The 288,358-nt window shown below is 33.1% G+C and overlaps 17 protein-coding genes, 3 long non-coding RNA genes and 1 other non-coding gene across 38 annotated transcripts; 9 read left to right on the forward strand and 12 right to left on the reverse strand.

The window, feature by feature from the left end:
- Nucleotides 1-777: 777 nt before the first annotated feature.
- On the reverse strand, nt 778-2,101 carry LOC125054590 (fork head domain-containing protein FD4-like). Its single transcript, XM_047656575.1, has one exon. The coding sequence runs from the start codon at nt 1,996-1,998 to the stop codon at nt 1,222-1,224; it is 777 nt and encodes a 258-aa protein (XP_047512531.1). The 5' UTR covers nt 1,999-2,101; the 3' UTR covers nt 778-1,221.
- A 21,175-nt stretch (nt 2,102-23,276) lies between these two features.
- Nucleotides 23,277-29,935, reverse strand: LOC125062913 (electron transfer flavoprotein subunit alpha, mitochondrial). Its single transcript, XM_047669133.1, has 7 exons — nt 29,758-29,935; nt 29,519-29,659; nt 28,973-29,237; nt 26,335-26,550; nt 25,078-25,229; nt 24,329-24,439; nt 23,277-23,458 (listed from the first exon to the last, which is right to left on the reverse strand). Exons 1-7 carry the CDS (start codon nt 29,797-29,799, stop codon nt 23,393-23,395), a joined length of 993 nt encoding a protein of 330 aa, XP_047525089.1. The 5' UTR covers nt 29,800-29,935; the 3' UTR covers nt 23,277-23,392.
- Nucleotides 29,936-30,115: 180 nt separating this feature from the next.
- Nucleotides 30,116-31,861, forward strand: LOC125063000 (6-pyruvoyl tetrahydrobiopterin synthase). Its single transcript, XM_047669191.1, has 4 exons — nt 30,116-30,310; nt 30,540-30,619; nt 30,821-30,966; nt 31,199-31,861. Exons 1-4 carry the CDS (start codon nt 30,243-30,245, stop codon nt 31,406-31,408), a joined length of 504 nt encoding a protein of 167 aa, XP_047525147.1. The 5' UTR covers nt 30,116-30,242; the 3' UTR covers nt 31,409-31,861.
- A 262-nt stretch (nt 31,862-32,123) lies between these two features.
- LOC125062980 (alkaline ceramidase) lies at nt 32,124-36,494 on the reverse strand. 3 transcript variants are annotated; one of them, XM_047669182.1, is made up of 6 exons: nt 36,373-36,494; nt 35,926-36,127; nt 35,658-35,814; nt 35,485-35,584; nt 33,538-33,675; nt 32,124-32,779 (listed from the first exon to the last, which is right to left on the reverse strand). In XM_047669182.1, the coding sequence occupies exons 2-6, from the start codon at nt 36,016-36,018 to the stop codon at nt 32,461-32,463; spliced, it is 807 nt and encodes a 268-aa protein (XP_047525138.1). In that variant the 5' UTR covers nt 36,019-36,127; nt 36,373-36,494; the 3' UTR covers nt 32,124-32,460. The 3 variants fall into 3 exon arrangements, with proteins under 3 accessions (XP_047525138.1, XP_047525121.1, XP_047525129.1); XM_047669165.1 differs by having other exon boundaries at nt 36,293-36,479; XM_047669173.1 differs by having other exon boundaries at nt 36,219-36,479.
- An 809-nt stretch (nt 36,495-37,303) lies between these two features.
- Nucleotides 37,304-46,686, forward strand: LOC125050229. Of its 6 annotated transcripts, none has more exons than XR_007117114.1 (14): nt 37,314-37,498; nt 37,687-37,858; nt 38,053-38,191; nt 40,190-40,287; nt 40,374-40,496; nt 40,563-40,668; nt 42,603-42,669; nt 42,738-42,802; nt 42,869-43,718; nt 43,828-43,861; nt 43,935-44,041; nt 44,453-44,989; nt 45,549-45,921; nt 46,515-46,686. XR_007117114.1 is itself a non-coding variant. In XM_047649966.1 (10 exons), exons 1-9 carry the CDS (start codon nt 37,489-37,491, stop codon nt 43,846-43,848), a joined length of 1,623 nt encoding a protein of 540 aa, XP_047505922.1. In that variant the 5' UTR covers nt 37,304-37,488; the 3' UTR covers nt 43,849-43,861; nt 43,935-44,018. The 6 variants fall into 6 exon arrangements, 3 of the variants coding, with proteins under 3 accessions (XP_047505922.1, XP_047505904.1, XP_047505913.1); XR_007117115.1 differs by having other exon boundaries at nt 42,738-42,799; XR_007117113.1 differs by having other exon boundaries at nt 37,313-37,498; nt 42,738-43,718.
- Nucleotides 40,801-41,329, forward strand: LOC125050256. The gene is made up of 2 exons (XR_007117116.1): nt 40,801-41,183; nt 41,259-41,329. It is a non-coding gene; the product is annotated as an uncharacterized LOC125050256 (long non-coding RNA).
- Nucleotides 46,573-52,231, reverse strand: LOC125050250 (proteasomal ATPase-associated factor 1-like). The gene is made up of 6 exons (XM_047649979.1): nt 52,016-52,231; nt 51,631-51,947; nt 51,311-51,527; nt 50,756-50,888; nt 47,575-47,739; nt 46,573-46,927 (listed from the first exon to the last, which is right to left on the reverse strand). The coding sequence occupies exons 1-6, from the start codon at nt 52,066-52,068 to the stop codon at nt 46,631-46,633; spliced, it is 1,182 nt and encodes a 393-aa protein (XP_047505935.1). The 5' UTR covers nt 52,069-52,231; the 3' UTR covers nt 46,573-46,630.
- LOC125050261 lies at nt 49,494-50,332 on the reverse strand. Its single transcript, XR_007117118.1, has 2 exons — nt 50,186-50,332; nt 49,494-50,072 (listed from the first exon to the last, which is right to left on the reverse strand). It is a non-coding gene; the product is annotated as an uncharacterized LOC125050261 (long non-coding RNA).
- An 849-nt stretch (nt 52,232-53,080) lies between the features above and the next one.
- On the forward strand, nt 53,081-56,483 carry LOC125051161 (sorting nexin-17). Of its 2 annotated transcripts, XM_047651339.1 has the most exons (8): nt 53,083-53,250; nt 53,411-53,600; nt 53,668-54,022; nt 54,184-54,346; nt 54,512-54,733; nt 54,907-55,050; nt 55,275-55,421; nt 55,736-56,483. In XM_047651339.1, the coding sequence occupies exons 1-8, from the start codon at nt 53,191-53,193 to the stop codon at nt 55,880-55,882; spliced, it is 1,428 nt and encodes a 475-aa protein (XP_047507295.1). In that variant the 5' UTR covers nt 53,083-53,190; the 3' UTR covers nt 55,883-56,483. The 2 variants fall into 2 exon arrangements, with proteins under 2 accessions (XP_047507301.1, XP_047507295.1); XM_047651345.1 differs by lacking the exon at nt 54,907-55,050 and having other exon boundaries at nt 53,081-53,250.
- Nucleotides 56,484-57,834: 1,351 nt separating this feature from the next.
- Nucleotides 57,835-58,603, reverse strand: LOC125051185 (cytochrome b-c1 complex subunit 7-like). Its single transcript, XM_047651382.1, has 3 exons — nt 58,432-58,603; nt 58,314-58,361; nt 57,835-58,162 (listed from the first exon to the last, which is right to left on the reverse strand). Exons 1-3 carry the CDS (start codon nt 58,463-58,465, stop codon nt 57,915-57,917), a joined length of 330 nt encoding a protein of 109 aa, XP_047507338.1. The 5' UTR covers nt 58,466-58,603; the 3' UTR covers nt 57,835-57,914.
- Nucleotides 58,604-59,825: 1,222 nt separating this feature from the next.
- Nucleotides 59,826-63,398, forward strand: LOC125051175 (lipoyltransferase 1, mitochondrial). 2 transcript variants are annotated; one of them, XM_047651358.1, is made up of 4 exons: nt 59,826-60,500; nt 60,726-60,833; nt 61,982-62,195; nt 62,875-63,398. In XM_047651358.1, exons 1-4 carry the CDS (start codon nt 59,967-59,969, stop codon nt 63,264-63,266), a joined length of 1,248 nt encoding a protein of 415 aa, XP_047507314.1. In that variant the 5' UTR covers nt 59,826-59,966; the 3' UTR covers nt 63,267-63,398. The 2 variants fall into 2 exon arrangements, with proteins under 2 accessions (XP_047507314.1, XP_047507323.1); XM_047651367.1 differs by having other exon boundaries at nt 60,186-60,500; nt 61,994-62,195.
- Nucleotides 63,399-64,470: 1,072 nt separating this feature from the next.
- Nucleotides 64,471-111,747, forward strand: LOC125051137 (atrial natriuretic peptide-converting enzyme-like). Of its 4 annotated transcripts, none has more exons than XM_047651321.1 (10): nt 64,471-64,638; nt 69,530-69,574; nt 101,585-101,735; nt 104,961-105,092; nt 105,299-106,009; nt 106,569-106,805; nt 107,373-107,604; nt 108,083-108,285; nt 110,183-110,559; nt 110,929-111,747. In XM_047651321.1, the coding sequence occupies exons 2-10, from the start codon at nt 69,548-69,550 to the stop codon at nt 111,130-111,132; spliced, it is 2,274 nt and encodes a 757-aa protein (XP_047507277.1). In that variant the 5' UTR covers nt 64,471-64,638; nt 69,530-69,547; the 3' UTR covers nt 111,133-111,747. The 4 variants fall into 4 exon arrangements, with proteins under 4 accessions (XP_047507277.1, XP_047507259.1, XP_047507286.1 ...); XM_047651303.1 differs by lacking the exons at nt 64,471-64,638; nt 69,530-69,574 and adding exons at nt 97,427-97,513; nt 99,478-100,165; XM_047651313.1 differs by lacking the exons at nt 64,471-64,638; nt 69,530-69,574 and adding exons at nt 97,430-97,513; nt 99,478-100,165 and having other exon boundaries at nt 105,368-106,009.
- Nucleotides 111,748-117,060: 5,313 nt separating this feature from the next.
- Nucleotides 117,061-131,172, forward strand: LOC125050073 (tyrosine-protein kinase Shark). 2 transcript variants are annotated; one of them, XM_047649658.1, is made up of 14 exons: nt 117,061-117,301; nt 117,859-117,955; nt 118,034-118,110; nt 118,185-118,393; nt 121,137-121,335; nt 121,986-122,126; nt 122,313-122,418; nt 122,844-123,073; nt 123,340-123,480; nt 124,119-124,428; nt 125,334-125,563; nt 127,414-127,613; nt 128,725-128,950; nt 129,955-131,172. In XM_047649658.1, the coding sequence occupies exons 1-14, from the start codon at nt 117,266-117,268 to the stop codon at nt 130,156-130,158; spliced, it is 2,406 nt and encodes an 801-aa protein (XP_047505614.1). In that variant the 5' UTR covers nt 117,061-117,265; the 3' UTR covers nt 130,159-131,172. The 2 variants fall into 2 exon arrangements, with proteins under 2 accessions (XP_047505614.1, XP_047505623.1); XM_047649667.1 differs by lacking the exon at nt 117,061-117,301 and adding an exon at nt 117,456-117,779.
- A 764-nt stretch (nt 131,173-131,936) lies between these two features.
- On the reverse strand, nt 131,937-133,841 carry LOC125052424 (leucine-rich repeat transmembrane neuronal protein 2). The gene is made up of 3 exons (XM_047653272.1): nt 133,535-133,841; nt 132,944-133,183; nt 131,937-132,802 (listed from the first exon to the last, which is right to left on the reverse strand). Exons 1-3 carry the CDS (start codon nt 133,748-133,750, stop codon nt 132,038-132,040), a joined length of 1,221 nt encoding a protein of 406 aa, XP_047509228.1. The 5' UTR covers nt 133,751-133,841; the 3' UTR covers nt 131,937-132,037.
- Nucleotides 133,842-135,061: 1,220 nt separating this feature from the next.
- On the reverse strand, nt 135,062-138,057 carry LOC125054350. 2 transcript variants are annotated; one of them, XM_047656180.1, is made up of 7 exons: nt 137,885-138,057; nt 137,593-137,796; nt 137,217-137,405; nt 136,973-137,090; nt 136,266-136,402; nt 136,019-136,123; nt 135,062-135,252 (listed from the first exon to the last, which is right to left on the reverse strand). In XM_047656180.1, the coding sequence occupies exons 2-7, from the start codon at nt 137,614-137,616 to the stop codon at nt 135,136-135,138; spliced, it is 690 nt and encodes a 229-aa protein (XP_047512136.1). In that variant the 5' UTR covers nt 137,617-137,796; nt 137,885-138,057; the 3' UTR covers nt 135,062-135,135. The 2 variants fall into 2 exon arrangements, with proteins under 2 accessions (XP_047512136.1, XP_047512147.1); XM_047656191.1 differs by lacking the exon at nt 137,593-137,796 and having other exon boundaries at nt 137,885-138,053.
- A 2,261-nt stretch (nt 138,058-140,318) lies between these two features.
- LOC125050602 (exosome RNA helicase MTR4) lies at nt 140,319-158,236 on the forward strand. The gene is made up of 18 exons (XM_047650548.1): nt 140,319-140,562; nt 140,702-140,830; nt 141,055-141,297; nt 141,653-141,827; nt 142,081-142,192; nt 142,453-142,655; nt 143,369-143,609; nt 146,573-146,763; nt 147,577-147,678; nt 149,424-149,597; nt 150,225-150,327; nt 151,179-151,351; nt 152,181-152,369; nt 153,022-153,263; nt 155,273-155,509; nt 156,501-156,663; nt 157,357-157,519; nt 158,026-158,236. The coding sequence occupies exons 1-18, from the start codon at nt 140,465-140,467 to the stop codon at nt 158,181-158,183; spliced, it is 3,096 nt and encodes a 1,031-aa protein (XP_047506504.1). The 5' UTR covers nt 140,319-140,464; the 3' UTR covers nt 158,184-158,236.
- Nucleotides 158,237-159,569: 1,333 nt separating this feature from the next.
- Nucleotides 159,570-213,628, reverse strand: LOC125048919 (voltage-dependent calcium channel subunit alpha-2/delta-3). Of its 4 annotated transcripts, none has more exons than XM_047647918.1 (25): nt 213,384-213,628; nt 209,409-209,490; nt 200,806-200,916; nt 185,929-186,157; nt 181,639-181,770; nt 180,760-181,037; nt 174,076-174,189; nt 173,665-173,860; nt 172,930-173,066; nt 172,749-172,829; nt 171,527-171,607; nt 170,641-170,715; nt 170,268-170,282; nt 169,464-169,574; nt 168,821-169,034; nt 168,698-168,743; nt 168,252-168,424; nt 167,521-167,611; nt 167,204-167,236; nt 165,789-165,902; nt 165,028-165,298; nt 164,588-164,948; nt 164,113-164,392; nt 163,746-163,932; nt 159,570-162,307 (listed from the first exon to the last, which is right to left on the reverse strand). In XM_047647918.1, exons 1-25 carry the CDS (start codon nt 213,461-213,463, stop codon nt 162,206-162,208), a joined length of 3,594 nt encoding a protein of 1,197 aa, XP_047503874.1. In that variant the 5' UTR covers nt 213,464-213,628; the 3' UTR covers nt 159,570-162,205. The 4 variants fall into 4 exon arrangements, with proteins under 4 accessions (XP_047503874.1, XP_047503949.1, XP_047504027.1 ...); XM_047647993.1 differs by having other exon boundaries at nt 164,113-164,380; nt 213,384-213,627; XM_047648071.1 differs by lacking the exon at nt 167,204-167,236.
- Nucleotides 213,629-216,056: 2,428 nt separating this feature from the next.
- On the reverse strand, nt 216,057-239,100 carry LOC125048841 (protein patched). Its single transcript, XM_047647804.1, has 15 exons — nt 238,936-239,100; nt 234,127-234,319; nt 228,264-228,409; nt 227,545-227,759; nt 226,796-227,006; nt 224,846-225,115; nt 223,986-224,126; nt 223,303-223,432; nt 222,746-222,993; nt 221,928-222,110; nt 220,268-221,272; nt 219,714-219,896; nt 218,388-218,630; nt 217,411-217,740; nt 216,057-216,816 (listed from the first exon to the last, which is right to left on the reverse strand). The coding sequence occupies exons 1-15, from the start codon at nt 239,083-239,085 to the stop codon at nt 216,514-216,516; spliced, it is 3,951 nt and encodes a 1,316-aa protein (XP_047503760.1). The 5' UTR covers nt 239,086-239,100; the 3' UTR covers nt 216,057-216,513.
- LOC125049127 lies at nt 237,731-240,634 on the forward strand. The gene is made up of 3 exons (XR_007116955.1): nt 237,731-238,085; nt 239,346-239,588; nt 239,844-240,634. It is a non-coding gene; the product is annotated as an uncharacterized LOC125049127 (long non-coding RNA).
- A 27,219-nt stretch (nt 240,635-267,853) lies between these two features.
- On the reverse strand, nt 267,854-267,972 carry LOC125055434. The gene has a single exon (XR_007117888.1). It is a non-coding gene; the product is annotated as a 5S ribosomal RNA (ribosomal RNA).
- A 584-nt stretch (nt 267,973-268,556) lies between these two features.
- LOC125050620 (ubiquitin-protein ligase E3C) lies at nt 268,557-286,131 on the reverse strand. The gene is made up of 20 exons (XM_047650579.1): nt 285,669-286,131; nt 285,366-285,569; nt 285,176-285,295; nt 284,894-285,020; nt 284,657-284,810; nt 283,645-283,868; nt 283,071-283,455; nt 282,514-282,779; nt 281,595-281,812; nt 280,106-280,304; nt 278,877-278,991; nt 277,978-278,096; nt 276,756-276,867; nt 275,287-275,419; nt 274,393-274,605; nt 273,698-273,792; nt 272,093-272,253; nt 271,098-271,228; nt 269,943-270,110; nt 268,557-268,804 (listed from the first exon to the last, which is right to left on the reverse strand). Exons 1-19 carry the CDS (start codon nt 285,792-285,794, stop codon nt 269,943-269,945), a joined length of 3,270 nt encoding a protein of 1,089 aa, XP_047506535.1. The 5' UTR covers nt 285,795-286,131; the 3' UTR covers nt 268,557-268,804.
- Nucleotides 286,132-288,358: the final 2,227 nt, after the last annotated feature.

Consider the following 288,358-nt stretch of genomic DNA (forward strand, 5'->3'; position numbering starts at 1 on the left):
ATGCGCCTCCATGGCACAATTGCCTTCGAACAAATTTGGTGATTATTCCACATTATTGTTCATTTGAATTTTTTTCCGTATATAAGTTTATTTATCATAAATGTTAACCAAAATTTTTGTAATTTATGTATCGACACTTAAACACAATTACCCAGAGCTTGATAAATTCGGTAGTGGGCTGATCAACTTTAAAAAACATTATTAAGCGCCAATATGGTGCCTAATCCGCATTGTTAAGTAAAAAATTACTCATAAAAACTAAAATTGCAAGTGTAATATTTTTATTGTACTTTTCTCCATTATGTCATGTCTTTTAGAATAAATAGCTTGTAACATATACTGTATAAAAGCATTAAATATGATGTGGTGTACTTAAATAAAAAAATAAGACAATTCTATTCGTTCTTTTATGTCTAAAGCCTCTGGATTGTATAAATATATGCCTCAAATCGAATTGTGAAACTCGATATCCCTAAAATAGGCGACAAATTTTTCTATTAAAGTGTTTTTTACAAGCATTAATCTAATCAGGACCAGATGACTCGACAATTGTTCAAGTAGATGCAATATCACGAGCTATTAGTTCATAAACATGGGTCGTCGTGCCACGTTAGACCGTGAAAAGACCACCTCCAAGATAACTTTTTACTATTCGGAATTTACTTTTGTACCCTTCGCCCCCCACGAAGGATTAGGTAGCCCGTGTAATACTTCAACGCTACTAAAGAGCGTAATAATCTGATTAAACTACCACCCAAGCTTAGAATAAAACCAATCTTATAATGATACTTTTAATACACTTAACAATATAACAATATTTACAACAATGAAACTAACACGTTTCAATTAAAAGCAAAAATAAATAACGTATAAATGCACTAACATTTAAAACATTGGAGTAAATCCATCTTACATTACATTATTTACATTTACTTAATAAATAAATAACACTAGCTGTTCATCTACTATTTAAGATTTGAGATCACTAATTTATCTGAATTTGAGGTGAATGGGTTATTTAAATAGGCCTCGCGACGTCACAGTATGCGAATAAAACTGTAAAAATTAAGTAACATTTAAAACTACATGTTAAAATTGGGATTATATATCTACGCTACATATAACGTTATATGACTTTCTAATTTCGATTTCGATGTATATATGCTCTACTTACAACCTAGAATTGCACATGTTGTAACAGTTCACAATGTCCCTCTGATGTCACGCGACTGGGAGCACTGGCGGTGGAAGGTAACACGGCCGCAAAGCATGAGCAGCTGCCTGCAGGAGCTCTGCCTGATACCGATGCGCCGCTAGCATATACGGCGATGGAATGGATAAGTCAATTCTCGGTAACGCCATATGCACTGGCATTGAAAACGGTTGAGGTGGAGATGGAGATGATCGAGGCGGCTCCGGTTCCAGTAAAGCTTCTATTGTGAACGCTCGTCGTGGTCTTTCTCTGGGTAGAACTGTGACCGCAGTAACCTCTGCTAGTTCAGCTGGTTCGGGACTCATTTGTGAACACATTGTAGGTGTATACAGACTCGCGGTGGGTAAAGCCGTCGGCGAGGGGCCTGCATTAGCCTGGCGAGCCAAAAATGCACGGTTAAATGTTGCCAGCGCTGCTAGTTCTGCGTTCAAATTATCCTTTTCACCTTTCTGTAACTTGAACCTCTTGCGACGGCGCAGTAATGAACCATTTTCAAACATATCAAATGCTTGCGGGTGTAAAGTCCAATAGGCGCCTTTGCCGGGCCTGTCAGGCCGACGCGGCACCTTCACGAAGCAATCGTTGAAAGATAGATTATGTCGCAGCGAATTCTGCCATCTCTGTGTGTTTCTTCGATAATATGGGAATCGGTCCATTATGAAGCGGTATATCTCGGATAGCGGCAGCATTCGCTCTGGTGAACTCCATATGGCCATTGCTGTTAGTGATATATACGAATACGGTGGTTTTTGGTCACCATACGATTCCCGGGAAGGTCGTGGCATCGTCACTTCCACTAAGAACCGGCGATTAAAATATTTCCAAAATAATTATCTGATACCGGCGCGTCGAGAATTCACGTCACTTCTATGCGAGGTGTGAAAAACAACTGAGGTGCGGAGAGCAGTAGAACTCGACACTCGACCCGCCCGCCTTGTTGGGGTCCAGAGACCGGAGAATACGGGCTTCTGATTGGTTGAACACTCAGCCAATCAGAGCCATCGGCGTTCAGGTATGATGTCGGCTAACTAACAAGGAATTTAAATTGATATTATGTTTATATTGCCTCCAAACATCCTTTGTGATGACACCGCTTTTTATTTAGCGTATGTAAATTACAATGATACAGAAAAAGAGATTTGAATTATGCACCAATTCAACGATGAATGTATGTCATTACGTATACACGAAACAAATTACATTCAAAGATAAGTACATGGCTGAATGATTTATTTATCATGGAGATAAAGAGTTAACGTAAAATAGAAAGCTAAGTAATGATTGGCAGTAAATATTTGTACATTCGACAAAAGCCGATTAAATAAGTAGCAATATTGTTGTCAACAAAAAATCTTGTAAAAAGTAAAAAATGGGAATATTTTTTTTACTTAGTAGAGCAAACCAACCATCTCAGTGATTCTGAAGAGGTAATTGACCTGCGAACGGTAAAAAATCTTTAAAATGGATTAATAGAAATGTCACAATTTTTTGGCAGTTTCTACTTTTCTGAACAAAAACGATTTACGTGATTAAACTCTCAAACTCTCTGATATCTAAAGTTACGAACGTATTATATAAAAAGTTTTATTCTTCAAGGGTGTTACTACAAATATTTAGTAGTAAATTCCTGCAAAGCATCAGAACAAACACACCGTGTATCCAAAGATGACTAGAAAAATGCCATTATTGCAACAACATATAAAATATATTTATGTGTAAATAATAACGAGTAATATTTTTTTTCTATTAAGGCTACAAATACCACCAAATGACAATATTATATTTATTACACACATACAAGAATTTCTTTTTTTTTTAAAGGAATCTCGCTGTTGGCCTTAAGGGCCTGTACAGCTCAGCTCGGGCTGTACAAGAATTTCAATAAAACTATGTACTTATTAATATGAGCTTTCTAGAATGCTCATAACTTATGATTGCTCGTGGAAATATGGAAACTATATATAGGAATAATCTTATTAAATAATTAATCGACAAAGGCCGATTACTCAACCACGCAATTCTTCTTTACGCCACGATGCGCAAGCGAGCTGTAGCCTGTATCTCTGGTAAGTCGCGTGCGTCTCTAACAGCATGCTGGGGGTAATAGCGGGAAGGATAGATTGCCCTTACATGGGTGATTGCAATGGACTGCATGTGCCCCTTTTAATGTAATGATTTAAAATACTCTAAGCTAACCTACTAATATATAATACTTAGGACAATAATGTAACTAATACAATAATAACTTTATGGACGTATGTTTGTCTGATTGAATAAATAAATTATTATTATTATTTCTACATATCATGGATAACGAAATGAACTAAATGTAGCCTAATTGTTGTGCAATGTTTTAATTCGGCATTTATAATTTCCGTTATTTGGTAAAAGCTGAGTTAATATTATGAAATGCAACATTATTAATATGTCAATATTTCTTGCATGGATCTAGAGTTATTTTCGGATGTCCAGCCTAGAATTTTGAATCATAACCCGACATACTTTCACGGGAAAATATTCAGCTGTGACATAATAGTTGGGACATAACTAGTCTCTAATCTTCAAAATCCAAAAATAAAATTAAACACGTATTACTAATTTTCTTCGTAAAGCCAAAAAAGAGAAGTTTATAATTGGAAATAAAATTATATCGATACAAATATCTCAGTCGATTTTTATTTTACAAACTATACGCCTTAACAAAGTCTCTATTGCACACGAAATAGGACTTTATTACCTTAACATAGAGTGCACTTTGGTGTTGTAGTTTGTAACTTAAGTCGTTTTAGTTCATGACACGTGTTAGTATGCGCATAGCACGAGTGCTGCGAATTCGTCACGGATGCTTATCGAACGGGCACTCGATAAAGGCGGCATGTCGATGTTTTATTATTAGAGGGAAGCACTCAGTAATCACCGACTCCACAAGATCTCATGGGATTCATTACACTAGATGTTTATCTTTGTATCTGAGGCGGTAATTGAAAATCCCATGCAATTATGGCCTATGAAAAGATTTAGATAGGTTTACTAATTAGATTTCAATTACCTAATTTACGAGTATATTACACTTAATAGTAATAAATCTACATTCATTTATTACAATTTCATGCAATAATACTAAGCGGTCATTTAATAGTGACAAAAGGTAATTTGCTAAAACTTAATTAAGTTAACAATGTTAATACATAAACTATTTCCATGAAAGCAGTCGCATAAGTGTAGGTTCCTAGAAATTCGAGTATTAATGTTTGTCAAAAAAGGCCACTTAAAGTGACGTAAAATTGTTTCGTTAAGACAATGTGTCATAATTATCGGGTGAAATTGAAAACGTCATGTAACGTCGACGTCACGTTTCTATGACAACACTTGGCCATTACTGGCAAAGCATTACAATGCTCAAGACATTTCCGATAATTAATTCTAAGCACCATCTCGAACTTTAAAAAGCTCTCAGGGTGCGTCCGTCATTACTTGCATATTTTTTTGTTAACGAAAAATTTTTTCGCGCGCCCTCGCGACTTGGCCAGAGGGTGATTTATGATAAAAGTTATAAGCGGCGTTTTTAATATCAACGAGCCTTTTAAGCTTGAGCCCTTTGTAGATGCCGCGAGCCAGATAACCTAATTAACAGAGCTTATAACATCAATTTTTGTGTATGGAAAGCTCCTAAAAATAAGAGACTGTAGAATAGTGAACAGCCCTGCGATTCTGTAACTCACTTCACAAACTCACACAGCGGTTTTCGCATCGGCGGTCGCTCTCAAATCAGTCGTGAAGCAGTCATTTTATGATTTGGCATTCTGAAAAGGTGGGAGCTTGTACTTTATTGTTTATCAGAATGCCAAATCATAAAATGACTGCTTCACGACTGATTTGAGAGCGACCGCCGATGCGAAAACCGCTGTGTGAGTTTGTGAAGTGAGTTACAGAATCGCAGGGCTGTTCACTATTCTACAGTCTCTTATTTTTAGGAGCTTGGGCCGTGGGTCTCAAGTGCTTATGGCAGCTTTGAATTGGGGTCTGCAAGATAATACCGGTGAGCTTAGAGCTGGTGCTTTCCTCGACCAACGAATAAGTATTGCGACAGCGGAGAAATTCTGCATTAAAGGTGAATTGCAGGGACCTTTTAAATTTATCTTAATTGTGTAGGTTAATACTGTAAATAATTTAATAGTGATATCGTAAAAATCGAACAGAGAATTGTAAGCATAACTCGATAGGAGAAGATAGATTAATTAATTATGTGAATAAAATATATTTATATCAAGTAGAATCATTTATTATTTTTGCAAAACAATCATTACACCAAACTTTTAAATTTTAATTTATTTTCCGACTTCTTATTACTGTTATTTGAGCAGTGTTGGCCTAGTGGCTTCAGCGTGCGACTCTCATCCCTCAGGTCGTAGGTTCGATTCCCGGCTGTGCACCAATGGAGTTTCTTTCTATGTGCGCATTTAACATTCGCTCGAACGGTGAAGGAAAATATCGTGAGGAAACCGACATGTCTTACACCCAAAAAATCGACGGCGTGTGAGGCACAGATCACCTACTTGCGTATTAGATTGAAAAATTATCAGGAAATAGATTCAGAAGTCTGAGGCCCAGACCTAAAGAGGTTGTAGCGCCACTAATTTATTTTAATACTGTTATTTATGTGAAATTAATGTCCATTATATAATTAACAATGTAACAATACAAAAAAAACTGAATTAACAAACTTACTAAAACCAATAAAAGCTACGAAAGTCAAATTTCAATCAAATTAAAAAATAAACAAACATCTTGCCATGATTTACAGAGCAGCCGGGGATCGCGTGCAATGTAATGTTAGTTTTGCTTCAGGCAACGACTGTGCAAACGAAGTCACGTCAAGCCGTACCAATCACTGCGTCCGGACTCTGCTATCGATCCTACTGGACTACAAAATACACACGAACGCTATTTAGAACCCAGCTGGTAAGACAAATCTTCATAGTAAGCCAAGTAACAGTTTACTGTTGATTAAAATGTACATTTACCTAACATATTAAAAAATACTCGATAGAATAGAATAGTTATGATACCAGCCCTGCAATTCTGTAACACACTTTTCGAACTCACACAGCGGTTTTCGCATCGGCGGTCGCTCTGAAATCAGTCGTGAAGCAGTCATTTTATGATTTGGCATTCTGAAAAGGTGGGAGCTTGTAGTTTATTGTTTATCAGAATGCCAAATCATAAAATGACTGCTTCACGACTGATTTCAGAGCGACCGCCGATGCGAAAACCGCTGTGTGAGTTCGAAAAGTGAGTTACAGAAACGCAGGGCAGATCGTACATAAGACATAAGATATGTATTTGAAAAGATGGTATTATTGGCAGAAAATAAGCATTTTATTATTTATTTAGTAGTTATATTGGTTGCTGCCGGAGGTCTAAAAACAAGTTCTGTAAACTAATTAATTTAATTAAAATAAAACTGATAATTTAATTACAAAGTGCGGTAGCTCGATGCTGCGCACGTTTGCTTTCTTACAAGTCTAATTTATATCTATATTCTAAGTTACTTATGCTAAAGTGTCCCATGGTCTTCATTACGCCGAGTATGCACAATTTGACACCGTGGAACCACTGGTACTTAGTATTACCTAGGGCTACAGGTTACAGAGTTTCAGAACGAATACTAGAATACAATAAAATTACAATTATTTCCTCAGAACAATTCGATTAGTAGGTACGAGAGTAGGTGTGATGATATTTCACCATGCCTCCTGCTGATAAGGATAATCTTTGTTTTTTATTTATTTTATTATGATTAATTAACTATTGATTACTTAAGATGTCATGTGTAACATGGTGTAATGGTTGCAGCTCCTTACAAACATTGTGTAAAACAAAAACTTGGCGATTAAAAAGAGTGGCGGAGAGTTTATTGCCAGTTCTTCTTTTCCGTTCTACGCCCATGATTTTAGAACTGGCAGTAAATGTAAAATTAATATACGAAGCATTTAATATACGAGTATATTCCTTTTTTGACGTTCAAAAGTTAACTATATGAATAAATGAGGAGAAGTCGGGATCCCCTACCCGTTGGTCTGACCAAATCAAGACAATTATGGGTCTCAACATCCCTAACCCACTGAGACAAGTTGAGGTTAGAGTGGTGTGGAGTCAGCAAGTCGACGTTTCGATTAGGGCGAGACAGACACGACCTTCAGTAATGAAGACTATAAAGAAGAAGACGAAAGTAGGGAGGTATTCAAACAACTTTCTTAATTAACTGACGTAAACTACCATTGCTAGTTTAAAAAAAAAACCACTCTTCGGATTTGAATATGCTTACCACTGAGCAGCAGGAAAGTTTGGACAGATTATAAATAAATAAATCAGTGGCGCTACAACCTCTTTATGTCTTCGCCTTAGATTTCTGAATCTGTTTCATGATCATTTTCAAAACTAATAGGCAAGTAGGTGATCAGCTTCCAGTGCCTGACACAAGCCGCCGACTTTTTGGGTCTAAGACATGTCAGTTTCCTCACGATGTTTTCCTTCACCGTTCGAGCAAATTTTAAATGCGTACATAGAAATAAATTCCATTGGTACAGCCGGGGATCGAACCTACGACCTCAGGTATGAGAGTCGCACGCTGAAGCCACTAGGCCAACACTGCTCTATCATCTTGGTCAGATTATAGTCCCTAATTAATACAATCGATTGCAACAATAACATTGAATTTCAATGTCTTAATTGGAACAAGTACATCTAACTCAGCAATGGACATTATCACAGTGGTCTGTGCGTCTATACATTACTTAACTTAAATGGCAGACGGAAACGGAAGCACTGCCCCGTGTACAAACTGATAATGAATTAGCGAAGGCGGAATGAATTGCCTAAACTTTCCTTGTTTTTTATTCAAAGCTTTCTGGAATACATTTCAGTTTGAAACTCAATCATTTTATGAAAAACTAATAATACTTTATTTCCCTTTTATTTTTCTTTGCCGTTGTCGTGACACTGAACAAACATGTCTCAATTTAGAATCTGTGGTTCTGGACATAGCACCCTGATTACGCGCTTTCGAATTGTATAAGTTGTTAAACACAATCATAAATATATTATAGTTAAAGTAAAGATGTGAACTGAAACATGTATATTAAAGAGCTTGTTAAAAATGTAAGAACTACTTCATTAAGAATAAACGATTAATATGTTCACATAGTGGCAGAATAAAAACAGTGTATTATTAGTCAAATCTAATTTTCAACACTTAAAAATTCCCACTTGAAAATATCTCCGTCTAGCGTAAAATTAAAAATGTAAATTACGCATACAAATTGATTTTATCGCGAGTACGGCGAAAACATCAAAGAAGCGGCTCTCTTTATTTCATTTATACAAAGTCAATAAACTTTGAATAATATGTCTGGATTTTATACTAACGCGATACAAATTGCGTAAAGTGCCGATAACACTGAATAGAAGCTAGAAACATAATTTTAGCAATTTGTGAAGTTTAAACGGTGATTTGGAGCTATAACGTATTAAATAGTCTTGCTGGGTATTAATTTTATTTAGTAAAAGTGACTATAATTTGTGAAACGCCATTTTAACCTCTTAAATAAATCACGCAATACGCCGAAGTTAATTAAGTTTAAACTATAGTAAAATTGTAAAATTAATCACTTTTATTTATCGTTGAATGCACTTTAATATGCAGGCATACAATATCTATAATAGATTGAAAAGGCTGCTTAATATCTACCCGCTCAGCGTCTACAATCTAAAAATAAGATTAAAGGACTGGCTTATGAACAAGGTGTGTTAAGGCAGTGTTGGAGATGCTTCTGAGACCTAATATGTAGTTACACATTTCAATCACACACTCACTTACTCACTCACTCACTCACATGCACCCACACACTTACTCATTCCTAACATGCACCCACACACTCACTCATGCATATAGGCGTGTTAAAAGCAATTGTAAACAATAAAAATAATTTAAAAAAACGTAATTGAATTGTATATTTTTATGGAATTTTACTATTAAGTTTATTATGGAAGAGCTGGGAACCCTGGCACAGGTATTTTTTACTTTATAGGGTTCCCAAATCTTACACATTATTATGCATTGTTTCAAATGAATAAACATATTTTTATTTATTTATTTATATAGAGATGGTTGCTAGAGAAAGAAAAACTTCTAATGATGTTAGAAGCAAATAAAAACGAATGTAATCGGAATCTTAAGAGCTAAATTATTGCCCAAACTTTAATACGAAGTTGGATTCACAAATTATTGTTAGCAACTTGCTCACTAGTACGCATTTATAAATGTGAACACGTGCACCTATCTGTCTGATAATTGTACAAAATTCAATTTCGTCCCGCGCGTTGTTTCGACCACAAAATCATTCACCAAACACTGAGAGCGGCAAATAACAATTATTGTGTTGATTACGGCACTGCGGCGCGTCTAATAATTCACTCTAGGTTCTAAACTCTGTAATTACCTCGATGGAAACGCCGGCTCACCGTTTGAGATAAAAATCAGGTCCGAACAGGCCGTCTTTTACCCTTCATAATTGTAGTCTTTTAATACTAACAACATAAACATTTATTTATGTTAGTATCCACGTTTTGTTATCGGATATGGTAATGTGAAAACAGTCATGCAATAAGGAATTATGAATACATTCGAAAATAATTTCTACGTTTCTACTTTCTTGACTACTACAGGTGGAAACTGAACATTTTTGACCATGCATATCGGGTTTCTGTACATATTAGATAGATCTGGCGATTAAGATCCATCCGTTAACATATCTATGAAATCTTATAGTGGATTCAGAACAACTTAGATTACTTTAGATTTTTTTCATACAAATATACGCAGTACCTACTAAGCTTTGAATTTTTCCCAAACTCATGTTAAAGAAAAACTATAGAATGTCATGCATGATAGTGCAGACATGCAATACCTTCACCTATTTACTATGAGTTATGACATTTGAAATATCTACTTGCCGCAATACTCCATGTGGAGAATACAGCGCACAATACATACATATACATTTTATGAGTGACTGACGCACCAATCAAGAATGTTGAAGCTTTTATCAATCTAGCATCTTGATGCCTGCAACAAATCGGGCTCTTTACACAGAAGCTCATACATTTGTGCTGCAATGTAACTTATTAAGAAACGTGAACCTTACTAAATACACTTAACGGTGATTTTTAGTTCATGTATAATACATGTTTAGAATACCTGATAAAACTATGTAAATATAATGAGATGAACCACAGATAAACGGTAGATGCCGGGACAAGTCAAGTCGCTGTCACGGTGTCACCACGTTTCATCTAGTGTTAATGGCGACGTGGGGTTGTAGTTGGTGTTACAAGTTTAGATTAATAGTGGCGTGGCCAATTCACCATGTAACTGACGCTTATGGGACTTTGTTGGAGAGAATTCATACGAAAGAATAACCTTAATATTATGAATTAATGAGTGTCGGCATTAGGTTACGGATAGTTTGTTCAACTTTCTGAGAAGGCGGCTCCCAAATTACAAGGCGGCGCTAACTACCACGTTTGCCCCAATTTCACGCGATACTATTGCCCAAACATTCGAATTACACTTTAATAACTCAAATTCACTATCTAGTTTTCTTTTACTGTTACGTTACAGGTGAACTGTTATTGTTTCTTTCGAAGTTTTCTAATAACATAGGTATTAGTTGCTTGTTAAAAGTACGCAACTTTATGAAATGATTTATTCGAATAATTCTTAAATATTTCTTGGAATATGTTTTAAAAATAATAAGATACCTACCTACCTAGATTTCTTTGAACAAAATTTTATTTCCACATAAAAACATGCAACTTTAATTTATACGATAAATCAGCGTAATAAATATTAAATGTTTCGGTGTTAAGATAAATTAACGCGCGGCCCCACAACAGATGATGCACAAAAAATCCTATTAGGCGCTTCGATGCACCCGAATTTAAACAAAGAGTTATGTTCTTATAATACATAGTCGGCTACCAATAATAATTACCGTTTACAAAGGGTGAAACACACATACCAAATAATGTACCCACGAGGCATTCGGTAGTGCGTGTCATAGGTCGTGTCTAAACTCATCAATCATCTCCATTTAAATTTAAAATAGACTTCGGTGCGTGAAAAGACCGCGTTCGCGCCGAAACAAATGAGCGTACAAAGAGATATCGGACGATCGCGCGAATGGTATACGCACCAACACCATTGTCGGATTTACAAAAGAAAAGCAATCATTCGACATGAATAAATATCTTTGAATAATGGTGCCCGTTTCTATAGCTAAATGTTTCATGTATCGAAATTATCCCTTATAAATCACGCGCACGTCACTATCACAATATTTTATATTTTACGCTTGTTCAAGTATTCGTTAAACTCATGTTTACGTGTCAAATGATCATCAGGGTTTTTTTTTTTAATTTTCCAAGAGTTTTGCGAGAAAGTGTTGAGTAATGAATGACTTAATTGGTGCATACATTAAGAGGAAGCCGTTTTATAATTACACAAATTAATCACCGTGTAAAGCTAATCGAGCATGACATTTATAAATACTTGCATTGTTTACTTTCAATATGAAATGAGCTCCTAATTTAATGACCATACAAAGTAATTTAATTCATAGAATGTAGAAGTTTACACCATCGCTATGTTAGGTTTTGAAGATCTGCCTTGCGATTCTGTAACTCATGTGAAAACCGCTGTGTGAGTTCGAAAAGTGAGTTACAGAATCGCAAGGCTGGGCCCGATTAGAAAAAGATGTTGCAGGTGGTTTCAGCGTATATATACCTAAAATAAGTCACCTATTATAAATGACAATTAAATATGTACAATTTATTTTAATTCAAGTTGGTATTAAAAGTAATTAATTCTAAGTACTTAATTAGCTACAATTAAAAGTCACATTCTTTATGCGCAGCTAAATCTGAGTAAATTTCGTTTTCTTGTGTTTTAATAGTTATGTTATGCTGAATGTTGTCCCCAGTCTGTCCTGTCCTAAATTTTATAATGGGTAGAAGGCTTGCAAAACGTTAAGTAGGCATGGACACTCACACTGTCAGAATCCCGTGCCTTTAAAAATTGGTGCGCAGTCTTGAAGGACCCTAAGTCGAATTGGTTCGGAATACTTCAATGGGCAGCTGGTACTGGACTTTATATAATAAATATGTACGTAATATACGTATCACAGATTTGAAACAAAATCCAAAACTGCATTTATTTAGTATCTGCAATTATGTTTGAAAATGTTTATTGTACCTGATAATTGGTCATGACCATGTGTAATTGATAGAATTATAAAGATCAAATTTATTTGATACAGTAGAAACTCGATAAGTTAAAGTCCAAGGGAAACACAAAATATTTTAAGTTATAGAGGTTTTAAGTTATCAAGGGTCTATGTTAGGGATAGGTTAATATAGAGGTAGGTATGTACATATGTATGTATATACCCTTATTCCTATTTTTACTCGAATGCGTCATAAGGATGCATTCAATAAAATACAGAAATTTAAATTATCCTATTTATTTATTCACATTACACACGTTACATAAAAATAAAACATCAATTAAAGGTTTAGTCTACTTAAAAAAGTCTGTGATTTTCTTTTGTTTTAAACAATTCACAGTTTCTAAATCGATTTGATTTTCAATGACAAATAGAGAAGAGAATACATTATCTTTTATGTTGCTACACTGTTCTATAAATGATCTTACAGTTGTTAAAGCTCTTTTTGCTTCATTAATTGATACGCAAAATGACTCATTGACAAACAATTTTATGTTATAGAGGTTGTGGAAACATTTGTTTAAGTTACTGAGGGCCAATTCAGAGATTACTTATTGAAGTTACAGAGGTTGCGTATTTTAAGTTATGGAGGTTTTTTGGCTCTGACGGGAAGGGAACATATTATTTTTTGAAGTTATAGAAGTTTTTAAGATACCGAGGTTTGAGTTATCGAGGTTCTACTGTATTTGAATGTGGTAAACAGACACAAATAAAATGGAAACTTTTATACTATCATAATATGTATTATGCTTAAATATAAAAAAAGATGTTTTTTCTTGTACACTAATATTATAAATGAAAGGTTTGATAGTTTGCATTGAACAGCTCCAAACCTACTGGACCGATTCGAAAAATTCTTTCACCATTAGAAACCTACATTATTCCTAATGAACATATCATATAGATTATTAAAAAAGTTAGGGATCCGTATGAAAACTTCGATAATGTAACCCAAGGTGTGAAAAAAATACTTATAAAAATCCCTATTCGGGATAGGGATACTAGAACTATTACTAATAGAACAATGTGCTACAGTTGTATAGAAGACATCAATCTACAATAAAGTCCGCGACATAATATATTCGATGAATGAAGGACTGAACGCTAGTTCATAGTAAGAGTTCCAGTAATGTAAAAAAGTTCCAACCAAAAAGTTCCTATTTAATCACATACATAGTAGACAATTATTTAACCATTGTATATACTAATAGCATTAATTACCGAATTCCGTGGCCGATGGAACGGAGAAGCCTCCAAGGAACTCCTTCGGTAAATCAATTTCATTTAATTCAATTTAATGCGAGTTTCCTCCGGACGCTCACCGTCACGCAACTCTACGCAATAAAACGTTTTTTACATTGGATAAACGATTCCTGTATCTAGGGAGTTACTTTAATAATTTGTCTATGTATAAATGTTGCACTAGACTACTTTGAATTGAAGACTACGTCGAACGACACAACCTAATACTATAGAATATAGTTATAGAGTACCTACTATAGAAACTTGTTGGAGGTTACTACTACCTGTTCCGATAATGGTGATCAGAGACCAAAATAAGAAATTATTGTACTGGGCATCAAATTATGTAACATTTAACCGGCGCTGTGTAGTGTAAAAATATATAGAAAACTGGAAAGCTTTTGGTAAAATAATTTAGAACGCGTCAATAATTTAATTAACCACGAATAGAAAATTAAACCCCCTAAATAAGCTTTACAGTATTTTTATCACAGCCTGAATACAATAGATATGACAGAACATCCCACTTATACTTTAATTTAAAAATATTATTTGTGTTTATTTGTGTATAATATTTAAAAATATTATGGTATGTTGTTTATCTGAATTGCTATGAATGTATAACAAGAAGAAGGAAAACTATTTATTTGTATAATGTTGCTTAAAGAAAAAAATAAATATTAAAACACAATCATTTTCGCCAAAACTCGGTCAAAACTCAGTTTTAGCTAGCTATCACAAGCAACAATGTTCAGTGAGAACTATCTTGAAGAGACAGTTCATTCATTATACATTTAAAATATGTAAACATAGTAGTAGTAAAACTATTTCAAAATTCTACTAAAAATGTGTATAATAGTAGTAAACGAAAAGGCTAATGTAGATTAGGCAAAATACTGGTGGAGTCTAAAGCATTGCATACAGCCATTGATAGTAGAGTTCACAACCAAGAAACCAAAGACAAAATTTTGTAACGGTTTACTTTGTCTTTGGTAAGATGACATATGTTAAAAATATTACCTGTAGGAATTCGAACATTTTGCTATGTGTAATTAACATTTAACACTCGTATTGTATTGCGATGAAGCTGATGTATTAGACCCAAAAGTTGACGTGAGACACGATTAACTTTAGAAATTTATTGGTTAAGTATACCCAAGTTAGATCATTGTTCTGATGGTGTTGATTACTTTTCTCAAATACAAGAAATCTCATCACACACTTATTTACGTATAACTTATCGCTAGAAAAACTAATTCAATTTATTTCTATTAAATTGAATTTAGTGTAGCATTTTTTTCCGTAGCACTACAACAATAGAACAGCGTGTATTACCGGTAGATGCTGGCCGGTGGTCGCTTGGGGGCAATTCTGAATTAATAGATATATTTAAACCATAAATTAATACTACTACTTGAGAGCTCTAGTAAGGGAATCTAACAATAATGCACAGCTTTGTGACGCAGATAATAAAAATTATAGTTAACTGTCTAGTTATACATTGTAGGTTCCCAAGTGTTAAGTTAATAATAACGCGTGAAGAATAGAAATCATCGTATTATATATTAATATATCTAAACTCATAGTGTTTTCAAAGTGCATTTATGAAATTAAACGAGGAAAATATAAGGAAAAATATCCTTACGACGAACGAAGTTCGACGAATGTCTTAATAAATACAAGAGAATGATGGTCAGATCGATTGCTTGTCGACAGTACTAGAATTGGACCCCCGATGTATACAGGCCACACAGCAAGTAGCCGTCACGTTTCCAATGAGATCGGTGCCGCGATGACACCCTTGAAATGTTTTTAATAGCGTGATTTATAGAGCAAATTAAACATTTGACTTGCCGTGAATTCGTTGAGTAGATCCGTCACGCACGGACATCGAGACTTAAGATGCTGAGCGGGACTTTGTGGAGAGTACTATCGTGCGAGAAATGTCTTTTATTAAATAAAAACAATTCGTTTTTATTTGATTTAATGTTGTGCCCTTTGGAGTAGACTCTTGGGCCTTGGCGTTCAAGTGCAAAGGCGCTAATTAAAGATTTAAGTTGGCGCCTGGTAGATAGTACCGGTGACCCCAGAGCTGGTGCTTTCCTTGCTAAACGAATAAGTATCACAGCGAGGAAATGTTGCCAGAATTATAGGGACCACAGGGATCAAACATTTTAAATTTGTTTTAACTTTCTGTTTATCAATTTTTAATTGTTATTTTTGTATTGTTAAGAATATTGAAAATACTGTCTATTTTTGTGTTCGTAATACATTTTGGACATTCGTTTTTGAAGTTTTTTACTTAATTTGAAAAGCACTATTCTTACTACCTTTCTTGAAAAAAAAAACAGTGGTGTTAAAACCTTTTAGGTCTGGGCCTTGGATTTCTGTATCTGTTTCGTGATCATTTTTTCTAATAGACAAGAAGATGATTAGCCTCTGTACCTGACACATGTGTTCTAAGCATGCCGGTTTTCTCAAGAAGTTTTCCATTATCGTCCGAGTGTTAAATGCGCACACAGAAAGAAAAGTCCATTGGTCCAGGTTCGATCCTACAACTTCAGGGATGAGACTTGTATACTGAAACCTAAGCCAAACACTTCATAAAAAAATTGTCACTTCTAACAGACAAAATAACACAATATGTTAATGATGCTAGGTAGGTACTTATATTTGTGTGGTCTTCAGATAAAGTTTTAATATATATCAACTTTAAGCATCTAATAAAGCGTAACATACCTTACTACTAAATGTATTAAGTATTAATTAAAATGTATAAATAAATCTTTATTTAAAATGTATTAACTGCAAGACTGTACACAATTCATTGCATTAGCGCTGGTCGCAGCTACTTAATACGCGCTACCAACTACCAATAGACGGTTTTTACACGTCTTCGGCCTGTGTCCGTGTGAAATGATTCTCCTTACCCCTTTAATGAAGACAGTACATTGAGGAAATAAATATTTTTGGGGGAAAAAAATATAGTCTGTATTAGGTACGTATAAACTCACCTGTTTTGCAGAACAGCCCTGCGATTCTATAACTCACTTTTCGAACTTACACAGCGGTTTTCGCATCGGCGGTCGCTCTGAAATCAATAAACTACAAGCTCCCACCTTTTCAGAGTGCCAAATCATAAAATGACTGCTTCACAACTGATTTCAGAGCGACCGCCGATGCGAAAACCGCTGTGTGAGTTCGAAAAGTGAGTTACAGAATCACAGGGCTGGAGGCAAGAGACTCACCTGATCTTAAATTATACCGGCATGGATACTCAGTAGGCTTGCAAGTGCGTTGCCGACGTTTTAAGAATTGGTACGCTCTTTTCTTTACCTTCGTTGGTTCGAAAATATTTCAGTGGGCGGCTGGTTTCACTAAGTGATGGTTCTCGGCAAAAACTGCCTTAAGACGCTCAGTTGTGGAACGACGGACGTCGAGGTAACTATAATGTTACAGTAATTACCAACTAAAAAGTATTCTTTTACATGCTATTAGGTTTTTTATCGAACTCGATAATCGACGATCTCAGGGATGAGATTCGGACGCAGAAGCTACTAGGCTAACATAATTGTTTAAAAAAAATCATGTATCCAATTCACACGTGGTTGAAGTGAAACCTTCAAAAACAAAGTTTTATAATTAAAATATGTAAATTAGACTTTTTCTCTATCTAAATGTAGGATCTTTTCTTTAAAAAAATATATTTTTATGTAAAATTTCAATTTATAACTTTAATATCAATAGTATTGTCTTTGATTAACATAACTCATAACATTAAAAGAAAAACGCTTTTTACCGGATTAAAGTTATGTATTATTATAAATTTACAACTATTTGACATAATTTTAAATTTATCCGACGTTTCGCGTGCTTTACAGCGTGCGTGGTCACGGTGACTGAAGACAAAAGATGTTGAATGTCAAAAAGTATCACAGCTGCAGAGAAAGTTGCATTATCTGTATTTATTTCCCCGGAGTTGGTATCGACTAAAAGATGGAGGGTTTTGGCAAAAATGGCTCACGGTGTCCTCTATTTTCGCGGATTGTTTTTCTTTTTGAGATTTTAATTTGGATATTATTGGATCCCAGGTGTTTGACAATTTTAGGCCGTCTTCTCTATTGAAATTGGGGTGTTTTTTGATTTCAATGGCTTCGCGTACCAATCTTGGGAAGAATCTTTTCTCTTTCGCAAGTACTTTCGGTTGGTCAAAGCGTATGTAGTGATTAGGCCTATCTAGTATGTGTTCACAGACTGCTGATTTTGTGTGTCGTCTATGTCTTATGTCTGCAATGTGTTCTTTGAGTCTGCTAGACATATTGCGTTTAGTTTGCCCTATGTAAGACAGGCCACAGTCGCAATCCAGTTTGTATATACCTGCATCTTGCAATGGGGTGTTACTTTTGATTGGTCTTAGGAATTGCTGAATCTTCTTGTGCGGCTTGAAAATTGTATGAATAGAAGCTCGTTTTAGGATCCGGCTAATTCTATCTGTAACTCCCTTTACATATGGCAAGTAGGCTGGCTGGCGGGGAACTGTTTGTGTCTTGTTTTTGTTTTTGTGATGTAGCCGGGGGATGCGCAGCTTGTTTCGGTGTAGCACCTGTTTGACATGCTGTAGTTCCTCCTCGAGGTGGGCATCATCACAAAGACGTTGGGCTCTCTGAAACAAACATTTACCGACAGAAAGCAGTTGTGAAGGGTGGTGGTGGGATTCACCATTGAGGTACCTATCTGTGTGGGTTGCCTTCCTGTGTATTGTGTGACCTAGTGTGCCATCTGCTTTGCGTATAATTAAAATGTCTAAAAAGGGCAGACAGTTGTTGTTTTCTTGTTCAACAGTAAATTTAATGTTCTTGTGTATTGAATTTAAATGTGCTAGAAATGCAGATATTTTGTCATTGGGGAGTACTACAAATGTGTCATCGACATATCTCTTGTACAGTCGAGGTTTAACCGGGGTATTGGCCAAAGCTCTCAAAATTATGAAATTATGTCAAATAGTTGTAAATTTATAATAATACATAACTTTAATCCGGTAAAAAGCGTTTTTCTTTTAATATCAATGTTTATTTGGTAAAAACTAAAATAATAACGTGGGAGAAAATGAGATAGGAAGCATTATACAGTGCATAAACTTTAAATTAGTGTGTATTTGATCATTTTCTGAATTAAAAAATCAAGTAAGTAGTTTAATTATAAAATTAGATGAAATTTATCAATTTTATTTACATATCATTAGTTATAGAAACTTTTTGAAGTAAAATAATGCCTCCTATCTCACTTTCTCCCACGCCAAATCCTATTAATTTATGTGTCTGTCTCTTTTTACTGTCGCTTTTTCCGTTGCATCCGGTTTAAAATCACAACGATTCTAAAGAAGTTTCACTTCAATATAATATAGTATAATCGTTGTTATCACCATTTAGCCAAAAAACCTTCATAACCGTTCGTTTATATTTCATAGTAAAGGGAAGATGATGGCTAAATAGAATAACATTGTTAGTGTATTACTCTCATTTATAATGCATCGTTTTAAATACTTACTTTCTGCATTAAAAAAAACCAAACAAAACACCTGTTTTTGTCTAAGGGTTTTTATAACTAGCTGTAGAAATAAAATAAAACAAAAAATTAATGTACAGAAATTACTTTTGTATGAATGGACAATATTTAACAACTATCAAAGTTCTTTTTTCATTAATTCTTAAGCTTTTGCCTACCTTTCGACCTACCTACGACACGTATCTACAATATTAAGAAATATTAGATTTAGACACTTACGTTTTAATTATTTTACAGATTAACAACAACACTGTAATCAACTAAGCAGTTAATTATTCTGTGCAAGGAGTAGACCATACTCAAATTATTCAATGTCTTTACGGGTTTACTGATATTATATCTACTTATTAACAAAATTAATATCATGTGAAACGTGAAATTCAACAAAAATATACAACGTTTGAACATATAACAACCACGAAATATAACAGATAAAAATGGCACTGTATGGCGAGTATATACCATGTCGTTAAATTATCATACTTAATAGATTTTATATTTCTCAAATGAAGCCAGAGCAGCGACGCTAAGGGCTATTTGCAAGTATGAAAAATTAAATGTTGTTGAGAGTAATATGTATGCATAAAACGTGGCTTTAAAAGGCGTTAGGAAGAAACATAAATTAAAAATATTGACTTTTATACATACCTTAGGTAGGCTAAGTCACGTGACTCAAAACTGTCACAGGTTAGTCGCATCGATGATGACATTAATGTAGTCGTTTGCCTCTGTATATGTAACCCTGAAAATAATATGACCTCGCCTGCCTAATCCTAATACTATCTCGAAGTCTAATTTCGTCGGAGACTGTTTGATGGTCACATATAATTATTTAACTAATTAATGTATACAAAATATTGTTAACCTATTTTAAAAGAGTAAGTGTGAAGTTTCTTGCCCATTCTTCTCCACACGAAACTACCTTTTGGAAGGGGCAAGTAGAATCATCTTTATAATTTATTTGACGTTCAAAAGTGCCATTTTAGGTGGTCAAATTTAAATAAATGATTTGGCTTTACTTGAAAAACTTTACTGGCAATGGTACGTCATAGAGACTGTTGCGACGCCATCTTGCCTAGAGAGGCGTTTTGGCGGGTTCTTAAAATTATGAATGCTTAAATTGAATTTACAGGCATCTTTACTTTAATTCATTAATGTGCCGGAACTCATTCCCCGACATGAGCGCCATCTTTTTAAGATCGGTAAATAAGAGCAGGTGAAAATGTAAACGTTCATGCGCATGGATACAATTTGCCGCTCCCTTTATGAACATCCCCCATCATTAAAACCGTGACGATATTCCTTTAGACGCTACGTTTTTGTTACTGTTTTACGGATTCGGTTACACCAATTAATATCTGTATAATAAAAATATATATGGGTTAAAAAGCAGCTGTTTTTTTTTAGATAAATATTAACACAATCGGTTCACTACCCAGACCATCCTTATTTGGTTTATATAATTGTATTTTTTAATTATTAACTACTCCTTTACTAGGTTTATTCGCGGTTACTGAAACATACTTATATATTATACTATACCTATACTTTCTTATATCTGTGGACTGGTAGCAAATGTATGTAATCAATTTGAGCTGTAACACTCGAAGTGGTAGGTTATACCTATTCGAAAAACACCTACATATACGTAAAACAAAATAACATTATAAACAATATTATCTAACTAAATATGTACTTGAAAAATTAATAATCAGTTCAAAAGGGCATTAAAGATACACATCAGAATGAGCCCATTAGACTAAAATTGAGCTAGCTGATGGCGACGTGTAGGGTATCTCGTTCGTATATAATATTAAATTTCTCAAGTAAATAAAAAAATAATTTTTGTGATGAGAAATAAAGTTCTTTAAACATATGAAACATTTCTTAAAAAAAGACTATCTACTATTGCAACCAGCGCGCGACAACTCACAAGACAGAGTAGTGATATTCCTTCTAGTTAAGTCGAATATGGCGTATATTCTGCTAAACTTGTTGCTAAATGGTAACGGATTTGGTATAAAACCTGGTTGGTCTTTAGGTTTGTTCCCCGTCGAAATATAACTGTTTTAGGTACGTACGTACAGATCTTTTATTGCCCTATAAATTAATGTGTGTTCCGTTCGCGTGTTACAGAATTTAGGTATGCAAAAACTAATATAGGTATTTGATATGGGCAAAAAAAACAAAATAAAAAAACAGCCTAAAAACATTTCGACCAAGATACAAATTAAAAATTAGAAGGAAATATAATTTAGCAAATTATTAAAAAGTGCATACAAGAAAAAACTACATAATTGATTTCATTTGTACCGTGCAACAGTCGCGTTGTTTGTCAGTGTCAGTACGCGGAAGGCGTGGCAGATGGGCGCGGCTTTTTCACGCCCCGCCCCTCTCCCCAGCAAATATGATAACGAGGATGCCACCTCGAGCAAACCACATCACGAGTAGATACTATCGTTACTAACTTGATTGACTGCCCTTACCTGTTTGTTTTGTACTAGTTGTAGCTTTAACTCTGAATTTACGCCCTTGGTATTAATTTATATATGAAAAAAATATGTTATCATAATTGAAAGGTATTTGATTAACATATAGTCTTTCATACTTCGCGAAATCAGAATATATTTACTTAAGCATAAAAAGGATGTTTATTTTTCCAAAAGTATGCAAAGAAGTAACATAAACGTCAAAAAACTCTAAAGCTTAGAATAAGAACTGTCTTTACTAACGCCATCTATTGTCGAATAGTAAAATGATTTTTGAGAAAAATGTGTTAAGCAGTTAAAATGCATATGTTAATAAGTATACCGACATGATCGGCGCCAATATAAGGAAGGGTAGAAAATAACGTAGTTAATAAGTTCGTGCCACGATATTTAAAAGATTTTCAAATATATATATATATATATATATATATATAAGTATAACGATTCATTTAATATGTAGCAATACATTTTTAAATACAACGTGTTATTTTGGATATAACTTATTCATCCACTTAATTCTGAAGGTGCATCAATTTTGTACGTAAATTTGTTGTTATTTTCGTACTAATTTTTGTATTTATAACTGTTTATATGATTAAAGAAATAAATAGCCGTTCAATTAACAGCCTAGCCGTTTAACTAGCGGCCTGAAAGCTGTTCAGCCAGTTGATTGAACGGCTAGGCAAATGACTTGGTTCGATGACGTTTCATTACTTGCCTAGCTTAATTTAAATTTAATTCAACTTTCTGCCACTGTCAAACTGTTCAAACTCTCAATATGACAAACCACAAATTCAACAAGTGCAATGGAATAGTGTAGTGACAATAATAATGTGAATTTGACTTAAGTAATTTAATTTCAAAAGTAATATTTTTTATGTCATATGTTTATCTTTTCAATTTCTGCCAAATAATGACTATCGTACGAATGGCCTATGCATTAGTCAGCCAGTTTATTAAATATTGTAAAAAACGCTACGGCTGAACATCTTTCAGGCCGTTAGTTAAACGGCGCCATTTAGTTAAACGTCTAGGCTGTTAATTGAACGGCTAATTAAGATTGGCTGCGACATTTACATTAATAGTTTAAGTGGCACGACTGGGTTTAATACAAAATTCGACCATAAGCCTCTTAACCTTATTCATCTATTTCGTAGTTGGCAGAGTTGGCCAACTAACTACTGCATTATTATGTGAACCAGTATAGGCCGCCTCCTTGGTTTCGTGGTTAGATTATTCTGATTGGCTTTTCTACTTCTAACAAAAAATATCAATCATACACAAATACACATATGCATGACTTCACCGAAGTTCTTATATGTATGTATAAACTAAGTTTGTTATAATAATACCATTACTAGGCATATTATTTCCAATTAGGCTGTAAGAGTTTTTGATAAACCTCGTAATGAAAAAATTTCATTAAGAAAACTTTACATTTTATTAACATTTCTCTTATAAAATACATGATTCTCTTCAATAATAGTTTTAAAATTTCTGACAACAATTGATATAATTTTAGCTACAGTTTTACAGAATCACAATTTGGAGGTTAATTCTGGTACTGCCTTGAACAGATCTGCTACCAGGCCTACGTCCGACACCTAGAAAAAAAAATTAAAGTAAAGTTATTGTATTAACTGCTGTGACAAAATAAAATCAATTTTGGGAATTTAGCCAAGCACAATATTCCCTTAAAAATTGATTATTATGTATTTTAATTAAAGGATATTGACGAATCTGCACTACAAGATGGCCTAGTTATTCGTAGTCGTTGGTTCATCGTTTTTTAATTATGAAATAACTATTTAGATATTGACTTTATAATATAAACCCGAACACAATTTAAATACATTTTAACAATTAAACACCTCAAAGTTTATAATTTAGGTTTTTTACCGGTTTGCTGTTTACTATTGAAGGTTATTTTATTATTAAAATCGAACGTTATGAACGTCTGTCAAAAAAATTCAATGGTTTTAAATTTAGTGAAGAAATGGCAATAAATTTTCCGTCATATTTAAAACGCCAAGATTTTTTACAATTTTTTTATAAGCACCGGCAACCATTGCATCATGTTATATCAGTTTATTATTGTAAATTCAAAAATTATTAATCAAAAATTTTACCTCAATCTATAAGTCAATATCAATATTAAAAGTAGTTTGAAGATCTTGACTGACTTTTTATACCTTTCAACATTATTTAGTAATATTATATATGTCCCCTACAGGATTGCGTAACTTCTTTTAAAAACTACTAAACCGTTTTTGATGAAACTGTGCCAGTTCCCTAAATGGAATTAAAATCATCTCAATATGACTTTTTGATTCCAAGCAATTTGTGGTCATACATACACTTGAAATACCCACGCTTGCTTGGCTTAATCATACACATATATTTATATCACTAAAATATTTTCTAATTCCTCTTTTTTAAGTCGGTTGCAAATGCTTTATTCAGAAGTTACGTGCCTGGAAAATAGGTGCTTCAGGGTCTTTGTTAATCGCAACAATGGTCTTGGAGTCCTTCATGCCAGCCAAGTGTTGGATGGCACCACTGATGCCTACAGCTATGTAGAGATCCTAGAAGTAGAAAAGAAAAATATTTATATTTACAAGTAGACTCGGCCAAGCGTTGCTGTGGCTAAGATTTTTGTTATATTACATAGTAGTAAACTATTCAAGAGAAACGGTAGGAGAACACCAGTAATGGGGACCACCATGCTTTTTTGGTGGTTATGCCATTAAATTGTAGCTTATGTGAAACGTTGGTACTTTCAACACAGCGCCATCTGTTAGAATTGTGACTATCAAATAATAAACAAATATTTTGCAATAAAATAATATTACGGGTACAAATTGAGATGTAAGCTATCCTATCTTTTAAGTTGGATTAAACTACACACGGTGTGCAAATTTGATTGATATTGGTTCGGTAGTTTAGGAGTCCATAGCGGACAAACAACGTGACACGTAATTTATATATATTAAGATATAAAGAGAAACATTGCATATTATTGCACAAATTATTACTAAAAATATTTATATTATTTAAATGTGAAAGTACTGCGAAATTAAGTGAAGATTCAAAATTTTGTTTGTTCATAGCTGCTCATAGATTCTGAGATTTAACCTCAATGTTATGGTACAAGTATTGAATTCAATTTGCTCCAATACAAGTGGAACAAATAGAATATAACAAATTTAGCACCAATACTCACAGGTGCAACAATTTTGCCAGTCTGTCCTATCTGCAGATCATTAGGGACAAAGCCAGCATCCACAGCTGCACGACTAGCACCAACTGCTGCATTCAGCTTGTCAGCTAGGTCATATAGCAGCTTGAAATTATCACCAGATTTCAAACCACGACCTGTAAATGCATTATATATATAAACAGCCACATTAAAACAACACATTTCGGTAATAGATATCATAGCGGAAGTATAATTTGATTTTTTTTCAAAAATTAATCGTTACAATCTAAATATAATATAGGCAGATAACCTACTTGCCAAGACCAAGACCTCGAGGTAGTAGTGTCATTGTATTTTTTTGAAATAATAAAATTTTACAAAAACCGATTGAAAAATTGTTTTAAAATCAGAAGGCAATTATGGCGTCATTCGGAAATTTTAAAATGTTTAAAATATAGAAAATGTTTAGCCCAATGCACACAAAATAAAATCTAAAGAGATTACATATCTTGCTTTAATTGTGCCTAAATCAAAAACTTTAAGGCCCTATCCCAGCACGAATTGCTGTGTCAGTGTCTCGGGGTGGACTGCGGTGCGCAGTGGAGAGGCGCGTCGCGTCGGCACGTAATAACAATTAGTTATGTAAAACATTAAATTAATGTAATTTTATCATTTTTTTTTCTGAAATGGATTACTTGGCTTGCGATTAAATATATCGTGTAAATTTCAAAATTATATTCTATATACATTTTCGTCATAAAATGAATTCAAAGTGTTAAAATTGGCTATGTTTGGATTTTTTTTCTATCGAGCGAAGTTATTTAAATCGTGTATCGGTCTTTTAAAATGGATATGTTAACGTAAAATTGTAAAAACCGTTAGATTGTAATCTATCGGTTATCGGTTATCGGTATTCGGTAGATTGTACTACACTAACTTAGTTATCATTCAAACTTCTTTGGTCAATTACAGATTAATTTTACTTTCCAACAATTTCATATAACTACCGAATATACGTATTATACGTTAAATTGCAAGCAGTATGTTGAGTTGACAATCTTTCGACAGTTTACAATCTCGCGAGATAGATTACAATCTAACGGTTTTTACAATTTTACGGTGACAGATACATAAACGACTCAACTCCACCATATATTTTTCCATTCGCCCTACTTCAAGAAACGATAACGAAAAATGGAAAGAAACAATGTACTTTTTTGGAGTTTGGCGATAGGATAGGTCCTTAAAGGGAATATTTAAAAATCAGCTTTAATAACATACCACCAGCAACAATGTTCTTAGCACTGCTAAGTTCAGGTCTATCAGATTTGGTGAGCTCTTGTGAAACAAACTCCACCAAGTCAGTCTTATAATCGCCTTCTGGGGCTTTCTCCTGTGCTGCAGATCCTCCCTCTAAAGGCTCCGGAGCAAATGCTGTGCCCCTCACTGTGATGACTTTAACTGCATCTTTTGCTTCCAATGTCAGTATCGCATTTCCTGTAATTCAATTGTTATATCAAAGCCTTTTAATAAGATGTAAAGTTACTAAATAACTTTAAGTAAATAGGTGCCCATGGGCTTCGATGACTGCCCTTTTTGGTTGCTCTTGGCTTGTTTGCCCCCTATTCTATAAAAAAACTCAATTTATAATTCTAGATCCTTCTGGCAGTGTGGTTTGTGGACTCAGTTAACGCACTTAGACTTAATGATGTTAAAAAAGAATCGATTTTTATTTTCTTATAATCGATTTTGAATCAATCGATTATCTAAATTAAGCGTTTAAATCGATTTTCATAAACAGTGCGCTATTTAATAAAAGATTCGAAAACATCCAAAAAGTGCACCTGTTTTCGGTTGCAACGTTTTTGGATCCTAGATTTTTTTTTTAATCATTTAGATGATGACCCTTTATCGTTCTCAAAAATAATAAATTTAACTAAAAAAATGTTTAAACTTGAATACTAAAAATTATGATAATTCGGAAGGGGCTAGTTCTGAATCATCTGTTTCATTGAAATCTACGGTCAACGGACAAGATATATGGCAGGTACATCACGAAAAAATAATGGTCTTGGCATCTAACCCATCAATGGTCAAAAATATCGAATTGGATCTATACGTTGCAGATCCGATAGCGGTATCTTATGGATCCTCTCAATGTCTGGAAGAGCTCTGAAGGGACTTTTCCTAAGCTAACCGAATTGGCTCTAAAGCATCTCTCTGTGATGGCCACTTCTGCTCCATCCGAAAGATTATTTTCCAAAGCGGGAAATATGGTCAGGAAAACACGAAACCGTATTTAAGGAAAGAGATTATCAAAATTATTATTTTTCAACTGCTTACCTGAAAATTTATGGCAATAATTATTCTAATCAAATGTAAAATTTTTAAATATTTTGTGACAATACATTAACGTTGTCGTTTAGCTATTCTACTTATCATTTCATTTTATTTCAATACTCTCTTACGTAAAACGAGACTGGACATTTATGACAATAATTATTTTAATTTTTTTTATTGTTTAAACTTAAAGATTAACAAAAGATTTGTTTCATATTTTACTTTTTGAGACTACAACCTAGTCCTTTAGTTTTTAAATTATTGTTTTAAGTACTTTATTTTAAAACTAGTCAAATATAAAATAGTACTGGACATTTATGGCAATTTTTATTTTTGTTTTTGAGACAATAATGTTGTTATTTTGATGGGATGCTCATAATTTCATTTTTATTATGATAAAACATTTAACGGTACTGAAAATTTGTATCAATAATGATATTTGATTTCCTTATTCCTTATCTTGAATGTTTAAAGAAACATTCGCTTTGATTTTTAGTTTTGTATTGGTTATTTTTTTTATTCATATCGTTTTATTTGATATTTAACCTAATAAATTGTTAATATGAACTCTTAGGTTTATTATTGACAAAAAAAATAAAATAATTAAAAATAGATAAAATTATTAAAAATAATTTTTTTTTCAAAATCGATTATTTTTCGCAGAAATCAATTATTTATTTCTAATAAAATCGATTTTTGACAATTTGATTAAAATTAAATTAAGAAAAATCAATTCTTTTTCATTAACCTCACATCCCTACTTAGACTCTCAATAGGTCCGTTGTGTGTAATTCAGGCAGTGTGATCGTCCATCTGCAGGAGACACTCAATAAACTACTGCTCATTTGTTCTAAAACCCTTGGTCCTATAAAACAAAAACTATATCTGGAATATGCTACAAACTTTGTCTAGCTCACTAAAAACATTTTTATTTTTATTTTTGTAAATCTGTCTATCTAAGTCTTTTCATTATATTTCCATTTAATTTTATTTTAGAAATGCTTAGATGTAAATCACTAGACATTTACATACTACTTATAGTTACATAATTATAGTGACCTTGTAGATCATATAACAATTTCATTAGCAAGTGTCATCATTGAAATTTTAAACTTTGATAAGATAATAACCTTCAACAATGTTATTTAAAAATTAAAATAAGTATTACATAGGGATGAATTTTAAATATGAATACATTTTAAGTAAAACACTATTTGAAGTTCTGTCACTTGCCTATGATTGATAAATGATTATTTGTGTGAAACACTGTAATTGATATGAATTTAATGTTGTTATGTATATAGTTTATTTATAGTTATTAGATAATATAAGAATTGACTTTGACTAATAATGTAAAATTCCTTAAGACAATTGTGCCATTGTGTGTGGCAGAATATGTGAACGATTTACGATTGTATCACCTTAACATTTTTTACCATGTTCTTGCAATAAATAAATTATTATTTTAATTATTATTATTATGGCACATACAATTTTATCTAATGTTACTCCCTATATTTTTTAATACTTTATATTTTTGCCATAAATTAAACCTGGGACAGGATGAAGGAGGACTTACCTGCATAAATAGTTCTAACAAACGTGTTAGGGTCTTTAATACCAATGATATCGGTTATAGGTGACACATCCAGTTTAGCAGCAACTCTAGGTAGGATGGCTTTGCCAAATGCAGTAGCAGGTGCCAAAATATGTGTGAAGTTAAATTGCTTCTGAGCTGCCAATATTAGTGGTGTCAGGGACTCTGAAGTATTTCCTTTAAAGGCATCACTCTCTGCTACAAGTACTTTGGAAACACCATTAGCTTTTGCAACTGCTTCTGCAGCCTGAAATCCAAGAAAAAGCTAGAGCACACAGTAAAATAAACAGTACAATTCTTAATATCAATGACATAGTGTAAGACTTTCTCTCTTTTTCAAGCTATATTACTTAGTTTAGGAGATTTACAAATTAAATTATTAATTGATAAAACATAAACTATATATAAAAGATTCAATCTCAATGTAACTTTAATAATTCGCCAGAGTAGAGTATTATATACAAGAGTAACTCTAACTTAGATTCTTAGTGGCTTCTACTACTTATTTCCTAAATGATATAAACTTACTGGGCCACATTTGGTGCCAGCAACCAGCACAGTGATGTCTCCTCCTATTTTCTTTGCAGCACATAAAGTGTTTTGGGTGGCAGCGATTAAGGCTTCATTATTATGCTCGGCTATTACCAACGTGCTTTGGAGGCGACGAAGCTAAAGCATAAATATGTTTACAAAAGAAGAAGGCAATTGGGTATACAAAAACCTCACAAAGTAAATATGAAGAAAAAGATTTTATCAAATTTACAAACCTGAGTGTAGAAAAGCAGTTGTCTGCTAAACGGAGAGAACATTGTTTTGAAATAAGCAAAATAAAATAAAAAACTTTTAAATCTCTATAAAATCTAACGGACCACTTTCTAATGAGCAAATAGGCAAAAAACGGCAATAGCAAAACTCATAAGTCAAAGTCCACACTCCACACAAGTCCAATATATTTGAAAAAAAGTCTCTCCATCGTCATTCAACAGTAGTTAAGTCAGAAGTCAAAGTCAAAAAACAAGAAATGTCTTCCATCAATTAAATGACGGATAGAAGTTGACAGTAAACCAAAATGTCAATTTGTGAACATAGTCCAAAAACATACTTGATTGTGAATTGTGAAATGTGAAATAAATTTATTTACTCATAGTAGGTACGTTTCACTTCGTGGACGTGTTTGAATATTTTAAAGTATTATTATTATATCTTATAAGTTTCGTAACCTACGACTATTATTAATATAATTGAAGAAGAGATGACTTCCCTACCAATCGTGTCTATAACGAGAAGAGAAACTTTCAGTTCTTGCCATCGATTACACAGGTTTGCTTATTTTCGAAGTTACATTATAAAATATTGCGACATAATAACTTGTTCCATAGTTGTACGACGATATCAATAATAGCTTTTATTATTAATTATCAATAAAAACTAAGCAACTGATGATAATAGTAAACTTGTATTATCTTTATTTTGGTCTTTAACCTTTTTATCGGATTTTTGTCTATAATAGTTTACTATTTTATAATAACAATTTTAATTATATTTCCAGCCCTTTTTTAGGTGATGAAGAGAATAAAAAATTATATGGAAAATGTAACAATCCTAATGGACATGGTCATAATTATGTTGGTAATAATAATGCTTAATTAACTTTCTTTATTAATATATTGCACACCTTTTATGCTTGGATGAGCAAGAATCCAATACATGTTGCTTATACTTTTTGTTGCGACTGTATAATTAATAGACTATCATATAACAAATAATGCAACCAATGCATAATTTACCTAGCATTCATTTTAAATATTTTAATTTATCCTTTATTTTTAGTACTTGTAACAGTAAAGGGTCCAGTAGACCCACAAACAGGAATGGTGATGAATGTACATGATCTGAAACAATACATGAAAGATGCAATAATGGATCCACTTGATCATAAAAATCTGGATCAAGATGTGCCATACTTTAAAGCTGTTGTAAGTTTAAAATTCACTAGCTTTGAACATAATATAACAAATGTAATAGTGATGAAGAATACCAAAGTATCTCCTAAGTTTAACGTCTAGATCTGTTCTTGAATTTATCTTGTAAAAGAAGTATTGTATGTTGAGGCTTATTTTATTAATACAATCTGTAAGCATATTAGTTTTTTTAAGCAGAAAAGTTTTGTTTAGATTTATAAGCATAATAAATCAAATAAAATTACAGGTGAGTACTACTGAGAACTTGGCAATTTTCATTTGGGATCAACTGCAAAAGTTAATGCCAAAGCCACAATTGCTACATGAAGTAAAAATTTTGGAGACTGAAAAGAACCATGTTGTGTATCGTGGAGGTACTACATTTCCCCGCAAAAAGGTGGATTCTTCTCACTTACATCCAGGAAACCACAATCATGTGTCTTCTGATTCGGACTAGTTAAGTTCACCCTAACTAAAATGGTACAGGAACAATATATGGTATCAAAGAATGACTCAATTGGTTTCAAATTAACATAACTATCTAAATTAAATTTTATTCTATATATATAATATATCTAAATCTGTGATGAATTACTATTAACATGTAATATCCATCACTTTTTACATTCCAACCGATGTTTGTGGTGTGGGAATGTGAATAGAAAATAGATTGAATTTATGAATCTGATTATTTTTATACTGCCATTTTAAAAGGCCATTCCATTATGACATTAGCTTAAGAGTTGCTAGTTTACTACAAAAATGTTTATGCTCCACTACTTTGTAATTTTAAATAATTATGTTATTCTAGCGCACAGTTTATTTAACAATTGGTACACCTTGCATTTTTTTAAAAACTATTCTTGGGATGGTTGTTTTAATAAGTTTTTATAATAAATTGTTTTTTTCAGATTTTTTTTTTATTTTCCACCCAAACCTTTATTCCTAAATGTTTTTAAAACCAATAGATAATAATTGAATCATCTACAATGTTTCTGAATGTAGGGCTCCAACAAATCTTTAGAATCTGATATGTTATGTACATATCAGACACACAACATAGTCTATTCCACAATTACGTGTGTTCTCAAAAAAATATCTCCAAGTCATTTATCCTACAATATTTCTGATAATTTTAATGTTAAAGTGTTCTCTGCCAGAAATAAAAATAGGTGTAAACAAAATGCATGTATATTGTAGCAAATTATAAAATTTATTTCATCACAATATGTCATTTTACATAATATTATACCATAAATTATAAATAAGTCAGTACAACAAATTACATTTTTTTTGTATTCATCAATTTTGTACCTAGCTACCAAAAAAAGGGTATACCTTTTGTGATTGATTTAGACTAAATAAAACATTTAAAAATAAATTCTTTGTAAATCTTAAAAAATTACAAATTGCACTCAATCACTGTTAGTAAAACTATACATCACAGATAGAATATACTGATAAACATTTCACTATAAACTCACATGAGTCATGGTTTATGAAAAAAAATTAAATAGCTAAATTATCCTTTTTGTATGGATGTTTTAATGTTACATATGGTATTCCTAATTCAAAATCGTTTTTCGGCCAGTATTTTAATTGCGGCTTCTGCTCCGGTCTCTCTTCAGAAACATTAAAATAGGCGTAAAGAACTAAGGCTGTATAACTTGCGATGAAGATAAGAATGTGCCAGGCTCCATGCAGGTATGGAAAATTTATATAAAGCCAGGCGTCACAGAACATTCGGTCGGTGATCCAGCAGAACATTGCCAGAAGACTCACAGCAACGCATCGCAGACCAAGACGGTAAACGCGCGGACATTTAACTCTGGAATCACAATTCTGTCGTTAGATAGCGGTAACGTGTTACATCGTGCTCGGATTAAATATCACTATTTGATTATTGTTTGAATTGTTCAAGAAAATTTTAATCAGACGCATAGGCGGATTTGCCCTAAGGCCCAGTAGGCCCGGGCCCAAGGCGGCAAGATGCGAAGAGCGGAAAATCGTGCCAATTTTTTTTTAATAATTGTAAAATTATATCCAATAATGTTCTGCCCTTTGTGGATTTTTACGTCTTATGATCTTAGCAACTCAGAAGTCGAACATAAGCCCAGGATTTTTTAAGCAAATTGGATTGCGAAGATTTAATAAATGATTTTGCTGCACTTACCTAAGACGACTTTTGTAAAACATTTATTAACAAACAAAGCCTAAAACCGTTTTTTAAATGTTTTATTTAAATGTCCAATCATCCCTAAAACTTCGGAAAATACATATAATAAACTAGCAGCTTTAAGTTAACGTTAACAAATTTTCTGAATCAAAAAAGGTGGGCAATATAGTAAATTAATTATGTATCTCGTCTATAGGTGTTGAGAAAGGGGCAGCACATGGCCTGGGGCCTAGAGCCGGTCTGCAAATCCGCCTCTGGGCAGACGGGTAATACAAATGGCAATTTCACAGTTTAATTATTTTTAATAATAATTATATTAATTTTATTATTATTATTATTAATTTGTAATAGTAAAAAACAAAACAATAGTCATAAGATATGCATGGGTAAAAGCTAATAGAAAAACATACCTTTTCAATTCTTTGCAAAGAAATACAAGTGCTGGGACTGCAAGAGTCATCAGAGCGAAAGCATTGGCTTTCGGATGCATCACGAGAAATCCCGTCGATAACACGGAGAATACGCTAGCATATAACGCTAGCAATCTCCTGAAACAAAACAAGTTTTGTATGTCATGCAGATACCTAAATAATCGAAACCAGCATGAGTAAGCTATTATAAGCGAACTGTAAAAAAGTAATATAGATTTATCTGTTTTTTATGAGTGACTCTAATCTATCTAATCTCGCTGAAACAGGCGAAGGACTTTAAGCTGCTCTCAGCGTCTCTTCTATTTCCTCTTGAAAAGTCGTGGTGGTTTCTATAGCAGCAGCACATACATTCCACCAGCAGTTTAAAAGGATATATGACAATATAATCGTTTGATAGTTTTTTTTAAATTTCCTACCGTACCTACGATATATTTGCTAGGAAAATTTAAAATTTCATCCCCTTTCAACTGTTCAAAGTAATAATAACAATCTACGTTCTGGTTGCATTTATTCGACGCTCAGAGATACGCTCGTTCATTGATCAGATCTTTTCTGATAGAACTGCTACTTAATTTTCGTAAACCTACGAGATTTCGTCATGTTATGCCTCGGGATAGATCTAAAATGGCACGAGATCTCGCAGGATCGGGATTACATTCCCTACTTAGTGGTATCTTAGTGTCTAATAGATTCGTATACATGACGTCCAAGAGGGTGCAAGATCAGCAAGGTTCGTTACCTTAAAATAATTTCGCTAATTTATATGAAACCTGTGCAGTACATGTCGAAAATTAACTGTTGTAAAATGCAAGAAACATAAGGTGAAAATAACTGTGAAATCGGCACGCACTTATTGATAAGAATTTATTACAATAAACCATGTGAAATTCATACGACGTATGACTCCGGGATTGCGGATTACGAATTCTGCACACGCAATATTAAAGGTCAAATTAATAGGCATTTCTTATCACCAGCTGTAGGCCATTACCTAATTCTGATGAGGGTCAAATAGGACAACATTGTTGGCACATACCAATGCGATATCTGAGGACATTTGCACTGGAGTACTTTATATGTAGTAGCTATTTTTATCTAATACATTCTTTGCGCGGATTTTATTAACAACTATAATCCTAAGTAAATGTACCGAATTCAAACAAAACCAATCTATACCTATCTGCTGCCACCCAGGAAATTCTTTTCAGTTTATTTTTGGAATGATTTACTTATATTTTAAATATCTGTAATATATTTTTTTTTACTTCTAAAATATCAAAGAAAATATAAATTTTAGCATTTAACATTATTAACACACTGTTAATTTACTTTCATATTAGGTAGGATAAAGCGCGCCACTCTTAACCCTGAACCCTACCAAAAATAATTCCAATAATGAGTTAAGAATATTAGATGTTTTACAACATTTTTGTAATCAAGCAAATTGCATCCTAAAGTTTGTAGATTAAGAGTGATTACAAGCGTTACACTTTTTATTGTTCACTTTAGCCTTCAAATTATGATAAGATGTTTAAACATACTTAACTATTCCTAGTCATGCAATACTCACTTAGCCACCAAATGTTAGCTTCTATATAGCAAATATACAATTTTTTTACTTTAAAGTTATTTGTTGGTTAATGAAGTTGAAATAAATTTATATAAAACATCAAGAGAAAAACAACTAATATACAAATGTCAATATTCTACCAACTATTTGTAGCCTAATTTTTATTTTTATATATGCTTTGCAGGATTTTATACATCACTTTATCAGTAATAATAATAAGTAGGTTAACGGAAGGTTTCGTAGTAAGATTATGGTTTACATAATAATAATTTTCCCAAGATGATTTACAGCCAAAATACCTTAAATATAATACACAACTAAGTGTAATCTGAATTATACATTGAAAATAAACTTACCGATTACCACCTAAGAAACTTGGAAAATATCTTTTTGGAAAAAATGTTGCAAATGCAGCCATGAACACCCAGAGTATTGCTAACTCATCCAGAAGTTGTCCTGTAAATAGATTTGCTATGAGTTTAGGTTTACATTCACATATTTTAGTTATACAAAATATTCAACTACTTACCAACTAAACTTAAGGTAGCATGAAAATAGGCAGAACTTAACCCAACCACCATCAACAACAACCACAAGACATTAATTGCGGGATTAAAGAACTTTGCATAGCCTTGAAATAGGTGTATTAACACTGGGGGAAGTAAGAAGAAGAGAATATTGCTTACCTGAAAAATATAATTAATTAAATTTAAGAAAGCCTATTAGGCCAAATTAATTATTTAATAGAAAATAATGAAGTGTTGTGGAATAATATATTATAATTAAATGTTACTTACAGTATTAACAAACTCTGCTATCATAGGTGTAATGGAATAGTTAGATTCACACCAATCTACTGGCGAACTGCCACGTTCTAAATGCGACCACATCTTTCAGTCTTTTGTTCTGAACTAGTCAATAACAGATGTTATTGTATTCTCAGGTAACGGTATCAAATGCACGGGGCAATGAACTTGTAATTTTTAAGTAATGCTGTATCTACGAAATTCATAAATTATTTTTAAATTCGTAAGTTTTTAAGCTTATAAAGTGTAAGAAAAGAATTACGTCCGTTCTAGCTTAATATTACCAAAACACTGTGTCAGTCCTGACTCCTGTGAATGACTGTATAATATATTATTATAATACTATACACTGTATTACCTTCCGAGTTCCGAGTAACTAGTATTTTAATATTATTTCAATTTGAAAGCCAACATAAAAAGTTAAATAAATCATCGCACCTAAATAAACACATCACATCTGTTATAACACGTTGAAATATCTTGCAATTGTATATTTATTTGCAGTAATATACTTTTGTTCACTAAACAACGATTATAATATTTATTATTTGTTATTGCCTCCACAGATTACATTTGCCTCATAAGTCATAACACCTGTGTATAATCTAATACTGTATTTAATGTGTCAAGTAAAACAAAGATATATATGTAATATGTGCTATAGAATGTTAATGTGGAATCTTATATATGTATATAAAATTCTCGAGTCACAATGTTAGTTACCATACTCCTCCGAAACGGCGTGACAGATTTTTATCAAATTTTACATACATATTCAGTAGGTCTGAGAATCGGCTACTATCTATTTTTCATACCCCTTAGAGATAAGGGTTGTCCACCCTTAATATTTTATTTTTTAGACAATTTTTTTTGTTTTTATTTTTATATGATACAGCATACAAAGGTACATACAACGTCTGATTTTCACCCCTCTAAGATAACTCCTATTTTTTATTATTGTACATAGTTTAGAATTTAGATAAAATTCCTAGAAATAATATAGGTACATGGCAAAACAACGTTTGGCGGGTCAGCTAGTATTTTATGTTATCCATATGTTAGATAATATGTTAGAAGTTAATTAACTCAGATCATCTGAATCCTAAAAAAAATCATTACATTAAAAATTCCGTTTGTACGTTCTTAAAAATTTAACTCAAACTTTTTAACAAAACGCTGTTAAAACTACGAAAAATTTACGAGTTGATCAATATAATTAAGCTTTATTTTTAACTGTCGTCTCGTATATTTTTGAAATCTCCCGCCAACTGCCACTACGTACGCGTTACATTAAATCAGTACATTATTTCTACTTTCTGAAGAAGCTTCCAGATGCAATCTTGAAGTTATATTCTTATTTAAACTACTTATGTAAATAAAATTAAGTGCTACTTTCAGTAGTTTCGGTATGTAAGTGGTTTTTAACAGAAGGACGGGGTTATCGATTCGACGTGTTTGGATTTCTGAGCCTACGAGATTTGTATTACAAAACAAAGACCTTAAATTTTCTGTAAATTGTATTATCACGTCTCTTATACAATTGATAAAAATAAAATGGGTTCTGGTATGTAAAAAATAGAGTATATTTTCTCCAAAGAACAAGAATTATGCGTAGCAATAAATTATATAAAACATAGTATGGACAGTAATATGTATGTCCATTGTCGCTTTCCAATGCGTGATAAATAATTTATCCTTAGTATAAAGCTTTATAAACAACATGGTCCAATAACTTTTAAATTGTAATTTCAGAATATTTTGAAACAAATTCCCTAGACTTTACCGAATTTTGGGCCAACACAGGCGTGAATAGCGAAGTCCTTCGCGGCGCAAAGCTACGGGAGGAGAAACCCAACTGTAGTAAAAATCAACAACAGTTTACACCAGTTAATATCAATATAAACGGCTCTGTAAAGAAGATGAAGTATGTTATATACGATATAACCTATATATAATTGATTTAATTATTATAGACATTTTTAAAATTAAAAAAGAATCAAAATTACGCCAATCAAATAGCCGTTTCTGTTTTTATTTTTATGGAGCTTTTTTGTTTTTATGAAATAGGAAATGTTAGAGAGAGCCACATAGTTTAAAATTAACTTCCTCTTACTATAGGCATGGCAAACGTAAACGAGGTACAAATACAAAGAAGTATAGCAGATGTCCAATGAGAATAGCAGAGCTAGCTGTTCCGACTAAGCGTCAATGTCTTGATACCTGGAGAAATAGAGGGAAGACTCTCCCTAACTTCATGGTATATATTAATCTTTTTATTTTCCTAATCAATTAAATTTTATTGGAATGATTAGAAATTTAATATATTTTTTATCCGACTGTCTAATTCGCATGTACAAGTAGGTATTAGTAATTAGAATTGTTACATACGAAATAGCTACTATCCACACCTATCAATAGTTATAAATATTTTTTAGTGGCGTATCCTTTATTTTCAATAAGCACTGCAACGACGTGGCATTGATTCCATCAATTTCATACATTTTACTAGGATGATTGAATTCCATGCTTCTACAAATGGTACATATATGTAGTTCGTTTTGACTGGTGTTCAAACGTTTGTACGTTTGTTTGAGACTTTCTTTTTAACAATATACCAGAAATATTCTATCGGGTTTAAATCCGGACTATTTGCTGGCCAGTCTAAAACGGATATATGCTGTTCGCTAAGGAAACATTTGACGCTATTGGCCGTGTATTTAGAGTCATTGTCATGCTGAAAGATCCAGGTTACAGGTAAATGATCGTACGAGTCCGAGGGTATCATTGTGTGCTCTAAGATATTTTTGTATCGCCATTAATTCATTATACCTTCAATCTTCCGAACGGGTCCACCTCCACATCCGGAGAAACACTCCAAACTTGAATGTTACCGCCACCGTGCTTGATTATATACTCCTTGTGTATTTATAATTAAAATCATTGTTTACAGGGCGTCTAACATAGCTTTTAATCGGAATTTATCATATTTATTTTTGTTTTAACTGAAAATGATTTTTTTTCCATTCTCGTACAGTAAAATTAACATATTTTTTAGCGAATAATAAACGCTTCTCTCGGTGTTACTAGGTAAGAAGTGGATCGAGAGATACTTCCAAATAATTTAGCTTCCACTAATCTTCTGCGTATCTTGACGAGATATTTCTCGGGTCATCAGGCGAAAAAAGTTCATTTTTAATCTGGTTGGAGCCTTTACTTGGGTCTTTTTTATCGTATCTTCACTTCACAAACGATTAGCGTATCTTCTCTGAGAGAGGTTTTTCTTGGCCGAGCCTTTCTAAGAACATTTTTAACAGTTCCACGTGTTTTATAATAATCAATTGCATTAAAAACTTTCTTAACAGAACAATATAAATGCTCTATTCTTCTGTACGCCCACTCATGATCTATATGTAAATTAACAATTATTTGCCACGCACAACTTAAATTTTTGCCCATTTTGAATAAAATAAAATTGATATTAAATTGCCGCCAAAGTAATAGAAAAATGTTATTCTCCAATTACAAAAAATAACGTGCTATGGATGCTTTTTTTAAATGTTTCTTATTAGGCGTTCAAGCGGCAAGTAACATAAAATAAACTCCTAGGTACATGTATGTGTAAGACTCATTTTGTAATTAAAAGTAAGATATGTTTTATATTTTATGCATTTCCTTAAATGCTAATCTAAAGCGAAACTCATTAGCTGTTTATTTGAGTGGCAATATTATAGCATGATTATTAATTATTGAATGTGTATATTTTTTACGAACATTTATTTTTTCGAACCTACAACCTATCTACGTTGTTGTTATACTTTCTTTATTCATAAGAAGTGATTCTAATTATATGACCACCACTGTATATAATGCACTTTTTCGCGTAATTGTAATTCGTAACAACATTAATAGTGAATATTAAATCATTTAATATTAATCAGGAAAAAAAAATTGGCTAAATAAAAAATAAAAACTAATTTATTACTTTTAAACGTTTTATAGATTAATAATGGAATGGGGAGCGTTCAAGTATTACGTAACGAATTTGGGGGGGGGGTGTCAATAATTTCCAAAAATTGCGTGACGTAATACTTGAACGTTCCCATACCAAAGAATACGGGTAGAGGCTTATGCGAAATTAATTATATATTTCCTCATTTTTTATTTGGTTATTAATTATTATCCATTAAACACTATAATACGTTCTAATATTTGCGTTTAAGAGGTTTTGTACCTCATTTATTTATTGTATTTTTAGGTAGAAAGGTTGCGACAACACGTTATGGATGAAAGAGCAGTGGTCCATATTAATGATGCAATTTATTGCTTTAAAGCTCACAAAGTTAAACGATCTAGGTAATTTCTGGCGTTGCATCAATTTTAATGGCAAATTTATACAATTAATAGTTGGTGAAATTTTCGTTTTTCTCATCTTTATTCAGACCAAATAAATTCAAGTCTATAAAGAAAGGAAACATCGATAGAACAAAATTATTCTGCGCTATTTTTGGACACAGAATTGTATTGAAGTTATTGCCACCTGGACGAATACCAGTACATACGAGGTAAAAATTATAATAACGATGAACATCAAAACGGGTAAGAAATAAAGTGTTAACTGATATTTTCAGTTTGAGGAATCTTACTGAAATCGTAAACAATGACATTGAACAGCTTCTTGGAAAAAGGAAAAGAAATACCATTCATAAAACAATACGAGACGAAATATCAGAAAAGGTACCACAAGTTAATGAAATTGTTTTCATGAAATGTTGTTTATCTAAAAATCTTTATCTTATCACGTACGACGTGTCGCAATAACTAACGTCAAAACAAATCTAAGTATCTTATAGTAACGCACTTTAAACATAAGCGGTCTTACTAATAAAAAATCACTATACATGCGTTATGACAAGGTGATAGTAATTCAGTGAATAGAGCTTGTACAGGGCATAAACTCCTCTTTGACCAATAATCGATGTGTATTGGTTGAATAACAAAACGACCCTTATTTATTGTTACCCTGGCAACCCGCCGTGTTTGATTGACGTTTGATTTAATAATTTTGATACGACTCATAATTCTAATGTAAGTTGTATTTATTTTATCAACCAAAGCAATTATATACACATTTACTCAATATACTAATAACATTTTATTATTTGCAGCTAATAGAAACTCCAAAACCTCAGACAAAGAGGACTAGAATTTTACATAAAAAGCCGCGTTCTGCAGTACAAAAGTTAGAAGAGGTTAGTATCAATGTGATAGAGAAAGGACTATTTCATTCAAAATCCCTCAACGATCATACTTAAATAATTTTTTAGGCATCTCAAATAGTGGAAAGTGCCAAACTCCGCAACACGGTAGTGTTCCAGTGTTTCCAGGAAGAGCACGACACAAAACAAAGGCAGATGGCTGAAACACATGAGCTCAAACAGAAGCGACTCGCCGAAGCTCACGAAAGGGCTAGACAGAAGCATCTTCTAAGGCTCAAATTGTTACAGCAGCAATTAAATAAATAATTATATACTTATAAAAAAAAATAAAACCCCCGTTTTAAATGAAATATAACTTTTTATTTATTTCAAGTCCTTAACTATCCACACCTATGTAAATAAACAGCCTTAAAAATATGTTTCAATAAAAGCAGCTATAGCAGCTTGTCTAGCCAGATTGCTTGGGGGCGTCTAGGTTGGCCTTGGTTCTTCTGGAGCATTCTCAGTGTCATCAAACGTAACATCCAGGTCTTCTTTGATATCAATAGCAATATTGTGGAGGATTGCCAGTGCTACTATATATAATTTGGCATTTTCTAATGACACTGAGAAGCCATGAAGAAGACACCTAAATCGAAAACCCTCCACCTCTAGTACTCTTTTCGACATCAGCTCGCACTCTGTCACAGATCTTCATAACACTTCTTTGAAAAGCGGTATTTTGTTTTGAAATCGCCATGCGAAAGTAATAACGGATTGCACCGAGTTTGGTATGTTCTTTGACTTTCCTTGGAGGCGGCAAATCTTCAATCGTATGTATTAGCTGCATATCAATATTATCTAAATCTTCTATTTGATCTATAAAATCTATTTTCAACAAACACAAATATCTACTAACTTAAATCTTTCCTTGAACTAAACAGTCAAAAAATGCTGTCAAACGCGAAATCAGATGAAATTACGCAATTTTTGTCTTATACACCCGTTAAACTAGGCCTCTGCGTTGTATAAGCATTGTACAAGTCTTCATACAAACCAGACACTTGTTATAACAGCAGTATACACCAACCTTGTCAATTCAGACATTATTAGTAACATTTTTCTTATAACAGGCTTATACGATGTGCATAAATCTTTATTAGTAAGGCCGAAAATATTTAAATTAAAAAGTTGAATACGTACTTAGTTGACAATTTCTTACATTGCCGCCGTTTATAACGCAATTTACGCAAAAATACATGCGCAAAATTTGCATTAAGATGGACGAGTTTACATATTCATAATAAATTTTTTTTACTCACTCACGTTCTATCGCATGTTCAATTCATAAGTAATTTCAGTCATTCGGTTCAATTTAAACACTCGCGTGATGCTGATTAAAACATGTTCATGTTTATATACCCTCACTAAGCATTAGTTGCGTAAAAAATAGGATTTTTTTTAATTTTCCAGGTGACTGTTTGGATTGCGAGTGTTCTTGACGACTCGGATATTAAGTTAATGATGGATGACTTAGAAGGCAATTAAAATTAATAATAAGAAATCAACTTAAAATATTAATATTAATGAACTAAATTGATTTTTCAGACTTAGAAGAAAAGGAGGGGCATGTATGGGATATAATCGATGATCTGATTGATGCAATAGTAGTAGTAAGTCTTTGTATTGAAGTAAAAGTACCAATGTTTATATCATGTATTAAATCATGTTATTTTCAGGAGAATTGCAAAACTGAAAGCATATCGTACGTAGATGAGAAATATCCATCGGAAACATGTAGCTTCAATTCAATTGACAGCAATATATCACGTTCATCATTAAACAAAGAAGAAAAAATTAGCTTTTATGATGACATAAATATAAACAACATAGATACCGAAACAAATGAATACAAAACCAATATGATAGATGTTATTTTATTGGATATAATTGACACTATATGTGGATATGACAATCAAATAAATGGTTTTGTTCAAAATCTTCTTGATAACACAGTATCAGAAGTCATAGGCTTCAATAACGAGGAAATAAATATAAATAATGAAATAAATACAATAGACATGACTGGTAGCCATTCGCCTAAAATGATTATTTTAGAACAAGCCGATTCTGTGAATGAATTTATCTCTAATAATACTGACAAAATAGTTTTTAATGTAACAGAAACACCAGAAAGCAATACTAGCAAATTAGAAAACAGAGAAGAAACCAAAAATACAGACGAACAAAATGATTTTGACAACCAAACTTACTACGATGTACTACCCAAAGATACAAGTACTCAAGGTGCAGATAATGATATCATAAAAGAAAGAAACAATAGTGAAAACCAAGAAAGCGTTACTATTAGAGAACAAATACAATTGGAAAGTCCCGAAAGCAATCAAACTGAACAAATACAAGAGGACGACGCTTGGAATCAGCTCACAGTATCTGAAACAAAACTACCTATCGAATATGGGTCAGATACAAATGTCAGTATGGAAAATATTGAATTAGAGCCAAAAGACTCATATGAATGGCCCGAAGATAGTTTTAAAAAAGTAAAATTTTCTCATACCAATATCGGTAATTATATGTATAGTGAAATTGAGTCGATAGGATTGTTACTTGACCATGTTTTAAAATTTATTTTAATAAATTCTTTAGTAATTCATTAATATCATTTAAATTTCAGGAAACGAACAACAGTCAATAGACGGTGATTCCAGGTAAGATGTATATAAACTTTTTTGTAGATTACAAAGACAAATAAATTAAAATTGCATTTATTATGTTTTATAGGAACAATAACAATGAGACCAGCTTTTTGCACAAAAAACTTTCATCAAGCTCACAAAGAAACTACTTTAAACATATTAATTTTTCCCCTCCAAATACACACCTTCTATGTGAGTCAAAACACATATATTATCAAAATTTAAATGTACTTATTAAGAATGTGTATGTTAACGTAAAATTGTAAACACCGTTAGATTGTAATCTATCTCGCGAGATTATAAACTGTCTAAAGATTGTGAACCTCAGCGTACTGCTTACAATTTAACGTATTATTATTCGGTAGATTGTACTACACTAACTTAGTTACCATTCAAACTTGTTTGGTCAATTACAGATTAATTTTACTTCCCAACAATTTCATATAACTACCGAATAATAATACCTTAAATTGTAAGCAGTTCGTTGAGGTTCACAATCTTTCGACAGTTTACAATCTCGCGAGATATATTACAATCTAACGGTGTTTACAATTTTACGGTGACATGTATATTGCATTGTTAAATTGTATAATGTTTATTTAGATAATGTAGACGAAACATGGCCTGAAGACTATTTTCCTTTAACAACTAAACTTTCTGCCACCGTCAGCAAGTCCGTAATATCATTAGGTTTCATTAATGAAGCAGATGAGAAATCAATTCCCTCTCCCATCACTTTAAAAGAGAGGGAACAAACTGTTGAAAAACAATTTGTGGCAGAGCTTTCTGAATTAAGTGAAGAAATTTTCAAAGGCAGTAATGATTTACAAAAAACTATTTTGCGAGATATATGTAATACATATACGGCTATAGAATTGAAAGATGAAGATACATATCAGACTTCACAAGGAAGTGATTCTGTTTGCTTAAACATAAAAAGGTCACATGAAAAGGGTGATAACGGAGACAGTAAAGCAATACTTATGAATGATATCAGTAAATCACAGAACACTCGAAAATTAACAGTCAAGGTTTTGTCTTGTATTAACATTGCTTCGGAAATAGAAGTTTTATCAGCTAAATGCCTCACCAAAGAAAAACAAATACAAACAGATTCAGAGAAAATAAAGTTAAATCCAAGTATGTCTTTTTAATACTATGGAGATATAGAATGTAATGTAAGGGAGCGTTCAAGTATTACGTAACAAATTTTAAGGGGAGGGGGGGTCCTTTTGTAAAACGTTACTATGCGGGACGGGGAGTGAATTACGCGATATTGTTAATATTATTTTCGACTTTCCTTTACACCACATAATGGTAACTTTTATTTAGGTATAAAGAGTCACTAGGTGGTTACGAAATGTTTTACTGTACTTGGGTACAGAAAAACGTTACGGCGCGTTACATGGTGGGGAGGGGGGTCCATAATATCCAAAAATTGCGTTACGTAATACTTGAACGCTCCCTAACTTAAAAGATTTCAAAGGTTTTTAAATCAAAGCACATTTGGTATAAATTTTCATTAATTAAAAGAGAAACACCAGCGCTCTTCTCGGTAGAGCGGGCGTTCCAGACTGATAGTAACTGGGCTTTCTATTTAAAATATATTTCTCGTCTGATTAGTGCCAGGCGTTTAATATCAATAATTACTTCTTATTGTAAAAATGTCTTTTAAGTAAAACTAAAATAATATTTCCAGAATACAAACCAATACGACACCACGAGGTACGTATTATATGCAAAGGACTTTATAATGTTGTTATAAATATGGAAAAATGGTTAAATTGGATAATTTGTGTAACAAACATCGTAACTGCAAAATTACGGGAAAATGGTATAAATAAGTCTATGTTGACCACTGGTATTTCATATCTCTTGAATTTCAGTAATAAATTCTGCTTTCAGATGGAAATAGTATAAAAACACAAAAAGATAAAGATAATTATTTGAAAGAGTGGTTACAATTAAAGAAAAGTGTTGATTCAGATAGAAAAGTATGGCATCATTTATACAAAAGGCTCTCTATTGGTATAAATAGTTACAAAAATCATTTTAAAGAGGACAATGCTAAGGTGTGATTTAAGAAATATAAGTGTTCTGTGCTTTTTAAGATTAAATATAATTGACCAGCCTTTTTATATATAATATATAAAATTCTCGTGTCACAGTTTTCGTTGCCATACTCCTCCGAAACGGCTTGACCGATTTTGATGAAATTTTTTGTGCTTATCCGGTATCTATGAGAAACGGCCAACATCTATTTTGCATCCCCCTAAATGTTAAGGGTAGTCCACCCCTAATTTTTTTTTTAATTGTTAGATAAATTTTTAAGCATTTAACATACAACCCCTAATTTGCACCTTTCTACGACCAACCCCTATTTTTTATTATAAATGATATACATGGCAAAACGACGTTTGCCAGGTTAGCTAGTTTTTTATAATAAAATAAAATATATTGTTGCTCTTTTAAGTCACCTTTAATCATCAGAAATTTTAATTATAATGCATTGATCCTAGTAATAAATATTTTTCTTTACAAATATGATACTTGCGAAAATATGGCTATAGGGATTAATATTGATCAAAATTAGTTGAACTCAAGCATACAATTTAACTTATTTTCAATTTCTTAATAAATACCCCTAAATATATTACCTTTTCAGATCAAGTCTGTACAACTAAAATCATGTACATGTAGGGGTTTTTAGCGGTTTTTATTGAATTGCAGTTTATACATCAAATATAATAAAAATATTATCTGCACAATGTCTTTCACTTGTTACTTAAAATGTACACTTATTTGATTAAAGTCATATTTTCTGACTTTAGTATCACGACACCCTACAAAAATCCATTTACCATTGAATGATAGATCTCTGATGCCATCACAGTCCGAGCCTGTTAATTGCACTCTCACAGAGTTAAAGTCGTCTTGTACTGAGAGCACAGCACAATTCCCATCCTGTCTTCCAACCACATACAGGCCATTCATGAGAACAGCCATAGAAAGAATTGGGCTAGCTGATTCATGTATTTCTTTTATTATTTCACCATCTTCCACTTTCAAATGTATAATCTGAAATTAAAAATATTTGTGTTAAAAAATTTATTCTATATACATTCAGTTTAACCTTGCTGAATCCTAACCTTTTTTATGATTCTAATTTGAAGTCAGTAGGAGTATTATGTGAATCACAAAAATTTAATTATCGTTTAAAATCACTTACCACTCCAATTTACAACAACACACAAAATATAAAAGCAGGGCTTTAGCTAATGCTATTTCTATTCTCTTATAGATATGTAGTAAAGTGTACCTAATCTTTGCATATAAAACTCCATGTCCCCAACTGTCATATATATATGTAATAAGGAAAACATAATATATTTTCCTATACAAACTCTTGTCTATATTGTATTTTATATAAACTCTTTTGTAATGTTGACTTTGCCGTTTGATCGACGAAGTTTAATTTATGTCACTTGACATAATATATGTAAGATATTTTAATTTTCTCATTATATTATTTTACTTTATAAAACCTAGAATATAGGCTTTAAATGTTGTTTCTTTTGCCTTATTTATTCCCAGTATAAGCGATTGATACTATTATATATATTTTCCCACTAATTGATCATAAAGAATTAACATCTCATTTGTAGTAAAAAAAACTTGTACTAATATTTTGCAATTAAAGTTTTAAGTACCCACAACAGACTTACTTTTCCATCTGCACATCCCACAATTATGGTTTGTTCAATAATAATGCAGGTGTTGCATGGTGATCCAAACTTTTTATGAAATATTACTTCTCTTTTTGCTATGTGAGCACTTACAATTTCACCTGATTCACAACCAATAACTAACTGCTTATTTGCTGTTCCAATCTGAAATAAGTAAATAATTTTTCAAAATTCAAATTGTATGCTAATTTAAATGTTATGGGTTAAACTTTAATATATTATACAGATTGGCAAGACACCTCAGCCCATGTTCTATGAATAGAGACTTGCATACAATATAGAAAATTAAGTATTACATACTAATATTACAAATTGTTTTTTTTTTAATATTTTTTAGTTAGGTTGTCAATTTATTGAGGCTGGCTATATAACATCACAGTGTTTACAGGATATTAATAATTAATATCTATCCATTATCTGAATAAATATGTTATTCAATATCAGTATGGATTTTTGAACAACATTGTGTACATAAACATGCTTACATACAATTTTGTTTTATTTATTCAGATTATTTTTATAATAAATATTGATTGAACTCTACAACAAAACAATGATCAAGTACCAGGGCCACATTTAAGAACCAGCTCTTAGGGTGGGTTGCATCAACAAATTTTGACGGACACGTAACCGTTAAATATGGCGCTAACGAACGTTAAACAAAAAAAGTGTTGATTCACCATCTATGACAGCTTACGTTCGTTAAAAAGTTACGCTTACGTTAACCAGTGCTCGAACCATTGGTAATCGTCAAATTTTGGTTTGTAACTTCGTAGTTCCTACTTTCTAAACTCTGTTTCCTCTGAATTTAATATTAGAGATGGTTTGATTAATAATTATTTTGCAAGGTATGTTAATATTATGATTATTTTTGACTTCAAAAAATAAATTGCAAATTTAATATTAAAGATGTCTTATATTTCAGATTATAACTTTTTTATGGCATGGGTGTATGGGTGGTATGGTGAAGGACTAACATATTCTATACTGTTTATATTGCTTATTGCATGCCTTTGGTAAAGAAATAAAATATTTGACAAAAATAATATGCCTTTACTAACTGAATTACAGCCTACAGATTTTATTAATTTAGACCAAAGTTAACTTCATTGACAACAAACAGAAAACTAGTTTTCTCTAAATTTAATTTTATTATTATTCTAATATGTGGGATACATAGTTTAATTATTATTATTTTGCAAGGTATGTTAATATTTAGATTATTTTTAACTTCAAAGAAAACAAATCTCAAATTATAATTTTAAAGCTGTCTTATTTTCAGATTATAACTATTTTATGCTACGGTCACACGCGCGCCGTGCAGCCCGGCGGGCTGCCTGGCGGGCTGCGCGGCATGCAGCCCGTCCCGGGCCGGCGGACATTCAAGCTGTTCACACGCACGCCGTCGTGTCAGTCAGTGCCAGAATGGCGAGCAGCTAGGATCTCGGTGTTGTTGCTGCCATATCCTTTGGCTTAACTTATTTTTATTGGAAAAAGAAACAAAATTATGAACTACGGAGAAAAAGAAAAATATAGATATATAAATATATCTTAGCAACGTTGAATGAAGATCCTCGTCGCGAAAGCGCGGGAGAGACTGACTGCCTGCGCGCGTGTAAACAGTCATCGGGCGCCCGCACATTCATCCTTTGAACTTTGCCAAAAAACCGACACTTGCCCGATTCGCGGCATTCACGTTCACAGGCGCGTTCACGAGCTCGGGCGTACCGTTTACACGCTCGTGAATGTGAATGTGCACGTTGAATGTAGAGTTGAACGCGCGCGTGTGAACTAAGCATTATGGTATGGATGTGAAATATGGTGAAGGATTAACATATTATATACTGTATAATATATAGCTATTGCATGCTTTTGGTGGAGAAATAAAATGTTTGACAAAAATAATATGCCTTTTTATTACCGAATTATAACATTACATAGTTAAGCCTGCCTATGCACATAAGAATTAATTCATCTTAAAAATCTATTTTTTTACAGTTTTTATTATTTTTTACACTAATTTTATAACATTGATACACACAACTTTAATTATTTTGAAGAGCATTTATACTAAGTTTCAAGCAATTCTGATCATAAACAAGTTATAGTAAGTTTATTTTTTATTGTAAAGGTAAATAAGTACCACTTTTCATACATTTTACATTAGAAATGGCAGTTTCATATAATCTTACATCCCTTTAGTATAATTAATAGTAAGTAATTTTTTTTCTTGTAGTTTAAAAATGATTTCATCGTTCTTCCTCTTCTCATTTAGATGTTGAACACGCACCTCAAAAATTTCTTTTTCATATTTATTATCTGAAAGGGCATTAAATTCTGCATGAATCGCACTCCATGCCCTCTTTTTTTGCAAATTGTTAGTACTGTCTGTCTTTTTATGAAATAATATGTGTTTATGTTTTACTATTAAATTTCTAAATCTGTCCTCTTCTTTTCCAAAATTTACCGAACGTTCTCTGAAAGTCAATGAGTAACGTAAATAAATACACTTCTAACTATATCTCTCAATATAATATATATACTTTGCGCATATACAATTCATGCAATATAATAATAGCTTTATACTTACTTTGGCGAAAAGGTTTCCATTATTTATATTAAAATTAAACACTTTTTAATTATCCTTTCGTACAAAACAATAAACATCGATGTCAAACTTGACAGAATGTTTCAAATGACATTGTTTTTATCAATGTTGTTATTACTAAAAAAAAATCCCATAAAATATTACGTCAAAATAGCGTTACGCAAACAGGCAACCCCATTAACAATGACGAACTCATTTTTTGACAATGAAGCAACGCTAACAAGTTAACAGACGTTAAAGTTCATACGTGTCTGTCAAATTTTAACGAACGTAAGTTACGATAGCAAATGGTTTGAAACAACCCACCCTTAGAGTTAACCACAGGGCACAGTTGGTATATTAGTGCTCAGCTAATAAATTAGTTAGAAAATAAATAAAAGTTCAAATTCCTGAGGGATGTGCACCCCGCTAGCTTTTTGAAGCCAATTTTATAACTGATGGAACAAGAATACATACATAAGTGCATGAATTAATGCAAGCTATAATGTTGCTAGACTATTATCACCAATTACCTAAAATAACTTAAATCTACTTAATTACAATTACTTTTACCTCTCTTTCATTGTTGACATTTACTTCATCCTGAGTTATTGTCAATGCACAGCAATTAATGGGGCCTCTATCTTTAATTACATCATCCAAACATTTTGATTCACCAACATCCCATAACTTTGCTGTACCATCTCTAAAAATATTTTTGGTTTAATGATTACATCAGTAAATGAAAATCTTAAGAGGACATTATTTAAAATTAGCATTATAAATATACTTTTTTTCCTCCTGGGGCTAATATTAATTATAAGCATAGATGACCCCTAAGCAGACAATACACAATGGGCCCTGGGAGAAGCAGATATATAGCAGTCAATAAAATAAAATATAAAATAATCATCAATGAAACAGGCCAGAAATGTGTCTGCCTCAAAGCTCATTATAACATATAAATCACATAATGCTAACACTACAAACTTGTTTAAATGGAGACACTGAGGTGGAAGATACTAATAAAATTAAAATTCTACCTTACTACTACTAATAATGTATACTACAACTTATATATTTACAATAGAATAGAAGATAATTTATTAATAGTAAAATAATATTTACCTGCTGACAGAAATAACATTTCTTCCCTTATCAATTATACAAACATCTGCCACAGACATGACATGTCCTTTTAGAGTAACAGGGTTGATTCCTGACTGTGCAGACCAAATTTTACATGATCCATCAGCTCCAGCAGATATTAACACAACTCCAGATGGAAAAAAGCGACATTTGTAAATAGGACCACCATGGCCTTTCAAATCCAATAATTTTTCACCTAAAAAATAACAAGTTTGAATAATCTAGAAACAAATAGAAGGGTAACGAATTAGAAATCCGTCGCCCGAATTTAATTATACATAATATCAGTATTAACTTACTAGTTCTGCTATCCCACACTAAAAGCTGGTCACCCTCACATGATGATACAGTCAGAGAATTCTCTGCAGCACATACAGAAAGTATGGCTTTTTGGTGCAAATCATGAACTTTCGTTGGAGCTACAAATGCAACTTTTAAATCAGATTCCACATGTTTTAAAACAAGGCTAAGATTTGAATATGAAATCAATTGAAAGTTTTCCGGTACATGTATTTTGATTTTTACATCTGGCTTGTTGAGAGATGTTGTAATTTTATCATGAACACTGTTAATGTTCAGATACTTAATTGATATCCACACTTTACTTTGTGGTAATCTGTAAAAAAAGAACTGTAAAGCCTTAGTTATTTATATTTATTTACCATTATTTAAATTAAAAGTCACCTTAGAGCATCGTTCCAATCACATTGAATACTAATAACCGGCAAGCGGGGCATTTTGTGGTATGTGATGTAAACAAGTTTACACCAACGGACTAAAACTTAGGGGAAAACGTATACAACTTTTTTTTGTATTTTGTAATGAAAAAGATAACGCAAAATATATTTCAAAAATTATTATTGTCATTCTCATTTCATTCTTCTTTTTTTTCGCCCATGGCGCAGGCTATAGTCTTTCGACCATACCGCCTGGCATTCTCAATTCTAGTTGGATATCAAGATTTGACATTAGATACTACTCAGTACTATTTTAAAAAGATATTGCCTTGACAGCAGTACTGTAGCTACAGACAAGAAGCTTGCCGCTTGAGACAAAAGCACCGCGACAAGCGCAGTGGCTACTTGGCTCGTATACAAATTTGTATCTTAAGTCACAATCACGTCTTGAGTACAAATATGTCAGTACTTCATATGAAAAAAATGTAATGCTGTTCATGTTTGATTGAAGTTCTAGAATTCAGTGCGACTAAGCTCAACTAAGCTTGAGCTTAGTCACGTGATCATTTACATAAAAATCGTTTGACATTGGTAGTGGGTCACGTCTGTCTAGAAGTGGTTTTGTCTCAAGCCCCTGAAATCCCACAACGGTACTCTTTCTGCATAATATGTACCAACAAGTAATGTATAATATTATACACTACACGCTTATATAGTAATTACTATTAATATGTTTGTTCTTTGTCCCTTTCTACCGGAGTAATCTACGTAGGCTATTTTGCTAGAAAACGAGAAAATTACCATGTTCGTGTAATAAATTAATACAAAATACTTTACCCATCATCGGTCACCCTTAGCCGCATCTACATGTGGTATATAATATGATATGTCTAAAACAGGCTACAGACTCATCACTCAACTATTAAGTACCAAATTGACAAAGACGTTTGACAAAAGCTCAGAAAAAATTATGATTGTGTATGGTTTACGCTGGTCGCTGACTGCTGACATTTGACAACAAATCACAATTCACAAAGTGGGCGAGTTTTGTTTTGCTTTTGCCTAACGTCTGGTGCTTTTCTCTAAAAAATATTTAATGTCTTTTGTGTTTAACCTACAGCTTTAAAAGTTTTTTAAACTTACTTTGTTAAAATAATGATATGGTATTGAAAATTGTTTAAAATGCATTTTTCTATTCCGGACTTACAACAATTTCGAGACGACAATGGACTTACTTACACGGTAAACTCAGAAGTTAATAAATATGTTAATATAGTTCTCTTCAATAATGCCTTACGTAAAAATATATTCTAAAGAATTATCTATGACCTTAAGGTATTTACGATTAGTAACAACGTATTTCAGCTTAGTAATTTAATGCTGTGTTTTTGTTATCTTAAAGGGCTTCAACATACATATTGATGGATTTTACCACTGCACAGCTCGCTTTAAGCAGATGCTTAGTCTACACGAGCAATTACAGTCACAATACTCTTACTTTAAATTGCCACAGTTTCCTCCAAAAAAGTTTTTTCTTACTAGTTCACAATTAGAAGAACGCAGAATTCTTTTAGAGAAATATATCCAACTGAGTAAGTATCTTATTCCTTAATTATAAAATTTTAAATTCAATAAAATTTAATTATTATTTGTTTTCAGTTGGACAAAATCCAGTTTTGGCTAATTCAGGAATATTAATGACATTCCTTTTAACTGCTCAACAAGAATCACATAATGTCAAAGTTCACGTTGTTGATATAGAGATCTCTTTGATGAATGGATATAGAATACCACTATCAGTATCTTCAACTGACACATCAAGTACTGTTTTAGATATTGCATGTAATTATGTGAATCTCCCAAAAGATTTGACAAAATACTTTTCACTGTTTCTATTTAACTGGAGTTGTGCAAAAGATGGACAGCCAAGTTTTAAGAAATTGGAAGATTTTGAATCACCATATATTTCCCAGAAATATGTTAGACCTGAAGATAAAATTGTGTTAAGAAAAAGGTAAGTATGTAATGGTTTCAAGGCAATATTAGATATATACTTTTTTTTATCAACAATAGTGCAGATCAGGGAATCACAAAATTTCTAACTGACAAACTTTGTTTTTATCTGATGTCGTTTATGTTTTATAAGACAAGTTACAATATTTCAATTCTTTTCAGTTATTGGGATCCTTGTTATGATATGGACCTAGTTCAAGACAGGGTTTCAATAGATTTGCTGTATCTTCAAATTATAGAAGACATTGATTTAGGGTGGATAACTGCTGATTCTGAGACTAAAGTCATGCTTTCATCACTTGAATCAAAAAAACAAAAGAGAGAGGTAAAAAAATAGCATAAAATATAGTTTAATCATTGCGATGCAAATGTTTAATCAATATGTCAGTTACATATTTATCACTTAATTTTTTGCATAATAAATGTGTCTTATAGATATAGCAATTAGTATGTTTCAATAAACAGATATTAAATTGTTTATTTTAAACAGTACATTGAGTTGGCTAGAAGTTTAAGGCATTATGGCCGAATACCAGCTGGAGAGGGCTTAACAGAAGCAGTAAATATTGGTGACATGGGTGGTGCTTTAATAAATGTACGAGTGTCTTTAGCATGCAAGGAATTATCACTCACAAGTGTAACACATCCAAGCCATGAACAGAGATATAAAGTAACACGAATGCGTTGTTGGCGTATCACAACTTTACATTCGGTGAGTCTGACTATAATAAATATAATATATTAACTATCCTGGCAAAATCTAGGCAACCTGATGTTGCATTTTGTTTAACAAAAAATTTTGTATGTACGACTGCTTAAAAGTATACTATACCTATACATTGTTCTTTTTGTCACACTTTAGATTTTTAAACTTTAAAATTTTAGCTGGACCATTCACATAATGGATCTTTACTAGAAGAACCAACAAAAAACTTTGAGCTTTCATTTGAATATCTTATAAGCAAGGATAATCTCATTTGGGTAACATTGAAGACTGAAAATGCAATTTTTATCAGTGTATGTTTACAGGTAATTTGGCTTTGTTTACAAAAATTGTTTATTTAATATTAAAAGCATAGCATTCATATAAGTTGATCTGATTATTAAGAACTCAAATTTTCAACATTATATCAATTGTTCTGCTATTTCGGGACTTGGAAAAATCCCCAAAATTCTAGAAGTCAGTTAAATTGTGTGTGTTATTAATTATGTAACAAGTCTGTCATAGAACTCACCTTTTATTAATTTACCAGTCAATAGTCGATGAGTTGATGCGTCAAAAGAACGGTGAGGGTCCTATATCCCCACGCTGTAAACGGGCAAGTCTCACCTACTTACGTCGAGATGGATCCAGTCAACTTATAACACCTTCATCATCTAGCGATACACTTAGTTCTATAGTAAGTAACTTACAAACGCTGTATGATATTTCTAAATGGTTAGCCTGTTTAACTGATGATTTCACCAAAGGGGCTCAGATTATGTACCTGCGATACATAATACCCTATTTATGTCTTTGAAATCAAAACCTATTTTAAAGTTTAATGTATTATCAAAATCTATAAAAAGTGTTATGCATTTAGTGATTGCTATATTGTCATTATATATAATATATTTTTTATCATAATCCAAACATATGTGATGCTTGGACTATGATTAAAAATAAATTAATTGCTGTCATATTGTATGATTAATAGTGCTATAACTTTTTTAGAATGGAGACTCTTGCACTTCGGGAAGTTCTCGTGAAATATTCTCAGTTCAAAAGTTAACAGAGAAATTTGCCTCAGTCGCGTTCAAAACTGGCAAGGACTGTGTGGAAAATAATGCTTTTGAAGCTATAGGTGATGAAGAATTGTAATATTATTATTAACACTAAACTCTTGCTGTTAACATAACATTATAACATTTTAATTGATGAGGAGAAACAAGAAAATTGAGGATTACGATACACAAGGCCTACTTATTAAAAAAATATGGGATAGAAACCTTAGTAACTTTAAATTACTAAAAGCAATGTCTTTATGATTTACTATCACTTCTTATTTTTTTTTATTTAAATATTATTTATACCGCGTCTAGTAGAAATGTCAAAACAAAATGTATAAAATGTTTTGACACATGTTAGCAAAAAAAATTTGGTTAACAGCAAGGGGTGAATACTCAGTATCCAAAGACAGGTTAATCTATATTACGGCCAAAGTCGAAAATATAACTTACAAAAACAAACAATTTCGAAATTTTTACGGCAGTAGTAGGGTTTTTATTTGAGGAAATGTCAATTTATATGTAAAAATGTGGCTATGAGTTAGCTTCCCCTTAAATTTTTACTCCATTCATTTTCTCCGGCCATTACCTTGCCATATAACATATCGAATTTATAATTATATCACTAAATTATTTACATAATATTTTATCATTACAATCCCAATTTTAATGTCAATGAAATCTCTGAATGTTAATTTTTTTTTATTGAAACGTTAATTAAGATGTGAATGTATAATACAAGATATAGTAAGTCTAATGTAATGAAACAACTATACAAAATCTTCTACCATATTATAGGCTACTTTAAAAGTTAGTGCCAAAGAACCCCTTTTTAGAACGAGCATGAATTTATTAACTTCATGAGCCATTATTTATATATTATTATTTAACTATATATATATATATATTGTATGTATATATATATATATATTGTATGTATATATATATATACACGAATATCGCCTTTTTCTCCTTATTAAAAACTTGTTCAAAATTATTTTTTCTATAGTTCAGCTACACAAAATCTTGTTTTATCGATCGACAGTCGTCTCGAATATCGCGTCCGTTTATAATTGCCTGCTTTTTAATATAAGTATAAAGGTACTCAACTCCTTCAAAATGTATTTGCATTGAAATAATTGTTTCCCTGCTAAAAAAACAAATCATTTTTTTGTTTATTGGGTATTTCTTTATTTTTAATAAACTAAAGATTGCATGTCAAGTAATGTATACCCAATAACCATAGTTCATTTATTAAGCATTTTTTACACTAACTAATTCTTTAATGAACACATTCAAATACTTCAGTGTAAAATTAACAATAATTTTGTGTTTTGTATAATACATATATGTTTATACTGTCTGTTTGTGGCTTACATTATATTGACACCTTAAAATATTTCAAATATGAATTCAGGATAAAATGTTGGAAATACTCAGAATCATTCAATCATCAATATTTGTTTATGAGACTGTTTTAATTCTATTTAATGTACAAATTGAATTTTTTTCTGTATTTTATGTCATGTGCTCAGTTTTTTTAGTAAATATGTAAGTTATGTTATTGAAGTATATTACATAGTTATCTCGATTTCAAAAACAATATTTTTTAACTAAATGTTATAAAATTAGAATTTAATACAGTGTGTATTGATAGTAATACTTGTAATATATTAATATTTGTACAGACTTTTTGATAACAAATATATTATTATTATGTTTTCAAATCTTATATTTGTCTACAACATAATTTTATAATTAAAGTAGTTTTTCTTATTCATACATTTAAAATATATAAGAATAAATACCATTGAATTTCATTTTTAAACTGACATGATTCTCAAATATTTGTTGAAATAGTGACTATACTAGTAGATTCTTAAGATTTATACATTCCTATGTAATGAATTAGAAGTAATAGTATCAATCATAAATTTAAAAAGAATAAATAATGGTCACTAAATCAATTTTCCTTATTACATTCTTAAGTTTAATCAAGTTATGTGATGTATATTAGCTTATTGGCAAAGTAATTAAACAACAAAATAATAAATAAGAGTTTTATTCATTGATTTAAAACATTTTCACTTAAAACCTACAAAAAATCATGCACTAACACTTTGATTTTAATTATTTTTTTCCCAGTTTTCACGTTCTTGCTTTTCCTTTTTGACTTGGTCAACAATTGGTGTAAGATAGAGTTTGTCCTCTTCAAATTTTGTCCACTCCTCCTTTGGTAAAATTGTTTTAGTAACGGACAATTGGACAGCTCTAACTAAACGATAATTGCGTTCATCAACTACATGTTGAGGTAAACGGCGAAGTGCCTCAGTAACTTCTTCAGTTTCGTGAAGGCAATCGTCCCTTAGTAACCCTGTTTATGATTAAAAATGTTAATAATCTCGATATAAATATCTACTTTTACAGCAAAAAATGGGGAAATTATATAGTATGTAAATAATTAGGGATTGCAGGCTTCATATAAGTATACACCAGAAAATCCTTTAAAAAAAAAAAATACTAACCATATTTATTAAATCCCGCGAGGTTGTAGCACCACTTCCTCAGGCTGTCTGAAAGGGATAAATTATTATATAACACTTAAATATTAGTTGTGTGACATTTTATGTAAGAAATACTGACTGTTATATAAAACCTTTGTTGTACGCAGAGCCATAATTGGTTTGTTTTAAGTTTATAGGTCCGAAACGATTTCTTTAAACACAGTAAATTTTGATACACTGCCTAGCATACAATTTACAAATCAATTGCTGCAAATTGCAATTAGCAAATTTCAAGTCGAAAATGTAATCCGTTGTCAAACTTCAAAGTCAAAAACATACTATATGTCATATTTTGACAGCTGAATATTTTGCCATAGAGAATATAAGAACTTATACAGTCTGTTTTGGACGTTTTTAATATAGTATGACCATTAAGGTTGACTTTTGCGGAAAAGTGCTAAAAAAAAAGATTCTAATCACAAAGATAATAAATGGTATAAACTTTCACGATAACCCAAGAATGTTTACCTTTTAAATTTCTCACTACTTTATTAAATAAAAAGTAATACTTTGTTTTCAAAGAGGGGAACTCTTAGTACCATTTAATAATAAAAATATACTTTGACGATCAGAAAACAAAAATAAAATCAAGCCCTTATTTATTTCAATAGCATATTATATGTATTATTTAAATTATTCATGTGTCTTTTTCTTTTATAAAATAGCGAATTTGTAGTTTTGCAAGTAGTAACACAGCGTGCACATACCTTACTAAAATAACTATCAAATATCAATATATTTTTTTTACAAATTAGCGTCAAACATTTTAATTTTAATTTTAAGTATTAAGGCAATTTAGAACTCGCTTTTAAATATATTATTGTAGAGAATATTATAGAAAACGTCACTTGAGAAGGTGAAGTATTTACTATTGTTTATTGTGATGTAAAGTCTTCGTTAATAAAGTATAGGTAATGTAGATGTAGAACATTACCTATACTATATAAATGAAAAATACTATTACTAAATGACAAATGATACTTTCAGCTATACGACAACGCAAGATAAAATAAGTGCGCTCGTGGCGGAGTCGTGTTTCTTATCAGGCGTATTTACTTGCTACTCTTTATGTGAACTTAATATGCCCTCGCTCGACCCCTCGGTTCCTTGGCCCGCTTATCATTATCAGCCTGAATAAAATGAGGCGACAGAAGGTAATTAATTCATATTTTGTTACGCTGTCGCACAATTCATTCGTTTGCGATATTCTCTTTTATTACGATATTTTTTTTCGTTTTTCCATTTTTAGTCATTGTTTTTTGTGATTATAATTTCGTTTTTAAATATACTTGAGTTGTGATTTTTTTGTTCAACCTGTCTTCAAGAGAAGGAATGCAAAGTGACTGTCGAGACTGTTTGGGGATTCGTTTTCGAATTAACGCCCTGCACCAAACTTGGAAGTGGCTGCATCAAACAATTGCACTACATGAATATCTGATCTCCCTCTCATCAGCTGATACAGATGCCTGCCTTCCTGCTAAGTGCTAATCATTGATTTTTAGTGTTTGAACTCTAGTAATTAATATCTAAAATACAAGAATAGAGTGTGTGTACTTCTGTAAGTGCATAAAACTGCCAATCACTCATTCATATAGAAAAGTATCTGCTTGGAAAATGTCTCAATCAATGATGAGGAAGTTTGTTGTTACTAACATGTGTGTTGTTGCACAAGCACGCACAAGTGCAAGAAGCCTGGCTACAAGTTCAGCCAAACCAATAAAAGAGGCTCAGGTATTACCACCGGAGAGGGAAATCACAAAGTCTGTGTTTATGTCACAATCAACAGACATCTACACAAATCTAGCAATGGAAGATTGGATGTACCGTAACATGGATTTTTCAAATCACCATGTTATGATGGTGTGGCGGAATGAGCCCTGTGTTGTTATTGGAAGACACCAAAACCCCTGGCTTGAGGCAAATGTTCCTTTCTTAGGTGATAAGGAAATTGCTCTCGCTCGACGTAATAGTGGTGGAGGCACAGTGTATCATGACCGAGGAAACCTTAACATAACATTCTTTACCCATAGAGACAGATATGATAGAAAATATAACTTAGAAATTATCAAGAGGGCCTTGTATAGAAGCTTTGGAATAAAATCTCTTATCAACGAGAGACAAGACATTATAGTTAGGGACAAATACAAAGTATCCTTTTTAAATATAAAAATGCCTTTTTAAAATTAGTATAAATAATAATAGAAATGTATTTTACATCTATTAAAATATTAGTATTAAAGATAAATTTTCAATGAAATCAGATCAAAAATATTCCTTCATGCATAATAAGTGTTAATTGTATAAAGTTACAATTACTATGAAAGCCTATATTTGTCATGTAATGTCTGTAAGTTTTCTTAATTAAGATGTTAGATATCGGGAACCGCTGCTAAGCTAAGCCGTTTAACAGCGTACCATCACTGCACACTTCTAGTCAACGCCAACAAGGCAGATCTCAGCAAAGCACTTGCTAAACGAGAGGTGAGTTCTTAATATCTACTTGTGACTAGATTTTCAATAACAAATATGCTTTATGTTTATGACAGTATTCCTTTTTTTCTCTATGATCAATAGTAAATTGTGCTTTCCTCATGCAACAATTTAATGGTATGCACATAAACTAGCAATAACACATTAACAATGCATACTGGTATAGACCTTTAGTATTAATTAGATTAATGAAGTGTCTTTTGTTTTTTAATTTGCTCAGTAACTGTTTACAATTTACATAAATAAAGGGCTCATTAGGGTTTTGAAACTATTTAAGGATTTAAAATTATTCATTTATGTTAGAGGTCGCATCATGCACCATGACTCATGAAATATTAGTTTATTAGTAAACTGAATAATTTCAATAATATAAAAGTTTCATATTGTTTTATGAACGAAATAGACTCGGCCAAGCGTTGCTGTGGCTAAGATTTTTGTTATTACATAGTAGTAAACTATTCAAGAGAAACGGCAGGAGAACACCAATCCACCATGCTTTTTTGGTGGTTATGCCATTAAATTGTAGCTTATGTGAAACGTTGGTATTTATTTTGATAAGGATCAATACCTAGGTACAAATAAAGAGCCTTTTCTAGCGGTGGTAAATTAATAAAATAAAAAATGAATAAAAGTACGCTTACGTAACAATAAAAGATAGAGACATGTCATGACAGACAGTGATGTGTCCTGAAAAATTGAAATATGTACATCATTTTATTCTATCATTAATAGTTTTCGCAGCGCACGCGATTGAAGGAAGTTTTTTTGTTTATTTTTTTACACCTTGGGTTAGATTATTCAAGTTTTAGTAAGCATCAGTATTTTTTTTTTAAATAAAACATAGCCTATGTCACTCGGGATTAGTGTAGCTTGCCAACGGTGAAATAATTTTTAAAATCGGTCCAGTAGTTTCGGAGCCTATTCATTTCAAACAAACAAAAAATCAAATCTTTCCTCTTTATAATATTAGTATAGATTTATAACAAACAAACACTTGTTTATAAAACACTTCCCTTTACATATACTTTAACAATTGTTGTTAAAAAGATGACTTAGAATAGACTACTAACATGTGTGTGGTAACTAACCTGACCTATCCCCTCCAATCACTCAAGTTAAGGGCCCATAATTTTATATAGCATGGCATACAGACATCAGCGACGCCGTCAACGCCGTCTCCTGTCGTAAATCTGGCCGATCTGGACAATAGGGTAACCGTGGAAAGCCTACAGACGGCCATCGGCTACGAGTACCTTCGCACACCGGCGCTTCATATCGAAGATGCCGGCGAGAGGCATATATCGCAACAGAGGGGTTTCCAATTCGTTAACCCCACTGAAGATTGGTATCCAGGTACTTATATATCTTTCTCATACAAATCTCGTAACACGTCTTGAGTTTCATATTTGAATTTCTCGTTTAATTTGACGGCTTTTCAATTTGAGTCTGTTTTCATTAGATTGTGACAGAATCTGATTCTAGTTTTTCTGGGATGAAATGGATGCGAATAAATCGCGATGTTTGTTGATATATTGATTTGATATATAGGTCGTACTTGAATTCGTGTATGCGGTGATGTTAATTATTTCGACTATGTGTTTGCGTGTTGTTCCCACGAGAATGTAAGTGCGTGCTCCTATTTCACCATGCCTCCTGCTGATAGGGGACAAGTCTTTGTTTTTATTTATGTTATTATTATTAATTACTTAAAATGTCATATGGAACATGGTGTAATGGTTGCAGCTCCTTACAAACGTTGTGTAAAAAAAAAAAACATGGCGATTAAAAAGAGTGGCGGAGAGTTTATTGCCAGTTCTTCTCTTCCGTTCTACGCCCTTGATTTGAGAACTGGCAGTAAATGTAAAATTAGAAGCATTAATATTTATTTCTTTAATGACGAATCACAAGTGTACATTGTGTTACCTAAGTGAATAAATGATTTTTGATTTTTTTATAAATATCACAATGTGGAGTAACTTCAACAACAACAGCAACTTGTGACTTTATACTCATTTAAATTATCTATTGACAGGTATTGCAGAATTAAGAAAGGAATTGACGACATGGGAATGGTGCTATGGCAGAACACCAGAGTTCACCGTTAGCCGCTCCTTCCCCGTGCCACCGGAACTTCTCTCGTCCAAACTCTATTCCGCCTCTCAAGAGTTGATCATCTCCATGACTGTGGAGAAAGGCCTAATTAATGACGTCACGCTGAACATCCCGCCCGGTTTAATAGAGTCCGGCTTCCACGGGGAGGCTTCTGTGATAACTCATCTGAAGGGCAAGCGGTTCACTTCTGAAGCACTTGCGGCTCTCGAAAACGCCATGTTGACACGTCACTTGAGCGGTGACGTCAGAAAGTTGGACGACAAAGAACAATTTGTCGCTAAGTGCTTCGACCAAGTCGTCAACACTGTGTAAATCTGTGTTATACAAAGGTGCTATAGTATAAGTATTATCAGTAAATATGTAGCGGCTGTAGATATCATAAATTAAGATAGTTGGGTCAAAGGCCTAACGATATGTAAAATTCCGTTTATAAATTGTTCTGTGTATTTATATTGCTTATGCATAATTTACAAATTACTTGTAGTTAATTTGCTTTCTTAGTTGTTAAATTCTGTTAGTGTTATTTTATAGTGTTGTTGCTTACAGTGATATCTTGTATTTCATCCAAGTGAATTTTTAACTTATATGTTATGTTAAATAATAATACAAAATGTCACTATTGGGCGATATGTTAACGTAAAATTGTAAACACCGTTAGATTGTAATCTATCTTGCGAGATTATAAACTGTCGAAAGATTGTGAACCTCAGAGTACTGCTTACAATTTAACGTATTATTATTCGGTAGATTGTACTACACTAACTTAGTTATCATTCAAACTTCTTTGGTCAATTACAGATTAATTTTACTTCCCAACAATTTCATATAACTACCGAATAATAATACCTTAAATTGTAAGCAGTTCGTTGAGGTTCACAATCTTTCGACAGTTTACAATCTCGCGAGATATATTACAATCTAACGGTGTTTACAATTTTACGGTGACAGATACACAACAGGCGATTCGCAGTTTTTGTGTTGAGCACTTCAAGAATGCATCATATCATTTGTTTTTAGTTCTTTTTACAAAGTTATATACAGCCACATAGAAAATAGTAATATCATATGTAGTTTTTACTTTTTAGACGATACTTTTCTGTATGAATTTGTTAGATTATTATTTAGCTTTTAATATCTAATTATTTATTAATGGTGTATATGATTTTAACCGTTGTCAAATTATTTTGTGCTAATAAAGACAATAAAGTAAATTTTTTCATTTTCTAGTCAATACCTTGTTACTATTACATAAGTTGCGTAACAAATTACACCGACAGTGATTACATTACCGGTAATGTTTATGCAACTATTTTGGAGACATCTCAAGGAGAGGACTATATAGATTCGTACATTTGGACAATACTCGTTGATTACGTTAAAATACAGCATGACTAATGTTCGTGAGTGAACAAACTTAGCAATGGTTAGAAATATGCGCGTGTGTCCTCGCACAATAAAAACCTGCTTGGTTCTTCCTCTCGCTTTCAGAAGAGCTGGGTGGTGGTCGATGGCCGGCGCAAGTGAACCTACTCGAGCCAGTACTATCGTACACAGCGACGCGCACGTACGCCATATTTAATCTTAACTCGTTGCCATGACAACCGCGTACACAAAACAATTCTTACGATAATATCCGGTAAGAAAACTGAAGTGCTGTGACAATCACTCATATTCTATTTGCAAAGTAAGTATATATTACTTTGGATAATATAAAATAAAAAGAATGAGTTAAAGGTAAAAACAAACAAACTAAAGCTTCTATTTTATCATATAAATGAGTAATTCTCGGATTATATATTAATCCTAGAAAATTCATTTTTGTCTGGTTCACTTAGCTTAAAATTTAATAGTTTTAGGTGGGGAACATTACGTTATATTGTAAAATTTAATCGTTATACATATTTACACCAATGTACAGACTTAGATAATTTTTGACTTATTAAGAATTTATAAAGTGTTTGAATATGAAAAAGAAAAATGGAAATTATACAAAATTATCGCAACTATATTGGTGTATAATTTAAAGTATAAATGTGCAAATGAACCGCGATCATGTTATAAATATTTATTTGGTAAGTACCAATTATAGATGTTTGATGCAACTTATAAGGCAAATAAAAGTATCCGTTTTGGCAATAGAGAAATAATCTGATGATGCCATTACGTTATGCAAACTTAATTTCCGAATGACAAAAACTATTTCAATATAAAATGCAACAGTAATTTGTCTGTGGATTGTCTTAAAGAGGTTTCAATTAAATTGGTTAACTATTATATATATTATACAATGACCTAATTCAATTCTTTTGAACATTATAATGATAAGCGTATAGGTAGTACGTCTAATAGTAGGTACCTACAATATTCCTTTGATCGAAGATTCTCTTTATAGATTTTTTTGTATGTTAGATTACTTAGGAGGTAACAAATATCGTGGGCTATTATCGTATAAGGTGGAAGTTTGGTTCCCGGTGGAATAAAAATTATATATATATTTTTTTTTTATGTAATAGGAGGCTCACCTGATGTTAAGTGATACCGCCGCCCATGGACACTCACAATGCCAGAAGGGTCGCAAGTGCGTTGCCGGCCTTTCAAGAATTGGTACGCTCTTTTCTTGAAGGACCCTAAGTCGAATTAATATCGGGTGATATTTGATACTGCAGACTGTTCACGGACTTTCCTTTAAAATGCGGTTAATAATATAGATCACTTGAATGCGATAAGGTCGCCCGTTGCCCTCTTAGTTATTTAATTGTTCTTATTTCGTTTACATTGTATAAAGTAACTTCCCCTGCGAACTTCGTTTCGCTTTAATATGATTTTTTTAATTAGGCTGGCTTTTTAGTAGCTACAAGCCAACACATGGCACATTTTGTTATGATATCCCATATAGATTGTTCGCTTTTCTGGAATAAAATCCGTAGCACATAAAACCAATTTTTTTTTTCCAATTTTTCTTCATATAAAAATCTCCTTCCTTCCTCCGAGTTCAAGGAATAAATTTAAAAAAAAAATACTCGAATTGATTCACCTGTCGAGTTTTGCATTGCTATCTAGCTATTTATTTATATAAATAAATTTATATGTTATGTGTTACTTTGCTCTATTGGGCTAAAGAGATAAAAATCTTTATGTCGATCCGAAGTTAAGACATGTATTGTCTGGGCATATTATTAATTATATGTACACTATAATATGCCTCGAGATCGTGGCTAATCGTATTTCTCACTGTAACTGGTATATTAGTATAGATAAATGCTTCCTTGCATTATATCTAGTATAATAGGTATCATCGTATATGATGGTTTAAAATTAAAGAAGACTCTCTTTACGAAGGTAGATAAAATGGCCAATGTAAATCTGCGAAGTTTTTTGTCACAACTCAGGTCAGACCGTCAGACGCTATACATTATTACAATACAGATTGACTAAGGTCTATGTAAGCCTGAAAATTCTCCTCTTCCAACTGTAGTTTGTGCAAGGAAGAAATTACGTGATATGTGCTGTGTGCTACAACTTTTAAAATTTGTATTGAGTTAGTAAGTAGAGAGTAATTTCACCACGAAGTACAGTGTTGCCTATATATTATATAAGGACTAAGTTTCAGGGGATTCAGGGGAGCAAGGACCCCACTTCATCACAAAATGTGTAATGGTTTTTATACAGAATATATTTTAATCATCTTTACAGATTCTGTATGAAAACGATCCAAATCGGTCACTAGTTCATACAAATATAAAAACTTGTGCAAACGGGCAACGGTCTTATTCATAAAAATGTGAACAACTGTGTGACCGCTTGAACCGATACAGGAAAATAACACTGGCAGTTAAATGTGTTGATGGTAATAAGCACTTACACTTTGTTTTACATCAAGCAATCTGTTAAAATAAGTTATTCATACAAATATTTCTACGTACCTCGCTACGAAAGAAATGCTTAAATACACACAAGACATACTAAGCCCGAACTACATATTTATTTATGAAGGACTTTATAAGTAAAGATGTTAACTGAAAACTAATATTAAGAGGTACTTTGCGTCCGTTTAGAAATCAGATATCCGATCGCTTAATAATCGTTATCATTTGAACACGCTCACGCCATTTGTTATAGTAACACTACATAATTGCGCAGTTACTAATATGATGCAAATTCTATTCGTAAACATAATTTAAAAGTATAGAATAGATAACACAACAACTAATTGATTGTGTTTTGATAAGAGCATCAACATTTCTCTATCTTCCACCGTTCGTGTTAATTTTGTTCTAATTTTTCTTGTTGTGTTCCCTCCTTATTAATTGATACCTAAACTAGTATTAAGAGCCGGTATGCCAAATATGAAAATCTTTGTTATAGTTATAGTTACTGATGTCAGCAAAAAAGGCCTTGTAAGAAAGCCAGGTGCGTATAACCTGACTCACGATATTTTCGAAGTAGGTTAATAGTTTGTGGGAAATAATGTCGATTTTTGATAAAATTATCCAATTTTGGTAAACATTATCACAATGTTTTGTTGGAATTCATTGCAACCGGTTGCATTGAATTCCAATAGTGATTTAATTACGATAAAATATAAAATAATCAGCGAATACATTCAAACAAATGGGTTCACTGGTGAAAGAATCTATAGTTTCTCTATAATATATATAGATAGTTATTTCCAATATGTTAAAAAAATAAACATCCTGCCATTCAAGGCGAGATATGCCCAATTACTTAGTAGTTAATTGTGTCAATTTCAGTATCTCAACATATCTCTCTCTTTCTTTTTCCGTTTTTGAGACGAAATATTTTTTAATTGTTTTAAAAGACATATAATATCATTTATAGAAAGGAATCATAATTATAAATACAATTTAGTATTATTAATTGTTGCGACTGGCCATTTAGGCGGGAGTTATTATAGAGTAGGATGTCAAAACAAATATTTGGAATCATCCAAATGGTGCGTTTTATCTTCACCAAAGATTTGAACCCAAGATCTTATTACCTTCAGAACATGCTAGCCATTAGGACCAGGGAGGCTGTTGAATAATAATTGCAGACAAGTAGCATTCGGTAACTGAGACACGTGTTATTCCCACGTTTGTAATAAACAAAACTCCACATTTGCAATTGCTTAATTAATGAAGTTAATTACAATCCACAGCTAGTTAACATAGTACCTTGCGTAAAAATTACGAATGCTGCGAATAATTTTTTCAAAGAAAACTCGCTAGCGCCGCGTCTATCGGCATTTAGTGTTGGCGCGGACTCTATGAATGGTACCGTAAGTAAAATGTCATTTAGGAGACTTAATTATTAGTCTTTAATCTCTGAATTTAATACGGGTTGCAGACCAAGAGCTAAGCTAAGTTAGTTTAGCTTAGCTCGCATAGCTGACGCAGTTTTCCATGCTTGGCACAGCTTAGTTTAGGCTTGGCATAGCTTAGTTTTCGGTCTGCAACCGGCTTTACCCTTATATTTAGGCCGTAATAAGAACCGCGTGGAAACAAATCGATATTTTGTTAGTCTAGAATGTGTACGAAGTAATGTTATTTTCTCTAATTATAAAATGATAGTATTATTAAAAAAATATGCCCAAATCAACCTCTGGGGATTAATTCACTTTTCTTCGTGGTTTATAATATATGTAGTAACAAAATATGCAAAGCTTATTATTGTATATAATGGTATGTTTGTCGTTAAGTCATATGTAACTCAAAACAATAAGCAAAGTGTAATAAATTGCATAGGGTTATCGTTTATAAAATTTACAATCCATGTAACACCTGCATTTACTTTATTGCGAAACATGTTGCATTACAATACCAAGAATGTAGGTATGATGTCATCGTTTTACAAAATTTCAAATCTTGACTCATAAATTTTGCATAAATCTAAGAAGCTGGTTTGGTATTTTTTTTCAGCATTGCATTCGCATTATAATAATTGACGCAACCATCTTCGAATCATTAATAGTTTTTTTACACAAAGAAAATAACAAGGAAATAAAATAATAACTGAAATAACTCTCTCAGTGTAAAAACTATAAAAGTAAGCAATTTATCAGTTGTTTGCAACAATACCAGAATGAAGAGTAAAATAAAAATACAATTTTAGGTATGATGGCAAACGGTTCGAATCTGTATTATTCATCGTCGATCATCAATACTACTTATATAATATAAAATATAAGTATTTTTAATCGAGTTAGTTTTTACATAAAAACAAAACGACCTATTTTAAGAATTTATACATTAAAAACAAAATTACATAACAATCGAATCCATGGTTTTTGTTGTTTATTTAGCAATTAAGTTTAATTCTATGAATCTCATCGGTTTTTATTTTATTCGTATTGCAAATGGTGATTTCAAATGGCAAAGGTAACTCTGTGTGACTTCTACCTGTAATGTCTGCGCACTATAAATTAAATGATATTGTGTAATGGGATGTATTATTTATTTGCGTTCTAATCAGTAAACGAGGGATCATAACGTGTAGGTATAATTAATTGTAAGCTTTAAGTGGGAGCCATATAGAGACGAACTAGGCGAGAAACTTATATATTTATTTTGTTTCAGGTGTAACAGTATTTTACTATGGAGAAGGAAAAAATTATGTTCAAGGTAAGAATAATTATTTATCCCTTCGTTTTTTTATTTATAGACTAGCAATAGTTTTTTCAAATAGTCTATTGGCACTACATGTATATGTATTGCTTATTCAAACCTTAGCTAGATGTAAATATATAAGTTTAAGGAAGTTATTTTATTCTAGCTCCTATTACATAAACGGAGAAGGGCGTTTGGTAGTTAGGATTTGACGCCGTAATTACTAAAATATTTTTATTCATTTAACAGACTTTTATCCTTCTTGATTATTTAGTTTACGCCGTCTTTAATTCGTTTTTGGTTTACGCGATTACTACACATTACACATTTAAATAAAACTTGTTTAAAGGTTATACACGCGAATTCATGTAAATAGATGGCGATAATATGGCAACATTTCAATAAACTCTTAACATAATACCATGTCAACTGGATGTGGCAGTCTCTCTCTAAAATCTAATGAATTCGTCAATTGTGTCCGTTAATGATGGTTATTCATAAACACACGAATTAACTAAAATTGTATTTCAAGCGAAACGTCGTGAATTATTACTCTTAATAAATACTTATAATAGACAATAGTATCCTATTTTTAAAAGACACTAATGTGTTCTCCTTCCAGAGCTTACAACTTCAAATTTTTAATCTAGTTAAATTTTCTAGACCATGAAGAGAAATATCGAATAATCGATTTGCATGTTGTTTACATTGAACTGTTAACACGATTTTGACATTTTGGCCGCGCCGCCCACGGCCACAGACTATAGAAATATTTTAATACTCACTTATGTCAATGTGATAATGATTGATTTCATTTGGATTTAGAACTAAGGATCCACGTTTTAAATGGTGCTAAGAGACAACTTACAAATAACATGTTTCGACGATATTAAAAATATTTTGTTTAATACTATTAATACTTTTTACAGAATGTGTACAATCCCGTCTCCTCCTTAAAGTATATTGCGCATTTTTACGTATTTGATTTTGATTGATAATTAATTCTTTATCAGCTTGATTTCCCCTTTAAAGTCTTCCAATTATTGCTAAGAAATCAACCGAAAGTTTTCTGCATATAATTATTTATTATAGACGTTAGTTTCCACCTGAGGTTAACTACTAAGCAAACGGTACATATTATAATGCAAATAATTAGTAACACTAAATGTATTTTATCACGGATTACTTAGACTTTTTAAGAAATGATTTGTATAGATGTAAAACCTTCTTTAATATTTTTAATCATTTCCCGTTGTTAAATTATATAACAATAGATGTTGTTCGCAGTTTCGATAAACATGTGTCGAATATAAGTTATGTAAATATGATTAACATAATAAATGTATCATTGGAAACTATTAAAATATTTAAACATGAGAAATGGAGTCATATCTATGATAATGAGATAATAGAGAATTGTCTATTCGACAGGAGATTTGTCATTCCATTGTTACCTATAAATATTCTATTTGGAGCTGATAATATCGTGACCATGCATACGTATTGTAATGTTACTTTAAATACTATTATATAGTAGTCTCATTTAATAGCCAGATTTTAGTCTAGTAAAATATAATATTTTCTAATAGTTCGCTAGCTATAAGCCAGACAACACAGATAACGATCTCAAATTAGAACAAGATACATAGTATAATAAACTTCTCAACTTTAAAAAGAACAGTGTTTGTAAAGTAACTTTAGAGATTACTTCCTATTTACTATTATGTTACGTATACTATCAGATTATTATTATAAATGTATTAGTATTTAGTACAGAGACTGCGTAATTTACAATTTTAAGTTTCCCCCAACCTGCATTCAATACACGTAAACTATCAATATATATATGCAATTAAATCGACCATATATTTAGATATAGTTTACAAATTTTCTTAGTTACATCTATAAACTATATCAATATCATGACACTTGAACTTTAACATCTAAAAATTTACATATTACAATAATTACTTAAAAGACCTCGACTTGATCGTGATTCTGTGACATTCCAATCATATCATCTACCGGTTAAAGCCTACTTACATTGTTTAAACCTTCATCTGTACCTGCCCTAACCTAACCTTCGGATCCAATATGTGGCTCACCTTTGTAGTTTTTGAATTATTTTATCTAAATTATTACTTAAGATAAGCTGGAATAGTTGAATATTAATTTTTACCTTAATAATTACCTACGCAAGCTTTAACAATATTTTGATAAAACGCATGTTTTGTTTACTTACTAAAATACCTATTAACTTATAAATATTTTTTGTACTTTGTACCCGTGATAAGCAATGAGTATAGACTTGTTTACTAACTTGAACGTTGACTATTGTTCTAAAAAATAAGACAAAAACATGTTTTATCTTTACAACATAAATAGGTTACGTTTCCAGTGTCGTGTCGAATAAATAAATTATCTTTTGGCAAGTTCTCTTTTTAATTCCCGAATATTTAACTAATACAATCTACGTGAAAACGTATAACATGCAAAACTATAGAACCTGAAATTGGAGCCTCAACATAAGCCTTAGGAAGTCACAAATTAACAAAACACAGTATCTTAACAAAAAAAAAAGTTAAATTTATTGGCAAATATAAAATTAAAGAAATATTTTGATAAAACTTATTCATATCAATGATTACAGTATTAATATCATTAAAAATAAAAATTTAACCTATTACCAGGCTGAATAATTTCACGGTGATACTTTAATTTCTGAACGAAACATCCAGATCGGGTTAGTCGGATGATTTTCATTCGCAGAAGATACCAAACTGGTCTATCGTAACGAGATGTGAATAAGTTTGTATTTAAATGTGCTAATAACCTAGAAATCAATATTCGTTAAATACGTATAAGTGAGAGATGCAAACGGGTTCGATGTCACGGCTTTCGCAACGGGTCAAGGTCATTTTGATGTACACGAATATTTGGATAGAATCTCTGGGTTATTAGTGTATGTTCTCATTAAGAAAAAATCTGAGAAATATAATAATATACTCCTAGAGTGAGATTCAGAGTCGAGTTATAGCGGTAATTCGGTATGTCAAAAACATCAGATTTGAATATTTATTTATTACATTTTATGAAGGTTTACAGTATTTTAACAAAAAGTAACTTTTGATTACAATAAAATAAAATCAGTACTAATTACATATCACCACCTATTTATATTCCATAAATACCTACCTATATATTATCAAAGTATTTTCAAGAGAACTTTTCCAGCCGAATGTTTTATTTATATTCATTACATAACAGATAAGATTGCAGCTTTTTTATTCCTAACTACTTAGTGTGATTATTCTGTCAAAATATTGCTAAAAGAATAATAACCTAGATCTTTGTCTCAAGAAACGCTGCTGGTTTAAAAATACTTAAAGACATTCATAGACATAAACGTACTCTATTATTATTGAATTATGCACCTACGCGATTAATTGTATCATTATTAAGTATATCTATTGTATTTTAATCAGCTTACACTCCGATTACACGAAGGTTGATCTTGTCACGATTTTGTCTGGAGATATGGTTATTTAGAAATATGCTTGAAGAGATGTTGACATATTACTAGCAGTCACAAACAATGAGAATACTTCCGCATTCATTGTTAATTGTATTTAGATTTAGTAATTTAATTTGAGGAATTCAAATTTGAAATAAATGTTTTTCTCTTTTATTGATCCGTAAACATTATTAAACATAAAAATATAAGTACATATCTGTATTACATTCGTAAATAGTATGACAATAAAGTATTAAAAGAATTGTTTACAGTATTTAAAAGATAATTGGACCACTTAGTAGAGCAAAATAAAGTATTTGATAAGAGCTTTAGAACTGGGACGGCGATAACAGCCACGTGAATTAAGTCTGGTCATAATATTCGACTGCGTTTGTTCTTCTCATCCCTGATAACCAAACGTTTGCTTAGGAACAAGTGTCTTGTTTACTATTAAAAAAAAAACTAATAATAGTAACATACATTTTTCTTATCACTTGTTTCAAACAAACATAATGGAAATTTGTGACTTTTTGTATGGTAACCATTTACTGAGCGTGAGTTTGACAGCACGTCATACATTGAACTATATTCACTTGTAGATTAATATATATCGATGAAATATGTAAATCAACTATGATTAAAAAATGAAAGCATTGAAAGAAACACTTTTGACGTGACAACGTCTTATAATTCGATGGAGCCGGCTGCACGCATGAAAAAATATGACGCATGCGGCGTTACCTTGCTCTGAGGCGTTCCATTTAAGGCTTGAAGTGCAAGCGAGAGCGCGGAACGAGCGACAAAGAGGCAAAATCGGTCTCCACGTTTGTTCGTTAAAAAATTGACATAATTGTATTTATGCGTACAAATAAATGTAAATTGATCAATTCAATTGTGATTTCCATTTACCGCCTTTTCTATATCCATACAAAATATCTATCAAACAAATAAAATTTATAATTTTCTTTTGAAAAATGCAATCATTCCATCAGTATTTTCTTATGACGTTGTCACGTTCAACTATCGTCAGTAAACCGACTTTACAGACAACCAATTTTTTAGTTTTTAGCTATTCCCTAAATTTTCATAAACATTTTCAGATACGTCGTAAGTAACCGTGACTCTTGTTGAACGACTTTGAATACGCTTTTATGAGTTTCAAAAGATTGTCCCTTGCAATGCAGATAACATCTACGTTTTCTTTAATTTATGTAGGTAATTACCACGACAGAAACAATGAAGGCTCTAAATTTCTTAACACTATTTCGGTCTTTATAAACTGTCTTAACCCTGATCCACTAATGGTAAAGTTATTCAGTGCCACTTGACTTTTGAGTGACATGCCATTCATTGCGTCGCTTCACTAAATTAAATGTCAAAGTCACCGTTTCAACGTGAGAATCTTGCAGGGCAACGTCTAAAATCGTATATATTATGTATGTATATTATTAAGAATCGTAAATTTGTTGATGCTATAGTTTACAGAATTATATATATGTATATATAATTATATTTAGAAATATAAAAGAAAGTCGTGTTTGTTACAACACTTATAACTCGAGAACGGCTGGACCGATTGCCATGGTTTTTGATTTGTTGGATTTGTTTCCGTCCCGAATAGCAGAATAAGCAATAAAATATCGGATAAGTTATCGAATAACAATAAATAAATTAATTAATTTTACGAATGCAAAAACCATATGGTGCCATCTGTTGACAAAAATACGCATCATTTTACGTCGAATTCGTGTCAGTTCAAGAAATTCCGATCTTGAGGTGAATGAGGAGATGCATAACCATGCTTTGATCCTGATCAAAAGATGTTGGATATCAGAAAGTGCTTAACATGCAGTATCGCCATATTGACGCTAGAGAGAAGATGCCTAATGTGTAAAACTGCCATTCTTCTTTCGCAATGGCAAGCAATAAAACATTTCTGTATTTGCAAAAAAGTTGTATTAATGTAATACTTAACATTAATGAAATCCTAAAATAAGTTAAATTAAAGTAACAACGATACAATATAAGGTTGTAGGGCGGAACGAAGTTAGCCAGGTCAGCTAGTTTAGAAATAAAAATATATGAATAAAAAAATCAAGGTCGAATGAATTGTTTTGTGTGGAAAAATGCTATGGTTCAAATCATCAACCGGATCACCGCATAATATGAAAATCGTGACTAACCCATTCCTAGATTGATGTTATTTATTAATTGGTGGTTAAAAAATATCTTGATCAAATTAGTGTCCTTACAATAGATTATATACACAGTTCTTACAATAGACATATAGCATTAAATGACTGAAAACAAATACTATGTTAGAAAAAAGCCTATTTAGAAAATTGAAATTAAACGCACTTACCATTCTATCGTTAATGGTCATAGTCGATTACCAAAGGAAATACCAAGTAATAATACTTTTTCTTCCTGAATTCAGTTTTTGTTTAGCCGATACGTCACTTTTTCTAGGTTTATGATATAAAATTATTTTATTTAAATACTGGTTGTATTGTTTATAAGTATTTATCCAATAAGGTCTCAGAGGATAAAACTTGATTTCTTTACAGGGTTCCTGTTAGCTTTATTATGTTCTTGGAACTTGTATTGTCAATTTCAACTTTACTCTTAAATAATAAGGGCAACGTATATAGCTATTACGCCTTACAGTTTGTTGGTTTTAGATTTAATTTTGTATCAGAAAGATATTTAAATATAGACTACTACATATATTTAAATATCTAACTATATATACTAATATATAAGGGAATCGTGTCATGTGATAACATTTGGGTTACGTTGCTTTGGCTCTCTAAATAATGTAGGATTGATAAACTATGAAGATTTCTAAACATTTTGTAGAAAACTACCAAAACAAATTTGAGTGATGTATTGAGAAATTTGTATATTTTTACAATTTAGAGGAGTTCTTTTTTTGAAGATTTTTTTGACTCAGCCGATGTATATATTTCGATAAAAAGTTAAATTGAGGAATCAAAGTATTCTAATAAAAATCAATAATAGGAATCTAGACATTTGAGTTCGTGTGGTAAGTGGCGCAACAAGCGACCCGCTGCCGAGTATTAAGATTATTAAAACATAATTATGAATGTATTACAGACTAGGAAATAGGAACTTATGACGTTAATGAAGTTCCTCATACATAACATTATGTGGATACTTCATAAATGTTTCATTACTAGGTTTTGAAACTCAGGTTCGAAGTATGTTTGAGACTAGAACTGAAAATAACATACATAACATACGAACTCGAATTACCTGTATAATTCGTTAATGTTTCGGGTTTTATCTAACTATGACACTAATTACGAGGATATTGATATTTTCCACCTCACCAAACAGGATGTGAGACATTTAAAGAGGCGGGAAGACTTTAATATTGATTAAGTAGCTCTCTAGTTTTTTCTTTGAATTGTTTATTTTTTGTTTAATGTTAGATTTCAATTTTCTTTAATTTTTGAAGTTATACTTCTTTAGGCACGTTATGAAAAATTGATAAGAGTGAAATTTTACGATGCGCGCGCACCGTGACACAAAATTAACAGAATGAAGTTGCCCACGGAACTTCATTCTGTTAGTTTGCATGCAATCAAAAACTATTTTTAATAATGCCAAAGAAGTATAAGTAACTTCTTACGCGCGTACATAAGTACACGCACCCTTTTTTTGTATATTGTACATACTCATGTTTTCTGTTTTATAATATGTATGTTCGCTGTATTACTAATAAATATGGTAACATACAAACACAACGTTACGCTCTTGAGCTTCTCGTAAAATATACAATTGTTTTCTTTACTTTAGAAAAACAGTCTAAGATTCCATACGGGTGATAAACCTAGAACTCATATAAAATATCACGTTATATGCTGATTCGGATAACCTTTTTGACAAGTGCCCCACCCCCGACATTGTTATCTGATATCGGATCACGTTTCCAATGTAAAAAGCTTTGTTATATATCGTGAATGTCTTCTTAATACAGATGTATTGGTTTGATATATTCATATAATTTATTTAAAAAAATGTACTCTTTTATTATATTTCCGAAAATAAAAATTCGAATAAATTCATAATCAACTTATTAGTAACTATCATGATATATCGGTGCTCTCGTGTACTTTAGCTTACGAATTAAAGCAGAGCATACGTTAAGTTCTTCGTAGCATTGACTGAAGTTATTTTAATATTAACTTTTAATGAATGATTCAAAGTTTGTTAGGAAATCTCGTGGAGTCGTAATGTTTGCGAAAATCGATATTAAGCCTTTTTTCTAAATGCATGATCTTAATAACTTTTTTATTTATTATCACTATTATCACACGTATAAAATATGATTGATTATATTGTTATTAGCCGCCCACAGACTCCAAACTAAAAGGCTACAAGTAACTGATGAGCATGACCACTCTTACGTAATGCTTACACAACAAATTGCATTCAAATTATGTTTAGTTTCATCAAATATAAGCCTCATTGTTTTTTGTGTGTCTTCAACTAGTTATAGTCGTATTTTTAATTAGACGAAGCCAAGTGACAGTAGCTAATGTCACTTTGTAAAATAATGTTGCCATATTTAAAGTAATAGTGATGCGTTCAGTTCTTATTCAATCAGATGAATGAACAATGAGTGTGAATAGTTAATCATTTCAAACAATAAAATAATAATATTTGCTCTGATATAAGTTAGGTACTAGTACTATGTAACTACAATCAGTTTTTGACGTCTTATTACAAAGCGCGGCGCGGCGACTAGTGCCATCACCGATCATTAATTCAGGGGTCTTTACATTGTCACAACACTATTTTTATTTCATTAAAAACTGACAACACCGTAAACGTCAGTTGACTTCGTCTAATTAAAAATACGACTATAGTTGTTGTTTTTTATTTTTTACTGAATAAGTCCTTAGGTTTTATAGCTTCACAATTAATTGAAACAAAATATGCCTTTATCAGACCCTGTGCAACGCAATCGAATAAATTATTGGATTTGAAATATGAAGTATGATTGACCTTTTTTCGATGCCCAAATTCGATCTTCAAAGTGCAAATTTATGTGGGTGTTGTTTGGCATAATTATAGACGAGCAAATTGAACTTCAAATATGAACCATGTTTTGTATATACTATATGCAAAAGTTTAAATTTCAATGTATAACATTCGACCATGAAAACTAATTTTGACTATTTTTTTATTATAAAGTAGATTGAGAATTATGTATGTGTTACTTTAAAATTGTGTAGTTTTTATATGACAACTAGCATTCCGGCCAAGCGTTGCTGTGGCTAAGGTTTTTGTTATATTACATAGTAGTAAACTATTCACGGTAAGAAAACTTATGTGAAAGGTAGGTAGCTTATGTGAAATGTTGGTACTTTTAACACAGCGCCATCTGTTAGAATTGTATCAAATAATAAACAAATATTGCGGGTATAAATTGAGATGTAAGCTATCCTATCTTTTAAGTTAGATCAAACTACACACGGTGTGTAAATTTGATTGATATCGAATCGGTAGTTTAGGAGTCCATAGCGGGCAAACATCGTGACACGTAATTTTTATATATAAAGATAGAATAGAATTTGATATTCTTTTTTATGAGCTGAATCGGTCATTATTACTTGAATGGTACAGAATAATAATAAAGAAATCTTAAACTATATGCATTGTAAAGTAGAATATAAACAATGTTAACAAAAATAGAAAGTGGAAATAATTCAATGATCAACTACTAAACCAGTACCTAATTACATCTGTATTAACTACTGCAATTAAAATCTAGATCTTGCATTTACTCTCTACAGTATCGTGAGAAAGGACATCATATTGCATCAGTAATCGTTCAGTTAAAACGCACTTTGATAAATCGATGCGCTATACGAATATGCTAGCCCAAATCGGTACGAACTGATGTTTAATCAATAGTTTGAATTGGTACTAACTGACATTTCCATATAAGAACTTTAGTTGACTGTATAGTCCATAGAGTGATAACTATGTATATTGTATATCCAAATTAAAGCAGACCTACAAAATCAAATGTCATTTCAACTTAGCTTGTAACAACACAGGAGCAAAAACGCTCAAAGCTTTTCCTTATATTTACGAGTTGATGTAGGAGTTAGAAAAAGCACTACTATTACAAGCTTAGCCTTGCGATTCTGTAACTCACTTTTCGAACCACTGCGGTTTTTGCAGCGGCGGTAGCGCTCAAATCAGTCATTTTACGATTTGGCATTCTGATAAGGAGGGACTGATTTGAGCGCGACCGCCGCTGCAAAAACCGCAGTGTGAGTTCGAAAAGTGAGTTACAGAATCGCAAGGCAGAAGTCTTCAGAATTCTTTTATAAATATTGTGCGAGTATATAAAAACAGTGGCGCTACAATAATTTGATATATCACCGATTTCAAGATCTTTGGTTTTTCTTATAGGTTTTTTTTGAGTCTAAGGCATGACAGTATTCTCACGATGTTTGTCTTCTTCGGTCAATAGTGCTAGTTTTATATCATATTAATAAATAAATCATGGGAAAGTATTTAACGATTATTTGACGATTTTTAAACAGCTCACTTAAGCCACCATATCACGTTTTGCCAGTACATAAGGTTTAATCACAGGTAAAAAAGAAACGACACGATAAACAGATTTCGTTTGATTGTCATTGATCATACGTATCTGTGATTGGAATAGAGGCGCTGTATCAAACAAAACAGAAGAAAATTCGTCATCGTTTCGTCATTTCTTATGTTTATATATATCCTTCTCACTCTCTATTCTGGGTGATTGTTTATCACGCGACTCACTCCAGAAAAGACTGAAGTCGGTCGCGTCTCACACAACTCTGCAACCTTCAGCTTTGCAAATACAGTATAAACTCTTTATAATGTCATTCGTTATAACGAAATTAGTTAATTTTATTTGGTTTAACACAATACCCATACATTAATTCATCCCTCCCTGTAACGAAATATCTTTTTAACGAATCAAAATGCTCAGTACCTTGAAATTCGTTATAAAGAGTTTACACTGTATATATACAAAAACAGATTTTACCATGTACTTACTAAGCTCTAATACGCAATAAATGTTAAATGTTATCGTGGAGCATATAGTAGCTATAAATTTTAATGATAGTACGTATGAGCGTATATAATATCTAAGTGAGAGTAGAGAGGTCATGTTTTGTTTCACGCTCCATTGCATTTTGCACAAGCTATCGGAAAAATGTTTTGAAACTAGAATTTTCCACTCTATACTGTAATATTAATTTGTAGTGTACGTAAGCACTATTTACTTAGTGATATAATGTGTACATGTTTCTAGACATAATATTTATTTAATTTTGACTTTTTAATAACCAAACGAACTAAAATATGTAAACAGAGAAATATATTTTTATAGAGCAATTCACGACTCGTATCATTACATCTGGTTTTTTAAAGATTATCAGTCTTAAGCCCTAGAAAAACACTTTCCTGTACATACGTAAAACGCATAATAAGAGAGACTATAATAAAAATATTTATAATCTATAAATTAAAAACCTAACGGGGTTTTCAAGTATTTGTGTATTTAAATAACGGACAGGTTTTCTTAGAATTATCTCACTCACATTCCGCTGGCTCTACAAGTCTACAACCCAAAAAGTGTCTTGGCATCCGAAACGAGAAACTCCTACGCGCCCTGTCCTGTGCCACCTCTTGCAAATTGATGGCTTTCAGCTGCAGCAGGCCCTCCATTCTATCGATCCAGCGGTACCTAGGCCAACCTACTGGTCCCTTAAGCTTCCTTCACCGCCTGATATTGTCCCATGCGCTCAAGGGTTGTCCTAGAATTAAAAATTAAAGTAAATTTTACAATCTTGATTTCATAGCATTGATATTTAAGATTGAAATAGAGAAAAGTGTTTATAAGGAGCTTCTAAAAGCTTCTAAGAGCTAAAGAAGATTGCCCATAGTTGCCTCGCCACGCATTGCATTTATTACTAAAATAGCTTTTGATATACATCGTGATATTTTTTTATTAAGCAATAACAGATTACCAAAACAATTTGAAATATCTATAGATGTCCGAAACGAGTAAAATAATAAGCAATGAAGAAAGATGATTGAAGAGTTGCATAACATTAACTTTTTCAGATTCAAGAGTGATCACTAATGCTATTGCCACAGCAGTAAAATATTTACTGAAGGACAATATGTATTGTGAAATTTCCTTTCATGCATTACACGTAGACGTGAAAGTTGCCAAGTTGTGATGAACACAATGAAAAGTATCTTTAAAATCTTATTTGAACAAAGCTCCACGCAACAAAGAACATCTTGATGGACCTTACGCGTTCTAAGTTTTCTAAATAAAAATAGACACATTCTTCGTTAACTTATTTTTATAATCTTTGGCTTTGTTTTTTGGTCTAAATAATAACTACCATCATGCTATATGGCTAAATTTTAAGTACAAAAAAGTTTTTTTTTCTAACAAACACTTAGGAATCACTCAATTCGAAGTCATACGTTAAAATATGATGTATCTAATAATCGAGTTAGTACCGTATCAAAAGTCTATAAGATATACTAATATTGGTTATTACAACGTATATATTAAATGTTTTTTTATTAATTCAATACGGCTCGTTTAGTATAAATTATTTTGAAGGATTTTCTATTGTTTACGAATTCTTACGATTAACTTCTTCATGACCTAAAGAATCGTGTGCATAAATTTAGTGTAGAAAACGCAGTCAAAAGCAAGTGTCATCAAACAAATAGTATTTATACATAGTAAATATTTGGTTCGAAAAAATTGTTTATACCTTAATAATAATTAATACTAATAATAATCTACTTCATGGGGTTTTAATATTATTCCTAAATTTAAACGATGTTGCCTGCCAAATTCATCCCTCATCATTGGAATCTTCATCCATTGGAAATAATTGATAGATATGATAGATAAATGATTCTCCTAGAACTGTAAGGATACTTTCTCGGGATAAGCAGAGTTGCGTGATTAATGGTGCACGCATGTTACCGTACAAACATTTTCATATCTTACATTGGTAATCTTCCATAGATGTATGTTTAATCGATTTTCACGCTGTCCAGTATTTACGACATAGCATTGTTTTCCGCATTCTTCAATCGATAATTATGTGCATGCAAATCTAACGGATGTTTTAGTAAATATATATTTTTAAATATTTGTTACATGACATGAAGTTTCAATTGAATCTAATTTTTTCTAAAGTTTAAATTGAATCTGATATAGTGTCGACTAAAACTGATTATATATAAAGATTTGCATTTTTTGATGAAATTATACTTAAAAGGCACTAGGCCTTTACAAATTAAGCGATAATACCGCGTATTTACGCTTCAAAGACAGAAGTAACTGTGAAATTGAAGCGATTAACATTTTGTTCTTAGCAGTTCTTTAACCCAGTTCAGAGGTCGTATAAAACATAGACTTACGCCCACAAACTACTTAACAACATTAGCATGACACGTGTTATCTTTGAGTGATTGTATTCACGATATCTAGCGGAAAGTTACATTGTGAAACAAATGTTCTCGTATCTTCATAAAACAGGCACGCAGCCGCCACGAGATAGATGCGAATTTTAAATATTTGCGCTACCTGGTAAATATTTAGGATTTTATCGTAAAGAAAATATTAGCTAAGTAATTTTGTATTAAAGATTAGGTTGTCTATTGGTAATTTATATTGCAACTAGTATTGAGTAACTGCGTACATTTGAAAGTTTTGGCAATAATTAAAATTAATGTATATAGAGCACTTGTTTGTTTGATATTTATTTGTAATTGCCTCTAATTGATAATTTCCTAAGTTATTACGTATGTTGTCTAACTTGTAAGCGCCGGTTAATTAGACTTAATTGAAAAGCATCGAATGTGTATTTAAATGGCTAATCTGATGTAACGAGAATTTCTTAAGATAAATGTCGCCGCTCTGCTAATGGTTGCTATTATCACAATTAAGAAATATGTATTACTACACACGTCACTTACTGACAGTTACGACTTATTTTTATTAGAAATGATAATTAAATGGCAACTCAATTTACTATATCTGCTAAAGATCAAATTGTAACTACTAGTAAGACTTCACATTTCGTATTTAAATTTTAATAAATGCCATTTCGTAATGCTAACATCAGTAAAAAAACACAAATGAATAAAACATCGATTGCCCTTGGGGAATCGTCAAAATCAAAACATCCGGTTATTATATCACAGATAAAAAAGCAAAATATGTTAAGTACATCAAAAATAGCTTCGTGTCTTCTCTATAAGGTGTTCGAAATACTTCAATAGCTATTCATTAGACTGATGTAGAGTCACGAACAGTATTTCTAAAAGCATTGGATGACTTGCGCAAGAGTGGAATCGCCAATCGGACGCACTGGGCCGAAAGGGCACAGGTAAATTGGTTAACCTGTAACTTGAAGTAATGTTTAAAGTCATCAGGTCTGGGAAAACTTTGTCAATATGGTTTTACTACCTTATGTTTATGAATCTATTGTTAAAATACCTAATTCGAAATACGCAAACATTCATGCGTCAAGTACACTCATATTAAATTTTATATAGTGCGAGATATAAAGTGGCGTTTCAATTAAAAAATTGTATTGTTAAAGTATTAACTCTTGATTGTTTGAATGCTTCGTGTGATTGAGGTGTCTTTTGTGACAGCGCAACGGTGCTTGTATCATTCTAGAACCGACTCATCCTTTTTTACCAATAAAAACTTAACAATAAAACATAATTATGAACTATGTGCATACAAAGAATTCCATCAAGATACGATATGAAACAGTGAACTTAACGGAACAGCCATCGAGTATGTAGACAGCTATACTTATCTTGGTAAACAAGTTTCATTTAAGAAACAAAGGTACGACAAAGAACTGGAGCATCACTACAACTTGGAAGAATTTTTGGAGCTTAAAAGAAATCCTTAAAGATCCCACTTTAACTAAATAAAAAGGTGGGTTCGTGCTTGCTGTCTTGCCTTACATATGGAGCACAAACTAGGATTTTCAAAAACAAAACGAAAGCCAAAATACGTTCGTACCAGCGTGCGATAAAAATAAGTATTCTCGGAATGAAATGACGCGACGAACAGAAAAGAGAATGTATTCGCAGAAAACAAAAATAATTGATGCTGAGCAACATGTCCTACAACTTAGTGATGATGGTCAGGGCACGTAGTAGGGTCGATGACAGATGATCTAAAACAGTAACCGAATGGACTGGTCCAAAGGGAAAAGGAACAAGGGCAGACCAATAGAGTGATGTGCTGACGGGATCGAAAGGGTAGCTGGAAAAAATTGGATGACGATGGTAAAAAATAAAATACGGTGGAAGAAGTTGGAGGAGGCCTTCTTCCGGACAGGGGCCTCAGCTTAGAGTAGTAAATTTTTTATTAATTTCTTTTTTTGTTAAATGTTAATCAATAAGATGTGGATGAATAAAGGCTTATTATTATTATTATTATGTAAGAGTGATATCTCAGGGCCTTAAACCGTATCATTCTGTCGTTCACGATTATCTTAATTTCAATGTCTTTCGTAGAGAATTATGCATTTAATAGAATTTTGAAGCATTTATGCTTGTACTAGTGTTGTGTACCTAGGAAAACGATCAGGAACATCTGTTAACAAACTAACTGTTATAGAAGCGTTAATTTTAGTTGTATTTTTGATGTCCTGTAATATAATTAGGTTTGTGCTTACCAATAATTTCACCAGGAATTAAATCCAGGGTTCCTAGCTTAACGTTTTATGCGTAAATCGTTAGGCCACATGGGCAGGTAAACAGTGTTAGTATCTAGTTCTTACCTGTAAATATTATGCAATTAAATAAGCATTCAACAACAAAGTCTACTTTTAGTTATCGATTCGCAAACATGCACACATGATGACACTATGACGCAAATCACTGCGTCAATAATCAATATTAACTATCAAAAACTTTTCCTACCAATTATGATATAAATAGAACTTAATTAAGACTCGTATCGTATGCTAAATTTATTGTTATCTTTACGATACACCTTTGACATGTTTATTATGTTGGAAAGCACTGAAACGTGAAAACAGTCACGGATGCACTAAATAATCGGTCTACATTTGTGACGAACATTAGTCGCGTGAAATACGAGACTGGATCTTTATGAATGTTAATATCTATACAAAATCCAGCACTTCTCTACTAATCTAATTAACAACAATCGACAATCTTTAGGATCCCTTAGCACAATTATAATTGTCTACTGTCTACTAGACATTCATCTTAATCATACTGCATCTTCTTAAGAAACATGGTCCTCTCGTAAGACGTTAACGTAAAGGGATGTTATAATATCAAAAGTTCTGAATCAAAAACTAATAATAATAATCAAGTGGCGCTACAACCCTAAATGGCCGTTCACTTTTATTATCGACAAATATGTGATCAGCTTTCTGTGTCTCAGTCAGGTCATCGATATTTGGGTTTACATGCCGGTTTCCTAACGTTTGCCTTCGACGTAGGAGCAAGTGCTAATTAATAATAATAATAATTAAACTTCATGTGAAACTGTCATGAATAACAGAAATATGGTTGTGACAAGATTGATCTATTGCTAGTCCCCACACTAGGGAGCTCTTGTGTTGTAGACAATTAGAGTACAATTATTCCGTGGTACACAAACAAAAGTCATGTATGACCCTAAATATGCGTGAATGTATGAGTATGTATGTGCGTAGAATTTTGCGCCCATGGAATGAAAATTACATCAGTTACACAGCCGTGATTCGAACGCACGACCACAGGGATAAGGGTCGCGCTGCTCTTTAAAATCTAGTTTCTAGAAACTACGAAGTAAAAAATTTTGGTTGTTTGTAAAGTAGGTTTACGATCGAGATGTTTACGTGGTAACGTCTTATTGGTGATATAAGTTTTTGGGAAGTAAGGAATTAATGAAGATAACAATTTTTTCAAATTTTTAATTACATCTATCGTTTTATTCACACTTTTGATGATAAATTTCGGGTGTAAAATGACAAGTTTACTTATTCGACTATGATATACATTTTTCTTCATACATTCACGGAATGACTGGCAGCGCTCGAGATGAGATGGGAGATCGGTCCGTCTCTCTCTCGTTATACCTGCGATCGCGCTCGTGAGGTTTTGGTGTGACACAAGTTTCTGAACATGTCACCCGACTAAAACGATTTTAAAGACGTTATCACGTCAAAATGTCAATTGCTTATGACTGTTATCCAACTTTAACATATCGCTATTCACAGATCACACACTCTTTATCATAATTAAGAGCCCACAAATCGTTAACAAATTACGTAATATTATGTGATGAGTAGACCTTCTAGTGCTAGGTCAGCTATTATTTAATAACGTTTCTGTTCCATGTTAAGGCCAGGCTGGCCTGTTTATCCACCTGCCTCTTAAGATTAGAGTCATATATCACATAAACTTTAGTATTATTCACTGCCATCCTTGTAATAAATTAGCGTGATTAATTTGTTAAATTTAATCCTGCATTTTAATGCAAGAGTAGCGTTAAGTATTTATTGAAGTTTACTTTTTATGTTATTTGTTAAGAAATGGCACATTATAACGCTGGCATTGAATCGAAGTTAAAATAAATAATGTTTTTATATGAAATTCTTACTATTTCAATGGTAAAATTATAAAAAAAATCTGAACATCTCGAAAAAAAATTCAAAATTTAAAACGTCAAAAAAGAAATATATAAGATATGCTTCTAATTTTACATTTACTGCCAGTTCTCAAATCAAGGGCGTAGAACGAAAGAGAAGACTTGGCAATAAACTCTCCGCCACTCTTTTTAATCGCCAAGTTTTTTGTTCTACACAATGTTTGTAAGTAGTTACAACCATTGCACCATGCTCCACATGACATCTTAAGTAATTATCAATAATAAAATAAATTAAAAACAAAGGTTTGTCCTCTATCAGCAGGAGACATGGTGAAATACACTTACATTCTCGTGGGAATAACACGCAAATACATAGTCGAAATAACTAACATCACCGCACACATGAATTCACGTACGACCAGTAATTTAATAACGGAAGAAATCTCCGTAAATTATATGTAAATGCCAAACAATATGTATGTCATCATTATTTATCTCTGCTCTAAGTAAAGTTTAGGACAATGAACTGATTAACTTCGTGGGTACAATAAAAACGCCTGCTTTCAACGAACCCTTTTAAGACTATTGATTCGTATAAGATGACGACATATTTCTATAACTAAAACAATGTATAGGTAAGTAACAAGTATAGTAAGGTACTAATGAGCCCATTCATTTGAGCCCTGTGCATTAAAGGTTCTTATAAAGCGTAGTCCTAGTAGGTAAATTTTCATCATAAATTTAATAGAATTGTAATAAGAAAAATTACATTAGAAAAGCAAATGGAACAATAGACATGCTGACATCTATGGGAATGTTTTAAAGAGTTGGTTCAAATAATATATATCTTGTGATAGCTATGGCCAGCTATTTTAATGATGCCGTGCCTCTTGAGGAATTTTCTTACTAATCACACACGAGAATTATGACCATAAAAGTATTACTATCGTACACAAAGAAATTGCCTACATTATTAATTTATTAAAGTTTACCTCATCATATATAATGCAATTTCTATAGTATAAGTTACAATCTATGTATTCTAAAATACGTGGCAATAATGGTGAACATAAATATTCCAAAAACTTATTTCCTAAAAATTGGAAGTGTATAAAAAATATTACACTTCCAATTTTATTTTTGACTGCAAATTTTTGCTTAACAATGCAGATTAGGTACGAGATGGGCGCTTTTTTTAAAGTGATCGGTCACAATATATGAAGACCTGGAACATATTTATTCTGTTATATTCGCGAAGACTTCGAATAAGAGGTGCCTGAACTCCTAGGTTGGTTTTTATAGACGAAATTTAATTTTGGAGGTACAATTTATATCTGCACAAAAATACTTAACATTGAGTAGGTAATGTATTAAAATAGTAAACAGTTTTTGTATTCATATTGTTACATAAATCGTTCGAATAGTTTACTTGGAGTTCGACTGTCAGAACCTGACACTGTATTGATACTAGTACTTGGCACAACAGCTATCGTAAAGTTTGTGTTTAGTCTATTGGTTATGCTTCTTTCTCTGGCAATCAGACTTGTACCTTGTGTAAATGAAATATATGCGAGAAGAAATTGTGTTATCTTATTTAAATAACTTTTTGTTGATTGATATATTTATTTAACGTATAATTAATATTAAATTTGCATGAAATTTAAGTAGAAAGGTATATTTTAACTTTTTATGTTTTGGCCTACATGAAATGAGATGTTACTTCATTGAAACAATGCTCTCGAAGCTATAATAAACGTGTCAAACAATAATTCAGCTCGCAAAGCCTACAATAGCGAATGCAAATTCGATTGTCGTACTGAGATTATCGAAATTTTGTTGCGAAATATTATTGTTGTACGGGCGCCACTGTTTGAATAGGAATCTGCTCCGCCCAATTTTGTTCCTTTTGGCCTTGATCTCCTAAAATATGTTACTGATAATTTCGATCGATCGATATTATATAACCTAAAAAGTTCTGAAATGATTCTTGAAAAACTTTTGATAACATTCAAATGTATTTAAGATTCAATGCTTTTTATTAATTACCTAAGTATTCCGCCATGTAATATATTTGAATTATATGTATTATTTATTATAAAGTATTTCAAAATATCTATAATTCCACATGCGTTGTTTGTTTGTAGTAGGTAATATAATGTTAAAGAGATTTAAGCTCTGAATTATGATTTATTGATTAATTATTTAACATTATATTTAAATATAAACAAATATATTTCATGCCCGATTTCGCATAAATCACGTCTATTCCTTGGTAACTGCACTACTAATGGTGTATTTCTTTATCCACAGATTAGGCAAAAATTTTATATCAATAGAATTGGGAAGGCCGATTCCGTCACGTCAGCTTTTGCATTAGCGGGATATTAGTAATGAAATAATTTAACTAATCGACTTAGAATCATTAAGAGCCAATCAAATATATAAAGGCTGAGCATGTAATGCAAGTTAAAATCGGCATTGACATCAATGATGAATTCTAAGTAATATTGATGGCTGGCGTTGAATAGATTTAATTTCTGTTGATAAATCGTCAGTAATAAAATCTCATAATGATCTTTGCAAATTCTATACCAACAAATTTACAATATCCATTTGAGATGGGTTTTCATCACATTACTCAATGTTTACCTTAATGTTTCAATTTATATCTGGTTCATTAGTTTTCGGATTCTATGTGTACTAATGGTTATTTGTAGTTATTTTTATAATAATGTCCAAATAGATGGGCACACGACGAGGACTTTCTTTTAAAAAAGAGAGAATAATGTGTTTTCTATTTATTCGCTTGAATTAATTAAAAAATCGTACCACGACCGTTTATTATACGACTTTATCTGTAAAAATATCTTATTTAAATCTGTCAGTCTCGCGCATAATTTTATTAATAATTATCAGTCACTAACAAACAACAGTTTATGTAGGTCGACTTCCAAGCACCAGTGAAAACAATCGTGAATTTTTTAACTGTAATAAAAACTTAAAAAAAAACTCTTTGCGGTTACCATTTTTTTAATTTATTATTGCTTAGTATATATAAAAACTAACAAACAGTACAGAAAACACCAAAAAATCACCAAGGGGCTTAACCTAGGTGTCTGAAGGGCTACACCACAGTACAAATTTTACAAAGTTAAAAAAGATTATTAATACAAAAACGAAACGAAAACATTACAAGAAACATATATTTATGAATATTATGTAACACTTAACACTTAGATCGTATGCATTAAACATTTTCTTTTTTATTCATATAATGGACACGACGCTCATTGCTCTGACCTAATCACCCACGCTCAGATAGATGAGTTCGTGATCTTACAATCTATATTACTTAAAGCTTCCGTATCTTATAATTTATTCGAGATCAAGGTTTTCAGTAGCTAAAGGAATGTATAGAGGCGGCTCAGGTAGTGGCTCCAAATCAAATTACCCAAGCAATACTGAACACAATATTTACTAATTAATTAATAATTCATATAGGAAATTAACGCGATTTTTTTAATACCCAGGTTAGTAGAATTCATGGGCCGGTTATAGGAAAATCTATATTGCAATGATGTATAACATAATATATTCAGAATTATCAAAACGTATGTAAATTGCTACACACAGTTGTGTGCGTTATATGATTTTAAACAATAATACAACTTTATTGCATTTCATTCTGCATTCGCCGTATGATCATATTTTTTCAGACTTAATAGCAAGGATAACATAACTTTAATGAGGTAGAATTAAATAACCCGAAACTTCTCCGATAATCGAACCATATTTTTACACAATTGTGGAAAAATTACCGAAAGGTAATTGTTATTCAACCATCTGTATCCAAATTGTTTTAGATAATTATAATTGTTCTTTCATCATACTCAGTGTGTCAAGGTATCATCTTCCCAGTGACTCATTGCGCGTAGGAACAATATATTGTTAAAAGCAGGTGCTTACACCTACATTACATGAAATATAATAGTGTAATTATGTTTTATTTAAAACAGTAGGAAAACAAAAGACGCGGGTTACCTTCAGACTATATTTAAAAAAATAGATTACTAATAATTACTAAATATTAGTTATAAAATATTAATTATAAATGTAGTAATTAAAGCAAAATTATTACTAAATAATTTAAATAAACTGCTAGAATATAAAAATAATAATAATTATTAGTTTATTTAAAATGTATTAATTGATTTGACTTGATTTTTAGAACAACGATTTTATACAAAACTGAAGCACACAAGCGAAACAAATTGCTTAAACATTTATATGAAACAATTCAAATGGTTATGATTATTTTTGTCAGTATTTTTTCCTTCATATATGTCGAAAACATGTCTTATCGCTCAAACTCTGCGCGTGACCTTTCTATTTAAAGATGCTCATAAGAATTAAACATTAATAAAAATAAAGGACAAACTTAAATGTCAGATAACTCGAATTTCTAGATCTTACTTAACCAACTGGCTTCTATTGAAGATGCTTCATGACACCACTAATTAATGCCGCAATATTTTTCTATTAGATGAAAAAATTTATTGATACTCAGAAAATAAGATATGTGTTAATGAAATATTACTGGGCGATATTTTTAGTAACGAGGCTATAATATGCTGTCTTAAATCTTCTTAATTTCTCTGTTCTAAAGTCGTTATTAGATAAAAATACAGCAATACCAACTTTTTATATATATATATTATATATATATATTTTCTATATTTGCGTTAGAGATTACCTGAACTTAATTTATGGTTTTAATTACACTTTCGCGACGTTAATATTTGTATAATATACTGACTCAGTAACACCAATCGATTTGACCTTTTTTAACTTAGTCATTTGTCATTTGTTGTATTCTTAAGTAGCATTATATGTTATCCTATATGTTAGTTTACACAAAATACATTTTTCATGGCACGCATAAATAGTTGAAAATTATTAATATACATGTAATTTCTGACATTTTCGTTCCTTTTTCTAGAGTTTTAATATGTTTGGCGTATTTCAACGCCAATGACCGAATATTGTAAATATATTTTATCGATTCGAAACATTTATTTAAAAACATTCTTTAATTTGAGGAAAAAGTTTATCGTATCGACGGAATGAACATTAAATATTATTCCTTCGTAAAATAATAGATTTAAAAAAAAAATTTTTTTATTAATTTTGCAGTATTTTGTTCTCCTTTTCGAGACGGAGATAAATAAAAAACCATGAAAATCGATCCAACCGTTCTTTTAAGTAAAAAACCCGATTTTGGTTTTTTATTATTTTTCATATATATTAAAGATACTTGTCAATATACGTATAGTCTTGTCATCAAGTGTTTTATGAATAAGGGAGTTAAGGTTTTGTTAAGTAATTTTGATCGTGAAAATGGTATTTAAGTAAAATTACACAATTATAAACTTGTAATAAGGATAAAAATATTAATCTCTAAAGGATTCAAAAATTGTGTTTAAGTTATCGTAATTCTTAGTAAAGACCAAGCATTAGTAAGTGTATTTAAATCACTAGCCATATAACACTATTTTCAACAGTCTATTGTAGCAGAATATTAAAATACGCATGACCGAAAAACACGAGACCCGACCGAATTTTAGGCTTGTTTTTAGGACAAGGGCGTACTTTTACAAACACTAATAAAATAATTATACGAGAAATAAAGTTTAATTTTACTGAAAATATATAAGTATACTAGTAGACCGGCCAAGCGTTGCTGTGGCTAAGGTTTTTGTTTTGTTTTGTTGTATTACATAGTAGTAAACTATTCAAGGGAAACGGTAGGAGAACTTATGTGAAAGGTAGATAGCTTATGTGAAACGTTGGTACTTTTAACACAGCGCCATCTGTTAGAATTGTATCAAATAATAAAAAAAATATTTGCAATAAAATAATATTGCGGGTATAAATTGAGATGTAAGCTATCCTATCTTTTAAGTTAGATCAAACTGCACACGGTGTGAAAATTTGATTGATATCGGTTAGGTAGTTTAGGAGTCCATAGCGGACAAACAACGTGACACGTAATTTATATATATTAAGATTGTACACAGATACACTAACGAATACGAAAGATGTTTCATTATACATACCTGTTCTTAAAATCAATCAGTTAATTGTATATTGTACAAGATTTTCTCTAATGCTCCTAAAATAATTATATTACTGCCATTTTATTATTTATTTAAGATGTATTTAGTGCTTTATATCACAATTAGGTCTGTAATTCGATAATGAATTTGTCTGGTCGGAAATCCAGATATACCTTTTTCCAGATTAAATTTGAACAGAACTAAATCATTTCATGAGGTTTACTCTAGTACATATAAAACTTATTTAACGGAAATAAACGTGAATTTATTACATTATTTACATGACTCGGGGTTTTGATATTAAAAGATATTCAAAAGTCGTTGTCAGCTGACTTCCTCATCAATTTGACAGAAATACATATATGTATTTTTATATTATGACTAGCTGGCCTGGCGAACATCGTACCGCCTAACAGTCGTTTCTTTATTTGTTTAAAATGCTATTCGGGACACCGGTCTAGCTAGTAAGATAAAAAAAAATTGATAAGACAACAAATACATTATGTCAAAAAATAAAAATTTACCTTCCACTAACACTTGAACTTTATGCTATGGTATTAAAGTTCAAATTGACTTTTAGGTAATATTACGAATATTTTGTATGGGAATATAGAAAAGTGTTGTTTTTAGACTCAATTTTTTTAAATTTCTCTCCGTAAGAACCATCCTCGTACTTCAAGGTATATTATATAAAAAAATCAGACAAATCGGTCAAGCCGTTTTCATGTTATGTCGTGACAACGGAAAACGGGTTTCATTTTTATATATATAGATTAATTACCATTATGTTGAGTTACTATATACCTACTATGGAAATGTTCTCATCATGAAACAAGCTATTCATTTGATTTGAATGAATTGAATTGAATTTGAATATGGCTATCCATATTCATTTATCTATTACATTCATGTTTTTTTGTGATTATGCACATTCTGTCACAACTCACAATATCATTCTCATTCACATATGTATCTGTAAAAACACCATATTATGCATCAATCATAAATACACCACATTTATAATAAATCAAAGCTAAAATAAAACTATGTCGTAACAAAAATATTTCACGATCACACCGTCTAATGTCAGATCATTAAAAAATATACTTGAACTTTACACTTTTGAAAAGTAAATGCAGTGATATTATATTTTCAGAATTAGAGTAATTTTTGTGATATAATCGCTCTCACAATTCCGGCATTTAATTATATGTAAATATGCTAAGTGCGTCGCAGATTTATGGATTTGACCAGAGAAACAGAAAAAATAATTATAATTTTATATTCCCTACTAAGTCTACTCTGTTTACTATTTAAAACCGTATATCCAAGAGTATAGTAATTGTATTTGTTTTCTAGGCATGGTCTGAGTTTAAAGGAAATTTTCTACCTATATTAAATTATGTCCATGGTTATGATAACATTTCTTCAATAAGATACAAAGTTATAATATACTTGCTAATGGTTGTAGCTACATGATATTATCTATGTTAGTTATGTAAGAAGTAATCGTGACTTCGAGTTGAACGATAAGTAATTTATAATGCACCAGCAAATCTCAGGTCACACATTATTTAAACATTAACATCAATATTTTGTTAATACGCGATGTATAAAATCAATTTTTATTGTGAAACAGTTATTGATTTGCCAGGTATCATCCTTATACAAAATATAATAATTAAGGGTTTCCCTTATTACTGCGTAAAATATCTAAATCTAAGAAAACATGATTTAATTTAATTTAATTTATTTTTTTTATTTTTTTTTATTGGACTATTCACACCAAAGAAAAGAGGGAAGAGACACGCACGTACGTATAGATAATTCGTCCTTTAATTTAATAGTAAATGACGTGAGAATACATTATATAACTTTATATTTAACCCAATAGGTATTGTAACATTTCATCCGTATTAGAACAAAGATATCATCAGTTGAACTTCAGATCCGAATACCAAAATATTAGGTACCGACCCGGCAACTATGCCGCTGGCATTCGTGTTAATTTCAAAGTTCAAGCTTAAAGGACCCCTTAGTGTAATCAAACAAAGACGAAATGTCAGGTAAAGGTCGTTAGATTTTATTGTGATCATTGTTAAGGTATTTTCGCGTGATTGTATGGTTTGAGTTTTTATTGTTGAATTATAAAGTAATAAAAGGTTATGTTTTGACTTACCCTTTATTCATCGCTGAATAATAAAACCTAAAACTAATTAATTTTTCTGCAAATTTGATTCATTGTGTTCAGTTCGCATAATTTGTCAAACCGCTAAAAACCGGTCATCAATCATGAAAGATAACTAGTTCTATAAGATATATGATTTGTGATAAACACTGTAAACCCTAATAATATATTATTATCATCTAGGACCACCAAGAATTAAAATATATTTTATGCAATGTAGCAAAAACGTAATTTAATATTACTATTCTTTATAAATAACACTGACAAGTACGATAGATTAAACGTTTATCACACTGTGGGTTTAAATCTAGCAGTAAATAGCAGACACGGAGGTAGAGAGTTGGCCTATAGGTGTGGCAAGCAAAAAAAATTAAAAGGTCTAAATAAATTACCAAATAGCTGATGTTCAACAATCAGACGAATATATTTTATTGTAGAGGTATGTGTAGATTATGGTATAGGTATAACATAGAGCCTCCACGGGAAAATAATTACCTACAGTGGCAAAATGACTTATAATGTTTAGTTTGTAATTATTTACATGTTAACCTGAAATCTGGGTTACGGACAGAAGTACGTTCAGTTATATAATGTATCTACAACTTGGTTCGTGGCAATCTTGACTACGTGAGGAAGATGATTATAAGATTTCAAGCATACTTAGGACAAGGCGGAAACGCCTCACTATTTTATAATAGCATAATTGCATGTCTCATAAATGCTTATTCCTTTTCAATAATACTAGTAATTTAAAGTATAGTGACATACGCTTTCAAGTAAAACAATAACTCATTATTAATTTACAATAATTTTAAAAGACCCTTTCTAATAAATATTCTGAACTTCGATTTGTTTTCTCTAGTAACTACGTAATTCAGCCGTTTACATCACTGTTCAAACGGCAAACCTAATCATCTTCCTTTACAAAATAATAGTTTAAAAAAACTAAAAAACACGCTTTTAAAGCACAAACTAAAAAGTGAAAAATAATTCCTAATTTAGGCTGAAAATGGTAATGAACAAAAAATACTGGTATTATTGTGAAAAAGCGTGGGTTGCTCTATAGACGAAAAATATGGCACAGAGCGCCTTTTTTAGTTTTTTTTAACTATTATTTTTTTTTTATTTTTTAGTTTTTTTTTTCGGATTATTGCATTGTCATCGATCTTTGACAGGTGCGCAAAATTTGAATAAAATCTGTCCGTTTAAAGTGGGTCAAAATCGAGTCCGAAGGAGTCAGTTACATACATACATACATACAGGTGAAGCTGCTAATATAAAGCGTGTAAAAACCCAGTGCGCTACAACCTTACTGGGCCTCGGATTTCTGTATCGGTATCGTGATATTTTTTTTCTAGGCAAGTACGTGATCAGATTTCTGTACCTAACACACGGCGTCGACTTTTGTTTTTTAAGTCTAATGCTGGTATTATCACGATGTTTTCCTTCACCGTACGAGCGAGTGTGAATGCGCCCAGAAAGTATATCGGTGTATAGCCGGGGGTCGAATCTATGACTTCAGGGATGAGACTCGCACGTTGAAGCCACTGACCAACAATGCTCTTTCCTATAATATAAGTAAATATTTTTGTTAGATATTACACAATCAAGTATTTATTTTAAAAAGTGTATCATTTTCGCTCAGGCATTGAACAATTGTATTGATTTTTTGTGGAATTCTATAATCGTTTGTTATGACGTAACGTAATGGAAACGATTCACGATCTGAGAACCAGCACACATCTTGATTATGTTTATGTTAAGGAAATCTATGATAAACGGTTAGCAATTAAGCTAAGCAGTTAATTCTCAAAATTACTTTATTGTTAAGACTTAAGATGCGATTATTTTTAAATATTACGCGATTAAAATAAAGGGAAATCTTATATGGTACGTAATAAAGACAAAGTTTAACGGTAATGCACACGACTTATGTCACACGACGTTAAGAATGGGATTCAGTATTTGTGTCTAATCTTTTTTTACGCCTAGAACAGTTAATCTTTAACCGTTAGCTGTGAGTATAAATGTCGTCTAATATTCACTAGGTACATTTCAATAAAAATATTGTGTGTTTTACGGAGCTTATTATAAGCTGTGTTGCATGAAACATCACCAGTGGCGTGTGCAGGATGTCCATCAGTTAAGAAATTGCGCAGTGGCCAGCACATTGTTTAGCCGTAATCTGCGCATCGGCCAATGAATGGGAGCTGCTAAATTATTTATCTACTATCTTCTGGATATAATGGGTTGCGTAAAGCATGTTCACATGTTTCCACGGCGAATTCCCACAGTGTGGTGCAACGGTGGTGTGCCATAAGCAGTTCAGTCTAACGCGTTGTCTTGGAGCAACTACTAGAATTTTTCACAGCTTAGTTTTGTGTTTGTGACTTAAACGGTGTTGTGTTGTGCTCGTTGAATACTTGTGGTTTGTTGGTTTAACGAATCTATGAGGGTCTTATAACTATGTCTTACATACAGCTATTGTTTAAAAACGTACTATTTAACATGATAGTTGTATAAAATAATTAGTTAATTATCATATGAATTTGGTTACAAACCTGCTAAGGCTAATTTAAATATCGGCTGAGGCCGTTGTCTTAATTTACTTACTTAATAATGCCATATTATATAGATTTACATAGTTAAATTCATATCTACTTAAGTAACACCTAATAAATACAACTGAGGCGTTTTTCAAACGGCTTCATAGTTAGGCAAAATCAACTAGACATTATAGAGAAATCAGCTGAATATTTTGTAACATTTAATCAGTAATACAGAATAATATTAATATAAAATAAAAAGCGAGGCAATAATCCTATATTTATTAGTGCTATTTTTTCTGTATTTTATTAACATTAATTTGATAAAGAACGTGTTAAAAGTATTTCCACGTTTCCATTTAAAATATAATTCATGATTTTACTTTCTCTGAGGAATTGACTTATAAATTGCATTTAATCATGCGACACTCGCCACTTTAATGGTTGATTTATTTAAGTCACACCCCGGTGATTATAAATGATATGTCATAATAATAGTTTAATAATTATCGATTCCGGTGGCATGGTCCTACTGTTCGCGTAAGTAAAGGTGCGCGATACAAGTTGACTAGCGACCTCGTTCACAAAGGCTAAGTTGCGTGCATAAAAATATGGCTATATATAATATATATATCTGTCTCAATCCCTGCACATTTTTAAGTACGTTCATTAACTCTCATATTAGTTTAGTTAACTAAGAACGAAATAAATGTTTAATATAATTGGTAATTACATACACTTGTGTTGTAATTCGATGTTTTAAAGGTGAATTCTGAAATTAGGTCCCTATAAATGTTCATACCTTTAACATTCGACAAATTATGTCTACATATATCAAGGTCTCGTATTGTTATAGGAATTTGATGAAACAATCGATTCGATTAAATTGCATGCCAATCATAAGATTGAACTGCTCAATTTGGCTGTGTATTTGGAAATAAGAAAGGGCGTATAATTTAAAAAAATATAAATATTATTAATAATACGTCACTGACTCTAGGTAAAATGACTATTGTAGTTGCTAGGAGTTTTGTCTTGAAACGGCGTATTAATTTTTTTTTTACTTACACATGCGTAGTTTAAACCTTTTGGGTTGTAGTTTTTGTAAATATTTACATCAATTTAAACTTCTATCTTCTATGGCTAGGTGCGTAAATATTCGTGGTTATGTTAGATCAGTGAATTTATTGCGAGTGGTGACTTGTATGACGAATATCATTTAACTGCTGCGAATGAAAGTAATATTCATTTAGATGATGAAATCAAAAGCAATAGATTAAGATCAGGAAGTATAACAAAATGACCTAAGTTATCAGCATTCAAGGCATCTGTTGCAGTAACGGCACATCATTACGAGCACCCTATGCGCCGTTGCACAATCTTTCACTTTTGTTGCTTATGGCCGCCATTGTCGCGCACGCGCTTTACTGAGAACGTTCCCGCGTAAACAGCAAAAACCGCGGGAACGTCAAAACAATAATAGCCGACATAATTATCCATATTATGTTATCTACCGTATTTCCATTTACAGTATTGCAAATATTCTCATTTATTTCTTTTTAATTGTTGTTTTATTGTGATAGGAAAATATAAAACAAATTAGTTCTCAGTTAAAGCTTTGGTTTGTGTGAATAGTAATAAAATTACGTCTTGGAGGTGCTATGCTAACTTAGTTAAGAACGATATGATATTTTTGTTATACTGCAATAGCAGCCGAAAATTTGATTACACCAATTCATGGCATTTTTAAACAACTTCGTAATATGCGTGAATTTTCAAGATAACTTTACAAAAACAATAAACAAACAAACCACATTCCTTATTCGTCATTTATTACTCCGTGCAGTTCTGATTACGCCGTGACCAGAAGACATGAAACTCGGAACGTTCATTTAGTAATTAAAATTATTATTTGTTTAATATGAAAATAATTTATTTAACAAGTTACTTGTAACTATCGAAATTAAACTGGCAAAATGGTCAATGGAAACTACGTTCTATATGGCGATAGACCAGCTTCAGAATCTGAAATGGTCGATGACCACGTGCATAGGAAAACCGTTGAGCGTAAAGCAAAACGCAAATCTAATAGATCTGCCAACGATCTACAGCGCTCGTTAAACTTAGCGCAGAAGTTAGATAACGAAACAGACTCGGACAAATTCGAAAAGAAAATAAAGGAGCCAAGGCTACTTCGCTACGTACCAACTACGGAAGTGCAAGAACATTTTGTTGCGGAGAAATTTGAGACCTACGACTTAAAGCCTATAGAAGAACCAATGAAGAGATACACGTTTGCAAAAAAGCCAAAAAATCACGCAGATGGCTCAATAAACTACGCTTACTCCCGGTCGAGTAGCAGTTGCAGTTCACCTAATGGTAATCTGCCGACTATATCTGAACACGGAGAGCAGTATGGTACATACAGAGTTCGATCTATACAGACATCTTCGAATGAGGGAATTGGTGAATACCAAACAAAATTTGACAAATATTTTACATCACCGAGAGACGTCAAATCATTCAGTGATAAGGTAAATATACTATGTGGTAGAAATTAATGCGTTAAACTTTAATTGGATAAAATGTTTTATATCAATATAACTTTGAATATGTTGAGTTAATAGTATATTATTGGCACCTAATAGCTCTTTATAACACACGTGGCTTAAATATGCAATTATAGGCTGCACCCTTCGTATAGGCTAAACAAGTATCACATAATTGCCTCTGAAAGTAATTAAGGATTCTTATCTAAACTCAGTAGACGATTTACGTTCTCATAAGCGAAGCTTTATTATCTGTATGTGGGTGGTTTGAATAATATTTTCCGAGTCTCGTATTATTGTATTGTACTAACTATCGAAATATTATAAAGAAGGGAATTGATGTCTGAAATTCTAAAAACCTAACACTTATCTCTCTTATCTTTTATCTTCCTTTTAACATCGGTAAGAATTACCTATAAGGAAATCGAATTAAGGATTATTTATGAAAACCTATTGGATAACCACCGTGATACTATGTAATAAAGTACTAAAAAGCAAAATATAATTGAGCTTTTTAAGTCTGTAAAGAAAATTACAAGTGATAACGCTATTTAATAAACGTGGTCTTAAACAGCTAACTTTCAAAGTTACATTGAACATATTTTTGCTACGAATTGAACCCTGGACTTCTGGGTTAAATGATATGTATATAAATTAAAGATGTCGGTATATAAACGTTATAACACAACGTAACTCATTTCGTCGAGTCTCCAGAGACTTTCTCTAGGGTCAAGGGGCACTGAGATGTCTCGTCTCGAACGAGAACAACGCGGTCGTATACACAATCCGCATATATTATCCGCATTTTATTACACTAAGTTGTAATTCCTGAATTCCAAATTATAAATATTTGAATAACCACGGAATATGAACAATCAATCACCTAAATCTAAAATACAATTTGGTTTTTAAATATTTGTAAATACCTCACTCACTCCGCTGGCTCTTTGGCCTCAGAAATGAGAAACTTCCTGCGCTCCTGTGCTTGTTGGCTTCAGCCGTAGCAGTTCCTCCTCTTCGTAAATAACTACTAATTGAACATGAATTACCATGTTAAATTGGACAAAGCAGAGTAAAACTGATTTATTATTATTAATTGAATATTTCTTTCTGATTTATTAGTACCTCTTTCAGTTGACCTTTAATATTATAATATAGCATTAATTTAATCATAAAAATTAAAAAAATACGTAGCTAATGACAATCTCTTAGTCAATACCAAGGCTTAATAGTACTGTTTATCCTGGGTTCGATTCTCAGCACCACAGTCCACAATCATCGATTCGGATACGAAAGTTCCTATCAGTCCTATACAAAAAAGAAAAAAATAATGCCCACTCAGGGCTGCTGCCTATGAATATAAATGAAATATCTTCCCGTATTAAAAAAGAACCTTAATTTCAGGGCTCACATCCCGACAGCCTGTACCGTGTGCCTTCAGACCGTGGGAGCAGTACCAGAAAAATCGTCCACATGCTGCGTTTACTTCGGTGGCCCGTAGCTCTATTTGGAGTGTGCGTTGCTCTAGCCATATTCGTCTATTTTCTTATGCCTGGTAAGTTTTTTGATATGTGCCCAATAACCTAGTAACATTACAATAGTTGTTTGTGCTGGTTATTTAGTTTGAAACCAGATAATTAATATATCATAAATATTTGTACCTACTTGATAGGTATACAAACGTTCTCGTTTATTTGATAAGTATTACTCAATAATTTACAACAAAGAATGTTGAACGTACGTAAAATACAATCTATGATTGGGTCTATAGTCTTTGATAACGTTTATGCAAGAAGGATTGCTAGGGTAATCTCGAAACGTTGCCAATGATATGCGATGAAAGTTATGTCGCATAAAAAGGAAATTATCAGCTAATATACATGTAAAAACAGTTATTCTGCCCAGCAGATCATAAATTACTTTCAAAACAATTATTGTCCTTACTCAAGTACTTTGTTACCCGGATACTTGCTACGAATTCGCTTCATAAATATTCAGGAACTTTCACTGCAGACGAAGATATTTAAAACAATAAAAGCTGCAATAAACTGTGTCATATTTTTCGGATTCGACCTTAATGTTACGAAATGAAAATAAGTATTTTGTCGACTCCACAGAAATTTATTTTAAGGGCCAAACTTTCGCTACACAGTTTTAATGTATCGTTGGCTGATTTAGTTTGGGCAACGGCAAATATAGCACGACACACAAGTTACACACTTACACATATTAACCTAAAATTTTAGTAATGGTAAAGAGTAGTTGTAGATTTTCCGACGCAACAATGTGTTAAAAACGTCTGGTACCGAAATTAAATAATGATTAGGGCTCTGACTCTTTGAAAACGCTACAATGCACTACTTGACAATTCTTTTATTTTTACTGTTCTCTTTAATGTGGCCGCCCGTTGCACCATGTTTTTCTTTTTTTAGGTTTATTATTAATATCATTATTTAATTCTTGTGTATAAATTGAATAAAAATAACTGAAATTAGAAATAGTATATGGTGACGGTACTCCCCCATACAGATTTAAATAAAGTGTTTCGGTAGGAAGACTTATGTATTTAACCAACCACCAGAAATATTATTTTGACTATACAAAAACAAAGCAACATAAGTAAGAAACTTAAGTTGCTTTATTTTTACAGACACAAAAAGGAAACTAAGTCTTAAATGCCGTCTAACTAATCTATGCCAAATGCAAAGAGTTTAATAACTTCCATTTATCTTGCTACTTGATTATATTTCAGATAGGGTGGCTTAGGGCTATTGCTTGCTATACTAACATATACTTTGCATACTTAATTAGTGATTTAAAGGCCAACAATTAGTGAATGATTAAAATTGTCCACCTGAGGTCAACTCCTAAATTAGCAAACATGAGTTGTAAATAAGCTTTATGCCAATAGCTTAGGTCAATTTAGTTCACTTATTTGAATATGGCAATAATATAAGTATTTAAATTTAAATGTCTAGGTCTAGTTTGAAAATTATTTGGATATCTCGATCAACGCTTGAATGCATAATAATAGTAATTCAAGATAAAGTCACTTTTTTTAATCTCAAAGCGAAAACCATTCTAAACCAGTCTAGATTAATTCCTATGACACATTTTATGTCCCTTAAGTGTATGGTTGGGTTTTTAATAAATGTTTCAAGTAAAAAAAAGCGCCACTAACGCAGAAATGTGTCGTACAATATTCTAAATAATTATTTATTCTAAGCTAATAACGTTCTTGTTCCGGTTGGAATTCTTTAAAACCACATCTCACCTAGTTTGATAATCAAAGATCCTTTATGAAATTGACGCATTATTTTGGTTATGCAATTGATAGGGTATTATTAACGACTCACAGGTCAAAGTCAAGATATTCTTACGAAGAGACGTGCTAGTGACTTCTTGAACCCGGCTTTCTCCGTTAAATCAACATGTTTCATCTTTAGTATTACGTCAATTCGAGCACAAATACATTTGTCCCATTTACATACATTGTATTGAATATTCAGTGTGGACATTTTGAGGTGGACACGAGTGCAAGCATTGCCTAGTCGAAATACAAATAGTATAATCTAGGCCATCATTTAACCTTTAGGTAAACTGAGTTCGTATAAAATTTAACGAGATTTAAAGTGATAGTCTACGTATCAAATTGCTTTACTGTTTATTATGATAACACTTAAAATATATTATGCCGGCGTACCTCAATTGTAGATTTTTAGTTATATAATATATAAGCCTTTATTCAGACAAGATACCATTTACTTAATCTAGAATATACATGTTTAAAAAAAATCAGTGTCGCTACAACCTCTTTAGGTCTAGGCCTCAGATTTCTGAATCTGTTTCGTGATCATTTTTCAATCTAAAAGGCAAGTAGGTGATCAGCCTCCAGTGCCTGAATGTACTTGTTTAGTATTGAAAAATGTAACTTAAATATAGTTGAATACGTATTTACATTCCCTCGACAACTTTGTCTGTTTGCCTTTTGTTGGCAAAGGCCTCCTCCAATTGCCACTATAAATTTTTGGCCTGGGCAGGCTTATTTTATCGACCCACCTTTGAAATGGTGTACCCCTTTTCCTCTTCATGTGACCTGTGTACCAATGCGTTAATGACTTGCTCCATTTTGACTCTTCTCTGATGGTATGCCAAGCCCACTTCCATTTAAGTTTTTTAATCGTAATATCTTTTGTTTTTGTGTCATTTTTTATTGTTGATGTTAATTCTGTCTGAAAGTTTTTTCCCCATCATTCTATTCATTGCATTCTGACATGTTTCAAGTTTTTTGGTTAATGCTTTTGTTAAGGTCCAAGTTTGACAGCCGTAATTCAATATAGGCAGAATACTCGTGTGATTTTTAGTTATTGTTTAGTAATATTTTATTCGTATAATTAAGGTATAATTACTTTTTATATTTTACTACAAATCCTTAACAAAAGTATAAACATACTAGTGGACCCCACAGACGTTGTCCTGCATGATATTTCAAGCTATTAGGATATTAAAGTATGAAAGTACCGACTGCAGCGCCACCTGCCGGGCTGATTTGTGAATCTAAACCATTCCCAGATCCCCTTGAACACACACAAAAAATTTCATCAAAATCGGTCCAGTCGTTTGAGAGAAGTTCAGTGACATACACACTCACAGAAGAATTATATATATAAAGATTCGCCGACTACGTATACTTAGAGACAAGCAGGTCATTGGTCTACACCAAGGCGCACAACGTTGTAGACGGTTCTCATTTATATCACATAACAATTTATTGTTCCAGATAACCTGGGTCAAGAATTCGATAAGATAAACGCAACTAATTGGGAAGAGAACTTCTCCAGTGCTCAATCCTACTCAACTTCCTCTTCGACGTCTGGTCCACTTAACAGGAATATAAGTAAATCTGTCAACGGTAAGTGACCTGCTAATATTTTTTCACAATAATGTTAGTTTGGACCTAAAAGGCCAAATCACATCTACGTAACAAACTTCAATAAGTTAAATGATTTATTATTTCATTATAACAGCTGTATGTTTATCATACTAGAATTTTTTTTGAATCGGTCGTCAGTAGTGTCTGTCCTGGTTTGAATTATTTATAGAAATATTTTAAAACAGGTACGAAAACTTCTGAGATAGATTTCAATGAAGCTGATAACATCACAAATATCTCTTCTATAATCGCAGAATCCAGCACCACAAGAAAATTGCCAATAACTCCCGTCTTCCCGACCAATATAGAACCCGAGGTACAATATGGAAACGATGACGACAGTATGAGAAAACCAAAACTACTTTTTAATACAAATACACCAGATGAGTCCACATTCAGGCCACATATAACGCATCATCCTGAAAAACCGTTGGCGATTTACTTCAAAGATGCTGAAGCTGTATCCACAACAACCACTGAGAAAATTACCACAGAAATAATAAAAAAAGCTGAAACCTCTAATACGTTGCCAAAATTGGAAGAGAAAACCACAAACACTCCTGTGTTCGCACCACAGCCTAAACCTCTGGTTACTATAAACGTTGAGTCGCCGGCAGAAATACCGAAAACTTATGCAAGGTTACAGAATACGTATAATTCAAACTCAAAAATTACGCCTGACATCCAGGAGTATTACAGGCGGCCAGAATATGAATCCAAAGTGAAGTTCACCTCAGGTCATTCAAAACTTTTTGGTATATCTATGGAGGATTCAGATAAAATTAAGTCCACAACTCAAAGCTCGTTATATAACACTAGAGTTTCTCCTACACTTCCCACTTGGAAAGATAGAGATTATAGCACTACTAAAAATCCTATTAACTCTCTATCTGATGGTAAGCTTTGATTTCTATTCTGGGAGCATGCGGTGTATAAAATATAGTTATAAATAAGATGGAGCTTATTTATAGCAGCTAATACAAGAATGTTATATATGCGTTGATTATTATAGAAACTAATTATTAAAAACTATGATTCTATGATTTACATAACAAAATGAATAATATAGAAACAAAATTTTGCATTTAAAGCACTTTTATGTACACAAACGTATAAAGAAGGTCGCCGCGTAGTAAAACTTTAACAAGCGTTGCGTAATGAGTATACTTATTACAATGTTACAACTTAGATTGACTTAATAGCATGCATTTGTGCCTAATAAGATATTTTCTGACCTACATAATATTTTGTTACATCATATTAAAATTATAACAAAATTTTAAAAAGTAACAGCCTGCTATGCCACTCCATGATCGGTGATGGTTCTTGTTGGTGTAATTTTAGTAATCGAATATTTAATAATTTCTTTATTAATAAAACACGTTTCAATTCTAAATATAACTCGACAGTAGAGATTTATTTCACTTTTATTAAAGCTAGTATCGATATTTACAGTGCCCCAATGCCGGTCCACGCGTCTTTCCATATGTCGAGGCATCTTGCCCTACGACTTAGCAGGTCTTCCAGCTAGGATTGGAAAGAAAGAAGTGACTTTACTGCTACCACAGATTGAATACCTGGTGGCCACTAACTGCAGCGACCGAGTGCGACACTTCGCGTGTTCACTATTAGAACCAGAATGCAGTCCACCTCCTTTTTCATCAAAACTACCCTGTTATAGTTTGTGTAAAGGTATGATTTTAATATAGTAATTCTAGAAAAAAATATTTCTTATACATTATTGTAATATATTGCCATTACCGTCCGCAAAAACAATATATTTGTGTGAAGTTGCATCACTTCATAATATGATGGAAAGAGTAGAAAATGTCGTACACGTACGTGAGCGTCATATGTTATTTTTTTGTGTAAATTTTTCCGAATTAATTACAATAAAAATAACTGTTATTTCACAAGGACAAATTATGAAACATAAATAGATGTTTATAAAGTTTAGCTGTCCAGCTATTACTCGGAAAAAACCAACAATTAAAAATGTCTTGCGACGGACTCGTATTCAATACAAAACTCAAACTCTGGGACAAATTTACGTTCCGGTATAGCAGCTTATGTTACTGTTAAATTGTAAAAAAAAAGATTTCATTGGAGTGTGCTTTAAAAATGTGTTTGAGCTCTTGGAACTTTGAGTAATAAATCCAAATATAATTTAAATAACTTCAAGAAATATTTCATAGCCAAATGCTCTGTAAAGATTTCCTACGAAATAGTTTTTCAATGACCATTGCGTCTTTTTTTCAGCTATCGCAGACAGTTGCGAAGGCTACATACCAACGGAGCTGTCACCGATCTTCAACTGTAACCAGTATTCGAGTAGCAATTGTGCCAACGCACGAAGCCCTTGCTTCGCCAGGGAGCTGACTTGTGGTGATGGCACCTGCGTGCCCCGGGATTGGATCTGTGACGGAACCCGGGACTGTCCAGGCGGAGAGGATGAGGCGCCTTGTTCCACCTGCGAGGAGAATGAATTCCGGTACACCAATTCACGTAACTTGGTTTCGTGATAGCTCAGGGTTCGAAAGATATACATTTTTGTGTATGTTAAAGTGTCTTAGAAAACTTAGTCAAAATTGTCCATTAAATTATATCTGATGGTAATTGCATCCATAGAAATAAGCTTTTTAGTGTCCAAATGGATCTATAGCAAACTTGCTTAATCATTACTTAATCGCTTAATAACCGTTGATTTAAATGCGCGAGTATATACTACCAGTCCTAATTTACTTATACTTATTTATAATATATATTAATTATAGGAATAATCTGCTATTTAACTAAACCATTCCAGCCATTCCATTTCGCTTAAAATATTTTGAAATCGAAAACATTAAAACGTTAGTAATTGTTGGAGTTTTCTCACTATGTATATTACTATCTACTCTATGACCTAGAACTGTATTACCAAAACATAGCTAAAATTAACCGAAAAGTAAAAAACTTGACATTGACAGGTGCCAGTCAGGTCTATGCATTGTGAACCGTTGGGTCTGCGACGGATATTCCGACTGCCCTGATGGCGATGACGAAATTGACGAATCTTGTCGCTCTCATACGAATGTGGAAGTGCAAGAACCAGGGGAAGAGCTAGCCGGTTCTGCACCTGCTCCTTCCATTCGCAAACCTTACAGACAACCGCAGTCACGTCAAAACAATGGTATGTTGTATGATAATATGAGAATAATGGGCATCATTTTTTATGTTTTACAGTTTTAAAAGGATTCCAAATTTTTTTGACGTGATAACGTCTTTAAAATCGTTTTAGTCGGGTGACATGTTCAGAAACTTGTGTCACACCAAAACCTCACGAGCGCGATCGCAGGTATAACGAGAGAGAGACGGACCGATCTCCCGTCTCATCTCGAGCGCTGCCAGTCATTCCGTGAATGTATGAAGAAAAATGTATATCATAGTCGAATAAGAAAACTTGTCATTTTACACCCGAAATTTATCATCAAAAGTGTGAATAAAACGATAGATGTAATTTAAAATTTGAAAAAATTGTTATCTTCATTAATTACAAATAAATAAATAAATTCCTTACTTCCCAAAAACTTATATCACCAATAAGACGTTATCACGTAAACATCTCGATCGTAAACCTACTTTACAAACAACCAATATTTTTTTATTTTTTTTTATGTCTCTGGCACGGTTTGTGCATTAGCCAGCGTCAAGTATAAGATTTTTATAATTCGTGCTTTTTTGCCTTAGAAATTCGACCATGTCCTCCATGTACGGTTTAGGCACTCGCCCGGTACCGCACAACCCTCCCAAAGGCGGAGAACAAATTAAAATTAAATTAAAACTTGCCCTCGAACCGGGAATCGAACCCGGTACCCCTCACCTAGCTGCCACTTAATAAGACCGCTAGGCTATGAGGCCCCTGATTCCAATATTATGATGGACGCATAAACTAGGCATAGACACATTTTAAATATTCTATTGGCGTTAATGTCTGCATCTGTTTCATTGTTCATTTGTTAGTATAGGCGAGAAGTTGTATTCTGTGCATGGCATCGTTAAATTTTGATTTCCTTCATGCTACGAGCAAGTGTTACTTGCATACGCAGCTAGAAAGACCAGAGCACTTTTTGTACACCACTTAGTTTGTGAAACTTCCAGTTGAGGTATTGTCGCAATGGTGCCTTCAAAAAAAGAAGGAACTATTCTATAGATATAGAATCGAACTCTAACAATCTAACACTGCACAGTATCATTCATAAGCCTCATATTATTGTTGTCCTTATCACTCCGTGTCATATTGAGAATTTTTAAACGGGACAAAATATAGTATTTAAGGCTTTAAGTTAAAGTTCTAAACTATTTATTTCCTTATCATTTTCATGCATTACATTCAATACCGTCTTCACCATAATAAGGGCACACTGGGCCTGTGCCCAGGGCCCCCATTTTCAGGGGGCCCCGAAGGACCGACAATTTCGACATAATATATCATACTGCATTTAACCAACTTAGTAAATTTTTTTAAATTATAATTAGCTTTTTTTTACTTTCCATAACGGCCCCAAATTCTTGTGTGCCCAATGGACCCAGCCTAGTTTAAGACGGCGTAGATTACATTCACAAGCCTTAATTTAGTTTATATTTAAAATCACCGCACTATTATTGTTGCGAATGCATAACACTAGTCTTAATATATATAAATTACGTGTCACGTTGTTTGTCCGCTATGGACTCCCAAACTACCGAACCGATTTCAATCAAATTTGCACACCGTGTATAATTTGATCCAACTTAAAAGATAGGATAGCTTACATCCCAATTGTACCCGCAATATTATTTTATTGCAAAATATTTGTTTATTATTTGATAGTCACAATTCTAACAGATGGCGCTGTGTTGAAAGTACCAACGTTTCACATAAGCTACAATTTAATGGCATAACCACCAAAAAAGCATGGTGGTCCCCATGACTGGTGTTCTCCTACCGTTTCCCTTGAATAGTTTACTACTATGTAATATAACAAAAACTTTAGCCACAGCAACGCTTGGCCGGTCTGCTAGTTACTTATATATCTTCTACTTTGTAGGAGAGACAGACAGCAAGGAGCTGTTAATGACAAGTGATTCGACGAACGCTTTGAAACGTAACTTCACAAGGCGTCCTTCACCTTCTCGTCTCACACCCTATTCGAGACCCATGCTGAAATCCCGCAAAGAACCAGAACAAACCACGATAGAGAATTTAACAGAAAAATCCGCGGCGTCATATAGAAAAAACTTCAGGAAACAAACCCAAAGAGTACCTGAAATTAAAAAAGATGTATCTGAAGATATGGATCAATTCTACGTTGACGTGATAAAGGAAGATGAACGAACGGCGGAAACGCCTCCGCCAGTTGCGACCAAATTGGACAAGAGCATAGACAACTTAGAGAGAGTCATTGATGGAGCTGGATTATTGAGGGTATGTTTTATTAGTATTTAATTATCGATAAATTTTAAAACAAAAGAAGATAATGAACTTTACATTTTCTACACAATATACAAGTATTGTCAAACCGGAAGAACACTGGCCCCTACTTATAAACAAATGATAAATCAGTCAGTGCAATTACACTCTTACGAGTATAACTAAAGTACTCTTTCGTCTCTTTCTGACAAATAGTGTTTTAGCTGTGACGAAAAAAACAGAAAGAGGTTTAGTATTTACTTCTATTGGCCTACGTTCCACAAATACGCTTTTACTAGAATATTAAATAACAGTTAAATTGATCTAATATTCAATTGATATTCTATTTTTTTTTCTATTAGTTTAATATTTAAATTTCAACAGAAAGCGGCCCTTGCCCGTAAACAGGATTTGTCCCGTGAATTGAACGCTACAGAAGAAGACTTTGGTTACAACAGTGCCCACGCATCGCCATGTCCCAACGAGGAATTACGTTGCGTTGACGGCCGATGTATCACTTTAGCCCAACTGTGTGACGGAACCATAGACTGTAGCGATCACGCCGACGAGGACAATTGCTATACATAAATGGACAGGAACTAAAATTTTATTTACAGTGTACAAAGAACGTATAATTTAATGTTTTTAACCGCTGGTAAAGCAGTTGGTTTTTGCCGCTTCTGGTTTAATCCAGGTCGAAATATATATTCGACAGATGGATCAGAAAAATTTGATAGACATTTAAAAATGTTCACAAGATGATTTCCGTCCATATTAATTTAGTTGTAGGAAATTAGTGTTTACTTTGAAAACTCGAAAACTTAGCTGTGATACAGAATCATTTTAGGAATTAAAATCTTCATTTTAGTTATTAGCTATAGGTTTCATTCATTCGCGATTCATGATTTTAAAATGACATGTTTCCATATTTCGTTTCGAATATTAAATAAAATATAGTTTAATATAGATGAAGGATTAGTGGTTATATTCATAGACGTACCAAAAGCCTAAAAAATGTTGTCTTTTATTTAAAGTGACAAGAAAATAATTATCACAATATACGATTCAACAGTTAATAGATGTAGTACCTATGTCTAAAGGAGTATATAAATATACGTGTTGTTTGATAATTTACTATTTTAAAAGAGTACCGAGATCTTTTTACGCCGGCTTTTTCTCTCGGCCTACACCTTCTGTCTTCTTTGCCGATGAGTAGGGATGCCTACAAATTCAAATTTAATGACGTGGAATAAGTGATACATATGTATCTAATGTTCCATAATAAACATATATTTATTTTTTTTATTTTTTACATATATAAATTTTTAAGCCAATGAAAATGACTGACAAATATTAAGCATAATTCCAGGGGATTTTGCCTGAATATTTGGACAAAGATAGTTTTTTTCATTCAATGTAGTTTTTATTGAAGTACAAAACAGACGGCCCTATAATATTTCAAAATTTAATACACATTATTACATTAATTGTTTTAAATTTTGATAGATTTACAGTTGTGGTAATTGTGCCTTAATTATTAACATAAAGTTATAATCCGATTAATACATTTAACATTTACATAATATACATAAAATTGTGTATATAATGTCACATCACCTAAATCTACTTGTCTCTGTCTTGGAATTAAATAAATATTAACAAATACTCACATATAAATTAAGCTCCTTTTTTATTAAAGATATAAGATTGTAAATACACATAGGTTTTAATTATTTATTATTTTGTAAGAAGTATTAGAGATCCTAATCCTTCCGAAAATTTTGTAATTATTGTAAAAGTTGAAAAGCGGTGTTTTTTTATACCATTAAGTCCAGAGTAATGTCATAATAAATTGTAAAGAGTAGGCAATTTTCAAAATTACGAATTTAAGTAATTAAATTCTAATTGTTAATTTATATTATTACCATAGATAATAGAATAAATATTATATAGCATAAATACGTTATTCATTAAAATAAGAATAAGTTTTTAAATATTACAAAATCTTAACAACTATCGTAAAATATTCTAAGTTAATAATACGTATAATTGTTAACTGTAGATAAGTTTAATTAAATATGTAATATTTAAGTCATAGTTTTTTGTAAAAGCCATGTGGTAATTTTTACGCTATTCATTAAATATTTTATTAAAATATTATATTTTAATATTCTATAGTTTTGTTTTATTACCTACAAAACATAAACGTTGAAAACCAACTTCTAACTGTAATTAGGGAAAAATCTAAGTCGAGACTTAACGGTAAGTATGACTCCTGTCAAAAACGTATTTTATCGAACTTAATCATACCTTTACTTTGTATAATAAGATAAGAATAAGATATTCAGATTGATAGATCTGAATTGATCAGAATTTCTGTAGATCAGAATAATCAGGATAAGATTTATTCAAACATACCATTATCACGGGTTATTTTCCAAGTAGCCTGGGCATTATCACGAGTTATTTTCCAAGTAGTTCTGTTCGCCAGTGTACATTTATAGCAGTGATTCCTAAAGTAGTCAACCCCTATGACAACCTGCAAGGGGTCTACGTCAGCGACAAAAAATTTGGGGGTCCATGAAATAAAAATGGGGGTCCACGATAGTGGATCTCAACACATACACTGATAGTACCTATTTACTTACATCATACTATCTTATAATATCAAAACATATACATTACAAACAACAAGATACAAAATTTTATTTTGAGTAGTTTTAATTTAAATTCAATTAATAAATGAATAAATTAACATATTGTGTTTTTACTTTTTTTAACACTAAACTTCACTACAGTTAGAAATTTACAGGAAATCAATATCAGGTAAGTAGGGGGTATACCCAACACGGAAAAACATGGCAAGGGGTCTACAACACAAAAAAGTTTGGGGAACTCTGATTTACAGTATATTGTCTCTTCTGCTAACGCATATTTAATTTTTTATGACCTTATGCAACAGGCAAACTTTTACGTCAGGCGAAGCAAATTCCCGGATGTCTGTTTTTATTAAAGATTTATAATTACCCATTACTCACATAAGCACAACCATTTATAATTTGCGATTCGAATTAGTTACGGAGTCACGGTGACTCAGAATATCTGCTAGATCTATCGAATTGAGACTTTAATATGATACACGAAAATAATCTTTACGCTAATGACTGTACAGTTTATTTTCATTTAATTGGTTGAGTTTAACAGTTAAATTTGGCAGTTTTTATGCTATAGTTGTTTTTCATTGAGATAACGAAGCGATTACCTCATCGGCCAACACAACTACTGTTTCGCTAACATATATATTTGATACTATATAAACCACATCAGATTTGATTGTATATTGTCTGTAGGAAATAATAAGAACTGATTGGATCGTAAACATAAAGTGCAAACTGAATTGTTTTATTTATGTGGCGTTGAGCTCATTGCCAAAACATATATTAAATCTTTTCCTACCTAAAGGCCGATTTACATTATCTTAGTGTTTAGGAGAGTGCTTTAGTACAACTTGAAAGGCAAGTTCTTTAGCGTAGCGTTTACTAAAGCAAGTAGCGTTTACATGTTTCAACTAAAGTACTATCCTAAAGCACTCTCCTAAACACTAAGATAATGTAAATCGGCCTTAACATAATTACAAATTTTAGACAGTTCATTTTAGTATGGCTAAATACATTCAGTGTTAAATTCATATCCTATGCATAAACTTTTTAATGTAAATAAACTATAATATATGTATGTATATGCAAACAAATAAATAAATCATATTTAAATACTACAACTGGAAATGCCATAATATGTTGAAGAATAAAGTAGTTGAAGTTATTTAAATTGCCAATTTGATCCATAAATTTCAGCCTCGTTTTAAAGAGTACTTCAGACTTCAGTTCACCCTTCAATTCGTATCGTGCCGCGATATGTAGTCCGTCATTTGTTGATACATTGTCTTCTCATTGTTATTTACTAAAGTAGTTATAGTAATTTAGCAGATAGCCAGTTAAGCAAGTGTCATCGACCGCGGGGTGGTAGAAAGTGGTGACTCACGCGCATACAGGTCCAGGCTGCCTTGACGATTCATGTTACGAGGTAGCACAGGGCCGGAGTCTCCAATGTATATGTTAACGTAAAATTGTAAATACCGTTAGATTGTAATCTATCTCGCGAGATTATAAACTGTCGAAAGATTGTGAACCTCAGCGTACTGCTTACAATTTAACGTATTATTATTCGGTAGATTGTAATCTATCGAAGTGAAACCGTCAAATTACAATCTAAGATTGTCAACTGTCCGAAGGTTGTCCCTGATTGGGCGGCTTTATAGTAGACCGTTAATTAGTAATACGTTAAATTGTAAGCAGTTCGTTGAGTTCACAATCTTTCGACAGTTTACAATCTCGCGAGATAGATTACAATCTAACGGTGTTTACAATTTTTCGGTGACATATATAAGGAGCAATGTAAAAAAATATTTTAGGTCAGTCTAAGTTTACAGGTAACTAATCAATTTACCTAAACCAATACAATCAGTATAATATAATATAATTTTGACGACTCATTGGTCTAGTGGTTAGTACCCCTGACTGCGAATCCATTGGTCCCGGGTTCGATCCCCGGCTGAGACGAACATCGATGAGCATTTGGTGTTGTGCTTAGGTCTTTAAATATGTATTTATATGTCTATCTATCTATAATATGTATGTATATCCGTTGCCTAGTACCCATAACACAAGCTTCACCAGCTTAGCATGGGACTAGGTCAATTGGTGTGAATTGTCTTTAAAAAAAAAATAAGGTCATCATACTTGACGTACTTAGGTAGATAGATATGATAAACTACACAGATTTAAAAGCTCTCACACCCAGTGTACATTTTTATTTATAGAGCACGGGGAAAACGGGCAGGAGACTCACTGATTTAAAGTGTTAGCCCATGGACATTAACACTGCGAGAAGGGTCGCAAGTGCGTTGCCGGCCTTTTTAAAATTGGTACGCTCTTATCCTGAAGGACCCTAAGTGGAATTGGCTCGGAATTAATTCATTGGACAGGTTCCTCATAGGGGTGGTGCGCGGAAAACACGGCCCTAAAAAGTAAAAACCACAAAAGAAGAATATCTCTACAGTAATGCTGGACGATGAAAGAAAGCGCAATGAATAGCTAGTTTTGACGTATGTATAGGACCGATACAGGTTCCACACAAAATCGGGTTCTTAATTGCCTTCATTTTAATGATACGGTTAATGCTTAACTTCCTGAGACAAAAACCTTGTGACGTTCATGAAACAACAATACTTAAATAAAATAAAATTCGGACGTACGTACGAATTTTTCACCAATTGTTGTCTAAGATAATACTCTCATACAATATAAAGACACTACTTTATATTGTATTAGAGTATTTTAATTTTTACCGTCCGCAAAAATAATATACGACGTTAACTGAGATGTGAATGCTGTATGTCATGTTGTCTGCGACTATAATCTTTAGTTTGTTTTGTTTGGACAATTAATAGCAGTTACGTGTAAGTATATTAAAACTATCCAAATGAGTCAACCTCATATTATTTTGTCAAATACCTAGGTATCCATTCTTCGATAAAACCGGTTATATATTCCCGACCTAGTCCTCAACTATGTCCACTATTTTCTATAAGACGACAGGTTTGCAGACGAAAAATGAAAGTAAATAAACACTGCATTCGTGAGGTAAACAAACCACTAACCAGGTACTGGTTTTACCTAACTCGATCTTGTTAGACAACCCATAATAGATTTAAAACGAATACTTTCTAAATAAGTGTTTCTTGAAACGTTCAATCGAAGTATTTGTGCCATACGACCGCATTTTTTGTAACTAAAAATGAGAAAACTTTAAGCAATACTTAGATCTCAGTTACCAATAATGCTGATTACTTGCCACGTCAAGTGATGATAGCAAAAGCACTCTTAACACCTATATACCTACCTTTTTAGATCTACGTTTGAAATAAATTAATAAGATGCTGTGCAAAGCTAATTAAAATGTTTTAATGTAATTTACAAACCTTTATTCTATAAGTTATTAGATTTAGAAAAGTTTAACCTAAAATGATAATTGTAACGAAGGCTACAGTACAGGTCCTAGAGGTTTTACCCCATTTAATACGCTAAAAAACTGTTTAGGTTAATACTTACTATGCACAACTATATGTTTTCTTTTTATTTATCGTAATTTAATAAATACTAAAACTTCGAAAATACTTTAGCAAAAAACTAGATTAATATTGTGGTCATGAAACTCAACAATATTTTATCTACTTGGTACCACATAGTAACGTGGTTGGTAGCTTTATCATCAATATAATGAGATGATAAAAATTAATATTGGTAAAGATAAATTATTTATACATATTTACTAATAAAACCTATATTTACTAAACACAATAACGATGTAGAGTTGTCAAAGAATGCGATTACTTATGGCATTGCTGAACTGAATCGAGTATACTGGTGATTCATTTCTCGGAATTGACCTTGCTATGAGTCATTCGCTAGAAGGCAGAGTTGGGGATACCGCGCCTGTCTGCCGGTTGCTTGCACAGGCACTCTGTAAAAATAATTCCTATTTATTAATCTTTAAGTAAATATTTTACTCTCGCAAAAAATGTGGGTTGGAAAAAAGAGAAGGAAAAATAAATAGTGGCAAATTCATTGATAATTTTTTGTGCTTTTCCCAGTTGGATATCATGATAACAACCATGACGTCATTTATATTATTGAAGGTAAGTAATCAACAGTTTATTATTTACTTAGTAAAAAAAATATTTTAGTATGAATTGTTTTTGAGTCTTTATATTAATTATTAAGAAATAATAAATAAGATTTTTATTTGACTACCGTAAGCGTTTGACATTTTGACGTTTACAAATCATAATATAATACGTTGAAAAGAAAAACAAGTGGTCAGATATTTTATCTCTTTCATTTTTCATTCAACATTGCTCGAAGTGACAAGGAGAGTAGATATTATGAATTGTATCATTAATAAATAGTATTACCAAACAAGAATTTAACAGGTTAGAAAGAAATAGAATTATGTATTGTAAAGTGTAATTCTGTAAATAACTTTAATGAAGTGGCTAAAGCTATAAAATATGCAATAATACAAAAAAATATACGACAAATGTACAACTAATTTAATTGTTTTGGTTTATTGTGTTGGACCTCGCGAGGCGATTGGGTTTATCTTTCTTTTGTTAGGTAGGTACAAAAACATATCACTAGAATATTTTATACGGCGTTTATCAGCTGTGTGACAATAAATACTATTACATTCCAGACGAACTCGTTTTTGTTGAGAATGAACAGGGAGGATAACGTGAACTGGTTTCATGGAAAGATTTCTCGGGAAAATGCTGAGAAACTTCTCAAAGAAGGTGCTTATATTTTCAAAACAATATTGTTAATATTTTCAAACCAAAATTTGGATCGTTCATGATATGTTTACTTTCCAGAGGGTGAGGATGGTGTGTTTCTAGTTCGTGAGAGTAATACATCACATGGCGATTATGTATTATCTGTTTTGCATCAGGTTTGTTAATTTTGAGCTGCATATACCAAATATTATTCTCATATTTATTTTCAAATTTCTGATTAAAATTTTAGGGTGAGGTTGTACACTATCAAATACGACGACATGGAGAAGATGCATTTTTTTCAATAGAGGAACATACCACGGTTCATGGGTTAGATACTTTGATTCAGCATTACCGAGGTGACTCCAATGGACTTGTAACTCGCCTTTCAGTTGTGTGTAAAGGACAAGCTCCGCCACATGAATCTAGAACACAAGGAACTACCAACCTACTACACAGGTTAGTTAGACATGTTAAAGAACAAAAACATCAGACAAGAGCAGAGTTTTAATGTTCCCGCTAGTTTCCTTGTAGATGACAAAAAAACTTATATAAAAGCTATATTTAAATCAATCCATAGTAAATATATGGGAGCATAAATGTATGGTATATTACATTGGAATTTTATATGTTTGACAATTGGTATTCAAATCATGTATTGGCAATCAACACTAACAATAAATGAATCATACAAGACATGTTATGAAGAGACAATACAAATTAGTTATTGTTATCACTGTCGTTATACTTTTAACTCTCAGGGTTTTTAAAACTAACCATATTAAGGTTGTTTTAGAAAATGAAAGAAATTGAGACTTTAAAATCTATGTTTTCTATTATATTTTTCATGAAATGTTGATATTTTTTCTCTATTTGAAATGTTGTTGTCAATACAGTTACAAGTCTAATAAGAATTTGAATTAGGAAGTCCCAATAAGGAACGCTTAACTCAAATTGACCTTAATTTTTACATACACTTATGTATCTTGTCCTTATCATTCTTGTTTACAAAAAAATGAGAAACTTAATTAGTGTAAATTAGGATATTTAATTTAATATTATATTTAATTAAACTTATAAGATTTGAGATAAATAAGTTATATTGCCTATTTAAAAGATCTTCTCATCACATATTATATTGACAGGAATTCTTGAACAATTTAGTTTAATTTATGAACATCAAAACTAGCACCGTGTTTAAACAAAAATTATATAACTATCTTACATATTGATGAATTTATCAGTATATCAAATCACTGATTTCTACAAGGCCATTGAACTACCATTTTTGCTTGCAACACACACTGTAAACAGTGACAAGTTTATTGTTGATTTCCTGCTCAGCGCAGTGTTCAATATGCTCATACAATAAATATTGAGAGAAGGACACTCATACTTGTACACAAATAGCTCTGACATTTATCACTGGCTCTCCACTTTAATCCTATTAAGGCAAGGGCTTTTAGAATTGATAAAACACTGGCTTAAATAATTTTTAATACAATAAATATTCCAGACATTAAATTTATTGGACAATTTATATTCTGTGAGCACTGCGCTAACATCAAGTTCCATGACCTGATAATGTTTAAAAATATCTTTCTTGTTCCATATTCTTTTATTAGCATGTGGGTATCCACAGCAAGGCATATAAATAAGTAATACTTAGGAGTAAAGCCTTTACTACAAATTATTGTTGGTTACTAACACTAACAATAGGTAATCAGCCTTCTTAGTATAATAAATAAAATGTATATAAAAACTCCTGTGACTAAGTAATCTCTAAAAAGTTTCTTTAACTGTCTTATTACCTTGACCTGATGTTATTATAATCTGTTTACCAGAAAAGGTTACAAAAACATACCACAAAGGCCGCAGCACTGCCCTTTGTATTATAAATGAAAATTCACATAGATGATGCCTAAACCTTTTTTAATATATACAAATTACACATCCTCAGTGTCTGGTTTTTAATAATATACACAAACATCTATCAATTAGGAGAGTTGTAATGAGTCATTATGATAAACATTGATTCACCATCGTCAAACAGATGTATAGCCAAACTGTTGCTAGTTGCTATGATGACAACATTCTTAAGATGTGACCAATGTGTACACAATGAGCTAATTACAAATATTTAAACAAACTCGGTTTTATTTTTCATATGAAATACATCCTATGTAACTGAAACGGTAGAAGTTCTTACGTCTTCGTTTTGTATAATTTGTAGCAAGAAGAGTAAGTTTTAATAGAGAAATAAAGTCGTAACTAATATTAATTTTAGGTGGGTTCGAAAAACTACATACAAAGGAGATAAATAGGGATTGAACCGCTATTGAAATTCCGTAATTCAAGGCATGAACATGAATCAGTTATTCATATTTTTCTGGTTTTATTTACGTCTTAAACACGACTGATTGGAATACATTATTTCAATATTATTTTATTCGTATGACGCAAATTTTAACCTTGATCTACTAAATTACTTTTAAATATAAGTGAGGGTCATTTGTATTAAAATAATTGCAAATCAGCATATTAATGGGAAAGTAAGCAGAGTATACACTGCTGGAAGTCTCTTATTTTGGAGGCCAATACACATTTTGGGTAGCAGAGCCAGCGGAGTTAGGGTAGTAAGATATTTATTTATTTACACTTCGTTACCTTATACAAAAACATACATAAAAAAAGCATGTTACATACGTGCAGCCTTATCTCTAACAAGCGAGATAAAAATGAATAACAAAAAATTACTTTCATCTCAGAAGATTCAAAGGCATCAGTAAGAATAGTCTACTATGAATACATCAATTTACAATTTCTAGCGTTCAAGTATTACGTAAAGAATTTTGGGAGGGGGGGTGTCATTTTGTAAAACGTTACGATGCGGGGGCAGAGATTGAATTACACGTTATTGTTAATATTATTTTCGACTTACACCACATAATAGTAACTGAAGAGTCACTAGGTGGTCACGAAACGTTTTACTATAATTGGGTACTGAAAAACGTTACGGCGAGTTACATGGGGGGGGGGTCAATAATCTCCAAAAATTTACGTTACGTTATACTTGAACGCTCCCTTATATGGAAAGAAACGTTATATTGTATGGACATGGCAAAGCGTCCAAGTCCAGTTATTTCGTTTTAAAAAGTTTGAGGTTAAATAGAGTGACATGGTTTACTGTATATGATTTCAGAGCGACGGACGCTGGAGAATTAAACGTGGTATCACAGTTACTAGCTTGTGGTTACCGCAATAGAGATGCAAAGAATCAAGATGGGCAGACCGCTGTTCATATCGCTGCGAGATCTGGAAGAGACAAAATTCTAATGAAGCTTATTGAAAGTGGCGCCACAGTTAATGTACGGGATTCGTTTGGATTCACACCGCTACATGTGAGTCTATGCAATTATATATAACTAGTGGACCCCACAGACGTTGTCCTGCATGATATTTCAAGCTATTAGGATATTAAAGTATGAAAGTACCGACTGCAGCGCCACCTGCCGGGCTGATTTGTGTGAATCTAAACCATTCCCAGATCCCCTTGAACACACACAAAAAATTTCATCAAAATCGGTCCAGTCGTTTGAGAGAAGTTCAGTGACATACACACTCACAGAAGAATTATATATATAAAGATTGTGCCTTGAATATTACCGCTTTTTGTGCCTCTTTATGGTCAAGCCCTTTCTAAGTATTTCGGTGCCAGAATGAAGGTATATAAATTAAAGATTTAATTCCCCACGCCGTCAAAATACCGCTTAGGTAATAAACATAGTTGTGTTTTGTTTCTAAAACGTGTTCGTGCTAAGCTTCGTAGGAAGTCCTAGGATACTGCTATAATGCTCTATCTATTGCTTTAATGACGTAGTTGGTTCACACTTTACGTAAATAATTATGTTAATTGCGCATAAAAATCTATTTCTACATAGCTGGGGTTCAAATGGTTGGGAAACGTACGTTTTGACCGAGATTTTCAAGCGAGCGCAAAATACATAATTAATATATTGGTTTATTAGTAAGAATAATATTGTTATTTCAGTACACTTGCCAAAATAACTTGCCGAGTACAACGGAACTGCTGATAACGTATGGAAACGCCAATTATCAGATGCGGCACGCGCCAACAGGAAAAGTCCCGCTTCATGACGCGGCTCAGAGAGGAAATATTGAATGTGTAAAGGTAAAACAGTTTATAGATAAAATAAAAACTTGATTTTAATTAAATTATTACATAGGTAAAACTTAGAAAAAAATAGTTGTTTATTGACACTACAAAACACTGACAAAAGTATAACACCTGTAGAATTGATAAGATTGTAGAAGATTTTTTTATTGTTTGTTTGATAATATGTATTTACTTTTACAGGTTTTATTACAGCTTAAGGCTCCAGCCCATCCAAGAACCTTAGCTAAAGAAACTCCAGCTCAATTAGCCAAGCAGTATGGTCACACAGAGTGTTATCAATTGCTCAGTAAGTTACCCTTACATATAAAATAAAAGTTCCCGATGTAGGCTTAAGTGTATAATTAATTTGTATTTATATAAATTAACTGACAAAACGATTATTGTTAAAGATATCCCAATAAATCTTGCTAAACACGATATGCCTACGGGTGATACTCCTGACGGAGGCTAGTTTATTGTATTTTATTTAGAAACAGTAAAAAACCCATTATGACCATTATAGAGTTTAGTCCTTACAGTTATAACTTATCATTTCTAAAGAATCTATAATCGCTTGAAGTGATTCAATAAATATCAGCATAAAAATAATGGTTTTTGGCTCACTTCAATATAACAGAAAACGTTTAACAATAAAATAGTGTTATGGGGTTAAAAATATGAGATTTTCAAACTTCATGTAGACAAGTGGCCAATAGAAAAATAATTTTGCAGAAAACTACAAGTCGGAGAATCCAAATACGTGTAAAAGTCAATGGTACCATGGTACATTGAACCGAGAGGAGGCAGTGAAAATCTTAGAGGTCTATTGCAAACAGAACGGTTTGAGGGACAAGGCGACGGATGGCGTATACCTCGTACGTTACAGCGAGCGACATACGGGCGCGTACGTTTTGACCATGCTCAGCGAAAATACGCCTTATAACTTCATTATTAGGAAAGAGGTGATTATATTATTTCCTATAACTAAAGCTTTTTTAACTTTATCAATTCATATGTATACGAATCAAGTAATTAATAAATTATGTTATTTCACTCAGTTCAGCTCTTTTACTGTTTCAATGCTAACCTTGAAGGTCTGAAAGAGTCAATCAAACAAACAAACGAACTTTTAAGGGAAAAGTTTTAGAATGTACCTTAGCTTGCTTATTTTAATTTAACATTTGGTTCAAACTTAAAAATATTGCTCACAGTAACCGTAAATTTTCAGAACGATTGGTTATTTATTGATAATGGGCCGTACTTGGAGTCATTAGAGCGATTAATAGAACATTATACCAGTGTCCTAGATGGACTTCCTACGAAGCTCAGCGCGCCTGTACCGCCTAAACCCAAACCGCCGTTACCTGAGGTAAATATAAATTTATTTATCATTTATCAATTTTTAAAAGTAAGGCTTATATTTCCCTAAAAATATATTTCTATATATAGAACAAATTCGTATTATTTACGCCTATTATTTCTCGAAAACAGCTGGACTAATTTTTGTGTTTTTGGATTAGTATAACAACGCAACTGACAGCTTGTCTAATGTTGTCTATGATTTGTTTTGAAAATACCGCAAAACATAGTGTTTGTTGAAATTTAACTTTGAATAATTTTGAATTAATTTTAAAATCGTAAATCTGCTCATTCTGAGCTCATTTTGGGCGGATTAAAATCTACATTTCGTGGGATTTTAGTTGAGTTGAGATGTTCTTATAGCTGCGACGAAAATTTGATTTTAGTTGAAGATTTTTCAACGGAGGAGGGGTATTATTCCAACATTTCGTCGCGCTATTCATTTATTTAATATACAATAACTCAATTAAACAATTCAATTAATTATTTATCTACCGTTATGTTTGATTCCACATTTCAATTACCAGAATTTTTGAATACTTATAAAATTGCGACACTTTTTCAATTTTGCTAATCATAAATCATAATTATTATAAATGTCACATCACGTTAAAAATGTCATAATTATACGTTATTTTTCCGTTTCAGTTTTCAACAATGCCCCGTACGAAGAAACATTCACCGTGTCGAGTCAATTCAAACCAGTCATTATCTTTAGTGAAAAACGATATATTGAACGACAACAAACCAACTTCGCCTAACAATAACAACGCATTTGAACTGTTGACGAGAAATCTCTCGTTTTCTTCGGACTTTAATAACGATTCTCTGAATAATAACGAAGATCTAGATGGCGACACTTACCAAGTACCTGTAAATAACAGCGCTGTGACGTCATTGGCTGAAAATTATAATGAAATAGCCATTAACTCTGATGGTCAGCTTTCTACACTGCAAGGTAAAAATTAGTAGTTTTTGAGCAGATACAAAAAAATATATTTAATATATATATAATGGTATCGATCGCTTATACGAGTACTGGGAATAAATAAGGCGCAACTGCGTTTCTCTGTGAATACAAAAGAAACAACATTTAAAGCCTATATTCTAGGTTTTATAAAATAAAATAATAAAATTAAAAAATAAAATTAAAACATCTTACATCTATTATGTCAAGTGACAAATTAAACATCGTCGATCAGACGGCAAAGAAGAAAAATAAAATATAAAAAGAGTTTGTATAGGAAAATATGTTTTCCTTACATATATATTTTTAATTTATATAATTTTTAATTTATATAATTTTTAATTTAATATTTTTAAAAATATTTTAAAGTAAGTTTTACCTTTGTAAGCAATGAAAACGAGTATAGCAAATATTGCCAAGGGCTAACAAACTCACCTTGGTAATTAAAAATTTGTAAGGAAAAAAAAAGAAATCAATGGCGCTGGGAACGTTTTAGGTCTGGGCTTCAGATTTCTCTATCTGTTTAGGGAGCGTTCAAGTATTACGTAACGAATATTGGAAGGGTAGGGGGGGGGGCTAATTTTGTAAAACGTTACGATGCGGGGCGGGGATCGAATTACGCGTTATTGTTAATATTATTTTCTACTGACACCACATACTAGTAACTAAAGAGTCACTAGGTGGTCACGAAACGTTTTACTAGACTTTGGAACAGTACTGTACTTGGGTACTGAAAACGTTACGGCGAGTTACATTGGGTGTCAATAATCTCCAAAAATTGTGTTACGTAATACTTGAACGCTCCCTTAATCTACTTTTTGGGCAGGCATGCTTATTTCCTCACGATGTTTGAGTTTGTGTTAATCCTATGAATTAAATTTTTTGTCTCTTTACAGAATTTGTACCATTCACGGAATTGACTCTTGGTGCGGTTTTGGGGGAAGGTGAATTTGGTTCCGTATTACGAGCGGTATATTCGCCACTCGATGCGCCCGCGCAGCAAGTCGCAGTGAAGACCTTGCATTTGCAGCATACGGACTCGAATAAGAGGGAGTTTCTCGCCGAGGCGAAGCTCATGATGGCACTACGTCACCGATGTATCGTACGACTTATTGGAGTCTCGCTGGTTAGTATAAAACGTTTTCTAAATCGATAGACATCATATTAATAAATAATACAAAGACAATAGACTAATTTTTACACAATTTGTATATATAAAGGTATAAGAGTCGGATTTTGACAGATGATAGCGTTGACAGATGATTTAAATCCATAGACAATCTGCGGTAGTCCAAGCTGAATCTGTGGTCCATTTGGCGCCATTCTGTTTGGCAGATAAAAGGCCATAAGCAACAATTCTGTAATGATAATATAATAGTAGAATAATAGCAATCTTAGTTTTTCAATACTATCTTGTCAAGGCGAAATTGGACTTAAAAGTTACGGGCGAACTAAAACGGGCGCTCACGTTGACGAAATCGGTTAATTTCGAGCGTTTATGATTTAATAAGTTTAACACACATTAAGGAAACAGTTTTTGTATGGTACAACGCGATATGTAATATTATTTCTCTACTAATAGTTATTTATTCAGGCTTTGTAAAAGGGCTTTAATTAAAAAAATCTTCAATTAACCCGAATTAATTAAAAGGACTCGAAACCTTATGTAAATAATGTGATTTAATAACGTTTCGGATCAGAGGTCAACAAGAGACAAATTGTTACAAAATTCAATGCACCTGGAATACCAATGGAAGTACCCTCCATCGGTATTTAACCACGTACGAATTTCACTTTATCCATGACGCTACAATAATACTACTAGTCCAGTCAAATTATGGCTAAAAACGGGTTAAATAAACATGAGCGAACACAGTTTGGGGATTTTGAGGATCGATAGGGGGGTGTATTCTGAACATAAATTCCAATTTGAGGGGTTGTACTGAGGTCAGCTCAAGGTCATTTCGATGGAAACGCGTTTAATTCGATATCTCGAGAAAAAAATTGTAGAGACCTTTCCTTTTCCTAACTAAATTTACTAACTTTTTTATTTGAAACTTTTTTTTATAACATTAATATTTTTCAAGTTATTACTCCCGCAAGGCAGGAATTTTACTTTTTTTTCAATTTTTCGTCGTTTTCTCCCCAACCATTCAATTTTATTAAATTTTACTGATCATCGAAGTGTAGATCTTTTAATTATGAACAATTTTGTTCTTAAACTTTTTTCCGTAATGCCAATACCTTCGGAGTTATAGATTACTTTACCGAGCGAAATCCGCGCCACTGTCGCAATATAAAAAGGTCAATCGATTAAACTACATATTTAAAAATTAGGTATTTAATTTAGGTAAACTTGGGTAAGAAGTAAATTAAAAATTAAAACTGTTTCACACATTTATTGATAGAAAAATAGGTTATAAAATTCGGAATATTAAGCACCCGAGGTCGATGGAAGTGATTCGTGAATATTCATGGTCCTGACGGGATCGTTCGCTCTGTGTTTATTTATTTCGTAATTTGACTGGAGTATACTACAATTTCGCAAAAATAAATGACTGAATTAGCAATTAAATTATCACAGCTTTCGTATAAATTTTTTGTTTAATTTTTAATTTATACAATGCATTACAAAGATAAAGCGCTATTATTAGAAAATAGCGTTTATTTATCGATTGAAGAAGTTTTTTTTATATAATAGGAGGCAAACGGGTACTAGGCTCACCTGATGTTAAGTGATAGCCCATGGACACTCGCATTGCCAGAAGGCTCGCAAGTGCGCCGCCGGCCTTTTAAGAATTGGTACGCTCTTTTCTTGAAGGACCCTAATTCGAATTGGTTCGGAACTACTTCAGTGGTGGTGCGCGGCAAAAACTGCCTTAGACAACGCTCAGTTGTGGAACGAAGTTTCATTTAAGTGTCTGTTACTTTAATGAAAGAGAAATAGTTTGTTTCTTAATCTTAAACTATTAACAGGGTCCGCCACTAGCGATGGTGCAAGAGTTGGTACCTCTAGGGTCTCTTCTGGAGTACCTCATCCGTCATCCTGAGAAGGTGTCCCCAGGGTATGAGTTAAGGCTGTGGGCCTGCCAGGTGGCCGCTGGGATGCGGTACCTCGAGCAAAGACGATTTGTGCATAGAGATCTTGCAGCAAGGAATATATTGCTTGCTAGCAGGTAAGTTTATATACCAAAAAATTTATTTATAAATACCTAGGTTTCGATTCATTTTAAAATTACAATTGGTTTATACTCTTATTTTTAATTCCGTAGAGTTCTAACATTTCAAAAGTGTTGCTACTAAAAAAAGGTGCGTGTACTGTGTACGCGCGTAAGAAATTATACTTCTTTGGCATTATTAAAAATAGTTTTTGAAATGCAAATAATTAATTACAATTAAATAATCAAGACTGGAAAAGGAGTCATTATAGTCAATAAAATTCAGTTTACATTTGAAAAATTAAATAAATAAATATTTATTATTATTCTCTTACATTAAGTGTAACATAAATTCTATTATTATTCAAATATTGTTTTTAAATTATGTCCAATGCCGTAGCATCTTCCGTGGGCAACTTCATTCTGTTAATTTTGTGTCACGGTGCGCGCGCATCGTAAAATTTCACTCTCATAAATTTTTCATAACGCGCCTAAAGAAGTATAACTTCAAAAGTTCTCCACCGAAAAAGGGACAAATTTGACTTATTTGAGGGCAATAAAAAAAAATGCTATGTATTTTTATGTTTTACCTTTAAAATGTAAATCTAAATATTTACTTACTCAAGTGACCTAATATAAATAACAATATATCGAATTAACTTTAATTACTTTATTTTATTCTTTAGCTGGCATCACTGCCTACTTATTCCAGGTTTTGTAAACCTTTTTAAAAAAATAAAATGTTAAGATTTTTAAATGACATGTCAAAAACTGTATCAGTTTTTGACTCTCTGAATTCTACGGAATTAAAAATCTGAGTATAGATTAATCTTTTTAAAATACCATTAAAATTAAATTACATATTGCACACATAAAGGTTGATTGTATTTTTATGCGGTTTTTCTGTAAATACTTATTAACAAATGTGTTTGTTCGTAAAAGGTTTTCTTAAATTCAGAAGTAGACATTTGGTACATATTCTTAGAAGTAGTACGGCGTGTAAAATTCTATACTGACCAAAGGTTGGTTATGTAAGAAACAGTTTAGATCACATTTAGAAAATACCTTCAAATATTTTTTAACATTAAAGCGAATTTTGAATTTCACTTCAATATTTGGTTAATTCTAGGCACCAAGCGAAGATTAGTGATTTCGGCCTTTCGCGTGCATTGTCCGCTGACAGTTCATACTACAAAGCCAGTAGGGGTGGCAAATGGCCGATTAAGTGGTATGCGCCGGAGTCGTACAACTATGGCACCTTCAGTCATGCGAGTGACGTTTGGAGCTATGGAGTCACTTTGTGGGAGATGTTCTCTTACGGGAACCAGCCTTATGGAGATATGCGAGGAACTGAGGTGAGGCAATTTTTCTTTATAAAAGAGGCAAACGGAGGCTCATCTGTAGATACCGCAGTACTTTGATGGACTTTTAAGAATTGGTTCAGAAATAATTCGATGGGCCATTTTTCCACATATTGGTGGCGCGTGGCAAAAAGTCACTTAAAAACGCTGACTCGTAGAAAATATGATTTATGATATTAAAAAAGAAACAATTGAACCTAAGTACTATGATTCCCATAAGTACTATGAGATATCAAATGAACTTAAAACGTTGATTATGCTTAATAATATCATAAAGTATTGTCTTTTATTGACATAACTTTTACACATTTAAAGGAAACAATTTTTTAGCGGATTGAAGTTATGTATTTATGTATTATAAATTTACAATTATTTTACATAATTTTAAATTAAACCGACGTTTCGCGTGCTTTACAGCGTACGTGGTCACGGTGACACGGTACACAAATACATAACTTCAATCCGTTAAAAAATTGTTTCCTTTAAATGTGTAAAAGTTATTTCAATAAAAGACAATACTTTATAATATTATTAAGCATAAACAACGTTTTAAATTCATTTGATATCTCATAGTTCTTATGGGAATTAAACCTCTAACCGCATTATAAGTCTTGATTAGTTGTAGCTCTCCCAAGAGCTTTAAGTATCTGCTGACTCATACCTACGTTGTGGCGTCAGATGTTTTCTGAAGATAATTTTACAAGCATTTAAACAAATATAATAATAAAATTGTGTTGCTCATAAATTTTTAAAATGTCAACACAATATTTTCAATAATACTTACTCTTATTCATAAAAACTAAATTCAAAAGCACGTTTTAAAATAAAATACTCTTTCGTCTCCTTCTTTCTGTTTTGTTCGTAGATGGTAACATATTCTAAAACTGGTATGTTTTTTTAAAGTGGATGGTAGAGGTGCTGATGTATGAAATTCAGTATATACTAGAAGAAGTTATGTTAAGAAATTAATTTAAATGTTCTACATTTATCACTTTCAGGTAATTCAATTAGTCGAAAGCGGTGAACGCCTCTCTCGTCCTGAAAACTGCCCTGACGAGATCTATCAAGTGATGTTAGACTGTTGGGCTTATACGCCCGACCACAGACCCACATTTAGCAAACTCGTCGACGTCTTTTCCCACCACCCTGATTACGTCAACATCAGCCAGATTGCACTTGAGAACGATGACGTCACCGTCTGACAGCGGGCGAAAGTGGCGCCCCCCGAGTATAGACAAAGTGCAGTGTGGTTGTCGGGTGTCGTACGTCGGGTGGCTGTGTGTTTCTGTATTGGCGAGTTTGATGATGTGGCCTATGTTTGATACCAATGACGTCACTGTCAAAAGCGCCATGTTTAATCATTGGAAAATTCTAAATTTGAATTTGTCATGTTTTGAAATTATATCTGTTAATAACACATGCAAGTGAAATATATTATTAATTTTTAACGTCGGACTCGTGGTTATAGAAACCTGACTAAAATAAATAATGATTTAAAATAAATAATGATTTAAAATAAATAATGATTATTATATGATAATGGCCTAGACTAGATGACGTCCTAAATGTAGGTGAATTAGAGTCGGTGAATTAAAATAGAAATCTCAACTAGTATTATAAGTATGGTGAGGTGTGATTATATGTGCCTGACTGTTAAATTAAATAGTAAAATTAATGTACAAAATCTAGTTTATGGACTTCCAATGAAATATAAGTTGAGTTGGCACATAGCTAATCAAATCCCGTATACAAATTTTATACTATAGTATGCATTTTTGATGATTATTGCTTTTATAAATGAATTTAGGTGCATATTAAATATTCGTGCATTTCACGCGTTTACATACGTAAACAATACAATGCTTTTATAGTAATTTAAGTGATACCATTTGATACAATGTGTACATTCCTTTTTCGGGTAGATTATAGAGAATTATTTTATTATATGACTAATATATTAAATAAATATAAGTATGAACCTTTATGATAAAATGCCATAAAACTATATGTATTGCCGTGTTGGTTGTGTTTTGTTAATGTACAAAATTTTAATCGTAGTTACCTAAATTTTCTGTTATTAAAGAATTTATATTAAATTCTATTGTACGAGTCTGATTTAGTATAAAATATTATTTTTAATTATTTTAACAGATTATATCGTAATTTTTGTTGAAATGTGATAAACGGTATTTATGATGAATAAAATGAATTCCATATTTCTGTGTTTTATTTGTGAGTAAATAAGTGAAGGGCGCTAAATAAGAATTTATAATTCTTTTAGTCTTCTCCGGTTCCGGTTTTAGATATAATTTGAGAATTATCGTCCCAACTTTAAAGCTAAATTTTAGATATGGAACAAAACAACTTTAACTGATTGTTTTCTATGTATATGAGCGAACCCTTTTTGTAACCTAAAAACGGACTGAGGAGTGAAAATGCAAAACGAATTCTTAAAAGGCCGGCAACGCACTCGCGAGCCCTCTGGCATTGAGAGTTTCCATGGGCGGCGGTATCACAACATCAGGTGAGCCTCCTGCCCGTTTGTCCCACGTTCTATAAAAAAAAAAAAAAAAACGATTGTGCGCTCCGTTAGAGTATGATTGGTCGACAGGGTCTCTACTGCAATATGCGATACGTGATATTTGATTTTTCTTTCTTTCCGCCTTGCGTCTTTTTACATTCTCAGTGGTTATTAATTAAAGTCGTGTTACAAAATATGATTTTTCTAATTGAGGTAATAGTACAAACAGACGTAACAATAAAATACACCTAAAATATTCGGCTACAATCAGGATGATGTCATCCTAAATCGCGCTAACAAAATTCTTCCAACCGCTAAGCCAATATATAAGGTGCAACCTAGTCTATGCGGCCTTAGGGCCGGCAAGTCGGTGGTGAGACTGTTAGAAGATCCTCTCTTTAGGTTGGCGAAAGACTACACGGAGACACAGTATAATCGACAAACGAGAAAAATACGACATATTGTAAAAGTTCTTGTATTTATTGCGTTGCTCTTAAATTTCTAAATTATTACAATATATTATTAGTATATAAAAAAATCAATATGAAACGTTTATAAAACTATCCCGACGGACGACATTCATCATATGGTGGAGGTGGTGTTTCTGAGCGCTCCGGATTAGAATTACCCTGTCTTCCCCTTGTTGGTTGCGAATTTAAGGGTGCACTTGGAACTGGTAATACTTGTCTTCTATATATGGGAGGAGTCTCCATGTTTGTGTGAACGACAGCGTTCCACAATAAATGGTTCCTCATATCCCCTTCCTGTCGAACTCTCCGTCGCTCTCGTCTTGATTGCGGGCGGCGACATCTCAATTGACCACAAACACGACGCAGCCACACGTATGTCGCTATAATACCTATCGCCAATCCTATTTCCAGCCCAATGACAAACGCTTGAAGGGCCGAGAAGTTTCTATCAAACTTCTGGAAAGGCGTCAATGGCTTTGTTTCATTACAAATACGCAAATCAATTGTCGTATTCTTCGCTGTAAGATTCCATATTTCGCCTATATCTACTGGTTTTCTCTCAACATGAAGCATAGACATTATCTTTTCAGACATAGTAGGTAATTTCTTTTTGCAAAACTTCTGGTATGCTATTCCACGGGAAACGATCCATGTTTCAATGGCAATGAAATTGGCATTACACGGCCAATAATCGTTCCTTAATTCTAGTCTGTTTAGTTTTCTTAAAGGTCGCAAAACATCTAAACTTAAGGTAACCAAATAATTTTCACTTATATCTAACTTCTTAAGATTGGGCAGCCTCGTAAATAGACGATCTGGTAAAGATTTTATTCGACAGCTATTGAGATTAAGGACCTGAAAATAAAGCATTCGTTGTAAATAGAAATTACTACAAAATACTTAGGGAAATGTTGATAAAAAGGCTGATAACGAAAAATGGGTATAAAGATTACCATAGGCGGCTATATACACGATATAGTATTATAAATATTGTACCTGTAATTTATTGTGCATAATTAAGGGTTCGTTTTTCAACGTCTCTAAGATATTAGACGATAGGTCGAGTATATCCAACTGAGGTGTGTCCCAGAATATATCAGAAGGGAAGTATCTTATTCGGTTGTTGCTCAGGTTTAAATCTACGAGCTGATCTAGCCCGGAAAAGGCGTGTAGACCAATCCAAAATATCTGATTGTATGACAGGTCTAAAACTTGAATTGACGTATATCCCAGCTCCTGAAACCATAGTCTTAAATATTTTACACACTCCTGAATTGCGGTTGTATTATTATAAGGGGTTATGATTGTTTAATAATACAAGTAGGAAGGTCGATGTATATTTGTGGATAATCATTTGTTATCTTAACTTTATACACGTATAAGGTATCTTGTTTCACAAGAGAAAAATATATATGGTAAAACATTGTTTCGATTTCGAGAACATACATGAATTGATTAGTCATTTATTCGATGTATTTATTAACAGTTGCACATTTTCCTTATAATTGTTACGTATGACTTCTTACTATGGTGATAGAATTAAATATTCATTGTTACCCTATTTTCTGCACTTTATATTTATCTTACCTTAAAACAAAAATTATCCAGTTCACTAATAACATTGCGACTCAGGCTATAAACTTGCACTTGTTTTGGCACACCCACAGCAACACTTACAATATTTTGATCGACACAACTTGCTCTGTTTAATCCATTTTCTGTATCACAATCACACTGCTTTGGACATGAAACACACAAAGTACTATCCAATGATAAAATTACTATAAATAACAACAGCAACATTTTGATGCGTCTTTAAGCAGTGCATTATAAAATGGTTATGATCTCGAATTGCAGTGACGCCTACATACGTAAAGTAGAACACTGTGCAAACTGATAAGTATTGTTGTGATTAGATAAACGTAATCATTATATACTTGTATTGGCCAGTGTTTTATAAATAAAAAATACCAAATAGTTACTAAAAAAAATATTATTTGAAAGAAAAAAGTAGATCTACTCTTTTAATCGTTTTTTTATGTGTGTTAAGATTTTAACATAAAATTAATTTAAGTGTAAAAGTAAAATACAGTACAGATACCGGCAAACATCTTGAACATTAAACAGGGGAGTGGGGAAAGGATTTGCGCAGCGCGGGACACAAACGTCAACTGATTTACCAATCACGCGGTCGACACGTCACTCTCCCGCCGTCGAACACCACCGCCCCCCTCCCAGTGATACCTAAAAATCGCTTCTGCGCAGGCATGGACATTTCTTCAAGATGTTTGCCGGTATCTGTACATTTTAATTTTGAAACATAGTGCGTACTACTTGCGTAAACCAAACAATATTATTGATAACTTCAAATCTATATGGTAGATTAAATAAATAGGAGAAAAAAGGCCAGTCTTATGGCTTATGTATAGAAATTAAAATTCCAACTTACAAATGTTTTTATTCAAATTCAAAAATCATTTATTCACGTAGGTAACACAATGTACACTTGTGATTCGTCATTAAAAAAATAAATATTAATGCTTCTAATTTTTTATTTATTGAACTATTGTAGTTAAAACCTCAGTATTTGTTTCACAATAGTTCAGAGCACGCACCAATTGTCGGGAACTGCATTAGATTGCATGATTTTAACTTTTGTTTAAAAAAGGTTTTATTACAAGTCCATACGTGTAGGACATTTTAAAAAGGCTTTCGACGGAATAATTTCATATTTAGTTTAAAAGTTATGTACGTAATATTATAAAATTATTGCTTCTGACTGCGCCGTGGTTGTGGATAATAAAATAATACAAAATTTCATATTCGATTACTTTGACATGGTTGATGTTTATTAAAACTAAAGTAGGTAATTAATATTAGTTACCCAATAAAAATAAATTAAAACCTAGTAAGCGGAAAATAAAATAATGTTTATAATGCAATAATTTAAATCGAGCTTTAATAAACACTTTTCTATAGATACTAAAATATTACTTTATATATAGCAGCCAGTGGTTAGCAAAAATTCACTTTCATTTAAATGTGTAGTATTGAGTTAGAAACACTTATATTGTAAATCTAATCCACATGAATAAAATAATAATATGCAATATATTTTGGTGGAAAACTTCTTTATTTATAAAAACAAATAACCCTTAACCTAATAATAGAGTTGTTTCTATTTTGTGTTAGGGGGGGTAACACCTCTTCATGGTATAGTCTATGCTCTGAATAGCGTTTCTAACTTCATACAGTGAGCCACTGAATCCATCAAATATTATTGCTAATTTGTCAACTGCCAGAGCCTGTAACAGTATTTAAATTATGTATTGTTTTTTTCTTTATTTATTAATTATATAGTTTAAATCTTATATGGACGTGGAAATTCTGCAACGGTTTATCTATGCCTGTGACTTTTTATTTATTTACACTTCGTTACTTCGTTCAAGTATTAGGTACGTAACGAATGTTTGGTCGTTTTGTAAAACGTTACGATACGGGGCGGGGATTGAAGTCGAAAATAATATTAACAATAGTTAATATTACACCACATAATAGTAACTTTTACGTATAAAGAGGTGAGTAGAAGTGGTGTAAGTCGAAAAAAAGTATAAACAATAATGCGTAATTTAATCCCCGCCCCGCGTCGTAACGTTTTACAAAAGGATCCCACCTCCCCTCCCTAAATACGTTACGTAATACTTGAACGCTCCCTTACATGGTGGGGGGGGGGGAAGGTCAATAATCTCCAAAAAATGCGTGACGTAATACTTGAACGCTCCCTTATACAAAAACATAAAAAAGCAGGTAACATAAGTTATTAGGCAACGGGCGGCCTTATAGCTAACAAGCGATTTTTCTCTCTTCTACTTATTATAAAATTATACCTAATTTTTGTACATATAGAAACCGAAATAAAAAATAACTTATAAACATACATTTTATAAACAAGCTATAAAACTCTTGTTTTTGATTAAAATCAAAATCAATTGATTCAATTGCTTATGTTGAAGTCATGGGCAAGATTCTAAGAAGATATTTATAAATATCATACATATTAGATTATTCAACCTGTGTTAAGGACGCTTCTGCGATTTGTTGCATTGCTTCAGATTTTTTTAATGACTCTTGACCTATATGAGTAAGTGCTTCTGCCTGTTTTGCCATTACATCAATCTGTAAGAAAAATTTATCATTCGGGATGACAATTTGCAAACAAAAATAACATAATTATTTTCAATTTCAAGTTTATACATATTTATTGCCGTAGTTATTTCAGCACTTATTTTAAGTTAAAAATATAAAATATCTAACATACCATTGTACCCATTAAGTTCAAACTTTTTTCTTCAAATACATTAGTAACCATTCCATCATCATTGGGAACCTCATATGCATCATCATCAGAATTGTCTTCTCCATTACAAGGCTTGTTCATTATTACTTTATTATTTCCTATAATAATCCTTTTCTTATTAAGATATATAAGCTATGAAAAAAGGCAATATTTTTATAAATACACAGCAACAAGTTTTTTTAAGCATTTCCCAAGTCTTATTCGTGAGTAAGGAATGATTCAGTTTTCGTTAGATGCACTAATTAAAATAATGGAAATGTATGACAGATTTAGATATTGAAAATGAAATTGGTTATCCATTTATTGCAAGGCAATTATATTAATGTTCATCTGGGCTTTCTTTGGAGAAAGTTCAGACTCGGCTATGGCTTAGTCCATATTATTTATCACAATTGTCAAAAGCACAGCATTTTATTAACCAACTTTAAAAACTCAAAGGTGAGACATAATTTTTTTGTGAATTAGTGTATATTGTCCATATGGATTTTGTTAGTAAAAAAAATATATTTCTAAATTATCCCAATTAGAACAGACATACACACGTAGGTAGCTGTTGTAATAATGCTATAAGAACTATAATATGTTTTATATTATAATATAAAAGTGTCTTATAATTTTTAACAACAGATGAAGGTCAGCTTGTTGTCAGTATAAAAATGTATACACACTTCTCATTTGATGTAATTTTATTATCCTTTTATCAACTGATGTAAGGTTCAGTCGAACTTTCTCTTGCTTTATTAATCTGCTTTTTACTAGAACATTTCTTCTTTTATCTTGCCAATACTTTAACAAATAAGAACAATACATTTTAATATAAATATCTAAAATCACATTCAAACGATTTATTGATTCAAATTGATATTTTATATATATGTATAACAATAAGTTACCTCACGTATAAAAATTTACCTTCATCCAGGCACTAGTACTTTTACGTGCCCCATAAATCGAATTTACAGTTTTAGTTAGCTCTTCCCACATTTTTCTAATCCTATGAAACCCTGCATTTCCATTTCTTGGTTCCTTCCAAGCCATTTCTGGATGCTGTTCTAAAAAACTGAGCACTACTTTTACTTGAGCTGGTGTTGGCCGTGATCTCTAGAATTTTTAATTAATGTTATGTACATACTTAACAATTTAAATGAAAGTTTACTCTATAATTTATATTAATGTGTTGTAACAATATCTACTAGCTATTTATTAACTTTATATTCTACCTTGCCTATTATGAGATATGTCCTGAACTCTTAGCAACTAGCAAGATATGCACTGTGCAATAACTTACTTGCTTCGTAGAATTTGGGTTCATTTTTTTAATACCATCATTATTGTTGGACACGACTAACGACAGTTTTTACTTTTTAGTTTTTATATTGGAGGGCCTAACGGTTTTGAAATAGCCGTACCTGTATTAAAAATATCTATTCCCGCTGGAATTTATTATTATTTTTAATACAGGTAATAACGCCACAAAAGACATTTTTACACCCTAAAAAGATTTTTCTGTATAATATGTATGCACTATACATAGGTAAAATGCAAAATACTATTACAACTAGCTAAAAATAGCAACTCACCATTTTTACTTGAATCGTTTAAGATTGTTTAAGTATTGAAAGTTTAAACACGAAATAAAAAAATCGAAAAAACAGTGTTATAGAAATTAAATTAATTTATTATTTTTTTATACAAGTTTATTAGCAAGTCAAGAGTATCAGTATATTATCTATGGCCGAGGTTCAGTGGACAGATTAAGAATTGACGAATTAATTAATTTATTATCTCGATACTCGGTAAAATATGTCGGATATTACCTGAGCACGGGCTGTATGGTAAATAAATTTACAGTTAAATTATAATAAATATGAAACTAAAATTGTTCTAGTTAGTATTATATATACATGTACTAATAGGTAATGTGGGAGATCTCAAGTAAATCTGGAAATACTTCATTTTAGTTAGATCAAAAATTAACATTCGAATTTCGAACGATGATTCGAATTAACACTTCATTTAATAAATATACTTAAAGAAGTTTTTTATACTTAAGTACTAGCAACATAGTATAGTAGGTATAGGTATGTTATCTAAAGCTGGCGGCTTCAACACATTTAAAATTTTGTGATTGTGTAGTGTCTGTGAATAAGCGCGAGACGTGATGTCAAACTGAAATACAATCACAAATACATCATGAAAAGACTGTCCGTCTCTCTCGCGCTCGGTCAAGCTTATGAGTATAAAAGAGACAGTTATTGTTTTTCTTTTGCTACTGTTTATGTTGATCTTTACTGTTTGATATTATTATTATTTTATACATGTTGATCTTTTTTCAAACATTACCAGGGCAATCTCGTGAAATGGTGCACAATGTTTTTAATTATTTTAAGCATCTTAATAAATACAGTTTAATGAAAAAATGTTATATTTAATTTTACATCAGATGCGACTGGGGTTTCTAAGAGGAGTATTGAAAGAATAGTTAGTGAAGTAAAAGTGAAGTGTGTTGAGCTAGATGGAGCTTATGTCGAAAAATGAAAAATTATTTACACAAACTACTCTTATACGTTATTGGTCGGGCTTAGAACTTTTGGATCCACCCTCGTATGCACATAATATTTATATGTATTTGACACATTTTTATTTATTTACAACCCACCCAAACTTACTAAAACCAGAGTAGACTAAAATATATAGCTTGGCAAAAAAGTCACATTTTTAAAATGCATTAGTGTGAGTACTGTGAACGCGCCAGCTTTCGATAACCGACCTATTAAGCAGTACTTAATTGTATTAATTAAAACATACATGCAGAACTATTTTAAAAATAAAATGTAATATATAAAAAGGGTTGAACAAGTCATAAATTACTCGATTATACGAACAAAAGATTTTATATCTCATTCAAATTGAGTTTTGACTGGTACGAATACAATGTGAGTGGAAGAGAAAACGCAAAGCAGATGTCGCTATCATCGCTTGACCCATACGCTGTCAAATTTCAGCATTTCTTACGTAAATCTTAGATACGATTGAGTAAATCTTAAAAGGGGTTTACAAATGAAAACTCGAAACTTGAAATGTATAAAAGAAAACTTTTCCGTATCGTTTGCATGGGTTCCTGGTCACTGAGGAATATCTGGAAACGAGAAAGATAGATGGCGTAGTCTTGCTCTTTCGTGAATTTTGTAAACGTTGCTGACATTCATAGGCATGCTCTAAGAAGCATCTAAATTGAATAAACGTATTTTGATTTGATTTGATTTGATTAGAAAGCCGATCGTATAGCCAATGAGGCGGTGCAGAGTGGAGATGTAGACATTTTTATAAACTATGCGCATGACTTGATGGCTCTTTCAGGGATTTAACTCAGGAACTCCTGGACTGAATCTTGGGATACTTCAAAAGGTCGCCACTATCGTGCTATTCAACCTTCTATACCCGTTAAGCCCTGGTTTTGGAGACTGAGATTCGGAAAAAAAGTTACAACAATACTGTCTCGTATGCGACTGGGACACGTCTGCACCCCAGCTCATCTTACTAAGCTAACTTTTAATGACAGCCCTACGTGCCATTGCGGATTTTATGTAGGTGATTTAAATCACATCATGTTTGTTTGTTCTCGACGCGACCGGTCGGCTCTTCTCGAAGGTCTCATTTCCCTTCAAATTCCTTTCCCTTCATCCATATCATGTTTACTTTCAACATTGGACCCACATGTATATAAACTTTTAGCAGCTTTTATCTTAAGTAATGATATAAAAATTTTGACAATATGAACGTAAATATAAATATATGTAAATATCTGTTCTTACACCTTTTTTATCTAGCTTTATAAGAATTGATATTTTATTTTATAGATTAATTATTTTTCATTCCTAAATTCCGTTCCACCCGATAATTTTATTTTTTTACCCGTTACCCAGTTTTGACCCTGGGCTACAATGCACAAACCGTGCGGGCCATAAAAAAAAGAAACTTATTCTATGGTTCCAAGCACATGGTATGTCAGTATGTCACTCATAAGTCAGTCATATGTGTAACACATTTGTTTTGAAATATCGAGTACTCCGTTGAAACGACTTTAGACTTCCTATTTGGTTATTTATAATGGCATTACAGCACATTTAACACTAAACAGTATCTTGAGTGTTATAAACATGTCCGGCTTAAACTCTTTATTTGACTGTTTCGAAGAGCCATCTTCTAATGAAATATGCTTACAAGTTCCTAATGTTGACAATGTGGAGGAGACATCGTAAGTATTTTTACCTAACCTTTTACTTCTAAGTTATTAGTAAACGTAAACGTTGCCGATATCGCGGCATTCTTTCTATAGTTACATAAACTTTATTGTTACACTGTACTCTCCATGTGAACACCTTATTTTGTTATAGAAAAGATGAAAAAACTCAAAACAAGAGAGCTCACGAACAAGTGGAATATGCTGATACAGAAGTTCAACCAGAGGATAATAAGAAACTTAAACCTGATGAAGATGAGAGTGATTTATTAGCGGATTTGAAGTAAGTACTGACAATATGTATCAAATATCATTAGTAATTAGACTACTTTAAACAAAATAACAAAACAAGCAGGTATATCATTAGAGATACACATTTCTGTTTTAGTGACAATTAAAAAGTAATTATTGTATTGTTAGTAAGTTTTAATTCCTTTATAATTCTTAGAAACACATAAGTGTAGGAATAACTCAAAATAATTTTAAACTAATATCTTTTTGTTTCAGCTTAGATTTAGCTAATTCTCGAATAGTCATTCACACCCTTGAAACACATGAAGGTTGCACTCATGAAGTAGCAGTGCCTCCAAATCATGAATATTTACCCCTGGTTCCATTATCTGGTACTCCAGTAAAACAGTATAGTTTCATATTGGATCCATTTCAAAAGGAAGCTATTATGTGCATTGACAATCTGCAGTCGGTACTTGTTTCTGCACACACATCAGCTGGAAAAACAGTTGTTGCTGAGTAAGATTTATTTATTTTTGTCAATACATATTAACAGTAATTTTTTTTAATTGATAGTCAAATGTGAAACTCAATAAATGCTCAATTATAATATATAAATCTAAAATATTATTTTTAAATATATTCCAACTCCTATGTAAAGTTGATATATACTTTTTCAATACAAATATTTGTATACTATTTGACTGATTTAAAAATTATTTTACACATCTGTTGTGAAAAGCCCTCTGGCCTGGGCTTTAAAAATTATTTTATTATTACTAAAAATTTATACTGTCACTTAAAAGATTAATATGTATTTTTAAATCCAGTGTAAATGGAATAATATAACAAAAAGCCATTAATATGTTTATAGGTATGCCATAGCATTATCCCTGAAGAAAAAACAAAGAGTTATATACACAACACCCATAAAAGCCTTATCAAATCAGAAATACAGAGAGTTTTCAGAGGAATTTATTGATGTTGGTTTAATAACTGGAGATGTTACTATTAATCCTACTGCATCCTGTCTTATTATGACTACTGAGGTACACATTTACAACCGATTCAAAGAAATTGATTTAACTAATATTTTATTAGGAAATATAGATTTACTTGTTATTATTACTAGTATATTACTTATTACCGGCACCTAAATAAAAGATGGACCACCTGGAGTATTGTCATTTTTTAATCTGTGACATTGTCACACATAATTGAAATATTTTTTTATAGTAAAAGTATATACTAAGTACCTATTGTCATTTGGGATTTTTTTGATAAGATTTGTTTTAACTACAGATTTTGCGGAATATGTTATATAGAGGATCAGAAATCATGCGTGAGGTTGGTTGGGTTGTGTTTGATGAAATTCACTACATGAGGGATAAAGAAAGAGGTGTTGTATGGGAAGGTAAGTTGAAAATATAAATGTATACTTATCAAAAGAATATCAGATATGTTCACAATAATCCACTGACAATCTAAGTAAGAATTCTATGTACATGTTAAGGTGTTCAAACGTTTCTAAGAGAAAGTGCTTTTATCTGTTACAATTTCTCCTACTATACAAATTATTGAGCAAATGATCGTAGTTAAGTGTTGTTTTTGTTTCTTACATTATTTAAATATTCTTAATTTCTAATTGAAGTTATCTTATATTATGTATTTCAGAAACCTTAATTCTTCTCCCCGACAATGTTCACTACGTGTTTCTATCTGCTACTATCCCCAACGCACGTCAATTCGCTGAATGGGTGTGTCGTCTCCATTCGCAACCCTGTCACGTGGTTTACACCGAATATCGGCCCACCCCTCTACAACATTATATATTCCCAGCTGGTGGTGACGGAATCCATCTAGTTGTTGATGAGAAGGTAAGCAAATTCATTCTTATACCTATTTTTAATTTTTCATCCAAAATTACAGTGTAATGTATATATGGGACAATGTACATTAGCTCATAAGTGTCTTATCAGAAAACTATGTCCTTAGGTATTTTCCACTGGTATTTTGGGAACCAACTTTACCTCCTTCCATCCTTTACAAATAAAAATTTCATCCTTTACAAATAAAAATTCCATCCTTTACCAATAAAAATTCCATTCTTTACAAATAAAAATTCCATCCTTTACAAATAAAAATTCCATCCTTTACAAATAAAAATTCCATCCTTTACAAATAAAAATTCCATCCTTTACAAATAAAAATTCCATCCTTTACAAATAAAAATTCCATCCTTTACAAATAAAAATTCCATCCTTTACAAATAAAAATTTCATCCTTTACAAATAAAAATTCCATCCTTTACAAATAAAAATTTCATCCTTTACAAATAAAAATTCCATCCTTTACCAATAAAAATTCCATCCTTTACAAATAAAAATTCCATCCTTTACAAATAAAAATTCCATCCTTTACAAATAAAAATTCCATCCTTTACAAATAAAAATTCCCGCTTATGGAACAAATATAAACGATAAAATCCGACTAACGCACATGGTGTATTACGCAGTTGATAGGTTATATTTCCAGCCATAATGTACTGATAGCTGTTGCCTCATACAAAATTCTTTAATCACTTTTACAGGGTCAATTCAAAGAAGGCAATTTCACCACAGCCATGACAGTTCTAAGTAACGCCGGAGATGCGGGTAAGGGTGACCAGCGCGGACGTCGCGGAGGTTTCAAAGGAGGAAATAATACGAATATTTTTAATATCGTCAAGATGATAATGGAGAGGAACTTTGCCCCAGTAATCATATTCAGCTTCAGTAAGAAGGATTGTGAGCTGTATGCAATGCAAATGGCGAAATTGGACTTTAATACTAGTAAGTACAGAGTAATTTTAATTACAGTTCTCCGATGTTAATTAAAGTTTTTTTTATCTTTTCTTTGATATGTTCTAATGTAATTGATGTGTATGTGCGTTAAATTTATGATACGATATTTTGTTGTATTTTTTAGGCATATTAGGCATTGTTTTAGAATGTAAAAATAAATACATAAATAAATTAAGTACGCGATCCGATGATTTTTTTTAAAGGGCACTCAGAGAGATTCAGAATCAAGGCTTATAATACTTTGAATAAGTTTGTCAAAAACGTATTGGTTTTTGTCATACGGAGACAGTTTGCGCTAAGTTTTTGCTTGTTTAAATCTCAATCTTCATCTAATCACTTGCTATTTTCGTTTTATTACTAATTTAATGTGTGAAATTTCAAAGAAAAATCACAAAAAAATTGTGATTTTTGAAGTTATACTTCTTTAAGGCCGATTTACATTATCTTAGTGTTTAGGAGAGTGCTTTAGTACAACTTGAAAGGCAAGTTCTTTAGCGTAGCGTTTACTAAAGCAAGTAGCGTTTACATGTTTCAATTAAAGTACTATCCTAAAGCACTCTCCTAAACATTAAGATAATGTAAATCGGCCTTTAGGCGCGTTATGAAAAATTGATGAGAGTGAAATTTTACGATGCGAGCGCACCGTGACACAAAATTAACAGAATGAAGTTGCCCACGGAAGATGCTACGGCATTGGACATAATTTAAAAACAACATTCGAATAATAATAGAATTTATGTTACACTTAATGTAACAGAATAATAATAAATATTTATTTATTTAATTTTTCAAATGTAAATTGAACTTTATTGACTATAATGACTCCTTTTCCAGTCTTTGATTATTTAATTGTAATTAATTATTTGCATGCAATCAAAAACGATTTTTAATAATGCCAAAGAAGTATAACTTCTTACGCGCGTATAGAGCAAGATCCCAGGGCCGCCAGACGTCACGTATTTTCTGACGAATGAAATGTGGACGATTGGGTAGTGTTAGTATGTACTATGATCGTATGCCTACCTGCTAGCTTGGTCAAACGGCCAATTTCCAGGTATCAGGTAATCAAGGTACACAAAAACATTACTTACTTCACGTAAATTCTCATGGCTGATTTTTATATATGTTTTCGAGTGTATAGTTAAAAATAAATTGTCAATACTCCCAGACACTTTCCGTCGGCCATATTGCTTGACAGACGCTTTAAGGGTCTCAAAATAATTAGTCAACTTCACGTAAATTCTGACGCTCCATTTTTATATATGTTCATCCGACAACTATTTTAAAAGCTTTGACAAGAAGACAGACCGATCCAAGGGGCCAATCATCCCCTAAACTAAATTTTAATATCTCTATGAGTGAGAGAGCATTATCTACGCGCATGAGACTGAGTGAGACCGACTGCGCTGTTAAAGCCATGAAAATTACTTGAACAGATATTTTATAATTTTTATAACTTTTGTTGACAAGTAAATTATAGCAACAAAAAAAAAGAAAAAAATTGACACATAATAAATAATACTAAAGTTAACCGAATTTTTTTTTTTTTTCAATTTATTAATTAGAACTAAAAAATATTTTTTTAAAATACCACTTATATTTAAATAGCAGCAAATTTTTTAATTAATTATTCATTGGAAATTTGGAAACAAAGTGGATTTTTTGATTAATTGTTCAATATTTCTTAACAGTGGCTTTTAATCTTCATTATCATCATCATCAAATATCAATCTTGAAATTGAATATCTAAATCGTGATCGTCATCATCAGCATTATCCTTATTTTCTTCCTCTGTAAAAAACAAGTTAAACAATGAAGGTCTGAAAAAACTAAAAAGATACAAATAATATGAGAAACGAAAATAATTTACCTGATTGTTCTTCCAGCGACTCACTGACATAACCCGGTAATTGATCTCCATCGAACCATTGAAAATCATATTTACCATCTTGTAGTGTCCAGCCATTGTTTTCAGGGTTGAAAATATTTATCGTCTTCATACTTGCATTGTTCCAAAGCTAGCCCGTCGAAACTGTTGCCAAAGCTCACTTTTACAAGGTGGTAAGTTACTGGCATCGAAGTTTCTTAAATTCTTTCGATTGAATTCTTCATTTATATCAGATACCATGTATGTAAATGATAAACAACTGTAGTCTGGCAGCATCTACATCAATTATTCCAGGAAAATTGTAAACATCACAGATAAATTTTTGTATTATGTTGAATACACGTTCTTCTTCATCTACATCACCAACAAAATCCAACGTACCAAAACGGTGAAATGCTTGTTCTCTTCATTTATCTTCAAAATATTAAACGGCTTTTACTTGCCCTTTTTGAATAATAATAATTTTTCAAGTAATTTTCATGGCTTTAACAGCGCAGTCGGTCTCACTCAGTCTCATGCGCGTAGATAATGCTCTCTCACTCATAGAGATATTAAAATTTAGTTTAGGGGATGATTGGCCCCTTGGATCGGTCTGTCTTCTTGTCAAAGCTTTTAAAATAGTTGTCGGATGAACATATATAAAAATGGAGCGTCAGAATTTACGTGAAGTTGACTAATTATTTTGAGACCCTTAAAGCGTCTGTCAAGCAATATGGCCGACGGAAAGTGTCTGGGAGTATTGACAATTTATTTTTAACTATACACTCGAAAACATATATAAAAATCAGCCATGAGAATTTACGTGAAGTAAGTAATGTTTTTGTGTACCTTGATTACCTGATACCTGGAAATTGGCCGTTTGACCAAGCTAGCAGGTAGGCATACGATCATAGTACATACTAACACTACCCAATCGTCCACATTTCATTCGTCAGAAAATACGTGACGTCTGGCGGCCCTGGGATCTTGGACCAGTACATAAGTACACGCACCCTTTTTTAGTTACTAATTGAATTCTTTCATTACCATTTTGTCTTGTTTATAAGTTTATGTATTTTCTTAGTTGAAGAAAAGAAACTGGTTGATGAGGTATTCAATAATGCAATGGATGTGTTATCTGAGGAGGATAGGAAACTGCCCCAAGTTGAAAATGTCATTCCGTTACTGAGACGCGGTATTGGAATACATCACGGTGGTCTTCTGCCCATACTTAAGGAGACCATTGAGATTTTATTCGGATTAGGACTTATTAAGGTATGTTTTAAGCCTAGTAGTGTCTATTTTTTCATTTAGTATTCTGTTTTTTGAAACCGTTTAACATTGAAACAAGAACACAAAAAAAATGTATGCGCGTACTAGTACACACGTAAGAAGTGAAACTTCTTTATGACCTTATTTTTCGAAAAATGATCTACTATATGCAACTTTACAGAAATTGGTTAAATAAAGCTAAATTAGATAAAGTTTAACAAAAGGCTTTTATTATCATAGACATAAATACAAATACAATTATCTCATTTTACCTTATATTACTATCATTGTAATCGTTATTACATATTTTTGTTAATAATGGCTTCGAATCTCTTCGGATCAACCGTGGTAGGGCAAGAAAAAGATGGCGCGTAACCGAAAAATGTGACGGTCAATTTTTTTTTGTATTTAAATATTATTATGTAAAAACATTGTATATATTGACTCGTCTCCGTGTATAAATCGCACTCATTATATGGACGAAATTATTAAATATATAACAAAAAAAAAATTAAACGAAAATCAATCAAACAGGCGCAGATCTCTTCGAAAATTCTAAGTGGAAAAGATATGACGATAATTACAAGAGCTATAAATAAACTACTTATTGCCCTAAACATAGAACAATTTTCGCGGTAGTTTTAAATACAATTAAACGAAATGTATTCAAGATAGTCCACTGAAAGTTAGTGTTGCTGGTAACAGCAACTTAAAGCTGATTTAGCCTATTTTTGATTAAAGTGATTCTATATATTATGTGTGTGTGCTTTAATAAAAAAAACGTTTTTTTTTTTTTTAATTAGAGATCTCTTTCAGGCACTATTTGCGACAGAGACCTTCGCTATGGGCCTCAACATGCCGGCGAGGACCGTGGTTTTCACCAATTGCCAGAAATTCGATGGCAAAGATTTCAGATTTGTAAGTTACATTTAGTTTTTCCAATTAATGTGTTTAACTATGTATCTGTGGCTTATATCTGCTATTATTAAGATGTGTGTAGACACATGTGCGTGCTTTATTATATAGATGTTTACAATCATGTTGGCTCAATTTCGTAACGGGCTCTTTTACAAAATATCAAAACTCATTTTAAATTATTTGTATATGAATGGTTTTGTAATAGTCTTAAGTACTGGTTTTAAAATTTCCCCAAAACGCCTCCCAAGATGGCGTACGATGCGTGTAAACACGTAAAAAATCGTCAAATTTTACGTATTAATATTAAATTACACATTCATATTATTATTATATATTATATTTATGTAATATTATAGATCAAGTTCAGTTTCCGACAAAATTCTCCTCTCCAACTCCATTAGCGAATACGTCTTACTTACAAGCATACTACTTAATTGTCCATTCGATAAGTCTGATTGTTTTGTGTGATGTGACTGATGTGTGAAAAACAATTTTTTTTAAATGCATTTTTATAAATAACTAGCTGACCCGGCGAACTTCGTACCGCCTAACAGTCAATGAATGTCGTGTTACTTTTTAGCTGAACTAATTAAGGCTTTGATGAACGTAAAACAATGATACAAAATAATATAATTATATAGATAGAAACAAAATAATATATTATTATGATGAAAATTGAAAACATACATACAGAATGAGAATAAAAAAAATAATAATAAAGAAAAATCATAGATAATCATAGAATAATCATAGTCTCAGCAACCAGGCCATAAGCTCCAAAAAAAAAATAGTTGTTACACTATTTGACAGGATTGGACAACAAATGTTTGACATGTAATAAACAAATCAGCATCTATTGAAATGATTAAGTATTCAATACACATATCGAGTTTTCATTGTTTTTATTGCTATTCGGGACGGAAACAAATGCAGCAAATCAAAAACCATAGCAATCTGTCCAGCCGTTCTCGAGTTATAAGTGTTGTAACAAACACGACTTTCTTTTATATATATAGATATTACAAGTTATTTTAGTAAATTATACTTTTCCAAGCGAGATTATACGGATTACTCTAAGAGATACTTTTTTGTTGAACTGTCAAACAGCCTATTATGTATATCCACAGGTATATAGCAACTTAGGGATCAGTCTATGTGTCATCAAAATCGTTAAGTTTTAGAGACGGCCACACATGTATAAAAATGACATATTATATTGTTTGGATTTATTTTAATTTATTTGTATTTACATTTGTTTGATTAGATGTAACACTGAGACTATTTCAAAAAAATGCTTAAAACATGTACCACTTACCACGGAATTATTGTAATCTAGGTACCCACAAAAGGCTGGGTGGGGGGGGAATGTTACTTTGGGGACTAGCGTTATTAAATCAATTTCGTCACAACCTTATTTCTGTCATATTTTTTTTTTTTTGTCTTTAAAAAAAAAAAATTCACACCAATTGACCTAGTCCCATGCTAAGCTGGTGAAGCTTGTGTTATGGGTACTAGGCAACGGATATACATACATATTATAGATAGATAGACATATAAATACATATTAAACACCCAAGACCAAAGCACAACACCAAAATGCTCATCACATCGATGTTCGTCTCAGCCGGGGATCGAACCCGGGACCCATGGTTTCGCAGTCAGGGGTACTAACCACTAGACTAATGAGTCGTTATTATTAATTATCTAATTGAGGTGTTTCAACATATAAGTTAATGATTTTCCAGATAACATCAGGCGAGTATATCCAAATGTCTGGACGTGCTGGGCGTCGAGGATTGGACGACAAGGGGATTGTTATTTTGATGATTGACCAAAAAGTGGCTCCTAACACAGTGAAGTCCATGGTTCAGGGTAAAGCGGATCCTATTAATTCGGCCTTCCACCTCACTTATAATATGGTAATTATTAAAATACTACTAAAAATTTGTGACATTTATAATATGGTAATTATTAAAATACTACTAAAAATTTGTGACATTTATAATATGGTAATTTTTAAAATACTACTAAAAATTTGTGACATTTATAATATGGTAATTTTTAAAATACTACTAAAAGTTTGTGACATTTATAATATGGTAATTTTTAAAATACTACTAAAAATTTGTGACCTTTATAATATGGTAATTTTTAAAATACTACTAAAAATTTGTGACATTTATAATATGGTAATTTTTAAAATACTGCTAAAAATTTGTGACTTAAAAATCTTTACATAGTGATTATTATATTATGAAAAAAAAAAACATCTATTTGGAACTGGTCACATTTTAATTTTAGGAAAAAGCAACATATAATTTATTCATAAATTATCATTTATTTATATTATATTTATAGATCTGGCAATAAACTCTACGTCACTAAATCGCCAAGTTTTCTTATACAAAACGATTGTAAGGCTAAATCATATACTGAATTAAATTAATATTTAAACAGTTTTAAATATTAATAATAAGATATACGGTATTAAATTAATATTTAAAACTATTCTTAATAATATTAAGAAATTGAAATCAAAATTTTAGGTGTTAAATCTATTGCGAGTGGAAGAAATAAATCCCGAATATATGTTGGAGAGAAGTTTCTTCCAGTTTCAAAATCAGGCCGCTATTCCAGATATTATAGAGAGTGAGTTAAATTTCGTTTCGTTAGAAATTCTACTAAATTTTGTATGAAATTTATTTGTATTATGTTTGGTATATACCGTCCGTACCTAATGGATGCACCTGAAATCTCGCTATGAACTCCTGGGCAGCCGTTCTTGGCAAAAACATTTTATTAACTTAACTATTTATATAGTGTATTTCTTAAATATTGAAATATAATAATCGTTGTAGATATATTTAGTTCATTCTATGGGCGCATTTAACAATCGCTAGTACAATGAAGGAAAACATCGTGAGGAAAGAAAAATCTTTTTAACCGGATTAAAGTTATGTATTATTATAAATTTACAATTATTTAACATAATTTTAAATTTAACGACTTTAATCCGGTTAAAAAGTTTTTTCTTTAAATGTGTAAAGGTTATGTCAATAAAAGACAAAACTATCATGAGGAAACCTAAGAAGCTTGAGGTATGCCACCAAAATCAGGCCGACTCAAAAAGTCGACAGCGAGTGTCAGGCACAGAAGGTTTTGTTTTTTTATTATTGACCTACTTATTTTTATATAAAAAAATGAGGTCAAGGACCTAGGGTTCTATCGGTAGAACCCTAGGAATAGATATTCCTTTTAAAAGGAAAGGAATATATTCCTTTTACCCCAAAACAATTCCGCCTTCAAGACTTAGCAGGACCTACGCCCGTACTCTGTATCCAATTCGTTCGATGTGATTCCGTAGCGCTGATATTGCAACTTCGGAATCGCACACAAACAGTCATTTTTGGAATCTCGATCGCTGTCGGATGATTCCAAAAACAATAATTGATTCGTATTTAGCACAGATAATCTTCACTGACAATCAATTATAATTTCAGAGGTTAAAACAAAACAGAAAGAATATGATGCGTTAGGCATAGAGCAGGAACACTCTATAGCGTCGTATTGTGCTCTTCGTTCACAATTAGACCTTTTGGGAGCTCAATTCCGCTCTTTTATTACACGTCCTGAATACCTTAAGCCATTCCTACAGCCCGGACGACTTGTTAAGGTAATTACTTAAACTGGGTTTTTAGTTATTTTCTAATGAAATTAAAACTTTGGTTCTTTAGTTCAAGAGTTTCTGATTTTACATTATTAAAATTTAGATTAAGAAGCATTTTTGAATGTCTCAAAAACTACTGAATCTATACCTTAGTTAAAACATAGGTTCTTCTGGATATGTGATTCTTTCAGTTTCTCAGAAATTTGTTGACAAACATATTACGATATTAATATGTATTTTTGTTCTTAAGCACATGTGCTAGAAAGATCAATCACCATTCTAACAATACAAATCAAACTGATAACGCCATTTATCGTCGCTTAATCTTCTTCTAATATATAAAATTCTCGTGTCACAATGTTCGTAGTCCTCCCAAACGGCTCGACTGATTCGTATGAATTTTTTTATGCATATTCAGTGAGCCTGAGAATCGGCTACTATCTATCTTACAAAGCCTTAAGTGATAAAAAAATTGTTGTTATTTTTTAGATTTATTTTTTTATTTTTTTATCATACAACCTACAAAAATACAAACAATAATTTACCCCTAATTTTCACCCCTCTACGATCCACCCCTATTTTTATTATTGATAGTTATTTTATTGAACTTAAATAAATTCCTATACATAATAAACATGGCAAAACAACGTTTGCCGGGTCAGCTAGTAATTTCTAAAAATCAGCTATATATTATATGGATAAGTTATTTTAACTAATATTTTGAAAATGGGATTAAAAAATATTTTGAAATGGATTCGTCCTTTTTATAAACATCCATAAAATTCTGCCAAGTGAAATGAACGAAAATAAAATACACTAAACATTTTTTTTTTAGATAAAAACCGAAAAACACGAATATGACTGGGGAATTATAGTGAATTTTAGGCACAAAACAAAAGGGAAAAAGGGGAAACACGAGAACCCCTTAACCGCTGAAACAGTCATATTAGTAGATACGCTGTTACACGTGAAGAAATCAAGTGGAGACGACCCGGACACTAATGTACCATGTCCACCTGGAGAGGTCAGTTCTACAGATTACAACTTTTTAATTATGTTAATATTGGATAGTTTTAACCCAAGGCTTCAAGTTTTTAGGTCTGGGCCTCATATTTTCTGTACTTGTTTTGTGATATTTTTACGGAACGTCGCGAATATGTCCAGCGTTTTTGTCGAAGAGAAGGGAGAGAGCTATTGAGACTTGAACATCGGTGGTGTTGTTATACATATCTTTATTATTTTATTAAGTAACTAAATTACCATTTTTTTTGTTTTGTATTTTTATAAGGGCACAGAACCAAGGCCTTTTTTGCTACGACCCTGTTAGCTATTTTAGAAAATGTGGACATAAGTTAGTAATTATGATTTCTTTATTATATAGATAATATTATACTTTTTCTTTATTATTTTTCCCTCCCTATAACGAAATGTCTCTATAACGGTTTTTGATTAGCCTTAGTATTATTTATTAATATAGAAAGACTGACAAAATGAAATTATGCGACCGGCCGTGTGACCGGACCATTTCCACTTTAACTGTTTTAATGGAATAACGACATCTATTGCGCTGTTAGTTTGTCTGTAATTTTCATCCGAAGAATTCGGAGCGTTCTATTATTCGTATAGACACCTAAAGACAGTTCTTCATGTACTTGAAAATCCCTTTTTTTTAACAGACGGGAGATGTTGAAGTCGTTCCAGTGCTACACACTTTGATTAATCAAATAAGCTCGCTGAGAGTCTATTATCCGAAAGATTTAAGGCCAGCAGATAGTCGCAAATCCGTACTGAAGACAATTAATGAAGTGAAAAAACGTTTCCCTGACGGACCACCTTTGTTAAATCCAATAAAGGATATGAAAATTGACGAACCGGTGTTCAAGGACTGTGTGGATAAAATCAAGGTGTTTGAAGAGAGGTAAGCTTTGTATAGGTCGGTTATCGAAAGCTGGCGGGTTCACAGTACTCACACTAATGCAATTTCACATACAGTATGTTTCAAAATATGATTTTTTTGCCATGCTATACATTTTAGTCCACTCTGGCTTTAGTAAGGTTGGGTGGGTTGTAAATAAATAAAAATGTGTCAAATACATATAAATATTAGGTGCATACGAGGGTGGATCTAAAAGTTCTAAGCCAGACCAAGAAAGTGAAAGAGTAGTTCGTGTAAATAATTTTTAATTTTTCGACATAAGCTCCATCTAGCTCAACACACTTCACTTTTACTTCACTAACTATTCTTTCAGTATTGAGAAACCCCAGTCGCATCTGATATCAAATTAAATATAACATTTTTTCATTAAACTGTTTTTATTAAGATGCTTAAAATAATTAAAAACATTGTGCACCATTTCACGAGATTGCCCTGGTAATGTTCGAAAAAAGATCAACATGTATAAAATAATAATAATATAAAACAGTAAAGATCAACATAAACAGTAGCAAAAGAAAAACAATAACTGTCTCTTTTATACTCATAAGCTTGACCGAGCGCGAGAGAGACGGACAGTCTTTTCGTGATGTATTTGTGATTGTATTTCAGTTTGACATCACGTCTCGCGCTTATTCGCAGACACTACACAAGCACAAAGTGTTAAATGTGTTGAAGCCGCCAGCTTTAGATAACATACCTATAGAGTGAATGATATTTAATGATTGAGGTATCAAAAGATTTCTCTGTCTAACTACCACCTACCACCAACTACTTACCCCAGGCATCCCATTGTTCCATTTGTCCCTCCTTTCCGTAGAACGCGTTTTGGTCAAAGCTCACCGATGTCCAGATTAAGCATTCTTATAAACGAGCTAGGTCTGGATATACATAGTTGCTCCCCTCATAGTATAAAATTGATTTTTGTTTAGTTTTTTGTAATTAGAATTTTTTCTTTGATAAGTAAGTGTTTTTGTTTTTTTTTCTGTAATGTTTGTTTTGTAAAAAAATTTCTCAATAAAATAAAAAAAAACTATCTATGAATACATGTACATATTCCGTAGCTACACCATAAATAGTAATGATATTGTACCTAAGTCGGTTAATTTGTGTAATTTTGTCTTAATAAATAAATTGTGTTAATACGAACGATTTGTCCGTCGTTCATAAATAATAATAATCCACCCTAAAACTGTGCTATCCTAATAACGGACTATGTATATAGCCCGAAGGTTTCGGAAACAATAATTGTTTTGGGTCGGAAGTCATATTGAACATACAAGTACTTGCGGAACTCGCTTAGTGCGGCAATGTCGCATTATTTAATATTATTAGGGTTATTAAACGCCCTCTGTAGGTCAAATGTCACTTGAATAGGACTTCAAAAAAAATGTATTAATCTAATATAAAAGCGTTCTTGCTTAGCTTAAATTAGCTGCTATAATGTCAGAATATGGCATAGAAATGATCGTATTCACGCATATGCATTATGCGTAATCTAAATGACAGCCTTGGAATTGTCGATTATATAAGTAAAAGTTATAGTGTAAACTCTATAAAACACTCAAGGGACCGTGCATATTTTGACGTTACTAAGAGATGTCGTTAAATAGACAGAAGAAAAATCTGTATAAGAAAAAGAAAAAGTTTATTTCAAACAGTTAGTAATTACATAAAAATGTATGTATGTCGTATGATGCCGACAGTTGAGTAAGTTGAGTTTATTACGGGATAGGACAATAAAGCGACAAAAGAACGTACAGAGTTCCGCAGTTTTAACTAATTTTGGCAACTTAAAAAATAATTTTTATTATTTAATTGTCGTTATTGAGGGTGGAGGTTAAGCTATGTAGAGTGTGTCATTGTATGGAAGAGAAGCTAAACCAACCAAACCTGCGTGATTTCGACGCTTTAGGGAGTTTATCGTTAAATCAAGGGACTTACATGGAGTTTACACTGAATTACATATTCATTTTACATACAATTATTTTAAGGTTATTTGCTCATCCTTTACACAAAGACAAGAATCGAGGAGCGCTAACAGCCGCCTATGAAAAGAAACAAGAAATATATGACGAACTAAAACAAGCGAAAGGTGAACTTAAAAAAGCGAAAAGTATTTTACAAATGGACGATTTAAAGAAACGTAAACGTGTTCTTAGACGAATGGGATATTGTACTATGTCTGATGTTATCGAACTCAAAGGACGAATTGCCTGCGAGCTCAGTAGGTAAGTGTTACTCCATAGAGTTTTCTTTTAATAATTAATCAATTTTACATTCATTCTTTACGTAAGAAAATCCCACACCACGGATTGAATTACTATAAACTAAAGACGAAAAAAGGGTACGTGTACTTGTACGCGCGTAAGAAGTTATACTTCTTTGGCATTATTAAAAATTGTTTTTGATTGCACGCAAATAATTAATTACAATTAAATAATCAAAGACTGGAAAAGGAGTTATTATAGTCAATAAAATTCAGTTTACATGTGAAAAATTAAATAAATAAATATTTATTATTAATCTCTTACATTAAGTGTAACATAAATTCTATTATTATTCGAATTTTGTTTTTAAATTATGTCCAATGCCGTAGCATCTTCCGTGGGCAACTTCATTCTGTTAATTTTGTGTCACGGTGCGCGCGCATCGTAATATTTCACTCTCATAAATTTTTCATAACGCGCCTAAAGAAGTATAACTTCAAAAAAATACGTTTGCATCTATATTACTTTCCGTTTTTAAATTTACTTGTGAATTGGTTGATTGCCTCGACCAATGGACTCAATCCGAAGTTTGCTCATTTGTAACGTCAAGTACCTCCCAATTATAAATCACGGCAAGCAACAATAAGTATGCACAGTACTTCTTACATTAATACTTGTAAAAAGTCATGATTTCGTGCTCCCATACCGCTTTCCAGCGCCTCTTAAAATCGTTGTTGTAATTATTTTGTCTTTTGTGTATGTAAATTGCTGTGTTTACATTTTCGTGCCTATTATTGATTTCTGTTAGTTTCGTTACTTACACCTTTTAAAAAAATCTCTAAAATAATCTAAGAAAAACTTCACAAGTTCGTAATTATAACTTGCATTGATAAAAAATTACTTTAAAATGTTTTTATATGCAAGATTGTATGAAAATAATTTGTTATGCTTTAAAAGTACTGTATTATAAATAAACCTAATAGTTTGGGTTGATATGATTATTTTTCCCCAGTGCTGACGAGCTGTTACTGACAGAGTTAATATTTAACGGAGTTTTCAACTCATTGACACCAGAGCAATGTGCAGCTTTAGTAAGCTGTTTTGTTTGTGATGAGAATTCTACGCAGGCTTCTGCCACTGGCGAGGAGTTGAAAGGTGTTTTAAGACAATTACAGGTTAGACATTTTAAAATAATAATATATTTATCACAATTTCTCCTATTAAATATACACGCGTGTTTTGTTAAAAAAAATCATTGTATCTAATAAAATAATCATTGACTAATACCATGAATATGGAATTATGCATAAAACAAAAGAAAACTAGTTCATTCTGTTTTAGCTATTTCTAAACCTATGTTTAGCTTTAAATTATAACTTTTCATAGTTGCATACATAAAAAAACGGTAATTCAAATGCATACTAATTGATCGTTATGAATAGGGCTTTTCATTTGTGATAAAAACGGGTATCAAATGTGCTGTTGCGAGTAATCTATCTCCGTGTAATATTTTCTCGACAAGCGTTGTATTAACAAGATTTTTATTACACATAATTTAAGACTTTTAGTACTAGAGTACGTACTTATATATGTAATAATAATAATAACAATTTATTAACGTCACAATAACACTAAACATGAGAAGAAAAAAATACAACAAAGAACTTACTGCAAAAAGCCGTTTCATCCGGTCAACATAGACGTATTAAATACCAATTTAAATAATAAAATAGGGAATATATTTCTGTTGTAATTTACATAACCATAAAACAAAAGTTCATATATATTTAGTAACAAAAGACCCAAAAGAAATTTATGCGCTGACTACTTTTGCCACAATATAGCTAATATAGTTTATTATGTTACAGGAATATGCTAGAAGAATTGCAAAGATATCAATAGAAGCCCACATGGATTTAGTAGAAGACGAGTATGTGGGCAAATTCAAATGTACGATTATGGATGTTGTACTCGCCTGGGCCAAAGGCGCGAATTTCCTGCAAATATGCAAGATGACAGATGTTTTTGAAGGTAACCTTGATATAAAAATAGATATAATAAACGAGTTAGTGAGTTTTCGTATTCACAATATACAAGGAACTATAATTGATTTATTTATTTCTGATTAATATTTACAGTTACTAGCGAATGTATCTTTTTCTTAATCTGCCATTAGATTTATTTTAATACTATGAATTTTACACCTTACCTTAGTGAACGATTTATGTTTAACGACATGCTAAGTACGTCCACAAATGGACTATTTGACAAAAAAATACCATCTATGGCCCGCTTTATTTTTTTACACATATTACCCACACATTTTCTATGCTTGAATTAATTTTCGATAATTCCTACAAAAAATTTATACGTACTATTATTTTTAGGAGCTTTGCTTACTTGTGCTGACAAGAAGAGGGGTGGGGGTGGGGGGGGGGTTTAAATTGCAGTAAATCTGCTTACGTAATACTTGAACGGCCTACTGATAAATAGCCAATCTTACAATTTTAGATATATTGATATAAATATTATTTTAGGTTCAATAATCCGGTGCATGCGTCGCCTAGAAGAGGTATTACGTCAGTTATGCCAAGCGGCCGTAAATATTGGTAACGTTGACTTGGAGAACAAATTCACTGAAGCCATCAAAATGCTCAAACGAGACATCGTTTTCGCCGCCAGTCTTTACATGTAGTTATTACAATAACATGTAGTTATGTTTTATAATAAATCATCACTTTCTCTATATATTTTGACTTTCATTTATGCATTCATAAAACGAAACAAAATGTGGGTAGTATTGGAATAAATTTTTCATTAGGTTTAAAGACTTTATTTCTCAAAAAGACAAAAATGTCAATTACATGAGAATAATACTCTAGATTAATATAAAATTGTAGTCGTTCTTAAAATAATCACAATAAAAGTACATGCAATAAACTTAAAAATAAAAGTAACCAAAGAAATATTAATTAAAAGTAATTATAAGAAATGAATTTAAAAGTAATTTTGTTTAACATATTCACTTAGCTTCGATTTGAATGAATTGATAGAAGTAATATTTTTTATATCTGTGGGTAGTTTATTATACAGCTGTGCGCCTTCGTAGGCCTTCGTTCGACGCATACTTCTATGAGTCACACGTGGCGGTTTAGAGAAATCTAGACTAAAAATACTTATGTTGAATTCAAATTTATCGCGATCTCTTTCCTGCTCTGCAGCATGTGAAAATGTAAAACGCAAGACGAAGAGAAGCATTCTATTGTAATTGGTCAAACGGACCAATTTGGAAATTATATGATGCAATGTGTTATGTGACCATATATATTTGCCATACTTCTTATAGAGTTGGCCTTTTTTTATAGTATGTATGTCTTTTTTTTCGCCACTTCCCACAGGTATGGCATTATCAGACATATATTTATGATCATACAGGGACTGTTGAAAAAAATTTTAGGCTGGTACAAATCGTATGGCAAAAAAAATTGCTGTTTTTCGGCGGTATGGCGGCCATTTAAAACGATAAAGAAAATTGTGATTTTCGTAAATGGCTGCACGACAATGATTAACTGTGCAAAAATTAGCCTGGTACAAATGTTTTATTTATTTAAATTAACGCATTCCCGTCGGTATGGCGGGCTGTCACACCGGAGAAGTATGGCATGACACTACCGCCTCTTATTTATTTTGTACTATCGGAAAATACTAGAATTTTTGTGGAACAAATCATTTGACACTCGTAATTAATCCGACGAGTTCAATTAACGCCCACGCGATTGGTCCGCCGGTACCAGCGCTATGACCAATATTTTTCTTTTTTTCATTGCGTAATGAGAACCCCCGAAGAACCGCATTACTTGTACAAATGACCCAATATTTTGTGTCACTATCTCCCGGTCTATAATGACATGAAGCGCGTCAACGTATTTTAGAGTAGTGATGCCGTTGAACATTCGAACAAAGCGCAGCATCGTTTCGTATTTCATTCCCAACCCTTGGAAGAATTATCTAACCCTTAATTTTAGCTTCAAACTAAACATACTGTTTAAATAGGACTAAGGTGTTAAAGAAAACACACAGACACAATGTTATAAGAGAACTTTATTTATTGTAATTACAGTTTATCTATAGCGTGAACTGGCAAATAACAAAAAGAATATTTGTCTAGAATTACACTAGAGAACCATTTTCACAGTCGGCCGTGTCATAGACAACAATTATAATACATCCACTAATCAAACAAACTGACGGCGACATTGACTCACGAATTTTCAATTAACCACAAATTTCGTGTATTATCTAAATTCTAGAAGCGTTAACGAGGGCACGATAGTATATTAAAAGGATGAAACCAACGGATGTGTTTTTTTAGAAAAGTGATTACACCGATGAATCGAATGGCGTACATCACCGTCTTAAAACTTACCACGATTACAAATCTTATTAAAATATTTAAGAAGACCTCTTTCAATGGCGCACTGCAAAACAATTGGCTAAATAATTGAGTTTTACTCTATCCTTTTATTTCTCTACTTACGCTACGATGATATATATAAAGCTACTATGGCGGATTTTGAAATTATCGTAGATTGACTGAGGCCTCCTTAAAACGACTTTAGGACAACAATCGAAAATATACAAAAAATCGCTTATTTAGTATTTGGTGCCTGATTTGATATGTCCACGAAATAAACGCGAAATGAATACTAACCGTCTAGCTATTATTGCGTAACTAAACGAGGTATCTTTTGTGTCTATGATAGAACTAAGCCCGCGCTGTGCAACTCGAAATATACGCACGCGAGCGTCCCTATTCTATAGAGTATACACTATTATTATCAATTTAATACTTAGTTAGAGTAAACACGCCTCACGACTGCTATGGAAGACTCGACGCTTTCAAGAAGCACTTTCAATACATTATTCGTTAACACTCACTGGTAGAAACGATTACATGTTTATTGACTCCTTACTGTATAGTTTATACAAAATGTACAATATTTCAAAAGCTTTCTTCAACAACACTGTAAATACATAAGGATACAACATTATGAATAAAATGGAACCACTGACAATCTCTGGAATGCCCAAACTTAAGTCACGTTTGTGACTACATCCCCGAAGGAACGCTATTTACTTCACATTATGAACTATGTACGAGGCCATATCTATAATACATAAAAATCGTTAATTAAATTGTATGTTGCAACGGAATAATAATAATCAAAATTATGTTCTACGTAAAACCATTCTTTGTTAATTTTTGTAGCCTATTAGTGCTCTCTTTATATGCCATCAAAACATGTATTATCGTTTTACTGGGCTTGCTTTTGTCCAAGCGAAATAATATAATTGGACACTTGAAATATAATACTGCTGTATTTGGCACACAATGTGATAAATACTAAGTAATTTGTACTATTTCAGAGCTTTGCGGACATTTACATATTATATTTTATATATAAAAATGGACAACAGCAAGCACTCGAAGTACACTTAGAATACCATCAACGGTTAATTTTATACAATTACAATAGCAACATTATAGACAAGAAAAATTTATTGTACATGGATAAAATGCTATAGCGAGATAGTTCACGATAATTTAGAGTAACATCATTTATTGAATTTAGGAAAATAACGTTTAATAGACCTCCGTGACAGTAAGTACTTCTGCTATATAAATTAATGACCAAAGTTACGTTTAATTTATATTTAAATTAGTGGCACACGTTATGCGTAGGCCATCAAAATAGTAAATATGTACAATAAAATACGAGAACTTTAATTTTCTCAAATATTCAAAGATTAGGCGTGAAAATCCCTAACAACTACTTAGTGAAATCACTGCAAGGACATCGAACAGTAAGAGTCGTTGAATATATTAGACCATGGAAACTTTAACTGAAAGATTATATCTTAAGATGTATATCTCATTATTTTCTCATAGATAAACATTATCTTCAATAACACGATGTCGCTCACAGCAACAACTTAATTTACATAGGCACACATAAAATTATACTCTATAAATGAAATTTAGCTCTATATACATAAAGAGTATATTTTCAATAAGTTTGATCTGGAGAAAGAACTGAATCATGATCAACACAGGTAAATTTTTCTAAAACAGTAATTACTTTAGGTTAAATCATTTATCACCTATTAACATCTCTATAATTTATAAGATCTTCAAGTTAATCTTTAATTAAATTTAACAAGATATTAGTTACCTACCTATACGCAAATGCATCGTAGTTATAATATGAGAACTGAACAAAGAGGGAAAACTTTCTAAACCGTATCTTACCTTAAAATAAATAATCCTGTCTCAAAACAAGATCAAAAGTTCACTTGGTCGGACCAAAACTTCAGTCGATAAAATTGATCAAAACTCCTAAGCATTTCACGTAGACTATACTGCAGTACTCGGTCTTAGACATTTAGACATTTCTGGAAAATAACTCCTCATTACGCGACCTCTTAAAAAGTATTTTCAGAATATAGAAGTGTAAATTATTTCCTGAAAACGTCTACCCATTAGAGTATTACCAGACATTAGTTTACGACAAAACAGTCCAAGTATCGTCTAACACACGCTATTCGAACACAACGTACATCGACTCGCCGAGCTTTCTTGATCTAGGTAAAATGATAGTGATATGAAATTCGATATGGTAATGGAAAGCTATTGCGGTCGATTTAAGGGCGGGATAGTCACGTGACGAAAGAGAGGCATAGCCGCAGTAAGAGAACAAAAGACAGTGCGGTTGCTGCTTCCAATCGACCGGCGCGCCCACAGGACTGGATCTCGATTTCCTAAAAAAAAGGTGAAATACATTTTAATTGGGTCTTTTAGAATATTTTTTGAAGTTATACTGCCTTTGGCGCGTTAGGGAAAAATGATGAGAGTAAATTTTTACGATGCGCGCGCACACCGTCACAAAAAACCGACACCCTGAAGTTAGCATAGTCAACATTTTAAAATAAAAAATGTCCATTTCTGTAATTATGTAGAATTTTTTTTTGTGATATTTAAATAAAGTTTATTTTACTAGATAGATAATGCGTTATAATAAAACTTTCTATGTATAGGGTGTCTCAGTAAGAGTGCACTTTTTAATTTTTAAATAAAGACAAGTATTTTATGACAGAGTTCTGATATTTTTATTGCATTGTAAAGAAGACATGTTCCGATTAAGTATGGAATAAAATGCAAATGACCTACACGGCTCCGATGACAGGCCATTACACTTTTCATAAAATTTTCCATGACTTTTGCACAGAAATGTGGCAGTATCTCACCGATGACGCGTTGGATTTCCGATTTGAGCTCAGGAATGGTTTCGGGCTTATTCACATAAACTCGAGATTTCACAAAACCCCAAAGAAAAATCGCATGGCGTTAAATCGCACGATCTTGGTGGCCAGTTGACATAATGACTTTTTTCGAAAAATTGGCATCGACTTCACTTTGCTCCATTACTCATTGAGCAAATTGCCGGTGCTTTCCTTGGTCTGCTGGTTTGAGCTCCTGAGTTAACTGAACCTTGTACGCATGAAGGTGGAGGTCTTTAGTCAAAATTTGCTGCGTCGAATTGATGTTTTCGGGTATTCGGCGACACTCTCGTTTACAGCAGCAATGTTTTCAAGGGACCGACCGGTACGTTGACGCAAAGGATTCTTATTATCCATACCTAATTGACCCAGTTTCTTCGAATTTTTTGACCACTCTTCGAATGGTTGACACATTAGGTGCACTTTCTCGGCTGAAAATTTGTTGAAGTTTGCGAGCGTTTTCAGCGTTACTTTTGTAATGAGTTTTCACAATTATAACGAGTTGTTCTTTCAAAAAGCGCTCCATTTTTAATAATCGGAATAAACAGAGGTGACAGCTGTCAAATTTCAGAGTTGCCACTTGCAGGACAACAAAAATATTACAATTTTAAAAAGTGCACTCTTACTGAGACACCCTATATTAAATGCCTTTTTTCTATTGTTAGTGTCGTTTTTTTTTACAAACGTAGAATAAGGCGAAAGATAATTTTTTTATTAAAATGATTTTTATCGTGTTACCCCAAAGAATTTTACCTTCTAACGCGTGTACATATGTACAAATAATCAATTAATAAGATCAATATTAAAGCTCTGTTGATATTAATTACAGCATGTGAACCTGTACTTTTGTAGAGTATGTTTTTGTAGCTTCCTTCCGTTACATACACTGTACAAATAAAATAAAAATATTACAACCCACCTCGGGGTGGTAAGAGACGCATGAGCGAGGTCTGCGGCGGTGCGAGGCGCGCGGGGGGCGGCGACAAGCAGCGCGGGGCGGTGCCTCCCGAGGACGGACGTCCAGTCTTTTCGCACCGCATGGGCACAACGTGTCTACTACTAACAGGATCAGGTTGCTGTGCGGGATCTTCTGCACGCTGAATGGCCTGGAAAATATTAAATTGGTATAACAAATGTCAATCACCAAAGCGTTAATCATGCGTTATGGAATACAGCTCTTCTTCAAACAGTATCATTAAGCTTTTACACTAGGATAGGATTAAATCGAGTATCTTAGTATGGTATTTGTTTTTCACAACTCAAATGACAAGTCCATTGAAACTTACCTTTCGCAGCCAGAGTTATGGCAATTAGTCAGTTTCCCTTTCAGCGGTTGTGCTGCGTTTAGCCTCGTCGATTGTAGTGTGAAGAGCTCAGCACTAGTATCGCAAGGCCGTACAGCTGCCGATCTTGCAGCTTCCCGTGGAGGTTCTCTTGGCATGTGAGGTGGCGGAGCGCTAGGCTCATGATTAACATCACCTACACCGTCTATAATGATCTCGTACGTGCCATGGTCTCGCTCTAAGTCCTCTTCTCCTTCGTAGTCCTCGTAATCTATAGAATGCCCTAAGGGATCTCGTTATACTGTTTCGTTAATTGGCATAAATAAGGAATGAACGTATAATATTGGAGATAGTAAAGGCGGAAACACCTTATAAAAATGTACAGTTTTTATAGGGCTAAAGGTGAGGAAGATCACTAATTAATAAATTCAACTGGTGCTCAATAGTTGGATCGCAAGTGCAATTTAAAAGGACTTACCGCTTTCATCTTCCGTATAAGGATGAGCAACAACAGAATCCCATAGAGGATACCACACTGCTAACAAACGAGTTAAATATCCACCGAGCCAAGATAACGGTTTCATTGGCGCCAACTTATTTCCCTCCCCACTGAATTGGTTTCTGGAATCTGGACACCGCCCTTGGTGGTCATGAACTATAACTTTTTTGTAGATTTTGTCTTGAACCAAAGAATCCATTATAGTCCCGTCGACCTGACCGAAGAAACGTCCTGTTTGTGATACGTCCTCTGATAGAATGATAAAGCCATTATCATCTAAAATGTAGCAGTCAAGTTCGTCCCCAGCACACGTCTTCTTGCAGACACTTCCGGCTGTGCACTGGAACAGAATAAAAAGTAATTTAGGAGCGCTGAAGGTGTGGTATGAAAAAAAAGTTTTTTTTAATTCAGATATTTACCGTTGATGTTACATTCAGGAAATGTTTAGCCAGCGAATCTAGTTGAAAGTGCAGACCCACTACCGCAGCTGGTGCCCTGTGGCCCCTTGATTCTACAAACACGGCGTGAGTCGCGAGCACTAATGGAGGCTTGCCATTGAAGTCATCTGCCTCAGAGCCATCACGAAATGGCACCGAGAACACAAAGCTCTCTGGCTCGATAGAGTGATGTTCTACTGCGCGACGATACCATTCAGAATCAAAAGATCGCGCGTATTTCTCGCTAAAATGTCTGAAAGGTAATTTATTTATTTTGTTTATTCACACTTTGTTGCATTAAAAAAACACAAATAAGACAATACATCAAAATTATAAGGGATGCAACGGATGGCCTTATCGCTTACATGCGATCTCTTCCAGGCAACCCTAGTAAGGGCTAGTAACTAAAAAAAAGGAAATATGATGAGTAAAGTGCAAGGAATTTTGTAAAAAAAAAATATAGAACCTTAATTTAAATTTACCTTTTATTATTGTCATAAAGTATGTGATTGGATATTGAACCTAAAATATTGTATCGAAGTTCGTATGACCTACACAACTTAGATTGTATAGTGTTTATTTTGTTTTTGTCTTTCATGGGCCTAGTCCCAATAAATTGTAACTAAATATCTCTTAGGTTGGTCGGTTGGTTTACGTTATAACGAAGTATTGTTCTTAGACTTTGTAATGTCCCCAAGAAACTGTTTCTAGTATACATCTGTTTATTGCTTAAAATTACTCACGGATCAACAGAGTCGGTAGACCTTGTTGTGTTTAGATTTTCGGTCCATCTCAGAAGACCACTCCGTGTTGCAATGAAGGACATAGTGACCACGAACTTGTGGAATCGGCCTTGCCTGTAAAAATATAGTGTCTTAATGACTATTTTATATAATTTAGTTAATCCATAGTAGGGAATTAATATAATTTAATAATTGAATTGCCACACTAGACACTAGTTTCCGCCCGCAGCTTTGCCCGTGTGAGTTTCGTGTCTTTTGGCAATACTTTTTGTGACCTCTTCGACATTTGCATATTTCAGTTACTATACATTCAATCATTAATTATACACTTAAACATTCCTCAGGAATCAGTTATCAATTGGCGAAAACCGTATAAATATCAGTTCGGTCGTTTTTGAGTACTTTTTGAGTACGGTCGAACTGTACTTGTGTTGAATTTCTTAACTTACATTATTTTATAAAAACAAAACTAAACTTCTGTTTAGCTTAAGTTTAAGTAAAATAACAATATCGTTAATATTAATCTTACTTAAATGTGAATATCTTATTTTAACATTACTTTAATATAATAAATCTAATTATTTATTAACAAGCACCATGGACCGATTTTCGTGTAAAATATATTATATACAATAGTATACTTTGCTGATAAATTAGGCGGCGGTGGTACATGGCTATCCATGGGCAGATCGTGAATTTGTGGGGCTCTGGGCTATTACGGGGAAGTCCCCCGTGATAGACGCGACAAAATACACCGACTGAAAACAAGCGACGGGGAATTTCCCATTCCCTTCGATAGACACGCATCGCACATGGGTTGATTGATCTCAGAATTACCAACGTTATGATTGGATGTTTTAAAATGTCAGATATTTTTTTTAATTAAAAATATCTCCTATTGTTTTCAGTGGGGATTTGGGGCCTTTTGTATCCACGGGGCCCTGGGCCGCAGCCCTTTAGCCCTTAAGTAGATCTGGCGATAGCCATCAAAATAATAAAACTATAAAACAGTATAAGAATGTAGACAAAATATTTCATAGAGTTATTACAATTTGCACAGAAAATCCTTGGCAGCTTTTTAAAGGTGATTAGCTTACATCTATTTACCTGTTTCCTTGACAGCTTTTTTATACTCAATAACTTAGTCTAAATAGAAATATACATAGGTGTTGAATAACTTATTACATACAAAACAATATTTAATTAAAAGTGAATTACTAAAGAATATAATAATATAAACCCATAAATTAGCCAGTAAGCTAGACTAGCCATTACCATAGACAGACCATAGGAGCTTACTTATTGTGCATGGTTACTCTTAAACATTGATTTCATATAAAGAAGTATAAAATCATGAAAGGGGTTTACTTAGTATTTAAATCATCTAGCCCAAAATGCCGATAATTTTACGTTACCTTGTCAATAATGCCATTAATGTCGCTATCGGGCTATTTGTGTGACAAACATAAATTATTAGTGATCGGAAGAGTATAGTGCAGTATTAAAAACATGCAAACTTAAAATTACGTTTTCTCGTTTCCTTAAAAAAATGCCTGCATTCTTCAGATAAAAAGGCGAATTAAGAATTTTACTTTCTTCCGTTTCATATTTTAAAAACATAACGACTTCAGTTTTATCAACAAATTATATTTGGCTCAAGGTGCCTTAATTAATTTTCATGGTTAAATATTCTTTATAAATAAGCATGCTAGATATCAAACGTTTAACTTACTGTGAATGATGGCTAGCATGTCCAGTATGTGCGTCCAATTCTTTTATTACCATTGCGTCTCGTACTAAAGACTGAACTAAAGTTTTATCGCCTGAAATCAAAGAAAACTCATGTAGTAATACTAAAACAACATTATTAGGATATTTACTAAACGAGTTGAACTTCTAGTGCAATAACATTATCCGATTTGAGAAGATTTCGTAACTGTGTTTCCATCAATTTATCAGCTTGAACTTTTCGTCGTTAAGATCTCAAAGAGGTCTTATATAAGATCTTTTTTAGATTACCCTTACTTACAATTAATATACCTACTTATCTTAATATATATAAATTACGTGTCACGTTGTTTGTCCGCTATGGACTCCTAAACTACCGAACCGATATCAAACAAATTTGCACACCGTGTGTAGTTTGATAAAACTTAAAAGATAGGATAGCTTACATCTCAATGTATACCCGCAATATTATTTTATTGCAAAATATTTGTTTATTATTTGATACTCAGAATTCTAACAGATGGCGCTGTGTTGAAAGTACCAACGTTTCACATAAGCTACAATTTAATGGCATAACCACCACAAAAGCATGGTGGTCCCCATGACTGGTGTTCTCCTACCGTTTCCCTTGAATAGTTTGCTACTATGTAATATAACAAAAACCTTAGCCACGGCAAGGTTTGGCCGGTCTGCTAGTATATTTATATGTTTTTTGTAAATAAATATAATACTTACAGTAATAAGAGTCTCTCTCCTGTTTCTTATGCGCGTTGTGAAGTGTGAGCGCGCGCGGGCGCAAAGACATCCACTTCCAGCCGGGGCGGCCCGTACGCGTCAGAAAATGTAATAATTGCTCTTCTGGAGAGTTGAAAGTTTGGTCTGACGTTGAAGCGTATTCGCAGTACACCCTAGAATTTTATTTTTATTAGGGATCCCCTGTTATTGACAAATGATTTATTGAACAATCAAGTCAATATAACGTCACTTTAATATAAATCATGATCCTACATTGAACATCTAAGGCTTGATTTATTATAAGTACTTTTGACGGGTATTAATTGGCATTAATCCGGGGTATCTACCCCCCAAGTCTATTATATACATGTTGCAAATATACTTTACCGTTGCTTACCTTCGAAGTTGTATACCAAATTAAAAAAAAAACCATTAATACAACTTACCAGTCTGGATGAACTTTCCAGTTATCTCCCTTAAAATATTCTGTAACTGAAACAAATACGTCATAAAGTAATGCAAGATGATAATTTTGGGAACAAGTTTTTTAAAACATTTAAAATACATACTATTTATAGGACTATGCTTGATTTCCTGCTCCGCTTGCAGTTCGTACATTCCGTAGCCATCGGGCAACACGGCGGCGATGGAATAAGGAGTGTCTTCCACCGGGCTGTAGAAATATCGCTGGCGACGCGTTGCTACTCGGCGCATACCGTCGTATTGTACCTTTACGCCTATCTCTGTTTCACCCTCTCGCTGCTCTATCATGTCGTGGCGCAGCTAAAATTATAATTTTAATAAAAAAATCAGAGAAAATTAGAGAGCACTGTTGGCCTAGTGGCTTCAGCGTTCGACGTTCCTTGAGGTCGTAGGTTCGAACCCCGGCTGTGCACCAATGGACTTTCTTTCTATGTGCGCATTTAACATTCGCTCGAACGGTGAAGGAAAACATCGTGGGGAAACCGACATGTCTTAGACCCAAAAAGTCGGCTGCTTCTGTCAGGCACTGGAGGCTGATCACCTACTTGCCTATTAGATTTAAATGATCATGAAACAGATTTAGAAATCTGAGGCCCAGACCTAAAGAGGTTGTAGCGCCACTGACTTTTTTTAAAATAAAAAATACCAAAAGGTTACGAAACCTCAAACTTTAAACAGCCCTTTAATTATTAAAAAAAAAACAAGATAATGTACTAATTTACAACTTACGTCAAGTAAAAGGGAGGTAAGATTAACACGGGAATTCTCATCGGAATCGACGAGTAACTCCACGTCTGTGAGGTCAATGCTTGAATATAGCGGACGTAGCGTCTCTGTATACTAGAATAGAAGTTATTCCATTACGAATTTGTGATAATTATAAAAAAAAATATGTATTCGTTTGATTAATAGTCAATAATTAGTTTATTTCCATATGTATAACGCTATTATTCCCGCTAAAGGCCTCTCTGTCAAAGTGCCCATTTAACACTCGGTAATACGGTGAAACAAAACAGGCATCTCTTAAGCTTAGGTTTCCTAGAAAAGCGGTGCCGTCACCCATACGTTGTCTATAGATTACATAGGAGTAGGTTTTCTAGAGAACGTTGAGTGTCACCGTAACGTCAAATAGTGGTGCTGTAATTTGCATGACGGCCGTCATAGCGGTGATAAACAGTAGTTCAACGTTTTTCGCGTGTAGCCCATATTTAATTAATACATAGTGGAAACGTGACTTAGACGAGCGAAAATGATTGTTTTTTTTGTATTATGTTAAAAAGTAAAGACGGTCGTTATTAACAACCGTATAATGACGGTGAGTTAACGGCACCGCTTTTCTAGGAAACCTAAGCTTTAGGCTCAAAAAATAGACGGCGTGTGTCAGGCACAGGTGATATCCTACTTGCTCAAAAAACAAATGATCACGAAACAGGTACAGGTACCTAAGGCCCAAACCTTAAAAGTATGTAGTGTCACTGTTTTTTTCATTCGACACTTATTAAAAACATTAATTATAAGAAAGATTATATTTACCTCCTCGTTCGTATACTGTAACAAAATTAAACGCATATCAGGCACTATTTATGAGTTCTTTTACTATAAAATTTAATCAATTTGTAATTTCCTGTGATGATAATAGACATCAGTTTGTCGTTAAAGCAGTCACAAAGGACTTGGTTGATTTTTCTTAGAGAAAACTAAAAGCGTTGGCAATTGTATATACATTTTAATTTTTTCAGAAATTTATAATGAACATGTATTTATTTACAGCAGTAAAAATTATAAATAAAGGTGCTATCATTAACCAAAGACAAGCACAGATTAGGCAGATTACATAACAGAGAATTAATATGTAAACAAAATCATATAAATTTTATTTTAGTAAGGTACAATGATAAAATCTTACCAGTGGTCTCAAATCTGGATGATATAAAACATGCCCGTTGTTATCCACCATGAAAGAGTAACCGTTTACTCCAAGCTGCAAATGGAATATTGTTTTAATAAAATAATCATATCAAATTAATACAGCATTATTAATATCTACATTCACAAACGCCTTAAATATGAAGTGATTGTTTTCTCCTTATAACTCTCACGTAATCTTGCAATTATTAATTATGACACGTTCTTTAAAGTTGAACTTATTTAGGCTTAAATAATATCATAAAAGTCTTGAAATGGTTTCTCCTACTTGGAACTCCAAGACGCAACCTTAGAATAGCACTTCATCTTTGTGTACCGTAATTGACTTTTTTCTAAGATTTGTAAGAAAATTGCGATACTATAGAACTAGATTTGAATAAATATTGCAATACACCTAGGAATCATTAAAGGTATACCAACCACGTTTTTAATTTATTTTAGTGTAATATTATTACGTAGGTAAGAGTATTGTAAATACTCTAAATTTTATCTAGACTTTTCATATATGTATTTCCCATTCATCAAAGCATATCTGTTCAGAATGTTCAAAGACCTGTAAACCCTCACCTGTTTCTTAATCTTTAATCTTTTTCCTTAATCGACAAGAAGGTTCTTTAATATCCATCCCGAAACAGTTACTGATTCGATTACAATTCAACTCTGGACTATGCGCACTGTGTCATACAGTCCTTCAATTTAATGAACAACGAAATCAGTCTAATTTCACCGTTTTGACTAAAATACTCTTTTCGACTCAGCGTGAACACAATCTCATCGAAAGATACGAAAGTTTAGTTAAAAGAGTGAAAGTGGAGTGATTTAGTTTTTATGAATATAGTCTCACGATACTTTGTAAATTATATTACCTTGTATGGTGCTACGAGCTTCTTTATTTGATCGACGGGAACGTCGGTACCCACTACACCAAGTAGATTGGCTTCTCTTTGCTGGAAATAACTGATTATTAGGTGCCGAACAAATAGACAAATATTACGCCACTTTATTTGTATCCATAAATATCTAATAATACATTTGTATATGTAATGTATGGTTTAATGGTTGCAGCTCCTTACAAACGTTGTGTAAAAAAAAAAAAAATGGCAATTAAAAAGAGTGGCGGAAAGTTTATTGCCAGTTCTTCTCTTCCGTTCTACGCCCTTGATTTGAGAACTGGCAATAAAGGTAAAATTAGAAGCATTAATATGTATTTCTTTACTGACAAGTCATAAGTGTACAATGTGTTACCCATATGATTAAATGATTTTTGAATTGAATTGAATACTTAGTATCCTAGTAATATTAGCATTACCCTCTATTATTTTTTTTGAAAAAAAAAAAGAGATTTTGCTTTTACGACACTGGGGCAAGTGATTTTTACTTATCCCTAACCTTCAAAAGACACACGTGTATAAATTTGACCACTGTTGTACTATTTTGTGAATAGTTTGTGAGATATCGTATTTTTAGTGAAGGAACTTATGTTTCCTAAGAAAAGCATCGCTTTTTGGCGAAAAAAAATACTATTGCACCCAAGCCTTGGATTGATAAAACATTATTCAGACTCTGCACCAGGAAAATCACAAATTGCACGCCCCAAAGTGGCTAACTCTTCTTCTGAGCAGTGTTTGAAGCTGTTCAATCGTAATAAATCCGAGTATTTCGAAAGATTTGACCCCCAGCTACTTTTTCTCAGACCTCAAGAGATTGTTCGCAGGACAGAAATTTTGCGCTGATGAAGAGGTTATCGCCTAAACTAAAGCCTAATTTAAGGCTTAAGACAAATCGTACTATAAAATGGTATCGAAAAATTTTATGACCCCTATAATCATAGTATCACTCTCGAAAGCTATTCAGCCCACTTGTTATATTCGTAAATGTAGGAAATTTAAAAATCCACATTTACATTCGCTTAAACGGTGAAGGAAACATGGTGTGGAAACCAGCTTGCCTTAGACCCAAATACTCGACGGCGTTAGGCACAGGAGGCTGATCACCTACTTGCCTTTAGATGGACAAATGATCATGAAACAGATACAGAAATCTGAGGCACAGAAATAAAAATTGTAGCGCCATTGGTAGATCACTTACGGTATGGTTCCTCCGGTCGAAGATAGGTACTGTGACTGACGTCATCAGCTGTCCCATCCCGTCGTCGTCCAAGCTGCTACTCTGTAATAAACATTTAATTTATTGCATAGTCACGATTGAATAAAGTAAATAGTCAATAACAAATAAATATTGAATGGTGGCACAAAAAATGATATCATACCCTTCCTCCCACGTAAACGGGACTCCAGTGAACCGGGTGTATCGTCTGGTACATTACCAGTGGTCTCGCCAAGACTTCTACGAAGTGAAGGACCTTGGCACGGATCTCGCTGTGGTCGTTAATTGTCACGTGGAAACCTGATTTAATTAAATATATAAATTGCATTTAAAAGAAATATGAAACTGAATATTATAAAGCTTAAGAGTTTTTTTTTAATAAAACCCCTTTTAGAATTTCTGTTGCGTGCGCTACGTAAACGGTGTAACTTAAAAGTTTCGAAAAACCCGCGACAAGGTTTTTAAGGTTTACGGGTTTTTGGTTCTATGTTTACTATGGTAATCAGATTTGTTTTATAAAAATTATTTTCCAACCTGTTTTTATAAACATGATATTAATCAGTTTTACGATTTCATTCAGTATCTAACTCATTAATATTACGCAAAAAATCGTAGGGAACATACAACTAGTAACATAAGGTAACGTTTGCAAATTGCCCAATATAATTTCATAAATATATGTATACAGGTTGGTCGAAAAGTCGTGGATCAAAAGCAAATAGGGGATAGATGAGGTCATCAGCTGCAAAAAATTGTTATACGGGAAGTCTCTAAGCTCAACCCCTGTAGAGTTATAATTTATTTTGCGTTTTATAAGCAAATTAACTTTTTTTTACTAATTCTTATTAAAATTCTGAAAATCTGTATAATTTCACACTATACATAATTAAACATTTACCTTTATTAGTACACGCCATGTCTTTCATATTACTTCCTGAAGTAGCGTCACCTCCTACGCGGTACGTGAATATTCTCACGGGCATATGTGGCCAATTCCACGCGCGGAACACACCCTTCACCCCACTAGCCCCTCCCCCCGCACCTATAACAGCTATCGCCTGATTGCACTGGCAACCCTGTCCGGTTCGGTTGTACTGAAAATAATTCACTATTCTGAAAATAGTTCTAGACGGAAAGGTCGACGAACTGAGCGAATCATTCAAATCTATAAGTATTTAAGTCCATTAAAACTTCGTATTACCATACCTTATTGGATTATGCTCTGATCAAAGGCGATTTAAGTGAAATTTATTTAGTTGGGACCAGGAATATGTAACTTGGAATGAATTTAATATACAAATGTTATTACCCTTTGAAGGATTTCGAAAGCTGTTGTGAGTGCTCCGGTTAAGTTAGCTGCACCACCCGACGGCTCAGCTCCCCAGACTGCACTTTTCAGCTCACGTATCGACTCCGGTACGGCCTTTAAATACGATATATTTTAATGTAACATTCAGTATCTCATATTTTTGTATCTCACACACTGTTTTGTTGTGTTTTTTTTAATATTTTTATTACTCTTTAATGTAAATATTATACGGTTTCGATATTTGTAAATATGTGAGGAACATGTATACTAACTTTTTTAGTATAGTAGTTTATTCTAAGAGTATTGTCTTCACATATAATTATTTAACAAATGTAACAAAATATTGTAAACCTATTTTAAAAGAGTAAGTGTGGAGTTTCTTGCCCATTCTTCTCCACACGAAACTACCTTTTGGAAGGGGCAACTAGTATCTTCTTTATATTTTTTTTTGACGTTCAAAAGTGCCATTTTAGATGGTCTATTTGAAATAAATGATTTGACTTTGAGTACATTTTTATGTTACTCATATCCGTTATCAAATCATCGAATTCAAATAATCAATGAGACCCACATCGCAGCTTTTCATAGGTAGGCAGATATACAATTTATTTTGTTAGGCTCGCAAGTACGTTGCCGGCCTTTTAAGAATAGGTACGCTCTTTCCTTGTCTTATTCTTAAGTCAAAATGGTTCACTGTGGGCACGGTTCCACAAAGTGATGGTGGGCGGCAGTCTGTTAAAAAGCTGAGTTGTCAATGTATTATTCCTATAGCATATTTGATCTGCTTTTGAGTGATTTATGTGAGTAAAAAATGGTTTCTGCGACTTAATTAGAATTTTGACGAAGTATAAGTTCTAGCGACTGATAAGACCAATTTCCTATATTCAAGATTATATGAATATCATAAATTCATTGTTATAGTACTTACAATTTTACAGCAAATATTGTATCGTGCAGCAGTAAGTAATTGCGCACTCGCGAGCAACAATTTCTAATTCTACGATGTCGATATTTTCTCGACAACCTTCATACTCGTAGAAGAGGTCAAGGATTTGTGTCATCCATTAAGATACATTTAACTCTTATGTGCAAATAAGAGCACTTAAACAAGTAACTTATTGCGAATTTACTGGTTCGCGATTTTTGGTTTACGCAGTTTCGATGTTAAAAATGTTTGTTATAAAAAAGGGAAATTATAATCTTCTTAATATATATAAATTACGTGTCACGTAGTTTGTCCGCTATGGACTCCTAAACTGCCGAACCGATATCAATCAAATTTGCACACCGTGTGCAGTTTGATTTAACTTAAAAGATAGGATACCTAACATCTCAATTTATACCCGCAATATTATTTTATTGCAAATATTTGTTTATTATTTGATACAATTCTAACAGATGTCGCTGTGTTAAAAGTACCGACGTTTCACATAAGCTATCTACCTTTCACATAAGTTCTCCTACCGTTTCCCTTGAATAGTTTACTACTATGTAATAAATAAAAACCTTAGCCACAGCAACGCTTGGCCGGTCTACTAGTTATGTTATAAAAAAACATTAAATTCATTCGTTCAGTTCTTAATTACATGCCTAATCAATTTAAACTGCGGCATAAAGCTTATGTTAATAACGCAGCGTACGAGGCCGCAACGCCGGCGTGGTTCTAAACTAAAGCAGCTTCCCGAGAATACATAATTAAGAGATGTTGCCGACCGAATACAGCAATACCTATAATTTATTCGAAAATTCTTCGTCATGCTAACAATATTATAAGGCTACGAAATAGTGGGGTCTTTTTAGCAATAAAATTGGGAAGGACTTTAAATAAATAAAATTATGTCGCATTATGTCCAGTTCCGTTTTTCGGTTGGTAGACACTGAACGCTGTTCATAACGGACACAGAAATGTGTCTACCACATTATGGACGGCTACTGTAATTATTTATTTATTGTTGTTTAAGAAGATTTACACCATTTGGTGTTATATGAATAACTACGTTTAGTCGTCAAATACCACAGACACTTATATACTATGAATTTAAAGTACAATAATGAAGAAGTGTAATAAGTTTGTTAATTTCAGCGTGACAAGTCAAACTTGTTAGAAATACTCGCGTGTGCTTCGAGTTCTAGAACTCGATAAAGGCGCGGTCGCGACAACTACCTGTCAAAAGTGGGAACTTGCGGAATCTTCACGCTCGCGCCACAGATATCATCCAAACTTTCTACTTATAAACTGGGAAACACATTTTAGCGCTGTCACAGTTTTAACAGAATGCTCTTAGAAGCTTTCTTGAGAAGAACATCGAAATGAATGGAATGAAAATATATTTTTTTAAATCACTGAAGTCTAAAGATACCAAAGCCTTTTAATGTGTTATGGTAGGGGAGCCCACGATGCTAAATGGGGATTTACTCGAGCGTCGTAGAGACCTATTGGGATGCAAAGCTTAGATAAAAAGAAGAAACAAATGTTATATGATAAATTCCTTTTCATCGGTGGGGGAAGCGGCTATAGATAGTTAAATATGTAAAAAAAACTGTTGCATGGACATCCTCGAGCGCGTCAGATATTGATAGCATCTATGCCCTACGTATTTTTAATAATGTACGTATGTTAATCTGATCGTTTGCATGATGCGGGTGGTTGTATTTAAGGGTTGAAAATGAAAAAAAAAAAAAATTTATCGAGCGCGTCAGATTTTCTAAGGGAGTGTTAAGTGCACCAAAAAAAAGCTCTCATTCACTAATCTGACGATTTCGATGGGACGCAAACCCACGGCCATTTTCATAATATGCAAAAAAAAACGCAATTTTGAAATACTCAAGCGCGTCAGATTAAGATATATGTGGTTCATCTTTATGTTCTAAACGTACTGTCTCATAATCTGACGATTATCTAGAGGGATTCGCCTGATCTGACAAAAAAAATTTAGAAAAACGATTCACCGAAAGGGCCATTCCTGCAACTTCCCGCTACTTCCATTCCTAGGCGCTTAAAATTGATATTTTGAGCTCGCTGAGTTCAAAGTAATAACATGTCTATGCATTTGAGCTCTCCCAGCTCGAAAGTCTGATAGAATTTTCATAGAACACTATTTTTGGAATTTTCAAACCGCAGTAACTTTTGAATGGATCAAGCAATTTTCATGCGGTTGGCGGCATTCGACGCAGTTTTATCATCATCATAAGTAATTTTGCAATTTTAATTGATAGAACCACAAATTTCGGAGTAATCCCGAAAAACACTTTTTCGGGTTTCTTTCGTTCACGATATCTCTCGAACTAATCAACCGCTTTTGACGAGCTTGGTGGCGATCGACGTGGTTTTTCAAGCTCAAAGGCGGATTAGTTTTTGAAGTTGATCAATAAAGAAACCACTTTAAAAAAAAATATTTCTTATTTTTTTAAGATTTTTCAAAATTTCTCAAAATCTATCGGTCCGAATCGGTTCAAATTCACAGGAAATGTAATTTTGAGGGAAATATTTAGAACGCCGTTTAGTAGATTCCGATCGGTTAAAGGAAATGTAGGCATCACGCAGCTGCACGCATTTAACTTTATCGACGATTCTTTGTTATTTCGGCTTGCGGAAATCGTCAGATTATATATTTTTCATTATTCTTGAATTATTTCCTTCAAAATAAAAAAAAATTTGCTATGCTCGAGAATGTCGAGATGACGGTTTTTTTTTGCCCTCCCCTTTTTTTCCGTCACTCTCAAATTGTCCGATTAGTGGAATATACACTTTTTAGGATGTAATTAACTCACCCTACCTTAATCTGACGCGCTCGGGAATTTCTGATGGTCAATTTTTTTTTACTAATCTGATCCTGTCTCCTTCACGGGCGGCCTTATATATGGGCCTCATATTTTGTGGAGGTACTTAACCGGGTACAAGGTATCCCCCTATATATTAATCTGCCGCGCTTTAGTAAATCCCGAAATCCCCTCTTAGGCTCCCCTACCATTACAATTTCATAATATTGTTTTAACCATGTTTTGAAGTATTTTTAATTGTTTAGAGAACTATTGGATCTTAGTTTAATGCTAAATTGGACTTGACCGGGATAGTCAAATGTCAAGTGATCTGATCTCAGTAGGCACTTTTAATCTGTTGCAGTTATTACGTAACATCTTGAGACCACAACAAAACGTCCACTTAAAATGTTCTTTAGACGCGAACAAAATTTCTAGAGTCTTCAAAGAGCAAAAATATTCTTCGGAAACTGTGATAAATATCTGGAAATGTCTATTCGCTACAGATTTATGCCCCAGATATAAATTGCTATCTCTTATTGTAGCTGTGTCATCCTTCGGGGTATATAAAATGTATTATTATGTATTAGATTATACTTTGTTTTTATTTTATGGGAAATTGTTGCTTTGACGTTTGTGCCGTGAGTCAGTTTTGGGGAGTAGCTAGGAATATCTTACATTTATTTGTAAAAATATCAGTCGCGCTATAACGTTTTAAGCCTGCGATTTATCTCTTTCGTAATCATTTGTTTTTTCTGATAGCCAAGCAGGTCAATCAAAAAAGATAAGCGTGAGTCAGGCATAATAAGCAATCAGCCTTTTATGCCTGACATACGCCGTCGACTTTTGGATCTAAGACATAGTTTCCCTAGGATATTTTCCTTCACCGCGACCGTGTAGAGATGCGCGCAATGGAACCCCTAGTCCAACACTGCTCTAATGTTTACGTAGTGTATGATTTACGTACGAAATGGATCTATTTTTATAAATTAAATATTGTTTAAAGCAGGATAGTGATAGATAGTAACTTAAATCTGATCACTGGACGTTGTGCACTTGAATTTTCCTTCTTCTTTTTGTCAATCAGCACTTTATTAGCATCATATTATGGCTTGGCTATAATAGTATAGTTACTCTTCAATGAAGGTTTGCTTCAGTGACTGAAGATAATTCCTACTTTAGACATTATTTGTGTTACCTAAGTGGCAAGCAGGTAGTTGAGGTTTCATTAATCTAAACGCCGCGAATACAACTTTTCACTTAAGAAGAACCATTTACGAAATTCTCAAAATATTCCATTAAGTTGGATGGACTAGACAATTGATGAATTCTCTTTAAAAAGATGTTTTGTATTTCATCGCGTTTTAAATTCAAACGGCGTCTTTCATCCTACATCAATTTAGTTACTATTCATGGGAAATTATTGTAATAAATTCTATTATTTTGTTTCTTTTATTCCGTCAATTTTATACGATGACTAATCTCGTAAAACTCGTCAATCCGTCTCTTCAAAGGAAATTAATAAATGTACCTTAGGTTGCTTTCTACACAACTTTTGGGATCGTATGTGAAATTGTATTTCAAAGATTTGAAAGGAATGTATGATTCAAATATATAATTGCTGATACAATATAATAGAGCCACAGATTAAGCGTCTGATTGAATCCATTAAGCCAAAATACACAGGCGGCAGATGCGTATCAAAAAGTGGTAGCACGCAATATATGCATTTGTCTAGCTATTATGAGAATACAAATCAGTTTTGAATATTTGTTTCTTTCATTTTCGTTAATTTCTTTCATCATGACACCAAATCGGTCAGATAATCATCACATTACAAAATAGCCTAATCAAAAAGTTCATGGCTAAAAGAGTTGATTATTTAACAAGAATCTTCCTCCGGGTTCGATTCCCGGTTCGAGGGCAAGTTTTAATTTAATTTAAATTTGTTCTCGGCCCAAACCGTGCCAGAGCCATAAAAAAAAAGAATCTTCCTTTAAAGTTTAATGATTTTGTAATTTTTTTATAGTTATAGTCTACGAACCACTATTTCATAGACTTATAATATAGTTAGTGTGACGAAGACTTTGCGAATAAACGAGCCTCTCTCGATTCTAAGTGATACTGGCTACTGCCCGCCCATGAAAGCGGATACTCTCAATACCAAAGGGCTCGCGGGTGTGTTGCCAGCCTTTTAATAATTAGTACGCTCTTTTCTTGAAAATCCATATAATTGGTGCTGAAATATTTCAGCCGGCAACTGGTTCAAAACAGTGGTGTAGCAAAAACTGCCTTAAATAACGCCCAGTAGTGAAATGACGGACGTCGAGGTGATACGGGTGGATTTTAGTAGTCTGCCAGTACGTCCAATGATAAAACTCAGCTGCAGGTGTTAATCCTAACAACTCCTCTGAACACTCTCCGTGGTAAATGCGGTTGACGATGAAGAGAGACCCCACATCTCAACGCAACGCCAATGGATCAAGCCGCTCGGAAATATATATTTTTTTTAATCTGTTGCCTAAGGCGTTGTCCTAATTGGCGAAGATCGGACGATGACACGATGCGGTCTCGTCGTGCGATGAGTTCAAACATACAGATTTCATCAGAGTGTCCTATTTGAACCTCACAAGTAATCGTGCCAGCACATGAAATGCTTTAATAACGATCGTACGATGCGTTTGATCGTGCGATCATGTAATCAAAGCAACAGATCTCTTTTGAGTGTCCTAATCGGTTACTACGCGATGCGTCGACGCGCGAGGGGCGCCAGCCATCGAACGACGGCATCACACGATGGACATCGCGCGATCTATTAGGACACCTGTTAGGTCATCGCACGACCACTTTGATCGTGAGATGAAAAACGCATCGCTCCATCGTACGATCGCTCCCAATTAGGACGCCGCCTAACAGTCTACTTACCTGAGCCAAAATCTTCGTGTAGCACTGATGTAACTCCGATACAGTATCACTGTATCTATAAATATTGACAAAGTCATTAGGCCCTAGGGTATCCAATAATGCTGAGATTGTGATCTTCGCCAGTCTTCGATATGATGATCCCATGTCGTCAGAATCGTCCAGAAGGATGACCAAATCCTTCGGTGATGTCGCTGCTTCCACGAACCAATTTGATGATCTGAAGTCGTAGAAGTCACGTGCGTGGTGTGAATAACCATCTTCCGGTGGCCAGGACATAGCTGTAAACAGATTCTTAATCAAGTAAAGTCATGGTTAATCTAAAATTAATCAACAATTATTGGTGTTATCACCTCTTAAAACTACAAAACGACTCAATGGTCAAACGATAAAATAATGCTCACATACAATAACATTAAAACAGTAATCATAGATTGATTAAATATGATACTAGCTGACCGGGCAAATGTCGTTTTGCCATGTATCATTTATAATAAAAAAATAGGGGTTGATCGTAGAGGGGTGAAAGTTAGGGGTTGTATGTATTTTTTAATGCTGTATCATAAAAAAATATCTAAAAATAAAAAAATATATTTAGACCCCTAAACATTTAGGGGGATGAAAAATAGATGTTGTCCGATTCTCAGACATACTCAATATGCACACAAAATTTCATGAGAATCTGTCGAGCCGTTTCGGAGGTTTAACCACAAACACCGCGACACGAGAATTTAATATATTAGATTTAGTATCATTTTTACTATTCGTAACTAATTCAGTTTAAAAGTAAGAACTTTTTTTGTTGTTCATTAATCTCCTTTTTGTAAGCCATTTATCGTTGTATTAAACTATAGTACTTACCACAAATTAAGGTTTACAAACCTGGATATCTTCTCATAAACCCGGACGACGAGGCGTAATACTGCCAAGAAAGTGTCGGGTCGATTTCGTAGTTATTAACGAAGAGTGGATCCAAATGCTCAGACCATGCTATCTGATTCTGCACTTCGGGATCTGCGACAAAACAAAAAGTTATCAATTAATTAATATAATGTAAGACTTATTGTGTGTTAAAAGTGTCACTAATGTTGTGTCTAGTTTGTATGACTTAATTATGTTATTTCTAATTTATTCCTTAATTTGAATGTGTTTAATTTTTTTTTAATTTTTTTATTATGATAGTATTTTTATTTACACAAATACAGTATTTAAAATTTTCTTAACCTATAAAGTAATAATTAAAATAAATAAAATTAAAATCAAAACAAATGTAAAAAGTTTGGTCCCTGTGTGTTTCCTCCCTGTATTGCGAGACTTCATTTATATTTCTAATTGCATTTCAAATATGTTGTTTAGCCAATATTTCACCGAAACAATAACTTTGTGGTTGAGGTTTAATTGAATAAATTGAGCGTTAATGCAGTATCCCGTAAAAAAATATGAAATATGCATGAAGTGATCCAAGTTATGTATCGAGGCAAGAGCTTTTATGAAGCAATTAGGGAAATTTTTATTTAACTAGCGAAGCCATTAGTGCCCTGTAATTGGTGGACTTGCTTCATTGAGCAACACTGATTGCTTTTGCCCCGAATTAAGCGGAAAAATTAATGGCACAATTGCTTTCGAAGTCGACATTGAATCTATTGTACAATGCTTGAAATCTTATTTCACTATTCAGCAGGATACTCTACTGTTCAAACAGAATTTCACAATAGAGACTTATATAGGTTTTTCGTCTGAATGAATAGAAAATACGACGTAATTCTATATTAAGAACTTATTTCGCATTCGCAACCAGATTTAAATTAAGTTTACAATTATATAGAGAGCATTCCAAACATAAAGAACTTGTCTGCGGAGCTAAAACCCAATTAAATTGAGTTGGGGCATTGATTCTAACATGAAAACTTTTCGTTGCGCTGAAATTCTATATGGGCTAATTGCGTTAACCCAGATGAAAGCATAATGCAACGTTACATACAGCCTACATCAGTAATACGTAATTTGAATGCACTTTGGTTGGTTCGAATTAAATACGCAACACGATTAATTGTCTCTAGCCTCAACGGTGAATGGTTTGGATCCGCTTATTAATTCTTATTTAAAATGTCTCATTTTGGTACTAATAATGATGTAATTGTTTATTTTTACATAAGGAAGCGTTCAAGTACTACGTCACGCAATTTTTGGAGATTATTGACCCCCCCTCCCTCCGTGTAACGCGCCGTAACGTTTTTCTGTACCCAAGTACAGTACTATAACCAATTATAGTAAAACGTTTCGTGACCACCTAGTGACTCTTTATACCTAAAAGTTACCATTATGTGGTGTAAAGTACTGGAAAGTCTAATAATATTAACTACTAGCTGGCCTGGCGAACATCGTACCGCCTAACAGTCGATTCTTTATTTTTTTTTAAAATACTTATTCTGCTATTCGGGACACTGGTCTAGCTAGTAAGATAAAAAAAGAAAGTTGATAAGACAACAAATACATTATGTCAAAAAATTAAAATTTACCTTCCCGGAACCCCTCCACTAACATTTGAACTTTATGATATGGTATTAAAGTTCAAATTGACTTTTAAGTAGTATTACGAATATTTTGTATGGGAATATAGAAAAGTGTTTTTTTAGACTTTTTCACTCAATTTTTTTTAATTTTTCTCTCCGTAAGAACCATCCTCGTACTTCAAGGAATATTATAAAAAAAGAATCAGACAAATCGGTCAAGCCGTTTCATGTTATGTCGTGACAACGGAAAATGGGTTTCATTTTTATATATATATATAACGCGTAATGAAATACCCGCCCCGCATCGTAACGTTTTACAAAAGGGCCCCCCTCCAAAATTCGTTCCTCAAAACGTATAATTATTAAGCCATTCTTTATTGGCAGCCTAAAGAATATTACAACACAACAAAAAAAAAATTAGAATGTATTAAAGTTTAGTGCAAGGTTCCCCTTGATATACCCGATCATAGTTATAGGCCTCAACCAGCTTATGCCATTTTTGTGTTGTCGACACTTCCAGACTCAAACAGATAGGGCGTTTGAATTTCAATTGTAGTATTGCGACGGGCACCGAGCACGTTTTATACTCCATTTTGTTATTTTATATTTCTTCTTGATTAAAAACGTACAAAAAGATCCATAGACAGTTTTTTAAGACAACATCCAAATTATTCATTATATCGTTACTATTGCATGATTAAAATAAATACTAACTACAATAAAACACACAATGTATTACAAAAGTAACTTCTAATGATTGAGGTCACAGAAAAAATAGGTTAGACCGTTTGTTAATAAATCATTTCACCCTTTCACAGGCGACGAGCCTCCGCGCCCGTTGACAATATATTACGTATCATTATTCAGCGACAGGGGCCCAAACAACGCAAACAGCCCTACATTGTCACTCAATGTCATTTAAGATGTAAGTCTAATCAACTTCTTAAGAGCTTTCATATGGAACTTTTGTGATTAATATTACGTTATATAGGTATGCTTCAAAATATAGAATATTACCTGTCCACATCGTATCCCTAACTTTTGTACTACTGATCTGAAATATAGTGATTCATGTGCACTTATTTTTCATGTGTTTTTGAAGTTATACTTCTTTAGGCGCGTTATGAAAAATTGATGAGAGTGAAATTTTACGATTGCGCGCGCACCGTGACACAAAGTTGTCAGTGTGATTATAGCGTGCGCGAGCGAGATGGGAATAAGAAAATCTACAAGTAAAAAGAAATAGAATATGCGTGAAGTTCGAAGATCGCAAATTTTGAATGACCATAATGATTAATGACATTTGTCATTTACCTTTTAAACAAATAAAGGAGTTTTAATTATTTTTTCAAAGAAATTTAGCAATGTCTTTTCACTAAGACCTATTGTTACTTAGTTAAAAGGTTATGAAACATACCAAGTTATTAAATTGAATTAATAATATAATAAAATAATAAATAATAATAATAATTGTTATTAATATTAATTATTAATTGAATAATATACTAAATATTAAATATTATTAAATTGTTTACGTTAAATATTAATTATTTATTAATTATATTTAAAAAAAAATAAAGAAAGCCAAAGAAGTATAACTACTTACGCGCGTACATAAGTACACGCAACCTTTTTTTATTTTTTTTATTGTCCTGTTCACTGTTTACATTTGTTTTTAATTGCTTTGTTTTGTTCTATTAGTTTTGTCTAAATAACTATATGTCTTATGTATTTTTGCAGTACTTGCGCTTATCCTATCTAATTTTTTTTCTCACAGTGGCCGCCAATTACCCTCCTTTTTATTTAATAATGTCAATTATATTTCTGTACATAAATAATTATAATAATTTTGAGACTTTCTTCATTCGTTCGGGCTTATTTAATATTTTCATCTTATATAATATATAAAATTAATAATGCTTAATCATTAAACAACTTGCGTCATTACCATAACAAAATTTAAATCAAAGTGTAATATGGCATTGGGAAAATTAAATAAGGAAAATGTGTTATTGTCTCACTGTAAAACTATTCTACGCCAAATGAACCCTTGAGATTCAAAATTTTCAATATCCTGACTTTGAGTCTGCGCCCCACTTAGTACATATTTGATTGAAAACGAATTCAGTGGATATTGCATCCTCAATCGCAGACGCACTCGCAACGTTATGTGCACTTATAGTTCTCTTTAAAACACAATTCATGAGATCTGAACATTTGTCGTGTAACGACTCTCACTACAATCAATAACCATCACTTTCTAGTTACGTCTTAATACAAATTATAGTGGTATATAATTAATACAAATAGTTCTAATAGCTTTGATGTTATAGAGTCGCGGCCGAAAGATAATATCAACTCGTGGAAACGAGCTTTGGAAACACTGGGATGTGTCTTAAAAAATCGATACGGCCAGAGCACGGCTATAGACCTGGCCTGAATAAAAAAATGAAACAGGTATAGAAACCTTATGAGTGTCGGTACTTGCACGGATATTAAAATTCTGTTCTTACATGAAGTCCTAACGAAATGCTATTATATACGTACTCTATATCATTCCCACATGGTTATGTCTACTATGTCTATTCTGTCCAAAAAGAGTTTGAATATAGAGCTCTTTGTACAACATTATTATTATCTATTATTATGTAAAACTCACCGTCAGTGTTAATATATGGTGGCATGAGCACAGCGCTATAGCTGGTGTTAACGGCGATATGGTCAAAGTGACGGCTAGGAGCGAGCATGAGACGCCGAGCGCGCGCCGCTAAAGTCCCATCATCAGCGTGGACATTAAGCCATCGAGCGTCGTAGTATGTACCAGGAGTACCATCTGATCCCCCACCACCAGCCGATAATGCGGCGGCCTCTGCTGAGTCCATTATACGCTGGAAAAAATCAATGTTAGTAACGAAATCGAAAACAAATACATAAACATTATATGTAGAATTTTAGAAATTGTAATCATAAATAGTGTTTCAGTGTTATCAGTAACCGCAGATACAGACAATTCCTTAACTCATTGAGGTGTATGGTACGATTATAAGTCTATAATGTTATAAGGGACGTAAGGATTAATTTCTATGGGTTCAAAACCTTCAGCTTAGCTGTAATATCAATACGTTACGAGGTAAGGACCTTGTTAAGTTGTCAACGTTTGCACGGGCGTGATATAGGGGCTTTCATTCTGTTAATTTCATAAACTGTAATATATTCTATATGTTCGGTGTATATTAACCACAAGTTTCAAGCTTCAAGCTTTGTTCACACTGTATAATAAACACAAATATTGTGTATCAACAATCAATAGATAATAACAAACAGGAAAAAGTGTGAATCTTTGACATAATTTACAGTGTTCTTAAAACCCGAGCTTTTTGTTCACTATCCGTATAAAATCGTTAAATGTAAGACGTTTTCTAAAAATTACATTATTTTAATATTGATCTAAGATATACCTGCAATAGAACCAAGTGCAAGACAACGAAACGGGTGACACGACAATAAGTTAAGTATATAAAAAGTATTTTTAATGAATAGGTATCATCGCTAATTCAATGTAGTTAAAGCTTATATTTATTAGGAATATTGGTTTTATGATGAAAATTAAGTAATCCGTCAAATGATATATTACCGCTTGGAAACGTAGGACACATATTATTACAACCTAAGTATAAAGAAACTATTTTTCTAGGATACTTTCATATAAGTGAATAATTAATTTTAATCTCATAATTAAAGATGGAAAGGCAAAATCAAAAGAAATTTTTAATGACACTGTCTAAATTCGGAAATCCTTTATTTTGTTTCAGCTACAGTTTCATTAAGTGCGAAATGTAGGCGTCGTTTTTTCTTGGCGACGCCCGCAGCAGAGCAATCCCCACGATTTTTCAACTTTATTGTTGAGCTAAGTTCTAGGCGCTTTTAGCCCGGTTCGCTACTTATTATGATACCGCCTATTTGTGTTTCTTTTACGTTGTGCTATGCCATTCATAATGAAAATTCGGCTTTATCGAAGACACTCAGTGATCTTTGAGCTATTACAAGTAATCAAAATGCTAGTTGCCACAATGAAAATATTATGGTTTTCCAAATAGACCTATCTTATGGCAATTTTTATAAATAATTAGCTGACCGGACAAACGTCGTTTTGCCATGTATATCATTTATAATAAAAAAATAGGGGTTGATCGTAGAGGGATGAAAATTAGGGGTTGTATGTATTTTTTAATATTGTATCATAAAAAAATAAAACAATAAAAAGTAGACTACCCTTAACATTTAGGGGGATGAAAAATAGATGTTGTCCGATTCTAAGACATACCCAATATGCACACAAAATTTCATGAGAATCGGTCACAAGCCGTTTCGGAGGAGTTTAACCACAAACACCGCGACACGAGAATTTTATATATAAGATATAAATTGGTTTAATGGTACCACTTTATTCATTGTTCACCGTTTATATAAAAGTAGATGAAGATAATGCCAAACAATAAACATTCTTCACAAGAGTACACATTTTCAAAATTCCTAACATCTGAATTTGCTAGATGGCACGTAGTAGTGAACGCAAAATTAGCTAAACGTTTCAAGTTGTTTGAAGTGTTTATTCGCAGTCTTAGCTGTCGGATTTGACATAATGTAATATGTCTGGCTCGATGAACATGCGGTTTGCGTGGTCGAGGACCGTGTAATCTCATTATACTAGAATTGCTTGGAAAACCCGCTTTGAATTATTTTGAGGTATCCCTGGCTAGACAACTTTATGGCTTAGTAAAATCTAACCCTTAAAATACTTGGCAAATAATCTTTATATATATAATTCTTCTGTGAGTGTGTATGTCACTGAACTTCTCTCAAACGACTGGACCGATTTTGATGAAATTTTTTGTGTGTGTTCAAGGGGATCTGGGAATGGTTTAGATTCACAAATCAGACCGGCAGATGGCGCTGCAGTCGGTACTTTCATACTTTGCTTTACTAATGGCTTGAAATATCATGCAGGACAACGTCTGTCGGGTCCACTAGTTTTATAATATAATCTCAAATCTTTTTAAATATTGAGTTATTAAGGTATTGTAGTATGAATTAAGAATGTCAATTTCATTCATAATCAGCGCCACGGACTAGACGGCTATCCCAAACAATTTCAAGCGTAATATTAAAATTCTGAATATGCATGTTTCAAATAGAAAAAGTTTCATAAGGTTCGGTTAGCAATATTGTGGCGACATAAGAATTGCAAGGGTCGTCTACGTTGTCAAAAACGTAATGAGATACCCAGGGTACGTTCACCCTGCCTTGTAGGCGGCTGACTACATGCGTTCTTTGACCGTGGCCAGACAAAGCTATCAACAGTTTTATTACACTATCATTACATCTTACTATTGCATCATTTGATGGTATTTATTTCAAATTTCAGAAAATTCTTTCAAATTAAAAACCTTGATAGTTGAAGTTAGAAAAGAAAGGATTTGTAAAAATAATGTTTACCGAACAACCCAACGACTTCCAAAATGTACTTAAAATGGTTTCATTTGGAGAATTCACGTGATGTGTGTGCACAGGGAGGATGACTCTCTAGCCCATACTGCGAAGGAGAAGGCCGACCTTTTGGGCTGTCTCTTCGCGTCCAACTTGACTTTGGATGACCGAGGGAGATCACCACCGACCATTTCGCGGTGTGATTCTTCGATGCCGGAAATCACATTCCAGCAACGTGCTGTCCGCAAAGCACTTTCTTCCTTGGACATTCATAAGTCGAGCGGGCCGGATGGTATCCCCCCAATTGTGCTGCGTACTTGTGCTCCTGAGTTGGCTCCGGTCTTAACGCACCTTTTCCGGTACCTGTACTCGCTCGGCACTGTCCCGAAGTGCTGGAAGACCGCTTCGATACATCCGATCCCAAAAAAAGGCGATCGCTCTGATCCGTCCAACTATCGCCCAATAGCTATAACATCCTTGTTCTCCAAAATAATGGAAACCATTATTAATAGCCAGCTCTTGAGGTATCTAGAGGGCCACCAGTTGATTAGCGATTCTCAGTACGGCTTTCGTCGTGGTCGCTCAGCTGGTGACCTCCTTGTATACCTTACCCATAGGTGGGCAGAGGCAATTGAGTCCAAGGGGGAGGCGCTGGCGGTAAGTTTGGACATAGCGAAAGCCTTCGATCGGGTGTGGCATAGAGCACTGCTCTCGAAGCTTCCAGCCTATGGGCTTCCCGAGAAATTATGCGATTGGATCTCCAGCTTTCTGGCCGATCGGAGCATCAAGGTCGTCATCGACGGAGCATGTTCCGACCTTAAACCCGTAAACGCTGGGGTCCCACAAGGCTGTGTTCTATCCCCGACCCTATTTCTTCTGCATATCAATGATATGTTGCAACTTAGCAACATTCATTGCTATGCGGATGACAGCACTGGGGATACTCTTTACACTGGCCGGGCAGGTATTTCTCGGGCAGTTGTTGATGAGTACCGGAACAAACTTGTGTCTGAAGTCGAAACTCTACTACGTGGAGTCTCAGACTGGGGCAGACAAAACCTAGTCCAATTTAACCCCAAGAAGACACAAGTTTGCGCGTTTTCCGCTAAAAAAATACCCTTTGTCGCTACTCCTCTTTTCGAAAACACTCTTCTTAAAGCCACAGCCAGCATTGGAATACTTGGCGTTGACATATCGAACGACGTTCAGTTTCGCGGTCACTTGGAGGGAAAGGCTAAATTAGCCTCCAAAAAGCTTGGTGTGCTCAGCAAGGCGAGGCAGTACTTCACTCCGGGCCACCGCATGCAACTATATAAAGCGCAAATTCGGCCCCACATGGAGTACTGCTCTCACCTCTGGGCGGGGGCTCCCCAGTACCAGCTCCTTCCACTTGACCGTATACAACGCAGAGCGGTTCGAATCGTCGACGACCAATCCCTCTCCGATCGGCTTGATCCTTTGGCGTTGCGTAGAGATGTGGGGTCACTCTGTATCTTCTACCGCATTTACCATGGAGAGTGTTCAGAGGAGTTGTTCGGATTAATACCTGCAGCTGAGTTTCATCATCGGACGTCGAGGCAGAATACGAAATTCCACCCGTATCACCTCGACGTCCGCCGTTCCACAACTGAGCGTTTTTCAAGGCAGTTTTTGCCGCGCACCACCACTATGTGGAACCAGCTGCCCACTGAAGTATTTCCGAACCAATTCGACTTAGGGTCCTTCAAGAAAAGAGCGTACCAATTCTTAAAAGGCCGGCAACGCACTCGCGAGCCCTCTGGCATTGAGAGTGTCCATGGGCGGCGGTATCACTTTACATCAGGTGAGCCTCCTGCCCGTTTGCCCCCCGTTCTATAAAAAAAAAAAAAAAAAGAACATACAGTAAAGAAGGTACCTCTTTTCAAAATTTTATATCTAATATATAGGTAAAATTCTCGTGTCACAATGTTCGTTCTCATACTCCTCCGATTCTTATGAAATTTTTTATTCATATTCAGTAAGTGTGAGAATTGGTTACTATCTATATTTCAAACCCCTAAGTGATAAGGCGTGTCCACCCCAAAAAGAAATTTTCTTAGAAAAAAAGATTTGTTTTTTATTTTTCTATGATACAGCATACAAAAATACACACAACCCCTAATTTTCATCCCTCTACGATCAACCTCTATTTTTTTATTATTGTAGATAGATTTTTTATTGAACTAAAAAAATGTTTTCTAGAAATAAGATACGTGGCAAAACAACGTTTGCCGGGTCAGCTAGTAATATATAAATTTAAGCAAAAGCTTACACTTAGAATTTTTAACTTCATAATGCACAAAATATTTGCTACGTTCCTAGTAATTACTTTACAGCTTGGCTCTTTGCCCTGTAATATCTTCATTTTTATTGAAAAATATGCTTTTGATACGAGTTTAAATTAAAAAATCGCGCGTATATTGTAAGAGGCGTGACGTTTGTAACATAGTTACATTATTTTAAATGGTCGCATTGATTTTTACACAAGAGAATTTAATTAAATTTGGTCTAGCCGGATGCCTTAAACTGATTGGTCAACTTTCTTTTTTTCGTTTTACATTTGAATGGAACTTTTCGAACCAGTCTCACTTCACATGTATATGGGAACTCAACAATCACCTTATATATGACTAGTAGACTCGGCCAAGCGTTCCTATGGCTAAGATTTTTGTTATAGTAGTAAACTATTCAAGAGAAAAGGCAGAACACCAATCCACCATGCTTTTTTGGTGGTTATGCCATTAAATTGTAGCTTATATGAAACGTTGGTAATTATTTTGATAAGGATAAATACCTAGGTACGAATAAAGAGCCTTTTCTAGCGGTGATATTTTATTAAAAAATAATAATAAAAGGACGCTTATTGTGACTTAACTATAAAAGATAGAGACATGCTGTCGCGACATTTTTTATAGATAGTGATGTGTCCTGAAAAATTGCAATACATCATTTTGTTGTATCATTAATAGTTTTCGCAGCGCACACGATTGAAGGAAGTTTTTTGTTTATTTTTTTACACCTTGGGTTAGATTATTCAAGTTTTAGTAAGCATCCCTAATTTTTTGAAAATGAAATATAGCCTATGTCTCTCGGGAATAGTGTAGCTTGGCAACGGTGAAAGAATTTTTGAAATCGGTCCAGTAGTTTTGGAGCCTATTCATTTCAAACAAACAAAAATCAAACCATTCCTGTTTTTAAAATATTAGTATAGATATGTAATGTTTAATTAAAATATTCATCATTCGTACTCATCAAAATAGACATATCAGAAGAAACAATCGACGCAATAAATACTACTCATTCAATTACAGAAAACTTTTTTAATATACCGCGCATTACCTAATCTCTATGAAGTAGGTAGTGCAAACATCCTGAGCGGTTCGGAATATTGAGTAAGTAGCCTTGGGGCGCCTAAGAGGAAGAGAGATGGAGGCATCGTCTCAAGACGAATCAATACAGTCCACTTATACAAGTCGGGTGGTGCAGTAGATGTGGGTCACGCCAGCTGCACTCGCGAGATGGTATTTAATAACACCCGACAGATATTACTTGATCCTTCCCCCTATTTACACTGGAGTTTAAGTGGTTCCCAACACTAAGTGCGCTGTCGTGAGCATATGACGGTCACGCTCCATTTATTTTCAAGTAATTATTATGGTATTTAATAGAAAATGTCGATGTGAATATCGGTCAAAGCAATTTCGCTTCGACAATAAATAATCAATTTTTGAAAGCGCCTAACAATTAGTTACGGCGTGAAGACATTGGTGACAGAAAGACTTTCTTACTTTAAAGTTAATTGTTTCAAACTAGCCGTCTCTCGTGTTCACCTAAGAGTTTAGTATGCGTGAACATTTATAAATTCTACAATTACAAAAGCTTTGTTGCTTAAAATCACGTAACGTATAACATGTATATTACAACAAAAAGTCAACTACGTAGATGATTAGCGTTTTGTGTCTATTAACATAGTGAAATATTTGTTTGGTTATAACGCATTAACCACTAAACCAAATGGCTTCATTAATTAAAATCTACTCTCAATATTAGAACCCATTTCTGTTCTCATACTGTAAGATCCAATCCTGTCTGTCAGTAGTCTTCTCCAAGCAGCTGGTGTTTTGCAATTTGCTGATGGCAACATTAAGGTCGGTAAGTGCAGCGATAGTCTCCCCCCCCCCCCACATCCCTGGCACTGGGCGCCCTGCGGCATGCCTCGAGAATTTGGCGGTGCGCCTTGCAATGCTATACATATAGTGTCACACGTTGTGGTAGTTTGTAGTTGTTCTTGTACTAGTTTGATGTCAAAGAACGGCTTTGTCGACTAAAATTAATACTCCTCCTATAAACGTGCTTAGAATTCACGAGATAGAACGCTTAAATTTCGTCGGTAATTATTAGAGATTAATATTTATTACGTACTGACATTTTGCACTAGTACTAACAAACTTCACGTACTTTGAGTTGAAGAATTTGCTGAAAAATGTACTAATAAATGGCATACGCACAATGATTTTTGTTCTAAACGCTGGCTCATACAATTTATAGTATAAAGTATCTGTACTTCCTTAAAAAAGAGATTTTCTTAAACATTTAAACGATCCATTGTAATAGTAAATAGGATTTTAAATGTCTAAAATAGTTTAAGTTGCTATTTCTATCTACGAGGTTCTTTTCGATTTGTACATTGTCTAATGAAAAAATTGCGAAATTATCGTTATACTTTCATCTGTAAATAAATTGTTGGTGAATAGTTTTTGTGAAGAGAATTTTAGTATTCGAACTTCCTGTAAAATTATGCAATACGTATGTATAGCGTAGTACGTTATACGAGCCACAGGAAAATGGACACATTGACCGACATCCACGGTTTACGATAAGCTTTATTGCTTCCTGATAGAGCTGTTGGGCGGAATACAGCCATTTATTATAAAATATCATTATTTTTTATGACTATATTCACAGTTCATGAAATAATTGGAACCACCTTATTGTTCTTCGCATTTATGCCTTTTTAATTTGTAATTCCTACTTTAATGAAAATATGAAAAACCATATGAAACTTGGAAGCAATGCCACAATTCATTACAATGATACTTAATAATTCTTTAAAGGTATGAAGGCTAGTTTACTCAATTTTATTACAATCAATATTTCATCATCTTAAATTGTAAAATACGTAAGCTAACAGTAGTGAAAATAATTTAACATCTGAAAGACATCAAGCGATATTTCTAAAAAAAACGCGGGTTGCACTTCGGGAGTGCCGGCAGAAGTGAAAACTTGAATATTAACGTTGTGTATTTTTATATTATTTTTTTATATTTTGGAATGGTTAGGGAATAATGTTGCACGAATTTCTTTAATTATCAGTATAAAAGTACTATCATTTATGTGGTAGAATACAATATTTATTTATTGCGCTATCGTACACAAACATGACAATTTATATTACTTTAAATACGCCACGCCAGCTGTTTAGTGAAGTATATAGGTCCATTGTAAAAAAGTCGATAAATAACAATTAATTAAACATCAAGAAACAAATTATTGTTCTAATAAACTCGAAATACAGATCACGTTTTATTTAATTTTTTACGCATTACTGTTAAGTAATCAACGGTGATTGTATAAACAGAAGCCCGTACTTAATTAATAATGGACATAACAAGTCATTGTTTGAATAAAATGATATTGGTCCAAGCCAAAATGACAAATTTAAAAAAAATAATGATAATATTTTTATTATTATCAAAATGTAATGCCTCAAATTTTAATTAAAGACAAATATTAATAGAACAGTTGTAATGAGAGCAACACTGGAACCTTTCTCATTAAAAATGAGTTCAGAGTGAAACCGTGAACCGACTGCAATCCTTTATGAAAAGATTTCTTTAAATTTTGAACTTTCAAATAGGGTTTTGTATTACCATTAATGAATAAAGGTTAAGAAATATTACAATAACTAGAAATTGCAATTGTATTCAGTAGCCATACATATTTTATGACTTTATTTCTTATTGAACTTTCACTTACATTAAAAGTAACAATAAAAATCGCTAATAGCATACGAGTATAAGGATGCCGACTGAAAAGATTTTCATTTGCTTATGAAATACAGAAAAAGGCTAGACATGCATCCTAAGAAGCTTGCCACGCAACTAACCATACCGGACCTAATAAATAGGCTTAAAAGGCGACAAATCCTAAGTCTTGATAGACACGGTTGAAAGAGAGGAGCAGTCTCGATGGAGATTTTGCTCTGAACGCCTAACAGCTCTCAACGCATCTGCTCATAGTCTAGCTGACTGATTGTAAGATAAAGACTTATATAAAAAAAAAATTGCTTATAAACCCGAACGTTGCCTTATCAAATTCCAAATTTGACAAATAATCAAAAATTACATTATGAAAAGGCACAAGCAATGATATTAGTATATATTTTCTATTATTAGATATTTTTTAAAAAAGGTTGGGCATAAGCCCTAGAAATTTCTATCAAGTCAACCGCTATATCATAATAAATGCAATTTACATTTTAAGGCAATTTACGCGCGCCCCATGGTTTTATCCCTTTGTCTGATGAATGCCCTAGATTGATGAGGAGAGTGGTGTTATAACTGGTACCAAAGATCTACTGAATTCTTCTAAAGCTTTTAGTGTCTACAACATCTAATTCTATTTTTTCTATAAGACCGTTTAACTAAGTTTGTAATTTTAAGTTAATTAATTTTAATTACTAGGTTTTTTTCCTGACAGTTTTCAATCTGCCATTATAACGGATCTTGGATTTACATTTTATTGGCACCCATATTTATTTTTTCATCTATTCTATTAGTCAATATTTTATTTGATACCCTAATTGAAGAGGTTGTGAAAAGAAAACCGAACCTGCAATTTTGTTGGCGGCCATATTGGGTTTTCAATTTATTTTCATACAGAACTCAAATTTGCTTATCAAGCCGTATCGTCAATGTACTCGTATTAGGTTAAAAAAAATCTAATGTATTAAGTTATATGGTCATCAGAAACAAAGGTGCGTACCAAATTTCATATCAATCCGTCAACAGGAAAGGAATCAAATTTCAATTACTAGATTTGACCCAAACAGGTCAAGCTAAAGCGTTTATAAAAGGATATTTTAATCAATACTATGTGTCATTGGGGGTGACTAGTCCGCACTTATTCCGCAAAAAACTCCGACTTTCATAATTAATATTATACGTATATTACATTACATTCAATAAAAAGATGGATATTCAGAAGTATTTATTATATTAGTCAATCAGTCTAATCATTCTAATCCTAACCACACAAAACCAAATCAAATGCGTTTTCTGAGAAACAAAGATATCAACTCATATTTTTGTATTAACTAAGAACGATTATATTTTTAAAAATAAGGCATTGACAGTAAATAGGGGAGGTCAGGAAAGGAGACCAACTCTCTTCAAAACTTTTAACAGCCGTATTGAAAAATATGTTTAGGAGTTTATAATGGGAAGGTTATGGAATAAATGTTAACGGTGAAAGGCTTAACCATCTAAGGTTTGCTGACGATATTATTTACATTTTATCACAGAGAGGCCAGCCATCGCACTAACAATGTTAATTCAATCAAATGAAAACAAGAAACCAGGATTAACTACTCAACCTTTAAAAACTAAACTACGAGCTGGATAATTGCACATTGAGAGATATCCAAGGAAAAGCAGAGGGGACGCTAAGTAAAAAGATGGTAATGAACTGCGCTAGACACACACTTTTCTCAAAAGCTATTTTTCCTGATGTCGAAATTCTCTGCGTGTTGCTGTTTGAGTGTCGTTTTTATCAATGCAGGCAGTATGTAGATCATTGTTATTTCTCTGAGATTCTATTAACAATTCAGACCTAATGGTGATGAGATCTTTTGTCTCGAAAATCTCGCACACGTGCTAAACGAAAAATGAAGTAACAATGCGAAGTAAACAAAACATGTTTTAACACACTCGCGTGAAGCGGTTGCTAGTAGCATGCAAATCAGCTGTAAGCTAAACGTCTTGAAATAGTGATTTTCTTGACCGACTAGTCGTGCAAGTATTAGTACTACCAGTAGTGCACAAAGGCCGATTAGTCGGCCAAAGTCATTATCGGAACATCACTAACAATTAAATAATGTATAAACTCGAAGAAATAAGCTTTTTATACAGAGGTTGTACATTAATAATAGATCGTTTATAAACGATGTTAAGCGAAAATTTTGTCTGTTTCATCACCTAGAAAGGAATTCTAACCACGTTTAAATACGTAAGTGAAAGCCTTTGAAAAGCGCTCTCATATATATAATAACGAACACGTAGTAGGAAAGTATATAATTTCATATCACATAAATGCACACAAGTATTACAAGCAAAGAAAACAATATTTCTTAAATAAGTATTACTTTTTAAATACGTATGGTATTATATATACCATCATAATAACATAACTGCCTTCAGTACTAGAATATAGGAAAATATTACTATTCGTTTAAGGACTGATATTGTATTGTTATCAAACTTTTATAATAACTTATATTTTTGTACATAGATCCTTCGCGGATCTAAATCACATATGTATGTACAATAACGTTAGTAATTTGTAGCGTAATGGTATATACCATGAACATCCAAACACAAAAACATATATTTTCTGAGATTAGTACATTCTCAAAAAACTCTTCAGCTTTATAACAATATGGAAAGATGTATAAAAGGTTACTTTCCAACGAACCGAAGCTTATGAGACAATATGATATGTAAATTGTTTTGTATGAAGAGATTGGGGAATATATTTTTGATACAACATTGAAAGATTAGAAACGTAAAATTGAAGTAAGACGGAATTGTCGATCAAGAGTAATTCAATCCCTTTGGTTAATTGAATTCTGTAGCCCTTCAATACGTCGGAAGGGCTTGGAAATAGAAAAAAACGTGTACAAAAAGGCAGATTAACTGAGCAAAAACAGCAACGTTAATTTATAAAAGTTATATTGCTTAATTAAATAACAAACATACAGTATTTTATGATCGAGTTTATATACAACAAAACTGCTGCACTACTGTATTACAACAACATTATTGTTAAAAAATATTTGATTAGTGAATAATTTGATTGTGATTTTTTTTAAATGTATAAGCCTCACAAATCTATCTATCTAATCTTGATATCTTAGGATAATGTTAAGTACTTTATATGCTAATGATGTTTACTTTTTTTCGACTTGAATATTCTACATATTACACTGTGTAACTAATGTTATATATGTTTTGAAAGACAAGACAAGATACTGAAATCACACAAAACAAGGAACAATATTAGCTTGGATTTTGCTTTGCTACTTCGGCGTGGCAGCTCCTTATATTTATTGAATATATACCATATATATGTTGAATAATTAATAATTCCAAAACTTCTATCACATTTTATATTTACCTAAGTAAAAAGAAAATCCTAAAACACTTTTGATGGTAATTATTAATATTGTGTATTTTAAATGTAATGCATAAATTTCTAAATAAATGTTTATTTAGTAGTGATATTGAAACTATACGTTGGTGGGCCTTTAAAGTCCGAGTCTTTCAAAGTCAATAGAAAATTGTGAAGTTTTTATCAAATTGAAAGTTGGGCGGAAAGCAGCCGTAGTGGGATTAGTTCAAGATTCAGAAGAATTCCAATAACAGGGTTCACAGACATGATCGCGAATATCGGCTAACGCTGAATATGTTAATTGTCTTTAAGAATTTCCTAACACTTGGCTTTGACCTCTATCTACTTTTTTTATTACTTGAGAAACATTTCTCAATTAGACCCTTAGATACAAAAATGTATAATAAATATTAGTATTTCATTTTTACCAGTAACAACTGTAGGAGATCTAGGATTATGGTATCAGTGTGGTAAGACATTAAATAGAAGTTGCAGTTTATGTGTATAACACCGGATTTAGTGGTCTCTTAAAGTTGACGCGAATTTATCACAAAAACTTCATCGCAGTGAACTGACTGAGGCTTGTCATAAGAAAATTCCAAATCTCCCTACCATATTAACACCGCGGAAATACTATAATTATAAGGAAAAACATATGTCTGATGAACTTTGATTGTGGGCGTGTTACGTCAATCGTATCTACCATCTACGGTCGCCTACGGTACTTCTACGCCGCGCTGTAAATGCTACGCCTACACAGCGTAGTAATAATTGTACGGTATTAACTAATGGTATTATATTTCGAGAAGCAACGTGGGCGGATTTGTAAATGAGATTTAATTTATTAAATAAATTATAAAGTTTAAAGAACTTTATTTCTCATTACAAAAAATGTATTTTTATTTACATGAGATACTTAAGAGCTGGTGCGGCTTGTGATGTGGCTGAAAAAGCTAAAGCTTGCAGGGATCTAGGCTTCGAATATGATTTTGTCCCATTCGGTGTTGAGACCCTTGGCCCGTGGGGTCCTATTGCTATAAGGCTTTTTAAGGAAATATCAAAAAGGTTAGTCGACATCACAGGAGACCGAAGAGCTGACAGCTACCTCGGATATAGAATTAGTCTAGATATTCAAAGGGGGAACGCTGCCAGTATCTTCGGAGCCATGCCTAAAGGTACTCCTTTTAACAATATATTTTAGTTTTATATTTTAAGGTTAGTTATTGCTTTTATTGTTTTTTTTTTTGTATTTATAAGCTAGGTTAAATTATCATCTTGTGCTGTTTAAAAGAAACTTAATATGTATATACGAACGAGATACACGTCGCCATCAGCCGGCCAAATTTCAGTCTACTAAGCATAGTATGATCATATATCATAGATCATATATCAGAATGAGCACATTCTGATATCTTTAATGCCGTTTTGAATTGGTTAAACGCCAATATTACGAATTTTAGACGGTAATTGATTAAATAATTGCACACCCTCATACTTAATAAACTTCTATATTTAATATTTTTAACAAACTACAACATTCCTTTTAATTTTAATTACTGAAGAGAAACACCATTTGATATTGAGAAGAGAAAGTAGTGTAATTTACTCTGGAAATGTATGAAGAACATTTTCCATAACATTTATAATGTACTAGCTGGCCTGGCGAACATCGTACCGCCTAACAGTCGATTATTTATTTGTTTAAAATACTTATAGCTGCTATTCGAGACACCGGGCTGTATATGGTCCGGATAATACAACAAATACATTATGTCAAAAAATAAAAATTTACCTTCCCGGAACCCCTCTACTAACACTTGAACTTTATGATATGATATTAAAGTTCAAATTGCCTTTAAATATTATTACGAATATTTTGTATGGGAATATGGAAAAGTGTTGTTTTTAGACTTTTTCACTCATTTTTTTTTAATTTTTCTCTACGTAAGAACCATCATCGTACTTCAAGGAATATTATAAAAAAAGAATCAGACAAATCGGTTAAGCCGTTTTCATGTTATCTCGTGACAAAGGAAAACGGGTTTCATTTTTATATATATAGATTCAATAAAACTTTAATGCGAACAATGGGGCCAGCGAGGCACTTCCCTCGCTATCAAAGGATGCACTTGAACAAATCCGGGGATCAGATTATACTATAATATATATCTATTTCTGCAGCCGGTAGTCGAGAAAGTACTAACAGCATCATCGTACTGTAGCGGATAACTGTGTGAGCTGTTTTACTTTTGTGCGAAACGATTTGTTTCATTCTTAAAGCAAAGGCTCCTGTGGCTTGTATTTTTTCAAGCGAAATGCGCAACATGAGGAATGCTTTTTGTTTCAATAATAAAATGTTTGCTCAGAGCTTCCGTCTGGGTAGCCATGTTTTATCGTGTAAATGAATATAAACCTTATTTTACAAAGGAATTATATAAAACAGAAACATATAGTAAAAACCCTTTACAGATAATGTAGACGTGTCTACGTAAGTAAAAGCGTACAGAGTAGTAGTAGTAGTAGTTATTTGACGTTTCTCACATTCTCTTTTCTAAATGCGAATAACGATAATATTTAAGCATACCTTAACGGCGTTTATTTTGAAATCCATATGATTTTTAACTTCTGCAGCAAGATCTCGCACAAGAAGAAGTCCGTCTTTCCGGACGACCTCCACGTTGTACTCATGGTATTTCTGAAAGCAAACAAAAACTTTTGCTGTAATAACTCCTAAAATTAAATCTAAATATTTCATAATAGTATAAGATCCCGCTATACAACGACCTTCACCGAGATGCTTATTTAATGAAACTTATTTTATATTTAATTTAATATGTCAATAAATATAATCCATATGGGTTGCCTAGCAAATTTCAGTCCAGAGTATGTTTAATTAATATTTAAAAATAAAAAAGTTTTTTATAATTTGCATGTAGTAAATTTTTTGAACTTTTTTCAATCAATATTTTTAATCAGGGTAGTATTATATATGTATCACTATAACCTTCTTTTATACTAAAGATGTATATATACTTTAGTGTCACATAAAAAATATACACATAAATAAGAAAAATATACTTGTTTAAGTTCTCTTAAACAGTACATCTGTGTTTCCGCCCATAATATCGAGTTATTGGCTCCATAGCAAGGACCTGTCAAATTTAAAAATGGAACGTTCACGTCCGGAATTTGGCGGATGCTCGCTGCCAAATTATTGTTATTCTGTGAAGGCGCGCTTCGGGCGCTGTGTTATTGAATTTCGGCTTTGTTGCTATCAAATTTAATAAAACATACTTAGTAATACCGGTGTTAACTGTTTTTGCTTTCAAATTTCTTCATTATTCCTTTAAAGTATCTTATCCTACTAATATTAAAAACGCGAAAGTTTGTAAATATGGATGGATGTTTGTTACTCTTTCACGTGAAAACGTACGGAATGGATTTAAATGAAACTTTACAATAATATAAGCTTATACATCACAATAACGCATAGGCTACAAATTATAAAGATATTGTGAGAATTGCCCAAAAAAATATACCATATGCGAGCTATTTTGGCGTGCGTTGCTAAAACCGCTAGAGTTACACATATGAAATGTTTGTCTTAAATAGTCAATATCTTTAGTAGAAGCTACTCGAAATACTAATACTGAGCTGACGAAGTCGTGGGCACCAGCTAGTAATAACCACATATTTAAATATAAACGTAAATTCATTAATCTTCCTGCAACCAAATGTTTTAAAATGTAGTTGATTTCATGGAATATTAAATTGGCGAACGAGTATTTCACTACCGCCGGACTCGAGGGACACATTGCCTAACAAGGAACCTAAATTCAATTAAGGCTGTTAATTTAATCCACTTTATACGTCAACACCATCCTTCCGGCTTGCTGATTGGATTCTGTTTTCAAGAGCTACCATAATTACTGCACACATTTAAGCGTCAAAAACATTTTTATGTTAATTAACGTATTATATATAGGAATAGGAATTTATAGCTATTATATATTAATAGTTCAAGAGATTTGTGTTATAAATCTTCCCTTGTTGGAATATTGTATATTGGTTAATTGTGATTCAGGAAGGGGAACGCAAAATGTGGGTCACGCTATATCACGGGTGAGTAATCAGCGATTATTAAGGACCACAGAAAAAATATATTTTCTGTTTTAATATATTAATGCTATTCTTTTATTGGATATAATTTTAAAAGTGATAAAAATATCCTAAATGTTGTGCAAACAATTCATTAATTAACAAAAAGTTTTCAATAATTTTTCATGTAAGTAGTTTGTTATTTAAAGTTTCACTCTTACGTCCGAACCCAATAATTAATCCACAATCTCAGATTGTTTTCAATCTGAGATTGTGGATTATCAGACCGTGACAGTCGATCGATCTCCTACCTGGCAATCCATTTTTAGCGACGGTTAAAATGCTCTTTGTCGTTCCATTTTACAGAGTTTTCACTCATATTTGATAATCAATGTAAACCAAATTAAGTAAATAAAACCGTACAAATAACATTAAAGTTTACATGTCTATGTTAAAAACAAAAAAAACCAGTGTTTTTAATTACTAAAAAAACTGGTGTAAGTTAAAATCTGTTAAAATAATTAATTATTGAAATCGAGCTTTCGTCAACTGTCATTTTCATACACCAGACCTCCCATGGACAGCGTGTATCGACAGATGGCTATTACAATCCTTCGATTTGTTATTGGCACACTTGTTACAACATTTGGATAAAGAGAACTATGATGGTGGATTATGGATTGAGATAGGGTATTGGGTTCGGGCGTTAGACTGTATCATTCCAATTAAAAAACTGACGTTTTAAAATTATTTGAATTTTCACTTCGCTGTTTCGATTCGTGTCAGTAGCGGGGCGAATTGATTGGGCCTCGTATGTGTAACGTTGCGGCAAATAATAAAAAGTGGAAATGCTTTGTCACGATTTATGAAGTAATCGTCCCAAGCTCACAAGTTACAGGGCGTCCCACTCACCTTGAACGTTTCACCTTCTTTTATCGGCCATTTTAATTCCACTACCACTGTTGAGGAAGATTGAAGTACTTTTCTATTAAGAAAATTTCTTTAAATATTTCAAATAAAAACCTATATGCCTACTATTAAGTCATTGTCAATTTTATATAATAATAATGACTGTATGTCTGTATTATTAAAACTTTTAAATAAATGCTTACTTGTAAAAATTAAATCACTTGGTTAATAAATATAGTTAAAGAAAACTATAAAACACGCTTTTAAAGCACATCAAACTAAAAAGTGAAAAATAATTCCTAATTTAGGCTGAAAATGGTAATGAACAAATAATACTGGTTTTATTGTGAAAAAGCGTGGGTAGCTCGATAGACAAAAAATATGGCACAGTGCGCCAGAATTTTTTTAAACTATATTTATTTTCCACTTTTTAGTCCTAGCAGCAATACGTGTTGTCTCAATTTAATCGTATTGCTTTGTGGACTTAAAAAAAATTTCATTGTTTTTTCGAGATAAACCTATGAAATTATTATATTGTCGCTGATTCTTTATAAGTGTACAAAGTTTGAATTAAATCTGTCCGTTTGAAATGGGTCAAAATCGAGTCCGAAGGAGTCGGTTACATACATACATACATGCAGGTGAAGCTAATATAAAGCGTGTAAAAATAAAAGACGAAACTATTGTGCGTGTCGTATGATTGTGATTGGTCATAAGAATCTCTTGTCTTATTCATCATCATCATCATCATCATTCGACAGGATTCTTCGTAATCACGTCTACTACTACATCACGTATAGATCGCTGCCAGGTAATGTTTTCAAGGGGAAGGTGATTAGGTTTTTAAAGTCAAGGTGCTTTTATAGCGTGAGCGAGTATTTAGACCATAAGTTTAACAATTATAAATGACTTAACTTCTTATTATGACATTATGTTAATGTTCTTATTGCATTGCAACAAATTTATATGACATTTGCATGCCTATTTATATATGTCTGATTGTGCGGATTTTTCTTGTTGTTCGATCTAATTGTACTATCTTGGCAAATAAACGATTTATTATTATTACCTATTACTCCTCATTAATTCCTTCTTATTTTTCAAGATCCCTTTTTGTTAAATTATTTAATCAATAGTTAAAGCCATATTAGATGTTATCCTAACATAGTAGAGGAATAACATTATATATAATTATATTAATAATAATAACACAGAATTGCGGTTAGTTAACTAGCCTACAAATTCCTATTGAGGTTTGCTTCGGTCTACGTAATCAGCTATACTATGCATCATACGTCTTATAACGATTAGGACCATGGATGATCAGTAAGAAAATAAACTTAGGATACCTGACAGAAATAATAAAAAACGCCTTTATCATAAAATTTAATAATAAAAAACCTATTGTGCGTTGTAAAATAATTGAGAATCAAAATTGTAAGCTGCCCTGCGATTCTGTTACTCACTTTTCGAACTCACACAGCGGTTTTCGCATCGGCGGTCGCTCTCAAATCAGTCGTGAAGCAGTCATTTTATAATTTGGCATTCTAATAAACAATAAACTACAAGCTCTCACCTTTTCAGAATGCCAAATCAGAGTTCGAAAAGTGAGTTACAGAATCACAGGGCAGTATTCACCCTATACTAATAACGTGTGCTCTGAATTTTATTGGTCTTAATAAATTCTCTGATAAAATATTCAGCGCCAAGTCAAGTTAAGAGTGACCTAAGACCGCGACTCGTGACCTACACAATAACTCTTGAGTGTTCTTTAAGTAGTTTCATGTATGAATAGACTGTTAGAATTATGTTTTAAAGACCAGTCTCTTTTTAAAAACTTATATAAAATGTCAACCTAGTTTTTGAATTTTGACTAAAATAACATTATTTTGTAGAAACAAAGGTATAAGGAGAAATTTGCTTTTGGAAATCATTTTTTTTTATGTTGTAAGTATCCCTTTAAAGTAATATATCCTTTAAGTATTTGAGAATAATGAAAGATTAATGTATTAAATAAGAATGTATGAATAGTCTGTTAGAATTATGTATTAAAGACCAAAGTCTCTTTTTAGAAAGATATATGAAATGTCAACCTATAGTTTTTGATTTTTGACAAAAATAACATTATTTTGAAGAAACAAAGGTAAAAGGAGAAATTTGCTTTTGGAAATCAATTTTTTTTATGTTGTAAGTATCCCTTTAAAGTAATATATCCTTTAAGTATTTGAGAATAATGAAAGATTAATGTATTAAATAAGAATGTATGAAAAGTCTGTTAGAATTATGTATTAAAGACCAAAGTCTCTTTTTAGAAAGGTATATAAAATGTCAATCTATAGTTTTTGATTTTTGACAAAAATAACATTATTTTGTAGAAACAAAGGTATTAGGAGAAATTTGCTTTTGGAAATCAATTTTTTTATATTGTAAGCATCCCTTTAAAGTAATATATCCTTTTAGTATTTGAGAATAATTAAAGATTAATGTATTAGATAAGAATGTGTGCTATTACGATTCAATGTGCGTTTCATCGCGGCACCTACACCGCAATCCTCCGATAAACTATTTCCTACGAACCTATTAGAAGCATCCAGATTCCTACGTTCTTTCACTAACTATCCCAATGAATCCAATAATTCCATTTCATTAACCTTTTTATGTACTGTAGAGTATACGTTTAACAGGGGGATACGTTTTATTATTTGTATCTTAATAATTCAAATGTTATTTTCTTTGTACCAGTACAGCAGGAAGTGGAAAGAGCTGTCGAGTCATAGTTTGCGATTTCTGCCCGATACTGAAACTGATGACAAAATTTTTTATACCGATTAATATAATGTTATTCAATAAATGAATAATGTAGTTATTTCATTTGTATCAAAGTAGGTGAAGAGACGTATCAAAGCTTAATCAATGCAATAAATCCACGACTTCGTGATGCAAATCAAAATATTTGGTAAGGAATATTTTTAATCTTCACATGTGACTTATAGCCTTATGGGCCGTGGAGTGCTGGATAAGTACTCCCCCATCAACCCGTGGGTGTCCTAGAAGGAAACTAAGAGAACATAAAGTTTGGGTAAATGGGCAGCGTTTTTACCCATTTAACCTCAACATAATACTGCGCTCGCCAAATCGTTGGCCAAGCGTGGCGAGTGTTGATAACTTACCTCCCCAACATGAACAGTAAAACAATGCGAAGCTGCTAGTCCTGGCTACGGTAGGGGTCAGGGAAAGGCGGGGCAAGGGGTGCTAAAAATCCCCGGCAGAGATCTGGCTACCAGTCTCGACAACCATTGGTAGAATTAGAGGAAGATACGATGGGCCTTGATACGAGGATAGAAGCCCGAGAGAGGGAGAGGACATGATAAAGTTGTCTTCCGATGACATTTTCTACTATCAGCTTTCCCAAGGTTGAATCGGGTTCAGTTCTACCTTGTTCTAAAAGTATCAGCAAATGTTTGCTGAAGCAAAAATGTCAACAACCCGCCTTATGGGTTAGCTTTCAGTAAATTGAAAAGTGTCTGTTCAGAGATTTCGCTCCCTCAATCCTACAACTTTTTTTTTTTTTTTGACAATTCACACCAATTGACCGAGTCCCATGCTAAGCTGGTGAAGCTTGTGTTATGGGTACTAGGCAACGGATATACATACATATTTGTTGATAATGTATATCTATCTATATAGATATACATTTAAATACATATTTAAACACCTAAGACCTAAGCACAACACCAAATGCTCATCACATCGATGTTCGTCTCAGCCGGGGTTAGAACCCGGGACCCATGGATTCGCAGTCAGGGGTACTAACCACTAGACCAATGAGTCGTCAACGTCTACCTGTGATGACTTACGAAGTGGAATTCAGATCAAGCTTAAACTGACACCAAAACTTTGCGATTTAAAAGAGTGGCGGAGAGTGTCTTGCCAGTTCTTTTCACCCTACGCCCTTGATTTGGGATTTTTTTATAGATTACCCTTTTTTTAATAACTCCGTTGATAAGTGTCCATAGTTACCGATATCATTAAATAAATTTTAATTTGATTTGACTAATTCATAAATATCACATATATTTATTAAAATGATTTCAAAGCAGCCGTGTTACGGCCATAATGCAAACTACATTATAAAATTTTCCCATTTTACTTAATTTTATGATTTAATCCTATCAATATTTTATAAATATAGAAAGGTTTACGTTTTATGCAAGATGAAATAACTTCAGAAGTGGCAACTACATGATACTACATAAATTTCGACAGAGTTGTTGGATGCACTTGGCACAAAACCACAATCTTCGCCAATCTGTATAGAAAGCCTACGCATTGTCCCTGCTATACTCCTAAAAGCAAGATAAGTAGGAATAAAGTAGGACACTGTCTTATTCACCATATATAAGACGCTATATTTAAGCGATTTTTAAGGCTTCTTAATACAGCTATATTTAAAAGTTAGCTAACTTAAAAGGTTTCCTAAGAAGGTAATTAACGCATTTTTTTAATAACTATCGGTCTCTGAATTTTTTCTAGAACATATTTACATCGCATATGACCATTGCGGGGCGTGGAAAGAGTTTAACCTAATTTTCTCCTCTTCTATTCTATTATCAAGGCTATATACACAGTTAGGTCAGTGTCTGTATAAAGTGGAGCAAGGTAGATAAAGGGAAAAACCAATGCATGACTCACTATTCAGAAATAAAATATAAATGTGAAAGTTTATATTTCTGTTTAATATCGGTGCTAGTAGTACAATTATATATTGATATATACTACGATTTGTTGGGTTTTATCTAATATATAAAATTCTCGTGTCGCGGTGTTTGTAGTTAAACTCCTCCGAAACGGCTTGACCGATTCTCATGAAATTTTGTGTGCATATTGAGTATGTCTGAGATTCGGACAACATCTATTTTTCATCCCCCTATTTTTTTTTGATAATTGTTTTTGTTATACAGCATTCAAAAATACATACAACCCCTAATTTTCACCCCTCTACGATCAACCCCTATTATAAATGAGATAACCGGCAAAACAACATTTGCCCAGTCAGCTAGTATCATATAAAATTACGCTATTGCAATTTTTATAAATAGACAAAATTAGAAGAATCAATAGCTGAGGGTAACAAGTTATATTAAATAAGTTCTAATACAAAAGTTTTCCGTAAAGAATATTGCTTTCAGAAATACGAGCCTAAAAGCATTTGCCGTAATATAACCCCTGTGTAATTTAGCTATTGACATTTATTTTGTGTGCTGTAGCTTATCCGCAAACCTCTTAGTTACGCCGTAGACGAGAAAATGTAGCTGGACTTTGTGGTAGGCAGAAATATAATAAAAGAAATTATCAAAATTTAATTATACGGCTTAAGATCGTGCCTTCAATGGAGTGTAAACCACATTGTAGGTTTGGGTTCGATTTTCGGGTAAATATAATTTTTTGGCATAGAAAGCTGAATGCTCATGTGACTATGAAGAAAGATTATTAACATTTCTAACAAGGTTATACCATAGAATATACCTTGACATTGTTTTACTTTTGAAAAAAAAGAAAAAGAAATAAAGAAAAAACTTTATTATATATATATATACAAGATATTTAGATAAAGTAAAGTGCACTGGCCCCCACACTAGGATTCCCTGTGTTGTGGGCAGCCAGTCTTTTCCTTTTGACATGAAAACCGTATTTTATAAGTTATATTAATTATTTCTTCACATTTATATTAAAACTATTTTTGTACAACAAGAATATTTTCAATACGACAGGTTAACAAGATATCGTTTGAGATGTTTAGTAAATGTTTGTAATGTGATTTTTGAAATGTTAGTGATAATTTTGTTTTTAATGAACATACTTTACTTCTACTCGTATTGTTATTTTTATTAAATGATTAGCTCAGCATATAAATGGAAGCACTGTAAGAAAAACACTGTGTTGAGTGCTCAGTCACTAATATTGCATTCAAGTGTTCTATCCACCCGGTATCCGATCTGACGGAATCCTCGTTCCCTGATACTGTAAGTAGGTCGCGGCCGCCCCTGACGCCCCTCTCTACTGGACCTAACCAGGGTCAGAGCAGAATGCGAACTCGCTGCATTTTTATAAGCACGCGTCGAACCGATCACCCCGAAGTTTACTGAAGTAACTTTCAAAGTAAAAGCAAAAAATACTTACATTTTGAATTTGATTCATTTTCGTGAAATGCCGCCCAAACTCCCACAGGTCCACGCCAAATTTTAACGCCCAGTTTTTGACTCTGTAACAAAAAATATTTTGTATCCTTCTTACGTTTAACGTATCGTAAAATTAAAATTGGGCTAGCTGATGGCGACGTGTATCTCGTTCGTATATACTTAATATTAAATTTCTCATGTAAATAAAAAATCATTTTTGTAATGAGAAATAAAGTTCTTTAAACATATAATTTAATTAGACATGGATTAAGATCTACGCAAAATATTTTGACTTCAATTTAAGTTGTCCTACCATGAAAACCTTGTTCTTCGATACTATTATTTAGTGTAAGAAAATTTTATAATTTATAATAGGTATGTAAGGGTAAAAAGGCTACAAATGCATCCTAATAAGCTTGCCAAGCAACTAACCATACCGGTCCTAATAAATAGGCTTAAAAAGCGACAAATCCTAATTTTAGATAGACACGGTTGAAAGAGAGGAGCAGCGATGAAGATTTTGCTCTGAACGCCTAACAGCTCTCAACGCATCGCTCATAGTCTAGCTGACTGATTGCAAGATAAAGACTTATATGAAAAAAAAAGGTATGTATAAAATAAATTTTATTAAAAACATGCCATGACTAATACTACGAGTAGGTACAGCAAATGTTTACTTAAAGGTAGATAATAATTACGAAAGTCCATTTAACAAATACGTATAATTATAATGTCAGTGAGCTTATCGTGTGACCCCGTTTTAAAAATACTAAATGTATTATGATTTATTTGAATATAAATAGCTGATATTATCGGAAAGGGCTGCGCTTGCTATGTTCAAAGTTATTTATAAAAGTTTCTAGTAAGTTGTGGAAAAATATACAAATTTAGGAGAAGAATATGATGCGAGTTACTCGAACATAAACTCAACATCCACACTTTATCCTCAAGTATGCTATGTTGTTTCAAATACAATAAAATTTTCCCAAGATTAATGAAGAGTGATTTTAGTTTTATTACAATGTAATATATTAACAATGTTATAACTTATAATTAAAACTAAAATTACTACGTGAATATCCATAAAAAAATATAAGCAAGTGTAGTTAAAACAAAGATAAATTAAAATTTTACACATTAAAAAGGTTTGACAATAAATTTATTCATTAATCTCAATATAACATTTAAACTATAAATGAACCTCGCGGGCAAAGTTTACCGTAACTCAATAGTTTTCCAGCTCACGGTTTTGTTGAAAAACAAAAGAAGTTGGATTGTTGGAATCCGCTTTAAATATCTTGTTACTGTAATAGGTTTAACCCGAACTACGCTCGCTTAAGGACCGACCCGATTTACCCCTTACCTGATTTTACGAGCACCATATTGTTACAGTGAACCTGCAATGTTTAACTTGCAAGCTGCATTTCATAAATATGTATGCAATTATAAACTTGACTATTTGTGATATTCTGATTTGTATAAAACTTTGGCTTCTAGAGAAAGAAGTATTTTATATAAAATTTAATTCGCCAGTCTATGGTAGTGTACAAGAGCTACGAGTATATTACACATTCGCAACATGAAAAGGCGTAAAATATATATGAAACTAATCCTTTAGACAACTTTAATTTGGCCCAAAATAAACATATGAAATGTCAGATTTTAAACTCATCGCAATTATATCAACCAATAACTACAATTTAAATTGTAATCAAGCGATTTAACCTTGAGGTCGAAGAAGCAAGGGCTTCATTATAAGCGATGATATCGGGTAATCGAGTCGATAGTGGTTGTTTTATTAATCAGGTTGCTGGCAGACGGGGTGTCAGACTCGCGCCCTTACGTAAGGCAGCGTTCGTAGTACGCCGCCGCCCGCCCAACCCGCGCCCGCGCTACCCGCACCCCTCTAGATCAATACCGAAGCCGCCTTTGACATGTGCCCCGCGTGCCGCTCCGCAAATATTTACGTTGTGGAAACAGATCATAACTAGTTTCATTTGATCCGGTCTACCCCTACCGACAAATAAAAATCTGCTTAATTGCCTCCGTTATTGCTTTATATAGGTCTTTTAAATTTTCGTTATAACGCCGTATGTAGATTTTGAGAGCTTAAACAATGTTATAGTTAGATATTTACGTCCATGATTTGAGTCCGTTTTAATACAGTACTAATGTTTTACTTATGAATATTGATAAGCTCGTACCAATAGTAGGGAATATAAATTTTTTATAATATTTAAATTAAACAAAAAGAATAGAAAAAAGGAAAGTAAAGGAAAAGCAATATTTTTTGACGTACTGGAATTATTTTTAATATTATATATTTTCGTATTTTCTTGTTGCAACTCCGAACTTTCAGCGCGGAAACCGCCAATAAATGTTGTGGCCGTGTTAGATTAAATTCAAAACAAGTAATGAATAAAAATACATATAAATATATGTATAGTGATAAAAAAATTGCAGATATTAAGCATTATATTTGCTTAGAATATGTCGTACGCAAAGTTACTGTATTTCCTTATAATATACGATAAATATAATTAAATAGATATAAAAGAAGTCGTTTAATTGAAAACCTTCCCTTTGGTTAGACCGACAATAAAATTTATACATATTTAGGATCCTCTATATCTCGTTCAAGTATTATTATTAACATTTAAAATTTTATTTTTATAGACGGCAGAAAATTAGACCTACGACCTCCATATATAAAGTAACAAACAAAACCTAACAGTTCTAATGAAGTGAGAGAAAGAGTCGTTAAAATCAATATCAATTCCGCCATACATGAGTTGTGGTGTAATTGCAACAGCATAGTGTGATGTCAGTTGTCGCGCTGTAAAAAATAAATATTCCAAGCCACAATGCAGTACGATTCAGCAATATGAAGTCGGGTCGTTGACTGACGCCTACGCTTCTCTAGTAAATTGTACTACATTTGCGCCCTTCGTTTTCTTCAATGTACTCGTGTAATTTGGTAACCAATGAAGGAATAGAAAATATTTTAATTTAATTTATGGTACGCTTTGGTTAATCATTTAAATAAATTCATTGCGTGATTAACAATAGTCATGTCGACCAGTTATCGCGATTGTCAAATACGGAGTAATAAAAAATAAAACAAAACAATACCTATTCCAATCTCTGCATTAATTTAATTTCTTAGGTTGCTACGAGTACGCGTTTATATTAATTTCATTTGTTTTTAACTATGTTTAGACATCTACCTAACCTACTACCAATGGTAAAAACATATTTAATCCATTAAGTGTTACGGAAGCACACACAATTTTCTATGCCATTTTGTACATAGGTATCAAATCAGTTCCTACCCTCTCAGTATTTTTATTGACTCTATTCATATGAATTATAAGATCAGTGTAAACAATTTATTTTTATAAAAATAGATTTTAGATCATATTATCTTTCAGTCATACTTATCTTTTCTTGTCTTGAATACTACATAAGATGCATTATCAATAATTACTCTGGCATAATAAAACAAATGAGATACGTTTGCTATCAAGTTCATTAATTATAAGAAGTATTATCTAATCGATGACCTATCTTTATGTTTGCGTTTAAACCTAAGCCATTTCTCAATGAAACAAGTGGGTATAGATTGAACTGGAATATGTTAGTAACATGAGGAGTAAAAAACCTATGTCCTAAATTCCGTAAATGTGCTCTATATACGTTATACACTCTATCGATTATTACTATTTCTAAGAATTTGCGGAGAATAACATCGTTCATTATTTGGATTGCATAATTTGTACTGCAGAAGAATAGACTGGTTTAATATTTTGTTGTTCGTTTATCTTTGATTGAAGGTCATAACATGCAATATTGATTAAAATATAGTACAAAACGAGTGCAACTTTAGCTACTAAAGATATCAGGAGTAGAAAAGAACTTTATGTTATCTTAAATCAATTGATATCAAAACCAATAGATAGAGTTGTAGGGTTCTTACTCATTATGGGGTATGTCTTCTAGCTGGTTGGCGAGCGCGGCCGCCAGAAGGCAGAGCAGTAGCAGCGGACGCCGAGACATGGTCGCTAACAAAATCGTACTCCCCACATCACACGCTCAATCACCACTACTCTACATGGAACAACACCGTCGCACAGCACTGAGTTGCCAATACTATGTCTTGTGCTCGGGCACATAGACCATAGAGTACAGCCGTGGAACGTGGCGCGAATGAACCGCGGTGAGACGCCGCGCAACCCCCGCCCCGCCCAGCCGCAGTGACGCTGCGCGCGAATCATACGCCCAATAACGCAGCCTTATTATTGAGGTTTATATGATCATGCATAGGGTTGATGGTCAGAGGCGAAGGCTAATACGATACGATTACGTCGGGTAACATCATCAAGCGACCCTTGAAAACGCTCCCGACTGCGGTCGGTAAGGTACCCTTATCCAAATTAATGTTGATGGAAGATATTCAGAGTTGTAAAATATTGCTGAAAATAGAGTCGGAAGTATAGGGTTTACACTTTGTCACGCACATGCGTGGGCACGCCGCCAGGAAATCCTTTATTGATTCCCGCGCTCCTGATTTCTAAGAAATGCCGCAGGCGTTCTTGCCGCCAAATTTCTCCGGCATTCATTATCTAAAATTTCCCATAGAAGAACGTAATTGTATGAATTGCTTTCAGTAGAGGGGTAAAGGATACCTATAAGTTTTGATCGGAAATTGAACAATCAAAGGGTGAAGGAAATTTAATTTAATTTTTTAATGTTTACGTAATATATTACCATTATTATAAAAAATAGGAGTAGGTAATACTAATATAATTTAAAATAGAAGCATTTAAGCTCATTGTGATTTTTGGTACGTTTTCTAGTTGCAATAGAAGTTTAGTCTAATCAGGTGTGAAAACTTAAAAAAACTAAAAAGTATGTACATAAAATATTTATTTTCCCAATACATTATATAACAATTTATAATCATTAATAATTGTGTTACAAAAATGGTACTTTTCTCATAAATATAAAACAAAAATATTGGAAGCGTGAGACAATTTGAATATAAAAATAGTTTCTCGTTCAATCGAAAAATTTAAAACCTTATGTATATTTTTAAAAACTGTTGTAATATCGAGTTAACATTACATTTGTGCGTTACAATGTGTACTTAAACTATATTTACACGACTAAGTTACAATACAGATAAATTAATATACCTAATAAGTACTTCTGCACTTGGTCACAACGCGACGTTCATTCAGATCTACATTAACCTTATTTCCAATTCAATTATTATGTCCGGGTTCTATATGCAAAATACTAGTAGTAATTGCTACAAGAACTTTGTAAAACAGCAGCGTATTCAAGATTTAATGGACAACCTGATCCTATTCTCGGATAATAGAATATGTCATTTAGATGTTGAAATAAACAATATTTAATAAAAAATATTTACAGATTCTGTTAGTGATTTATACTTGCTGTAATATTAAGTACGTCCTTTTGATAAATAAGTAAACCAATACGCTGCTTAGGTATTAATGGTTAACACCTGGTGATAGTACAAGTGTCATCGAATTCACGAAATCAATGCCGGAAAACCTTATTTTATTTTTTGAGGGATCTATTTCAAATCCCCATCAACTGAAACGTATCTTAACGTACAAAATTATACAATATTAAAGGTTGACCATTATTTAAAGTTATCAATGTTCCCAATAGGTTAATCTTGAAACTGGTTCTATAGGCGACAATGTAGGGCACTTTGTATTCCATAAGTGTTCTAATACAATTCTTTAAAATTCGGCCACATCTGCCACTTGACTTGTTCGTCAATTCGATGACTCTTGTACGCTCTAACAATCTCTATCGCAGTCTTCAACGTACACGTGAGCTAAGATCACAATACAGCTAAATAATCTTAGTAATCTCATAAATATTACCTTAACTATACAAACTTAAGTAATTTGTACAATATATCTGATTCACAGATTTGTGGTGTAATTAATTATAGACAGAATAAATAATATGATAAATAATCAGCAGTCTTAAGACGCATATAAACGATTGATATTGGAAATGTTTCAATAGGAACACAATTTTAAGCAATCATTTCGTATAACCCACCTGGAGTTTATATCATAAAACTGTTAAGACTAAGAATTAAAAAAAAAAATTACTTTGGATGGTAGCAGCCGGCTTTATAAAATTCAAGTTGGTGTAATTTCTTCAAAAACAACAACTTTTTTTTTTTTATAGAACGGGGGGCAAACGGGCAAGAGGCTCACCTGATGTTAAGTGATACCGCCGCCCATGGACACTCAATGCCAGAGGGCTCGCGAGTGCGTTGCCCGCCTTTTAAGAATTTGAAAGCCTTTTAAACTTATTCTTTCTTGTATAGACAGTACACAAGTTACCGTTTAATAGGTTATCTTATTCAAATAATAGCTGAAAGTGTTATCCTACTAGTCCCGTTTTGGAATGATTGAAAATCCCACAGATCATCAAAATGAGATTCTGAAACTAGTTATTGGCGCATAGACAATTCAGAGAGAAGTTTAAGCGTAAGATTCGAGATTTTAACTATTTGTTAATACTAAGATCAAGAGTCGGTACTTAATGCTAAGTACGACTCCCGTATGTCAAACATTGTATTTTGATATACGAGAGACTAATTCGCACAGTTCGACTTCTCTCTGAATCTTAGGCGGTGTCTGATTCTCCTATCTCTCAAATAGCCATAAATTTATGTGAGAATTAGTTCCCAGTTAAACATGTCTGAACTTAACAGAGCTATAGCCTCCACTTAATGCAACCTTAACCCTTGCTGTACTTAACAAAATGGCCAAACTTAACATTTTCTCTAAGCCGGGTTTTATATCTGTCATTAAACACTCGGTTATCAACATTTTTTTTTTATATATTACATATGCAACCATGTCAAGTAGTCATCTTAACTTATGTGATAATAAAAATTAACTTTCGTAGTATTGTCATAGAACAATCAAATAGACAAAAATCTATTACTTCAGGTAAAGATGCCGTTAACGTCGAATTAACTGTAGGTTAATTATTTCATCGCAGAATAGTCCGATAACTCACATTCACTTTAGATTTAAATTCTAAACTCAATGTCTCGATGAATCGCTCTCGTGCCCGGAATCCCTTCCATTTTCTCTAGGAGAGGCGCGATGATCTCTCTCATCCCTATAACGATCCCGCCTGTCTCGTTCACGAGAACGATCCCTATCTCTATCTCTGTCCCTCTCGCGATCCCGATCTCTATCTCTGTCCCTTTCGCGATCCCGATCTCTATCTCTATCTCTGTCGTCGTCCCGGTCTCTGCGACGATCATAGTAGTGGTAAGATCTTCTAGATTTCCTATCGCTCGGTGTCACAACTTCAACCTTTATGTTGGCTGTTGCAGTTACCTGGAAAAGATAAAATAAATTTAACTATCAATAATATAATTCTGTAGCTGTTGGACCAAACGTCTTTGACATCTTAAATCGGACGTAAGAATTATAATACTTACAAACAATTAAAGTAAATTTAAAAAAAAGGGTGCGTGTACTTATGTACGCGCGTAAGAAGTTATACTTCTTTGGAATGATTAAAGTTTTTGATTGCATGCAAATAATTAATTACAATTAAATAATCAAAGACTGGAAAAGGAGTCATTATAGTCAATAAAGTTCAGTTTACATTTGAAAAATTAAATAAATAAATATTTATTATTATTCTCATACATTAAGTGTAACATAAATTCTATTGTTCGAATGTTGTTTTCAAATTATGTTCAATGCCGTCGCATCTTCCGTGGGCAACTTCATTCTGTTAATTTTGTGTCACGGTGCGCGCGCATCGTAAAATTTCACTCTCATCAATTTTTCATAACGCGTCTAAAGAAGTATAACTTCAAAACGAAAACATACTACACGCAATGTATATCTTAGATAATTTAATTTCTGATAACCTATTCTATTCTTATTTAATGAGAGTATAATATCTTCTTTAACGCTTACCTTCGTCGTAATAGATCCAGCATGAGAGGACTTGGTCGGAGTAGACCGGCCGGAAGCTGAATCACTCCCGTTGTATGTGGTAGTTTCAACCACCACTTCTGGCTGTACGACTATCGACTGCATTGATGACTGCACTGAATGTGCCGAACTGTGCCAACTCGAAGGCTCTTCAGTGATGGTGGTAAGAGATGGAGCCGAGGGCCTCGGAGCCGATTTGGTTCTGCTGGATTTGTCACCGCCACTTGAGCTCGAGCTGAACTTGCGAGGATGTACAGGAGAGCATTTTGGTGACGGCGTCGAGAGACGTTCTGGGTGCTCCAGCGGACGGACCTTTAATAAAATATCAAAAATCAAAATCACGTAACATACTTGAAAAGTGTACACAAACTTAGAAGGGTTGAGCGTAAAAAAAAATATTAGGGTTAAATATCTTAATATATATAAATTACGTGTCACGTTGTTTGTCCGCTATGGACTCCTAAACTACCGAACCGATATCAATCAAATTTGCACACCGTGTGCGGTTTGATCTAATTAAAAGATAGGATAGCTTACATCTCAATTTATACCCGCAATGTAATTTTATTGCAAATTATTTGTTTATTATTTGACACAATTCTAACAGATGGCGCTCTGTTGAAAGTACCAACGTTTCACATAAGCTACAATTTAATGGCATAGCCACCAAAAAAGTATGGTGATCCCATGACTGTTGTGTTCCTGCCGTTTCCGTTTACTACTACGTAATATCACAAAAAACCTTAGCCACAGCAACGCTTGGCCGAGTCTGCTAGTATATATATATATATATCTAATAATTCGAAGTATGTTTATACAGTGTCTATTTAGTATTGTTATAGATACAATCCTTGCATCGAACTGTAAAAAAATTTCATTCTACACAGAATATAAAAATATCACTTCAATCTTAAGTAAAAAAAAGTTATGAAAGATGTACTAATGTGCAAGTAGCTCACCTCAGCAGCTGGTCCCAGTATGGATAGAATGATTGGGAAAAAGAGAAGTCCATCGACCAAGCCCAATACGACCATGGCTAGCAAGAGTCTTAAAAACAGCCTGGCTACGAAGCCAAAGTCGCTGGCAGCAAGCATTGAAGCGGCCAGGGCTGCCGCCACTGCGCCATGCACTACCGGTGCTAATACACTTTCCAAAGCCAAGCTGGCCCGACGTCGCTTACAACCGATCGACGTGACGAAACCCTAGAAATAAATGTTTAATAATTAGTTTAAGCCAGTGATTCCCAAAGTGGTCTATATCGACCCCTAGGGGTCTATGACAACCTGCAAGGGGTCTACGTCAGCGAAAAAAAATTTGGGGGTCCATGATAGTGGATCTCAACACATACACTGATAGTACCTATTTACTTACATCATACTATCTTATAATATCAAAACATATACATTATTTATAAAAGTATCTATGAAGTAAAAAATTTATTATATATGTTGGTATTCGCTTTGTGGTCGCAATACATTTTGAAATTTACAGGAAATCAATATCAGTAAGTAGTGGGTCTACCCAACACGGAAAAACATGGCAAGGGGTCTACGACACAAAAAAGTTTGGGGAACTCTGGTTTAAGCCATTATGGTCCAGTCAATGTAGACCAAAATATTAGAGTGAAGGTAATTTGTGCTCAATATTACACGTTTGGTATATTCATAAGCTAATGTGGTAAGGGGAATTAGACCGTAGGAAAAATAGCAGAAAAAAAGACCCATGAAGCTGATAATCTACTTGTCTATTTAAAGATCATAGTTCAATTATCCACTTCAGTTAAGGGACTCTAGACGTAACAACAGTATACAGTTTTACAACAAGTGTAAAAACTAATGCTCGCCTTCCACTGCGAGCGGAACGGACCCCTTACGGACTCCGCTATACTCGTAACGTAATGATTTTCATACATGTGCTTCCATCAAAGCGGAGACAAGCGCAGCGGAGAGAGCGAGTTGAAAGAGTCACATATGAGGTTAGCGAGTTGACCTAGTTTCACACGGAAATGAAAATGTATGAAAACCATCGTTACGAGTATAGCGGAGTCCGTAATGGGTCCGTTCCGCTCGCAGTGGAAGGCGGGCATTAGAAATGGAGCTATTTAAATCATAAATATCTCATTACGATAACCGTCAAATTCTTTATTTTTCTGCATTTTTAGTTGGCGATTTGCCTAACAAACCGAAACAAATTTTTTTTTCAAGGTGGAGAGGTTTCTATTGGAGATTTTCAAGAGGAGGTTTCTATTGGAGATTTTCTACAATGTCTATTGTATAGGAACTTACCAGGCACAAATGTAGTGTAAAGTGCACCCCCCTGCCAATAGCTAGGACCAGAAGTACTGCGGGCATCGCAGAGAGCTTTACTCCGAGTAAAGACATTGCTCCCACCAGCTGCAGTACCAACGCACCCAAAGACACCGTCACTAGCAGAGCCGCCCACGCGTTTAGCACCACTATCATCACGCACTGTAATAAACATGTATTTATAAAAACACGGCTATTTATTTAAATTGTCTCTTATCTCAATACAGGCTTGACTGAGAACATAAATGTATATAGTACGAGGCTGAGAAAAGAACATGTTTTTACATCAGATATCTTGAATAAAGATAAAAGGACCTAATTTCTCGTAGAGCCTGTGTGAGCTAAGAGTGTATAAGTGAAGATATTATCAAGATAACTCATATTATACTGGTATAGCGAATCTTATAAAAACATTAATGAAAATAAAGAGTGTCAGACTATGTTCGTGGTGCTTCACATATAATAATGATTTTGGTCAAGTATATCACCAAAATAATACTAAATCTAGTAATCTATGGGTTGGTACTACTCACAATAAATACAGCAGCCAATGCGCAAGCGAGAGCCAATAAAAGCGATGTCCGTAAATACAGGTACTGCTCCCAAAACAGGAACGGTATTCCAGAAGGAAAGTTGGGTAATCCCTTCGCTTCATACTTCAAACACAACTCCCTCACAGATGTAATCAGAGTTGTAATACTATCCGTATCGCTCAATCCAGACAAGTAAAAGGGTAGTTGAGTGTATATTAAAGGAGATGATTTCTTGATTTCCAAATGGACGTCTTCGGGCGAATGAATCCATCTCTGAGGTTGGGGTTTTAAGTTGCCTTGAGATGCGCCATATGCCAACGCATCATTCGTGGCCCAAGCTGATAGATAGTTGTAAAAGGCTTTCGGGTTGATAATCCCATCTTTATCTACCAAGCGATGACCAGAATTTATCAACGATTTATCAATGGGATTGTCGACGTGCCCGGTTTGAACCATCAGCTTGTACGCCAATATGCCTTCGTCGCTCGCATTCTTGCACCAATATTCCTGGGTGATGCAGCCGTTCGCAACTTCCTTATCGAACGCCGCTTGTAAATCCAAAAGCCACTCGCGGAAGAGAGTCAGCCAGAACTTCGGAAGGCCGCCATTGTCGTTTTTTATTATATTCGGTATTCTAACGAATTGCTCGTGGTATTCGTAAAGTAACTTCTGATTGGTGGGATATTCGAAGTCTCCTTGTGTGACCGCGTACATGTTGTAGAATCCGAAATATTTCTCTTGACGGGACAAAAATTCGTGTTCATCGGTGTTCTCAGGTACAATGTCGGTCAAATCTAAGCCATCCTTCACTTTTGTAGCTCCCCATACACTGACTAGAATCACAGCTATGAGGGCTAGCATCGAAGTCACTTTAACTGAAGGTCTCATGATGAACGGGGCGTAGTGATTTTTGGTCCATTTGGTGAGTGAGATACTGAGACAGCATGTCTTAACCTCCTCTGTAACCTCGGGATCCAATGGTTGACGCGATATATCAGCCCTGTTCTGAAAATGAAAATATATATCAAATTATTCTATCACATCAACATACATAAATCAACATAAATCATTTTTAAATTGAAACTTCTTTATCGGGGTTGGAAAAAATGTAGTGTAACATTTTTTCGTTACGCCGTACGCGTCACGTTTTTCGGTTACGCGCCATGTTCCTTTTTGAAGTCAAACTTCTTTATCGGCGTTGGAATAAAAAAATTTACCGTCACATTATTTATTATTTATTATTCGACACTTAATATTTTAATGACAATTAAATTCATTAAATTCTTAACATATCTTCCTTTTTCCGTCCCTCTAAGTATCGGAAATCTAAACTTTTAGATTTGTATAAATATGAACAACACTTCAAGATTAGTTTGCCACTGAAGTTTCACTTCTGACATGTGTACTTTGTACACACACACTTTTTATTTTTAATGAGTGCCACTTAAGCTAGAATATTGAAACAAACAAAAAAAATAAGTATTGTCTTTGATTAACATAACTCATAACATTAAAAGAAAAACGCTTTTTACTTTAATTTATAATAATACATAACTTTAATCCGGTAAAAAGCGTTTTTCTTTTAAAAAAAATAAGACTAGTCGTATTAGTAAGTATTAAAAATTATAGACATTTAGTGACACAAACAATTATTCAATACCTTTTCGTTTCTTCCGTTTCTCCCCTTACGTTCTGGAAGTTTTTTCCTCGGCAGTGGACTTTCAGGTAATAAGCAACATAATAAGTCTGCTCTAGCGGCCGATCTTCTTCTCAAGTCAAGTGATATCATAGCCGGAAATACCAAAAGCATGGATCCCAAGGTGAATAGAAGGAGTATGGCAGCCTGAAAAGAGTTGTCAGTTATGAATATATTTCAAATTGACTGTAGCACCTAACCTAAAAATATCCCTTTATAGAACATACTCCCCCGTCTAATATTTTATAGAAAGTACTAGCTGACCCGGCAAACGTTGTTTTGCATATTATTTCTAGAAAACATTTTTTAGTTCAATAAAACTAACTATCTTCAATAATAAAAATAGGGGATGATCGTAGAGAGGTGAATATTATGGTGGTGTATGTATTTTTGTATGATGTACCATAAAAAAAAATAAAAACAAAAAAAATATTTTTTTGGGGTGGACATCCCTTATCAATTAGGGGTTTGCAAGATAAATAGTAGCCGATTCTCAGACTTACTGAATATGCATAAGAATCGGTCGAGCCGTTTCGAAGGAGTATGGACACGAACATTGTGACACGAGAATTTTATATATTAGATTTGATATGGTCTTTTGCGCTTGCAATTTTTTTTTTAGTTCTGAAGTGATCAAGACCCTGAGCGACTTAGACTGCATATTGTTTTTGGCGTTAATTTAATACCTAATTATAATAAAAGTATAAGCCAAGTTTTTCGAATTGGTCATAGTTTTTGTTTTCCTTTAAGACAGTACGCAATACATAGAACTTTTAAATTACCTGTAAGCAAAAGACTCTGAACGCTGGAATTGGTAAGAGAGCCGCAGCCAAAAATGCCATCACATTGCACAAGGATGCCAAAAGGACGCTCAAACCACTCTTCTTTAGTACTAAACCCGTCCTTTCTTCTCTCGGAACATCTCCAGATTGTTCTACGTATGTATGGGTTAATAGGAACATGTCTTGTACTCCTAAGCCTAGTGCTAGGAAAGGCACGATTTGCGTACTCGAAGCATTGAATGGTATTCCTGGAAAAAAAAACCATTTATATTTCACTAATAAATTACGGAAAAACTATGGCAATCAATTTTTAATAATTATAGCTAAAGTTAAAGCTGCTTGCTAACTTATTTTTATGATAAAATTGATAATGATTTCAACTCTGAGTGAGGATTTTTCAACCCGTAAAAATTTTCGTTTCGATGGGAATCGAACTCATGTGCTTGGCTAAGCCAGGAATTCGATTGACTTTTCTTTAGCTTAATTTTAGTACTATAAAATATTCTTAGAAATAATTTGTATAATCTGATAACAATTATGTTTAAATAAATATTTACCTAACAAAGCGCAAAATCCTAGACCCGCAGCAATAGTAATTGATAGTAGTAACACTCCAGCTATGCCAACACCAGCCTGTGATCGAATGGGGTCTCGCCATTGTATCAGCGTAACAGCAACATACATCAACTGGAAGGTAAAAGATAAATTAAAATAACTAGGTATATAATCTTTTAATTTGAAACAATAATTAAAACTCCTTTATTTGTTTAAAAGGTAAATGTCATTGTAAGATGTCATGGTCATTCAAAATTATTGTTAAGCTGCTAAGCTAAGCTAACTTCACGCATATTCTATTCCTTTTTACTTGTAGATTGTCTTATTCCTATCTCGCTCGCGCACGCTATAATCACACTCCCAATTTTGTGTCACAGGTGCGCGCGCATACTAAAATTTCACTCTCATCAATTTTTCATAACGCGCCTAAAGAAGTACAACTTCAAAAAGGTAAAAGTAAAGAAATAATTCTGGTATGTATTATACAAAAATCATAAGTTAAATATTATTAAAAGTTATTTTAGGCGAGAGTTAGTTTAGAATGTTAATTTTATCTATGGAATTATTGTTAAAAGTCAATTTTTCGTAAATATAAACTCTAGATGGCTTGACAAATTAAAACAAGCATAAATTTAAAAAAACAAAACAACAAAGCATTGTCTAAGTTGTATGATAAAATGCCTACCATAAACATGTATCCCAAAACAATGTTTCTTAAAGAAACTTCTGAGAATTTGCCAAGAATGTCATTCAGGGTTGAAGTCGAGAACGGATAAAAGCTGTAAGCCGCTGATACTTGTCCTGATGTTGTTGTTTTTCTCACCTCCTGTAAAACAATTGAATAAAGTTCATAAAATATCGAAACAAAATTTACTAATAATAGTATCAATTTTTTAGGACAGTCTTCAACAGAAACGTATTCTTACATTTTTAAAACAGATATTTTACGTAAACCTTTCACAATTGGGTTTTCATGTATAAGTTTTATAACAAAACTATTTTTTTATATATTTTTTCGCAATAATTCAAAAGTTATTTCAAAATAATTTTTGAATCCAGTACCGAAAACACGCCGAACAAACCCGAGCGCGTGTGACGTCATAATGTTAGTTTTCACTCATTGCAGTTGATAGAAAAATAATAAATACAGTGTTTTGATCTATTTAATTTTGTTAATTAATATTAATATTTAAAATAAATATACTATATATATATATAGTATTCATGGCGCGTTTATAGTCAACTGATTTTTATTTAAATTCCATCAATTTTTAATTGTTTAAATAATAAATTGAAAACAATTTTTTTAAAGTTTTTTGCATTAAACGTCAATATTATTAACAATAGAGTTTTAAAATACATAAAAAAAACATTTTTTTTTCCAAAACCCAATAATGACTATATATTTTCTTAAAAAACTAATTATATGACCGTCTCGTGATTTTCAACGAAATATTGTACTTATATGGCACACCTTGTGGAGTACAATAGTAACCTTTTGTCGAATTGTATCAAAAACCTTCATATAATTAATCAATATCTTACCGCTGAGAACTTCCTCTGCCACGCATCAAGAACAGCAGCGGCCTTCTCTTGATTCCAGCCGATTTGATGTACTTTGTAATGATCGGCCCAGTATTCGTACATTTCTCGTTCGCCCATCAACTGTACTACCGTCTGTAGAGCTTTGGCACTTCGTAAGGCTGACGTTGAATTTCTGGTCGCACCACCGACTATCAATTGTTCCGGCCAGTGCATGTAGGATGCCGCGAATCCGTAACAACCGTGCGATAACTCGGCTGCGACATCTGGAATCTATTCAACAAAAGCTTAGCAAAAAGGTTTTTATGTACAAGATTTTGTGGTTTGCGTAAGAGTATTTAAATTTGGAACTTAATAGAATCGCAATGGAGTAAGTGGCATTATCATCGTCGATGTAATTCATGAAAAATATTGAACATCTATTTATTACACTCAATGCAGTATGTGTGCAAAATATTCTTAGTACTGAAAATCACAATAAATAAACTACTTTGGATAACGGTAATTAAAAAAAGCGTTACTAATAATTTAAACTGCGATACGACAAAATAATGTTTATACTACTAATAAACATAAATGAAAATACGCAGAAATTACGTGCTTACAGGTAACTGAATAGCAGGTACCTTACGTTTCAATTTACAAAGCGAAACAAAATTTACGATTCCAAGGAATTCGTTTGTATTATTGATATAATAGTGTCATTGTGAGTGTGCCGAACCAGAGTATTGGTGTACAATGCACCCGTATAACTTTGGGACGCACAAACAATGCTGGCTCGTCCCATACCCGAGACCTTCGCCGAACGTGGGTGGCGACGCCATAGCTCATACACAAAAACGCACCCACTCAAACCAACTTGGACTGAATCTATTTAACTTCATTAAACCGTGTTCAGAACATTCCAAAACAAACAATGTATCGTATTAATATACTTCATATTCCACTAACGTCATATTTTTTGGAAAATTTAATGTAAAATTAAATACATTTACGCAAAACATAACTTTCTCGAAGGCGGGTCGCGGGACAGGTAGTCGAAGCACCATCTGCCGCGCGGCCGCTTTTATCTCGTATTCCCGTTTCCAGAAATATTTTAATGCAGTGTATTTAATCGATACGTGTGTTCGATTTATTTGTCCACGCTATGACTTTATTTATGCGGCTGTAAAAATGTCGTAAAACTCATGAAGAGAATCGGGTATAATACGGCCTCTAATGTGGGTGCGCAGCCGTAACAAATGAATGGTATACGTCTCAATCATCCAGCCACCAAACAAGGAAACGGTAATATACGGTCGATGCGGGCTAATGACAGGGACAAAAAAATACGGTCACAATTTAGGTACAATGTGCGGCGAAATGTTCCGAGAATTAGCACCGTTGCGTAAAGATTATGTTGTCAAGAACATCGTTAACAAGAGGTGTTTCTTAGGAGCGTTTAAGTGTGATTTCATATCTTTAAAAATACCTCTATAATCTCTATCTCCGTTTCGCAATTAAGGTATCATGATAATTGGTTGTCAACGCGCGATATTGTGTTGAGTAGAAATTTTCGTAGAGTGAATTACGTTTTAATGGCTCATTGGTCTAGTGGTTAGTACCCCTGACTGCGAAACCATGGGTCCCGGGTTCGATCCCCGGCTGAGACGAACATCGATGTGATGAGCATTTGGTGTTGTGCTTAGGTCTTGGGTGTTTAAATATGTAAATATATATCTATCTATAATATGTATGTATATCCGTTGCCTAGTACCCATAACACAAGCTTCACCAGCTTAGCATGGGACTAGGTCAATTGGTGTGAATTGTCCAATAAAAAAAATAAAAAAAATTACTTTTAATGTCTTCTATTAATAAAAGCTCAGTCTATGGTAGGTCTAAACGTCACGTGTTGGTTAATGGTTTCATACCAAAAATTAATTGTTTTATGTGCCAAAATAATTGACTTACGTGTCCAGACTTTTTGTTGGGAGCTGTGGCTGGGCAGTGAGGGTCGGTGGGATCCAGACACGGCTTCTTCATGTAGGCGGACGTGATGCCAGCTCGCTTCATGTAAGCTTCCATCGTGCTCAAGGGAAATTGGAACTTTAATTTCTTCACTTCTTCTATCACTTCGAGAGGGTTCAAATGTGTCCATTGTAATTTGTTGTGCTTCAGGTGACTGTAATAATAGGAGGTGTTAAAACTTTATAAATCTTAATATATATAAATTACGTGTCACGTTGTTTGTCCGCGATGGACTCCTAAACTACCGAACCGATTTCAATCAAATATGCACACCGTGTGCAGTTTGATCCAACTTAAAAGATAGGATAGCTTACATCTCAATGTATACCTATAATATTATTTTATTACAAAATATTTGTTTATTATTTGACAGTCACAATTCTAACAGATGGCGCTGTGTTGAAAGTTCCAACGTTTCATATGAGCTACAATTTCATGGCATTACCACCAAAAAGGCATGGTGGTCCCCATCACTGGTGTTCTCCTACCGTTTCCTTTGAAAAGTTTACTCCTATGTAATCTAACAAAAACCTTAGCCACAGCAACGCTTGGCCGGTCTGCTAGTATATTATATAAATATTTATTTTTGTTATGTTTGTGCATGCATGCATTAAACAGTAATAAATACTAGGTTTGTATTGACTAGTATACTAGTTTAACATACGAAAGTACAAGCAAACACATGTACTTACGGTACAAAAATTGGGTAATCTGGTCCCAGCAACTTGGACCCCTCCCAGAAGCAGTCGAGGGGCGTTATAATGGCGCATGGTATGACGTTGTCGATGATTGATTCGATATGATGGTACCCCTCGAAGTCCGGGATGCTGGGGCTGTAGCACAGGTCCTTGAGCCGCCATTCGATGTCATACATATGCACCGTCACTCGAGTTGCGGCGTGCACTATCTGTTTTACCATTTACATTTAGATGGAATTTAAAAAACGTATTCAATTCGTTTTACGTTTTGTATACATTATGATTTTTTTTAATTATTGGTACTTTTCTAAAGAAAAAATATAATAACGTGGTAAAAGCGGCTACCCTGGCAGGCAAAAAAAATACGACTTGTAATATAAATAAATAGAGAAAAAAATATATTAGAGGCATATAATCATACATGGGTTTTGAATTTCTATTTAATCATTTTATATACTTAAGGCTAGTATTAGGCTTTTAATATAGATAATCGAACCTTCGCCTTATTCCGTGCGTTTCTTTACGAAGGTATAATTTTTATTAATTAAAAATTAATTTCTCTAATTTGCTTTAAAAGAAGATCACTTAAACAAAGCTTAATAAATTTCATCTTGAAAGTATCATCAGCAAAACAATTTGACTAACCACTTAATACTTGTAAGAAACATTTTAAACTAAGTACATATAGACTGTCAGTGGAGAAATAAATTTACCTTTAAGTGTTCAAGTAGAGCTCCCGGATGCAATAACGACACGTCTGGATCTTTGGCTGTCTGAATTATCAGCTGATGCGTAGAGGAATCTGCTTCGCCCAATGCCTGAGCTGTATACTTTAGTTCCGACTCTAATCGGCCACCCTCTGTAAAAAATAGTAATATATGAATTCTAAATACAATTTGCCTATAAGAAAATTCAAGTACCAAAGTGCTTTGTACGGTCTTATTTAAATTCCCGGCAATTATTGTTTCGGTTTGATAAGGCTTATAATGATATCAGGAAAACAGATGTAGTCTGTCTTCTCCATGTGCATAGTATATCTTATATGTATATAAAATTCGTGTCGCGGTGTTTGTGGTTAAACTCCTCCGAAACGGCTTGACCGATTCTCATGAAATTTTGTGTGCATATTGGGTATAACTGAGAATCGGACATCTATTTTTCATTCCCATAAATGTTAAGGGTAGTCCACCCCTAATTTTTTTTTTATTTGTAGATAAAATTCTTATTTTTTTATGATACAGCATTAAAAAATACATACAACCCCCAATTTTCACCCCTCTACGAATCAACCCCTATTTTTTATTACAAACGATATACATGGCAAAACGACGTTTGCCAGGTGAGCTAGTATATATATACCAATTGTAAAATTCTAAGCATTAAGCATGTATTTACCAAGTGTACTTTTAAGTCGTTTTCTATTTGTATGTAGCATATAACACCATTTGATTTTGACATAAAATGGTAATAATAGGAGTCAATGTCGTTGTAAAATGTTTTATTGCGTGATGATAGGTCGGCGGCGTGAGACAACAAAGTTTGAGTCATTACGTCATTGACCTCGTAAAAGACATCCACGATGCAAGCTTCTAGGAAACCGAAGTAACCATACACTGTCTTTTCTCTATCGTTCACTATATACATTATCGAATGTGTGAATTCTGTAGGTGGAAATAGGTTTAGGCTCAAAGATATTTTAATATTACAAACTTATAAAGCTAATGTCAATGCCACAATACCTTTTATAAATGTTAATCATAAAATATAAAAATAAGCAAGTTTATGGAGTTAAACAAAATATATATATATACGTAGTATTGGAGTCGCTTTATGAAAACGCATTTTCTTCTTTTTTATGGGCTTTTTTACGCAAACAAGCAGGCGGGTAATTAGAAGGCAGCAACATGTTAAAAAAATAAGCGGTGAAAAATGGAGATAAGATATGTGCCCTATTTCTAACAAAAATTTACTTCAAAGTTCCACAGACTCTATATCATTCTTAGTATCACGACAGGTGTTCTTAATGTAATGTAAAATGTATGATTTCGATAACAGAAACCTTATACGAAATATAATTAAGCATCATAAAATATGTTTATTTTACCTGAATATACCATGGAAATCGTTGGTTAATGTAAGGTAATGACTTTATTTCATATTACTTTTTGATTACGTCTCTGCTATAAAGACTATTTGTCAACAGCGTCGTACAGTTAATATAAAAAATGTGATTTAAGCATAATATTCACTCATTGACAGGAAATCGTGCATTTTCTCCATATAAACTAATTTCTCGATTTCCCTCCAGATTTTTAATGTATGTTTTTTTAACAATCATGTTGCGTGCATGTACATAGTTTTTTTAATGTACAATTATTACACCAAAATTTGCAAAAAAGGCGTCGTAATATTTATTATATCATAATTACTGATGAATACGCTTCCAATGAGGAAATACTAAAGAAATTCGTTGAGACGTGAGACTTTTAAGAAAAAAAATTAAAATTTTAACTAAGTAGGTAGTGTATTGTCTATTGAACTCTGCATCTAATTTTAGCCCCCTAGATCAGAGTGTCGACACATTTGTGGGAGGGCGGGGATCCGTTAACACATTTCAAGTGATTTATCGAAACGGTGACACTCCCTACGCTTGTCAAGACTTAATTAAAAATACCATAAGAATTAATTTAAGCATCCCCTGATTTAGAAACGAAAACTTTAGATCTCAATAATTTACATTTATTGCCGATTTTAATATACTAAAGTAATCTTTTGCCTTCTAATGTTAGAAGTCGGTGTGCAATAAATAAAACTGATATGATCTTCGAGTGATGGACGACAGAAGGTGCAAATGATGCAGTAAATTAGTTTTTTAGTCGGTCAAACGTTAATCGCAGCGAAGGTATCAAAGTTGTCAGGTACATTCTGTCCAATTAACACCTTATGTTTTTTTGCTAATGCAAAAAATAACGAGCGAATTTCGACACACATTTAATCTAAGACGTTCACGAATAACAAACAAAAATCTTGGACGACTTGGACTTGAAGTTTTAAAGGAAGGAGGGATAGATTTTTCTCTTTATATTGGTAAGTTGTAGTCCGTATTAATATTTTAATTAGTTATCTTTATTAATATTAAATTTTATTGTTTTTTTAATATTATTTGTATTCACATCACGTTTATTTTTTTACTGTTTTCTTTAATTAGTTTTGCATGAAAGATGTCGCTTTGTAGCGATAAGATCGCCGATGCGGCATTTTTTTGTAACTTTACTGTATATATTATAATTTAATTCTTGTGGAAAAAGTGTAAACAAATAAATAAGCTAACAGGCGTTGTAAGTTAATAATTTGTTGCCTTATATTAAAATTATCCTCTTGTCAGTGTCGTCAAGCCGTACTAATGCTAATGCCATGATGATTCGCAGAACACTTTATATGTAAATTAGCTATAAAAAACTACTATACAAGATGTGATTGACGTGCCAACACTTTTTGTCCATTTAGTGAATGGAAGTGAAATAATTTAAAATTTAGACGGCAGAATTTTCCTTGTTTAGCACCCAAGTTTTTCAATATTTATATTTTAAAAAAATCACGAACGTTTAAATATTCGAATACGTGTAAATAAAAACAAAACCCACTTAATTTACTAATCGCATAAGCTGATAATATTAAAATGGTAGCACTAAAACATAGGGGGACCGCACTCGTGCCGGATATTAGGGATTATCATAAAACGAGAAATGGTATTGAGTGTGGTGCGGCCGCACAGGGCGCCTCTATTTTAACACCTACCAAAGTCGTGGGCGCGATTTACGACGCCTCAATCTGTGACGCTCTATTCCTTGTACGGATTAATTAACTTATAGCAAATGCAATCCCAAAATAATATCTCATAAAGTAACGATGAACTGTTCTAACATACTTAAGGCACCAGCTGCCAGTGAAAAGTAAAAAAAGAAAGGACGATCTCATCTTTAAATCCCCGTCGAGAAGGGACAGCGGCCATTACGATTTAAATTTAACCATCCTCCGAGTTACAATGTATTTTCGATAAAGATAATGTGAATGTTTGGCCTTTTTATAGCGTTCTCAATGTGCGCGCAGATAATGACAACATTTCTACTCCGCGGTAGCCAGTGATCAGTGTGGACGATCGCAATGAATGACGTCTTAGCGTGAGGGGTGTGAGGCGCGAGCGCGGGGCGAGTTATACGTGCACGCTCATGTGGTTGTGACCACCCGCGTGCTCAGTACGAGCCCGTGTGGTCCGCCCCGCACACCCCGCAACCCCTCAAGAGCCCTCTATGCAAATTAGCCCGCGTAGACAACAGATGGATGGCGGAATCAACATAGTCCTTTGGTGGCGGCCGCGAGGAAACAGAATATTACAACAGTATGGTAGCATGCCCTGACTAGATAATGTCAATGAACTAGGAAAATTTCGTAAAAGCGAGAGTGTGAAATCGAAGGAAGCTCTGATTTGAAGATCAAGATAGTTAAACGTAGTATTTAGAAAGCCTAATATCTATAGATTAGTTTATATCTAATGAAACAATGCTTTAAGTTAAACCAGACACTATACGGTATAAATGTAATACTTTTGTCAACTGTCAAACACCCAAATGTGTAACAAGTAGGCCAATACCAATTTTTAGGAATGCTGAAATGAAAACTCAGGTACAAAGTTTTAAAATGCCCGTGGAGTTCAAAACATACTGAACGATTCCTAACCAGTATAAGACGACCTCCGTCATGGTTTTTACTCCATCGCCGAGAGAAGACATCTCAATTTTGAAGGGGCCCGAGAAATAAACGTAAACGCAGAACCGCTGCACAGCACGACGTCTTCATACAAAGCGAGCCGGACAATCAAACCACTTCTTTTTTGTTACTCAATAGATGTTTTACATTTTTTACTTTTATCGGTCGTAATTTTACTTAGGGATATTTATGGGCGGCCGCGGGCCACCTAATTAAGTTGTTAGGTGACTTAGGCCGGCATTGTTTAACGGAGTCTTGTGTTGTGTTAAGATTGTGTGATGCCGTTAGCTTGGAATATTGGATTTGGACAGTAGCCAGGAATGTTATGCGTTCTTTATTTAATAATTACATTTCTATTTAATGCAGCACTACTACAGCTGTAGAAATACGATAGTCATATTAGTATATTTTTATAGTTTGATATGATTGATTATATTATTATAGAGATTTCATGTTTAGTTTTAAAAATCTTTATCAAAAATAGTATTATGAGTATGTCTGACTTGAAAAGTATCACGTATGTTAATGACGAGACATAAACATAGTGTATAAACTCTGTTGGAGCCTGGTACTTAAGGGCAGGTGCACCAATAAATTTGTTGACTTCCTTTTTCAAAATCATAATTTATTCACATACATTGACTATATCATTCATTACTGTCTATTTTAATACGTTTTTATCACCGTACTTACACGAAAATTTATAAATATTGTTTTTTCAAAAACAGATACAGTTTTCAATGAAATCTAAATATTAATGAAAAATTTGTAATACGGGTCGTATGACAAGCAAGAATTTACTTTCTCCTGACCGGTTTTTGATCACTCCACCCGCATAGGATGTACGTCCTCTCTTAGATAATATCCGGAGCTAGGCAACGGCAGAGAACAATCACAAGACATTACAAATCAAATCATACCGAAGTATTGTAAATAATGGTCTGAAATATACTTAAATCTGCCAAATTACGGCAGCTGCCGATAAATATGCCTCTTATATCTGAACGAACTCGATATTTCTAAAGTAAATACATTTACATAATACCAACCAGAAAACAAATTAGACACGAACTACTGGTTCTGGTGAAACTAGTTGTAATATCTTTTATTTTACGAGTTGACAATAGACCACCCAGCGCGCAATTTGCAGGCGTTGCAATAAATTATCAATAAAATCTTATGAAGTAAATAAAATAGTTAAACTCTCAAGTCGTAAACTGGTATATCTGATGTAACAAACACATTTATGGGCAATGATTTATGAGACAACGATGTAATTAAGACATTAATTAATCGTAACTTTAAATTCTAAATACGATATCAAAACAAATTAGGTTTATATATTGTTGTTAATATTTGAATGAGCGTCGGCGCGCATTGTCTCCTAAATAGGGACTTTATAATACCATTACGACTTCCTCTACATCCTGCGCAACGCGTATCAAGCAGCCCCATCAGGATGTTACAGTACAATTATAGGTACATACTGGCAACCATTTGGGTATATAAATTGTGTAATTAGTCAGACAATTTAAGTACACTAGTGTGTTCCAAGCCAATAAATAATTATTATGATTAGCTATATTTGCTGTAAAAGGGGCTCTATAATGCGGCGCGTTGTGTAGTCTAAAGGATATTCAGGGCACGTTCACATGGGACGGAAGCGGCTCTATATAAGCGGCTGCCACCGGTGCATTGGTATTCTAAGAGATGCACAATGTGGCATAGTGTTTATCATGATTTACTTTTACGACTTTTAGATTGTAAGCACACGATAGAACCTCAGTAGAATGAGTAAATTTAACGTACCTTGCACCCAGAGTTGGTCGACTCTTGTGTGAATTTGTGCTGACTTGAGACCGACACAAAACGTGGAGAGGACTAGTGTTGCGACGAATAATACTTTTCCCGCGTCGCCTTGGAGGAAGCAACCCAAAATAAATAGCTGCTCCTGCAACCACGCCCGTATCCACAGCGACGATCTCCCTCCTTCGATATTGCCCTGCAAAAAAAGTATATTTTAATGTCTTTCTTAAGACATACTTAATAGAATTAAAATAAGCATTCTATGCCTAGAGGATGCGACGGCAAGCTCAATGAAAACATTATGAAGAGCAAAATAAACTTTATTGTCAGCAAGTAGCTAAAAGGACAACATTTATATGAAGTAAAAACAATACATATGTCTTTTCCTGGAACGCTTTGGCATGAGATAAGCCCTGAAGTAGAGGTTTTAAACGTCGAAATAATTTCCGAGTTGATTGTGATTAATGAGAGGCGCGGGCGGCCGCCAGTCCATGGCGCCACACAGTTCCTTAGATCACGATTCACGATACTAAGGGAAATTATATACAGACATCGTTTATTAAATTTAATGTTAAGAACGACGATGCAGATAGAATATATATTTGTGATAAATACAGCTTGCAATCAGATTGCTTACACCGCACCTGTCTGTTAGGGAAGGCTTATAAATAAGGAAAAACCTTTTTAGATATAGCCCTATAGCAAGGAGGTTGGGAAACTTTTATGTTCTGTCAGAATGGCCGCGAGTGCAATGTTTTTAAATATTATTCCAAATACAAATATAACGATAATTTATATCTATGAAGCTATGAGAACCTTACTTCACTGCAAAAATTGGCAGATTTTAAAAATCAAGTTCAATTCTTTCATGACTCCAAATACCTTACTGTACATTGTAACATTTCATACGATCAGAACTTTCTAACATAACAATAACTTTCAATCTTGAATAGTGGCTTACATTTTGTGGTAATGATTTGAGAAATACGGTCGGAATATTTATTATGACTATCGTAGGTTACTCTAAGAAATTTAAGCAATATTAGCTTAAAGCGATTCTGGTTCGTGTAGGCTTACTGGGTGGGCGTGACGTCACGCACGGAATGCGCCCGCGCCGAGCTCAACTCACGTGGACCGAGTACAATCGCACCGATACACCGACTATTGGCCTTCATTCATGCACATGTTAAACGTAGTGTATACTAATATTTTTCTCATGGCAACCTTAGACCTAAACCAATAGTGAGTGGCAACTGGCAATGCAACTCAAAAACAAAACGCAATCGCACTTTTTAATTCTTCCGTCAGTATTCCAAAGTATTATTATTAAAATGTATTTCACACTTCATTAATTATAATTTATATGAACATAAGGTAGTGATAAGAATGTATATATTTATTACAGACAATATAAAATTAAATTCATATACAAATAATACATTATAACGTATCTAATGTTTATAAATTGACGCAAGTATAGGATTAATATTTAAGACAGGAACCGCATTGCGCCTGCGTCTACGTACTTCCTGCAGATAACACCACTATATTCCCACGCCGCTTCCTCGGATAGTCAAGGTATTAAGACAACACTGGTAAAGAACTAAACCCTAACTTGACTGATAAGATCGCTTCCGGCGATTGTTTTTAAACATTTCGTAAATTATTTTTTTTATAGAACAGAACGGGGGCAGAACGGGAGGCTCATCTGATGTCAAGTTATACCGCCCATGGACAGTCAATGCCAGAGGGCTCGCGATTGCGTTGACAGTTTTTTTTAAATTGGTACGCTCTTTTTCTTCGAAATCGAATAGAAGTCGAATAGAGCTGGTGCGCGGCAAAAACTGCCTTAAATATTTCTCACTTGGGTAACAACAAGTAACTTCGCGCTAAATTCATTGGTTATATTAAGTATGAATCTTACTATAATTAGATTATAAAATGCGTTATCAATTATCACGCAGGAAACAGCGACAGTTTTAGAAAACAAATCATTAATGTCGGTTACTTCAGATGTATCTTATCTCTCTTGAGTGTAATTATTCGTTTAATAACTATTGATAAATAAATATTTGATAATAGTTGTCAATCAAGTAATCATTAAAAACTAACACGGTGACGAAAACCGCTTTATAATATAAGAACATTTATTGATTTATATAAAAGTATAAGTAGTATTGTATAAGTTATTCTATTAAACCGAGGAAACTACATCATAGAAACTACAACCTACAAAAAAAAAAAATAGTTCGGAATTTATTTGCTTCGTGGTTTTATTGAGAAAAATTTCAATAATCCATATTTTCCATCGAGTCACATTAAAACGGCTAAGTATCTATATATCTATCTCTTTCAAAATTTACTTACGAAACCTTAAAAGATTGTATGCTTATCACCAACTTTAAAATTGACACAAATAACTATTTCGTTCTCAGCGCGTCCGCGTAGTAGCATACTGTCAAATATCATTACAGATTATAATCTTCTCAATTGGTCACATTTATATTCAGTGGTGTGCGACAGAAATCACCGGTGGATACAGCTATACTTTAAATCTATTTTCCAACTTTATAAAAGACTTATTAATTTTATGTAAATTTTTAGTCCCAAGCCTTAGGAATGTTTGTCTTTATCCCACTAATTTTACTTTGAATATAAAAGGACGTTAAAAATATTGCTTTTAAAGCGCGTTATACACATGTTTTTTGAAGTGAAACTTCTTTATCGGGGTTGGAAAAAAATTTGTATCCATGTCTATGATAACAAAAGCCTTTTGTTAAACTTTATTTAACCAATTTCTGTAAATTTGCATATAGTAGATCATTTTTCGAAAAATAAGGTCATAAAGAATTTTCACTTCTTACGTGTGTACACCTAGTACACGCACACACTTTTTTTTTATGGATGTGTGTACGAAATGTGTCGACGTAGCAAGTTGCTGTTATTATCTATTATTTAAGATAGCATAATAAAGAAAACGCCTCTAAGGTTCCATAAATCTGTTAAAAATATTTGTGTAATATTAAAAGATGAAGAGTGATAAGTGTTATAAATTTAAATACTATTTTGATGTTATAGGATATATGACCTAAGCCGTCATCTGGTAAATCACTGGAACGGAAGCAAAAGGCAATGAAGTGGAAAAATGACAATGTGCAATGATCTGAGTACGTGCCACGTGTTGTGGTTAACGGCTTAATTATTCAAGGAGTAAAAGGTAATCTGATATCACTCCACGGCTAACATTGATTAAGAATGCAGTGTTTATTTACATTACACCGTAGCGTAGTTCACTATGGAGTCGCTTGAAACGATTTGAAAATATAGTCAATTTATTTAAGTATTTTTTAATAACATCGATTTTATTCTACGTATTTTCAAAAAAAAACACATTGTTAAAGTTTAATGTCCTTAGCAGCTGACTTCAGTGTTTGGAAGAAGATGCAATATGTGTGGGAATAGCGAGTGGGAGAGGGATAAAAATAACACGTAAAAGAGAAGGATATATGCAGTTTAACTATAAGAATGAGCGGGATGCGCGTTCGGAAACCACAAAATGTCTCAATTCCTACCCGGCGGTCCCAGAGGTAATGTTAATTCCAAAGAATTCTTTTGTTTTAATTGATTAACAAGGGAATCAGTCTGATAAACATATTTTATGTCGCTTAGACAGCGATGTGATCTGAATGCTGACATAGGAATTTAATGATCGCTAAAAATCGGTTATATTCCTAGTAAGACTACACGTTTTAACATTCATAATAATAATTCCCAATAAAATACAACGCGTGGGATAATTGCACCACAATTTTGTTCGCTTTCTCCCGTGGGTCTCGTGTTGCGTGTTTTTGATGTCTCTATCAAGGTGCGCGTGCGAGGCCTTTCCCGCTGCGTCTTAATTACTTCATCTCGGAACATTTACGTTACGAAGATGTAGGAATAATCATATATCTACGGATTTCGTAAGTTTTCCTTCTTTACTAATATGATAGAATAAGATTTTGCTTGGCATAAAGGAGTATTAACTGTAGAGTGTGCGACTGTAAAAAACCTGATTGAGACCTGTATACCATTAAGGTAAGCAATAAAAAATTAAACGTTAATGCTTAATTAGGAATATATTTTATTTCTTAGAAATGCCATAGCATTTTTCGCATGGCAAGGAAAGGGTGTCGACCACAACAGCGCGTGTGGCCTTCTAGGAAAGGCTACCTTCCTCGAACCCGTCTCCCACAATAAATGTACATAGTAGGTAGAAACGTGCATTGAAACCTCACATTGTTATTGCAAAGAGCTTCAAATAAAGGTTTCAATTGTATTTTTTTTTTTAGTTTATATATGAGGTATAGAAAATGTACATCCCAACGATTATAATTTTTATTTAATAATTTAAAATATTAAGGATTAGTAGTATTTAATTTTAATTATTCTTCTATTAATACTAATGCAAATGTTTGTTAACTGATCCATCCGACTTGTGTAAAATGTTTTTGTATAAATTATTGGGCTGTATATTATTTGTAACTGTAGATTTAATTACTCAAATGCATTGTTTACTGTTCTAAATACCCAAGCTAATTAAGATGACAAAATATGTGTATGTAATATATGAGATAAAATATACAAAACTTGTTGCATTTTTAAACCTTAAAATACGCGCGGCCTTGATAGTACGCACGCTTACCACTAGTCGGCGCCACAGCCACGCACTACCGCGTTCTTAGGAACGGTATGACATTTGATGAAAAACAATCGCACGTGTAATACACTAACTATACTTTAATGAAATATAAATGTAAGAAGACACTGCACCTTTTCAAGTTCAGAGAGGGCTAAAGCTGCGTCAACCCAGCTGGTACGTATATATAAATCAGCGCTGTGGCGCGCCTCAGCGGCAGAGGGACTCTCGTGTGCAGCCGCTATCCGAGGATTCGAAGTAGCCTCGGAATCGGGAGCCACCATGATCTCGGGGCCAAACTTGTCGCCAGTATCCTCATGAAGACGGCCGGAGTCCGTCTGGCGGTGCAAGATGTCATATCACTCGCCGCCACATAACCACACACGTTTACACCGAAATTCAACACTTCTTTATTATAATATCACTACGAAACTAGACAGTGAACGCGGAACGATACAGTTTTAGGATTATATTTAAACGCCACTATTACGTGTCGAGTCCGGCGCGATCCGAGCAACACTGAATACGAAACGAATGTTTGTAGAGCCGCCATCATGTTTTGGCTGGATTATGTTGCCTCTCAACACAACGAAATAAGCCGAACGTTAACGAAAGAATCCGAAGATCCAGTCAAAGGACCACACAAGTTATATATCCATCTTTCTCTAATTTTGAGACGGCATGGTTGATAAATAAAACAAAAGCATTGAATGAAACTGATAGCAATACAATAATGCAGTTGGAGTTGGAGGCTGCAGCCTGCAATTACGCATCGTCACAACTCACGGTAAAATCTAGAATAAGTCAATTTTAAATAATAAGATAAAATACATATATTATGATATTTAATTGTTTAAGCAAAATAACCTAATATATGTATTTTTGTATTAATGGTAGGCTATGGACGGCAAAAAAAAACTAAAGTTTTAGACGTTTCATTTTATTTATTCTCTCTGCATTAGGTAATGTGTGAGAAAACAATACCAGTTTACAGATAATAAATATGGATTAAACTTTTGACCGCATCATTTGTTGTTTACAGAGTTTCCTTCATGAGTAAAAACTTGAACGCGCCCACGGCAGGGCGGCTGAGTTGTCCTTTGATGTTGCCGACATAAAACGCCGCCGACGGTGATTTAACTAATGAATTTATTTAGCGGGCGTGCCGAGAGTCACTGCATCCACGAGACTCAACAGCGAACTACAGTGTCAAGAATTTACCACAAACTCTTATTATGTGTCGGTTTCTTAGAAATGATGTTAAAATTTTGAGGGTAGGAAAATTTTTATTATATGCAAAATGTTTAATTTAGATTACCTAGCCATTTTTTATATCAACATATCAACCCATATTGCTATTAATTTCAAATATTTATAATTTCACTCAACAGTGACAATTCAAACAATGTTTAATGACCTGCGGACAGTTGCAAAAAATACTCCTTGAGAACCTCTACAACCTTCCTATCATATCTTAATATACTATATTACGGTATTAGAACCGCGAAATATATATATTAAGACAAACTAAGACAATTTTCCTTGACAGTTATTTCTTCTTAAAGGAGTGTACTATTGGAAATTAGTTTATGGTGTCTTCGAGGTGGTTTACCTTTAGACATTTTGACACTTCGGGCGAAAACGCAGCGGGACGTCCTTCTAAACGTCTTCTAGGAACTTCGCGTGGGACACGAAATTGAGATCGCATTATATAACAAATAAATTACGGCTATTGACGGAATCGAACAATGTTAATTAAATAATACATATTTGAAGCCAATAAAGTTGCTGTAAACTTTTTTTTTTAATAGTACGGGGGGCAAACGGGCAGGAGGCTCACCTGATGTTAAGTGATACCGCCGCCCATGGACACTCTCAATGCCAGAGGGCTCGCGTTGCCGGCCTTTTAAGAATCGGTATGCTCTTTTTTTGAAGGACCCTAAGTCGAATTGGTTCGGAAATACTTCAGTGGGCAGCTGGTTCCACATAGTGGTAATACGCGGCAAAAACTGCCTTGAAAAACGCTCAGTTGTGGAACGGCGGACTAACAATTGTTTAAAAAAACCAGCTCTTTTTTGTTTACTCATATAACTATTTGAAATTGTCCTCAAGTTATTAATGTATTTCGCATATTAAAATAGGCTTGCGTAATAATATCCGATTATTATTCCGAAGCGCCACCTGGTTTACGAGTGCAATAAAAAACATAACTGACATTCGTACTGTACACTTGTTGAATACGACAATAAATTGGGTTAACGCGCGAAGCTCCTACAAATTATAGAATGAATTACTTTGACTACTTATGCTTGCGACTTCGTTTGCTCTATTGGAAAAAAAAAATATCTGTGTCGATCGTCTTCAGTTTTTCCTTTCTAACATCACCAGTTTTATCTCAGTAATCAATCTTAAATATGTTAATTGCAATTTGAAATGTTATTACCCCGAAAAAGAACCATTTGTATTTTTTTTTAATGTAATAGGAGGTAACCTGGCAACAATGCATCTGATGTTAAGTGATACCGCCGCCCATGGACACTCACAATGCCAGAAGGCTGACAAGTGCGTTGCCGGCCTTTCAAGAATTGGTAAAATTATGTATTTCTGTTTTATTTATATTTTTTTCTCCACTGTAAGTAGGTTAAGTTTAAGTTTCCACAAAAACAACTCCAATTGTTAAATTCACCCGAAGTAAAATCTGGACTCACTACAACCCCGTATAGTGAGTAAATTCATTGCAATAACTTGAATTTATTATTCACTACTTATTGCAACAACAGTATCTTACTTAATATCAAGGCTTTTTAGACTCTTTAAGTTATGAATCGTAAAAATTACGCGGCTTCGCGCCATCCTGAAATGCCATTCCCAGAAATTTTCAATTAAACAAACGCAATAAGACACAAAGAAGGATTTAGGGGCTTAAAATTAAAAAAAGTATTGCAAATGTATTATAGCAGTGTTGGCCTAGTGGCTTCAGGGTGCGACTCTCATACCTGAGGTCGTAGGTTCAATCCCCGGCTGTGCACCGATGGACTTTCTTTCTATGTGCGCATTTAACATTTGCTCGAACGGTGAAGGAAAATATTGTGAGGAATCCGACATGTCTTAGACCCAAAAACGTCGACGGCGTGTGGCAGGCACTGGAGGCTGATCACCTACTTGCCTCACCTACTGCGATTTAAAAATGATCATGAAACAGATCCAGAAATCTGAGGCCGAAACCTAATGAGGTTGTAGCCACAGATTATTTTTTATTTTTGTTTAATTGCAAATGTAATTAAATACAATAATTTATTACCCCAATATCAATATTAAATGACATCTAATACAATTGCAAATCACGGACACAGATTGTTAAATATTAATGATGTTACTGTAATAAATTCTTTGATTTGAAAACTGGTAGAGGTCAGGTTTCTACGTATTAGCCTATGCATAAATTAAATTTTATTACTTTTATTTTCGATCTTTAAAGCAGCAAATAAGTCATAGTATATTTTATAGTCATTATAAATACATGTAGGAAACAGGGCGCTTTATCAATGAACGATTAATTTTCGTTTTAAATTGCCGAATTTGTACAATCAAACGTAAATCTGACAAAATCTATATTACAATGCTTTGTACTTTTATAAAAAAACTTTTTACAGACATTTTAAACAATGATTACTTTTTAAGCTATAAAATTCTCAATGGAGTTCAGCATTTGTGCAAAGATGAAATATCAAACACGAAACATATACCTACCTAACGTTGTTTCGGCCTTATGCCTTAGGCGATTTTTAGATATGTGTTTGTTGATAAGTTCCTTTCATCTTTTGGTATCAGCCACTGAAAAAACGGATCTTATTTAAAACCCTTAAGGTAGAAATACAAGAATCTATTTCGCAATTAGTTTTTTGTATATAAAATCAGTAGGTATAAATAAGGTGTGTTCAATTTATACTTTTGGTATCGTTTGACCTGTATGGACCTATATTTTATGTAATACTTACATATTTCTGACGTATTAAACATGCCCCCAGAAATATGTAGGTAGGAGGTATTTGAATTTTTCTAAATAACTTTTATAATTAGCTAATCCATATAGAAAAAAAAGATAATTGAGTATGGCTTTATGCATACATAAAACACTTATTTCTAATTTTTTATTATTGTATGCCAAAAAGGAAGCCGTTATTGATGGGGAATTGATGAAAACCCCCTTGGGTGTGGGCGCTGGCACAAGGTTATATATAACTATACATAAAGAAACGAATATGCCTTATATAAAATGCATTTACAGAGACAGATTACACAATATTATTTTTGTATTTGTAAACTAAAATCAAATTAAAATAATATGATCTTTAATTTAGAATTTAGCAGATTTTGTTAATGACTTGGTATGTATAGAAGTATGCACAACGAAGACCTAAGCACTCATTATAACATACGACCTGCGGATATCATAGAGAAGTAGAAAATTTGTACGTAACCATAGCCCAAAATGAAGACAAGTAAATAATTCATAATTTAACTTTAATAGCCTGGCGTCGTGGGTGGCCCGCCGCGAGCGAACCTAATTGGATAAATTACCGACTTAGAGATACGATAAACATTATCAAACAATTTGCTCTTCAAAGTAGCATTATGTAACAATTGAATCGAGTTACTCGTGGTTTACGATCTCTCAAGTTTTTATTAACACGAAATGTGTTACACTTAAAGAACTTGAATGTATTCTGCGATGGTATATTGAATCGGTGTGTGTAGTAGTGGATTGGGATTTAAGAAGAGACAGTTATTTTGTTCTTAATAAATCAGTATAATCAGTCTAAATGATAGGAAATATTTTTGAAATTATAGTACATTTTAAATTAAATAAGTATGCCTTTGAATGTTCTGTTTGTCCAGTTTTATAATTAACACAATAATCTCCAGCATCGCATACGATCATATTTAAAATTTTGTTTTAATAGCCTGATTGTAAAATGTAAATTCCAGATAGTTTTTAGATGAATCATTCTATAGACTATAGTTATAATATTGATACTCAAGGAACCCACATCCTTTTTAATATTAGCTATTGATCGCTAAGTAGATAGGTATTATAAGGACGCACTGTGGGTGGTCCGACTGACGTCTCTATATCCTGTCTTCACCCATGAACATGCATCAGCTAAATGTTCTTATAATTCAATACATCAGCCGCTACCGATCTTTTATTTTGTACTACGAAGTTACGACTGCTAGCTAGAAAGAGAAGAAACCCGCGAATATAGATTCTAGAACCCTGTGGGACACATATAAACATAACAACAACCTTTACTTAGCAGATATATCCACGTCAATTAAAAAATCGTTTGGGTCCGACCATCAAGAGATCCTAATTGTGAAAATTTTACGAATATTTAAATGATCCTAATGCTTGGGATTGATTTACTCCAGTTCAAACAATGTACGACTCAAAACTTAGCGATTAAAAAGAGTGGCGGAGAGTTTCTTGCCAGTTGTTCTTGCCCGCTCTACGCCCTTGACTTGCGAACTGGTAGTACCTAAATGTAAATTTAGAATCAATTTAACATCTTTTCTGTTGACGTTTATACGTGTACTTGTTTACCCACTCGTATATGAAATTAAGGTCTTTTGAGTTTGAGTTTTGTGTGTCATGCCACTACACTTAAATCTCTTTGACGTCATCTAATAAAAACTTTATGAACTGATTTACCCTGGAACAAGTATCAAGGCTTAGTTTTATCTCTTAGAACAGTTTACAGCTCAAAATGCCTGTAATGTCGCACAATGAATGACGAAACATGTACATACTATTTATTAGTTAATACATATAATACGTACAGATAAAAACTACAAAGTTACGTAGATCACATATTCTGTACGAGAACCCGTTAGCGTTATCCGGCACAAATGCAAGGGATTTCAGGTTAAGGTTAAAGATGAGCGAAGATACCAAAATACCGTAAATAAAAGACTTATGCGACCGAGACGGCTGTGGTTACATAAATACCAGACAATATAATGTAAGAAATAAAAAAATACATTATTTATCACTATGCTTCTCCTTTTGCGTCTATAACCTGCCATTTTTATTTTAGTATAAACCGCAAAAGTATTCCTAAATGCAGGCACCGCAAGCCCTTATAAATAAAAACATAAATAGCCATATGAAGCAATAAATTTGTTTATTGTTCAATAAAATTATGGAGTCGACGTGGGTGGTCCTTGGGCCGCTAAGGCACAAAAAGCCAAACATGATCGTACGTCGCGTTACCATAGAAACGTGATCTTCTCCTCCTACCATTGTCTTCTCTGTATCTATTACTTTGAGATTTTTAGAAAATATTAATTGTAACACACCGAGTTGGCATACCTAACAAATTAAGGCAAGTACAAATTCAAGAAGAATCCGAAGAAATTAAAATGAATGAAATTGTGAGTCTTAAGGCCGATTTACATTATCTTAGTGTTTAGGAGAGTGCTTTAGTACAACTTGAAAGGCAAGTTCTTTAGCGTAGCATTTACTAAATCAAGTAGCGTTTACATGTTTCAACTAAAGTACTATCCTAAACACTAAGATAATGTAAATCGGCATTTAAAGAAAAATATTTGAAAAGACATCTAACACTCAAATCGATTATTTTTATTCAAATTTAATTCAGGGAGTGTTCTGTATTACGTAACGAATTTTGGGGGGGTTTCCTTTTGTAAAACGTTACGATGCGGGGTGGGGATTGAATTACGCGTTATTTTTAATATAAACTTTTAAGTATAAAGAGTAAAAGTACTTAACGTAACTTTTAGGTATAAAGAGTCACTAGATCATGAAACAATTTACTATACTTGGGTACAGAAAAACGTTACGGCGCGTTACATGGGGGGGGGGTGTCAATAATCTCCAAAAATTGCGTGACGTAATACTTGAACGCTCCCTAAAGTCTAATATCAAATAAATGAAGTAGGAGAGGAAATGATATTTGTAGGTTTATAAATATAATAATAATCGTTGTTTACATAGTGTAATCATTCAATATTGTTTACACGAGCTCATATCGCCAGTGTTCTCCCGGTCACTGTTTCGACCAACCATCTTAAGGTGTCATATAAATTGTTTAGCAATACTTTGTTGCAGCTTATACATCACTGCTTACAAGATAATCTTCATAACAAGTGACCACAACGAGATAATAGATGTAATGAGTGAGAACATAAAGTTTTACTGCTAGTAAAACATTGCATAGTTACCTCTGATTGTGGACATAAAACATACAAAGTAAGCTTTGCAGGCCCTAATGGATAGCTTACTCAACTTTTTAGAATTGGAAAGTAGAGAGAAGTTGTTAAAGGAATTTACGATTCAGTAATAACTATGATCAAAGCTTCTTACTTTTATACTGATTGTTAGAGAAATCGACAAATTAATTTTGTAACTTAAAATATGAGGATGTGCATAAACTGACATACGTAATCTCTAATGTAAGGCTTACATAATTTACTACGTATAATAATTACAAATTTGATAACATAAGAACATATGCCGTTGTAGTCTTTATTCTATTTAAAAACGTACAGGAAGGTAGATACATTTTTCTTTTGTAATATTGCGTTTTTAATATAACGCAATATTCCACCACAATGTGGAACCAGCTGCCCACTGAAGTACTTCCTAACCAATTCGACTTAGGGTCCTTCAAGAAAAGAGCGTACCAATTATTAAAAGGCCGGCTGCGCGCTTGCAAGCCTTCTGGTAGCGCGAGTGTCCATGGGCGGCGGTATCACTTAACATCAGATGAGCCTCCGTCTGCCTCCTGTAACATACAAAACAAAAATGTTACAAGAAATACCGAACAAAGCAGTTGTCGTCCCTTCATAATAATAATTGGTAATATGAAGCCAAAATCCATTATCAGATTTATAAAAATTATCTGAGGACCCCAATCGCACTCAAAAGGGGAGATGAAGTGGTTTTCGATCAGACAAAAAACGCCGGAAACGCCGTTCGGGCAAATCGTACGTTACTGTCGGTTCGGCAAAACGTCTCAATAGAGCTGACGAATATTGATGGAGCACTGATTGGACACGCCTAACGTGCTTCTCGGTAGCGAAAGTTATTTTAAGCATTATGAAAAGTTTTAAATCATGTAGCCGATATCATTATTACAAACGGTTTTGAAAATCATGTTATTAGAACAAACAGATGTATTAATTATATTGTTAATAAGTTTTTACATCACCTTTCTTTTTTGCAGCTCCTTACAAACACTTTGTAAAATATAAAATGGCGATTAAAAAGAGTGGCGGAGAATTTATTGCCAGTTCTTCTCTCCCGTTCTACGCCCTTGATTTGAGAACTGGCAGTAAATGTAAAATTAGAAGCATTAATATGTATTTCTTTACTGACAAGTCATAAGTGTACATTATGTTACCTATGTGATTGAATAATTTTTTACTTTACTTTTTAAATGCCTAAATAATTAAGAACCACATAGTATGATGAAAAATTTATGAAAATAGTAGAAAATACCCGAAAGTTTTAATAAACTTAATCCTTGATATCAAGGTTATAATTTTGAAAGGTTCTTCTTGTTTACCTGAGAAAGATGAGTTTAGACACCTTTTTTTAATTACTTCGACAAATAAAATACTAAATATGTCTTATGGTAACATAATACGGATATTGTGGGTGGATTTCTTAAATAGCTATTGTATCGTTTTGTTTTATTGCCCCTATAAATAAAGCAATTCTTGAGATATTTAAAATTATGGCCCGAACGATCAATTGGTATTTAACGTATGCCTGTTTTATATTTAATTTGAATTTTATTTAAATTTCCTAAATCGCCAGTGTTGAAATATATTGGCGCTATCATTAAAATTAGTCCTTTGGGAATTAGAGCTACTATCTATTATGTCATTGATTCTCCCTTCTTGAATATATTGCCGAACATCAAAGAAATATTTTTAACTTTTGTGTTGTTCATTATAATAGATATTATATAATGCATTTTTCTCCAACTATGTATATGGTGTTGACAATTTAGTGAATGATTATAAAATATTCATTGAATCACATGTCTTTCACATTTTCTCTTACACTAGAAATTCTAACCCCTGATATTTACTCACGAAACTACACACTGGTATTATGCTCAAATATTATTTGCTTGGAATATTAGCGACCAACCACCACACAACTGTAGCATTGCTGTTAACATACATTGACGACAGGATATGATAATTGTTTCGAGTTGGTAATGGTAGGAAGATAACGTGGCAGTGTCGACTTATCGTCCTTCAAAAAAGGCGTAGCAATTCTTAAAACGCCGGCAACGCACTTGCGAGTCATCTGCCATTGATTGTCCATGGGCCTCGTGCCGTTTTGCGCCATTTTCTATAAAAAGTACGCCAAGCTATGAACGACAATATGTAACAATTATGAAATAGATACCTACTTGGGCTAGAAAAATAGGCGCCTAAATGTGTGTACCTCGAATACGTGAAGTATCGCAATTCAAATAGGTAATCAGCGTAAATAAAAAAGTAAATTATCGCAGATTTTAAAGAAGAAGACAGACAGGGGATAATTAGGAATCGAACCCGAAATCGAAATAAAAAATAAGTTAGTCGTTTTATGGTAAATTTGTCGAATCACGGTTCCAACTTAAAACAGCTCCAAATTTTATTCTACATATTTTCATCACACGGCAATAATGTGGTGGCGCATGCTCTTTAACCCCATAGAAATGAATTAAAACATCATTGTGAAATGATGATGATGAATGAAAGAAGGTACAAATTTTTGGCTTTAACCTAATCTAACCTAACCTGATCACTATCGCCACTTAGCATAAAAAAATCATGATTAATACGTGATTTACCTTTTTACACGCTTTATATTAGCTTCACCTGTATGTATGTATGTAACCGACTCCTTCGGACTCGATTTTGACCCACTTTTAACGGACAGATTTAATTCAAACTTTGCGCACCTGTCAAAGATCGATGACAATGCAATAATCCGAAAAAAAATAAAAAAAATAAAAAAAAATTTAACTTAAAAATAAAATAAATATAGTTTAAAAAAACTAAAAAACACGCTTTTAAAGCACATCAAACTAAAAAGTGAAAAATAATTCCTCGTTTGCTCGATAGACGAAAAATATGGCACAGAGCGCCCCACGCTTTTTCACATTAAATACCAGTATTTTTTGTTCATTACCATTTTCAGCCTAAATTAGGAATTATTTTTCACTTTTTAGTTTGATGTGCTTTAAAAGCGTGTTTTTTAGTTTTTTTAAACTATATTTATTTTAGTTATCCTTACGATAGTTTTATATTGTTTTGAAATTGATGCGTCGTACTGAGACATGAAATACAATTGAAGTTAACTTTACGTTGAATACAAAGTCAAAATTGCCGCATTTGCTGCACTATTGGATGATTGATTGCCAAGATCGAAATGCCGATGATAAATTATTTACTCTGTTGGAAATATGTATTGAATTACCGTTAAATAATGTTCTCATAGCTCGTTCTACATGACTTATGACATTTATTTATTGCATTTTTATAATTATCAAATCAAATTTCGACATTATTGCTTAGGTTAGTATTTGAAAATTCCATATTATGTTTTGAAAATTTAATTGTGTATTTTTAATATGGAAGATGAAAATATGATTGCAGCGGGTACGCTATGCTATTACGTTACATTTTTATGGAATATTACGTCTATTTTAAGAAATATTATTTTAAGGATCTGTTTCACAATGTACGGATAAGTTCCACATAAGTTCCAAATTAGCTATTTATTACTTATTGGTAGGATAAACACTATTGTTGCGTTTCACGACTGTCAGATAGCGCTATTCGTCACATAAAGTCCATCATAAGTTATGAGTTCGATGAATGTCAAAAAGCACAATTTATCTTCCAAATAATTTATGTGTTGCATAGCTATTTGGTACTTTATCCATACATTGTGAAACAGACCCTAAGTGTAGTTGGTAACCGACGTTAAATATGATTTTATAATTTATTAATATATAATAAGTTATTACAATACCTATGAAATATTTTTTACAGTTCTTCTTAATTTACGGAATTAGAGTAATGGATCTCGAATCTAGTACAATTGATACTTTTGGGTGCAAGAAAGACACCAATCTAATATCAATAGCAGTGTCAGATGTCAATCAAATATCTGTACGGTAGCAGTTTGGCGGAGTGATAGTGGCCGGGGCGCCCTGCCACGTGGGTGGGCGCTGTGTGTGGGCTCGCGCTGGGTGGTCACACACACACAGGCCGCATTAACACACGCCACGCGCAAATAAACACAATAATCAACGATATACTTCGTCATCGAATAGATCGCAAAACCTAGGAATGACGACTCCCGCGCAGCACGGTCATTTTCTTGACCGCAACGTCATAATTTCCTGTCATCATATACAGAATCGTGAATCAGGAGAATCGGGCATATAACGGGTTATAATCAATCGTAAGTGCAATTCCGTTGACCACCGAGGCTGATAAGAAGAATAATTATCTAACATACATTTAGATTCACAATTCAAAATTCTTTAAACAAATATTTATACAACGTTAAACATTACAATTTACATTTATAGTTATACATAAAAGCAACAATATAGTATTATTTTGATAAATTATAGGTATTCCATAGCTAAACAAATGCGTGAGTCTTTGAATTCAACGGAAAGGAACGAGTCTATACTGGGAATCTTCATCCCTAATCGACTGTACAACCAGGTAAATTAAATTCCCTCTTCTGCCTTCGCAACTCTCAATTATTAGGTATATTAAAATTAATTACTGTTTTTACAAAAAAAATGTCAAATTATGGCAGTGTTCTAAATCTTTGGAAACAGTGTGCGCGATCTCGTTTGGACAAGACTGAATGATTAGTCGTTTTAACCGATCAAAACTGTATTTTAAAACTTATTACAATTTATAAACTCAAAAACAATCCCCGTTTACCGTAGCCGCGTTCTAAAATGTTGTAGCCAAAGGACAAGATGTGTTCCTGGTGTCATAAAAGAGATAAACAAAACAGATTATAAATGTCACTTCGTTATATGATTCATTGCGTCAAGTACAGTTGTTATACAATATAATAATAAAAGCCGTTTATTTTCGTTTAAGTTAACAATGAGATAGTAACAAGTTGTTATACAAGTGAATTAATAAAATATGTTGTTTAATGTGTATGTTCTATTAATATTTAAATCTGAAATATTTTGATATATATACACTATACAGTGTATGCTTATCCAGAAAGCATAGAAATAGACTTATCAAATTGTGCAAGCAACAACACGGAACACCTAATGCTATTACATATTCTCCACTCGTACATTTCTGAGAATGTTTCTCGATATTATGATCGCGTCGAGGTGGGTTGTCCATAATACGATATTCCCGATTCAAATCGTGTAAGTTGTGATAATTTACATTATATAAAATAAATTGCAAATGTTTAATGCTTTCCGAATGGTTCAATATTCCAGTAACATGGAAATCTTATTTATTGCAACTTTATAATGCTGCATGTCCTTGTAGCAATAATTACATGTCCTGGCTGACTGCCCAATATATGGCTACGACAGGTACAACACTGAATAAATTATGGAAATGCACATAACAGAGACAAACTTCAAAGAAATAATGTGAGACATCTTTCTAAAATGTGATTTAAATATAATAAAAAAGTTGTTAACATAAACAAGTAGTGCTTAACCATTCCAGTTACTATTTACATAAGTTATACACACACATAAGTTATTTAATACAACGACGACAACATAGTCGGTTTTAAAACAAAAAACTTTGGTGCTATAAGTATGTGTAACGTACGAATCTTTGTACAAGAAATCTTATATTATATATACAGTGGCAAGGGGCTACTCTGACATATTATATTTGAGTATTATGTCTGAGTGTGTATTGCGCACTTAACGTAGTATGTACGTTCGTAGTCTGACACAAAAAAACTGACCTTGCTTTGATGGTTTTCGTCATACTATGTGTTGTCCATCTTATAGTGAGACAAGGGTGGCAAATGAAATGCGTGTTCATTAAGTTGTGATTAGGACGGCACAATTGTTATTTCCTTCTAAATCCAGTCCAGAGACCTCCCTTAAAATTAGAGGAAGAGCACACTTCTTTCTCCACATATCAAACCAATAAACCGCGAGCCAAAAAACTTAAACATTATTGAAGTTAAAGTTAGTGGAGTCCATTTAGTAAATGCAACGAGTATTGCATTTAAATCATTCATTTGAAACAATAAAAATAATTAGCAATGTTTGTCAATGCAATAAAGCCTCGAAACGACCGATGAACAAAATTAAGGTACCATTAATTAGTTATTTCATCCAGTTAAAATGCTCTAGACACCATTAGTAACAGACCACCTGCACCCATTCAATACTAATAATTCAATGCTCAAAAAACAGACGGTCATAAAAACAATTAAGTTTAACCACTTTACCATAAAAGAGAGTAACACAACCAATCTGAGAGCAATTAAGGTTTCTAATGGCAGGAAAGGATAGAAACACGTGAGCGAACATTACAGACCAAAAGGCTAACTTCCATGAACTGACGAAGTTGTGTCTGCTCATACTTTCACATTACACCTTTAGGCTAGACTAGTTTCCCTTGTATATGTGTAATGTAGAGATATTTCTCACAACCATATCGAATTATAAAAATGGTATGTAAGGTTTAAATCCTACTCCACGATATTTTTTACACGCTTTATATTAGCTTCACCTGTATGTATGTATGTAACCGACTCCTTCGGACTCAATTTTGACCCACTTTAAACGGACAGATTTTATTCAAATTTTGCGCACCTGTCAAAGATCGATGACAATGCAATAATCCGAAAAAAATAATAATAATAGTTAAAAAAAACTAAAAAACACGCTTTTAAAGCACATCCAACTAAAAAGTGAAAAATAATTCCTAATTTAGGCTGAAAATGGTAATGAACAAAAAATACTGGTATTATTGTGAAAAATCGTGGGGCGCTCTGTGCCCTTTAGAGCAACGCTTTTTCGTTTCGCTTTTTAGATTTTTTAAACTATTATTTATTCTTTCATTAGGAATGCCTGGATGAGATCGCTTGCCGCCCGTTGCATGTTTTTTTTAATATTTTGATTTAACTCGTGTACTAAAAAAATTAAAGTCAATTGATTCGTTAACAAATTGCAAGTTGTACAAATACTAATAATTTTGAATTAGCTTATAATATTTTAAGAAGGATTCTTTGAATCTACCAATGTGACTTCATGCAGGTATAATATATATTTCGTAAATTGATGTAATCTTTTTCTACTAGCAATTACGCACATTACTTTCGTGATCATTTATGATTAGAACTGAACGCGCACGCAAAACCATAGCACAATAGATGGAGATTAACTTATGTGCCGGAATCTCATAATCATAATTCATCATGGGTGGTCCTTGTCAGTCTGTCGTCACAGCATTACGATCGATTTGTACGCTTTTCTGTTGCGCCCGCGTCGGCTCAACCCTGCAACTTACAACACGGGGAAGATTGGTATTTCGTCACGCATGTGATATACGACCCTATTTTTTTTAATATTACTCGTGAGAACATAATTATAAATTCTGCCATGTTAGCGTTAAATATAATATATTTGAGAAATAAAATTATCTTTCTAGGCATTGGAATTCGTATAAAGCCACCCACATCGAGCGTGCATTGTGCGGTTATGGCTAAATTTTGCAAACAATGCCCGCCTGGTGTGGGTTGAGACGACTCAATTAGTAGAACACAGACGATAATAGAGCACACAATAGATCGTAAATAGTGAATGCGGTTGAAAACTATGTCTACTTTTAACATTAGATTTGGAACAACATTTATAAAAAGTAGAACTTTTTCGTCCTCTTCCAGATGCTTTATCCAAACAATGATATTACAAAAATCGAAAGTCAACAGTGTAATCAATCATCAACGCGTAATTGTCGGTCGGCTACCGAGAAGAACTGAAAGTTGGTTAATGGAAGGATAGAATGTTTAAATTCCCATATACTTTTGGAGTTTTTTCTCGTTTCGACAAGGTGGTATTGCTTGAATAAACTTAGCCCCAAGCGCGACATCAATAAATTCACTACTCAATCCATGGCATTTCAATGTTTCCATTATACTTAGTTGTATATTTAATAAAATTAATTCTATTTTATTTTTTAGACTAATATGTAGTTTTGTAACAGATCTAAATGTTGATTATATAACAAATGACTCCGAAATATGAAACCCTTGTAAATAAAAATTAATCGCAAAATATGTTGTTTAGCGCATAACTCGAAGACGGCTGGATCAATTAGAGTAATTTTATTATTCTTTGAACTCTGAGGAAGGGTTTTATGCAGAGAAAAAAAATGAAAAATATAAATAAATAGTTTTATTTAGTTAGGATAGGTATTCCGAAAAGCGAACAGTCCATATGGGGTAGCATAGCAAAATGTTCCATATGTTGGTATGTAGCTACTAAAAAAGTAGTTTAAGTAAACAAAATCTTATTACGGCGAAACGAAAGTCGCAGGACAGATAAAATGATGGAATATTAAGATTTTCACCATTTGAATCAATATAATATGTATCTGTGCATGTAATATATGCTGCAATCGTGAATATATTTATCGTGATTTCAAATCTCAGCATTAAATTATTTCTGGGTACCGTGGTACAATGGACACCGACTATCCACTGACAGATTTCGGTCATGGCATATCCATACTTCCGGTGATATTGCACCATCGACATCAATCGTTACAATTATTTACATTAATCCGTCACGCCGTCCGTTGTCCCATCCGTCCCTAATTCCGCGTGAGAATTTCATTCAAGACTAAGTTTTTGTTCGTAATACAGCCCTGCGATTCTGTAACTCACTTTTCGAACTCTCACAGCGGTTTTCGCATCGGCGGTCGCTCTGAAATCAGTCGTCAAGCAGTCATTGTATGATTTGCCATTCTAATAAACAATAAACTACAAGCTCCCACCTTTTCAGAATGCCAAATCATAAAATGACTGCTTCACGACTGATTACAGAATCGCAGGGCAGATTCTGATCATCCATCAACACTCTAATTTTCTTTGTTTTAAAAGATCGTCATTTATTTGGATGGAACAAACATTACGATAATTGAAAACTATTAATTGTGACCCTTTTCTATACAACGCTGTACCAATTCTATTTTTAAATTTTGTAAGTACTTATTTCCTTAATCCCTAAGATACAGCCATAACCTCTCAAGACTAGTACGTACTTATTGCGATTGACTACACTACAACAGTACAAAATGAAGTAGCACAAAAGCAGGTTTACCTACGTTAAATAGGGGATTTAAGTTAATACGCAATTTCACAAAGTTGCCGTTTTACCCCACTCGAAGCTGTCATCAGTTTGTAGAGGCCCGTTTGCTATAAAAAGCATAAGAGGTGTCGGGCAGTGGTGTTTGTACAGTCATTTATCGACTGCTTGTTACTTCGAGCACCGGGTAAACAACCTTAATTCCTTGTCACGCATACCTTGGCTTCATACATTTCGCACTGCTACTGTGGTACGCATACTAAATAAATAAATCGTAAAATGGTTTTAAGACGCTACAGTATAGGACTACCTATAACATATATGAAATTTAAACAGTTCAAATAACTTTAAGAGGTGAACAAACGTATATAATGTTTATATATAATCTAATATATAAAATTCTCGTGTCACAATGTTCGTTCCCGTACTCATCCGAAACGGCTTGACCGATTTTTATCAAATTTTATATGCATATTCAGTAGGTCTGAGAATCGGCTACTATCTATTTTTCTTCCCTTAAATGTTAAGGGTGGTCCCACCCCAAAATTTTTATGTTTAGACAATTTTTTTTTTGTTTTTTTTTTTACACAAATACATACAACCGCATACAATTTTTCCTCTACGATCAACCGCTATTTTTTATTATTGTAGATAGTTATTTTGAAAAAAAATGTTTCCTAGCAATAATACACATGGCAAAACAAACGCTGCCGGGTCAGCTAGTTATATTATATAATTTTATTTATATGTGTAGACTACAAGTCCTCTCATTATCTAAATCTCTGGCTTATATAATCCTTCTGTAAAATCAACTTTGGCTTATAATAACCATTTAAAAAATAATAATCGACAATGCAATGCACGAATGCAGTCGGTGTATGCACAGGACTCCACAGTAGCTGTAAAAGCTACCTGTTCTACGCATGCGCCACTCTACCCGCTCTACCTGAGCTGTCTAAACAACGCAAACAATTCTTATCATACCATAAAAATACTAAGACTCAGGTAACATTCGGATCAGAAATATAAACATTCCAACCAATAAAAATATATCAGACTTTAATTTTAATTAAACCTCGAATTTTCAATGTTTAAACGACCACAAGTTTATATCGAAGAGCCGATCCATAAATCTTATTAAGAGCGAAAAAAGTAACACGTGTCTGGCCTGTGTTTTAGTGAGACTAATTTCTTTAAATTTGATTTTTTTTTGTAGATAACAAAAGCAAATACCACCCACGTCGATTGCTCGCGATGTATGAGTATCGAGCATCAGTATGAATGGGCTATTGAACTGCATAGTCTATACTTTTAACGTACACGATGTTAAGAACCGATTGTAGAGGCTCCAGTTGAAATGCAATATGAATATCCTCTTCCTGTTGCTTCAACTCGATTAAAAACTCTTACACGTGGAGATACTTCAATATCATCTCACAAAAAACAGAATGTAACCTTGAATTTTAGTGTAACACGTGGAAATTGAAAGCAATAGTATTTTACTACTAACAACCTGTCACGATACGCCTGGATTTTTTAAAATATTATTGAAAGACAGTGGAGTCTCGATAACTCGAATTTCAAGTGAAATGCAAAAAAATCGACTTAACAAGAACTTATAACGAAGTTGAAATTTCGACTTACAGACGCACGCAGAACACTATGTGTTTTTTCTATTCGAGTCAAATTTGAATTAACTTAAGTTTTGTAGTATATAATTTTTACATATTAAAACGAATTATAGATTTATAAATCAAAATACACTGTAAAAAAATTTATGAATGTATTCATTGCACGTGTGCAAATCATAAACAATAGATTAGAAGCCCCGAACGCGAACATTCACTTTTGATTTTATTGCTTTTATTTCGGGGAATTCCAAGTAAGCCGTCATTATATTTTACTAACTACGACTAAGGGAGTCCCCGTTTTGAAATTCGAGTTATAGAGTATAAATACTTCGTAGGGAAATAATATTTTGTTCGAGTTACAAAGTCTAAATAATATGTAAGGGAATGGCAATTTACGACTTAACGAGGTTCGAGTTATAGAGATTCCACTGTATATATGCTTTTGTTACACCTGATAATGTAGCATTTTAATGGTAAATCATTTTTTTAATTGCCAAGTTGGGCGTTTAATCGTTAAAAATACTGAGGGCATAAATAATATTGGTTAGCGATAAACTCACAACAAATAGGTAATTAAGCGACTCATTTAAATGTTTTCGTAACAAATACAAAGACAATCATCTTATAAATAGTCATAACTTATACATTCTTGTTGATAAGGGAAATGGAATGAACACTTGTTAACGCTTGTCAACCCGCTAATCATTTTCCCTTTATAGCAAGTGAGGCTGAAACAATCCAAACAACTCATCATGACCTACTTGAACTTTAAGACTATCTGTAATTAACTCCTTATTTTGTTGTTGTTGTTAAATACAAGAAAATATATCTTAATCGACTATTTATTAATGTAAATATCGTCGATAATATGTAAAAAAAGGGTGCGTGTACTTATGTACGCGCGTAAGAAGTTATACTTCTTTGGCATTATTAAAAATAGTTTTTGATTGCATGCAAATAATTAATTACAATTAAATAATCAAAGACTGGAAAAGGAGTCATTATAGTCAATAAAGTTCTGTTAACATTTGAAAAATTAAATAAATAATATTTATTATTATTCTCTTACATTAAGTGTAACATAAATTCTATTATTATTCAAATGTTGTTTTTAAATTATGTCCAAAGCCGTAGCATCTTCCGTGGGCTGTTCATTCTGTTAATTTTGTGTCACGGTGCGCGCGCATCGTAAAATTTCACTCTCATCAATTTTTCATAACGCGCCTAAAGAAGTATAACTTCAAAAACTCGATTTAAAGGAATATTAGTATCTGTTGGGCCGCATTCGTTCGCAATATTAAATATTAATGTCTGGCTATGACGTGAACGTTGAATATTCGAGCGTCATTTAATTTGTTATTGTTTCATTTTCAACTTGTATCGCGTCAGAAATGTTTCATGAAGCTGACAATTTTATTTCAGCATACACAAATACCGATAAGATAATCCTTACCTACTCAAATAGGTTTTTATAATTGATACTTACAGTACCGCATTACAAAAGTATTTGTTTGAAATACGAGCGCGTCAACTATTTGCGCTTGGACCTGACAACCTAAAATATGTGTGGGTTTCTCAACACAATAAAACCTTCAACGCTTTATTATCGAGCTTTCAGACATTTTTAATAACGCACCTCATTTTATAATAACCACTTTATTGCATTAGCCAAATTAAATGTCTGTCTCGGCCGAACGAAGCCAAAATGCTGACAACTACAAACTAATTTATGGGTCACTTACATTTTTTATAGCTCATTGTACTAAATGACGCGACGATTTCTGTCCATTACTTAGTCTCTCGGTATAAAATATGCCACATCGCATATCTTTGGGTTGTTGCACGTGGGTATTCCTAAATAATAAACAGATAGATAACCGCTTTGTATGTGTTTAGGAGTGGCATTGCGACTTGGGTGGTCTATCGTGGGCCGACGGCTGGCGGACAGAATAAGGCCGAGATTTGTATGATATAAAGCTCGCTCCGGTAAAATTGAAATAGATAGCAAGTATTTATCTCGCGTCGCATCAGATCTAGTGCAACGACGCGCCTGCGTCGCCTCGGGCCACTCTAAGTCGTGGATATCTCCTGCGCCGTTATTATCGCTAAATGATATGACAAAACGTCAGTTTAAGATCCATTTGATTATGAGCCCGTGAAGATTGTATAATGATGGATCCATATCAAATTACTCCTATGTAAGGAAACGTGCCTGGAATGCATAGAACCGGGAATAATAATATGGAAATCACTTGTTTTATCAATTTTTAGAAATTATAATGCTATAGTCATATTCACCGAGTTTCTTTTTAAAACACGGAACAATTTAAATAACTATTTGTGTCATATTACCGAAATCTATTTCGGCAGTTTGAAAAATTTAAAAATATTGTTAATTACTGCTAGACTAGCTTTTAACTGACATTTCCTTAATTGCCTTTAGTTTAATAAACCTATAGACCGAACTGGAAGCCTTTAATACAAAGCCTACACCGGTGACCTTCCGAGAAATAGGCAATACGGACAATGTAGTAGGCCACCCGCGAAGGTTGTGTCAGGCAAATTTGTTGAAGCCTCTGACGGCTTTATTTCTCTTTATAATAAAAGTTAAGACTTGAATATTAGTCATTCCTTTTAAATATCCCGAGTTTATAAAAACTGACTCTCACTGTAAAATTATATGACTACATAATTGTGTTTGACAATATTTTAATTGCTTCTTTATTTATACTACTTTTTGAAGTTATACTTCTTTAGGCGCGTTATGAAAAATTTATGAGAGTGAAATTTTACGATATGCAACGTGACACAAAATTAACAGAATGAAGTTGCCCACGGAAGATGCATAAGACATAATTTAAAAACAACATTCGAATAATAATAGAATTTATGGTACACTTAATGTAAGAGAATAATAATAAATATTTTTTTATTTAAATTTTTCAAATGTAAATTGAACTTTATTGACTATAATGACTCCTTTTCCAGTCTTTGATTATTTAATTGTCATTAATTATTTGCATGCAATCAAAAACTATTTTTAATAATGCCAAAGAAGTATAACTTCTTACGCGCGTACATAAGTACAGGCACTCGTTTTTTTTGAGACTACTTAAATCATTCAAAGAAAAGCAATAAATCGTATAGACAATGTTAAAAAAACATTGTAAGTACTACCTATAAATACCACAAACTTAATTTAAATTGCCTCCAGCAACATCCATTCTTTTGAACCAAATAAATCTTTTATTCATTTGTCGTATGTTTTGTCTAAGTACTTTCAAACAGTGTTTGCAATTGTGCGAACAATGTTGCAAATTGAAATCCATCGCCGAATTAGCACGGTCAACAATGACGCGCGTTTTCGTGACCAGAATGCTAACAAAGCACTCAAGACATGCGATAAAAACCTCTTTGGCGTACACTGGCTTTATGGTTGGTGACTTCTGAAAAGTTCCTATAGTAAATGAGAACCTAAATGAAAAGAATATCTACAAGTACCCTACATTCATAATCACACACAAGGATAATTTTTATCATGTAATGATTTCGTTAACAATTTTTTAGAATGAAATCTATTCTTTTTTTAAATAACAATTTTTTTTTCAAAACTATAAATAAGTATGTATTTCGTAAACTCTTTACCAAAATCGCGAAAAAAGGTGACAAAAGTAAATATCTGTGTAGACCAGAAGCTAGTTTAATTAAATAAAATTTAGTTTCTTCTAAAAATATGGATCAATGCAGAACCTAAATCACAGTGGTAAAATCTTATAGGTTGATGAATTTTATGGCGTAGGTCCTTCCACTGCGAAATCATTTTTGGTAATTTTATCCCAAAGGTGTAAAATAAGGTATAAACGCTTTTATGGAATTGTTTTTCGATCATAAAAGCAAGATATATTAAACTGACATTAACAATAAATACTTATAGGTAAAATTTGTATTGTTTTACAAACCTTTATCCTAAGTTTCACTTAGGACAATACCTACATTCTGTGTATACATATATCCCTCATTAATATTTCCATTCAATACATGAATACAGAATAACAAGTGCCATAAATTGTATATAAGTTTTGACAAGTGCAGACCGTAATTTATCACATCACAATAGAATTCCGCAACTCAGTCCCTTCATCAGTCCTTACTACTTTATAGTTTATATTTATTTTGTTTTTATTGATTTTTTTTTTTTTTTATAAATTACCCACATTAGTTCGCGTTTATATGAATGTGGATATTTCGGGAGGCCCTTTGGGCCCTCCAGAACATAGTGAAATGGACACGAACAGTGCAACTGTCAATAATAAAAACAACAGTTACTATAAATTAGCTAGTGTAAGTGAACTTTCCCCGGACAAAGAAGGACAATACGCAGTTACTTGTTGGCACTGCGCAAAAATTAACCTAATTAAAAAATTCCATGAGTGGCAAGGACTCCAAAGTAAGATTAAAACATTAACTTGTAGATTTTGTAACAAGAGAAGTGCCGTGAAATGTGTTATAAAAACTTCAGTAAACATTTCAAACGGACACCTAGTGAACAGCGTAAATGAAATAAATATATATTCGTGTAATATAAATTTCTGCAAAATAAATAAAACAGACTGCCGCAAGTGCAACGGGCAGTTAAATGTTAAGTACATGCCAATTATAGGTCTTGAAAGTGAAGAGAACGTGACCTGTGAATGCGGTACAGTGAACAAAATAGTATCGAACCATAGAGAGGTACCCAGGACCCGAAGTACAAGGGCTGAGCCATCGTTGTGTGGGTCGGACCACCCTACTCGCTGGACACCGCGTTACGCATTTGGTGGCGCGATTTCTGAGACGGCGCCCGGAAGATTAACCACTGGTGCCACGAAAACGAAAACTAAGGAAGCGAACGTTGTCACGGGATCTGGCAATGTCACCCTCGTTGCGCGCGAAGACATGACTGTATCGATACCGCCTTTCGCTGACCCCTCGACTCAGTTTGGCCACGCGACAGCGCGGGTGCGCGCCGCCAGCCCGACCACCAACTCGAAGCCCAGCATAACAACAAGCAACCGTTTTTCCTCGCTCTCCACCGAAGAGGAGAACAAAGACGAAATCGAAAGAGAAAATGACCATGCGTCATTCACCTCACCCAAACGCAAGAAGAGAAAGAGAGGTGCCGTTACTCCCAACTCGACAGCGACCCAGCGACAACCGAGAGTGATCACATCATCCACTCACATCCCCGACATAATCATAACAGATGTCAAGAAAATTAACGATCCGGAATACCTTAATAAAATTAGAAAAATAACCACAGAGCATGGAGCAAGATACGCTATGGCTGGTAACAAGAGGACCATCACAATCCGCGTTTACACTGCGGACACAAGGAAAATAATTATAGAAGAGTTAAGTAAACTTGACGGCGGGCTCCGCTTCGTGGCACGCGTCCCCAAAGCCCAGCAGACCCATCAGACAAAGGTTGTGCTCATCACGAACATCTACGATGAGACGAATGACTCATGCCTTGAGGAAATGGAGAGGTGCATTGGTGTGAGACCGATCAAAATGAGAACAATTAAGGGTAACCTACAATTATTTATCTTTGATGGTGCCCACACATACGATGAAATCGCTACGCTTATGAAGACAACAAAGCATGCGTACTTTGGAGCCTTCAGCATGAAACCTCAAGAATACAAAGACGACCCCAGGAGAGTAGTACAATGTAAGAAATGTTTCCTCTTCACGCATGCGACATCGGCGTGTCACGGTGAGAAGAAACACCCCACCTTCATAATTCAAAACGAAGAAGGCATAGACATAGAAATATGCACAGCATGCAAAAAACCAGGCCATGGGGCCAACCAAGCCAAATGCGAAAAGTTCCAGAAGGCAGTGAACCGTCAACTGGCACAACACGAAGAAAAAGAAAGGAAAAAGAGAGATGCAGCAGAATGCAGATACGCAGCACTGAAATACCGACAGGAAAACGTTTCGTATATGAACATAACCTCAAATTCACAATTTCCACCGCTCCCCAAACAAACGCCCCAATCACAATCACAGAACCAGCCAACAATGCAACTAAATGAACACATAAAAAACAAAGAAACCAGCATGAAACCGCTAGAGCAAGAGCTACAAATAACCATGAAACAAATACTACACCAGCTTCAGCTCCAACATGAAATCTTAATAAAAATTCTCAACAAATAATCCAAGGAATCAATATCATAAGTTGCGCATATTGCACCTTAATGCGCAAGGGCTAAAAGGTAAATTCCTCGAGCTAAAATCCTTAGCTGGCCGTTACAAACCTCACATAATCGTAGTCAACGAATGTCGGGTGGATTTTACCAAAATCCACATGAATCTTATAAACTACGATAAGATTACGCACTCGATCGCGTCGCATCTAACTACAGCCATGTACGTGATGCGAGGACTACGCTGGAGTCAGACCGACGTAACCCCAGGTACTGAAGAAAGAGACCGCCTCATCGAAGGCGTCGCTATCAACCTCACTTATGATCACTTGACCGGAGATTCCCTGAAAATTAAGGGGATATACATACCGCACAGATCAGAGCACTTCGATGCTGCAACGCTTAATGATGAGCTAGAAGACATTATAACCGAAGCTCCAAATATCACCATAGGGGATCTCAACCTTAAAATGACCGCACTCAACCAGACGAGAGACGAAGGGGCGGGAATACTAGTCCGCGACCTTTGTAAATCCGACGTCTGCACCATACACCACACTTGCCTACCCTCGCGACCAAACAGTGCGGGCTATGGCATCCTCGATGCAGCCATCTTTTCACACGATGCGCAAGCTTTTGACACCATAACATGCAGACAAATAACACCGGTTGGCTCCGATCATATGCCCTGGCTACTAGACCTAAGCATAGTAGTGGACAGAGAGAAAACACTGGTAAGAAATACTCGCGCTATTGCAAACAATGAAGAAATCAGACAACAATTCCAACAAACCCTTTGGAATAAAACAACGCACCTACCAAAAGAAATCATAACCGACGCACAATGCGAATTATATATACTCAAACTAGAAGAAGCCATCACAGAAACTTTGGATGAGTATGCGCCACTACATGAAAACAACAGAAGAGGTCAACTTCCAGAAGAGATTAATGAATTAATTGCCAAAAGAAACCAAGCTAAACGTAAAGCATGGCGACTGCGTTTCAACCATAACAGAATAACGGAACAAAAAAGAATCTACAATAGTTTGAAACGCCAGGTCCAACAGGCGCTCGCGGAATATAGCAGCGAAAAATGGACCCGGATAATAAATGATCCACAAAACAACAGAACCCAGATGTGGCGAATTCAACGCAACCTAAAGGCTCCAGTACAGAGACTCCCTCACATTGAGGGTTGCAACAGTGAGAAAGAAACCATCGACGCCCTGGTTGACGCGGCGATCGTCACCGAAGCTGAAATAAACAACGAAGATAGAAGCACAGAGAAGACCACACCGTTCCAGCCTCTCGATCCTACCTCCATTGAGGAAATCAAATTCGCGCTGAGACGCTTTAAGAATAAGAAGGCGCCTGGCCCAGACAAAATCAAAGCAGACGCCCTCAAACTCGGTGGCAATTCTTTCCTCACCAGGTACAAAGTGATAGCTGACTACCTGTTACTGACAGGTTATTATCCCAAGAGATGGAAAGTCGGGGAGTGTATCTTCCTTCACAAAGTAGGCAAGAATCACCGTGACGCCAAATCGTACCGACCCATCACTCTTCTAAACATCATGGGTAAACTACACGAACGCCTACTCTTGTCGCGCTTGCGACAGACGGCCGACAGACTACAACCGCCGTTCCAACATGGCTTTACCAAGAACAGAGGAACAGGCACACAGATCCTTCGCACTGGAAAGTTCATTACGGACGCGCTGGAAGCGAGAGAAAGTGTAAGCATGGTCCTGACAGATCTTTCGAAGGCCTTTGACTCAATAAACCACGAAGGTCTAGCAAAGAAACTCCAAATAGCTGACGTCCCGAACAACATCATCAAAATAATAGAGAATTACCTTAACGGTCGCAAAACCTACGGACGCTTCAGAACCACTTACAGTGACAAAAAACCGGTACCATACGGGGTTCCCCAGGGCTCTATTCTGGGTCCGGTCCTTTTCAATCTGTACGTACACGACGTCTGGGACCCACGGGACCGTATCAGCGGACTCAAGCTCTCCCAATACGCCGATGATCTGTGCATCCTTAACAGGTCTCCCGACCCAAACTCCGCGACACAACGCGCGGGCTGGGCCGCCGACACTGTCATCGACTACTACCGTCGCTGGGGGTTAAAATGTAACGTGGACAAAACGGAGTGTGCTATGTTCACTCATAAGAGAAAGTACCGCAGAACCATCCGAATTAAAGAGGACATAATTGAATATAAAAGAAGCATCAAATATCTGGGCGTACACTTCGACAAGACAATGAGCATGGGCAAACAGACGGATCATGTCGTGCAGAAGGCGCGACGGGCTCGTGGTGCACTGGCCCCTATCATAGGATGGCACGCCAAAACGGATATGACTGTTAAACTTGCAGTAATACAGGCCTGCCTACTTCCTATTTTGGATTATGGCGTAGTACAATTGCTCTCACGCTACAGTAAGAGCAATTTACTAAAAATTGAACGCCAATATCGAATGGCTCTCAAAACCAGCGGACAATTCCCAAGACGCCTAGAAACCTCGATACTCTGGGATATGCTAGATTGGGATCCATGGCATCTCCGTGCACAAGACCTAAACGAGGATATGCTGCGTCGACTCCGTGAGATGCACATCGAGGATCTAGAGACCCCTGGTGGAGCCTACCTCGGATACGGACAGCACAACCCCCTACTAACTAATACTAGATTAGGTGAAATAGATTATGTATCAAAAAAAGACAGGAGTCGGCTGCTCAGCAAGCGAACGACCGCTCCGCGTCCCCATAGATTATAATTAGCTGTAAGTAGGATAAGACAATATATAACAACATTATAAATTTATTCCGCACAATTTAACAAGCTCACAGCACACACTGCACGACACTTATATAGATCTCTCTGAGACAAACATATGTAGTCTGTAAGTAGCTGACACACCCACAGGCCGAATACACCATCGACCTGTGGACATAATGTAACATATTAAGAACTAGGGAAATAAACATATTTCTATTCTATTCTATTCTATTCTACTTTATAGTTTTAAAAATATATGTTGTACCATTTGATTCACATTAAGGCTGACAGGCAATCGTTTAATCTTTTCATTGGTATCGAAATGAATCGGGCAAGCGAGCGCGGTGGCCCGGTGACTCACAACTGCAGCTCACCTTTATTGAGAACGACATTCGAACATATTAGATGCAATAAAACATTTTCCCCTGTTTAGATGACCTGTCAATTTTTTTTTAATTCCTTGTTATTTGCTCTGTGATGATTGAGCGCCTGTTGGAACGAGAACACATCACATCCCTTGGGAGGTTACAATTTAAACATTATTATCATGCTTACATGCTAGAATATTAGAAAGCAGTTATGAAAAATTTTACAAATGAAAAAATGATATGGTTTAATGGCATGAACCCATTTTTGTCATCTTAATCAAATTACCTGTTAGCTATAATGCCACAAACTCATCGAGCTCGCTCCATATTATTATTTTTCGTCGATGATAAAAAGTGAAATAAAAATATTGGCATTGTTTATCTATGCCCTGTAGTATTGCGTATTAGGCCGATAAGTCATCTCTTAAAATGGTAGAATCATCTTATGCTGGGCAATTCCCGTTACAACACCATCGCAGCGCGAACGCAGTCATCAGCACTGATTTATTGCAAGCTTGGCAAAAATGGCGCCGAGTGGCGTTTGCATTGAAATCAATAAGCCTATGCAAAGCGAATTATTAATGACTTCCGCCAAATGGTACGCCTTTTACAAAATTTGTACACATTTAAATTAGGCATGTTAATGCATCCCCCATGGTATTAAATAGTCAGCTGTTACATTCGGGTTACTGTTTAAAGTGACGGTCAACCGAACATTGTTGATGATGATAGTTCTTTCGTACGGTAAAATTATTTTATTACGGTAAGACTACTTTAATATACACATCACCAATGGCTTGACTGCAACACATATACCGTACCGACATAAACAAATAAGCAACTCGCCTTGGTTCATAAGAAACGCCGAAGTACATGTACACCTGGGCATACCTACAGTCAAGGAGGAAATAAAAGTATACGCTCAGAAGTACAAGACTAGGCTAAAAATCGTCCTAACCACCTAGCTGTTCAACTCACCCTACCGGAGTATATAAACCGTCTCAAAAGACGAAGAACCCTGGAGCTCAGCAGCATTGACTGAGCTAATATTATTATGGTAGATATTCCTAATGAGGAATATCTCCACCCGCAAATCAACCTACAACTCATCTGCTGAGTCATAAGACTGATTGCACGATGCGCTCCTATAAAAAAAAACTTGAGAGGTGTCAAGGGACACCCGGATGGAACCTTTTCCTTTCGATAAATTTATATGTTAATTGGTATCATAACAGTATGATAGATGTGCTCGACATCAATCTTATATTTAATCGTCTATTAAAGTTTTAAGAGACCAGGAATCTAAAAGAGGAAGAAGTATGATGTTGTGCTACGCAGCGATGAAATAGTAAAATAACCTAAATATAAATTAAGTGGCACAATTAATAAGCATATTTCGTATTTCGTGGTTCAAATGTTTTAATTCGGTGTCATCTCTGGTTCATCTCCTTGTATAAGTTGTTCTCGTTGTGATATTAGTTCACAAATTTTTGAATTCGCAGAATTTCATGACATTTTCCTGAAACATTATTTTTTATTTATTATAATGAATATTTTTTAAAGGTATTGTATTTTGCAAGGAAACTAGGGACCCCGCAATTATTATTGTACAGGGATTCTGGTGTACGTTTACTGCGACTAATTTAGTAAAGTGATTCCAAAAATAATTTTCATTTCTTATCGCTACGAAAAAAAGGCCAACATCACGAGGTGTTCCCAGGCGGTCACCCATCCAAGTACTGACCTCGCCCGACGTTGCTTAACTTCGGTGATCGGACGAGAACCGGTGTATTCAACGTGGTATGGACGTTGGCGATAGCTTTGTCCAAAATATTAAATAGAACAACTACAGCAAAAAGTGTCGTTACAACTTTTGGCCTTCAAATTATTCCTTCTAGCCCCCTTTCGTACCGCGCGATAACTTCATTCCAACATGACTAATTTAGTAAAGTGATTCCAAAAATAATTTTCATTTCTTATCGCTACGAAAAAAAAACAACATCATAAGGTGTTCCCAGGCGGTCATCCATCCAAGTACTGACCTCGCCCGACGTTGCTTAACTTCGGTGATGGGACGAGAACCGGTGTATTACAATAGGAAAAAAGTGTCGTTACAACTTTTCGTCTTCATTTTTTCCGTCTAGCCTCCTTTCGCAACACGCGATAAGGAACTTCATTCCAAAAAAAAACAATTATAGTATTATAAACAAACATGGCGACTTTATACGATATAATTATTATAAGTTGATATAGCCTCGACGTCCGTCGTTCCACAGCTGAGCGCTTTTGAGGCAGTTTTTGTCCGCGCACTACCACTATGTGGCTACTGAAGTCCTTCTATAAAAAGGCCGTTTGCCCATTATATAAAAAAAATTAAAAGGTTAAAAAAAACTCCAAATAATCATCTTAAATATCTTGTATTTATTTACATGAGCTAAAATATAAATAAACACTTTGACACCAATTATTTAAAATAAATACATAAGACTCCCAAATTCATTCCGAACTTTCACAGTAAACAATGAAGAATAACTAATTTGTTCCATAATTTAAACCGTCGCACCGGCCCACTATCACATCGAGATAAAAGTTTGTAAAATCTATGTATCTACATCAACAAGGAAATTAAATAACGTTGACTGCGACCTGTAAGAAAAACAATATATGTTAGCGGGAACTAAATATACAAAATAGAATGGAACTATTGTCTTCTATACTTTTTATTCCGTAGAATTCTGACAGATATTATTTTTTGACATGTCAGAGATTACAAACCTTTTTGGCCGGGCACATTTTTTAATTTCATAATGAATGTATGTATCTCCATTTTATTAAGTGCGGTGCTCCAGATTAAAAGTAGTTTTACGGCGACTGATAATAATTTATTTTCATCACAAACAGTAAAAACGAACAAGTAAAGATAAAAAATTTTTAAAGGTTTACTAAACCTGGAATTAGTAAGCAGTGATGCCAGCTAAAGAATAAAATAGAGTAATTAAAGTTAATTCGATATATTGTACGTGATATTGAAATATTTGTTATTTTTGTATTAAGTAATTGAGTAAGTAAATATTAAGATTTACCTTTTTGTAGCAAAATTTATGAAATGCCAGAATTCTACGGAATGAAAAATCAGAGCATAAGCACTTTCTGAAGCCCATAATCTTAAATGGCATTCAATTTCAAGCAAAGCGTCAAGAACTGTCAAAGTACTATCTTGTAGATAAATTGTCATTTATGACAGTGCAAGTCAAGATTGACCATAGACACCAGTTTCAATACGTTAGGATGTTATAGATTTAATATTGCTGCACATGGTAGAAAATAAATAAAATAATTTAATTATGAACCTTTATACATTTTAGAACATCAACACAAGTTATTAACAAGGTACGGAAATAAGTAATTAAACAGAAGTAATAATTATTTGTTGAAATATCACCATAAATTATTTAGCTTCAACGACTGAAGTCAAACAACAAAAAATGCTAAACAAAGGCAAGTAATTATTATGTGTCCTCTTCACTCTAATACAATTCTATATAGCACATTTCACTTTCGTAATTATTTCAGAACCAATTTATGTCCTTCATCTAAGAATAATAAACATTTTAAATAAATAAAAATGTTTAGTCACTAAAATCACATTTAAAATCACAGTGGAGTATAAATTAGAGAACTTAAAATTGTTTCATTTATTAATTGTTGTTGAACAAAAGTTAATTCCATCTGTCATATTAATAATTTTAAACATTATTAAAAAAATATTGAGCAAAACACTAACCTAACTTAATTCAAATCCGGCGCCAGCTTGTATCGCATATAGAAGCTTTTCAGCTAAAACCTCTTCAGAGTTTGTTTCCGGTATTTTTAGGAGGTTCATACAAGTCGATGAGGAAGGGAGCCGGTCCGAGGAACCAGCTGATTGTATGCAGAACGGTGGTTGTAAGTCCTAAAATTCAAACGCCTTTGGTAGAACTTACTCTTTCCGCACAGATTATATAACATATACATATATCTGTGAAAATCTATAATAATCTGTGCGAAAAGAGTATTGTGGTGGGATTTAAGGTCGCTGCAGTATTAAAATACCTTTTTTTTATGTTGACAACATTGTTATATTGACTTTATAGTCCGACAATCATCCGTGATTAAACAGAATGACGGGGGGCCTCATAGCCTAGCGGTCTTATTAAGTGGCAGCTAGGTGAGGGGTACCGGGTTCGATTCCCGGTTCGAGGGCAAGTTTTAATTTAATTTAAATTTGTTCTCGGCCTTTGGGAGGGTTGTGCGTGATGATGCGCGTACATGAAGGACATGGTCGAATTTCTAAGGCAAAAAGCACGAATTTATAAAATCTCATACTTTCGCTGGTTAATGCACAAACCGTGCCAGAGCCATAAAAAAAATAAAATGACGAATTGCGAATAAAAATTATACTGTACAGGCGCACTTGGAACAAATATTTGAATTGCAGATAAAATCACAATAAAAGAGGTAGTCGAAGTCGTTTGAAAATCAACTATTATATAATCTTAATATATATAAATTACGTGTCACATTGTTTGTCCGCTATGGACTCCTAAACTACTTAACCGATTTCAATCAAATTTGCATACCGTGTGCAGTTTGAACTAACTTAAAAGATAGGATTCACGTAATATTATTTTATAGCAAATTATTTGTTTATTATTTGACAGGCACAACTCTAATTTCGCTATGTTGAAAGTACCAACGTTTCGCATAAGTGATCCCATGACTGTTGTTTTCCTGCCGTTTCCTTTGAATAGTTTACTATGTACTATGTAATATAACAAAAACCTTAGCCACAGCAACGCTAGGCCGAGTCTGCTAATATTCTTATATTTTATAAATAACCATTATAGTATACGTATTTACTTTTGCAATTTATCGTATTCTTGTAAAATAAAATTCAAACCTTGAACCCCAATAAGGGTGGTCTGGAACAACTGGTAACAAATTTGAGTAGTTGTCGGCGTTGGTCGTCCGTAAACCTCTCCACTACCTTCCAGAAGTGTTGTATAGTCGGATGTGTCTCAGAGAAACCACCTATAATCGTAATTTCCAATAAAATAAAAGCAAATGAAAATATCTTAGTAGTAGTAATTAATAAAAAAAAAAATGAAGTTGAAGTTGAATTACTACTTTCGTAAGAGGATTTTTTCTCTATTAGGTGATAGAAAGATAAATATTTTAATGTGCCAATGGTGCCGAATTAATGGTGCTGAAAAATATATACACTTGTTTTTAACAAATTAGAAATTTCCACATACGCGGCAATAGATGTTAATATGTCAACACAAAAAGAGCCTTCCTTGGAATGGGAAGAAAAAGAGAATGAACCAGAAATATAGGAAGATGAAATAAAAGAGAACTGGGAAGATTGGAAAATAGTAGCGAAGCTGAGAGACAAGTAGAAGAATTTGGAGGAGGTTTCACTCCAGGAAGATGTCGTGTACTAGTATTAAATCAAATAAAACTTAATGCAACTTAAATTATATAATTTCGAATAAAGGATTTTTTTATTTTAATTTTATGGCAATTTCGATACTCATTAGAATATTTATGTATTTGATTTGACTGCTTTTATTTGCAACACACTGCTTTTAATTATTAAAATAAATGAATATATAATAAGCTTAACAATGTTCACAAATGAGTTTAATTTGATTTTCTGATTGATTACATAATATCAAGTTGACAGTCAACTATTATCTGTCATATCTGTATATTGTAATAAATTCGGTTAGATTCGAAATTTAACATATAGTAGTCAATATATCTGTGGATTATAAAAACAGGTCGTATCGAAATTACATATTCTGAAATACTTTAATCACAGCCAAATGTGGAAAAAATTCTTTAAATTAAAAGAAGCTACAATACATACAAATAAATAATTGAAACATGTACCTCCATATTGTGTATATTGCTTTAAATCGTGCAGGTCGATTGGCACTTCAGCCCCAGATATTAATAATTGAAGTTCTCGACACGAAAACATTCTCAACCACTCAGAGTTAATCACTGACATTAAGCCTCGTTTGAATGCGTTACACTGCGCACGGATTTGTCTGAAAATAATTATACAAATAAATATTTTTTGAAGTAAAACTTCTTTAGGGAGTAACTCAGATTTTTTCTGACGGAAGTGACGCTTACTATAGTCTTTGTAGTTTCCGCTATTGCACGCCTCATTAGCGGAGCGGAGGCAGTGCTCTACTCTCGACATGTCAAAAAACCCAGTCTTTCGAAACTTGAATGACTTTTTTCTCACTAATATAACACTTACAGGATAATATGAGTGCACTAAAATCGAGTTAAATAATCTATCAAGCACATATGGTATTTTTTATGAACAATTATTTTGTTTAACATAGTAAATTATAACATTAAAATCAATCATTCTTAGACGTCCGTCAGTCTGTGTTTATGTGGCAGAGAAATTGGTCGAAAAATTTATCGTACCAGAATACTTTTTTTCTTATTATATAAAGTTATACCCTGGGCTAATTCCTAGTTAATATTAGCGTTCTAAGTATTGTCGTTTAATTATAATTAAAAAAAAAACTAAAATACGCATTTTAGTATATTTCTTCCTCGCCTTAGAGTTATGGCGCCACTATATATTTTTTTATTATATTAAGTAAGTAGTAAGAAGTAAAAATAAAAAAAATAATAAAAGTAAACGAATGATTTATTATTATTATTTTTTTAAATGTGAATGACCGCTATTAGGCGTGCACTTTTGGATTTTCCACACTTTTTAAAAATAACAACGATAGCGCGTTTTATAAGTCCGTCAGCGCCATCTAGTGGTGCATTATTTGAACAAATTAAAGTCAGTTTCTTGGTAGTGTTTATTTAGGATAGCATTCACTCGTTTTATTTGATACTGATTCTTGTAATTATATTATTATTAGTATATTTATATTTAAAACGAAAATCCATACTAGTAACATGTGACCAAATTAAAATTCCACTAAAGAGGGAAGGTTCCCACTTCCCATCCTAGCTTTCTTTTCTTTTGTTATACATAAGGCCAGTTTTTTCGCTTAATTTCGTATTTTACCATTTTGGAAGAAGTAAATTAATACCAAATTAATTATCCTAAAAATCTGGTCTATTTTATATAAATATAACAAAGTTGTATAAGAGAATAGCAGAATGAATAAAAAAAATATTTTAAATTGCAAAGTTTTTCAAAATCTCTAAATATACTTATTGATATATTACTTTTTAAATAAGTAAATTAATAATAAATTTTCTAACGATTGCGACATTTGGACAGCCAATGACGGCTCTAGCGCGAGACAGGAGGCCATAGTGAGCATATCCATTTTACGTTTTCTTATGTTCTTTCCCGAGGTTTCTCCAAGCCATGTTTTAATTTAATTAATAATAAATATTTATAAAATAAGTTTAGTAGTAGTAAATTCAAATAAAATTATGCTTCAAATTAAGTTCTTTTAACAATGCTAGTACGTTTAATATTTGACAATTTCTACTATACACTACCTATTTAATTTGAAATCGGCAACCAGATGAATGTATTCTATTCTATTTTCCGCTGTCACGGCAATATTAGCACCTCCCGGCTTCAATTCTTCTATCTGAAAGTATAATTAATACTTTAAAGTAAAATTATAATTAACATCGCTAATTAGGTCAAACTTATTAAGCTTTAAGCTAATCTCAACTATGGCCACAAGTCGGTTTTCTAAATACGCATAGAAATATGAATAATTTATAAAACGGGGGCAAGCAGGGAGGTAGGAGGCTCATCTGATGTTAAGTGATATAGCCGCCATTGACATTGCCAAGACCCGCAAGTGCGTCACCGGCCTTTTAAGAATTGGTACGCCTTTTTGTTGAAGGACCTTAAGTCGATAGATTTACTCTGTGTACGTAAATTAGTTTGTTGGATCGCATTCGAGCTACAAGGGCACAAGATTTATTAATAGCCCGGGATTGTGGGTTCGATTTCAGTTGAAACAATAAGTTTGGGCTTCGCAAATTAAGTGCTTTTGCCAATAAAAAGAAATGAAACAGATATTGAATTTTTTTTTTAAATATAGAACGGGGGGCAAACGGGCAGGAGGTTCATCTGATGTTAAGTGATACCACCGCCCATGGACAATCAATGCCAGAGGGCTCGTGAGTGCATTGCCGGCCTTTTAAGAATAACTATTCTAGAAGTCCACTATACTAACCCTTTGTTCTCCCAGCTCATCACTGACAACGGTAAAGTCCAATCCTAAATCTGGTACATCCTCCCAGCTGTGTGATTTGAGCAGCAACAGACCTCGATAGAGACCTGGATCTAGAGACGCAAGCGCGTGTACGTCGGGCTCACGGGAAGAGCACAATTTCGCTAAGAAAAACTCCGCCAGCGGCAATTCTACCAAAAGATTCTCGTATAGCGCCTGCAAACACATGGAAATTTCTGGGTATAACCTTTAACAAACGCTTTGGGAAATTCAAAGTTAATTCCCGATTCTATTAATTAATCTATTTATGCGGATGCAGGTATAACTAATATTAAATTGAGCAGGAAATGTTAGTTAAAGAAGATTTTTGAAGTTATACTTCTTTAGGCGCGTTATGAACAATTTATGAGAGTGATGATACGATGCGCGCGCACCGTGACACAAAATTAACAGGATGAAGTTGCCCACGGAAGATGCTACGGCATTGGATAATTTAAAAACAACATTCGAATAATAATAGAATTTATGTTACACTTAATGTAAGAGAATAATAATAAATATTTGTTTAATTTTTCAAATGTAAACTGAACTTTATTGACTATAATGACTCCTTTTCCAGTCTTTGATTATTTAATTGTCATTAATTATTTGCATGCAATCAAAAACTATTTTTAATAATGCCAAAGAAGTATAACTTCTTACGCGCGTACATAAGTACACCCACCCTTTTTTTATGAATAAAAGAACTATGTGATGTTCCTCTCACTCGAATAATAAACGTGACATGACAGGCTAATAAATTTTCTAGAAACAGAATCAGTGGAAACTCTCTCATCTGTCAAGTGGTCAATCCAATCATGTCAATTTGACAGTTAACTAGAATCTGTGGTATTTTACCTTTCCTAGCATCCTCCCAATAAAATAGTAGTGGACAGGAAAGTCATCATACAATAAATGAACTCCGGGGTTCGGATACAACATGTTATCCTTGGTTAGCCTAAATAGACCTCTGTTTGGGTCAAAAGCCGACCTGAAAATATTGTTTAATTTAGTTCTATACATTGTGGCTATTATATGTACTATAACTCGTGCGCGATAAGTTGGGACCTTCTAGGAATGCCCCGCCTGCTTCCCCTGCACTTCCCCGATGGCACCCGTATTGTACCGTTCGCATCGCAAGTTTTTTACTAGGATTTTTAGTCTCGTTCTGGCTTATTCAAATATTGTGAAAAAAATAAAGATTAGATAAAAAGCAGCAAAAAAAACAAGGACGAAGCCGCAGCGGCTGATCGTTGTGTTCGCTTTTTTGCGGACGGTACAAACTCGCCACTGTGACGTCACCGCGCTCAGGTCCCAACTTATCGCGCACGGGTTGTACATATCCATCAAAACCAATAAAAAATCTTTAAAAAGGCAACTTGCAATCAAGTCATAAAAGAAGATTAGATTGGTCTTTCTTAACTAAGACACGGACAAAAGTTCTTAATTTCCTTTAAAATCTTATGTTACTATGCTTTCTTAGTTAACTCTACATTTAAAATTACACTTGGAAACTTCTTCTCTTCTAAAACGAAGAAAGAGAAATAAAAGTACAGTACCAGGCCATTTATAAGTTGCATCGTGCTTTAGAAAGAGATACTGGCTTTGTAGAGTTGTCTCTGTGACACGAAACACTAACAGTCCGGTATCTATTAGGAGACAGAGACGGCGCTATACGAAGCCGAAGCTAGCCGAGTATCTCTTTCTAAAGCACGATGCGACTTATAAATGGCCTGGTACTGTACTTTTGTTTCTCTTTCTTCGTTTTAGAAGAAAAGTAGATTCCAAGTGTAAGGGCCTACAACGCACTAGTGGCCGCAATGCGGTGTGCCGCTGCGGTAGGCCGCACATCGATTATTACATGAAACCGCACGATAACAACGCACTCATTTGGACTCATTTGGACAACCGTCAACCGCTCCGGTTGATCTGGAGCTGCGGCGAGCCGCACTGGTTCAATGATGCGGCGCGCCGCGTCCCCTCCACGCACTCGGCGCGGTTAGCCGCACATACCGGGTCCTACCCGCCTCAATCATCGCTTGTTCCTTGCGCTAGACACTACGCAGAGTTTTTTTGATGATATTTTCTACGATTATATAAATAAATAACTGCCGCAACTTCTTCAACGTCCATCATGTGCAATATTTCAAGAAGCACTGACGAGTGACGATTGCGGCAGACCGCAATAGGGACGATTAGCCGGAATACGGCATGCCGCTACGGCAGACCGTATATACCGCGGCCGGCCGCAGCGGCACACCGCATCGCGGCCAGCCGCTAGTGCGTTGTAGGCCTAAGTGTATTTAAGATAAATATTTAAAACTCACTTTAGAAGTTCTGACAAAAATTCCCTAAAAAGTCCTCCCCCATCGACCCCTGGTTCCTCTGCACCGGCTTGATTGATTAGTTGTACTCGCAGTTTAAGTTTCAAGTTCGGCTCTGAAGATATGTATACAATAATAAATCTTTAAGACTTCTTTAATCTGACTAAAAAGTGGGTCTAAAGTTCCGGTTTCCTTACGATTTTTTCCTTCACTTTACGAGCGAATGTTAAATGGGTACATAGAACGTCTAGCTGGGGTTCAAACCTACGATCTCAGGGATGAGTCGTACGCTGAAGCCAGCCAGTGAACACACTGCTCTTTTTTTATATTTTTTAAAGCAAATAGAGTAGAAAACAAAAGCTGTCGACTCATTGGTCTAGTGGTTAGTACCCCTGACTGCGAATCCATGGGTCCTGGTCTCGATCCCCGGCTGAGACAAACATCGATGTAATGGGCATTTGGTGTTGTGCTTAGGTCTTGGGTGTTTAAATATGTATTTATATGTCTATCTATCTATTATATGTATGTATCTGTTGCCTAGTACCCATAACACAAGCTTCACCAGCTTAGCATGGGACTAGGTCAATTGGTGTGAATTGTCCAATCAAAAAAAAAAAACAAAAGCTGTCAAAGTTAAGATAAAATATTTTTGTGGCCTCTGTAAATATTCTAATAACACAATAATTAAAGCGGATTACAAGCAAAAATTATCAACTCTAAGAAGTCTAAAGTGTATGTGCCGATACAACAGACAGCGAACAGTTACAATTATTGTGAGATCTTGTCGGGCGATAGATGTTTACAATTGATTCACATACTATATTACCGAGATAAATCCATAGATTTCATATACATGTTAACGTAAAATTGTAAACACCGTTAGATTGTAATCTATCTCGCGAGATTATAAACTGTCGAAAGATAGTGAACCTCAGCTTACTGCTTACAATTTAACGTATTATTATTCGGTAGATTGTACTACACTAACTTAGTTATCATTCAAACTTCTTTGGTCAATTACAGATTAATTTTACTTCCCAACAATTTCATATAACTACCGAATAATAATACGTTAAATTGTAAGCAGTTCGTTGAGCTTCACAATCTTTCGACAGTTTATAATCTCGCCAGATAGATTACAATCTAACGGTGTTTACAATTTTACGGTGACATACACAAATAGTATGAATCTCAGATTCCGTTTCAGAGTTAAAAAGTGACTTACCATTTTCGGGTCTGAGTTTATCAAATGCGTCTTCGTAGAGGTGCGTTCGTCGCACACTAATGTTTATTGAAGGGCCCTCATTAAAATTTGTCATTTCATACCAATGCTCAGATTTCTCCCTAAAAACAATTAGTTTCAATTCATTGACTAAATTATTATAATTTATTACTAGGTAGGATTTCAAGATACGCCACGTGCCATTTAGCAGCGGTAGTGATAATTATTTTAAAGTGATAATTCAAACACAATTTACATGTTAATATATGAAACAAAGTCGTGATTCTTCAAACACAGTTATATAACTCGACAACGGATGGTCCGATTATTGTGGATTTTGATTTGTTGTATTTATCACCGTTTCGAATAGAATAACTATTAAAGTAAAAATATATTGAAATAGAAAATGTTCATGGGTTTCGTAACTCTTAAACTTTTATGATAATTCGATACGATAGATACTAACCATAAAACAAAGAATATATATCCACAAAATTTGGGTAATGGCGTATTATAGATTTTAAAAATTTAAATGTAATGGTTGTCAAATATTTATGCGTACGTTCACACGATTATTTTTTGTCTTAGTTTTGTTTTTATTATCTAAATAAAGTAGTGAACTTAATATTTATTTTGTATTCATTGAATTATTTTCATAAAATCATACATTACATTTGACATTCATTGACTGCTAGGCGGAACGCAGTTCGTCGGGTCAGCTGGTATTTAGACATAATCTATCTTGCCCTGATTATGAACTTAGGACTCACAAAAAGATTGGACACATTTATCCTACTACTTTTTTGAATGCTGTGTGGATGTTTCTTACTTGATCACCACATAATGAAATTTCCCACAGATTATACTTTTTATAGAAATTAGATAATACATTAAGAATTTACCTAAATAATAAGCCTTGAAAGATAAGAACCCGAGTCGAAAATGGCACAACGAACGGTATCTCTCTCAGTATTGTTACAGTTCTCAATTCCTTTATTGTTAGCGGAGGCCCCTCTTCTGAAATAAAATGCAAAGACATTAAAGCAAAATAACTATTCATTTGTTTTAAATTTACCCTCTTATTCATGTGAAATTACGTCGTTTTAGCTAAAGTATTTATGTCGTTTGTCACCACAGCGTAAACACAATTAGATAGAAATACTACCTCAGTTTAAAGAATACAATTAGAGTGATTTAGTTTTTAAGAATAAATGGTGTTAAAATATGCTACATTTCTTCAGGCAAAAAGCGGGCCTAGATGTTGAGGAAATTTGTAACACCGCTCCTTGTCCAAGTAAAAAATAATCTTAATATATATAAATTACGCGTCACGTTGTTTGACCGCTATGGACTCCTAAACTACTTAACCGATTTCAATCAAATTTGCACACCGTGTGCAGTTTGATCTAACTTAAAAGTTAGGATAACTAACATCTTAATTTATACCAGCAATATTATTTTATTGCAAATTATTTATTTATTATTTGACAGTCACAATTCTAACAGATGGCGCTGTGTTGAAAGTATTAACGTTTCACATAAGCTACAATTTAATAGCATAACCACCAAAAAAGCATGGTGGTCTCCATGACTGGGGTTCTCCTACCGTTTCCCTTGAATAGTCTACTACTATGTAATATAACAAAAACCTTAGCCACAGCAACGCTTGGCCGAGGCTGCTAGTTGATATATATGTTAACGTAAAATTGTAAACACCGTTATATTGTAATCTATCTCGCGAGATTATAAACTGTCGAAAGATTGTGAACCTCAGCGTACTGCTGACAATTTAACGTATTATTATTCGGTAGATTGTACTACACTTACTTAGTTATCATTCAAACTTCTTTGGTCAATTACAGATTAATTTTACTTCCCAACAATTTCATATAACTACCGAATAATAATACCTTAAATTGTAAGCAGTTCGTTGAGGTTCACAATCTTTCGACAGTTTACAATCTCGCGAGATATATTACAATCTAACTGTTTACAATTTTACGGTGACATATATAATCAACCTAGGTTGTCCACTGATGCAACTAGTTTAAGACAACACAACCATTTTTCTCAGATTAAATGTTACAAAACATTTAGTTTACTAATAAGTTTCTTCTTTTCTAACGCTCACCTTGTTCCATAGGCGCAAGATGTGCCAAATGAGCCCTGTAAGTTCGTCTGTGTCTGCCCCTCACAGCTAGAGATGCTGCAGTTCCATCTGCAGGAACTGGAGGCACACCCACGGCCCCAGGAGAAGCCCAAGACACGCCCCCCGTAAATTGCAAACGACTGTCACGAGCGTACAACGCACGTAAAAGTTGCGTACACACCTAATGGAAGAACAACTTAAATTATGCAAATACTTGAATTCTGATATTTTTTAGCGTTTAGTGACTTTATAAACACAGGAAGGAAGGAATCAGTCTTCTAAAATCAGTAGTCTCTATTTCAGAACGCTGTTTAATATTTTGAAATTTGTAGAGAATCCTAAAAATTATTTACCTTATACCATTGATATACAAAAAACCCAAGATGCACAGTCTCGAATAAAAGTAACACTCGAAAGTGTCCCGAAACACTGTTTCTGTCCCTTTCTATAACAGTATGTCTATAACAGTATATGTTACAAGCATATATTATTGCAAAATCAACCTTACGCGAATTGCTTAAAGTTGTTATTACAACGCAGTGTATACGTTCTTAAAGCAATAAAATTTTACGACCGACCGTGGTCGGTAGGACAAGGTATTGAGTGGAGTCGAACATGACCTTTTTATTTACAACTATTTAACATAATTTTAAATTTATCCGACTTTTCGGGTGCTTTACAGCGTGCGTGGTCACGGTGACGGAAGACAAAAGGTGTTGGATGTTAAATAGTTGTAAATTTATAATAATACATAACTTTAATCCGGTTAAAAAGTTTTTTCTTTAAATTAAAAAAAAGTGTTAAATTGGCTACTTCCTGACCCACACTTTATATAGCCTAAATATATTTGTCTAATACTACACACAAAAAAGTTCAAAAGTACATAAATTTATTTATAAAAAAAAACACAAATAAATAACATCGATTCCAATTATAAGACGCGAGACTATTTCAAATGAGCGCACAATTTAGGATGTTGCGCTCATTTTTTGAGGACGTTTTTTAGACGTTGAGTGTGCATCTTGGGTTTTTTGTATATCAATGCCTTATACTTTATATGTAGTATTGTCTTTGATTGACATAACCTTTACACATTTAAAGAAAAAACTTTTTAACCGGATTAAAGTTATGTATTATTATAAATTTACAATTATTTTAATTTGAACCAAATTAAAATCTCAAGAAAAACAATCCGCGAAAATAGAGGACACCGTGAGCCATTTTTGCCAAAACCCTACATCTTTTAGTCGATACCAACTCCGGGGAAATAAATACAGATAATGCAACTTTCTCTACAGCTGTGATACTTTTTGACATTCAACACCTTTTGTCTTCAGTCACTGTGACCACGCACGCTGTAAAGCACGCGAAACGTCGGATAAATTTAAAATTATGTTCAATAATTGTAAATTTATAATAAATAATACATAACTTTAATCCGGTTAAAAAGTTTTTTCTTTAAATTATTTACCTTAAACAAATGCGTCCATGCCGGTGTCAAATTCTTAGCTGGGGCGTCAGTCAGGGCTCCTACAGCATCCTTATACTGACCCACTATAGATGGTCGAGATTCGGGGTAAACTAACTCAACAAGCCCGAGACATACTTGTTTCAGAGTACGACATAGGCCACTTAGCTCCGAGAAATCAAATGCGTGTACACGCCCAGTGGTATTCGATATATTTGGCACTGGAAGAAATCACTTGTTACAGAAGTGTAATCTTTTGTTCTGTTCATTGATTAAAAGTGGCAGTTGCTTATATACTTTCATTTATTTATTTCATTATAATTATTTGTATATTCTGTAGTGAGATGAATTGATGAGAGTGAAATTTTACGATGCGCGCGCACCGTGACACAAAATTATCAGAATAAAGTTGCCCACTAACGAATTCTTTTTAAACCAGCCGGGCGCCGAGCGTGCGCCAGCGAGATGGGAATAAGACAATCTACAAGTAAAAATAAATAGAATATGCGTGAAGTTAGCAGCTATGCCAAGAATTTTGAATGACCATAATTACCTTTTAAACAAATAAAAGAGTTTTAATTATTTTTTCAAAGAAATTTACCAATGCTTTTTCACAAAGACCTATTGTTACTTAGTTAAAAGGTTATGAAACATACCTAGTTATTAAATTGAATGAATAATATAATAAAATAATAAATAATAATTATTATTATTATTAATATTAATTAATAATTGAATAATATACTAAATATTAAATATTATTAAATTATTAAAGTTAAATATTAATTATTTAATATTTAAAAAAAAATTACGAAAGCCAAAGATATATAACTTCTTACGCGCGTACATAAGTACACGCACCCTTTTTTTAATTTTTTAAAGAACTTAAAAAATATCATTTCAACATTGAAATATGTATTACCTGATATTTTTTCATCACTATCCGTATCTCTAAAGAATTCCGTGTCATGCAATGTCCCTATCAACAAAGTGAACAAAGCACAGAAAACAGCTAAAGGCGCCAACAGCCTATGTACTCCCATAACTGATGCGTCTGCCCCCATGCCCCGAGATAGAGCTGATATTAATGGGGTATTTGTCCCAAAAGTTGACTTATGAGACATATTAGTTAGCCAATGCCACAGACCGCGGAGAAATAGAGGTTTAAATGCAAGTGTGTATAATAATCTGAAACAGAAATATGTTAATATTTTAATTCTATGTTTGTAGATAAAAACATAAATTTTTATCATATATACAATAATTTTGATTATATTAAAGAGATTTGGCATTCGTTTTCCCACTCCACGCTATACCGGCCAAACAACAGCCATTACTACGCAATATAATGAATGCGCAAATAGATTAACAGAATACGGAGTCCAAGCTTACCGAAGCTGCAATAGCTAGCTTCAATTTGTAATGATTTGTATTTCACACTGTTTTTTAAGTTTAAGTAAATCAGAAGTATCTTTTTACCTGTACTTATGCAACGCCATTCGATGACTCAATAGTAAATTGTGACAAATTTGTGAGACATAATCTATGAAATCGTCACTCAAATCAGTTTCCACTATCTGTCCACATGTACTCATCACACAGCGTTCAGGCTCATTTAAGGTCTCAACACATTTTGTCAATAGAGTTTGTTCCCTAACTGAAGTAGGATTTGGTTCACTTTCACTGTCACTATCATCATCGTCATTATCAGCTGCGGTTTCTTGACTATACAAGGAGTCTTCATATTCATACTTTATTTGTTTATTGCATGCATTTACTGTTAATTTCGCGAGTATTCTTAAATAATTGAGTACAATCCGATTGAGTGGCAGCCTTGTATGATCTATTTTACGGACCTCGTTAACTGGAAAAAAATATTATTAATAAAATTTATTGGTGTATTCAGCTTTATCTTGCCTCTATTGTTGGACAATTACTGGCCTTGTTTTCTCCACCTCTTTTGTGTATAGAAGTTTATATATTATAAGGGTTTATGTAAATAAGGTAATAAGCATTGTCTACTATTAGTTTTTTAAGAAATCAAAACACTCACCAAATCCAGGTGGTTCAAGCATAAGAACGGAATGTAAAAGCCAAGAGTCATTACAGAGTCGACTATTGGTATATTTTGACTCGTCTTGCAAGCATTCTATAAGAGCAACAAATGGAAAACGCCTGTTGACGTCATTGGCCAGAGCAGGTATTATAAACATTTCCACAGGTTCCGGATAAGGATTGCATAAAAACGCTGACGCAAATTCTGTCATAATTAAATCACTGAAATTGAAACCAAAAATGAGAATATAGATAAAAATATAGTTAGCACCATTGATATACAAAAAACCCAAGATGCACAGTCTCGAATAAAAGTAACGCTCGAAAGTGTCCCGAAACACTATTTCTGTCCCTTTCTATAACAGTATGTCTATAACAGTATATGTTACAAGCATATATTATTGCAAAATCAACCTTACGCGAATTGCTTAAAGTTGTTATTACAACGCAGTGTATACGTACTTAAAGCAATAAAATTTTACGACCGACCGTGGTCGGTAGGACAAGGTATTGAGTGGAGACGAACATGACTTTTTTATTTACAACTATTTAACATAATTTTAAATTTATCCGACTTTTCGGGTGCTTTACACGGTGACTGAAGACAAAAGGTGTTGGATGTTAAATAGTTGTAAATTTATAATAATACATAACTTTAATCCGGTTAAAAAGTTTTTTCTTTAAATTAAAAAAAATGTTAAATTGGCTACCTCCTGACCTACACTTTATATAGCGTAAATATATTTGTCAAAAACTACAAACAAAAAAGTTCAAAAGTACATAAATTTATTTATTTAAAAAAAACACAAATAAATAACATCGACTCCACTTATTAGACGCGAGACTATTTGAAATGAGTGCACAATTTAGAATGTTGCGCTCATTTTTGAGGACGTTTTTTAGACGTTGAGTGTGCAACTTTTGTATATCAATGGTTAGCACTCACAAAAAATAGAATAGATTTAAATTATTGCATTAAGTATTAGTGAATGTAAATTTTAAAAACTTACTTATATTCAGGTAAGGTTACTCTACTTGTCAGACATAAGGGCCTTTGTATCAAATCATATAATGCTCCACAAAGTGGTGTTGGTGGATTTGCTGAAGGACCATAGAGAGGTGGTGTTTTCCTACATATAAGGTGACAGAGCTCCATGAAGTATCCTGTAAATATGTAAATTCATTTTAAAAGGATTCAAACTGTATTATGTCTGGAGAAAAAAAATTTAAGAATTTAATATCATTACCTCTTTTAACAAGAAAGAGAAACATGCGCCCAACTACATTCATGGCATTTTCTTGGCTCATCATTGTACTAACTGAGTTCACAGAGGTAAATACTTCAAACATTCGAAGGGGCACAGCCAATGGTACCTAAAATACATTATCATAAAAGTTGACTTTCTCTGCTTCTATGCTATTTTGGGGAATTTATAGAATTGCAAACTTATCCAACTTGGGTCAAATTCATAATATATTTACAAGACCCAACAATTATTATCTAATATAATGTATTTTATTTTACCAACCTCTGAATCCATTCTTAACAACCTTAAATGCAATTCCAATAATCGCCTTAATTGTATTGAGGAAGTATCACTAATGAATATATTTTGCCATTGTTTTAACAAAATTTGAGACATAGAAACCTAAAAGATACATACAGTTAATATTATTACAATAGATAATATTAATCAATAAGTGCTTTAACATACATACCAATCTTTTGCTATCGATTTTGTCATCATAAAAAAATAATAATTTAGCAACAAGGACTGACTGCATGGATTGGTCAAGATTAGCTACTTGAGAAAAAAGATTATCAAAACTCTGTCTTTCGATTTGTTTACAACGTTTTCTTGTTAGATAACTTCGCACATAAGCTTGGATTTTAATTGTACTATTAAGTCTTTTTCTGTGTTCCTGTAATAAATAAATAGAAAATAACAGCCAGCAAACCGTAAAACATTATTATATTAAATACTCCATACATTTAGATTATAGTGCCTATAAATAATTTACCTCTCGTTTTTGTCTCTGTAATTGCGACTGGTGTATGAGACCGTCTCTATCAGTCTTACTCTGTGCACTAGCTCCAGCTAGGTTCTGCTTGGGCTTCCGTCTAAAATCTCCCTCGAATGAATACATAACCGAACTTCTTAGTAATAAAACAATTAACTACACAGTGAAAACTGCTAGCAGTTTTTGAGAAAACACTTAAAGCGCTTAGGAAAAAATTGGGTAATTCGTTTAAAATCTTTAGTCCATTGTGTTTACATGCAATTTTTTTTAGAAAGGATAAGGCGCATCAACACGGTGGTTTATAAAATCTAATAAATAATATTAATTTTTATAAAGAATCTTTAAAGATAAGTCCAAATAAAACCGCAAGATTCATATTTTACACAATACACAGTGATTATTATTTTTTTGGCACACCAAAACTCAAATTTTCATGTTTAGCTCAAAAGTCAAAAGATAAGAGTCATCAGTCACATAGAATTTGTGATTATTGGCATAAGTGACAAATGCAGTCTACTTTCAATCAAAGTAAATAATATATGACAACTCGTGTAACGTTAAATTGTTGAATTTTTAGGCTATGCTTTAAATTCTGGCGAAAATCGAAGATCTTTGAATTTTACAAACGGTATTCCCATCCTAGCAACAAATCTACTATATTCAGGCAAAAATATCCCTCTAGCAAGTATTGAAACTATAAACTAATAAAAGAAAGTGTATACTACTACTACTTGAAAGTATTAAGAATTGCACGACAGAAATGTTGTCATGTTACTACACTCTGCGTTATCATTATATTTGTTTCTCCGGAATATTGTGGAGTTCCAAATAAAAATATTATTTTCGTCACAATGATAATATGTTCTGTGCTGGTCATCATTGTTATGATTATGAAATCAAATGAATTTCAATAATTTTTGAGATAATAAGAATTTTAACTTATTCATCTAGCCTTAACCTAGCGGTAAATAAAAAAAACCGATAGACTGTGCTAGATAATTTAATATAATGAATATTATTATTTATTATTTATTATTTATTATTTATTATTTATTATTTATTATTTATTATTTATTATTTATTATTTATTATTTATTATTTATTATTTATTATTTATTATTTATTATTTATTATTTATTATTTATTATTTATTATTTATTACTTATTATTTATTATTTATTATTTATTATTTATTATTTATTATTTATTATTTATTATTTATTATTTATTATTTATTATTTATTATTTATTATTTATTATTTATTATTTATTATTTATTATTTATTATTTATTATTTATTATTTATTATTTATTATTTATTATTTATTATTTATTATTTATTATTTATTATTTATTATTTATTATTTATTATTTATTATTTATTATTTATTATTTATTATTTATTATTTATTATTTATTATTTATTATTTATTATTTATTATTTATTATTTATTATTTATTATTTATTATTTATTATTTATTATTTATTATTTATTATTTATTATTTATTATTTATTATTTATTATTTATTATTTATTATTTATTATTTATTATTTATTATTTATTATTTATTATTTATTATTTATTATTTATTATTTATTATTTATTATTTATTATTTATTATTTATTATTTATTATTTATTATTTATTATTTATTATTTATTATTTATTATTTATTATTTATTATTTATTATTTATTATTTATTATTTATTATTTATTATTTATTATTTATTATTTATTATTTATTATTTATTATTTATTATTTATTATTTATTATTTATTATTTATTATTTATTATTTATTATTTATTATTTATTATTTATTATTTATTATTTATTATTTATTATTTATTATTTATTATTTATTATTTATTATTTATTATTTATTATTTATTATTTATTATTTATTATTTATTATTTATTATTTATTATTTATTATTTATTATTTATTATTTATTATTTATTATTTATTATTTATTATTTATTATTTATTATTTATTATTTATTATTTATTATTTATTATTTATTATTTATTATTTATTATTTATTATTTATTATTTATTATTTATTATTTATTATTTATTATTTATTATTTATTATTTATTATTTATTATTTATTATTTATTATTTATTATTTATTATTTATTATTTATTATTTTATTATTTATTATTTATTATTTATTATTTATTATTTATTATTTATTATTTATTATTTTTTTCCAACCCCGATAAAGAAGTTTCACTTCAAAAAACAGATTTGATGAAAATTAAATACTCGTAAGTAAATCAAGTAAGTAGTTTAATTATAAAATTAGATTATTTATCAATTTTATTTACAAATCATTAGTTATAGAAACTTTTTGAAGTGAAAATTTCGTACTACATTTAATTAAAAGTTTATACACTGTATAATGCTTCCTATCTCATTTTCTCCCACGTTGGATCTTGTGAATTTATTTCAAACTTTTATTATTTTAGTTTTTACCAAATTAAAGATTGATATTAAAGTTATAAATAAAAATTTAACATTAAAAATTAAAATATATATTTTTTTAAAGAAAAGATCCTACATTTAGATAGAGAAAAAGTCTAATTTACATATTTTAATTATAAAAACTTTGTTTTTGAAGGTTTCACTTCTACCACGTGTGAATTGGACACATGATTTTTTTTTCTATTTTTATTGAAAC

The sequence above is a fragment of the Pieris napi genome, chromosome 1, assembly GCF_905475465.1.
Source record: "Pieris napi chromosome 1, ilPieNapi1.2, whole genome shotgun sequence".
Lineage (NCBI taxonomy): Eukaryota > Metazoa > Arthropoda > Insecta > Lepidoptera > Pieridae > Pieris > Pieris napi.

Coding starts and splice junctions, on each gene's coding strand:
- LOC125054590 (XM_047656575.1), bottom strand. CDS start 1,998: ATGCCACGACCTTCCCGGGAATCGTATGGTGACCAAAAACCACCGTAT.
- LOC125062913 (XM_047669133.1), bottom strand. CDS start 29,799: ATGTTCTCTCCGTTTAGCAGACAACTGCTTTTCTACACTCAG. Junction 29,660..29,757: donor AACTGCTTTTCTACACTCAG/GTTTGTAAATTT, acceptor TTTATGCTTTAG/CTTCGTCGCCTCCAAAGCAC. Junction 29,238..29,518: donor CTGGCACCAAATGTGGCCCA/GTAAGTTTATAT, acceptor CTTGGATTTCAG/GCTGCAGAAGCAGTTGCAAA.
- LOC125063000 (XM_047669191.1), top strand. CDS start 30,243: ATGACTTCCCTACCAATCGTGTCTATAACGAGAAGAGAAACTTTCAGT. Junction 30,311..30,539: donor TCTTGCCATCGATTACACAG/GTTTGCTTATTT, acceptor TTATATTTCCAG/CCCTTTTTTAGGTGATGAAG. Junction 30,967..31,198: donor TGCCATACTTTAAAGCTGTT/GTAAGTTTAAAA, acceptor ATAAAATTACAG/GTGAGTACTACTGAGAACTT.
- LOC125062980 (XM_047669182.1), bottom strand. CDS start 36,018: ATGTGGTCGCATTTAGAACGTGGCAGTTCGCCAGTAGATTGGTGTGAA. Junction 35,815..35,925: donor TAGCAGAGTTTGTTAATACT/GTAAGTAACATT, acceptor TATATTTTTCAG/GTAAGCAATATTCTCTTCTT. Junction 35,585..35,657: donor TGCTACCTTAAGTTTAGTTG/GTAAGTAGTTGA, acceptor ATCTATTTACAG/GACAACTTCTGGATGAGTTA.
- LOC125050229 (XM_047649948.1), top strand. Junction 37,859..38,052: donor GGCTCTGTAAAGAAGATGAA/GTATGTTATATA, acceptor CTCTTACTATAG/GCATGGCAAACGTAAACGAG. Junction 40,669..42,602: donor GAGACGAAATATCAGAAAAG/GTACCACAAGTT, acceptor TTAATTTTCCAG/GTGACTGTTTGGATTGCGAG.
- LOC125050250 (XM_047649979.1), bottom strand. CDS start 52,068: ATGCCCCGCTTGCCGGTTATTAGTATTCAATGTGATTGGAACGATGCT. Junction 51,528..51,630: donor AGTGTGGGATAGCAGAACTA/GTAAGTTAATAC, acceptor GTTATTTTTTAG/GTGAAAAATTATTGGATTTG. Junction 46,928..47,574: donor TGGGATGTGCAGATGGAAAA/GTAAGTCTGTTG, acceptor TTTTAATTTCAG/ATTATACATTTGAAAGTGGA.
- LOC125051161 (XM_047651339.1), top strand. CDS start 53,191: ATGCATTTTTCTATTCCGGACTTACAACAATTTCGAGACGACAATGGA. Junction 53,251..53,410: donor ACAATGGACTTACTTACACG/GTAAACTCAGAA, acceptor GTTATCTTAAAG/GGCTTCAACATACATATTGA. Junction 55,422..55,735: donor GCGATACACTTAGTTCTATA/GTAAGTAACTTA, acceptor TAACTTTTTTAG/AATGGAGACTCTTGCACTTC.
- LOC125051185 (XM_047651382.1), bottom strand. CDS start 58,465: ATGGCTCTGCGTACAACAAAGGTTTTATATAACA. Junction 58,362..58,431: donor AACAAAGGTTTTATATAACA/GTCAGTATTTCT, acceptor TATCCCTTTCAG/ACAGCCTGAGGAAGTGGTGC. Junction 58,163..58,313: donor CGCGGGATTTAATAAATATG/GTTAGTATTTTT, acceptor AATCATAAACAG/GGTTACTAAGGGACGATTGC.
- LOC125051175 (XM_047651358.1), top strand. CDS start 59,967: ATGTCTCAATCAATGATGAGGAAGTTTGTTGTTACTAACATGTGTGTT. Junction 60,501..60,725: donor TAGTTAGGGACAAATACAAA/GTATCCTTTTTA, acceptor TTAAGATGTTAG/ATATCGGGAACCGCTGCTAA. Junction 62,196..62,874: donor CACTGAAGATTGGTATCCAG/GTACTTATATAT, acceptor ATCTATTGACAG/GTATTGCAGAATTAAGAAAG.
- LOC125051137 (XM_047651303.1), top strand. CDS start 99,608: ATGGTCAATGGAAACTACGTTCTATATGGCGATAGACCAGCTTCAGAA. Junction 101,736..104,960: donor CGTCTATTTTCTTATGCCTG/GTAAGTTTTTTG, acceptor TTATTGTTCCAG/ATAACCTGGGTCAAGAATTC. Junction 108,286..110,182: donor GCAGTCACGTCAAAACAATG/GTATGTTGTATG, acceptor TCTACTTTGTAG/GAGAGACAGACAGCAAGGAG.
- LOC125050073 (XM_047649658.1), top strand. CDS start 117,266: ATGATAACAACCATGACGTCATTTATATTATTGAAG. Junction 123,481..124,118: donor CCAAACCGCCGTTACCTGAG/GTAAATATAAAT, acceptor TTTCCGTTTCAG/TTTTCAACAATGCCCCGTAC. Junction 125,564..127,413: donor GACTTATTGGAGTCTCGCTG/GTTAGTATAAAA, acceptor AACTATTAACAG/GGTCCGCCACTAGCGATGGT.
- LOC125052424 (XM_047653272.1), bottom strand. CDS start 133,750: ATGTTGCTGTTGTTATTTATAGTAATTTTATCATTGGATAGTACTTTG. Junction 133,184..133,534: donor TGGATAATTTTTGTTTTAAG/GTAAGATAAATA, acceptor CTATGGTTTCAG/GAGCTGGGATATACGTCAAT. Junction 132,803..132,943: donor TTATGCACAATAAATTACAG/GTACAATATTTA, acceptor CTTTATTTTCAG/GTCCTTAATCTCAATAGCTG.
- LOC125054350 (XM_047656180.1), bottom strand. CDS start 137,616: ATGAACCCAAATTCTACGAAGCAA. Junction 137,091..137,216: donor GTACTAGTGCCTGGATGAAG/GTAAATTTTTAT, acceptor TATTTGTTAAAG/TATTGGCAAGATAAAAGAAG. Junction 135,253..136,018: donor CAGAAGCGTCCTTAACACAG/GTTGAATAATCT, acceptor ATACTGTTACAG/GCTCTGGCAGTTGACAAATT.
- LOC125050602 (XM_047650548.1), top strand. CDS start 140,465: ATGTCCGGCTTAAACTCTTTATTTGACTGTTTCGAAGAGCCATCTTCT. Junction 140,563..140,701: donor GACAATGTGGAGGAGACATC/GTAAGTATTTTT, acceptor ATTTTGTTATAG/AAAAGATGAAAAAACTCAAA. Junction 141,828..142,080: donor GTCTTATTATGACTACTGAG/GTACACATTTAC, acceptor TTTTAACTACAG/ATTTTGCGGAATATGTTATA.
- LOC125048919 (XM_047647918.1), bottom strand. CDS start 213,463: ATGTCTCGGCGTCCGCTGCTACTGCTCTGCCTTCTGGCGGCCGCGCTC. Junction 186,158..200,805: donor TCAAAATAAACGCCGTTAAG/GTATGCTTAAAT, acceptor GATTTTTTCCAG/CGTATAATGGACTCAGCAGA. Junction 163,933..164,112: donor CATAACTCTGGCTGCGAAAG/GTAAGTTTCAAT, acceptor AATATTTTCCAG/GCCATTCAGCGTGCAGAAGA.
- LOC125048841 (XM_047647804.1), bottom strand. CDS start 239,085: ATGGTGGCTCCCGATTCCGAGGCTACTTCGAATCCTCGGATAGCGGCT. Junction 234,320..238,935: donor CCCTCTCTGAACTTGAAAAG/GTGCAGTGTCTT, acceptor CTTTTTTTGCAG/GGCAATATCGAAGGAGGGAG. Junction 217,741..218,387: donor TACTGGGACCAGCTGCTGAG/GTGAGCTACTTG, acceptor ATTTTATTAAAG/GTCCGTCCGCTGGAGCACCC.
- LOC125050620 (XM_047650579.1), bottom strand. CDS start 285,794: ATGTATTCATTCGAGGGAGATTTTAGACGGAAGCCCAAGCAGAACCTA. Junction 285,570..285,668: donor TACAGAGACAAAAACGAGAG/GTAAATTATTTA, acceptor TATTTATTACAG/GAACACAGAAAAAGACTTAA. Junction 283,869..284,656: donor GTAACCTTACCTGAATATAA/GTAAGTTTTTAA, acceptor TTTCAATTTCAG/TGATTTAATTATGACAGAAT.